General features: G+C 29.0%; 9 protein-coding genes across 16 annotated transcripts; 8 read left to right on the plus strand and 1 right to left on the minus strand.

Annotated features, from left to right (window-relative positions):
- The first annotated feature begins 6,916 nt into the window (after positions 1 to 6,916).
- Positions 6,917 to 42,251, plus strand: LOC107455874 (uncharacterized). 2 transcript variants are annotated; one of them, XM_016073596.4, is made up of 3 exons: positions 6,917 to 7,082; positions 8,663 to 8,848; positions 40,905 to 42,251. In XM_016073596.4, the coding sequence occupies exons 2-3, from the start codon at positions 8,692 to 8,694 to the stop codon at positions 41,666 to 41,668; spliced, it is 921 nt and encodes a 306-aa protein (XP_015929082.3). In that variant the 5' UTR covers positions 6,917 to 7,082; positions 8,663 to 8,691; the 3' UTR covers positions 41,669 to 42,251. The 2 variants fall into 2 exon arrangements, with proteins under 2 accessions (XP_015929082.3, XP_087022082.1); XM_087165956.1 differs by lacking the exon at positions 40,905 to 42,251 and adding an exon at positions 12,435 to 13,882 and having other exon boundaries at positions 6,931 to 7,082.
- Positions 20,972 to 33,323, plus strand: LOC107451364 (uncharacterized). Of its 4 annotated transcripts, none has more exons than XM_016067429.4 (5): positions 25,116 to 25,223; positions 26,447 to 26,545; positions 26,902 to 27,333; positions 29,529 to 29,621; positions 32,594 to 33,323. In XM_016067429.4, the coding sequence occupies exons 2-5, from the start codon at positions 26,449 to 26,451 to the stop codon at positions 32,998 to 33,000; spliced, it is 1,029 nt and encodes a 342-aa protein (XP_015922915.3). In that variant the 5' UTR covers positions 25,116 to 25,223; positions 26,447 to 26,448; the 3' UTR covers positions 33,001 to 33,323. The 4 variants fall into 4 exon arrangements, with proteins under 4 accessions (XP_087022080.1, XP_087022081.1, XP_015922915.3 ...); XM_087165953.1 differs by having other exon boundaries at positions 25,136 to 25,227; XM_087165954.1 differs by lacking the exons at positions 25,116 to 25,223; positions 26,447 to 26,545 and adding an exon at positions 20,972 to 21,072.
- Positions 42,252 to 52,557: 10,306 nt separating the features above from the next.
- Positions 52,558 to 71,220, plus strand: LOC107454005 (uncharacterized). 2 transcript variants are annotated; one of them, XM_087165957.1, is made up of 5 exons: positions 52,558 to 52,681; positions 56,952 to 57,050; positions 64,552 to 65,001; positions 69,245 to 69,316; positions 70,716 to 71,220. In XM_087165957.1, the coding sequence occupies exons 2-5, from the start codon at positions 56,954 to 56,956 to the stop codon at positions 71,120 to 71,122; spliced, it is 1,026 nt and encodes a 341-aa protein (XP_087022083.1). In that variant the 5' UTR covers positions 52,558 to 52,681; positions 56,952 to 56,953; the 3' UTR covers positions 71,123 to 71,220. The 2 variants fall into 2 exon arrangements, with proteins under 2 accessions (XP_087022083.1, XP_087022084.1); XM_087165958.1 differs by lacking the exon at positions 69,245 to 69,316.
- A 3,564-nt stretch (positions 71,221 to 74,784) lies between these two features.
- LOC107451363 (uncharacterized) lies at positions 74,785 to 80,295 on the plus strand. The gene is made up of 3 exons (XM_016067428.4): positions 74,785 to 74,901; positions 76,592 to 76,777; positions 78,932 to 80,295. The coding sequence occupies exons 2-3, from the start codon at positions 76,621 to 76,623 to the stop codon at positions 79,693 to 79,695; spliced, it is 921 nt and encodes a 306-aa protein (XP_015922914.2). The 5' UTR covers positions 74,785 to 74,901; positions 76,592 to 76,620; the 3' UTR covers positions 79,696 to 80,295.
- An 893-nt stretch (positions 80,296 to 81,188) lies between these two features.
- Positions 81,189 to 86,902, plus strand: LOC147808077 (uncharacterized). Its single transcript, XM_087166858.1, has 2 exons — positions 81,189 to 81,225; positions 86,580 to 86,902. Exons 1-2 carry the CDS (start codon positions 81,189 to 81,191, stop codon positions 86,885 to 86,887), a joined length of 345 nt encoding a protein of 114 aa, XP_087022984.1. The 3' UTR covers positions 86,888 to 86,902.
- Positions 86,903 to 95,665: 8,763 nt separating this feature from the next.
- On the plus strand, positions 95,666 to 104,728 carry LOC147808078 (uncharacterized). Its single transcript, XM_087165959.1, has 4 exons — positions 95,666 to 95,685; positions 96,829 to 97,260; positions 99,515 to 99,610; positions 104,017 to 104,728. Exons 2-4 carry the CDS (start codon positions 96,831 to 96,833, stop codon positions 104,421 to 104,423), a joined length of 933 nt encoding a protein of 310 aa, XP_087022085.1. The 5' UTR covers positions 95,666 to 95,685; positions 96,829 to 96,830; the 3' UTR covers positions 104,424 to 104,728.
- Positions 104,729 to 109,353: 4,625 nt separating this feature from the next.
- LOC147808079 (uncharacterized) lies at positions 109,354 to 124,565 on the plus strand. Of its 2 annotated transcripts, none has more exons than XM_087165951.1 (4): positions 109,354 to 109,464; positions 112,040 to 112,471; positions 115,044 to 115,103; positions 124,166 to 124,565. In XM_087165951.1, the coding sequence occupies exons 2-4, from the start codon at positions 112,042 to 112,044 to the stop codon at positions 124,429 to 124,431; spliced, it is 756 nt and encodes a 251-aa protein (XP_087022077.1). In that variant the 5' UTR covers positions 109,354 to 109,464; positions 112,040 to 112,041; the 3' UTR covers positions 124,432 to 124,565. The 2 variants fall into 2 exon arrangements, with proteins under 2 accessions (XP_087022077.1, XP_087022078.1); XM_087165952.1 differs by having other exon boundaries at positions 109,380 to 109,468.
- A 3,907-nt stretch (positions 124,566 to 128,472) lies between these two features.
- LOC107454006 (uncharacterized) lies at positions 128,473 to 148,593 on the plus strand. Its single transcript, XM_087166627.1, has 6 exons — positions 128,473 to 129,160; positions 129,706 to 129,916; positions 138,317 to 138,524; positions 142,258 to 143,919; positions 145,164 to 145,286; positions 148,445 to 148,593. The coding sequence occupies exons 1-5, from the start codon at positions 128,604 to 128,606 to the stop codon at positions 145,277 to 145,279; spliced, it is 2,754 nt and encodes a 917-aa protein (XP_087022753.1). The 5' UTR covers positions 128,473 to 128,603; the 3' UTR covers positions 145,280 to 145,286; positions 148,445 to 148,593.
- A 7,177-nt stretch (positions 148,594 to 155,770) lies between these two features.
- Positions 155,771 to 177,704, minus strand: LOC107453997 (uncharacterized). 2 transcript variants are annotated; one of them, XM_016071031.5, is made up of 3 exons: positions 177,561 to 177,704; positions 158,992 to 159,613; positions 155,771 to 157,469 (listed from the first exon to the last, which is right to left on the minus strand). In XM_016071031.5, the coding sequence occupies exons 1-3, from the start codon at positions 177,585 to 177,587 to the stop codon at positions 156,544 to 156,546; spliced, it is 1,575 nt and encodes a 524-aa protein (XP_015926517.3). In that variant the 5' UTR covers positions 177,588 to 177,704; the 3' UTR covers positions 155,771 to 156,543. The 2 variants fall into 2 exon arrangements, with proteins under 2 accessions (XP_015926517.3, XP_015926518.3); XM_016071032.5 differs by lacking the exon at positions 177,561 to 177,704 and adding an exon at positions 161,837 to 162,151.
- Positions 177,705 to 288,358: the final 110,654 nt, after the last annotated feature.

A 288,358-nucleotide genomic window follows, 5' to 3' on the forward strand; every position in this document is an offset into this window, starting at 1 on the left:
ACTCGTTATTGGGGATTGGCTGTCGAGTAAGTCTTTTCTCCTGAAATGCTGTGTGACAAATCCAATTATCATATTTTTCTTAGAGTAATGAGTTTTCTGTTAAAAAATTTTAAAAAATGTGGGGAAATAGTTCAAGACTTTAAGAGTTATATTAATTGAAATAAAATGTGCAAAAATGGGCATCGCAGAAGACAGTACCTTTGCGTGTTTCTTTTTAAATTTTTTTAAAAATATATATCTATATATATTTGGTTGACCTTCCAAAGAAAAAAATTCTTGAATTTGGAATAGAGGAGATAAGGAAACTCAATATGTATTTAAACTCAAATCTCTTAAATGAACATGTGGATGTTGTATTGGCAGAATGGGCAAAATTCAAGTTCATGTCATTAACATCGACTCAATACTGGGGATGTTTAACAGTGAAGAATGTTGGGCGAGATTCCCGAATATGTACTGTGGGGATTTAATGTTTGACTGTGTCAACCTTCATCTATCAAAAGGTATCCCAAGATAGAATCGAGTTAACATGTCATATATACTAGCGATTTGGTATTTAATATTTGTAGTGGTAGTTAGTTATGCCACAGTACCAAATTTCTGCTTCATCTTCCCGCTTGAGAGATTTCAGTTGTCACAATAGAATGAAAACAGGTTAAAGGAAGCTCTTTGAAAACGGAGATACTTGATGAATACTCAGAATATCCCTCCAACAGAGTTTCATGCTAAGCCAGAAATTCACAAATAGAATTTAGTTGTTATAGGCTGCGGTATAAAAATATGTATGAAGTATTAAAAGTATGAGAACATTTATGAAGTCTCAATTTTCTGATATTTTTTTGTAATTAAATAACTTTTAATCATATGGCGGATAACATTGAAACCATTTTATTTTATTTCATAACCGGCATTAAACAGCCTACTCATACTAAAGTGTATTTGTGTGACATGGTGATAAAAACAACGAAAACCTCCTACGGTTAGTTCTATGGCAAAGGGATTCTAACCCATGATTCGTCTACCATTCAAGATATTTTACATCACCATTGTGGTCGGTGAGAGCTGGGAGCAGACATCGTATTAACCAGGTACAGCTGGGATTCGAACTTGAATCCGTTCACTGGGAGGTGAATGCTTTATCTCTTGAGACACCGTTTTTTTAAACCAAATATTTGTGTTTCTTTCTTTTTTGAAATTTTTATTTACATTTTTAACAATAAACGTGTTTTAGTTTTTCATTTTCCACACTCTTTTATTGTTTTGGGCAGCAAAAAGTTTTTTAAACTATATCTATTAACATTTAAATTATAAATAAAATAATAATAGTTTATATTTATCCAGAAAAGTGGCAAGCGAAAAGTTCCGCCCGGCAAGTACTTTAGAACTGAAATTTTATACCCTGACGTAACTTATTTTACTTTAATTAACGCCTATTATCACAACAAAGCATCATTGGTGTCAATGATTGGCTGCTTTTTTTATGCATATAAACTTATTTATTTTAATTTCTGTAAGTGAGAACTTTATCGTTACGATTAATACTATTGGAAATTGAGTTACTTTAAATGTATTTAAATAATATTTTTTAAAACTTTCATTTAAAAGATTAAAGTCAGATCAAGAACTCATTTTTTCTCCTCAAGACTCAAGTATTATTTCGTATATCAAAAAAATTATAACAGTGAATATTCCTATCATCGTATATTGCACACGAGTAAAAATAAAACACAACAAACAAACAGAAATACAACAGATATTAGATAATTAAACAGGTTAAATACTAATGTCACTAAAACTAAGTACTATATACTAATATAATACTATATACTGACATAATTTAATATACAAAATATAATTTACTAATATAAATAGTATACGACTCATTCCGTGACAATCTAGTCACTAAAAATATTTTTAAACACTTTTTCTATTTTTGAACTAAACTAGTTCAAATAAAAAAGAGAGTATAGAGTATTCAAACTGAAGTTAAAAGCTATTTGGAACATTTACAGTTTACTTTCCACATTTTTTATGCATTCGATTTTATAACGAAACTTTAAAATTTTCTATAAGAATTTAATTTAATTGAATTTAAAAGAAATTATGCGATCACGCAAAAATCTAAAAGTCATATGTCAGAGCAATTAAAATTTTTAAAAGATTAATAAGAAAAAAGTAGAACTTACCACTAGTACTAGAAATCCTCTAGTAATTCCCATAAGGCTGTGATGGCATGAAAAGTAATTTAATTAGACTATAAATATACAATCAAACTCAATAAAATTTGAAAATATGATGGATTACGCTGTCACAATTCCTAAAAATGTCGTCATGGATTGCCTGAAGTAAACTATCTTTTTCAGAATTACCAAAAACAGAAAAAAGCCTGCAGGTCGATTCTCGATCAATTCACAGCTATAAACACTTATCGATAAAGTTACCTCCAACAATGATTTAAGAGCATGTTAAAAAGTTCTTTTGAAAATCGTTTTCAATCTTGTAGAGCTGTAAGTTATCAGACATTTATTTTGTCATTTAAATATTTGAAAAACAAAAAACAAAACAACAAACAAATGGAATCGTTTGCAGTTTCTTTATTACAATGGCTAGTTAACTAATGATAAATTTCCTCTTTTCAAACTTCTCTTTGTCTCCATATCCAAAATAAAATTTTTGTACGAGTTTTAGGAACGAGGGATGAAATTACCCCTTCTTGCTGCTGTTCAAATTTCAAGATGATAAAACAAAAGTTGTGGAGTAAAAAGAGGGATACACAGAAAAAACTCCTGATTTTATTAATATAGATAATATTCAAGAGATGGCAGCATCAGCAGTAAAAAAATATTTTGAAAGTCAAGGAAGATATTTGTTAAAAATATTTGTTCCAAAATTTTTATTTTTCAAGAAATTAAAAATACCTCATGGAGAATTTATTTTCTTACAATTCTTTCATAGTTCCTCAAGACAAAGACAATGGTTTCTATTTTCAAATTATAATTAGTATATAAAATAGAGTTTCTATTTATTTATCTATTTTTTATGCAATAAAATTATGTTTAATCATTCTTATTTAAAATTATTTTCTCTATTATTGAAACATTGTTTAAATTTTCTTAATAGCATTGTAAATATATTACCAAAAAAAACATTAAACCATTATTTTAAAAGCAAAGTTAATTAAAATATAAAACTATAAAAAAATCATAATAATAATATAAAAAGTTTTTCTACGTGTCCGTATCTGTCTCTTTTATAACTCCAAATTTTCAATTCTCCAAAATTTCTTTTAACTATGGAGAACTGTCACATACTTTCATTAGAAATTAAACTATTTGTAAACTTTAGAAATTAACTAACTCAGTTAAAATTTAGAAAAGTTAGTTCTAAAGTTTTTAAATGAACAACGTAAATGATCTACTGTTTATCAAGTCTATCAAGAAATTTGTAATTTAAATTCAGGTTAATAAAATATTATAAAAAAATATTTTAAAACAATTAAAATATTATAAAAAAATATTTTGAGAGTCAAGGAAGATATTTGTTAAAAATATTTGTTCCAAAATTTTTATTTTTCAAGAAATTAAAAATACCTCTTGGGTTTGGGGAATTTATTTTCTTACAATTCTTTCAAAGTTCCTCAAAACAAACACAATAGTTTCCATTTTTCAAATTATAATTAATATATTAAATAGAGTTTCTATTTATTTATCTATTTTTTACGCAATAAAATTATATTCTTATTTAAAATTATTTTCTCCATTATTTAAAGATTTTTGAAACTTTTTTTAATAGCATTGTAAAGATATAACCAAAAAAAAATATTAAACCATCATTTGAAAAACTGAGCAAAGTTAATTAAAATATAAAATTATAAAAAAATCACAATAATAATAAAAAAAGTTTTTCTACGTGTCCGTATCTGTCTCTTTTATAACTCCAAATTTTCAATTCTCCAAAATTTCTTTTAACTGTGGAGAACTGTCACATACTTTCATTAGAAACTAAGCTATCATATATAATATATTATATTTTCTCTACTATTGGAACATTTTTGAATTTTTTTTAATAGCATTGTAAAGATATAACCAAAAAAAATATTAAACCATCATTTGAAAACCTGAGCAAAGTTAATTAAAATATAAAAAAATCATAATAATAGTATAAAAAGTTTTTCTACGTGTCCGCATCTATCTCTTTTATAACTCCAAATTTTCAATTCTCCAAACTTTCTTTTAACTGCGGAGAGCTGTCACATACTTTTATTAGAAAACAAACTATTTGTAAACTTTAGAAATTAACTAAATCAGTTAAAATTTAGAAAAGTTAATTCTAAAGTCTTTAAATGATCTACAGTCTATCAAGAAATTCGTGATTTAAATTCAGGTTAAGTGATATTGTTTATACTATTTTAGGGCAAACTATTTTAGTGAACAAACAAAAGTTACCAGATTAGTTTCTGATCTCGAAGTTTATTGCCTGATATTTTCAACTAAATATTTTCAAATGCGTAAAAAAATATTATTTTCTCTCCTTTTTTTCTTTTCCTTTTTTTACTGAGAAAACAACGTTTACTTATCATGATGTAGACAGAAAATAATACAGTATCTGAAACACTGTCAGTCAAAGGTTTACTTGATAAGTAATTGTTTATACCATTGTTTTGATTAGACAGAAATAAAGGGTATTCCCCTTCTAGCCTCTACAAAAGTGCACATGATTTATATTTCAAAATAGGAAACCTAAACTTTCGTATGATTAAATCAGTGAATTTATGATTATTATTATTGGAAAAAAACCTAAAGAAATTCAGAATATTTTGGATTGCATCATCGACTTCAAATAGAAACATCATTATGAAATAATTAAAATTACTTAAAAAATGTCAGATTTTGCAGTGGTTTTATTAAATGTTTTTAGTTATACTGATGCGTATAAATACAAAGTAATTATGAAATCGATACGAGTGAAATAGTAAAATCGGTAAGAGGTTTATACTACATATGGGTAGATTCACAGACTTAATTGCTCAACAAAATTAAAAACGAAAATTCCAATCACTCATCGACATGGCAGTCGAAGTTTAAAGCTTCTTCCGTTGATGCTTTTGTTTAGTGTAATGACATTCAAAATAATATACGTAAAAAGTTTTGTGAAATGCTATCATATTGCTAACTTTAGAGGGTGTTTAATATTTTTATCGATATTATCTTGATATCGTGTCTTAATATCGATCTTAATATTGATATTATCTCAATATTTTCAATTTAATACATTGCGATTGTGATTATGCCATAGGGGATGTGTCATTCTTTTATGGCATTATCATAACTATACTTAGCGTGATTTACATTACATTTTGAACGAATTTCAATGAAACTACTAAAATATAAGAATTATTCAACTAGTCTATTTGCATTTTCATTCTAGTTTTTTGGCGTTTGTGTTTGTAGGGCTGATAAAATGAGGAAATGTTTCAAAAGAAAAATTTTTCATTTTTCATAATTTTTTATAATTGTTGGAGGATGAAATAATTCCAAATTTTTTTTTAGCTTTGATAAAATAAATGTTTCTATATATTTGACTAAAGACAATTGGTTTATTTCATATTGAAAAATTATGCTCGTCTATATCGACAAATAATTTTGTTGGGAGCTTAACAAATAATGCTTGCCGTTTTTATGTTTTTATTTAGTTAATTTTGCATATCTTTATAGTATGTTTTTGACTGAAAAGAGAGAGAGAGAGAGGGGGGGGGGAAATCAATATAACTAGTTCTTAAATTACTTATCTACTGTGTTAATCTTAATGAAAGATTTTGGTTAGAAACAAAGCTAAAAAAACACATTACCTGATAAATTACCTGATAATAGGTACAACCAGATAAAAACTTCCTCCGCTTCTAAAATACACACGCACAAAAAAATAAATAAATAAATAAATAAAACAGTCACCATGTTTCAAGCTCTTCAAATATAGGCACCCATTTTCAAGACTTGTCAGAAGAGAAAAGGACTTAAAACTTGACTTTTGTTTTTTCTCGTTTCCGTCCCGCTTGAAACATATCGACTGTTTTTTACGTATTTTTGAAGCGAATGAACTTTTTAATCAGCTAAGAGTTTTAGTAGTTTTAGGTCGTAAAAATCGTCAAAATAATACTAATGTGTGGAAGAATTAAAACTTTTAATTGTCTGATAGGTTCTAATAAATAGCGATTGTTTGAAAAAAAAAATAGACTATCAATCATGTCTGCCGTTCACTGTTTAAGTTAAAAAAAACAGTTAAGGTCGATTCTCATTTTTTACAGATATAATTTTATTTTGCGTTACTATGGAATCATTTAAAATAGCATTTACTGCTTAATTTTGATGCTTAAGTGTAAAATAAGGGATCAGTAATAAGAGATCAGCAAAAAATTAAAAAAATTAAAAAAAAAACACCTTTATAAAGATTCCCTTCATTATTGATTTTAAAAAAAAAATCAAATATTCTGTCATATTGCATTTTTAGTCTAAATCTGAAAAGCCTCATAACAAAGTTTCTGTGCTTCAATATTATTACTCTTTGTAATATAAAGGATGAGGGAAATATCTTAGAGCTTTGAGAATAAAAATTGTAACTATACTCGAACTTAGCCTCCATTTCTCATTGTCTCACTTCTTGCTCTATAAAATTTTACGGTAAAATTAGATTCTACCTTAAAAAGTACCGGCACCCTGATTTTTTTTGTTTTTTTATCGTAATTTGATCCGGGTTTTGTTACAGTGTGTCTTTTTGAGATATTTTAAAAACCAAGTTGATTGCGATCATTGCAATTATATATTAATTAAAAAAACATTTACTTACGATTAAAATTATTAAAAATTGAACTTAAAAAATTGTTTAATGTTTTATTATTTATAGGAGAAGTATGTAAAATTTTTGATCGAAAGGAATTAGAAATTTTAAAGATAAAGTATTGTGATAAGAACAGGAAAAGATAAAATCAACTTTTTAAAGAGACGCTGTTGCTTTTTCGAGTTTAGTTTTATTGCTGATCAGTTTGAATCCATTGTTGAGTTATCTTCAATACTTTGCATTTTCAGGTAATTATTCATGCTATTAAAAGTGGTTACTGATTTTATTTGAAATATTTTTCCTTATCACATTCATTTGTTCTCTAAAAGATACTCAGATATTTATGTTGTTTTAAATTTGTTTTTAAGTTAGTCATATGATTTAAATCTTATGTTTTAGAAATAGCTATTTTTCTTGATTTAATAGAGATGAGAATGTAATGCTTTAATTCATGATAAATCTTTTTAATTTATGACCAATTTTGGTGCGAAATTCAATAAAGTTAAAATAAATTCTTTAAATTTTTCATTGTACGTCGGCAAGTAATAAGCAGCTCGTTTGACGATTGACACTTGGTGTGCCTCCTTATTAGGATTTTAAATGTTAATGATTAATGTTAATGATTTTGAATGCGAATATTTAAGTTGAAAATATTTACAATGGACATTTTTAAAAGGTGCTTAACGATTTCTCAAAGATGTTTAATAGCTTTGGGAATTTTTTAAAGGTGGTCTATATTGCAAATGTTTGAATATAGAATATTAAAAAGAAAAACAAAATTAGTTTCCCTGGTTTAACTATTTAATGATTTCTGAAATTTCAGAGCAACTAAATTGAAAACAGTAGTTCAATTCATGACTTAAATATACAGTTTTTATTTTCATTTAATTTAATTCTATATGGGGAGTCTATGAAACTATGAATGTTCCTTATTGACATAACTATCATAATGATAAATATCCGGAACCACAGAAAACTTTTTCAGCTTATGAAATTTTGATTTATTTTACTTTAGATAATTTAAATTTTACTTTGGATAAAATAAAACGGTAGATATTGTTTTTATTTGCATTTATATATTTTATTTCTGCATGATTATTTTTTTAAATTTAGAAGTTTAAAAAAATTACTCGTTGAAAAATTTTGAAAAATAATACAAAAGTTAGTTTTAATAAAACCGTTTATAATTCCCTATGTAAATTAAAAAGAAAATTAAAGCAAAGCTAAAAGCAAAATTGATTTCATTGGCTTAACTATTTAATCATTTCTGCAATTTTAAAGCAACTAAATTAAAAACAGTAGTTCTATTTACGGCCTAATTATGTAATTTTTTTATTCATTCAATTTAATTCTATATGATGAATCTGTGAATTTACTTTAAATATTGACATAAATATCGTAATGATAACTATCGCAAATGAAATTTTTATCTATTTATTTAGTTTTTGAATTTTACTACTGATAGAATTGAGCGATAGGTATTGCTTTTGTTTGCATATGCTTGTATATACTTTATTGCTTGATCCTTATTTTTAAAATTTAGAGCTTTTATGATATTATTCACACAAAAACGTTTAAAAATAATAAAAAGTAGTTTTAAGAAATCGATTTAGAATTCTCTAAGTTAAAAGAATTAAAATGAAAACTTTGCGAACTCAATTTAATTAATGATCACAATATTTCATTCATATCATGGTTAGAACATTTTGGTGAGCAGTAAAACGTTACTTGTATTTTCAGAGTTTATCGTTGATTTTTAAAGATGGAGAAAAAAAATCCATCGTTGATTGTATGCTAAAATGTGTTACATTCTCAAAATATTTTGCAGAACGAAGAACGTTAATTTTTTGTGCCGTGATGTCATCTTTTGATAGTGATGAAGAAAATGCAATAGAAAAGACAAAGAAGGACTCCAAAGTAAACAAGGATCAGGAAGCAAAGCTAGAAGCTGATTTGAAATTACTTCAAGTGAAAGAAACGAATAGCAATTCTCAATCTTCCACAACTGAGGAAGGTAAATAAAAATTTCGTTGTTTCTGTTGCCTTGTTAAATACTTTTAGCAAACTCATTTACATGATTTATGAGGCGATTTTTTAAAATTGAAATTAAATTAAAAAATTTTATTTCAAATAAGTAATATTTATGAAATTTTAATACATAAATCGTCATTTTAAAATTAATTAATCAAAATTATTTTTAAAACTTAATAATTTTTTTTCTGAAACTAAAATGCTTTTTAAACTTAAAATGACTAAAAATTACTTCTAAATATATAATTAATTAAAATCCTTTTTAAATTTAAATTTAATTTGAATTATTTTTGAAGTTGAAATTAATTAAAATTATTTTGTAAACCTAAGTTGATTAAATTTATTTTTAAAACTAAAAATTAAATAATTTGATTTTTTAAAATTAAAATTACAAAAATTATCATTGAGACTTTTTGAATATGTTATAACTGAAACTGATACATTAAAATAATCGGGGGCTTTTCAATAAAAAAAAGATATTTGTTTAAACAGTCAAATAGATGTCAAATTTGTATTTAATTTGTAACAATGTATTTCAATATTTTTTATTTTACTTTGAAAAAGCTTCCTACACATAATAAGATAAGCACTATAATATTTCCTAGAAAAATATTGCATCTTTCTATTTAAAAAAGTGCTTGGTCTGATACGCAAATATTTCAGTAAATAAATTTTATTAAAAATCAATCTTTTTTCATCCTTTTTTTATTCTTTTGCATTAATGAAAGTCAAAATAAGTAAAAAATATTATATTTAGCTTTTTAAAATGTATGATTATGAAGTACAGCATATTGACAGCAACACTGGTCACATTTTTTGCGTTATAGGTAAATGCGGCTCACTTTCAATCAAAGATTTTTAAATCTGCACTTGTTTAGATCTTAGTTTAACAGTCATTCCTCTTTGAAAGTTCCTTAATTTACAAAATCATTTACTCATAAATTTTTGAATCTGAATGAAAAAAAAATTCAAGCTACTTTTTTTGGATTTCATATTTTAGTACGAATTTGCTTCTGATAATCTAACAGATTTTTTTTGTAACTATTCGACTATTTTTATAAAGTTAAAAAGTATCAAAATATGTATTTGCTTTTAATAAGAGCTCCAGAAAAAATATATAAAACAGACACCGAGGTCCCATCTGCGTCAAAGGGTTAATAGATAACTGGATTTGGTCTTTAACAGTTAAGATCTCTGATTAATTAACAGAAGAACAGATACTGCTGAATTTGTAAATGGATTCTGATCAATTTCAGTAGTAGCCGGATTCACGAGAAGAGAATTTGAGCAGCTTCAATTAACCAGAAGATCTAGGGCACCGGAGGGAGAGGACTGACTTAGCCCTGAGTGCCTGTAGACTTTACCTGAGTATAATGGAGTGACCTTCACGCCTAGGGTGACCCTACCAGGAGTATATACTCCCGACGCACTTCAGCCACTCCGCCCAGGTACACCCCCTCACCGGTTACTTGAGCACACTTTGAGGCAGCCTGCAATTCACTTTCACGAGGAACTCTTGACTAGTGTGACGAAAAATTCTGAGCTCCCAGACTCTGTCAGAGGTCAGACCATGGAGACTATCCAGAATATTATCCGTGCTTTCTTAAAAATATACACTGATGGCAGCAGAGGTAACGGAAGAATTTCCGGTAGTGAAGTGTATATTCCAACTTCCACGGGTGCTATTGAATACAGGATCAAAAATCCCAACAACAGCTCAGTTTTTAGGCCTGAGCTTATTGCTATCAGAAAGGGCTTGCAATTTGCTGCTCGGGAAGGATAATTTTCAAGATATTTGGATATTGACTGATAGTCGTGCCTCAATCCAGCATATCTCTAATTGGGATACTATCGGAGATCAGACCAGCCTTGATATTTTAGACTTAATTGACAGGCTTTCATCCAACCATTCTATACACTTTCAGTGGATTCCCTCACATGTTGGGGTTGATGGGAATGAGAGGGCCGACTTCCTGGCCAAAACCGCTGACGAAGAAGACACTGATCATTGTGGGAAGCTTACCTTTAGTGAATTTCTTCCCTGATAAAAATGAAATTAAACAAGACCATAAGAACTCCTCCCAACCACTCTTGGTATTTTGCAAAAAAACCGGGAGAATCTTTCAATCTTAGACCGAGAGCCCATCAAACTGCCTTTTCACGCTTCTTGAGTGGCCACACTAGATCCCTTACTTTCAACCAGGGCCAAAAAAAATTATCCAGAATGTCATTGGTGCTCGACAGACATGGCCTCCCCTACGCATATTCTGACTTGTTTGGGATTCGGTAAAGAAGAGGTCCTGCGAGACTCCAGTCTTTTTATAGATTTTTCGGGAGGTGTTCGGATTAATGAGAGTCGTCTAGCACTGCTAGTCGATTCCGATACTTGCAACAACAACATGGATTCTGATAAATAGATGGCGCTGCTGACTAAAAATATTAACTATCTGTAAAGCAATATATTTTTCATATGTATATGGGCATCTGTTCTTGCATATTTACATGGGGATCTGTTAATTGTGTCCCTAGACAGCACCAAGTTGTTTGTATGAGTTAACATTGACATATAAAATTATTCAACAGCGAATTTTGTGGGCTAATGTCTTATTAATTAATTAATTTGGATACTTAGTTTGAATAATATAGTTACCTAAAAAAGCAACAAACCAGAAATTTTAATTTTTTCCATTTTTTTAATGAATTTTTTCTATTATTGATAGCTTTAATGTATCATGAAAATAAGAAAAAGTTACAATTTTAAAATTAGAAACAACTTTAAATTTCTAAAATAAACTGAACAATCCTCCTTGTTTTTAAAAATAGGACAAAAATTCTTTTAAAATAATTTCTTGGAAAAGGCAGCTCATCTAGACATTTTTTAATAATTAAAAATTTTCTTGAATACGAAAACTTGGTAAAAAATTTAAAGAGACTCTGAATTCTCTATCAAAAATTGATCACATATCAGAAATCTTGATTAAAAACTAGGGAAGTAGCTACAAATTCTGGAAAATTTTGAAATAAAATTCGAATTTACAAAGGCTTATAGATTAATTTCTACTGGTTACTGAGGCAAATAACAGTTTCACCTGGAAGCTCACACCAATCTGACATGGCATTCTATTAATCTGTAAGAGAAAGATGACCAATCTCATCTCGCATCTCAATTATTAGTAGTAGTTCAGAAAAAGTATTTATTTTTATGTTGTTGCCTTTTAGTTATCGATCACTAAAACATTATAAATTTCATTAATTTATTACATAAAATGTTTTTGATCTCATCATGATTCGAATTTTTTTGGTTTCATAACACAATGTACAACACATTTTAGGGTTCCAGTAAGCAACCTTAATTTAATTTAGATATCCACAATTACCAAGAATAATACGAAATTACTACCAATTAATTTAATCATGAATTTTTTCTTCTAAAAACTGATGCATTCACATAAATTTATTCGTTCCAGTATTGATTTTAAATCTAAACCACAAAATGTTTAGGCACTCTGAAATAATACTTTAAGATGTTTGATTCAATTCTTACTGAAAATAATTTTTCATTTCCTCAGGAATTACTGTTAAAAAGAAATCTACGGCCGATAACCTCCGTCATGAAGAATCAATTAAAAACATAGAAAGACCTGAACCATCATTTAGAGACACATTTCTTGCAAATAAAATTTCTTCAAAGCAAAATACTCATAATATGAGATCAACTACTGAAGCGGTTAATTTAGGAGCTGAAGCAACAAATTGGAGGAGTTTACGAAACCCTAATCCAAAGGAAGAGAAAGAATCTATTTCCGTTTCAAGTTCTTTAAGTTGGAGAGACCCCCACTTTAAATATGAAAGATTGAAACAAAATGATAGTTCTGAGTCCAGAAAGCGGTGGAACGATGATATAAGAGAAAATCAATCTAGATCATTTGAAAACAGATCGACATATCTTACAAATAGAGATAAATCAAACAGAGGCAACTGGACTATTTCTTGTGCTCCTGATATTGTACTTGATAATGGATTAACGGAAATAGAACACGTTCAGATGTGTGTGAATGAACTTCATGAACAAAATGCGGAGTTGTTTGCTACTCGTCATCCTAAAGTGTTTCAGAAACCCAATGGAACTATTTGCATTAACTGTTACACTTCTAATTATGAAGATAAAGTACACGTTGCTAAAGTTGCAGATATATTGGTTGAAAAAATCGGGTATTATCCATATTGTTTTTTATATTTTCAAGAAAAAAAGCCTTTGTACATGAGGACGTGTGAAAAAGAGTTCTATGAATATATTGAAAATAATTGGAAATTAATTGATTTCAATGAGTGAGTTTTGCTGGTAGTGAACTTTAATTGCAACATAATAATTATTATTCTAAACATTTATAATTATATTTAGTTAACATTTATAATTATATTTAATTGACATTTATAATTATAACATAATAATAATTATAAACATTTGCTTAAATATGTTCAAAGATTATTGAATATAAGAATGCTTCGAATTTTGAATAATTTATTTTTTAAGGAGTTCCAATTTTGAAATACATTTGTTGAAATTGAATTCTTATTACTTCCAGCCAGAATACGGTTTTCAGTTAAAAATACCGAGTGATTTAGTAACTTAATCATAACATAAACTTTTTTTATTGCTTTTGTTGCTTTAATACCTGTTAAAAAGGAATATAAAACCATTTTAACAGATATTTAAAGTATTATTTAATCTCGAGTTTTCTAAGTATATTTTCATGCTTTATTTATAAAAAATAAAACTCGTTTTCCGCTGAAATTTCACATAATTTCAGGTGATCTTTCTAATAGTTTAAAAAAGTGCAATGCAAAATATTAAAAAAAAGTTATAACGAATATTTTTTATATAATTAATGAAATATATATGGGATATTATTATATGTAGGATGTTATTATATGTTATATAAATTATAGAAATATATGTAGATTCGGAAAAATACTTTGTAATAATTTTTTAAATAAAGATATTTTTATATCCAAATGAAATTCTGTTTATTTGACGTGCAATTTGCGCTAAACATTTATTGTGACATTTTCATTTTACATCTCAATTTTTACATTGTGCTTGTATATTTTTAGAGTTAAACTCATAAATTTCAACAATGAAAAAAGAACTTAACCTCGTGCAGCTAATGAGTGTATCATGATACTTTGATCAATAAATTATGCATATAAAATTTTTTTCAATTAAACTTTTTTTATTATTTCTTTCTAAGAATTTTTAAAAAAATTTTTTCTAAGATTTTTTTTATGAAACCGTAAATATGAAATAGTAATAAGTCTGAAACTGATTCCTTTCTTAGATTTCAGACATATTTTGCCCAAACTATGCGCATAATCTATTTTTTAAGCTGTGAATTACGAAACAACTTATATATTAGAAACAACTTATATTATGCAAAACTAATCAATAAATCAGTTTGAACAACACTGCGTAATCATGAATAAAACTGAAAAAATATATATTGACAAAATTAATAAAGCTGGAAAATAATTCAAAATCTTTTTCCGATTTTTAATAATTATTCGTTACCTTTTTTCGGTGGTTTCAGTTGTTGATTTTCAATTGTTCCACATTTTTAGATGCTTATTTCATCAAAATAAAGATTAACTGCATTCAGTATCATTTGGCTTGATTTCAGTATCATTTAGCTGCTTGAAACTAACTCACGATAGTCAAAATTTACTGCTATTAAGCAACTTTTTCCGGTACTTATTCTTTTAGAGGGACCTTAAAAACCTAATTCCCCAGTATCCATGTTGAAACAATAGAATATTATGCAGTTTTGAAGTTTAAATAGATACGGAACATAATAATATAATACTTTTTACTGTATTAATGTACTTGGTGCATATTAAAACTGCACCAATCACCATAATACCAGTAATGCCTATTATCAAAATAATTAAAGGGAGCCAGTGTGGTATATGCCTCTCATGCTAAAACTGACCTTTTCCAATGCACTTTTTCTTAGCATCTAAACAAGATATTGCTTCAATTTTTTTCATAGAATATTTACATATGTTTACAGTGATAACTGTTAATACATATCTTTGGCAATATTTTTTTTAAAGAAGTTATGAACGGAAACCTTTTAATTTTTTAAAAAAAAATTTATAATTTTTGAGCAAAAACGTTTCATAACTCAAAAAGTATTCCTGTTAACTCTAAAACATTATTCCAGCATGCAACTGATATAATTTCAAATATTACACACAATTATAAAATTTAAAATTAGTTTATCCAGAAATAATTCCAGGCAAAAAATTACTTTTAGTAAGTATTTATTATTTTTTATTATTTTATTTACTAATGGTCGAAAAAATTTTGAATTGCAAGGTATACAATAATTTTGACATCATTTTAAAAAATACAATTATACATGGCAAAATACAAAATTTGTGCAAAATGGGTCGGTTTGTTATATATATAATTTTAAGTATCTGGTATTTTTTTTAATATGTTCCATTTATTCCATAATAACATCTTGTACAAATATTAGTATATTTGGTTCCTATTAAAACTATACTAATTACCGTAATATCATTAGTAATTATTACCAAAATTAATAAAGTATAATTGACGTCTATAATACGTGTGGTGATTTTCTACGTTTACTCTAAACCAATAACTTCTATTTCTGCGTTTATTTATTTCTTTTTAATAATTTGCTATTTTTTTAAAATTTCAGTTAATGCCTATTTCGTTGTATAATGGTAATGCAAGGAATAAATTAGAATCTATGTTTTATTCTATGAAATACATATAATAGCTTACATATTCTATAATTTTGGGTTTTAATGTATTTGATTTTCTCATTAATTCAATTTTTGAACATTCGTAATTTTAATCAAGATCTATAAAAAAAGGAAGCAATTATGGCAACTTAATTCTCTCAGTTAGCTAAGTATTGGTAGCATAATATAAACCCAATATCTGTAATTAGGATTTATACTTTTATTGAAATATACCAAGATCTGTCAGTGTCCACATATTTTATTACTGGGATAGGGTTTAATATATTATGTGATGTTAGATTATAAATATCTGTTTTTATTTTAAACTAACTGTTTAATAGTTTCAGAAACAATAAAAAAATCCTTTTTTTTTTGTAGAATCCGATGATTTTCTTCTGCCTTCAGATATCGAACATATCGATTATATATACTATCCAGCTCAAGGTGTAAACGAAGAAGAGGAAGAGAAAAGAAAGGGTGGAAAATGGTTATTGTTTGCTGAAGGTGATTTAGAAAGAATAGACCACAGGTGGATTGTCCTGCGAAGCTTGATTGAGAATGACACGCTCGTTTGTATTAAGTCATCAACAGCTTTTGACAGAGAGAAAGGAGTGACTATGTGCTATACTTCCGCTTTCGATAAAGAAGAAGAAGTGAAAAGAGCAGCAGACGAAATCAGAAAGTTAGTCAACTACGAGTATGTGATGTTTTATAAAACAAATGCTGCCTCTGCTGAAGGACGGTATATAGATGCCGGGAAAAAAGAAATTTCTATATACATGCATACTTTTGAGGGTGGTTTTTATAAAAGAGATAAATATAATCGATGGAATAGCATTTAAAAGTAATTTTTCTTTAAACTGATCTTACAGGAAATCGTAATTAATGCTCCTGGCAAACATAAACTGTTTTTTTTTTTATTTTTTGCAAATCTTTCAATGAATTAAAAAAATTTTGAAGAAATAAAATAATTATTTTGCTAAAAATTTAAAAAAAAAATGATATTTTTCATTAAAAAATTTATTGAAAATTTTTAAAATGAGAAAAAAAAAATTATTAGTCTAAATGATGAATACTGCCTGTTGGCATTTATGTGTTGCAGTGTTGTCATTGATATTTTTGAATCAACATGAGAAAAACCTTACACTTTGCACTAAAAAGATAATGTTAAATGCATGGAAAATACAAATATTCGATATTTCATAAAACATTAAAAGCAGTATGAGACATAAAAATTTAATTTGAAAAGTAATGAATTCGAAAATTTAAATATTTTAATCCATAATATTAATATTAACTTTATTAATTAAAGCAATTGCTTTCAATATTTTTAAATTTTATGAGCTAAAATTCTTTTTAATCTTATTGATTGTATTTCTTTACTAATGATTATGTACATAAATGTTGATTTTGCTTATAAGATGTAATTGTGCTTAATAAAAGTTTTCTATTACATGATGAAATTTGCTTCTAATTTGAAAATAAATACTTATATCAATTATTACAACGAGTTTGATAGACAACGAGTTGACAGATAAAATATGAAGAGTGGACTGGTAAATTGAATCATCGTGTTTTTGATTCGTTATAATACTGTTTACTCTGTTAAGAAAAGGCAGTTAGCAAATAGGTTGACAAAATTTATTTGTGATTTTGAAGAGAGATACCATACATTTTAAAAAATGTTCTACATTGGCATAAATTCGATAGTGTTAGGAAAGTTAGGAACAAGTTAACGGATAAAATGAATGATGATTTAGAGAAAAGGAAGTCTATTATTAGTCCTCAAAGTAATCTCCATCGGCATTTTGCACCTTCTACCAACAAGCTTCCAGCTCTGCAATCTTTTTGTGGTAAAACCTAGGGGTTTTGAACGCCAAAAAAGTCCGCGAGTGCTTGAAGCAAGTCTGCTTCATTTGTGAAGGATCTTCAACGAAGATGATTATGTAAGGAACAGACTATGTGATAATCTTTTGGTACAACGTCAGGTGAGTAAGGAGGATAACGCAAAGTCTTCCAACCGAGTCGCTATATGGTATTCCAGAGCACCCATCCGACTTGCGGCCGGATATAGTCATGCAAGAACTTGGGGATTCACCAGTGTTGGCTCCTTCCGTTGCATACCTTCTAATTACTGCGAGTACAGATTCTGCTTATCTCATTGGAAGTAGCCAATAGTGAACAATTTGACGACTACTCCACCAGAGACAAAGCATAATCTTGCGTAGGTGAATAATTGGTCTAACTCTGCGAGGAGCAACCAATGTTCGAAACGCTTCGGAATGTCCTACAGGACGCAGTTTTTGAAATTAGTTCGGATTAGATTAAATATGGATGAAGAGAGGGGTGGTTCAGGGGATAGAGCACTCGCCTTCCAATGAGATGAACCGGATTCGAATCCCAGTGATGGCTAGTAGATTCAAATTCCGCAGCGACCGCAGTGGTTACGTAAAATGTCCTAAGTTGTAGACAGATCATGGTTTAGGATTACCTTCCCATCGAGCTAACAATGGAAGATTTTCATGTTTTGCCTCTCCTTGTAACGCAAATACTAATTAGCTCTATCACAAAGTACGAAGACAAATTTCTACCAATACTTGATTCAGGCTTTCCTTTGTCTTCTGTAATGGGTTCAAAATTACAAGGATACGGAGTTGAACACTGGTAGTTGTAAACCCGCAATGGATTTGGCTTCTCAACGACGGTTATAAAATAAAATAAAAATATGGATGTGTTACGGTAAGGAGAAATACAGTCTGCCACTCGTTGTTTCTTTTGAAATTCCAAAAGTATGTACTGAACCTTTTGCTCAGCCTGTAAGTTTTGTCAAGGTAGTGCATTTGAATTCCATTTTTTCATAAACATTAAACTGTCTTTCAATTTCACCGCACGTTAGAATAGTGTCCTCTTCAATTATTGCTTGCAGCGCTTTATTACTCAAGGTCTGTGGCCGATCACTACTAAATTCATCAATGAGGGACAAATTTCTCGACGAATTTTTGAAAGCAATACCTTGCAGTACGTTTATTCACAGTACTATTTTCAAATGCTGAACATAATCGGTGACTTAACAGAGTTTGTGATTAGCCCACGTTTGATGTCGTAAAGCAAACGACACCGATGAAACTGCTTGGACACTTCCATTTGTCTTCTTCGCTGCTTTACAAATTGCAATTGATGAAAGCGCGTGATGCACCTTCTTTTATAACGACTGTTTTTTTCTACTCTCTATCGACAGATTTTTAAACCACCGGATACAGTAATTTTATGTATTCCGATTGATTTGAGGTATTTCATTTAACATTATTGACATTTCTGGTAGAAATTCCTATAATTCTGGTGAAAAAAAAACTAAGATAAGATATTTAAACTATTCATTTGGTAATTTTTCCTTTCATATAGTAAGGGTTTATTGGAAATTTTGGTTTTCAGAATAATGGTTTTTCTTACTATATAATCAATAAAAAACTGAAAAGTTTCTAAAACTCACCACGTGTTATAAAACCAAAATCATTACCAAATTGCTTCGGTAAAAATCACAAAGCTTTTTGGTGTTCCCTTAGAAACACTGTAAATTTTAATTACATTCTGGCAGTTATAACCACGCTTTATTTTACTCAGTGTATTTTCAATTGATTCAATGACAGTGACAGAGCAAAAACGAAAAGAACTGTATTGGTTACCTTATATGATTCAGTTTATATTGTACCATGGTATCTTGTATAGATACCCCAAGATTTCTTGTTTGTTTTACACAAAATGTCTGTTTTGTAAGTACTCGAGCTGAAATTCTTAGTCATCTAAAATTTAATTTCTAAACTTTTCATTGTTTAAGTTGCTACATTTTTTAGTGCATTTGCTTCCCACTGTATGAAAGTGTAATACATTTTAAAGCGTTTCGTTTTTGAAAATATCAATAAAGAAGAATCACAACGAAAATTTTAACGTTTTTATTAAAAAGACGAAAATTGAGTGTTTGACAAAGAATGAAATGTGGAGGTGAAACACTTTTCTCTACCCCTCAATAAATTACTGAAAATGAGATGTAAAAAAATAATAATTGTGAAGACTTTTAAGTTAAAAAAATTATCAACATTAGAGCAATCATGAAAAAACAATTACGTACAATCAGAAACGTTTTTAAATTTAATCATCAGAATATTTATAAATATAGTTCACTTTCTTTTATAATTTTATAAGCTTAAATGCGTGTAAAAAATATTACACGCAGAAGATTTTAAGTGCTTTTATATTTTATTTAAAAAATTTGTTCTATTTCAGTCAAGTCAAAATGCAACATCAAAAACAATATTTCGGAATGCATTATTTGATAACAGTTGATAAAATTTATCGCTTTACGAAACAAAAGGAGAACCTAAAGTGAATTATCAACTACGTCTCATGATCTTTATCATGGCTTTAAGTATGGCCGAAACAAGAAAGGGGAATCCCTATATCAAAATTCGAAATTAAATTAAAATAAATTAGTTCCATACTTTTAATATTATCATTTTGTATTCCAAAACTAAAATGGGGAGTAAGTGGGAAAAAAATTAAATTTGAATGTATGTAAATTAGCTTTAATAATTATTCTGTTAATAAAAAGGATTTTCTGCCATAAAATATTAGACAATCGCCCTAGGAGGTTATTAATAAAAACCGAAAACAGGACATCAAAATGTATACAAACGGTAGTAAAATTGGTAATCAGGTAGGGAGTGGAATTTACATTTAAACTCCAGAAGATACAGATTCAACAGGTGGAACATATATATATATATATATATATATATATATATATATATATATATATATATATATATATATATATATATATATATATATATATATATATATATATATATATATATATATATATATATATATATATATATATATATATATATATCCGTAGTCTTTGGCGCATATTTATAACATTTCCTGTTTAGTTAACTTTTTTCTTTATTACGCTTAAGGAGAACATTCAAAGTGATCAACTCAAAATGGAAATAGATATTTATCAATTGATTACTTTTACTCATGTTATTTGATATTATTTTTTTATTGCTTTAAATATTCCATCTATTTTTTTTATCTATAAAATATTCTAATAGAAATTTTAACAGTAATGTAACTTTTCTTTTTTTTTGGAAAAAAAAAATTATTTTTATATAGTCAAATTAAATTTCAAGAAATACTCTTAAAATATATTTTTTATGTAAGAACTTATTATATTTTCTTTATTTTAAATGATAATATGTATACAAAGAGAGTATTCATATGCATTTGATTAATCAATACGGTCTTATAGTTTTACATTTCTTTTAGAAATAGGAATGTTTGAGGATGATCGGCCCTCGGAAACTGAAGACAAGAAATCTTTATTTTATTCTGAGATTTCTATAAGTGATGACGAATTAAAACAGAAAGGAGGTAAATGGTTTCTGTTTACTCATAAGTATCTAAGAGAATTAGAGATTGTAATAGAAATAGAAATGATATAGTAATAGAAAAAGAATATAATAGAATACAGTAATAGAAATTTTAACAGTAATGCAACTTTTCTTTAGTTTATTTGGAAACATTATTTTATACACCGTAAACCGGAGCGAGTCTACCCATTTTTTCAGTTTGTCAACTTTCAAGTGGTCAAACTTTTGTAAATATTAAAGAAAAAAGGCTTTTAATAGGTGTTTCGGAATCGCTATTTATCCCTCTTTAAAGCTGTGAAATCGATTTTAGAAAAAATTAACAGTTACGCTGTTACTGTATATTTTTATAGAACTGCTGACAAATCTCTCGTATGGGGTGAGTCTACCCATTCTACTAAAATGAATGTTAACATTGTAAATAATCAAGTTTTACTACTAAATAGTCATTTTAGTTACTATATACGATATTTATGAAGTAAAATTCATAACTTTATTATATATTCCATTTTTTTATTCATAAAGTAACACAAATTGAGTATTTGATCGATTATCACATTTTGATCACTTTGTTTTTAAAATCATTAACATTATAAAATAAAATTTCTTTCTGATTTTTGTTGATAAAAATAAATTAAAATTAATATAAATTTGCAATTAAATAATTAATAAATAATAATAATTAAATATTATTAACAAAATCATGGCATTTTTTTGTAACATTTAAATCCATTTGTTTTGCGAATATAATTTCGAACCATCTGTAATAATAAATAATAATTTATTTAACTTGCATTAAATAAAAAAAGATAATTTTGTAATATAAAAATTGAAAAAATAGGTAAAATAAACATATTTTGTATTTACATTTATATTTAACCTGTAAATTTTCTTATTCATGATAGATTTATCAATGCAGAATTAAAATAATATACTCACTACTAACTTGAAACTAAATACGAATGGGTAGACTCGCCCCGCGAATTCTGGCTTTTTGTTTACAGCAGCAAAATTTACATTCTTTTCGGTTTTTTTCATATAAAATTAATGTAATCTTAGTCTTAGATAAGTTTATCACTTAACCAAAGTGAAAATAGTAATAATAATAATATACTTACGGAGCACCAACTAAAAGTTTGCTGATTTTCAATACAAATCTCTCAAAAGACGTTTGAACAGGTCGGTTAAAAAGACACCAAATAAATAAAAGCGGATCAAACTACTATAGCGCCATTTTCCTTAGAGTCTGAACTAAGTCCTCCGTTGGTAAAATTTTTTTTATTTGCAATTTAAAATAGTGAAAATTAAATAAAGCTAAAATGGGTAGACTCGCCCCTGGATGGGTAGACTCGCCCCGGTTTACGGTAGTTAAATTAAACTGCAGGAAGTACACTCAAAATATATTTATTATTGTGATTTCTTAAAGATTGTAGATACTAAAAACTTATTATATACTCTTTATACACTGAAGAGCAAAAAAAACTGGTATACCTGCCTAATATCGTGAAGGCCCACGCGAGCACGCAGAAGTGCCGCAGCACCACGTGGCGTGGATTCGATCAATGTGTGAAGTAGTGCTGGAGATAATTCACACCATGACTTCTGCAGTGGGAGTAAGAGGGGGTGGGGATATCTTCTGAACATCACGTTGCAAGTCATCCCAAATATGTTCAATAATGTTCATGTCTGGGGATTTTGGTGGCCAGGGGCACTCTTCCGAATTTAGACACTTCCGCTGTCCACCAAAATCCCCAGACATGAACATTATTGAACATATTATGGATGCCTTGCAACGTGATGTTCAGAAGATATCCCCATCCCCTCTTACTCCCACTGCAGGAGTCATGGTGTGAATTATCTCCAGCACTACTTCACACATTGATCGAATCCATGCCACGTCACGTTGCGGCACTTCTGCGCTCTCGCGGGGGCCCTACACAATATTACCCAGGTATACCAGTTTTTTTGGCTCTTCAGTGTATATTTACTACATCAAGATTTTGTATGAAATGACAATTGCTTTTGTTTCTTAGTTAAGGTAGGAAATGGGAGAATGAATGTCAAAGAAACAGCGCAATTTCTTTTAATAATTTTTTGTGTTTAAAAAATATTATTGTGCCGATGACCTCCCAAAAAATGCCTTTGTTCAAATAATCAATTTTTAAATGATACACAAGAGTTAATTTAATTGCCCTATTTGGAAATTCTTAAGGTCCAATTAAAAAAAAATCAGTGTTGAGAAATCAAAAAATAGCCTTAAACTTTTTAAGAGGAAAACACAATGTGGTGAATGTCAGGAAACGGTTCTTTAAAAGCATCAGTGTATGTGATTTCAGACAAGTGCGTTATTGGAAATAACCCTTTATTTAAAAAAAATATTAGTACAAGGAATACCAACCATTTGTCTACACATATCCGCTGTAGTACTAATATATATATATTAATACTACTTGGTGATTGCCAAAAAAATTATACCTTTCTAAGTAAGAAAAAAAAACTACAATATGTACTTTCATGAATCATAGTCATACTCATTAAAAGTATAAAATATTTACGTAGTAAGCAATTTATACAATCCATTGGCATTGTATACAATAAAATAAATCCATTAAAAAAAAGTAAGGAAATAAAACTCCTTAAAACTAATTGCTTTCATAGAAAAATCTCAAATTCTTTTCAAAATGCCAACTGAGGGCTACCTTCTTTACCTAAACTCTTCACATGTCTATATTTATGGAGAGTTATTTCGATGCCTCGTTTTAACCACATTTGTATGTGTCTTAGACACTAGGTCAGGCAGATATCAATGTATATTCAATGAATAAGAATTTTTTTTTAAATAATTAATATTCTTAAAAGTTTTCGACTTTGACTATGGTTTGTGCGAAAATACAACTAGATATTACATACTTTGTGAAAGTATTTATATCTGCATTAATTTAATGTTGTCAAAAGTGCATAAGTATAACCTGAAATGAAGTGTATAAGTATAATGTGAAAACCTCGTTATAGTGTACATGGGGCAAAAAATATTTTAAACGGCAATTTCTGTTCGAAGCATTGTATTGGCCAGACAATTTCCATTTTTAGAGTTACGAAAACATAACTTGGTGTTACTCTTGTTGTGAAAGAATATATCAGCTTAAACAATGATGGCAAGTTAAGTTGTACAGTGGGCAAGTTAAAATTGACCACTTGAATAACTTTTGATCCAATGATCAGATTTTATCCCTTTAGGATACAATCTTAATGGTGTAAGGAACTTAACATACTAATTAATTAAAGCAGATGATATTTTAAGTTACGAAAAAGGACACAAATATGTACTTTCTCTAAATAAATATGAATTTTTTACTACGGATTCGCATATATGCTTTCCACAATATAGGGGGCAGCCTATGATAAAGTCCGAATCTATCGAAAAAAGGTTGAGGTAATCATTAGATCAAAAGATATTCAGGGTGATCCGTCATTTTGTTTTGAGCACTGTACAGAAGTATCATTTGTTGACTCTGATACTTCGCACACGGTGCAAAGTACCATGAATAACTTTCTCACATACTAATATAGAAAATTTAGGACATGGAATAAATTAGAGTTTTGCGTCAATTATAAAATCTACAGAGGTTTGATTAAATTGCGAAATCTACAGACATACAATTGCAACGACCATGTTTCTTCTTACGAACTTTTAATTCTTTCAAAAATTTAGGGGCATCAAATTAATAATTTCCCTCACATAAATTTACGATCGGTTAAAAATATGTAAGGTGTAATATTAATATTTTCTTAAAAAAATTTATTACTTTTCAGGGCAAAATGAAAAAACAAACATGAAATAAAATAACCGAAAAGGATTAGAAAATGGAAAATGAATATGGCGATTTGTCTACGAAGATTTTAATGCCAATAAATAAAAATTGATAATTTAGAATAAAGGATTGAACTGAAATTTTAACATGCAATACTTTCCTAGATAAAAATATTGTGATAAAAACAATTGTTGTTTGGTTGATTATTTTTTATAGATAATTCATTCTTTAAATGTAATTACCATCATGACTCCAAATTTCATTTTATTTTAAAAACTAAAACTTTATTCACACAGCTTTTATTCTGTGTGTGATTCGAAATATTTGTGTTCGACAAATTTGAGTAGGTAGTTGTTTCGCATTGATTTTGCTTAAAAATGACGTAATATTTAATGGCCATTTAATAATTATTTTCTGTTACTGTAGGTTAAAATTAAATGTAATTTAATTTTAAAATGATTGATTCTCAGTATGAAGCATTAAGTATTGTGCATAATTATGACCAAAGTTAAAAATGGTATTTATAAATATAGAATTTAGATCATATTCAGTTTTATTTGAAAAGCTTTGTTTAAAGCAGAATTGTTAGGCTTCGATTTTATTTTCTTATAGAAATTTAAAAAAATCAACTTATAATGTTTCTTAATTTTCTCTCTTTTCTTTTTAATCTTTTTGCCTTTATTATGATATATATATATATATATATATATATATATCTGTGTGTGTGTGTGGTAAAACGAATTGATCAATTATGAATGATAAAGCTATTTCAAATAAATGAAGAATTGTAATTTTTACTTAAGTTTACATTTAATTTTATATCATAAAAATTAGTTAGCTTTAAAAGATGGGATGAGGTTTGAATGAGACGTATGTTTTTTTTCCTAAGATAACTTTTTGTTTCTAACTTAACCTTCATCTTTAAAAGTAAATGATTGATAGCATCATCTTTAGTGCACTCTGCTTGCAGCATGAGGCTGTGTGGTCAAAAGAGCTCTCTAAATTAGAGTTTCACGCAAATATTTTGAATATTTTGAATATTTTAATCTATTAACTGTTTTCTTAAACTTTTAGTTTTGTTATTTTTTATATTATTTTAATTTAATCAATGTAAAAAAATATCCGTAGTCTTTAGCTCATATTTATAACATTTCCTGTTAATTTTTTTCTTTATTGCGCTTAAGGAGAACATTCAAAGTGATCAACTCAAAATGGAAATAGATGTTTATCAATTAATTATTTTTACTCATGTTATTTGATATTATTTTTTTATATTTTTAAATTTTCCATCTATTTTTTTATCTATAAAATATTCTAATAGAGATTTTAACAGCAATTTAACTTTTCTTTTGATGTTTTGGAAAAAATTATTTTTCTATAGTCAAATTAAATTTCAAGAAATACTCTTAAAATATATTTTTTATGCTTGTGATTTCTAAGAGATTGTGGATGTAAAAACTTATTATATATTCTTTATTTTAAATGATAATATGTATACAAAGAGAGTATTCATATGCATCTGATTAATCAATACGGCTGATACTTCTACATTTTTTTTATAAATAGGAATGTTTGAGGATAATCGGCCCTTGGAGACTGAGGACAAGAAATCTTTAATTTATTCTGAGAATTCTATAAGTGATGACGAATTAAAACGGAAAGAAGGTAAATGGTTTTTGTTCACTCATAAGTGCCTAAGAGAATTAGAGATTCTAATAGAAATAGAAATTAAATAGTAATAGAAAAGGAATATAATAGAATGCAGTAATAGAAAATGTAACAGTAATATAACTTTTCTTTAGTTTATTTGGAAACATTTTTTTATATAGTTAAATTAAACTGCAAGAAGTACACTCAAAATTTATTTATTATGCTTCTGATTTCTTAAAGATTGTAAATGCTGAAAACTTATTATTTATTCTTTATAGTATTTTTAATGACAATTTATGTAAAAAGAGAGTATTCATCTACATTTGATTAATTAGTACAGCTGATAATTTTTCATTTTTTTTTCTTAATAGGAATGTTCGATGATAATCTTCCCTCGAAAACTGAAGAAAGTAATTTTTTATTTTATTCTCCAACTTCTATAAGTGATGATGAATTAAAACAGAAAGGAGGTAAATGGTTATTGTTTGCTCATAATGATCTGAGAGAATTGGATCGGAGATGGGTTGTGTTGCAAAATTTATGCAATAATGGAACTCTAGCTGCAATTAAATCATCCACCATAGCCTGTTCTGATGTTCCGCAAGTAACTGTTTGCTATACCACTGATCCTAACAATCAAAAAGAGGTTAAATACGCAGCAGATGAAATCAGAACGTTAGTAGACTATAAATTTTCAATGTATTATAAGGCTTCTAAATTATCTACGGGACTAAATGGAGAATTGGAGAAAAATGGAATGTACTTGTATGAACACACAGTGAACGGAGAGTTCTACGGAAAAGGTGAATATAAGCAAACATAACTGCATAAGTTGATGTTGTATTTATTACTATTGTGTTTATTACTTAGGTAGGATGAAAGTACTCCCAATTGGATACAACATTTTATGTATTTTATGTACACTTTACAGAGTATTACATAGAAAAATTTGCTCCAAAAATTACTTTTTCCATTCGTCGTTACAATAATCTAACGTATTGGACCGTTTGATTTATGGGTGACTGAAAAATTTTTGTGTTTGTCCAATTTGTTGTAAAATATAATGTATATAGGAACAAATTTGAAAAAAAAAATTCTAAAAATATTATACTCGTAATAGTTGAGTTTTAAATCAGCCTTTTGGACAATATTAGGAAAAGGTCACATGGGGAAACTTTTTTAGTAAAATCCCCTTACTTTATGGTACAGACATACATGGTAAATAAAAGTATAATTTTGGCAATATAAACGTAAATATACGGTTTTTAAATAATCTGTTTGGTTAATTTTTCCGTTCATATGCTAAAGGGCTTACTAAAAATTCAGGAGTTTCAAAATTATAATTCTTATTACTCACTATTTAATAAACATTACAAATCTAGAAGGTAAATTAAACTCATAAATGGTTTTTATGCCAAGCTCTAAGGTAAAATGACAAAATAATCGAATTAAAATTATTACTTAAGTTCATAGGTAAAAGTTGCCGAGCCATTGATGCTCCATGTACTGTAAAAAAGTCCAGATCAAATTACAGTATTAAGATACAGTATTACAATTGGTAATAATACCAACACCTTGGGTTCAACATCCATAAAATCCATTTTTACCGTAAAATATTATACTGTAATATTGATTTATTTAGACTGATTCAGTGATTTTACAGTAACTATCACTGTAAAAATTACGGTATATCAACTTTTTGGTTCGTAGCACGTTCCGGGAAAAATGGTTTTCTCAAGCGGTACCCTGCGTGCTGGTACATTACACCATAATTTGATCTGGAATTTTTTATAGTTTGAAACTGGAAGTACGGTTAATTTTAAGATATTCTGGTAGTTTAGATAAAAAAAATTTCCCTGTGCAATATTACTTTCAGAAATAATAATTTTGCATAGGTTTATTTCGTTAATATGAATACATTTCTTATCTTTTGACATTTAAAAATAAGGTATTTCCGAAATAGATACATAGTTTCAAAATGTTGTTGTAAAACAATGGAATGGCCCAATGCTTTGGAATTCAGCATATTTATTATTGATGCTGTCAGTTTCTTTTTCTGTTTAAAATATTTCTTCCTAATATTGAAAGGGACACAAATATTTTAAATGCACGAATATGTGACACAATAAAGGGATATATATATATATATATATATATATATATATAGCACAATGAAAACAAAGAGAGAAAGATATTATAGATATTATCATCTACTGTTACCTTACTTCCGTTTTCTTTTTGTTTCCTTTTTTAGTTCGGTTTTGTTTTTATTGTGCTATATATATATATATATATATATATATATATATATATATATATATATATATATATATATATATATATATATATATATATATATATATATATATATATATATATATATATATATATATATATATATATATAAGTATTCGTTCACAGAGTAAAACTTCTTGAAATATCATTATCTCTTTTCTTCAAATTAAACACCGATTTATATTTAATTTAACACTAAAGATCCATTTAACTAGTCATGTATGTATATTGTCTTCTGAAGAAGAAAACGATTCAAATACGAAATAACTAAGAGAAGGGATAAGAAACAAAACAAAAAAGAAATATTTTAAAGCCTATTTTATACAATACAAAGTCTGCTAGTGATACAACACAAAAAAGTGCACGTGTGAGCTTTTTGACACAAATAGCGGTTAATATTACGTGACGGTTAAGTTGGCATTGTTGAATAACACCCTCTACTGTGGTTTCTGCTAATCATTTAACACACATCAACTACTTAGAATCTACTTGTGGTTTTTATAAAATATTAAATAATAAATATTGATATATTTCAGTTATATATTCACTATTTAAATACATTTCATATTCATGATATACCTGCATTATACAATCATTATTTATATTCATTAGTTAATATATTCATATTCTGACAAACGTTTTAGTGTTTTTTTTCCTGTCGCTAAAAAATTAGTTAAATTTGACATATGGATTTCTTTTTCAGACATGGATCATTTAAAGCCTTCAACCATATTTTGGAAACCTCACATTACCTTTAACGGTACTTATGGGAAAACCGAAGGAGGGCAAAAATGTGGTAAATATGTATTATTTGATGGTACAGTTAATCGTTATTATAGATTTCTGGCTTTAAAACACTTTAGTAGTATAAGATATGGAATAAACAAATAAATACAAACAAATCGAGGCATACAGGGTTACGGTGGGAATCAAGCCCGGTACTTGTATGCTTCGACTGCGGGATGAAGAGTCAACCTGATTGCGCAACAGCTAAGCTAATCATTTAGTTTAGCCTTTTCCAGTCATCTAAAAATGAAAAAAAAAAACATTAAACTGATAAGAAACTAAAGCTAACAAGTAATTTATATTTAATAAAACTGAGGTTATCAAATTGAATATTTGTGTGTTGTCTCAAATTGTAGGTATGGTAAGTATTTTATTTACGTTGCTCTAGAGCTGCACAATGGGTTATTGGTGATGGTCAGGGAAGCATACCTGAGGATAATCTTAAGACATATTATCACAATTTCAATCCTTTATTACTGTTAATCGAAACAATGTCACTGAATTAAGTTTAAAATAATATGAAATTACTAATCTGCAAAGCAAGTTAAACTTTTCTGAGATAATTTTATATGATGGGAAAAAATGATTGTTTTTTTAATACGATTTATTCATTTTTTATTGATAGTTTAAAAAATTATAGAAGCTATAAGAATTCAAAAAAGAAAATAGCGTACACATTTGCGACTGCTGAGCATAAGTGGTAGTTTATGGGAGAACTGATTTAACTATTTTCCCTTTTTGTAACAAATCCGGTGAGCTCAGGAAAGGGTATAAACAGCTGTTAAAACAGGAGTGGATTGAACTTTGAGTTTAATAAGCGCCAAACTAAATATCATGGCATTCTGTCTCAAACAAATGCAACGATAACATTTATAAAGTAATGAAAATAATTGGTGTAATAAACTATGTTTGACTTAAGGATCGAGGTTCACACGCAGGCTAGACTGACCCAATGCTTGATTCAGGAGTTTCCTTGTCTTCTGGGCTGGTAATAAAATTCAAGACTACGGAGTCAATATTGATAACGGTAAACTCAGGTAAACAATCAGGTAACCAACCAGGTAAATTCTTCCGTTCTTGTCAAAATCGTGTCAAAATTTATTTTACTGATTGTTAGGAAGTTTTCCACAAATGATATCACTGAATTGTTAATATTATTATGCTCTGGTCCTTTTAAAGTTGCTGCAGATGAGAAAAATTGAACTTTTCTCTTTTTTACAGTGAAGTGCTTTAAATATTGCTGATAGTGCTTTTTCGTAAAGATTTTAGTGAGTGAGAAATGTGTGTTGGGATCCTAAAGTCACAGCGCAAATATTGAAGCTGGCGAATAGAGAACGTCCATATGAATTTCCTCTAGAGATATAATAAACTCTGAAAATACTTTGTTGCATAAATTATTTACAAAAACTAAGCTGTCGAGAGTTTAAAGACATACAGTCGCATAACATATATATTAACGGCAATATGAAATGCTTGCAATGCATGGTGTTCTTATGTATAGGTATTGTATACAAGGATAAGAACTCCTTAGATAAAGTATGATCTCATGATTTTGTTTATGTATATCACGGAGAGAGAAACATTGCTCATTTTTTTGTTTTCTTTTTTTCTTTTTACGATATTTCTAAGAAAACGCAACTAAAGAAAAATAAAATTTTCTTAGTTCAATAAATAAATTTTTCGATGAAACAAAAGTTGTACTTTAGCTTAAAGATAGGCTTAATTGCTTATAATAAATTTTTTAAGACAGACCCACAGTAATTTGAAAATTAGCGTACGGCTTTTTGCCGAATAATTTAAAAAAATAAGCATTGCGTTATTTTTTAATGCTTTTTTTCTCTTCTTTTTAAATTACTAAATTTAAGGCAAAAAAAAAGATATTTTATAATCCAATAAATATATTTTTTCTACAACGCAAATTTTATTTCAGAGCAGTTAGTTCAGTTACTATTAATAATTTTTGATATTGAAATCTCCTGTATTCCAAAAATTAGCGATCAACTTATACTGAGTAATGTTTTTCACCATAAGAGAATATCAATGCAAGAAATACCCAACAAAAATTAATCTGAAAATAAACCATTCAACTGAATTAATAAATATTAGTATTGTAGGGAATATAGGGTAAGAATGAACTGCAAAATGATCTTTTTTTCCTTGGAAGTATAAGAGGGACTATCAGGAAAACAGTATACACATCCGGATACCACATAGCATTACAAAAAGTATTCTTTTATTAATACAAATATCGTATATAATTTTGTATTTTATACAATGACGTTTTCCAATTTCCTTGGTAGTTATATAGATTGATTCGTTTAATTCCGATAGCTCACTGGATTTTGTTTTGGTAATTTTTTATTTTTTAAATTAGTTTGAATCAGGGTTAATTGGTTTGAATCAGGGGTGATACTGTACTTAGTTGATTATGAATAAGAACCCAGTCCTAAATTTTCTTCTTTTATATTTTTGAAAGAACTATCAAAGGGAGAAAATTTGAATTTAAAAAATCAAGAGGGAAAATTTAATATATCAAAGAGGTAAGTTAATTTCATTTTATGGTAATTTTATTGACTGCAATATGTCATAAGAAATTTTACTTTAGACGTAATATGGAAAACTTTAAAGCTGAATTAAACTTAAAAATGATTAAACTTAGTTAAAACTTAATTAACAACTAAAGCTGAATTAAACTTTATCAAAACTGAATTGTGCTTAAGCACTTTGATATATTCCTTCTTAAGTTGACTATGAATAAAAATGATCTATTTTTGAGATGAATGAATTTGTGACTTCTCATTAGATATTTATTATTTGAAATCATATTTTCGCTTACATAATGGCAATATTAGTTAGTAGAATTGAATCCTAACAAGCTGTTTTATATTCTTGTCTAATATTATATATTGTCTAATAGTTTATTCATTCTTTAGACTCAAAGGTTCCGCTTAAATGGTTTACAAATCTGTATTTTTTTTACAGGAACACAGAAAATAACATTCACTGAAGAAACGATGAAAAAGAGAGGCAGATGGACATTGCATTCTTTCGGTAACTTGAATCAAATCGATCACAGATGGGAGGTGTTGCAAAGCTTGTGTGAAAGTGGCGTAGTTACGTCCATTGTATCGTCAACAGGTGCTGGCAATCCGAAAGAAGGTGTAACAAGATGCTTCACTTCTGACTTTGAAAATACAGAAGAAGTGAAAAAAGCAGCAAAAGAAATAAGGAATTTAATAGATTATGAGTATGTGATGTACTATGCAACGCCTGGAAAAACGACAAAATGTGGTATTGAAGTGATGTATAATACTAGATACATGTATACTGTGAAAGGAGGCTTTTATGGAAAAGATAAATACATGAGATGGGTTAGTCTGATGACGTAATATTGAAAATAGTGGGTATTTTTGATATAAATAAGCAAAAACAATTATTCTTATTCAGATATTAGATACAGTTTTAATCTGATTAAATACATCTGAAATGTTCAATGCTTTAATTACTTATTTGTACAGTTAGACAATTAGTGCATTATTTTCCCTGTATTAAACAAATGTCGAAGGCCTTTATGAATTCTGATATTATGAATTCTGACAGTTTAATTGATTTATAGAATTATTACGGTCTTTAAAATATGTATACTTCTTATATGAAAAAAAAAACATTGTCATTGATTTTTTAAATAAATATTTATAGCTGCGAAATTTTTCTTTCTAATTTTTCATTTTTCCTTTGGTATAAGATTAGATTCTGTTCAACAATGAATCTGAAATATCTATAATATTGGTTGGAAAAATATTTTTACATAAATTTATTCTCATATGATAAGTTAGTTAATACTCGATGAAAAGTTTTATCAAAAGAAAACTCTTTGTGTCGGATAATTTTCTTTTCTTTTATCATTGGTTGCATTGGTTGTTATGGGCAAAGAAAATATTGAGGAAAGAATCAATATCTACAACACATACATAATTGTTTAATCATATTTTTAAGCAAAATAAAGGTAAAAAAGGCTAATAATGAATAAAACAATAACATATTTTGTTGAGAATGGGAATGAAGTTTATGTTATGAGCTTATGAAGAAATAAAAATCGTTTTAAGACTTTAAGAAAAACTAAAAAACTGGGTGTAAAAGAGTATAATTTATTTGACCGAAATATATTATAGCTTCTTATAACTATATGATCCATATAGCTAATATCGGCAGAATTTCATTTTAAAAGAGAAATGAATCTTTTGAATTTTGACGCTTTAAATATACATAAGTTTTTATTTTTCGACGCAAGTCAATAAGTTCCTCGTTTTGCTCCAAAAATTAAATTTGAACTGTAGAGGGTCTTTAATATTTTGATCGATATTATCTTAGTATCGTGGTAGTCAAAATCTGTACAAATAAAATTAATTAAGTACAAAAAAATAATAAAACACAAATTTAGCATATGCAAAAGATTTTAAGATAACCGAACAGTGAAGGATAAAGATCTCAAGGAACAAAATTAAAGATCAAAGAGGAAAAATGGTTTATGTCTATAAAAGCTGATTCTGAGGAAAAACAGCGAAAGGTGCGAACATGAACTCTTTTTCTATAGCATCATTAATCTTTGCTGTGTAATAACTCTCGGAAGAACCGATTTTCCGCATTATTGATTCCTTGAAACTTGATTCAAACTATTTTTTTAAGTTTCATGATTTTGTTAATAAAAATATAAAACAAGAATTTTTTTTTCAATTTAATATTTAACGATTGCGATTATGCCATGGAGGATGTGTCGTTCTTCTATGGCATTATCATAACTATACTTTGCGTTATTTATGTTACATTTTGGACGAATTTCAATGAAACAACTAAAATATAAGAATTATTTAACTAGTCTATTTGCATTTTCATTCTTGTTTTTTGACGTTCGTGTTTTCTGGAGCAGAAGAAGTGAGGAATTGTTAGAAAAGAAAAAATGTTCATTTTTCATAATTTCTTATAATACCCGGAGGAGGAAATAATTCCAATATTTTTTAAAGCTTTGAGAAAAAATATTATGTATATTTGACTAAAGTTAATTGGTTTAGTTTATATTGAAAAATTATGCCTGCTCGTACTCGTTGAGAGCTTAAAAAATAATGCTTGCCGGTTTTACTTAGTTTATTTCGCATATCCTTATAGTATGTTTTTGACAGATTTAGAGATTGAGAGAAGGAGAGAGAGAAAATTAAAGAAAGAGAGGAAGAGAGAGAGAGAGAGAGAGAGAGAGAGAGAGAGAAAGAGGAAGAGAGAGAGAGAGAAAAAGAGGAAGAAAGAAATTCAATTTAAAAAATTAAATTACTTATCAATTGTCTTAATTTTAATGAAAGTCCTTGGTTAGAAACAAAGCTAAAAAAACACACTTTCAATATTAAATAAATAATCTCAAGAAAGTGAAGCGGTGAGAAATTACCTGATGATAAAAAACTTCCTCCGCTTCTAAAATAAGCAAAAAAAAAAAAAAAAACAGTCGACATGTCTTAAGCGTTTCAAATATAGCCATATAGCCGCCTATTTTCATGACTTTCCAGACGTGAATGAAAAGAGTGGGATTTAAAATTTGACTTTTGTTTTTTCTCATTCGCGTTTGGCAAGTCTTGAAAATAGGCACCTATTTTTGAAGTGCTTAAAACATATCGACTGCGTTTTATGTATTTTTGAAGTGAATGAAGTCTTTAATTAGCTAACAATTTCAGTAGTTTCAGTTTTTAATTTACAAAATTGAAAAAAATAATACTGTTGTTTATAATGACAAAAAAATTTTAAAAATGTTTTAATATCTAGTATAGACTGAAAATATTATTGCATGGAAGAATTAAAATTTTTAGTTGCCTGGTAGCTTCTAATAATAAGCGATTGCTTGAAAAAAATGGAATATAAATCATGTCTGCCATTCATGCTTTAAGGTAAAAAAAAACAGTTAAGATCAATTCTCATTCTTGACTGATGTATTTTTATTTTGAGTTACTATAGAAACATTAAAAAATAATATTGACTGCTTAAGTATTGATGCTTAAGTGTAAAATAAGGAATCAGTAATAAGAGATCAGCTAAAAATTATAAATATATATATTAAAAAATATACATATAAATAAATATTTCTTTTGTTATTTATTTAAAAAAAAAGGGAGAAAAATATTAACATATTTATGATTTAATAACAGAAATAGGAATAAAAGACATAAATGGAAAATAGGGTTGAATAAGTAAGATATGACACAAAAGGCAAAAAGATATTTAACTATTGGTGTCTTAACTTATCAGTAGTATCACACACACTTTTCGACTACTCCGTTGGAACAAATTCAGTGATTAATTTAAGTTTTTTTGTTGTTTTTTTGTCAAAATTTCTAATTTTAAAAATTAATATTTCCTTGATTTAATAAAATACACTGTAAAAATTTCCGGATCAATTTACGGTATTTAGTACCAACACTTAGGGGAAGCATCGTCCAAAAAATCTAGTTTTCCGTAGAATCTATTTTTACGGTAAAACCTTAGGTATTCCTCTTAGGTATTCCCTTAGGTATTCTTTGGCCAAGGGTAAAACATACAGTAATATTTAAGGAGAGTGATTCAGTGAATTGCGTCGATTATTACAGTAAAAGTTAGGGTTTATCAGATTTTTGCTCCGTTACATTTCAGTATAATTGGATTTTTTGGAAAATAGTACCGTCACCTTGAGTGTCGGAACTTTTTCCGTAATTTAAGCCGGAGATTTTTGCAGTGAAAACACAATTCAATTTACCTAGAAATATTTATAATTGTGATAATATAAACTAAAGATCAAGTTTCTCAAGTTCAAGTAAAAATCAAGTTTCAATAAAAAGTACTGGCACTCTAAGTGCAACATCCTTAAAATCCATTTTACTGAAAGTTTTATACAGTAATTTTTACAGTAATATTAAGTTAATTATAGTTTTTATACAATAAACATCACGGTAAATACCGCATTATATCAGATTTCTTTCGATATAAAATTTTACGGTAAAAATAGATTTTAGTTTAAATACCTGTTTATTTATCGTAATTTGATTCCGATTTTGTTACAGTGCATCGCTTCGAGATATTTCCAAGCTGATTGCGATCATTACAATTATATATTTACTTTTTTAAAATTTTTTTTTACTCACGATTAAAATTATTAAAAATTGAACTTAAAAAAATATTTAATGTTTTATTTTTTGTAGGGGAAGTATTTTGAATTTTTGATCTAAAGGAATTAGATATTTTAACGATAAAGTATTGTGATAAGAAAAGAGGAAAAGATAAAATCATCTTTTTAAAGAGACGCTGTTGCTTTCCCGAGTTTAGTTTTATTGCTGATCAGTTTGAATCCATTGTTGAGTTATCAATTTTATACTTTGCATTTCCTGGTAATTATTCATTTTATTAAAGTGGTTACTGATTCCAGTTGAAAATTTTCTCTTTATCACATTCATTTGTTCTCTAAAAGATACTCAGATATTTATGTTGTTTTAAATTTATTTTTAAATTAATCATATGATTTAAATCTTATGCTTCAGAAATAAAACATTTTCTTGATTGAATAGAGGGGAGAATGTAATGCTTTAATTTATGACCAGTTAGGGGGCAAAATTCAATAAAGTTCAAATTTTTTATTGTCCGTTGTGCGGCAAGTAATAAGCAACTAGCTCAGCGATTGACATTTGGTGTACCTCCATATTAAGATTTTAAAACTTAAGAATTTCTTCGCAATGAGATGATTTGAGTTTTTCTAGCAAGATTTGTATGATTCATCATTTGTATCAATAATTAGAATTATTTTTTGCATGGGGAATAGGGAATGTTAAGTTGAAAATACATTATTTAATGGTGCTTAACAATTTCTCAAAGGTGTTTAACAGTTTTGGGAATTTTTTAAAGGTGGTCTATATCGCAAATCTTTGAATATAGAATATCAAAAAGAAAAACAAAATTAATTTCGCTGGTTTAACTATTCAATGATTTCTGAAATTTTAAAACAACAAAATTGAAAACAGTAGTTCAATTCATGACCTAAATATACAGTTTTTCTTTTCATTTAATTTAATTCTATATGGTGAATCTATGAGGGTACTTTATTGACATAAATATCATAATGATAAATATCCTAAATTACAGAAAATTTTTTTAACTTATGTAATTTTTCTTTACTTAAGATACTTTAAATTTTACTTTAGATAGAATAAAACGGTACACATTGTTTTTATTTGCATTCATACATTTTATTCTTGCATGATTATTTTTTTAAATTTACAAGTTTTTTGATATTACTCGTTGAAAGAGTTTAAAAAATAATACACAAATTTGCTTTAATAAAACAGTTTATAATTTCCTAATCCAAATAAAATGAAAATTATATCAAAGCTAAAAGCAAAATTAGTTTCATTGGCTTAACTATTCAATCATTTCTACAATTTCAAAGCAACTAAATAGGAAACAGTAGTTCTATTTACGACCTAATTATGGAGTTTTTTTTATTCATTTAATTTACTTCTATAAGTTGAATCTGTGAATGTACTTTAAATATTGACATAAATATCGAAATGATAAATGTCGCAAATGTAATTTTTATTTATTTACTTAGTTTCTGAATTTTATTCCTGATAGAATTGAGCAATAGATATTGCTTTTGTTTGCATATGCTTGTATATACTTTATTGCTTGATCCTTATTTTTAAAATTTAGAACTTTTATGATGTTACTCATTTAAAAACGTTTAAAAGTAATATAAAACGTTGTTTCAAAAAATCAATATCACTAAGTTAAAGAAATTAAAATGATAACTTTGCAAACTCAATTTAATTAATGATCAAAATATTTCATTCATATCATGGTTAGAACATTTTGGTGTGCAGAAAAACTTTACTCGTATTTTCACAGTTTATCGTCGATTATTAAAGATGAAAAAAATATCGATTGTTGATTGTATGCTGAAATTATCAAAATATTTTCCTTCTAATTTGCAGAACAAAGAACGTTAATTTTTTGTGCCGTGATGTCATCTTCCGATTGTGATGATGAAAATTCAATAGAAAAGACAAAGAAGGATACAAAAGTAACCAAATATCAGGAAACAAAGCTAGAAACTGATCTGAAATCACTTTAAGTAAGAGAAACGAATAAAAATTCTCAATCTTCTACAACTGAGGAAGGTAAATAAAAATTTCATTGTTTTTGTTGCCTTGTTAAATACTTTTAGTATAAAAAAATCAAGTCAAACATTTACATGATTTAAGAGGCGACTTTTTAAAACTAAATTTAATTAATTTCAAAATGACGATTTATTTATTAAAATTTTAAAAATATTACACATTTGAAATTAAAATTTTAAATTCAATTAAAATTATTTTTAAAATTTAATCAAAATTTTTCTAAAATTTAAACAAAATATTTTCTAAAATTAAAATTAATTAAATTCATTTTCTAAACTTAAAATAACTAAAAATTACTCTTAAGTATAAAATTAATTCAAATTGTTTTAAATTTAAAATAATTTAAATTATTTTTAAAATTAAGATTAATAAAAATTATTTTTAAAATCTAAGTTGATTAAACTTATTTTTGAAACTAAAAATTAAGTAATTTGATTTCTTAAAATTAAAGTTATAAAAATTATCACTGGAATTTTTTGAATATGTTATAGCTAAAAATTAAGCATTAAAAAATAATTGATGGCTTTTAGATAAAAAAGAGATATTTGTTTAAAGAGTTTAATAGAAGTCAAATTAGGATTTATATTTGTAACAATTTATTTCAATATTTTTTATTTTACTTTGAAAAAGCTTCCTACTCATAATAAGATAAACAATATAATAGATAACAATATCCTAGAAAACTATTGTATCTTTCTATTCAAAAAAGTGTTTGGTCTTATACATAATTATTTCTGTAAATAAATTTAATTAAGCATCTTTTTTCATACTTTTTTTATTCTTTTGTATTAATGCAAGTCAAAATAAGAGAAAAATATTATATTTAGCATTTTAAAAATGTGTGGTTATGAAATACAGCATAAAACGCTGGTCATAATTTCTGCGTTAAAGATAAAACACGGCTCACATTCAGTCAAAGATTTTTTAAATCTGCACTTATTTAGATCGTAATTTAACAGTCATTCATCATTGAAAGTTCTTTAATTAACAAAATCATTTATTGATAAAATTTTGAATATGAATGAAAAAAATTCATATATATATATGGGCATCTGATCCTGCATATTTACATGGGGATCTGTTAATTGTGTTCTTAGACAGCACCAAGTTGTTTGTACGAGTTAACATTGTGGTATAAAATTATTCAACAGGGAATTTTATGGGCTAATGTTTTATTAATTAATTAATTTGGATACTTAGTTTGAATAAAATAGTTACCAAAAAAGGAGGCAAACATGAAGTTTTTATTTTTTCTGTTTTTTTTTAATGAATTTCTTCTATCATTGATAGCTTTAAGAAAAAGGTACAATTTTAAAATTCGAAAAAAGTTTAAATTTCTAAAATAAACTAAAAAGTCCTCTTTGTTGTTCAAAATAGGAAAAATATTCTTTTAAAATAATTTTTCCGGAAAAGGCAGCTCATCTAGACATTTTTTTAATAATTAAAAACGTTCTTAAATACGAAAACATGGGGAAAAATTTAAAGAAACTCTGAATTCTAGATCAAAAGTTAATCACATATCAGATATCTTGATTAAAAACTAGGGAAGTGGTTACAAATTTTTGAAAATATTAAAATAAAATTCTAATTTACAAAGGCTTATAGATTAATTTCTACTGGTTACTGAGGCAAATAACAGTCTCACATGAAAGCTCACACCAATCTGACATGGCATTCTATTAATCAGTTTGAGAAAGATGACCAATCTTATCTCGCATTTCAATTATTATTAGTAGTACAGAAAAGTTCTCATCTTATGTTGTTGCCTTTTAGTTATCGATCACTAAAAACAGTATAAATTTCATTAATTTATTACATAAAAAATTTTCATCGAATTTTTTTTTTGGTTTCACAATCGAATGTTCACCCTATTTATGGGTTCTAGTAAGCAGCCTCAATTTAATTTAGATATCCAAAATTATCAAGAATAAGACAAAATTACTACCAATCAATTTAGCCATGAATTTTTTCTTCTAAAAACTGATTCATTCATATAATTTTATTCGTACCAGTATTGATTTTAAATCTAAACCATAAAATTTTTTGACTTTCCAGAATAATACTTTAAGATGTATGATTCAATCCTTACTGAAAATAATTTTTCATTTCTTCAGGAAGTACTGTTGAAAAGAAATCTTCAGCCCATAACCACAGTCATGAAGAATCAACTAGAAACACAGAAAGACCAGAACCATCATTAAGAGACATATTTCCTTCAAATACAGTTCCTTCAACGCAAAATACTCATAGTATGAGATCAACTACTGAAGCGGGTAATTTTGAAGCTGATGCAGCAAATTGGAGGAGTTTACGAAGCCCTAATCCAAAGGAAAAGAAAGAATCTATTTCCGTTTCAAGTTCGTTAAGTTGGAGAGACCCCCACTTTAAATATGAAAGATTGAAACAAAATGATAATTCTTCGTCAAGAAAGTGGTGGAATGAAGATATGAGAGAAAATCGATCTAGATCATTTGAATACAAATCGACGTATATTGAAAATAGAGATAAATCAAAAAGCGGAAACTGGGCACTTTCCTGTGCACCTGATATTGTACTTGATAATGGATTAACGGAAGTAGAACACATTCAGAAGTGTGTGAATGAACTTCATGAACAGAATACGGAGTTGTTTGCTACTCGTCATCCTAAAGTGTTTCAGAAACCCAATGGAACTATTAGCATTAACTGTTACACTTCTAATTATGAAGATAAAGTACACGTTGCTAAAGTTGCAGATATATTGGTTGAAAAAATCGGATATTATCCGTATTGTTTTTTATATTTTTACGGAAATAAGCCTTTGTACATGAAGACATGTGAAAAAGAATTCTATGAATTTAATGAAAATAATTTTAAATTAATTGATTTCGATGAATGAGTTTTGCTGGTAGTGGAGTTTAATTGCAACATAATAACTATAATTCTAAGCATTTATAATTATATTTAATTAATATTTATAATATGCTTAAGTATGTTCAATACTAGTGAATATGAGAATGCATGAAGTTTTGAGTAATTTATTTTTTAAAAAGTTCTAATTTTAAATGTTAATTTTTTAAATACATTTGTTGAAAATGAATTTTTATTATTTCTAGCCAGTATACGGTTTTCAGTTAAAAATATTTAGTGATTTAGCAACTTAATCATAAAATTAATTTTTTATTGCTTTTGTTACTTTATACCTATTAAAAAGGAATAAAAAACCTTTTTAACAGGTATTTAAAGTATTATCTAATTTCGAGTTTTCTAAGTATATTTTCATGCTTTATTTATTGAAAAGAAAGCTTCATTTCCAATGAAATTTCACATAATTTCAGGTGATCTTCCTAATAGTTTAAAAAAGTGCGATGCACAATATTAAAAAAAGTTATAACAAATATCCTTCATATAATTAATGTCATATCATATATAGAAATTTCATATATAGAAATTTATGTAGATTAGGAAAGATACTTTGTAATAATTTTCAAAATAAAGAAACTTTCTCATCCAAATGAAATTCTGTTTATTTGACGTGCAATTTGCGTTAAATATTTATTGTGACTTTTTCATTTAACATCTAAATTTTTACATTGTGTTTGTATATTTCTGGAGTTAAACTCATAAATTTCAAGAACGAAGAAAAAACGTAACTTCGTGCTGGTAATGAGTGCATCATGATATACTTTGATTAATTAATTATGCATATCAAATTTTATTTAGTTGAGAATTTATTTTTCTGCAAATTTTTTTCATGAAACTGCAAAAATGAAGTGTTAAATTGATTCCTTTCTTAAGTTTTAGACATATTTTGCACAAACTGTGAACAGAATATATTTTTTAAGCTATGAATTACGATAAAAACAATCTATAATATGGACTGACTGAATATACCTACTCTCCGTGCAGGGGGGGAACAAACTAATCAATAAATCAGTTTTAACAACACTGCGTAATCAAGAATAAAACTGAAAATAATATTTATTGACGGAATTAATACAGCACGAAAATAACTCCAATTTTTTTTCCGATTTTTAAAAATTATTCATTGCTTTTTTCTGGTGGTTTTAGTTGCTCATTTTCGGTTGTTCCACATTTTTAGTTGCTTATTTTTTCAAAATAAAGATTAACTGCATTCAGTATCATTTGGCTTGATTTCAGTATCATTTAGCTGCTTGAAACCAACTCATGATAGTCAAAATTTACTGCTATTAAACAATTTTTTCCGGTACTTATTCCTTTAGAGGGGCCGCGGAAACCTAATTCCCCAGTATCCGTGTTAAAACAATAGAATATTATGCAGTTTTAAGGTTTGAATAGATACGAAATACAATAATATAATACTTTTTACCTGTATTAATGTATTTGGTACGTATTAAAACTGCACCAATCACCATAATACCAGTAATGTCTATTACCAAAATTATTAAAGGCAGTCAATGTGGTATAAGCCAATAATTCTAAAACTGACATTTTTCAGTACACCTTTTCTCCTTATCTAAACAAGATATTGCTTCAACTTTTTTTCACAGAATATTTACATATCTTTACAGTGATAACTGTTAATACATATCTTCGGCAGAATTTGTTAAAAAAAGTTATGAACTGAAATCTTTTAATTTTTTGAAATATTTCACAATTTTTGAGCAGAAATATTTCATTTCTCAAAAAGCGTTCCTGTGAACTCCAAAACATTATTCCAGCATACAACTGATATAATCGCAAATACCACCAAAAAGTTTTAAAGCGATACGTTTCGTAGTTTCTTAGAAAAGGTATATCGAAAAAGGTCAATTTTAGCATCTTTTTTATATGGCCTGTCGATTCTTCTTAAGAATCATTAGCAACAATAATTGTATGACAATTTTTTACGTTTCTCCTAAATTCTCATATCGCTTTATATCATATCCATTCAAATATCCTTTGAATGAGGCCATAAAAAGTGATTTTTCTCCATATTTATTTTCTAGAGGACAGTCGTCTAAATCATAAAATTTTTCACGTTTAAATTTTTATCACTCACAGAGATATGGACTATTACATTTGAACTATTTTAATAATAAAATACAGTAAATATAACCACAAAATATAGGGGTTATGATATCATAACAATTGAACCCCAAAATATAGGGGATAACCGGAAGTTAGAAAATATGATCCTAACAGTTTGGTCACGAGAGCGGTTTAAAATCGAGATCATTTATGTTAATTTCGTTATGCTGTGTCTCGAAAACGTTTTAAGCAAATTGAAAATTGTTTGCACACAATTATAAAATTAGTTTATCCAAAGATAACTCCAGGCAAAAATGTACTTTTACTAAGTATTTATTATTTTTATTATTTTATTTATCATTGGTCGAAAAAATTTTAAATTGTAAGGTATACAAAAATTTTGACATCATTTTGAAAAATATAATTATGCATGGCAAAATACAAAATTTGTGCAAAAAGGGTCGAGTTGTTCCTGAGGAATCGAATTTTAAGTATCTGGCATATTTTTTAATATGTTCCATTTATTCCTTAATAACACCTTGTACAAATATTAGTAAATTTGGTTTCTATTAAAACTATACCAATTACCATAATATCAGTAGTAATTATTACCAAAATTAATAAAGTATAATTGACGTCTATAAGTGTGGCGATTTTCCACGTTTCCTCTAAACCAATAGCTTCCATTTTTTTTCTTTTAATACTTTGCTATTTTTTTAAAATTTCAGTTAATGCCTATTTCGTTGTATCATGGTAATACAAGGAATAAATTAGAATCTATGTTTTATTCTATGAAATACATACAATAGTTTACATATTCTATAATTTTGGGTTTTAATGTATTTGATTTTCTCATAAGTTCAATTTTTGAACTTTCTTAATTTTAATCAAAATCGGGAAAAAAGGAAGCAATCATGGCAACTTAATTCTGTCAGTTGGCTAAGTATTGGTAGTATAATATAAATCCAACATCTGTAATTAGGAATTATACTTTTATTGAAATATCTATCATGTTCGCATATTTTATTATTGGGAAAGGATTTAATATTATGAATAATCCTAAATAGTCTTAAAGGGATTGTTAGTATTTCTGTAAAACGGAGTTAGATTATAAATATCTGTTTTTATTTTAAACTAGCTGTTTAATAGTTTCAGAAACAATAAAAAATATCCATTTTATTTTTTATAGAATCCGATAATTTTCTTCTGCCTTCAGATATCGAACATATCGATTATATATGTTATCCAGCTCAAGGTGTAAACGAAGAAGATGAAGAGAAAAGAAAGGGTGGAAAATGGTTATTGTTTGCTGAAGGTGATTTAGATAAAATAGACCACAGGTGGATTGTCCTGCGAAGCTTGATTGAGAATGGCACGCTCGTTTGTATTAAGTCATCGACAGCTTTTGACAGAGAGAAAGGAGTGACTATGTGCTATACTTCCGATTCCGATAATGAAGAAGAAGTGAAAAGAGCAGCAAACGAAATCAGAAAGTTAGTTAACTACGAATATGTGATGTTTTATAAAACAAATGAAGCCTCTGCAGAAGGACGGTATGTAGATGCCGGGAAAAAAGAAATTTCTATATACATGCATACTTTTAAGGGATGTTTTTATAAAGGAGATAAATATAATCGATGGAATAGCATTTAAAAGTAATTTTTCTTTAAACTGATCTTACGGGAATTCGTAATTCATCCTCCTGGCAAACATGAACTGTTTTTTTTAATTTTGTGCAAATCTGTCAATAAAATTAAAAATTTTTGAAGAAATAAAATAATTATTTTGCTAAGAATTAAAAAAAATTATATTTTTTATTAAAAAATTAATAGAAAATTTTTAAAATGAATAAAAAAAAATATTCACCTGAATAAAATTCACTGTTGACATTTATATGTTGCATTGTCGTCATTGAAATTTTAGAATTAACACAAGTAAAATCCTACACTTTATATGAAAAAAATAGTGTTAAATGCAAAGAAAAAATCATATATTCGATGTCAAAACATAAAAAACAATTATGACGCATAAAAATTTAATTTGATCATTCATGTGAGTTCAAAAATATAAATATTTCAATCTATAATATTAATATTTAAAGTATTAACTGATAAAATGTTTTCAATAATTTTTTTTTATCTTATTGATTTGATTTCTTTACTAATGATTATGTTCATAAATGTTGATTTAGCTTTATATGGTAAAATTATGCTTAATAAAGTTTTCTATTACATGATGATGTTTGTTTCTAATTTGAAAATAAATACTTATCTATATATTAATAGGCTAGCAATATTTTGTCTCGCTAAAAACTCCCAAACTACGCAACAGAATTAAACAAATAAGGTGTCGTTTTAAAGGTATTGTTATGTAGATGTGCAATAAGGTCTTAAATTATGAAAATTTCCTTTAATTAATTAATAAAGTTAATAATTTAGTTTCAACCAATGAGAATTCAGCAAATCATTTTTCGGGTGGTTCGCATAATCATTGTTTCCGTAAGCATCGTTTGATTTAAAGCATTTCTGAATTAATAGATTGATAAACAAAAATAAGAGTGGATAAAAAAAACGGAACTGAATTTCTTAAAAAAAGAATTCAATATCTTTAGTTCCTTTGATAAATTTTTAGTTTCATGATAAATTTTTTGTTTCGTTACAATAGAATGGCAATGGCATCGTGCGAATATTCAAACCAAAACAAACGTGCGAATATTCAAACCAAAACAAACTTTCTACAAACAATTATTTTGATTTGAGATTTAAAACGATATCTTAGTTATTTAGTTCTATTTTTATTTATTTAGTGCCTGCTGCCTAAATAAAATGCCAGCTATCAGGCGTCGAAATTTCTTTGGCAGACGTCAGAGAAATGAATGCCGGAATTCTAAACGGGAAAGCATTTCTTATTGATATATATTCTCTGCTACGGCTCCAAATTTCTCAGCTACATGAAGAAAAGATAATCAAATTGTGAAGGGGGCAGAGAAGTGTATATATTTCATTAAGTAATTGATTTCAATATCTGGCATTTTTATTTTAAAATTTAAATTTGTTAAAATGTTTTTATAAGATTGCGAAGCAATATGCAATGGAACTGCGAAGCAGTTCTGGGGGTTGGCGAGCGTAGCGAGCAGGGGGCGGAGCCCCCTAGTATGAATTATTATTACAACAAAATAGGAAAAAAATTCAAATAATGGACTGATTAACTGCATCTTCCGGTTTTTGATTCGTTATAATACTGATGCACTGTTAAGAAAAAACAGTTAGCTAATAGGCTGACAAAATTTATTTGTGATTTTGAGGAGAGATACCATAAATTTTCAAAGACGTTCTATATTGGCAAAAATTTGGTAGTGTTAAGAAAGTTAGGACCAAGTTATCGAATAAAATGAATGATGATTTATTGAAAATAAAGCCTATTCTTAGTCCACAAATTCACCAGTGTTAGCTGCTTTTGTCTCATACATGCTAGTTACGGCGAGTAAAGACCCGTAGTGACCGTTTGACTCATTGGAAGTAGCTAAAAGTGAATAATTTGATAACTATTCCACCAGACACAAAGCATAATCTTGCGTAGGGGAATAATTGGCTTAGCTCTGTGAGGGACAATAAACTGGTTGGTAGGGCACTGAGCCCATGTCCAAGAGGTCATGTGTTCGATACTCTCCGGCCGAAGATTTCCCATGTAGTAAATGGTGCACGTTAAATCTGTCGAGTTACAAAGTCCTTCTTGATCCCATAACAAATCATAGCTCTGGGAGTACTGTTCCAGGAGTTTCCTTGTCTTGCGGATCGGTTCAAAATTGAAAGGCTACGGAGTTGAATATTAGTAGTCGCAAACACAAAATTGGGTCGACTGTTCTACGACGGTAATAAAAAATATGGGTGTGGAGCAGGGTGGCTCAGGGGATGGAGCTCTCGCTTTCCAATGAGATGAACCTGGTTCAAATCCCAGTGATGGCTGGTCGCTTCAAATTCTTCTGCAGCGACCACAGTGCTAACGTAAAGTAACCTAAGTTGTATACAAATCATGGGTTAGGGTCACCTTGCCATCAGGCTAACCATGTGAGATTTTCATGGTTTGTTTCTCCCTTTAAAGCAAATACTAATTAACTCTATCACAAAGTACGAAGACAAATTTCTACCAATACTTGATTCAGGCTTTCATTTGTCTTTGGTATCGGGTTCAAAATTACAAGGATACGGAGTTGAACACTGGTAGTTGTATACTCATAATGGATTTGGCTTCTCAACGACGGTTATAAAATAAAATAAAAATATGGATGTGTCACGGTAAGGAGGCATACAGTCTACCACCCGTTGTTTCTCTTGAAATTCCAAAGGCGTGTACTGAACCTTTTTGCTCAGCCTGTAAGTTTTGTCAAGGTAGTGCATTCGAATCTTATTTTTTCATAAACAATAAACTTCCTTTCAATTTTACCACACGTAAGAACAGTGTACTCTTCAATTATTACTTGCAGCGCTTTGTTATCCAAGGACTGTGGTCATCCACTACTAAATTCATCATCGAAGGACAAATTTCTCGACTTGAATATTTGAAAGCAATGCCTTGCAGTACGTTTATTCACAGTACTATTCCCAAATGCTTAACATAATCGGTGACTTGATAGAATTTGTGATAAGGTCACATTTGATGTCGTAGAGCAAACGACACAGAGGGAACTGTCTGGACACTTCCATTCATCTTCTTCACTACTGTACAAGTTTCAATTGATGAAAGCGCATGATGGACCTTCTTTTACATCGACTGTTTTTTTTCCATCGTCAGATTTTTAAACCTCCGGATACACTAATTTGATGTATTCCGATTGATTTGATGCATTTCTTTTAACATTAATGACTTTTCTGGTAGAAAAAACCTATAATTCTGGTTAATAAAATACTTAGATAATGTATTTAAACTATTCATTTGGTAATTTTTCCTTTCGCAGAGTAAGGGTTTAATGGAAATTTTGGTTTTCAGAATAATTATTTTTCTTACTATATAATCAATAAAAAACTGAAAAGTTTCTAACATTTACCACGTGTTATAACATCAAAATCATTACCAAATTGCTTCGGTAAAAATTACAAAGCTTTTTGGTGTTCCCTTAGAAACACGGTAAATTCTAATTATAATCTAGCAGCTACAACCATACTTTATTTTTCTTAGTGTTTTTTCAATTGATTCTAAGACAGTGACGGAACAAAAACGAAAAGAACTTTATTGGTTACCTTATATGATTCAATTTATATTGTACCATGGTATCTTGTACAGATACCCCAAGATTTCATGTCTGTTTTACATAAAATTACTGTTTTGTAAGTACTCGAGCTGAAATTCTTAGACTTTTAAAATTTAATTTCTAAAATTTTTATTGTTCAAGTTGCTACATTTTTTAGTATATTTGCCTCCGACTTTATGAAGATGCAATGCATTTTAAAGCATTTCGTGTGTGAAAATATCAATAAAGAGGAATCGCTATGAAAATTTTAACGACTTTATTAAAAAGACGAAAATTGAATGTTTGGCGAAGTATGAAATATGGATGTGAAACACTTTTAACTCCTCAAAAAACTACTAAAAATGAGAGATGATGTGAAAAAAATAATAATTGTGAAGACTTTTAAGTTTAAAAAATTATTAGCATTAGAACAATCACGAAAAAAATTAGTGTACAATCCGAAACGTTTTTTAATTTAATCATCAGAATATTTATAAATATAATTCACTTCCTTTTATAATTTTATGAACTTTAAAATATTTCACGCAGAAGATTTTAGGTGTTCTTATATTTTATTTAACGAATTTGTTCTATCTCAGTAAAGTAAAAATCCAACTTCAGAAATAATATTTTGGAATGCATTATTTGATAACAGTTGATAAAATTTATCGCTTTACGAAACAAAAGGAGAACCTAAAGAGAATTATCAACTACGTCTCATGATCTTTATCATGACTTTAAGTATGGCGAAAACAAGAAAGGAGAATCCCTATATCAAAATTAAAAAATTATTTTAAAATAATTAATTCCATGCTTTTAATATTATCATTTTGTATTCCAAAACTAAAATGGGGAGTAAGTGGAAGAAAATTCGATTTGAATTTAAGTAAATTAGCTTTAAGAATTATTCTGTTAATAAGAAGGATTTTCTGCCGTAATATCTTACACAATTGTCTTTGGAGGTTATTAATAAAATCCGCAAACATGACATCAAAATGTATACAGATGGTAGTAAAATTGGTAATCAGGCAGGGAGGGGAATTAACCTTAAAATTTCCGAAGATACAGATTCTGTATGTCAACGTGACCCAGACTTCTGTTCTGTTTTCAGAAGCGAACCTCTTGCAATAGATAAGAGTCTTGAGACTATTCCAAAAAAAAGAAAGAAAGAAAAAAAACAATTACGATAACCTTTGGATACTGACTGATAGCTGCAGCTCAGTGCAAGATCTTAATAACTGGACTGACAAGGGGGACAAGACCAGAGTCTATATCATGCATAAATTAAAGCACATTTCCTCTCACCATAATACACATGTACAATGGATTCCTTCCCACGTGAATTTACTTCGATGTGACTTTGCAGATAGTCTTGCGAGACATACCGCTATCTCTCCCTTGCTTCATTTTCAGAGCTAACATATTTTGAACTTTTCTTAAAGAAACAATCTCAAATTAAGAAGAATTGATAAATTCCTCCTACCCACCATTGGTGTGAGAGTAGTAAGCCAGGCCTAGCTTTGACCCTTTATTATGATAGGAAAATCTGTGCCACTATCTCGTACCACCATCTGTACCATCAAATCTGTACCTCACCAGCAGTCACTTAAAGAGATTTTGCTTTTCTGAGGGTATAAAAACTAGCCTACTTTGCCTCAACCACCATCAACCCCCAGGCTTCACTTGAACACATATTGGACTGTTTGGGACTCATGTTAGGAAAGTCATTCATCGTCTATTCCTGCATATGATTTTCTGAATGTCAAGGGATTCTTAGATCTGGTCTGACTCCGTTAGATCAGATGGGAGTTAAGCAACAACAACGACAACAAGAATTATTCTTTGCCCCATTTTTTGCGAAAGTATTGTCTTAAAATTTTACCCTCAGCTTTGTTTTCAGACAACACTTTCACAAAATTTTACAGAAGGTATTGTTCACTCAGATTTTGGGGATATTCATTTAGTCTTAACCACATTTGAATGCGTCGTAGGCACTTGATCTGGCAGATATTAATGTGTATTCAATGAATAAAAAATATTTTTTAAGATAAATATTCTTAAAAGTATTTGATTTTAACTATGATTTATACGAAAATACAACTAAATATTATATACTTGAAGTATTTATGTCTGCATTTATTTAATGTTGTCAAGTTAAGGTGAAAAAGTGTATAAGTATCTGAAATAAAGTGCATAAGTATAATCTGAAAACCTCTTTATTGTGTATATGGTGCAAGAAATATTTTAAACGGAAATTTGAGTTCAAGGCATTGTATTAGCCCGACAATTATTAGCAATTCATAACTATGTCAAGAATAAGAATTATTTTTTCATATTTTTAAAATATTTAAATATTTTCCATTTCTAGAGTTAAGAAAACATACCTTGGTATAACACTTGTAGTGAAAGAATATATCAGCTTAAGCAATGATGTCAAGTTAAGTTGAAATGATGTACAGTGTTCAGGATAAAAATGGATCACTCTGAATAATATTTGATGTAATGATCGGATTTTAACGTTTTAGGACTCAATCTTAATGGTATAAGGGGTAAATTTACATACTAATCAATTATATCAGATGAAATTTTAGTTTATGAAAAAGACACAAAATCGTGCTTTTTCTAAATAAACATACATTTTTTTGTCGACGGATTCCAATTTATGCTTCCCAAAATACAGTGTGTAGACGATGATAATGTCCGAATCCATCGAAAAAAGGTAGAGGTAATCATTAGATAAAAGATATTCATGATGAGCCATTTTTTATTTTTTTACTTTGTGCACTGTACAGAAGTATTATCTGTAAACCCCTTTACAACGCATATAGCGCAAAAAATTATATCATGAATAATTTTCGCACATACTAATATAGAAAATTTAGGACATGGAATAAATTAGAGTTATGCTTCAATTATAAAATCTACAGAGTTTTTATTAAATTGCGAAATCTTAGACATAAAATTGTAGCAACCACGTTTTTTTTTAAATTTATTTTTTATAAATTTTTAAATCTTTCAAAAATAGAGGCGCATCTGGAATTTTTAAAATATCATTATTATTATTTTGTTCTTGAATTTAAAACAGTTAACTCAAGATTATACCTATCATTTATATACAATACCTCAAACTATAATCCTCAATATAATCCTATAATTTCTTCAAACTATAATCTTTTATAACGAATGAGTAATTTCCTTCAAATAAATTTACAATTGTTTAATAATATAAAAGGTATAAAAATTAATATTTTTTTAAAAATTGTATTTATTTTCCGGACAAAATGAAAAAAAAAATCATGGAATATAACCGAAAAAAATTTGAAAAAGGAAAACGAATATGACGATTTTCTAAGAGGATTTTAATGTCAATAAATAAAAATGGATAATTTAGAATAAAGGATTGAACTGAAATTTTAACATGGAATATTTTCCAAACCCTTCCAAACTTTGGAAGGATTCCAAAGATAGAAGGGACTTCCCATCTTCCTTCCGAAAATAGAAGGGACAGAGATAATAATATGGTGATGAAAACAATTGTTGGTTATATGATTATTTTTTTACAGATAATTCTTTCGTAATAAATAAAAGTAATTACCATCATTATCAAATTTCATTTGATTTTAAAAACCAAGACTTTAATCCCACAGCTTACTCTGCGTTTGGTTTCGAAATATTTGTGTTCGACAAATTCGAGTAAGTATTTGTTTCGCTCTGATTTTGTTTAAAAATGAAATAATTTTTAATGGTTATTTAAAAATTATAATCTGTTACTGCAAGTTTAAATTAAATGTATTTCAAATTTTATTGATTCTTGGTAAAAAGCATTGAGTATTGTGTATAATTATGACCAAAGAAAAAATGGTATTAATAAATATAGAATTTAGATCATATTGAGTTTTATTTGAAAATTCTTGTTTAAAACAGAATTGTTAGACTTCAATTTTAATTTTATTTACTTATAGAAAGTTAAAAAAACAACAACTTATTATTTTTCTTAATTATTTCTCTTTTCATCGTATTGTTTTTGTCTCTATTGTGATATATATATATATACACAGTAAAACCTCTCTGGAGCGACCACTTTCCGTTCCACTGTAAAATGTTCGTAGATAGAGGCTGGTCGTTCTTAGAGGTTACATCCATTAACTTCAAAATTGTTTTCAAAGGTACATAATTTTTCGCATGCAATTTTATTTTTAGTCATGTAACATTTTCTTGGCTCGAAAATGCCACTACTGCTGGCGTCATGAAAAGACGCATCCCTGAATAAAACTTTACGTCTATAAAAATGAATCTAACAGATATAATTATGTGGAAAAACAAATTTACCAATTATGAATGTTAAAGCTATTTTATATAAGCAAACAATTGCATTTTTTGTTTAAGTTTGCATTAGATTTCTTATAATAAAAATTAGATAGCTTTGAAAGATGAGAAGAGATATGTTTGAGATCCCAGTTTTTTTTTCTAAAATAACTTTTGTTTCTAATTTAACTTTCAACTGTAAAAGTAAATCATTAATAGCATCATCTTTGGTACACTCTGATTGCAATATGAGGTTGTGTGGTTAAAAACAGCTTTCTGAATTAGAATTCCACACAAATATTTTGAATAGATTTTAATCTATTTTCGTCTTCTTACATTTTTTTTTAAATATCTTTTTTATGTTTTCCTCTTCGACCTTTTTCGAATTTCGTTTAGATGTTTATAGATACAGTTTAAGGAATATTTTAGTTAAAGCAAATCTATCCAAATGTTTTAATACTTTGAACACAACATAGCATAAATGATAGCAAATAAACTTTTAGTTCTACTAGTTATTTAAGTTTCTTCAATTTTGTTCAAAATTATCAAAATATGGCATTGATATCTTTAATTTAATGAACCATTTGGCACAAAATGCTTCTTAATTATTTTAAGTTAACAAAATAAATTTTCAGCATTAAAATTTTTGTAAAATTTCGGTAATCTCCTTAAAACAAAAATGTAATAACTTTTGGGGTATTAATAATGGAAAGAAAATAGAAGAATTAACTTTATATATATTTCTGCATATATGTTTGCGTAGCATGCAGAGCAAGTCGTATGGAAATTTTCACAATAAACTTAATAGTTAATAATTATCGAACTAGTTAATAAATTATTAGTTTTTATTTTTTTTATCATCCAGCTTGAGGATTTCTCTACACGTTCACGTGATTTCAAGTTTTAATCTGTAAGTTGTTGAATAGCGAAACAGAATGTTATGGTAAATGTAACACCTAAAGCACCGGCTATGCTTATGATTTTTTAATACCGATACTCACCCCGTTATTGATATAGACAATAAATTGGGAAAGCCAGAAACAGTGGATGAAGGTTTGTCTTCTTTGTCCGCTATGTCAAAAGAAAAATAAGACAAAAAGTGAACAAAATAAGAAAATTTCTAAGGCGTTGTAATAATTTTTTCGGTTCAGTTTATAAAATCTTGTATCAAGACGGAGAAAAAAATCTGGTAAGTTTACCGTACTGCAATGTCATCCTTGGCAAGCAAAAGAAAACATAATTCTGGTAATGAAAAATAAAATATATGGTTTAAACTATTTATTTGGTAATTTTTCTGTTCACATAATAATGGTTTACTAGAATATCTGGTATTCAGAATTACAGGGTAACAAAAAAATATAGGGATCATTTTTGAATGTTTATATTTCCAAAATTTATTACATAAATTCAGCGATGCTTCTCAATATGTCGACCTACGGCATAATAGATTTGTCTACAACGCTTCGGCCAGGATTTTAAAACTCGCAAAATGATTTCCTGGGGGATTTTCTTCACCTCTTCTCTAATAGCTCTTTGAAGGCCTCTCATTGTAGAAATTCTTCGCTTATTCAGTTTGTTTTTCAGATGTCCCCATAGGAAATAGTCGCATGGTGCAGCATCAGGACTGTTTGGAATCCATTGTTCTGGTCTCAGGAATTGCACTTGCTGATCTGGTAGGAATTTGGTAGGAGTGACCTTAGATGCATGCGATGGGGCAGAGTCCTGATGGAACACAGCATCACCATTAGAGTACAATATGCAGTAATCATCCTTAAGAAAGGGCTTTAATATCTTCTGTATATAATACTCAGACTTTATTTTGGCCCCAGGTTTCACAGAACCGAGGTTTGGTCACACCATGGGCGTATATGCCCATCCAAACCATTACGCCTTTGGGATGAAGCACCGTGGTTGATGGTGTCAAGTCTCGCCTGTTCTGCCCGCGACTAAGATATTGAACTTTAGATTTAGAATTGGTATCAGATAGATAGATCCAAGCTTCATCAGTTGTAATGAACTTTCGCCATCTGTCCTTACGGAGAAGCTTGTAGAGGGGCTATGAACGTTGTCTCCTAATCTGCACCGATCTCTCACTTAAATGATGACATTTAGGTTTTTTATGGCATTTTTCTTCAACTTTTGTCTTAGTTGATGGCTTACAACTTGCTGACTCACGTTAAGAGCTTTAGCCATGCTTGCCAGTGTTGGTGGATCCGGTTTTGATATCATCTTATCTGATTTCTTGAAATCTGATTTCTTCAATTTGCTTGGCCGTCCACTTCTTTTTGGTTTTGCATTATTTTGAATCGATCCGAGTTTTGAATTCTTGATGCGACTGATATGGCTGAGTGAAATCGCAATACCTTTCTTTTTAAAATGGGTTTGTATAATCCTGTGGCTCCAGCAAAGTTCTAAAAATGCTTGTACTTGACCAATTAGCTTTTTGTCAAATTTCTTCAAAGGCATTTTTGTGATTTTATGAAATAGTATTGCAATTGAAAGTCTAATAGCAGAGCTTTAGATCAGTAAGCTATATATGTGAAAAGGTTTTAAAACTTTAGTGGTAGATAGCCATAAAAGTGATCCCTATACTTTTTTGTTACCCTGTATAGCTGTTATTGCCAGACATTTAGCAAAAAATACGAAATTGATAAGTAAATTTCACTTAATAATATTTTTATCTCCTGCTTTAAATTATCATAATAAAATAACCAAATTTTACCATATATACCAAATTTTATCCCATATTCGAACATCATATTTTATTATTTACTATACCAAAATCATTACCAAAGCGCACCTTTAAAAATTATCGAGCTTTTTGGTGCTTCCTTAGAGCTAAAAACATGATAAAATTTACCGCATTCTGTTAGTTTTCACCATACTTTTCTTCTCAGTGAATAAAGACATGAAACATTTAAACTATTTCCAATTTGAAAAACGCATTTAATCGAACAGTATTTATTGGGTGATAAAGATTAAAAATAAAAATCTCCATAAAATTGAAGGTTTAAAATGCAAGAACAATAATTTATTATTTTAAAAAAGAATTAAATCAATGTTATATTGTTACAAAATTGTCAACTAATTATTACGATTTTAAAGATAAAGAATTTTTGAACGCTACTAATCACTAAGTATTTATATTACTTAGTACTACTTTTACTAATTACTACTTACTAATTATTTCATTGTAATTTAATCAGCGTAAAAAATATCCGTAGTTTTAATCTCAGCTTTATAACAAATCCGGTTTAGTTAACTTTTTTTTATTACGCTTAAGGAGAACATTCAAGCCTCATCAATTTAAAATAGAAATAGATATTTATCAGTTAATTATTTTTACTCATGTTATTTGAAATTACTTTTTTCAAACTATCATCTAGTTATTTTATCTATTCAATACTGTAATAGAAATTTTAACAGAAATTTAACTTTTGTTTTGTTTTTTTGTAAAAAAATTATTTATATAGTGAAATTAAATTTTAAGAAATACACTATAAATATATATTTTTATGCTTGAGATTTCCAAACTATTGTGGATGTAAAAACTTATATACTCTTCATTTTTTAATGATTATATGTATGCAAAGAGAGTAATCATATACATTTGATTAATCAATACGGCTGATACTTTTACATTTTTTATTCTTAATAGGAATGTTTGAGGATAATCAGCTCTCGAAAACTGAAGACAAGAAATCTTTATTTTATTCTGAAAATTCTATAACGGAAGATGAATTAAAACAGAAAGGAAGTAAATGGTTTTTGTTTACTCATAAGTATCAAAGAGAATTGGAGATTGTAATAGAAATAGAAATTATATAGTAATAGAAAAGGAATGTAACAGAATACAATAATACACTCTATAACAAAAAAATCGACGCACTAAGAAGGAGTTGTCCGATTGAAACGAAAATTGGTGGATAGGAAGACAATGTACAGAAGTACAGAATAGTAAATAATTAAAATTTCAGAACAATTGAATAATTTATTGCAGAGTTACAGTACAAGTTCAATAAGGTGTTGACCTACCCCTAGCCTGGATACAAGCTGTCACACGGCGTGGCATAGACCGATAAAGCTCCCGGATGGTCTCTTGCGGCATTTCCGACCAAATTCGTTCCAATTGTCGAACGAGGTCATCAACATTTCGTGTCAGATGCAATCGCCTTCCCATCATATCTCAGACATGCTCGATGGGAGAGAGGTCTGGTCATCTGGCAGGCCAAGGAAGAGTTTGACAAGCTTGCAGAAGATTCATAGCAACACGTGCCGTATGTGGTCTGGCATTGTCCTGCTGTAAAATCAGCCCGTTGCAAAAGGAACGGTAGCAAAGCAGGTCTTAGGATGTCGTCGACATACCGCTGTGCAGTAAGTATACCTCTAATGACGACCAAAAGGGTCCGGCTGTCAAAGGAAATGGCACCCCAGACCATAATGCCTTGTTGAGGGCCGGTGTGGCTTGCAATAGTGAAGGCAAGATCCCCCTCTGCCCTGTGCGTATCCAAACACGTCTTCGATGATCGTCAGGACCATATATGGCAACGTTACTTTTAAAAAGTAACGAGTAAAAGTACAAGTATTTTACAAAAAAGTAACGAGCAAAAAGTAAAAAGTTCTTATTTTAAAAAGTAACGAGTAAAAAGTACAAGTAAAAATACAAGTACTAAACTAAAAGAGTAACGATTTAAAAGTACATTTCTAGGAAGTCGAACCCTTAGGAAAATTTGCCATAGGTTTGCCATAAAAAAATGCCATAGGATATTCCTATGGGGTTTTGCCTATGGCAAAAATTTTGCCATATACGTATGGCAGAATTTTGCCATACATGTATGGCAAATTTTTGCCATAGACAAAACCCCATAGGAATATTCTATGGCATTTTTTTGAATGGCAAAATTTTGCCATATGGCAAAACCCCATAGGAATGTCCTATGGCATTTTTTTGTATGGCAAAGTTTTGCCATAAGTGTATGGCAAAATTTTGCCATAGGCAAAACCCCATAGGAATATCCTATGGCATTTTTTTATATGGCAAATTTTTGCCATAAAACTAAGATGTGCTACAGTTTATGAGGAAATATTTTTCCATAGGTTATGGTATACCTTTGCCATACAGCTATGGCAACATTTCTCGTTGATATTTTACCATACGTCAAAAAATAATTACTTACAAGAATCTTTCGCAATGGATATTAAAAATGCAAAACTTAATAATTGTAGAATAAATATATATCCAGAAAGCTTTTTTTAAAATTTCTTTGATAAACTTCTCCTGTTTTACTTGCAGAATCCTTTTTGTATGCGGTTCTTATTCAAATAAATTTCAAACAGTTAGTACTAACCGCTAGAAAATGGGTCCTGTGGACGGAGCGAGTGGGGAAAATATTGGTTATGTCGATTAGGAACAAAATATATTGAGTACAGGTAACTAATATTTGTTAAAGCTGTAAAAACAAGAAAATAGAAAGTGGGTTCGGAGGTCGGAGCGAGTATAAAAAACGTTAATTTGATTGATTGGTATCATAATTAGTTAGATAAGCCTCAGATATTAGAGGAATCTAAAAGAACGCGAAGCAAAATAACGGTCCGATGGTCGGAGCGAGTATGAAAATTCTTTAAATTTTGATATGTGATACTAAACTAAAAATTAAACAGACTACTAAAACAATAAAATACTATTAAAACTCAAAAGATAAAGAGTGGGGCCGGTGGTCGAAGCGAAATTAGTTTAAAATAGATCAAACGGGACAAAAGCTGAATATGTAACGGTGCAACCAGTGGTGGCATGTGAACAAAATTTTATCTATAAAAAAGATGGTATTAGACTATGAAAAGCTAAGAATAGAAAACAGGCTAAATTAGTTGATCCCCTACTAGTGAGGGATAAAAAAACTCAGAAAATTTATGTTGATTTGTGTTAAGCACATTTAGAAAAGAGAACACAATATAGAAACATTGGTAAATACAAAACATGTTTGAGACATGATTAAAATTGGTGAAATTAATAATTGTTATTGACAAATTTACACTTGGTCAAGGATAGTAAATAAAAATTAATTAGGTATAGGGAATCACTATGACGAAAAAGTTGTAAACTTAAGGAAAGATTAAATTGTTAGAAGCATTTTTGGTTATAGCAGCAGATGATATGGCCAGGGACTGTTCAGTTGATGATATTGAAGCAAAACAATTGTCAACCAGTAATCCAGCAAATCTAGTTAAGTGATGACCCTAAGCTATGTATAAACATGAAGCAGAACATTGTACAAATATATGTGGATACTTAAGAAATATTAGTTGTAAAATAGTAAAACACAGAGACATGATAAAAAACAATTTAATGGCAAGCAAAAATTAAACACAAAAAATAAATATAAAGCCCTAACATATGTAAGATAATGTAAAAAAGCATTGCAAGAACCTAAGTGGAATTAAAATAAAAAACTAATGAGAATGTAAACGCTGATTAAAGTACCAGACAGCCGGAAATTAAAAAACTTAATAAATTCAGATAGATAATCGCATAGGCGTTTGCAATAAATTGTTTTTGACCAAGAATGAGATCGAAAAAATATTAAAATAAGTAGCCAAAGTTTGCGAAAGATTCCACTTGTAGTGGATGACACGTTAATATGGCGGTCTGATACTCTAAGCCTAAATCAATGGAAAATCTGATTTTAAACACTCAAAAATGGAAAAATTGGCCACCCGGAGGCCGGAAAAGACTCACCAGGAATGCCTTGTGGGTTTACATGTTGAATTTAATTAACTTCGGGGTGAAATAATGGATATTTATTTCTTTTAGAAGATGTTTTTGAGGACTCCATAGAAGTTGTTGTTTCGTTGGTAGAGATCTAGATCAACTTTTCTCTATGGTATACTGCCATACAAATCTTTAAGGTTACCATTGGCCTATGGTACACTGCCATACAAATTTCTGTGGTTGCCATAGGCCAATGGTGACGTACCATACAAATCCTTATGGTTACCATTAGTCTATGGTATACTGCCATACAAATCTCTATGGTAGCCATAGGCTTATGGTGTTGTGCCATACAAATCTCTATGGTAACCATAGGCGTATAGTATTTTGCCATACAAATTTCTATGGTAGCCATAGGTTGCCATAGATTACCATAGGCTTCTCTATGGCAAATTTTCCTAAGGGAAAATTCAAAGTAACCTAAAATTTTATTGAATAATATTCTTATGTTCTTTAATGTTTTTGCAAAATTGTTGTTATTTATTTAATTATTTTTAATTTTGAAAGTTATAGACATTAATTTATTTTTAAATTCGGAAGAATATTATAATATAATTTTATAATATAATCGTATAATATAATTTTAAAATCAAATATAATTTTATTATCAAACTTTTTATGAATTTGCACGAAAAAGAAATTTTATCTATTGATTTTAATTTTTAGTTTATTATTTTTATTTATTTAAATTACCATTGATTTAAAATTGTTTCACTCCATAGAAACGCGTTAAAAGCACAAACATAAACAAAGCAAACACGGGGTTTCAGATAACTTTGTGATCTTTGGACCAGTAAAAAATAATTGAATGTGCAATATAAGTTGAAACAGAACAGTCTACAGTTTTATTTGCAACAATGGCTAATGCTAAAGTCATGCGAGAAAATCATTTTCCGAACAATTCTGCCTAACGGAATAATTTAAATTTGTAAACGAATGTTTGTGAAAATTGCAACACCATGAAGGAATCGTCATAATTAAATGAAATTTAATACAAAGCTGACTAGTAGTAGTACAAATAAATGATTAAACTTTTAAAGCAAACAAACAATAACAATAGATCAAAATCAGTATTTTATGTAACCATCACGCCCCGCAATAAGTGCTGCTACACGACGCGGCATGGAGTCAAGCAAACTTTGAATGTCTGTCTGAGAAAGAGAATTCCATATTGTTTGTATGCGTACCCAAAGTTCGTCTGTAGAAGCAACAGGACGAGGATCACAAGTGAGACGCCGACTAACGAAATCCCACACATGTTCAATCGGCGACATATCTGGGGAATACGCAGGCCAAGGAAGAAGTTGTACCTGCCGCGATGCAAGGAAGGATTGAACAGTCCTAGCAATATGAGGGCGGGCATTGTCCTGTTGAAATACAGCGCCTAGCAAGGCTTGAAGGAAGGGAACAGCTTGGGGCTGAAGAACTTCACTGAAATACCGGTTGCTGTTCAGATTACCCACAATTCGTAGCAATTGAGATCGTCCATGATATAAAATGGTACCTCAGACCATAACTCCGGGTGTTCGTCCACTGTGGCGTTCGATAACGCACTCCGGAAGGTGGTGTTCGCCGGCATAGCATCTGACACGAATGCAGCCATCATGGTGCTACAAAATAAAGCGGGATTCGTCAGAAAACACGACACGCTGCCAATCAGCACGCCAGTCCCTATGCTGACTGGCCCATTGCAGCCGCAGGCGGAGATGGTTTAGCGTGAGGGGGATCCTGTATAAAGGAGTCAATTGCGCGCAGTCCACGCTGCAGCAGACGTTTATGAATTGATGAAGCACACAATGAAACTCCTGTAGCTATTGACCACTGTGAGTTGTCTAGTGGGGGCCGTACGGTCAGTCGGAGCCATGCGGACCAGGTGTCTATTGTCGTGAGCTGACGTGAACTTTCGGGGTCCACTCCCGGATTTCCGAGTTGTCTGACACTCGTTCGTCCACTGCTTCCAAACACGTATCACTGTGCTGCTGTTACGCTGCACACGAGCGGCATCTGCATGATAAGATAATCCAGCTTCCCGAAGGCCGATGGTTCTCCCTAGTTCAAACTCCGTAATTTGCTGAAAACTTGCTCTCTTTCGTCGAAGAGGCATAAGTAGCGACTAAGCTAACGTTTACCATAAGCAGATTACCATCGATAACCATGCACCCTATGAGCTATGAGCTATGAATGTGAAACATCTCGGCATTTTGGCGCGAAGCGCCACTAACCGATTCATCTAAAATGTAGTGACATAAGCTAGAAAGTCCTAAGTTAGTCCATAAGATAAACTAAAAAGTTCAGGTAACATCTTTGTTGGAGTAAAACTTGGGTTGAAAGGATGGAGCATCACTGGGAAGGGGAAGACCCCTTTAGTAGAGTTTGTAGTAGGTTTAGCACATCTTGATCTTTCATGAGCTCTTGCAGTTCTTTCATTAGTGACGCCTCGCACCCAGAGAAGTTCGATGTGTGATTCTTTCCGCAATTGCAGCAGGTAGCTGGTGTTTCTCTGCTCTTCGTACACTGAAAAGAAAAATGCCCTCCGGCACATTTCATACATCTTTGCTTCTCTGTGCACGTTCGCTGAGAATGTCCATATCCTTGGCACCGGAAACATTGTAGCGGCCTGCGGCCGCCATGGAATTTCTCGACGCTAACCGGGTGTTGCTTGATTTTGACCGTAAAGTAGACTTTGTCGTGGTTCGCTAGCTTCGGCAGGATAACTAGATAGAGGGGGAGGAGCCTATAGGCTCCGCCCACCCTCTTTTGGAACTGAACAACTTTGTAGATTTCTATGTTCAATTTCCCCAATTCAAGGGAAATTTCTGCTGGGTCAAAGTCCTTAGGAAGGCCACGTATGACAACTTTCAGGAACTTGGATTGCGCTTTCTCATCTGTAGTGGGAGTCTCTATCTGTTTGCTGGAGTTCTGTTCCGTTGTTTCCATGGGGGCTGAGATGGGAGTCTCCGGCTGTGGAAGGGTCTCAGAAGCAGGGGGGCAGGTTGGAGTCTTTGCAGCATTCTCATTATTGGCTTGCCTCTTCTTTTTCTTTTTCCTCTTCTTTGCCGGGGGTTCGCTGGTACTTTGAATCTGAGGTTCAGTGTCAGAGATCGGGGTCTCTTTACTAGGTTCAGGGATTGGAGTAGGCACTGTGACTTCATTTTCATTTAGCTCCTTCTCCAGTTGATTTCTACGAAATTAGGCAAATTTAGATATATGCACGAAGTGTGGATAGTAAGGTCCGTTGATATCAATTCTTCCGGTGAAATCTTGGAAATAAGCGTTGATTAGATACAGGTCCTCTAAGGAGAACTGTGTGTAGAATTTTTCGATCTCCTGATCGTCAGCTTCTCTAGGTGGCAAAAAATGCTGTGGAATTCTGAAGTTCTCATACAGAACATCTAAAGAAGTTTGATTGATGTTGGTCGAAACTAAAGCACGGCAGGGAAGATGAAACACCTTTCCGCCGCGAGTTGATCTACTGTACGCCATTAGTCGCTTAGAGAAAAAACACGTCTTCACTCGTCAAAGACTTGAGTCGCTCCCGAAAATCCGACCGGGCATCATTCCAGCCTGATCAAGCCATGCACCACTGTAATCTGGCTCGGCAGTGTCTAGGCGTGAGTGGCAGGTGGCGTAACGGTCGTTGCGAGCGTAGATTTCGCTCTCTCAACCGTCTGTGAATGGTCATGGTGGACACTGGTGTTTGGGTTGAACGTCTGATGGTTGATAAAGATGAAGAAGGATCTGTGACAGCTGCTCGAACAATCACTCTGCCCTCACGCTCTGTTGTAGCCCCTAAGTCGACCGCTACCATCCTGACGCTGAACTCTGCCATTTTCCACCCATCTTTGCCAGCATCTTCGAATCGCCGCATCGCTTCGACTCAAATGAAGAGCGATTTTTCGATTTGTCCAACCGGCCTCTTTCAATCCAAAGATACGGCCTTTGTCAAACTCTGAAAGTTGCTCGTAATAAGCGAGAATCCTGCAGCGAGGCATTTTTTAAGTTGTTGAAGGGTAATCTGAATCGCAATTAAACCGGAAGTTTTAACAACCGTTGAAGAACTGCTCCTTATTACGTCTCCTGGATGTGCAGTTCCGATGCGCCAGAGATCAAACTATTCGTTCATTGGACACCAAATCTTAATCATTTGCATATCTGTTCAAAACATTCATGCATACGAAATTTCAAAGCAATCGGATGATTGCTTCTTGGTGCGTCGATTTTTTTGTTATATAGTGCATAAACCTTAACAGTAACGCAACTTTTCTTCAGTTTATTTGAAAACATTATTTTCCTATAGTCAAATTAAATTATACAAAATACACTTAAAATACATTTATTATGCTTGTGATTTCATAAAGATTGTATATGCAAAAATTTATTACATATTTTGTAATGTATTTTTTAATAATAATTTATGTAAAAAAATAGTATTCATTTACATTTAATTAATGAATATGGCTGATACGTTTTAATTTTTTTTCCTTACTAGAAGTGTTTGATGATAATCTGCCCTCGAAAACTGAAAACAAGAAATCTTTATTTTACTCTGCGACTTCCATAAGTGATGATGAATTAAATCAGAAAGGAGGTAAATGGTTATTGTTTGTTAATAACGATCTGAGAGAATTGGATCGGAGATGGGTTGTGTTGCAAAATTTATGCAATAATGGAACTCTAGCTGCAATTAAATCGTCCACCATAGCCTGTTCTGACGTTCCTCCTCATTGTACAGCTTTCTACACTACTATTTGCTACACTACTGATTCTAACAATCAAAAAGAGGTTAAATACGCAGCAGATAAAATCAGAATATTAGTAGACTATAAATTTTCAATGTATTATAAGGCTTCTAAATTATCTACGGGTCTGAAGGGAGAATTAGAGGAAAAGGAAATGTACTTGTATGAGCACACAGTGAACGGAGAGTTCTGCAAAAAAGGTGAATATAAGCAAACATTATTGTTTATGTATAAGTGCTGTGTTTATTACTATTATGTTTATTACTCAAGTGGGATGAAAGAGTTTCCAATTGCATACAAAATTTCACGTATTTCATGCACACTTCATAGAGTATTGCATAGAAAAAGTTACTCCAAGAATTACTTTTTCCATTCGTCGTTACAATAATCTACCATATTGGACCGTTAGATTCCTGGGTGACAGAAACATTTTTGTTAATGTACGATTTCTTGTAAAATATAATGTATTTTAGAATAAATTTGAAAACAAAATCATAGTTTTTTTTATACTTGCAATCGTTGAGATTTAAATCTGCCCATTTCTTCTGTTCATAAGCTAACGGCTTACTGAAAATTCCGGTTTTCAAAATTTTAGTCCTTATTACTCCCTATTTAATAAACAGTTCAAAAGTAAATAAATAAATAAAGCTGAAGAAATGGTTTTTATGCCATGCTCTAAGGTATAATGAGAAAATAATCGAATTTTATCACTTAATTTAAAATCACATCTTACTGTTAATTTTACTAAAATTATTACTAAAGCGCATTGGTAAAAGTTAACGAGCTATTGATGTTCCATATACTGTAAAAAAGTCCAGATGAATTTACGTTATTAAGATTCGGTATTACAGTTGGTAATAATGCCGACACTTTGAGTGAATAATCCGTAAAATCTATTTTTACCGTAAAGTATTATACCGTAATATTTATTTATTTAGACTGATTCATTGATTCCACATTAACTATTACTGTAAAAATTACGGTATATTAGATACTTTTGTTCTGTACTTATACTTCTTGTTCCGTAGCACGTTCCAGTAAATATGGTTTTTAAGCTGCACCCTGTGTGCTGGTACATTTTACCATAATTTGATCTTGAATTTTTTACAGTGTGAAACCAGAAATACTATAAATTTTAACATATTCTGGTAGTTTAGACCGAATTTTCTTTTTGCACTGCAATATTACTTGCAGAAATTATAATTTTGCATCGGTTATTTCATTAGTATGAATACAATTCTTATCTTTCGACATTCAAAAATGAGATATTTCCGAAATAGAAACATATTTTCAAAATGTTTTTAATTTCATGCGTCATGTGCTTTATAAAACAGTGGAATTGCCCAATACTTTGGAATTCAGTATATTTATTACTAATGTTGTCTGTTTCTTTACCAGTTTAAGATATTTCTTACTTATATGGAAAGTGACATAAATATTTTAGCATTTAAAGGGATATAAATAAATGAATATAACTGTATTTGCCACAGAAAACCAGCTTTTATTTTTAATTTTATTTTTTTACTAACAAATAAATATTCATTCACAGAGTAAAACTTCTTGTAATATTATTATCTCCTTTCTCAAATTTAACCTCAAATTATATCTAATTTAACACTAAAGATCCATTTAACTAGTTGTGAATAGGACTGAGCGATGTAAGAAATTTTATATCGTGATGCATCGTCAGTTTTGCATCGCGATATAGTATTTTTGAATTTCATTTACTTGTAAGGCACAAAAAGTCGAATTTCTATCAAAACTTCATACTCAGATTGATTTAAATCAATTTATGAATTGAAGATATGTATGTTTTGCTTAAGAAAGATATTAATGTTATATTTTCTAAAAATGATCGCGCAAATAATGAAAGATTTCTTCGTTTAAAACTAAATAATAAAAAAATAGATAAAATTGAAATTTATCAATATATTTACCTAACAATATAGAAAGAAAATTTAAAAAATAATTTCGTTAAAAATTATCTGTATGCTTAAAACAAAGTGCTATATAAATTTAAAAAGAAAACGCTTTTAAAACAACACTATTTTTTATCATTATTATTTCACATAAATGATTAAGTTAAATTGAATAATTAAAGAATTCTGAAAGAAAAAACAAAGTAAGGTTTAATTTCTTAAAAATAAAAACAAAAGAATTATGATATTCGATAATATATTTAACTTTAATAAAACGAAATGCTAAATGATAATAAAAAAAAGAGAACAGAAGTCGCAAACCTTACTAATTTTCTTGAATAAACAACGTTGATTGACTTATGTCCAAATCCAAAAGAGGAAAAATAAGTTTTGTTGTAATTTTATTTATAAAAATAAAAACAGCTAAAGATCTATAAATTTAAAATCAGTAATAAAAACCCATAAAATTATTAGAAGTTTTATCCAAAAAGTTTTTAATAAATTAAAGTAAAGTAAAAAATAGCCTAACAAATTTAATTACTTTATAATTTAATTATTTATGGGCACCTTAAATTAGATTTCCGATTGTAATAAACTCGATAATGTAAAAAATTACTTAAACATATAATATCAAAATTAATTTTCACATTTAAAAATCAAAAAAAAGTTTTGTTTTAAAAAAATAGTTACCTAATTAATTAAGAAGCACTTCTTTATATATGGGCAATTCTACAAGGTAACACCAATTAGGTGGACAAAAAAGAATAAAAATTTTTTTTGGGGGGTGGGCACACTATTTCTACAAGAATTTTCCTCTTTTTCCCACCCTAAAAAGGCAAGAAAAAATCGTGAACATGAAGTGTTTCTTTGTGACATACTTTAAATGTGACATACTCTTTCTGACATACTCAGATAAATCTGAGTCATTTATTCAGATAAAACGATTTTTACATAAATATAATATTATTATACTCTCTAAAATGTATTTATAGAGATTTTATACTATAAGATTATATTTTAGTATAAAAATTGGCGTTTATTTGTAGAATTGCTCATATCGTCGCTTTGAAACTAAACCGTGGTAACTCAAAAAAGCAAGTTTTTCAGGAGAGCAATTTCTAACTTTCAACGCCAATGCTAATCGCGCCATTGCGATAACGATTTATCTGCTCTCTAAATTAATTTTATGGAATTATAAAGATAACACTTTGTTTCTCTAAAAGGGTGATTTTTTTTGTGCACAAAATGACCCAAATATCTCATTCTTCGATTTTCTTGAGTTACTACGGTTTAGTTTCAAAGCGACGATATGAGCAATTTTACAAATAAACGCAAATTAGGCTGCCAAACAAAAAAGAGTATGTCACATTTAAAGAATGTCACAAAGAAAAAATTCCATGTTCTCGATTTTTTCTTGCCTTTTCAGGGTGTAAAAAAGAAGAAAATTCGTGTAGAAATAGTGTGCCCCCCCAAAAAAAAAATTTTAATTTTTTTTGGCCGCCTAATTGGCGTTTATTTGTAGAATGGCTCATATTTTTTTCAATAATAGATTACGTTCAGAACAACGTAACGACGGCGATCACAAAGTCAATCCCACTGAAAATAATCTACAAGAAACGATATCAAGTCGCTACAAAGAAAAACTATGAGGCGTGAAAACGAACATGCGAGATCACGATATATATTCTCAAAACTATGGTTCTGATTCTACCACTCATCAATCAAGGCCATTTCAACATAACAAAACGAACATCGTCTTCCACAGTGCGAGTCGGTATCAGTTGCAAAAAGATCCTTGCGCTTCTTATATCGATACATCGTTTTGCGCTCGTCTTCTTTAGTCTTACTGATGTATCAGAAATCCGATGCATCAGATTTCTGATGCATCGCCTGAAACGAAAGTTGCTGTATCGGCTTGCTAATATATGCGTTAAATTGATATGTCGCGATACATCGATTTATAGCCCAGTCCTAGCTGTTAATGTATATTGTCTTCCAAAAAAGATAATACGAAATAACTAAGTATAGTAAAAGAATAAATACGAAATAACTAAAAGAAGGGGTAAGTAACAAAAAGAAAATATATTTTAAAACACATTGTATACAAGACAAAGGCAGTGGGTGATACTACACTAAAAAGTATAAGTGCTTGCTTTTTGCCGCAAGCATTTTCATTACGGTTAAGATTACAATTGAAAATTAATAAGTTTAAAATAGCGTTTCAGTTGGCATTGTTCAATGACACCCTCCAGTGTGGTTTCTGCTAATCTTTTAGCACATATTAATAAAAATTACATAGATCTATTTGTGGTTTTTATAAATTATTAAATAATAAGTGTTAATATAGTTCAGTAGAATGTATTCATTATCTGTTTACATTATATATTCATTTTATACCTGTATTATACAATAATTATTTGTATTCAATTGTTAATATATTTATATTCCATCAAACGTTTTAGTGATTTTTCCTGTTGCTTAAAATCTCGAGATAAATTCGATATACGAATTTTTTTCCTTTCAGAAATGGATCATTTAAAGCCTTCAGAGATATATTGGAAACGTGGCATTATATTACACGGAGATAATTTAAATGGTAATTTATTAGAGAAATAATTTCACTATTTTCCCTTTTTGTAAGAAATAAAACATATGGGTGAACTCAGGAAAAGGCATAAGAGGCTGTTAACGCAGGAGTAGATTGAATTCTGAGTTTAATAGCACCAATTTGAAAATCATGACATTCTGTCTCAAACAAAAGCAACCATAACATTTATAAAGTAATGAAAATAATTGGTGTAGTAAACAATATCTGACTTAAGCATCGAGTGAAAAGAAATCAGAGAAGAAAGAAGAGCACTAGAATGCCGCGTGGTTATGAAATTCATATTAATCTGTAAAAAACAAGCATTGCTTAATTAGCTAAGCACGAATTTTGTAATAATACTTAATATTGTAGAATATTATAATATGCATTCTGAGCCGTGGGGGCTCAGGTAATAGAGCGCTTGCGTCCTAATGAGGTAACCCAGGTTTGAATCCCAGCAGTGTTTGGTTGATATGCATTTTTCTCCCGGCTCTATAGTGCTGACTTTAAATATCCTCAGTGGTAGACGAATCATGGGTTAGAATTCTCTAGCCATCGGGCTAACTGTGCGATGTTTTCGAGATTTTCCTCTCCATGAACTCGAATGCGGATGAGGCTCTCCACAAAAAGGTCTTCAAGAAGGCTAGTTTGACAGAATATTTCATCTAGGTATTCCCTTGTTTTTTTGGTTGGTCTCAAAATTGCAAGGCTACAGAGGCAGTATTAATATCCGTAAAGTCAGGTAAATAAACAGGCAATCCACCAGGCAAATTCTTCCGTTCTTGTCAAAATCGTGGCATAATTTACTTTTCCGATTGTTAGGAAGTTTTTAACAAATGATATCACTGAATTGTTAATATTATCAATTTGTCCTGCTCCTTTTGAAATTTGGATTTAAAATATCAGGACGGAAAATTTTAAATTTAAAATATCAAAGGAGGTAAGTTAATTATATTTTTGCAGTAATTTTATTGACAATGTCAATATGTCATAAGAAATTTTACTTAAGACACAGTATAGAAAACTTTAAAACTGAATTAAACTTAAAAAATGATTAAACTTAGTTAAAAATTAATTAACAATTAAAAGTGGATTAAGCTTTATTAAAAATGAATTGTGCTTAAGCACTTTGATGTATTCCTCATTAAGTTGAATAAAAATGAATAAAATGATCTATTGAATAAAAATGATCTATTTTTGAGATGAATGCATTTGTGACTTCTCATTAGAAATTTATTATTTGAAATCTTATTTTCGCCAATATAACGGCAATATTAGTAAGTAGAATTGAATCCTAACAAATTGTCTTATATTTTTTGTCTAATATTATATATTGTCTAATAGTTAATTCATTTTTTAGACTCAAATGTTCTGCTTAAATGGTTTTCAAATATGTGCTTTTTTACAGGAACACAGAAAATAACATTCACTGAAGAAACGATGAGAAAGAGAGGCAGATGGACATTGCATTCTTTCGGTGACTTGAATCAAATCGATCACAGATGGGAGGTGTTGATAAGCTTGTGTGAGAGTGGCGTAGTTACGTCCATTGCATCTTCAACAGGTGCTGGCAATCCGAGAAAAGGTGTAACAAGATGCTTCACTTCTGACTTTGAAAATGTTGAAGAAGTGAAAAAAGCAGCAAAAGAAATAAGCAAATTAATAGATTATGAGTATGTGATGTACTATACAACGTCTGGAGAAACGAAAAAAGGTGATATTGAAGCGATGTATAATGCTAGATACATGTATACTGTGAAAGGAGGCTTTTATGGAAAAGATAAATACATGAGATGGATTAGTCTGATGACGTAATATTGAAAATAGTGGATAATTTTGATATAAATAAACAAAAACAATTATTCTTATTCAGATATAAGATACAGTTTTAATCTGAATAAATACATCTTAAATGTTCAATGTTTTAATTATTTATTTGCATAGTTAGACAATTAGTGTATTATTTTCCATGTATTAAACGAATGTCGAGGACCTTTATGAATTCTGATATTATGAATTCTGACAGTTTAATTGATTTATAGAATTAATACGGTCTTTAAAATATGGATACTTCTTATATGAAAAAAAAACATTAATAGTCATTGATTTTTTAAATAAATATTTATAGCTGCGAAATGTTTTTCTTCTGATTTTTCATTTTTCCTTTGGTATAAGATTAGGTTCTGTTCAACAATGAATCTGAAATATCTATGATATTGGTTGGAAAAATATTTTTACATAAATTTATTCTTATATGATAAATTAGTTAATACTCGACGAAAAGTTTTATCAAAAGAAAACTCCTTATGTTGGATAATTTTCTTTTCTTTTATCATTGGTTGCAATCTTTTCTTTTATCATTGGTTGCATTAGTTGTTGTGGGTGAAGAAAATATTGCGGAAAGAATCAATATCTACATCACATACATAATTGTTTAATCATATTTTTAAGCAAAATAAAGGTAAAAGAGGCTAATAATAAATAAAACAATAACATATTTTGCTGAGAATGTGAATGAAGTTTACATCATATTATGAGCCTATGAGGATATAAAAATCGCTTTAAAACATTAAGAAAAACTAGAAAACTAGATGTAAAAGAGTATAATTAATTTGACCAAAATATATTATACCTTCTTACAACTATAGAGCTAATATCGGCAAAATTTCATTTTAAAAGAGAAATGGATCTTTTGAATTTTGATACTTTAAATATACATAAGTTTTTATTTTTCGACACAAGTCAATAAGTTCCTCGTTTCGCTCCAAAAATTGAATTTGGATGGTCTTTAATATTTTTATCGATATTATTTTAGTATCATGGTAGTCAAAATCTGTACAAATGAAATTAATTAAGTAAAAAAAAACAAATAATAGAGCACAAATTTGGCATATGAAAAAGACGTTAAGGTAACCGAACCGTGAATGATCAAGATCTCAAAAAACAAAATTAAAGATCAAGGAGGAAAAAGGGTTTATGTCTATGAAAGCTGATTCTGAGAAAAAACAGCGAAAGGTGCGAACATGAACTCTTTTTCCATAGCATCATTAATCTTTGCTGTGTAATAACTCTCGGAAGAGCCGATTTTCCTTATTATTGATTTCTTAAAACTTGATTCAAACTATTTTCTTAAGCCTAGTTTCATGATTTTGTTAGTAAAAATATAAAACAATAAAAAATGTTCAATTTAATACATAACTATTGTGAAAAAAATAATGCCTTAGGGGAGGTGTCATTCTTCTATGGCATTATCATAACTATACTTAGCGTGATTTATATTACATTGTGAAAGGATTTCAATGAAGCAACTAAAATATAAGAATTATTTAACTAGTCTATTTGCATTTTCATTCTAGTTTTTTGACGTTCGTGTTTACTGGAGCAGAAGAAATGAGGAATTGTTACAAAAGAAAAATGTTCATTTTTCATAATTTCTTATAATACCCGGAGGAGGAAATAATTCCAATATTTCTTATAGCTTTGAAAAAATTTTTTATGTAAATTTGACTAAAGTTAATTGGTTTAGTTTATATTGAAAAATTATGCCTGCTCATACTTGTTGAGAGCTTAAAAAATAATGCTTGCCGGTTTTACTTGGTTTATTTCGCATATCCTTATGGTATGTTTTTGACGGAATGAAAGAGATAGAGAGTAGGAGAGAGAGAAAATTAAAGAAAGAGAGGAAGAGAGAGCTAGAGACAAAGAGGAAGAAAGAAAATCAATTTAAAAGATTAAATTATTTATCAATTGTCTTAATTTTAATGAAAGTCTTTGGTTAGAAACAAATCTAAAAAAAACAGACTTTCAGTATTATATAAATAATCTCAAGAAAGTGAAGTGGTGAGTTAATACCTGATAAAAAAACTTCGTCCAATTGTAAAATATGCAAAAAAAAAAAAAAAAAGAAAAAAAAAACAGTCGACATGTTTTAAGCGTTTCAAATATAGCCGCCTATTTTCAAGACTTGCCAGACGTGAATGAAAAGAGAGGGATTTTAAATTTGACTTTTGTTTCTTCTCGTTCGCGTTTGGCATGTCTTGAAAATAGGCACCTATTTTTGAAGTGCTTAAAACATATCGACTGTGTTTTATGCATTTTTGAAGTGAATGAAGTCTTTAATCAGCTAACAGTTTCAGTAGTTTTAGTTTTTAATTTATAAAATTGTAAAAATAATACTGTTGTTTTCAGTGACAAAAATATTTTAAAAATGTTTTAATATCTAGTATAGACTAAAAATACTTTTGCATGGAAGAATTAAAATTTTTAGTTGCCTGATATCTTCTGATAATAAGCGATTGCTTGAAAAAAATGGACTATAAATCATGTCTGCCGTTCATGCTTTAAGGTAAAAAAAACAGTTAAGGTCAATTCTCATTCTTGACTAATGCATTTTTATTTTGAGTTACTATAGAAACATTAAAAAATAATATTGACTGCTTAAGTATTGATGCTTAAGTGCAAAATAAGGGATCAGTAATAAGAGATCAGCTAAAAATTATAAATATATATATAAAAAAAGTACATCTTAATAAATATTTCTTTTATTATTTATTTAAAAAAAGGGTGAAAAATATTAACATATTTATGATTTAATAACAGAAATAAGAATAAAAGACGTAAATGGAATTGCTAACGTGGCAAAATAAGAAAGAAAACATGGAAAATATGGTTGAATAAGTAAATTATGACACAAAAAGCAAAAAGATATTTAATTATTGGTGTCTTAACTTATCAGTAGTATCACGCAAACTTTCCGACTACTCCGTTGGAGCAAATTCAGTGATTAATTTAAGTTTTTCTGTAGTTTTTTTTGTCAAAATTTTTATTTTAAAAAATTAATATTTCTATGATTTAATGAAATACACTGTAAAAACTTCCGGATTAATTTACAATATTAAGTACCAGCACTTAGGGGAAACATTGTCCAAAAAATCTATTTTGACGTAAAATCTATTTTTACGGTAAAGCATACAGTAATGTTTACAGTAATATTTAATGAGAGTGATTCAGGGAATTCAGTGAAAACTAAGAATCAAATTTCAATAAAAAGTACTAAGTGCAGCATCCTGAAAATTCATTTTATTGAAAGTTTTATACTGTAATTTTTATAGTAATATTTAGTTAATTATAGTCTTTTTACAATGAACATCACGGTTAATATTGCATTATATCAGATTTCTTTCTACATAACATTTTACGGTAAAAATAGATTTTAGTGTAAATACCTGTTTTTTTTTTTACCGTAATTTGATTCGGATTCTGTAACAGTGTATCGCGTCGAGATATTTCCAAGCTGATTGCGATCATTACAATTATATATTTACCTTTTTTTTAAATTTTTTCTTACTCACAATTAAAATTATTAAAAATTGAACTTAAAAAAATATTTAATGCTTTATTTTTTATAGGAGAAGTATTTTGAATTTTTGATCTAAATGAATTAAATATTTTAACGATAAAGTATTGTGATAAGAAAAGAGGAAAAGATAAAATCAACTTTTTAAAGAGACGCTGTTGCTTTCCCGAGTTTAGTTTTATTGCTGATCAGTTTGAATCCATTGTTGAGTTATCAATTTTGTACTTTGCATTTCCTGGTAATTATTCATTTCATTAAAAGTGGTTATTGATTTCATTTGAAATTTTTCTCTTTATCACATTCATTTGTTCTCTAAAAGATACTCTGATATTTATGTTGTTTTAAATTTGTTTTTAAATTTATCATATGATTTCAATCTTATGCTTCAGAAATAAAACATTTTCTTGATTGAATAGAGGAGAGAATGTAATGCTTTAATTTATGACCAGTTAGGGGGCAAAAATCAATAAAGCTCAAATTTTTTATTGTCCGTTGGGCGGCAAGTAATAAGTAACTAGCTCAGCGATTGACATTTGGTGTACCTCCATATTAAGATTTTAAAACCTCAGCATTTCTTCGCAATGAGATAATTTGAACTAGAGTTTTTCTAGCAAGATTTGTATGATTCATCATTTGTATCAGTAATTAGAATTATTTTTTGCATGGGAAATGGGGAATGTTAAGTTGAAAATAAATTTTTTAATGGTGCTCAACAATTTCTAAAAGGTGTTTAATAGTTTTGGGAATTTTTTAAAGGTGGTCTATATCGCAAATCCTTGAATATAGAATATCAAAAAGAAAAACAAAACTAATTTCACTGGTTTAACTATTGGATGATCAATTCATGACCCAAATATACAGTTTTTCTTTTCATTTAATTTTATTCTATATGGTGAATCTATGAGGGTACTTTATTGACATAAATATCATAATGATAAATATCCTAAATTACAGAAATTTTTTTTAACTTATGTAACTTTTTTTTTTACTTAAGATACTTTAAATTTTACTTTAGATAGAATTAAACGGTACATATTGTTTTTATTTGCATTTATATATTTTGTTCTTGCAGAATTATTTTTTTAAATTCAGAAATTTTATGATATTACTCGTTGAAAAAGTTTAAAAAATAATACACAAATTAGCTTTAATAAAACAGTTTATAATTTCCTAAGCCAAATAAAATGAAAATTATATCAAAGCTAAAAGTAAAATTAGTCTCATTGGCTTAACTATTTAATCATTTCTACAATTTCAAAGCAACTAAATTGTAAACAGTAGTTCTATTTACGACCTAAATATGGAGTTTTTTTATTCATTTAATTTACTTCTATAAGATGAATCCGTGAATGTACTTTAAATATTGACATAAATATCGTAATGATAACTATCGCAAATGTAATTTTTATTTATTTATTTAGTTTTTGAATTTTACTGCTGATAGAATTGAGCAATAAATATTGCTTTTGTTTACATATACTTGTATATACTTTATTGCTTGATCCTTATTTTTAAAATTTACAACTTTTATGATATTACTCATTCAAAAACGTTTAAAAATAATATAAAACGTTGTTTCAAAATCTATTTAGAATTCACTAAGTTAAAAAAATCAAAATGATAACTTTGCAAACTCAATTTAATAAATGATCAAAATCTTTCATAATATAAAAAAATAATATAAAACGTTGTTTCAAAATCTATTTAGAATTCACTTAGTTAAAAAAAATTAAAATGATAACTTTGCAAACTCAATTTAATAAATGATCAAAATCTTTCATTCATATATATCATGGTTAGAACATTTTGGTGAACAGAAAGACTTTACTCGTATTTTCACAGTTTATCGTCGATTATTAAAGATGAAAAAAATATCGATCGTTGATTGTATGCTGAAATTCTCAAAATATTTTGCTTCTAATTTGCAGAACAAAGAACGTTAATTTTTTGTGCCGTGATGTCATCTTCCGATTGTGATGATGAAAATTCAATAGAAAAGACAAAGAAAGATACAAAAGTAATCAAATGTCAGGAAACAAAGCTAGAAACTGATTTGAAATTACTTCAAGTAAGAGAAACGAATAAAAATTCTCAATCTTCTACAACTGCGGAAGGTAAATAAAAATTTCATTGTTTTTGTTAATAAAATTTCATTGTTTTTGATTTGCCCTGTTAAATACTTTTAGTATAAAAAAATCAAGTCAAACATTTACATAATTTAAGAGGCGATTTTTTAAAACTAAACTTAATTAATTTCAAAATAACGATTTACTTATTAAAATTTTAAAAATATTACACATTTGAATTAAATTCAATTAAAATTATTTTTAAAATTTGATCAAAGTTTAACAAAAAACAAAATATTTAAACAAAATATTTTCTAAAATTAAGGTAAATTAAATTTATTTTCTAAACTTAAAATAACTAAAAATTACTCTTAAGTATAAAATTAATTCAAATTGTTTTAAATTTAAAATAATTCAAATTATTTTTAAAATTAAAATTAATAAAAATTATTTCTAAAATCTAAGTTGATTAAACTTATTGTTGAAACTAAAGATTAAGTAATTTGATTTTTTAAAATTAAAATTATATAAATTATCACTGGGATTTTTTGAATATGTTATAGCTGAAAATTAAGCATTAAAAAATAATTGATGGCTTTTAGATAAAAAAAAAAGATATTTGTTTAAAGAGTTTAATAGAAGTCGAATTAGGATTTATATTTGCAACAATTTATTTAAATATTTTTTATTTTACTTTGAAAAGGCTTCCTACACATAATAAGATAAACAATATAATAGATACACAATATCCTTGAAAAATATTGCATCTTTCTATTTAAAAAAAGTGCTTGGTCTGATATGTAATTATTTCTGAAAATAAATTTAATTAAGCATCTTTTTTCATCATTTTTTTATTCTTTTGTATTAATGCAAGTCAAAATAAGAAAAAAATATTATATTTAGCATTTTAAAAATGTATAGTTATGAAATACAGCATAAAACGCTGGTCATATTTTCTGCGTTAAAAATAAAACACGGCTCACTTTCAGTCAAAGATTTTTTAAATCTGCACTTATTTAGATCGTAATTTAGCAGTCATTCATCATTGAAAGTTCTTTAATTTACAAAATCATTTATTGATAAAATTTTGAATATGAATGAAAAAAAATCATATATATATGGGCATCTGTTCTTGCATATTTACATGGGGATCTGTTAATTGTGTTCTTAGACAGCACCAAGTTGTTTGTACGAGTTAACATTGTCGTATAAAATTATTCAACAGCCAATTTTCTGGACTAATGTTTTATTAATTAATTAATTTGGATACTTAGTTTGAATAAAATAGTTACCTAAAAATGAGGCAAACATGACGTTTTTATTTTTTCTGTTCTTTTAATGAATTTTTTCTATCATTGGTAGCTTTCATGTATCATGAAAATAAGAAAAAGGCACAATTTTAAAATTCGAAAAAACTTTAAATTTCTAAAATAAACTAAAAAGTCTTCTTTGATTTTTAAAATAGGAAAAATATTCTTTTAAAATAATTTTCCAGAAATGGCAGCTCATCTAGACATTTTTATAATAATTAAAAATGTTCTTAAATACGAAAACTTGGTGAAAAATTTAAAGAAACTCTAAATTCTCGATCAAAATTTAATCACATATCAGAAATCTTGATTAAAAACTAGGGAAGTAGCTACAAAATTTTGAAAATATTAAAATAAAATTCTAATTTACAAAGGCTTATAGATTAATTTCTACTGGTTACTGAGGCAAATAACAGTCTCACATGGAAGCTCACACCAATCTGACATGGCATTCTATTAATCAGTTTGAGAAAGATGACCAATCTTATCTCGCATTTCAATTATTATTAGTAGTACAGAAAAGTTCTCATCTTATGTTGTTGCCTTTTAGTTATCGATCACTAAAAACAGTATAAATTTCATTAACTTATTACATAAAAAATTTTCATCGAATTTTTTTTTTTGGTTTCACAATCGAATGTTCACCCTATTTATGGGTTCTAGTAAGCAGCCTCAATTTAATTTAGATATCCAAAATTATCAAGAATAAGACAAAATTACTACCAATCAATTTAGCCATGAACTTTTTCTTCTAAAAACTGATTCATTCATATAATTTTATTCGTACCAGTATTGATTTTAAATCTAAACCATAAAATTTTTTGACTTTCCAGAATAATACGATAAGATGTATGATTCAATCCTTACTGAAAATAATTTTTCATTTCTTCAGGAAGTACTGTTAAACAGAAATCTTCAGTCCATAACCTCAGTCATGAAGAATCAACTAGAAACACAGAAAGACCAGAACCATCATTAAGAGACATATTTCCTTCAAATACAGTTCCTTCAGGGCAAAATACTCATAGTATGAGATCAACTACTGAAGCGGGTAATTTTGAAGCTGATGCAGCAAATTGGAGGAGTTTACGAAGCCCTAATCCAAAGGAAAAGAAAGAATCTATTTCCGTTTCAAGTTCGTTAAGTTGGAGAGACCCCCACTTTAAATATGAAAGATTGAAACAAAATGATAATTCTTCGTCAAGAAAGTGGTGGAATGAAGATATGAGAGAAAATCGATCTAGATCTTTTGAAAACAAATCGACGTATATTGAAAATAGAGATAAATCAAAAAGCGGAAACTGGGCACTTTCCTGTGCACCTGATATTGTACTTGATAATGGATTAACGGAAGTAGAACACATTCAGAAGTGTGTGAATGAACTTCATGAACAAAATGCGGAGTTGTTTGCTACTCGTCATCCTAAAGTGTTTCAGAAACCCAATGGAACTATTAGCATTAACTGTTACACTTCTAATTATGAAGATAAAGCACACGTTGCTAAAGTTGCAGATATATTGGTTGAAAAAATCGGATATTATCCGTATTGTTTTTTATATTTTTACGGAAATAAACCTTTGTACATGAAGACATGTGAAAAAGAATTCTATGAATTTAATGAAAATAATTTTAAATTAATTGATTTCGATGAATGAGTTTTGCTGGTAGTGGACTTTAATTGCAACATAATAACCATAATTCTAAACATTTATAATTATATTTAATTAACATTTATAATTATAACATAATAATAATTATAAATATTTGCTTAAGTATGTTCAATACTAGTGAATATGAGAATGCATGAAGTTTTGAATAGTTTATTTTTTAAAAAGTTCTAATTTCAAAAGTTAATTTTTGAAATACATTTGTTGAAAATGAATTTTTATTACTTCGCCAGAATACGGTTTTCAGTTAAAAATATTTAGTGATTTGGCAACTTAATCATAACATTAATTTTTTATTGTTTTTGTTACTTTATACCTATTAAAAATGAATAAAAAACCTTCTTAACAGGTATTTAAAGTATTATCTAATTTTGAGTTTTCTAAGTAAGTTTTCAGGCTTATGAAAAATAAAACTTCATTTGTAATGAAATTTTACATAATTTCAGGTGATCTTTCTAATAGTTTTAAAAAGTGCTATGCAAAATATTAAAAAAAAATTATAACAAATATTCCTTATATAATTAATGAAAATTATGGGAATGTTTGTAGATCAAGAAAGATACTCTGTAATAATTTTCCAAATAAAGAAACTTTCTTATCCAAATGAAATTCTGTTTATTTGACGTGCAATTTGCGGTAAACATTTATTGTGACTGTTTGATTTTACATCTAAATTTCTACATTGTGTTTGTATATTTCTTGAGTTAAACTCATAAACTTCAAGAACAAAAAAAAAAAAGTAACTTCGTGCTGGTAATGAGTGTATCATGATACTTTGATCAATAAATTATGCACATAAAATGTTTTTTAATAAATTTTTTTTTCTGCAAATTTTTTTCATGAAACTGTAAAAATGAAGTCTTAAATTGATTCCTTTCTTAAGTTTTAGACATCTTTTGCACAAACTATGAACAGAATCTATTTTTTAAGCTATGAATTACAATAAAAACAACCTATAATATGGACTGACTGAATATACCTACTCTCCGTGCAGGGGGGAACAAACTAATCAATAAATCAGTTTTAACAACACTGCGTAATCAAGAATAAAACTGAAAATAATATATATTGACGGAATTAATACAACACGAAAATAACTCCAAATTTTTTTCCGATTTTTAAAAATTATTCATTGGTGGTTTTAGTTGCTCATTTTCGGTTGTTCCACATTTTTAGTTGCTTATTTCTTCAAAATAAAGATTAACTGCATTCAGTATCATTTGGCTTGATGTCAGTATCATTTAGTTGCTTGAAACCAACTTATGATAGTCAAAATTTACTGCTATTAAACAATTTTTTCCGGTACTTATTCCTTTAGAGGGGCCGTAGAGACCTAATTCCCCAGTATCCGTGCTAAAACAATAGAATATTATGCAGTTTTAAGGTTTAAATAGATACGAAATACAGTAATATAATACTTTTTACCTCTATTAATGTATTTGGTACGTATTAAAACTGCACCAATCACCATAATACCAGTAATGTCTATTACCAAAATTTTTAAAGGGGGTCAATGTGGTATATACCAATAATTCTAAAACTGACATTTTTCAGTGCACCTTTTCTCCTTATCTAAACAAGATATTGCTTAAACTTTTTTTCACAGAATATTTACATATCTTTACAGTGATAACTGTTAATACATATCTTCGGCAGAATTTGTTAAAAAAAGTTATGAACTGAAATCTTCTAATTTTTTGAAAGATTTCGCAATTTTTGAGCAGAAATATTTCATTTCTCAAAAAGTGTTCCTGTGAACTCCAAAACATTATTCCAGCATACAACTGATATAATCTCAAATACCACTAAAAAGTTTTAGAGCGATCCGTTTCGTAGTATCTTAGAAAAGGTATATCGAAAAAGGTCAATTCTAGCATCTTTCTTATATGGCCTGTCGAATCTTCTTAAGAATCATTAGCAACAATAATTGTATGACAATTTTTTACGTTTCTCCTAAATTCCCATATCGCTCCATTTAAATATCCCTTGAATGAGGCCATAAAAAGTGATTTTTCTCCATATTTATTTTCTAGAGGATAGTCGTCTAAATCATAAAATTTTTCACGTTTAAATTTTTATCAATCACAGAGATATGGACTATTACCGTCATTCGGGGCTACTTTATGCAGGATTTCGCAGTTTTGGAACTTTGACATGTAAAAAAACTATGTTAATTCAAACTTTAGTAAAATTTATTGATATTATATTCATAACTGGACTCAGACGAGTGAATTTGATAAATATTGGCATTATTTGTATGTAATATTTACGAATAATAAGTCAAAACATACCATGCACAAAGTAGCCCCCAAATTGGGCTACTTTGTGCAGCGATAGGAATTCAGTTTAATAATCATGTTTAGAATAATCATGTTTTTTAAAGACAAAAGCATCAAGATATGTAAAGATATTAGTTTGAAAATAATTTTCAGCGTTAAGAAACCATTTTTTTGAAGAATTTTTTTCTTAAAAAGAATGTTTATTTCAAAACATTTGAGTTTAAACAAAAGAAAACCATATACATTTTAAACATTGAAATGGATGAAATTTCAAAAATAGTAATTATTACACATTCATTAACATTTATAATATTGTTAAATTTGAACATAACATCCTTGAATGAACATGACAGAACTTGCTCTTCAGTTTCTGTCAAAATTACCCGATGTCCTATAAAATATATTTTTATGTGTTAAATCGTTTGATTAAGTCATTGGAAAAATCTTTGTAGAAGAAAAATAATAGTTTACCAGGAAGTTTCACGTGTTTCTTGTGAATTTTATTAGAGACAGTATTTGTGTGGATTTTGTACTTCCTAGAACAGTGGTTCCCAACCTGGGGGCGATCGCCCCAAAGGGGGCGATAGAGCTTCTCAAGGGGGCGATAATCCTCAGGGGGGCGATCAGGGGGCGACGAGTACTCAAAAGATAAAAATTGTTAATAATATTAATAATAAAAGCTATTTGAGATTGAAATTGAAAATATATATGAAACCTATGGTTCTGGTGTAGACAAAGAATTATGATAGTTAAAAATTAAAAAACAATTCAAGTGCAGGATCGTTTTCGTCATAAGTTTTGGTATCGCAGGCGGAAATCTAATAAGTCACTCGGTTCCTCTGAGCAATAATATTGTTTCCAGGAGTATTGATGAGATGGCCGCCGACGTTGATTCAAAACTCATCAAATTTCTGACAGAAGGTAAGTTTGCGTTGCAGATTGATGAATCAACTGTGATAGATAACAAAGCTGTTTTAGCTTATGTGAGATTCATAAATGAGAGTAAGGAGATTAACGAGGAAATGTTGTTTACAAGAACCTTGAATACAGATATAAAAGGACCGTCGATTTTTAAATTGGTCAAAGATTATTTTGAGGTAAAAGAAATTCCCCTCACAAATGGAAGTGCTTGTGCAACAGATGGTGCTCCAACCATGTCTGGTTGTCCTTAACCCTTTTGAAGGCCGTGGTAAGTATACTTACCACCACGTTTTACCACTTTTAATTTAGGTTTCCATTTTTTAATAACTTCAGCTTTCTTGAAGTGAGTTTGAATAAAATTGGTAACCATTTGTCACTTTTAATAAACGTATAAAGGTTATAAAATACATAATTCCTTTTGAAGTTTGTAGCATTTAAGGAATTTATTTTATAAATAAAGAAAAATAAAAGTCAGTACGTTCCTAATAGGTCATGTTAAATATATTTACCGCCAAAAAAATGGCATTTATATAAACTAAATGAGTTTTTTTTTAATATCAATTACTGATCTTAAAACAATTTCAATTCCAAAAGTACTTTAATTTACCTTTACTAGAAATAAAGGGCCCGTTAAAGGGTTAAAAAAGAAGTACCGGAAGTTATCTTTCCATTCATTATGTCATTCATCGTCAACTTTTGGCTGCGAAAAATTGGTTATTTCTGGCATCAATAAAATAAAAGTTAATTCTCCTAATAACCGTTTGTTCCGAGTACTTTGCCATGAAAATGATGAAGATTTCGAATTCCTGCTCCTACATACAGCTGTGAGATGGCTTTCAAAAGGACACTGACTAGTTTCTTCGAATTGCTGGATTCGGTTACTGAGTTTCTCGACACCACTGATCCTGTTTTAAGTGAGAGTTTGCAACGCAAGTTGGAAACTGCGTACCTCACTCATAGTCTTGAAAAAATGAAGGAAATCAACGTAAAACTTCAAGGAAATAAAATGAACATTATCAAGGCTAAGGGAATCATATCTTCATTCATCGCCAAGTTTGATACCTACAAGTCAAACATTGGTCGCAAAGAGCTAATGCAACTTCCAACTCTTAAAAAGTGTTCAATGGCAGATATCGAGATTCTCGAAAATAAAATCTTAATTTTTACTCATCACCTTGATCAGTTTTAGAATCAAGATTTAAAGATTTGATGAAATTAAAAATTCCGGATTGGATTTTCGATCCTTTCTCATTTGAAGTTGTGGATAAGCTCACTTCCTCTTTGTAGACTGAGATTTTAGATTTGAAGTAATAAATACGGTTACGAGTTAGCTTGGGTAAAAAATACGGTTACGAGTTAGCTTGGGTAAAGCTTATGGACACTTATCCACAATTGTGGAAACAAACTGAGCTGCTTCTCATCTCGTTCCTGTCAACATATTTAGTAGAGACAGGATTTAGTTCTGTTTTCCAGCTGCTCACAATGCAAAGAGAAAGGTTGGGCATTTGCTTCAAAGGAGACCCGCGTTTAAATCTGAGGAGCATAAAACCTGACATTCAAACTTTAACTTGAAATACACCAAGCACAGGGCAGTCATTGAAGTGGTAAAAATGTACTTTCTCAATCTTCATTTTTTTCCCTCAAATTTTAGTTGTTAACGTTTTAACTTTTTCTTGATTACATTAAAATATGAATTAAAAAATATATACTTTTGTTTTGATTATTTCGTTTTAAATATCATTTCTTTTTGAAAAAAAAAGATGCAAATTTTTTTTTAATTAATAAAAATGACAGGATAAATGTGACTCCTTATTTGCATTACAATTTAAATTAAAATCAAATAATATTGCATATTTTCAGTGTTTGGTTGCTCACAAGCAACAATGAATGGTTTTTTGGGCAAAAAGAGAAAGGGGCGATATGTTTCAACCAACCTCAAGAGGGGGGCGATGGTCCACAAAAGGTTGGGAACCCACTGTCCTAGAAGCTTCTGCAATCGACATACCACCAACAACTGCTTGCAAACATTGTTGCAGCTTTTCTAAAGTGTAATTACGGTAGTTTCTCGTTCCAGGTATTTTTTTATAACGTCTGACCATTTTTCTGTCGAAAAAAAAAAAGCGAATGAAACTTTGCACAAAGTAGCCCCAAAATGCATTTTTTTTTCATTTTCCATTTATTTGTTATTAATTTTCAAATTTTTTTAACGCTAACATGATATAATTGTTTATTAATATATAAATAAAAAATTTTGCACTTACGACAATTTTTTTATCAACGTCTTTGCATTTCACAGCTAAAGTTTCCACGCACACTTTTCGACATCCGACGTCCTCGGAAAGTTGTTGGCACTGGATGAACGAAACACACTCTGAGATTGTTTTAAAATTAGAATAAATGTTTGTAGTAATAGAAGAGACTTCTATCTTCAAATTCCACACATTTTTAAAGTGAAATAAACATAATACTAAATAGCAGCACTTGAAAAATGCCAAATTCGAATTTGCACAAAGTAGCCCCGAATGAGGGTACGTTTGAACTATTTTAATAATAAAATACAGTAAATATAACCACAAAATATAGGGGTTATGATATCATAACAATTGAACCCCAAAATATAGGGGATAACCGGAAGTTAGAAAATATGATCCTAACAGTTTGGTCACGAGAGCGGTTTAAAATCGAGATCATTTATGTTAATTTCGTTATGCTGTGTCTCGAAAACGTTTTAAGCAAATTGAAAATTGTTTGCACACAATTATAAAATTAGTTTATCCAAAGATAACTCCAGGCAAAAATGTACTTTTACTAAGTATTTATTATTTTTATTATTTTATTTATCATTGGTCGAAAAAATTTTAAATTGTAAGGTATACAAAAATTTTGACATCATTTTGAAAAATATAATTATGCATGGCAAAATACAAAATTTGTGCAAAAAGGGTCGAGTTGTTCCTGAGGAATCGAATTTTAAGTATCTGGCATATTTTTTAATATGTTCCATTTATTCCTTAATAACACCTTGTACAAATATTAGTAAATTTGGTTTCTATTAAAACTATACCAATTACCATAATATCAGTAGTAATTATTACCAAAATTAATAAAGTATAATTGACGTCTATAAGTGTGGCGATTTTCCACGTTTCCTCTAAACCAATAGCTTCCATTTTTTTTCTTTTAATACTTTGCTATTTTTTTAAAATTTCAGTTAATGCCTATTTCGTTGTATAATGGTAATACAAGGAATAAATTAGAATCTATGTTTTATTCTATGAAATACATACAATAGTTTACATATTCTATAATTTTGGGTTTTAATGTATTTGATTTTCTCATAAGTTCAATTTTTGAACTTTCTTAATTTTAATCAAAATCGGGAAAAAAGGAAGCAATCATGGCAACTTAATTCTGTCAGTTGGCTAAGTATTGGTAGTATAATATAAATCCAACATCTGTAATTAGGAATTATACTTTTATTGAAATATCTATCATGTCCGCATATTTTATTATTGGGAAAGGATTTAATATTATGAATAATCCTAAATAGTCTTAAAGGGATTGTTAGTATTTCTGTAAAACGGAGTTAGATTACAAATATCTGTTTTTATTTTAAACTAGCTGTTTAATAGTTTCAGAAACAATAAAAAATATCCATTTTATTTTTTATAGAATCCGATAATTTTCTTCTGCCTTCAGATATCGAACATATCGATTATATATGTTATCCAGCTCAAGGTGTAAACGAAGAAGATGAAGAGAAAAGAAAGGGTGGAAAATGGTTATTGTTTGCTGAAGGTGATTTAGATAAAATAGACCACAGGTGGATTGTCCTGCGAAGCTTGATTGAGAATGGCACGCTCGTTTGTATTAAGTCATCGACAGCTTTTGACAGAGAGAAAGGAGTGACTATGTGCTATACTTCCGATTCCGATAATGAAGAAGAAGTGAAAAGAGCAGCAGGCGAAAGCGGAAGTTAGTTAACTACGAATATGTGATGTTTTATAAAACAAATGCTGCCTCTGCAGAAGGACGGTATATAGATGCCAGGAAAAAAGAAATTTCTATATACATGCATACTTTTAAGGGTGGTTTTTATAAAAGAGATAAATATAATCGATGGAATAGTATTTGAAAGTAATTTTTTCTTAAACTGCTCCAACAGAAAGTAATTCTAACAGGAATTTGCAATTCATACTCCTGGGAAACACAAACTTGTTTCTTTATTTCATGCAAATTTTTTAATAAATTCAAAAATTGTGAAGAAATTAAATAGTATTTTGCTAAGAATTTAAAAAAAAAAAGATATTTTTCTTTAAAAAATTAATAGAAAAATTTTGAAATGAATAAAAAAAAATATTCACCTAAATGAAATTCACTGTTGACATTTATATGTTGCATTGCCGTCATTGAAATTTTAGAATTAACACAAGTAAAATCCTACACTTTATATGAAAAAAAATAGTGTTAAATGCAAAGAAAAATTCAAATATTCGATGCCAAAACATAAAAAACAATTATGACGCATAAAAATTTAATTTGATCATTCATGTGAGTTCAGAAATGTAAATATTTCAATCTGTAATATTAATATTAAAAGTATTAAGTGATACAATTTTTTCAATAATTTTTTTATCTTTTTGATTCGATTTCTTTACTAATGATTATGTACATAAATGTTGATTTAGCTTTATATGGTGTAATTGTGCTTAATAAAGTTTTCTATTACATGATGATGTTTGTTTCTAATTTGAAAATAAATACTTATATGAATTATTATTACAACAAGTTAGGAAGAAAATTCAAAGAGTTGATTAATGAACTGCATCTTCGGGTTTTTGATTCGTTATAATACTGTTGCACTGTTAAGAGAAAGCATTTAGCAAAGAGGCTGACAAAACTTATTTCTGATTTTGAAGAGAGATACCATAATTTTTCAAAATTTGCATAAATTTGGTAGTGTTAAGAAAGTTAGGAACAAGTTATCGAATAAAATGAATGATGATTTATTGAAAATGAAGCCTATTTTTAGTTCATAAATTCACCAGTGTTGGCAGCTTTCGTTTCATACATTCTAGTAACGGCGAATACAGACACGTAGTGACTGTTTTCCTCATTGCAAGTAGCTAAAAGTGAATAATTTGATGACTATTCCACCAGACCCAAAGCATAATCTTGCGTAGGGGAATAATTGGCTTAGTTCTGTGAGGGACAATATACTGGTTGGTAGGGCACTGAGCCCATGTCCAATCGGTCATGTGTTCGATACTCTCCGGCCGAAGATTCCCCGTGTAGTAAATGGTGACAGATGCACGTTAAATCTGTCGAGTTTCAAAGTCCTCCATGATCCCATAACAAATCATACCTCTGGGAGTACTGATCCAGGAGTTTCCTTATCTTCTGGATTGGTTCAAAATTGAAAGGCTACGGAGTTAAATATTAGTAGTCGTAAACTCAAAATTGGGTCGATTGTTCAACGACGGTTATAAAAAATATGGACGTGGAGCAGGGTGGCTCAGGGGATAGAGCTCTCACTTTCCAATGAGATGAACCAGTTTCGAATCCCAGTGATGGCTGGTCATTTCGAATTCCGCAGCGACCACATTGCTAACGTAAAATATCTTAAGCTGCATATGGATCATGGGATAGGGTCACCTTGCCGTCAGACTAACCATGGGAGATTTTCATAGTTTGTCTCTCCATGTAACGCAAATACTAATTAGCTCCACCACAAAGTGCTGTACGAAGACAAATTTATACCAATGCTTTATTCAGGCTTTCCTTTATCTAATACAGAATTTACTTTATCCAATACAATTTCCAATACAGAAGATAGGCTTTCCAGGCTTTTATTCCGTTTTGGGTTCAAAATTACAAGGGTACGGAGTTGAACATTGGTAGAACATTTGTCGAAAACCCGAAACAGGTTGGCTTCTCCACAATGGTTGTGAAATAAAATAATATATGGAGGAGTTGCGGTAAGGAGGCATACAGTTTGATACTCGTTGTCTCTTTTGAAATTCCAAAAGCGTGTACTGAACCTTTTTTCTCAGCCAGTAAGTTTTGTCCAGGTAGTGCAGTCGCAGTTTATTAATTCATAAGCAATAAACTGCCTTTCACTTTCACCACACGTTAGAATAGTGTCCTCTTCAATTATTGATTGCAGCGCTTTGTTATCCAAGATCTGTGGTCATCCACTATTAAATTCATCATCGAGAGACAAATTTCCAGACTTGAATTTTCGAAAGCAATGCCTTGCAGTACGTCTATTCACAGTATTATTCCCAAATGCTGAACATAATCGGTGACTTTATAGAGTTTGTGATAAGCCCACTTTTGATGTCGTTAAGCAAACGACACCGATGGAACTACTTGGACACTTCCATTTGTCTTCCTCGCTACTGTACAAGTTGCAATTGATGAAAGCACGTGATGGACCTTCTTTGGTAACGACTGTTCTTTCTACTCTCGATCGACAGGTTTTTAAACCACCTGATACAACAATTTGATGCATTCTATTTGATTTGATGCATTCCATTTGACATTAATAACATTTTTAGTAGAAGAAACCTATAATTCTGGTTAATAAAATACTAAGATACGATATTTAAACTATTCATTTGTTAATTTTTCCTTTCATATAGTAACGGTTTAATGGACATTTTGATTTTCAGAATGATAGTTTTTCCTAAACCTGAAAAGTTTCAAAAACTTACACGTGTTATAAAACCAAAATCGTTACCAAATCACTTCGATAAAAATAACAAAGCTTTTTGGCGTTTCCTTAGAAACACGGTAAATTTTAATTATATTCTAGCAGTTATAACCAGGCATTATTTTTCACAGTGTATTTCCAATTGATTCAATGACAGTGACAAAACAAAAGCGAAAAGAACTGTATTGGTTATCTTATATGATTCAATTTATATTGTACCATGGTATCTTGTATAGATACCCCAAGATTTCTTGCTTGTTTTACATAAAATTTCTGTTATAATTTCTGTATAAATACTCGAGCTGAAATTCTTACACTTTTAAAATTTAATTTTTATTGTTCAAGTTGCTACATATTTTAGTGTATTTGCTGTCGACTTTATGAAGATGCAATGCATTTTAAAGCGTTTCGATTTTGAAAATATCAATAAAGAAGAATCACTATGAAAAATTTAACGACTTTGTTAAAAAGACGAAAATTGAGTGTTTGACGAAGAATGAAATGTGGAAGTGAAACATTTTTCATTACTCCTTAATAAATTACTAAAAATGAGAGCAGATGTTAAAAAAATAATAAGACTTTTAAGTTTAAAAAATTATTAGCATTAGAACAATTATGAAAAAAAAATTATGTACAATTCCGTATCAGTCAAGTCAACATCTAACATAAAAAAGTAATATCGTATTTTGGAATGCATTATTTGATAACAGTTGATAAAATTTATCGCTTTACGAAACAAAAGGAGAACCTGAAGTGAATTATCAACTACGTCTCATGATCTTTATCATGACTTTGAGTATGGCGAAAACAAGAAAGGGGAATCCCTATATCAAAATTCGAAATTAAATTAAAATAAATTAGTTCCATACTTTTAATATTATAATTTTGTATTCCAAAACTAAAATAGGGAGTAAGTAGAAAAAAAAATAGATTTGAATTTAAGTAAATTAGCTTTAAGAATTATTTTGTTAATAAAAAGGATTTTCTGACATAATACCTTAGACATTGCCTTTGGAGGTTAGTAATAAAATCTGCAAACAGGACATCAAATTGTATGCAGACCGTAGTAAAATTGGTAATCAGACAGGGAGGGGAATTTACATTGAAATTCTCGAAGACACATTCTCTAAGTCAACGTGACCCAGACTTCTGTTCTGTTTTCAGAAGTGAACTTCTTGCAATAGCTAAAAGTCTTGAGAGTATTCCAAAGAAAAAAAATTTAACCTTTGGATACTGACTAATAGCTGCAGTACAGTGGAACATCTTAATAATTGGACCCACGAGGGGGACAAGACCAGAATCTATACCATCTGTACCACCAAATCTGTAACTCACCAGCAGCCACTTAAAGAGTTTTCGTTTCTCTGAGGGTATATAACCTTTCCTCCTTTTGCCTCAACCGCTAGCAGCACCAAGCGTCACTTGAGCACATATTAGACTGTTTGGGACTCATATGTTAGGAAAGTCATTCATCTTCTATTTCTGCATATGATTTTTTTAATGTTAAGGGATTCTTAGGTCTGGTCTGACTCCGTTAGATCAGATGGGAGCTAAGCAACAACTACGTCAACACGAATTATCCCTTGCCCCATTTTTTGGTGAAGGTATTTCTTAAAATTTTACCCTTATCATTGTTTTCAGACAATACTTTCACAAAACTTTACAGAAGGTATTGTTCACTCAGATTTTGGGGATATTCATTTAGTCCTGGATTTCAGGAAGAAGGTTTTAAATTCACTTAAAATGAAATGTATTCACTTTTTAAATGGAAAGAAAATATTAAGTTTGAATATGATATCTTTAGAAGACAAAATGAAAATAATAATAATAATTTTCGATTTGTTGATCAAAGTTTTTCATATTGTGTTGCTCATTAAGTGGTATGAGGTAATTAATTATATCTCATTAAAGTAGTGCTAAGCTATTAATATGAAGTTTGACATAACATACTGCCTTTGTGAATAAGCAAGCATTTTCTTATGAATTTTATTTTTCTTCCGTGAGTAAAAGTATTAGTATTTTAAATGTACTTGTCCTACAGTTTGATTAACTCAATAGTTTGATATATTTTGATTATTTATAAACTCAAAAAGCAGTTACATAGTGCCTTCATTTTTGAAATTTTAAGGCTTGCCAAATGAAATTTATGTGATATCGATCTTACCGACAAAATGAAAATGTTCGACATTGCATACAATGCCAGAAGTGTTTATGATCGATAAGAAGTATTAGAAATTAATTATACTACATCAATATTTTGTATGTAATGACAATTGCTCTTGTTCTTCAGTTAAATTAGGAAATGGGAAAATGAAAGAAAAAGAAACAGTGCAGTTTTTAAATAATTCTTTGTGTTTAAAGAATGTCATTGTGTTGAAGACCAAATAAAAAACCTTTTTTGAAATAATCAATTCTTAAATGAAACACAAAATTTATTTTAATTGACTTATTTGCTTATTGTTAATGTTCAATTAGAAAAAAAATACCAGAGTTGAATAATCGAAAAATAGCTATAAACTTGAAGAAAAGAAAACGCAAACACACAGTGTTGTGAATGTTAGGAAACGGTTCTGAAAAAGCATCAGTGCATGTAATTTCAGATAAGTGTATACCGGGAAATAACCCTTTATTTTTTAAAGAAAAATACCAGTGCAAGGAATACTAACCCTTCGTCTATACACATCTGCTATGCCATTATCTCGGTTAATCGGATTAATATTAATACAACTTAGGATTAATAAAAAATGTTACCTTTTTAATTAAAACAAAATACAATATGTACTTTCATAAATCATAAGCATACTCATTAAAAGTATGAAATAAATTTGTAGCAAGTAATGTATACAATTCATTAGTATTGTATACAAAGCCTAAGAATTGTTCACATTGCCTCTAATATAAAGGATAAAAAACAAAATTAAAATAGGTCCATTAGAAATAAAACTCCTTTAAACTAAGATCGCTCCCAGAACCCAGTGCTACCTTCTTTTCCTAAGCTTTTCACATGTCTATAGTTATGGAAAGTAATTTCAATGCCTCTTCTTAACCACATTTGAATGTATCGTAGACACTAGATCAGGCAGATATCAATGTATATTCAATGAATAAATTTAAAAAAAAAATAGCAAATATTCTTAAAATTTTTCGATTCTAACTATGGTTTATGCAAAAATGCAACTAAATATTACATACTTGATTACATACTTGAAGTATTTATATCTGCATTTATTTAATGTTGTCAAATTAGGGCGAAGAAGTGCATAAGTATCTGAATTGAAGTGCATAAATATAATCTGAAAACCTCTTTATTGTGTATGTGGTGCAAGAAATATTTTAAATTTGAGTTCAAGGCTTTGTACAATGGACAAATCAATGCCCGACACTTATCAATATTTCACAACTTTGTCAAGAGTCAGAATTGTTTTTTCATATTATTAAAATATTTAAATTTTTCCATTCTTAGAGTTACGAAAACATAGCTTGGCATTACACCTGTATTGAAAGTATTTATCAGCTTAAACAATGATGTTAAGTTAAGTTGAAATGATGTACATACAGTGTTCAGGATAAAAATGGATCACTCTCAATAATATTTGATCTAATGATCTGATTTTCGAGTCTTAGGACTCACTCTTAATGGTATAAGGGGACAATTTACATACTAATCAATTAGATCAGATGAAATTTTAGTTTATGAAAAAGACACAAAATCGTGCTTTCTCTAAATAAACATACATTTTTTGTCGACGGATTCCAATTCATGCTTCCCAAAATACAGTGCGTAGACGGGGATAATATCCGAATCCATAGAAAAAAGGTAAATGTAATCATTAGATAAAAGATATCCATGGAGATACATTTTTTTATTTTTTTACTTTGTGCACTGTACGGAAGTATTATCTGTAAACATTGGAATAAATTAGAGTTATGCTTCAATTATAAAATCTACAGAGTTTTGATTAAATTGCGAAATCTACAGACATAAAATTGTAACAACCGTGTTTTATTTATTTTTTAATTATTTTTTATGAGCTTTTAAATCTTTCAAAAGTAGAAGGGCATCTTGAATTCTTAAAGACTCACGATTATTATTTGTACTTTAAAACAGTTAACACAGGATTATACCTATTATTTATATATACAATACCTCAAAAGACCAAATGATTTCCTCAAACTATAATCTTTTATAACAGATGAGTAATTTACTTCATATAAATGTACGATCGGTTAATAATATGTAAGGTATAAAAATTAATATTTTTTTAAAATTTTATTTCCTTCCTGGACAAAATGAAAAAAAAATCTTGAAATATAATCGAAAAAAATTTAAAATCTTCTTAGAAAATCGTCATATTCATTTTTCTTTTTCAATGTCAATAAACAAAAATGGAAAATTTAGAATATAGGATTGAACTGAAATTTTAACATGCAATAAATAAAAGAGACTTTCAAAGATAGAAAAGACAGAGATAACAATATGGTGATAAAAACAAGTGTTGTTTGGTTGATTATTTTTTTACAGATAATTCTTTCTTAATAAATAAAAGTAATTACCATCATCATCAAATTTCATTTTATTTTGACTTTAATCACACAGCTTTTACTCTGTGTTTGGTTTCGAAATATTTGTGTTCGACAAATTCGAGTAGGTATTTGTTTCGCTCTGATTTTGTTTAAAAGAGAAATAATTTTTAATGGTTATTTAATAATTATAATCTGTTACTGAAAATAAGAATTAAATGTAGTTTAATTTTAAAATGTCTGATTCTTAGTAAAAAGCATTGAGTATTGTGTATAATTATGACCAAAGAAAAAATGCTATTAATAAACATAGAATTTAGGTCGTCTTCAGTTTTATTTGAAAAGTTTTGCTTAAAACAGAATTGTTAGACTTCATTTTTAATTTTATATTCTTGGATTTATTTTTATATAATAAAAATTAGTTAGCTTTGAAATTTAGAAGAGATTTGTTTGAGATCCTACTTTTTTTTTCTTCTAAAATAACTGTTTGTTTCTAATTTAACTTTCAACTCTAAAAGTAAATCATTAATAGCGTAATCTTCAGTACACTCTGATTGCAACATGAGGTTGTGTGGTTAAAAACAGCTTTCTGAATTAGAATTCCACAAAAATATTTTGAATAGATTTTAATCTGTTTATTTTTTTTGAATTTGTTTTTGTAATACTTTTTCATGTCTCCCTATTTAACCTTTTCCGCATTTGGTTTAGATGTTTATATACACAGTTTAAGGAATATTTTAATTAAAGCAAATCTGCCCAAATGTTTCATTGTTTTGAACACCACATACCGTAAATGATAATTAGCAGTTAAATATTTAATTCTATTAGTTATTTAAGTTTCTACAAAATTATCAAAAGGTGGCATTGATATCTTAAATTTAAAGAACTATTTAACACAAAATGCTTCTTAATTATTTTAAGTAACAAAATAAATTTTCAGCATTAAAGTTTATGTAAAATTTTGGCAGTGTAGCCTAAAAACAAAAATGAATTAACTTCTGGGTTAGTAATAATGAAAAAAAAAATAGAAAGAAAATAGATAAATTAACTTCATATATTCCTGCATATATGTTTCTGCAGCAAGTAGAGCGAGCCGTATGGAATTTTTTACAATAAACTTAATAGTTAATAATGATCGAACTAATATTAAGTTATTTGTTTTTATTTTATTTTATTATCCAACTTATACATTTCTCTATACGTCCAGGTGATTTCAAGTTTTAATCTGAAGGTTTTTGAACAGCAAAACAGAATGTTACAGTAAGTTTAACACCCAATGCACCGGTGGTGCTTATGACTTCTTAATACCAATACTCACCTCGTAATTGCTGTAGAGAATAAATTGGGAAAACCGGAAACAGAGGATAAAGGTTAACCTTTTTAGGGCGCTTTGTCAAAAGAGAAAGATGACGAAAAAATGAACAAAATATAAACATTCCTAAGACGTTGTAATAATTTTTTTTGGTTTAATTTAGGGATAGAAGACGGAGAAAAAAAATCTGTACTGTAATGACGTTTCTGGCAGAAGAAAACATAATTCTGGTAATGAAAACCAAAATATACGGTTTAAACCATTTTTTTTGGTAATTTTTGTGTTCACATGCTCACCGGAAATTCCGATTTTCAGAATTACAGCTCTTATTGCCAGACATTAAGTAAAAATAACAAAATTGATAAGTAAATTTGACCTAATACTATTTTTATCTCCTGCTTTAAGTTATCATAATAAAATTACCAAATTTTACCACATTTACCAAACTTTATCTCATATTAGAACATATTATATTATTTAGTTTACCATAACCATTACCAAAACGCACCTTTTAAAATTATTGAACTTTTTGGTGCTTCCTTAGAGCTAAAAACATGATAAAATTTTCCGCATTCTGTTAGTTTTGAACACACTTTTCTTCTCAGGGAAAAAAGACAAGAAACATTTAAAACTATTTCTAATTTGAAAACGCATTCAATCGAACAGTATTTATTGGGTGACAAAGATTTAAAATAAAATTCAATATAAAATTGAAGATTTAAAATGCAAGTGCAATAATTTATTTTTATTTCTAAAATTAAATCAATGTTATATTGTTACTAAAATAGTCGCATATTTATTATGATTTTAAAGATAAGGAATTTTTGAACGCTACTAATTACTAAGTATTTATAATACTTAGTACAACTTTTACTAATTACTATTCACTAATTATTTTACTTTAATTTAATCATAGTAAAAAAATATCAGGAGTCTTAACCTCAGCTTTATAACACTTTCAGTTTAATTAACTTTTTTCTTTATTACGCTTAACGAGAACATTCAAGGCTCATCAATTCAAAATAGAAATAGATATTTATCTGTTAATTATTTTTACTCATGTTATTTGATATTACTTTTTTTAAACTTTTAAATTTTCCATCTATTTTTTTTTATCTGTAAAATATTTTAATGGAAATTTCAACAGTAATGTAACTTTTCTTTTTTGGAAAAAAATATTTTTATATGGTCAAATTAAATTTTAAGAAGTACACTAAAATTATTTTTTTATGCTTGTGATTTCTAAAAGATTGTGGATGTAAAAACTTATTATATATTTTTTGTTTTTCAATTGATAATATGTATATAAAGAGAGTATTTATATACATTCGATTAATCAATACGTCTGTCACTTATACATTTTTTCTTCATAGGAATGTTTGAGGATAATTTGCCCTCGAAAACTAAAGACAAGAAATCTTTATTTTATTCTCCGACTTCTATAAGTGATGATGAATTAAAACAGAAAGGAGGTAAATGGTCGTTGTTTGTTCATAACAATCTAAGAGAATTGGATCGGAGATGGGTTTTGTTGAAAAATTTATGCAAAACTGGAACTCTAGCTGCAATTAAATCCTCCACCTCAGCCTGTTCGGATCCTCCTCATTGCACTGTTTGCTACACTACTGATCCTGACAATCAAAAAGAGGTTAAATACGCAGCAGATGAAATTAGAAAATTAGTAGACTATAAATTGCCAATGTATTATATGACTACTAAATTATCTACGGGACTAAATAGAGACTTGGAAAAAAAGGAAATGTACTTCTATGAGCACACAGTGAATGGAGAGTTCTACAAAAAAGGTGAATACAAGCAAACATAATTGTATATGTATACGTGCTACTGTGTTTATTACTATAAGAAGAAGCTTCCAATTGCATAAAAAATTCCATACTTCTTAGAGTATTATGCAGAAAAATCTACTCCAAAAATTACTTATTTTAATTCTTATTGGATAGTTTGATTCCTGGGTGACTGAAACAGTTTCGTTATTCTCCAATTTCTTATAAAATATTATGTATATTAGAATAAATTTGAAAAAAAATGATAGAAAAAATTTGTGCTTGCAATAGTTGAACTTTAAATCTACCTATCTTACAATATTAGTAAAAGGTCGCAAGGAAAACAATTCTGGTAAAATTACCGTACTTTATGGTAATGACATACATGGTAAATAAAAGTATAATTCTGGCAATATAAACTAAATTATACGGTATTTAAATCATCTATTTGGTTATTTCTTCCGTTCATATGCTAACGGTTAACTGAAAATTCTGGTTTTCAAAATTTTAGTTCTTATTACTCCCTATTTAATAAACAGTACAAAAATAAAAAAAATAAATTAAATTGAATAGATGTTTTTTATACCGTGCTCTAAGATTTCAGGATTAAATAACGGAATTTTATTGCACAATTTAAAATCACATTTTATTGCTAATTTTACTAAACTTATCACTAAAAGTTGATCAGCTTTTTGGTGTTCCATTTCTGTAAAAAAGTCCAATTCAAATTACGGTATTAAGGTACGGTATTACGGTCGGTAATAATACCGACGCTAGGGGTGCATCATCAGTAAAAATATTTTTACCGTAAGATATTATACCATAATATTTATTTATTTAGAGTGATTCAGTGATTTTACAGAGTAATTATTACTGTAAAAATTACGGTATATTAGGTTTTTTGTTCTGTAGCATGTTTCGGTAAAAATAAGATTTAAACGGCATCCTGACTCTCATACTTTTAACAATAATTTGATCGGGAATTTGAGCTAGAAGTAATTTTTACCATATTCTGGTACTTTTCAGACCATACTTTTTTCGCAGGGTAGCATTTTCTTCTGAAATTATAATTTTATGTAGGTTATTTCAGTAATATGAATACAATAGTACTTATCTTTCGACATTTAAATATAAGATATTTCAGAAATGGATACATATTTTCAAAATGCTTTCAATTTCATGCGTCATATGTGGATTAAAACAGTGGAATGGCCCTATACATTGGAATTTATTATATTTATTGATGATGCCCGTTTATTTATCATTTTAAGATTTTTCTTTATTCCACGAAAGTAACACAAATATTTCAATAATTAAAAGGCTAAAATAAAGGAATGCACTTGATATAGAAAACCAGTTTTTATTCTTAATTTTTAAATTCTTTTTTACTAACTAAAAAGTGTTTATTCATATAGTAGAACTTCCTGAAATATCAATCTCTCTTTTCTCAAATTTATCCCTGCTTTATACTTAATTTAACACTAAATATTCATTTAACTAGACGTGAACGCATATCGTCTTCTAAAAAAGAAAACTATTCAAATACGAAATAATGATGAGACGGGGTAGGTAACAAAAAAACATATTTTTTTAAACATATTATTGAATACAAGGTAAGGAGGCGTGATACTACACAAAAAAAAGTGTAGGTGTTTGCCTTTTGGCACAAGAATTTTCATGATGGGTTAAAATTATAATTGAATATTAACAAGTTTAAAATTGCGGTTCAGTTGGCATCGTCCAATGACACCCTCCAGTGTGGTTTCTGCTAATCTCTTATCACAGAACAATTATTTCGATCTACTTTTGATTTTTATAAATTATTAAATAATAACTGTTACTATCGCTCAAGAGCTGCAATAACGGCAAAACTAAAAAAAACAAGCTTTGAGATAAGTGGGTTTAAAGTTTTCATTGCGAAGGGAAATGCATAAGAAATGCTTCAGTTTGCTTAAACGAAGATAACCTTCGAGTTGAATTATGAATTGTGCTAGTATTGCTGCTGAAAGAATGTGTATTTTCATATTTACACCTGTTCTTAGTTCAAAACGCTTGTTTTTTGAACTGTGCCACTATTGCAGCCCATGAGCAATATATTTCAGTATCATGTATTCATTATTTATATACCTTACATATTTATTATATACCTGTATTATACAATCATTATTTATATTCATTAGTTAATATATTCATATTCTACCAAATGTTTTAGTGTTTTTTTCTTGTTGTTAAAAATCATGAATTAAATTTGATATATGAATTTCTTTCTTTTCAGAAATGGGTGACTTAAAGCCTTCAACGATACTTTGGAAACCTACCATTACTTTTTACGGAGCTTGTGGAGAAACAGAAGAAGGAAGAAAAAAAGATGGTAAATGAATATTATTTGATGGTATAATTAATCGTTATTATAGATTTCTTGCTTTAAAAAGCTTTTGCAGTATAAGATGTCGTATAAATAAATACAAACAAATCAAGACATACAGGGTTACGATGGGATTGAAACCCGCTGCATATATGTTTCGATTCCAGGATGAAGAGTCAACCGAATAGTTTTTTTTCTATTTAGTTTAGCCCTTTCCAGTCATTTAGAAATGAAAAAAAAGCAATAAACCGACAAGAAACTAAAGTTAACAAGTGTCTATTTAATAAAACTAAGGTTATCAAACTAAATATTTTTTAGTAATCTCAAACTATAGGCTTGGTAAATATTTGGCTATTGGTGATGGTCGGGAAAACATACTTGCGGATAATCTGAAGACATGCCATCACAATTTTTATCCTCTATTACTGTTAATCTAAACAATTTTGTTTAAATAATTCTAAAATAATATTAAATTACAAATCAGCAAAGCAAGTTAAACTTTCCTGATATAGTTTTATATGGTGAGAAAAAATTATTTAATTTTTTACACAATTTATTACATTTTTATTGATAGCTAAAAAAAAATTAGTGTCATATCGGCTGCGTATCATCACAATTAGAGAAACAATAAATATTCAAAAAAAGCGTTTACATTTGTGACTGCTTAGTGAAATAATAATTTGTTAGAGAAATGATTCCACTACTCTTTGTAATAAGTCGGGTGAACTCAGGAAAGGGTATAAGCAGATGTTAAGGCAGGAGTGGATTGAATCTTGAGTTTAATGGTACCAAACTACCAATCGCGGCATTCTGTCCCAAACAAAAGCAACCATAGCATTTTTAAAGTAATGAAAATAATTGATGTAATAAACTATGTCTGACTCAAAAATCGAGTGAAACGAAATAAAAAAAAGCTAGGATGCCGCGGGTTTATGGAATTCATATCAATCGGAAGAAAACGATCATTGTTTAACCAGTAAACGGCAAATTTTGTCCTAGTACTTAATATATCCTAATATATCCTATAATTTTGTCCTAGTCCTATATATATATATATTCAGGTTATCGTTTGAGTCCCAATGATGTAACCCAGGTTTGAATCAAAGCAGTGAACGCATTTCGCTCCCGGCTCTCACCGATCACAGTGCTGACATCCTCAAACGGATCATGGCTTAGAGTCCTCTAGCCATTTTGCCAACGGTAGCGATGTTTTCGTGATTTTTCTCTCCATGTAATGCTAAAGGGTCTTCTGAATATTTGTCTTCTGGGTTGGTCTCAAAATTACAAGGCTACGGAGTCGACATTAATAGCCATAAATTCAGGTAAATAATCATGTAACCAAGCAGGTAAATTCTTCCTTTCTTGTCAAAATCGTGGCAGAATTTATTCTGATTGTTAGGAAGTTTTCCACAAATGATGTCACTGAATTTTTAATATTATAAATTTGCTCTGTTCCTTTTAAAGTTGCTACGGATGAAAAAAATCGAACTTTTCTGTTTTTGCCAGAGAAGTGTTTTTATCATTGCTGGCAGAGCTTTTTCGTAAAGATCTTAGAAATCGTGTAGAGCGTGTTGGGATCCTAAAGTCACAACACGAATTTTGAAGTTGGCGAGTAGAAAATGTCGTCCTCAATTATAGAATACATCTAATTAGATTTTTTTAAATAGTTGACATATTTTTGTTGGAATAAAAGTACATCGTATTTATTTAGTAGGATCCGAAATAACATACGTAGCATTCGTAATACACAAAAAAGGATAAATAATTTAATTTTATTCAATAAAATGAATGAAAAACTTGAATTCATAGTTCCATATAAAAGCTCAATTTATCAAAAAAAAAAGAAAAAAAAACACAAGTTCTTTTTTTAGAACCTAAATATAATAGCGCTGAAAATATTTTGTTGCACAAATTATTTACAAAAACTAATCTATCCAGAGTTGAGATTTTTAAGATATAGGGGAGACTCGGGTAGCCCCGCTCAGTGGGTACCCCCACCCACAGTCAATTTCATATGTATAGAATATTTTTTCAAGTCAATGGGCCATCGGACATTAATTTTTATATTAAAAAAAGATTATTTTCAAAGTTTCAAGTATTTATGCAGCTGTTAACATGGTAAACAATAGTTTTGAAAATATGTTGAATACAGTAGTCTTGAAATTAAGAAAAATTGGTTGAATGTTTCGATTAAACTTCATTTTAATACTAAAAAAATAATTTTTTCTGTACATACAGCATTAAAGTATGTAGTCTTAAGGTTAATTTGCACGAAGAAAGAAGTTTATATGTGAAAAATTGTTCGAGTAATTACAAATTTACAAAAAAATTGGATTTCGATTAGCCCCGCTCTCATGAACGTCGGGTATCACCGCCCAATTTTATTCCGTTGATAAATGTACGGTTGCAAAGATTATTATTTTATTGCTTCAAATTTGAATGTTATATGCATTTTTAATAACAAATATTGTTATTATTAACTGATTGTTATTAAATGATAGAATTCACTAAAAGTATATAAATATGTAATAAATAAAATAATTTTGTGATAAAAATGATAAATGAGGATTATCTATTGTCAATACATTGGTCACTTTCATTTACACCTGAAAAAACAGTCAAAACACATAATTTTTGTAATTGGGCGGGGCTACCCGACACATTTTGAAAAGAGCTGAAAAACATGTTTTTTTAAATTTCTATTTTTTTAAGTTAAACTATTCTTTTTTTGGTTTATTCTTTTTGCATTATTTAATTAGATGGTAAAATAATAGAAACATACAAAAATATTGATTATTACTTAATATTATACAGAAATATAAGCAATACTCCTTAAGTGGGCGGGGATACCCGACTCTCCCCTACAGTCGCAAAACATAGATGCTAACGGCAATATTAAATTTATACAATGTATTTCTTAGGCTTAAATGTACATTGTCTAAGTATTCTATACAATGACAAAAGTTCTTTAGGCAAAACATGATAGCATGATTTGGTGTACGCATATCAGGGAGAAAAAAGCATTGTTCATTTTTCGTTGCTTCCTTTTTTTTTCCTTTCTACAATATAACTAAGTTAACGCAGCTAAAAAGAAATAAAATTCTTTTAATTCAATAAATAAATTTTTTGATTAAACAAAAATTTTACATTAGATAGGCTTATATGTTTATAATTAACTTTTTAAATATGGAAAACAGACCTACAGTAATTTTAAAGTTAGGGTAAGGCGTTTGCCAAATAATTTAAAGAAGGAAGCCTTGCATTACTTTTTTAACACTTTTTTTGAAGGTATTACAAAGTTTACGAGGAAAAAAATTTTTTTTATTCAATAAATATATTTTTCATGAAACACAAATTTTACTTTAGACCAGCTAATTCAGTTACTATTAATAATTTTCGATATTGAAATCTACTGTATTCTAAAAAAATAGCGATCAACTTATAACAAATAACGTTTTTTTTTCCATAAAAGAATATCAGTGTAGGAAACACCTGTAAGAATTTACTTGAAAATGAACCATTTGACTGAGTAAAAAGTAGTAGTGTTGTAGGGAATATCGGGTAAGAAAGTATGTAAAATGACCTTTTTCCTTAGGAAGTAAAAGAGGGAATACAAAGAAACAGTATACACACCCGGATACACAACCACATAGCGTTACAAAAAGTATTCCTTTATTAATACAAATCTCGTTTCCAAATTGAATTTTATAGAATGACGTTTTCCAACTTCAGTGGTTGTCATATAGATTGATTCTTTTAATTCCACCAACTGACTGGATTTTTTTTATAATTTTTTACTTTTTTGAATTAGTTTGAATTTATAAGGGGTGATATTGTACATATTTCGTTATGAACATGAATCCAGTCCCAATTTTTCTTCTATGATATTTTTGAAAGAACTACCAAAGGGAGAAAATTTGAATTTAAAATATCAGGAGGGAAAATTTTATTTTAAAATATCAAAGAGGGTAAGTTAATTTTAATTTTATAGTAATTGTATTGACAGCAATATGCCATAAGAAATTTTATTTTAGACGTAATGTAGAAAGCTTTAAAACTGAATTGAACTTAAAAAATTATTAAACTTAGTTAAAACTTAATTAACAATTAAAACTGAATTAAACTTTATTAATTGTGCTTAAGCACTTTGATGTATTTATCATTAAGTTGACTATGAATAAAAATGAGATGAATATCTATTTTTGAGATGAATATATTTGTAACTTTTCATTAGAAATTTATTATTTGAAATCATAGTTTCGCCTATATATCGACAATATTAGTTAGTAGAATTGAATCTTAGCAAATTGTCTTACATTTTTGTCTAATATTATATATTGTCTAATAGTTTATTCATTTTTAGACACAAATGTTCTGCTTAAATTGCTTGCAAATCTGTGCTTATTTTATAGGAACAAAGAAAATAAGAATCTCTGAAGAAAAGAAGAAAAAGAGCGGCATTTGGACATTGCATTCTTTCGGTGACATGAATCAAATCGATCACAGATGGGAAGTGTTGAAAAGCTTGCGTGAGAGTGGCGTAGTTACGTCCATTGTATCTTCAACAGGTGCTTGCAATCCGAGAAAATGTGTGACTAGATGCTTCACTTCTGACTTTGAAAATGCTGAAGAAGTGCTAAAAGCAGCAAAAGAAATAAGGAAATTAATAGATTATGAGTATGTGATGTATTATACACCGCTTGAAAAAGCGAAAAAAGATGATATTGAAGTGATGTATAATGCTAGATACATGTATACTGTGAAAGGAGGCTTTTATGGAAAAGATAAATACATGAGATGGATTAGTATGATGACGTAATATTGAAAATAGTGGGTATTTTTGATATAAATAAACAAAAACAATTATTTAATTTCAGATATTAGATGCAGTTTTAATATGAATTAATACATCTGAAATGTTCAATGATTTAATTACTTAATTGTATGTTTAGACAATTAATGTATTATTTTCACTATATTAAACAATTGTTGAAGATCGTTATGAATACTTATATCATGACAGATTAATTGATAGAATTAAAATGGTCGTTAAGATGTGTATACTTCTTATAATAAAAAATATTACAGCCATCGATTTTTTAATAAATATTTATGTCTGCAAAATTTTCTTTTTTTTCTGATTTTTCTTCCTTTAGCTATTTGATAGATTGACTTGGTGCCATTTCAATCGATTCAACGTAAAAAAGTATATTGGAAACAATAGATTATTTGCATAGATAGCAAAGAAATAGCTACGAATAGACAACTCGTTTGTTATTTCTTCTCTGTTACATTCTAGATACAGGTTAAAGTTCAGCTCAGCCCTTATCTGAAATATACTAGATATCCATACTAGAAATCTAGTTCTAGAAATATACTAGAAATATACATACTAGAAATATACTAGACTTCAGATATTCATACTAGAAATTGAGTGTTTGACGAAGAATGAAATGTGTACGTGAAACACTTTTCACTACCCCTCAATAGATTACTAAAAATGAGAGATAATGTGAAAAAAATAATAATTGTGAAGACTTTTAAGTTTAAAAAATTATTAACAATAGAACAATCATGAAAAAAATGTATGTACAATACGAACGTTTTTTTAACTAAATCATCAGAATATTTATAAATATAGTTCACTTCTTTTTATAATTTTATAAACTTTAAAATACTACACGGAGAAAATTTTAGGTGTTTTTATATTTTATTTAACGAATTTACGGAGAAGATTTTAGGTGTTTTTATATTTTATTTAACGAATTTACGGAGAAGATTCTAGGTGTTTTTATATTTTATTTAACGAATTTTTTCAATTTCAAGCAAGTCAAAATCCAATTTCAAACAGTAACATTTTGGACTGCATTATCTGATAACAGTTGATAAAATTTATCGGGTACGAAACAAAAGGAGAAATTAAAGTAAATTATCAAGTACGTCTCATGATCTTTATCATGACTTTAAGTATGAAGAAAACAAGAAAGGGGAATCCCCATATCAAAATTAGAAATTATTTTAAAATAAATTAATTCCATACTTTTAATATTATCATTTTGCATTCCAAATCTAAAATGGGGACATAAGTGGAAAAAATTCGATTTGAATTTAAGTAAATTTACTTTAAGAATTATTCTGTTGATAAAAGGGATTTTCTGCCATAAAATCTTAAACCAGTGATTCTCAATTACTGTACCACAGCACTGTTATGTGCAGCCAAATTTTAGAAATGTGTATAGTAAAAATTATAATGCTTTTTTTATTGCAAGTAAAGTTTAAATTAAAGAAAAGTACTTATATATATATGAATATTGTAATGAAGGTTTTTCACTTTCACCGCTTCGTTACATATTTCTCTGTCCCATTATCACATGATAGCGATTATCCCATGATAGCCAAAAAAGCTTTAACAATAGTATTACAATTTTCTACATCTTATTTACGTGAATTCTGATTTTCAGTATTAACCAACATAAAAACGAAAAAAAGATCGGGACCGTTAAATGTAGAAGACGATATTAAAGTAGCATTGTCATTTTTAAGACCAAATATAAATGAAATTATCAAAAAAACATCAAGCTCAAATTTCTCATTAAAAATATTCTTATTACTCATTTGTAATTAATCCCTTAATAAACGTACTGTTGTTTTTGTAGTACATATTATATTATTTTATTTAGCATTCCAAATTATTATCATAAACTATTTTATACAGTGTATTATAGGTAAGTAATAAACTTTTAAACTTATCTTTTTCTTTGTGTGCCGCCAACTTTTGTAATCGTTAGAAGTGTGCCGCGACAAAAAAAAGTGTCAGTGTCTTAGACAATTTCCCTAGGAGGTTAATAATAAAATCCACAAACAGGACATCAAAATGTAATACAGGCGGTAGTAAAATTGGTAATCAGGCAGGGGGGGGGGAATTTACATTGAAACTCCTAAAGATACAGATTCTCTTAGTCAACATGACCCAGACTTCTGTTCTGTTTTCAGAAGCGAACTTCTTGCAATAGATAAGAGTCTTGAGATTATTCCAAAGCAATTACCATAACCTTTGGAAACTGACTGATAGCTGCAGCTCAGTGCAACATCTTAATAACTGGACTGACAAGGGGGATAAGACCAGAATCTACATTATGCATAAATTAAAGCTCATTCTTTCTCACCATATTATACATATACAATGGATTCCTTCCCACGTGAATTTACTTCGATATGACTTCGAAGATAGTCTTGCAAGACGTACTGCTATCTCTCCCTTGCTTCTTTTTCTGAGCTAACATATTTTGAGATGAGCAACAACAACGACAACTGGAATTATTCTGTGCCCCATTTTTGTTTGTGAAGGTATAGTTTAAAATTTTACCCTTAACCTTGTTTTCAGACAATACTTTCTCAAACTTTTACGGAGGGTATTGTTCACTCAGATTTTGGGGATATACATTTAGTCCTGGATTTAGGAAGATGGTTTTAAATTCACTTAAAATGAAATGTATTCACTTTTTAAATGTTAAGAAAATATTAAGTTTAAATATAATATCTTTAGATGGCAAAATGAAAATAATAATAATAATTTTCGATGCGTTGATCAACGTTTTTCATATTGTGAATGTAGAGAAACTGTTCTTAACGGATTGGTTATGCATCAGTGTATGTAATTTCAGGCAAATGTATACCCGAAAATAGCCCTTTATTTAAAAAAAATATATATCAGTGCAAGGAATACCAACCATTTGTCTATACACATCTGCTATGCTATTATCTAGGTTAATCGGGTTAATATCAATACAACTTGGTGATTACTAAAAAATTTTACCTTTTAAGTTAAAACAAAATACAATATGTACTTTCATAAATCATAATCATACTCATCAAAAGTATGAAATAGTTATGTAGCAAGCAATGTATACAATTCATTAGTATTGTACACAAGACCTAAGAATAGTACACATTGCCTCTGATATAGAGGATAAAAAACAAAACTAAAATAGGTCCATTAAAAATAAAAGAAAATAAGACTCCTTTAAGCTAACTTAGCTACCTTAAGCTCCTTTAAGATCTTTCTCAGAAAAATCTCATATTCTATCTCATATTCTAAAATGCCAACTTAGTGCTACCTTTCTGTTCCTAGTATCTTCAAATGTGTATAGTTATGGAAAGTAATTTCAATGCCTCTTCTTAACCACACTTGAATGCGTCATGGACACTAGATCAGGCAGATATTAATGCATATATAATGAATAAAAAATATTTCTTAAAATAACTAATATTCTTTAAAGTTTTCGATTTTAACTATGGTTTATAAGAAATTACTACTATATATTACATACATGATTACATACTTGAAGTATTTATATCTGCATTTATTTAATGTTGTCAAACTAGGATGAAAAAGTGCATAAGTATCTGAAATGAAGTGCATAAATATAATCTGAAAACCTCTTTATTGTGTATATAGCGCAAGAAATATTTTAAACGGAAATTTGAGTTCAAGGCATTCTATTAGCCTGACAATTATTAATAATTCATAACTTTGTCAAGAGTCAGAATTGTTTTTTCATATTCTTAAAATATTTAAATTTTTCCATTCTTAGAGTTACGAAAACATATAGCTTGGTATTACACTTGTAGTGAAAGTATTTATCAGCCTAATCAATGATGTCAAGTTAAGTTGAAATGATGTACAGTGTTCAGGATAGAAATGGATCACTCTGAATAATAATTGATCTAATGATCAGATTTTCGCACTTTGGGACTCACTCTTAATGGTATAAGGGTTAATTTACATTACTGATTAATTAGATCAGATGAAATTTTAGTTTATGAAAAAGACACAAAATCGTGCTTTCTCTAAATAAACATAAATTTTTTGTCGACGGACTCCAATTCAGGCTTCCCAAAATACAGTGTGTAGACGATGATAATATCCGAATCCATCGAAAAAAGGTAAATGTAATCATTAGATAGAAGATACTCATGGTGATCCACTTTTTTATTTTTTTACTTTCTGCACTGTACAGAAGTATTATCTGTAAACCCTTTTACAACGCATATGGTGCAAAAAATTATACCATGAATAACTTTCGCACATACTAATATAGAAAATTTAGGACATGGAATAAATTAGAGTTATGCTTCAATTATAAAATCTACAGAGTTTTGATTAAATTGCGAAATATACAGACATAAAATTGTAACAACCATGTTTTATTTATTTTTTACTTATTTTTTATAAGCTTTTAAATCTTCCAAAAATAGAAGGGCATCTGGAATTCTTAACGACTCATGATTATTATTTGTTCTTGAATTTAAAACAGTTAACACAGGATTATACCTATCATTTATATACAATACCTCAAAAGATCAAATGATTTCCTCAAACTATAATCTTTTATAACAGATGAGTAATTTACTTCATATAAATGTACGATCGGTTAATAATATGTAAGGTATAAAAATTAATATTTTTTTTAAAAATTTTATTTCCTTTCTGGACGAAATGAAGAAAAAATCATGAAATATAACCGGAAAAAATTTAAAATCTTCTTAGAAAATCGTCATATTCATTTTTCTTTTTCAATGTCAATAAACAAAAATGGATAATTTAGAATAAAGGATTGAACTGAAATTTCAACATACAATATTTTCAGAGACTTCCAAAGATAGAAGGGACAGAGATAAAAATATGGTGATAAAAACAATTGTTGTTTGGTTGATTATTTTTTTACAGATAATTCTTTCTTAATAAATAAAAGTAATTACCATCATTATCAAATTTCATTTTATTTTAAAAACCAAGACTTTAATCACACAGATTTTACTCTGTTTGGTTTCGAAAAATTTGTGTTGGACAAATTCGAGTAGGTAGTTGTTTCGCTCTATTTTTGTTTAAAAATGAAATAATTTTTAATGGTTATTTAATAATTATAATCTGTTACTGTAAATACCAATTAAATGTAATTTAATTTTCTTTCTGATTCTTAGTAAAAAGCATTGAGTATTGTGTATAATTATGACCAAAGAAAAATTGGTATTAATAAATATAGAATTTAGGTCGTATTCAGTTTTATTTGAAATATTTTGCTTAAAACAGAATTGTCAGACTTCAATTTTGATTTTATTTTCTTGGATTTAATTTTATATAACAAAAATTATTTAACTTTGAAAGTTAGAAGAGATTTGTTTGAGATCCAAGATTTTTTTTTCTAAAATAACTTTTTGTTTCTAATTTAACTTTCAATTCTAAAAGTAAATCATTAATAGCATAATGTTTAGCACACTCTGATTGCAACATGAGGTTGTGTGATGGTTAAAAGCAGCTTTCTGAATTAGAATTAAACACAAATATTTTGAATAGATTTTAATGTGTTTATTTGCTTTGAAATTTTTTTTTGTAATAATTTTCCATGTTTCCCTATTTAACCTTTTCCGCATTTGGTTTAGATGTTTATATATACAGTTTAAGGAATATTTTAGTTAAAGCAAATCTACCCAAATGTTTCAATGTTTTGAACACCACATACCGTGAATGATAATTAGCAATTAAACTTTTAATTCTATTAGTTATTTAAGTTTCTACATTTTTGTACAAAATTATCAAAAGATGGTATTGATATCTTTAATTTAATGAACTATTTGACACAAAATGCTTCTTAATTATTTTAAGTTAACAAAATAAATTTTCAGCATTAAAATTTATGTAAAATTTTGGTGGTGTAACCTAAAAACAAAAATGAAATTACTTCTGGTGTAGTAATAATGAAAAAAAAATCGAAAAAAAATACATAAATTAACTTTATATATTCATGCATATATGTTTCTGCAGCATGTAGAGCAAGCAGTATGGAATTTTTTACAATAAACTTAATAGTTAATAATGATAAAACTAATAATAAGTTATTAGTTTTTATTTTATTTTATCATCCAACTTATACCTTTCTCTATACGTCCATGTGATTTCAAGTTTTAATCTGAAAGTTTTTGAACAGCAAAACAGAATGTTACAGTGAGTTTCACACCTAAGGCACCAGTGGGGCTTATGACTTTTTAATACCGATACTCACCTCGAAATTGCTGTAGACAATAAATTGGGAAAACCAGAAACAGAGGATAAAGGTTAACCTTTTTAGGGCGCTATGTCGAAAGAGAAAGATGACGAAAAATGAACAAAATATAAGAATTCCTAAGGAGTTATAATAATTTTTTTGGGTTTAAGTTAGGAATAGAGGACAAAGATAAAAATCTGTACTGTAATGACGTTTCTGGCAGAAGAAAACATAATTCTGGTAATGAAAACCAAAATATACGGTTTAAACTTCCCTTTTGGTAATTTTTCTGTTCACATGCTCACCGGAAATTCCGATTTTCAGAATTACAGCTCTTATTGCCAGACAGTCAGTAAAAAATACGAAATTGATAAGTAAATTTAACCTAATAATATTTTTATCTCCTGCCTTAAGTTATCATAATAAAATTACCAAATTTTACCACATTTACCAAACTTTATCCCATATTAGAACACCATATTTTATTATTTATTTTACCAAAATCATTACCGAAGAGCACCTTTTGAAATTATGGAGCTTTTTGATGCTTTCTTAGAACTAAAAACATGATAAAATTTACCGCATTCTGATAGTTTTGACCACACTTCTCTTCTCAGGGAAAAAAAACAAGAAACATTTAAAACAACTTCTAATTTGAAAAACGCATTTAATCGAACAGTATTTATTGGGTGACAAAGATTTAAAATAAAATTCAATATAAAATTGAAGATTTAAAATGCGAGTGCAATAATTTATTGTTTTATTTTAAAAATTAAATCAATATTATATTGTTACTAAAATTGTCAAATATTTATAAAGATTTTAAAGATAAAGAATTTTTGAAAGCTATTAATTACTAAGTATTTATATTACTGAGTACTACTTTTACCAATTACTAATTATTTTATTTTAATTTAATCAACGTAAAAAAATAGTCGTAGTTTTAACCTCAGCTTCATAACACTTCCTGTTTAGTTAACTTTTTTCCTTATTACGTTTGAGGAGAACATTCAAGGCTCATCAATTCAAAAAAGAAAGAAATATTTATCGGTTAATTATTTTTACTCATGTTATTTGATATTACTTTTTTTAAACCTTTAAATTTTCCATCTATTTTTTTATCTATAAATTTTCTGATAGAAATTTTAACAGTAATGTAACTTTTCCTTTGTTTTTTTAGAAAAAAATATTTTTACATACTCAGATTAAATTTTAAGAAATACACTAAAACTATATTTTTATCCTCGTGTTTTCTAAAAGATTGTGGATGTAAAAACTTATAATATATTCCCTATTATATATTCAATTGATAATATGCATACAAAGAGAGTATTTATATACATTCGATAAATCAATACTGCTGACACTTTTAATTTTTTTTTCTTAATAGGAATGTTTGAGGATAATTTTCCCTCGAAAGCTGAAGACAAAAAATCTTTATTTTACTCTGCGACTTCCATAAGTGATGATGAATTAATACACAAAGGAGGTAAATGGTTATTGTTTGTTAATAACGATCTGAGAGAATTGGATCGGAGATGGGTTGCATTGCAAAATTTATGCAAAAATGGAATTCTAGCTGCAATTAAATCGTCCACCATAGCGTGTGAGGTTCTTCCTCATGTAACTATTTGCTACACTACTGATTCTAACAATCAAGAAGAGGTTAAATACGCGGCAGATGAAATCAGAATATTAGTAGACTATAAATTTTCAATGTTTTATAAGGCTTCTAAATTATCTACGGGTCTAAATGGAGAATTGGAGGAAAAGGAAATGTACTTGTATGAGCACACAGTGAATGGAGAGTTCTTCAAAATAGGTGAGTATAAGCAAACATAATTGTATATGTTGCGTGCTATGTTTATTACTATTATGTTTATTACTTAGGTAGGATGAAAGAGCTCGAAATTGCATTCATAATTTCACGTATTCCTTCATAGAGTATTACATCGAAAAATTTACTCTAAAAATTACTTTTTCTATTCGTCGTTACAATAATCTAACGTATTGGACCATTTGATTCCTGGGTGACTGAAAGATTTTTGTCAATTACCGATTTCTTGTAAAATATAATGTATATTAGAATAAATTTGAAAACAAAATCATAATTTTTTTTTACTCGCAATCGTTGAGATTTAAATCAGTCCATTTTTTGACTTCATAAGTTAACGGCTTACTCAAAATTCTGGTTTTCAAAATTATAGTTCTTATTACTCCATATTTAATAAACAGTACAAAACTAATAAAATAAATTAAACTGAATAAATGGTTCTTATGCCATGCTCTAAGGTAAAATATCCGAATTTCATCACATAATTTAAAATCACATTTTACTGCTAATTTTACTTAAATTATTACTAAAGTTCATAGGCAAAAGTTGCCGAGCCATTGATGCTCCATGCACTGTAAAAACGTCCAGATCAAATTACGGTATTAAGATACGGTATTACAATTGGTAATAATATCGACACTTTGGATGCATTATCCGTAAAAGCTATTTTCACAGTAAAATATTATACCGTAATATTGATTTATTTAGACTGATTCAGTGATTTTACAGTAACTATTATTGTGAAAATTACGGTATATTAGACTTTTTGTTCCGTTTCACTTTCTGGTAAAAATGGGTTTTTTAAGCGGCACCCTGCGTGCTGGTACATTACACCATAATTTGATCTGGAATTTTTTACAATGTAAAACATAAAGTACTATAAATTGTAGCATATTCTGGTAGTTTAGACAAAAGTTTAGACAGTAGTTTAGACATTTGCAGTGCAATATTATTTTCTGAAATTAAAATTTTGCATTGGTTATTTCATTAATATGAATACAATTCTTATCTTACGATATTTAAAAATGAGATATTTCCGAAATAGATACATATTTTCAAAATGTTTTTAATTTCATGAGTTATGTGTGTTATTAAGCAGTTGAATGGCCCAATACTTTGGAATTCTGTATATTTATTATTGATGCTGTCTGATTGTTTATCAGTTTAAGATATTTCTTCAATATATTGAAAGTAACACACATATTTTATCATTTAAATGGATATAAATGAATAAATATAACTGCATTTGCCATAGAAAACCAGCTTTTATTTTTAATTAAATTTATTTTCTGAATAAAAAGTGCTCATTCGCAGAGTAAAACTTCTTGTAATATCATTATCTCCTTTCTCAAATTTAACCTCGATTTATATTTAATTTGACACTAAAGATCCTACTTGTTGTGAATGCATATTGTCTTCTAAAAAAGATAATACGAAATAACTAAGTAAGTAACAAAAAATATATTTTTTTAAAACATATTGTATACAAGAGAAAGGCAGTGGATGATACTACACAAAAATGTGTAGGTGCTTGCTTTTTGCAGCTAGCTTTTTCATGACGGTTAAAATTGCAATTGAATATTTAAAATATTAAAATTATGTTTCAGAAGGCATTGTTCAATGCTTGGCCAAAGAATACGTGAAAAGGCCTTTCCATTTCCCTTATAACCTTCAGTAAGAGTTCGGTCCGAACATGGATGAAATATAGAGCACCTCCAAAACCAGTTTCACTGTCTCTCCTACATTTTTGGTGGGAGTGCGTGTACTTCTTGGGGGTGTTAAGTAACCCGAAACTAATCGACTAACCACTGTCACAGAGAAGGGGGTTTGCAACCTGAGGGGTTCAAAGATTTTCAAAAAGAGTTGAACAGAGTAAAAGTACTTGGGGGGGGGGGGAGCAAGAGCCCCTGCGGAGAAGATTAGTCCGCAATCGTCTCTTGTAGAATGAACTTGGGGGTGGAAGTTGCCTTCCTCCCTTACTCAAAGGTAGAAAGTGACTTGTGTTTCAAAGGCTATATTACAAAAAGTAATAAAGATAAAAAAAATTGACCTACATTTTCGTGGATAAGAAAGATTGAAAAAATTATTAGTATATTTTTTTAATGGATCACTCCGATTCTTAAATAAGAAAATCGGTTCAAAGTAGGACAAGCCCGCCATAGACTTTACATGTTAAAAGCAGAATTGAGGAGTCTGCTTGTTTCAACACTTTTCTCCCGGCAACCACGATTGGGGGAGAGACTTTCTGATCATTTGAGCTCGCCCCGTGCTCTTTGTTTGCCAAGGTTCAATGACTCCCTCTTGTGTGGTTTTTGCTAATCTTTTAACACAGATCAATTACAATTACTTAGATGTATTTATGGTTTTTATAAATTATTAAATAATATTGTGCTATATATTCATTATCTATTTACATTCAATATTCCTTTTATATCTGTATTATACAGTAATTATTTATATTCATTTGCTAATATATTCATATTCTATCAAACGTTTTAGTGTTTTTTCTTGTTGTTCAAAATTACGAGTTAAATTTGATATGTGAATCTTTTCTTTTCAGAAATGGATCATTTAAAGCCTTCAATTATATTTTGGAAACCTAACACTACATTTAACAAAGGTAATTTAAATGGTCATTTATTCGAAAAATCATTTCACTATCTTCCCTTTTTGTAATAAATCGGGTGAACTCAGTAAAGGGCATAAACAGCTGTTAACGAAGGAGTGGGTTGAATATTGAGTTTAATAGAACCAAACTGAAAATCATGGCATTCTGTCTCAAACAAAAGCAACCATAACAATTATAGAGTAATGAAAATAATTGGTGTAATAAACTATGCCTGACTTAAAGATCGAGTGAAAAGAAATCAAACGAAGAGCACTAAGATGCAGCGTGGTTATGAAATTCATATATATCTACAGAAAACAATCATTGTTTAACTAGGGAAGGAGAAATTTTGTCCTAATACTTAATGTATACACCGAAGAACCATTACATTATGACAACCCTGCTAATAATATGTAGGACCACCTATTGCCCTCGTAACTGCTAGCACCGCCGTGGCATTGATTCCACAAGGTGCTGATAGGTAGTCTGAGGTATCTGGTAACAAGCGCTCACCAACTGGTCCTGCAATTCCCTCACATTGCGAGGGGGTAGCGTGGCAGCACAAATTTGGTTTTCCAAGTAAGACCACAAATGCTCTATTGGATTAAGGTCAGGTGAATTTGGGGGCCAAGACATGACTTGAAAGTCACTGGAATGTTCCTCGAACCAATTCATGACGATTCGATTTTTATGACATAGTGCATTATCCTGTTGGTAAACACCATCCCCCGCAGGAAAAACTGTTGCCATGAATGGGTGAACCTGGTCTGCAACTATGTTCAAGTAGCTTACAGAAGTCAGGGATTAGTCTCTATGAGGATCATGGTTCCTAATGTGCCCCATGAAAACATTGTTCCTGGGCGAGAAACCATGAAAACCTGGGCGAACCCATTGTTATAGATGGAGGGTGGTCATAATGTAATGGCTCTTCCGTGTATATATATATATATATATATATATATATATATATATATATATATATATATATATATATTGTCAGGGTCACGTGATGTAATAACACGCATTTTCTGATGTTGCGAGCTAAAAGCTTGATATTATAGATATGATCATTTTTTTTTGTTTTGGTTTTTGGACGATGGATGAAAAAAAGAATAATAAAATGGTGAATTAGTTTTTTGTAGAATTTTGCGTTATTTCTTTTGTAAAGGGTTACGACTGACAAATGTGCGGGGAAACCCCAATGGATTTCGAAATAAAAGATTGGTAGTTGTTTGTTCTATGAATTTCAAGTTGTTTGATGGAAGATAGTGAGTTATTTAGATTGTCTTGAAATTGGTTTAGGAAGTGGCATTTTTTTTTGTAAGAAGGTGCAGTTTAGAAAGTAGTAGGTGAAAAATGGCATTTTTAGGAAGAGCTTTAAAAGTAGATTTGAAGTGTTTGGCGGAAGAGTTAGGAGAAACGGCAACGGAAGACATGAGAGTTACCGAATTAAAGAAGATTATATTGGCAAGTACGGAGTACGAAGAGGAGTTTGTGAAGGAATTATTAAAAAGAACAGTTAGTGGAAGAGAAGAAATAAAGCGCCAACAAAAAGAAGATGAAATTAGGCGACAAGAATATGAAATTAAGCAACAGGAAAGGGAAGACGAATTAAAGCGGCGAGAACAGGAAAGGGAAGATGAATTAAAGAGGCGAGAACAGGAAAGGGAAGGTGAATTAAAGCGGCGAGAACAGGAAAGGGAAGATGAATTAAAGCGGCAAGAAAAGGAATATGAATTGGAGAGGTTGAAGATAGAAGCTTCATTGGTACATACTGGTACTATAGGAGAGACGAGCAGCTCTCGAAATGAAGAAACAAGAGAACATGTACCTGGTGGATTGCAAAAATTAATGCGTACTTTTGATCCAAAAGAAGGTGATATAAGTTTTTATCTAATATTGTTTGAAAGACAAGCACGAAGAGTCCATATAAAAGAAGAAGATTGGGTAACGCATCTTGTTGGATTATTGCCTCTAGAAATGGCGAATTTAATTGCAAGGGAGCCTGAAGAAAAAGCAAATGATTATAAACATGTAAAATGTATGTTATTGAAAAGGTTTAAATTGAGCCCAGAAGCATTTAAAATAAAGTTTAAGAGACATTGTAAAGCGGCTGAGAGCACTTGGCGAGATTTTGGATTTGAATTGGCGAACTATTTTAACGAATGGGTTTCGGGACTAAAAATTAATGATTTCGACAGCCTGAAACAACTTGTCATTGTCGAACAGATAAAAGAACGAGTACCTGGAGACATACAAAATCATTTTATTGATGAGTGGAGTAGAATTTGCTCAGTTGACACACTTGCTGAGAAGCTAGATGAGTACGAGAATGCAAGGAAATATAACCAAACTACTAAATTCATTGCTTCTCAACCATATAGGAACTTATACCGGGAAAAACCAAACATGGTTAGTAGAAGATATCATACATTTGGTGAAGGATATAAACATGAGCATAACAACCATGGCAGAATTGATAAGCGGAGTTCTTCCCAAAATCCAGTCACATGTTTTAATTGTGGACGAGTAGGACACTTGGCACGATTTTGTCGAGATAATAAAGAGAGGAGAAGAAACATTGAAGGCAAAGTGGCCGAGGTTCAAGTATCGGAAGGGCAAGTATCCGAAGTTAAGGTACTCAGAAATGGAAATATCGAAAGCAAAGTAGTCACTGCAAGATTTAACGGTGAAGTCATGATAGGAAACAAAAAATGTAAAGGCGTTCAACCAAAAATAGCTGCCCTTAAGAAAGTTAGAATTTCATATAATGGAAATGAATACGAAGCTGTAGTAGATTCTGGGGCACAAATAAGTGTATTTAAAAACGATATAGTGGGTAAGGAAGTGGATTACAAAGGGCATATAATATTACAACCTGCGTTTGGCGAAAGTCTAAAAGCTGAATTAAAAGAAGTGGAAATCGCTTTGGTAACGGAAGGATATATTACGCCTATAATTAAAACGATGATAGCAGCCGTCAATGGGTTAAATGCTGACATTTTGTTGGATGCTGAAACTTATGAGGCATTATTAGAACAAAAAAGAGTATACAATCCCAGTTTTACTGCTGCTATGAAGCTAAGATCAGATTCCCGAAAGGAGCAGTTATATATGAGTGCAAGTGACGGAGAAGAGCAGCAGGAGCCAACAGTAGGTGAATGCGGTGATAAAAAGAATGGAAATGAAACCGAACGATTCAAGATACAACAACAAAGTTGCGATACTCTCCAAGAAGCATGGAAATTGGGGAAGCAAAATAAAGGAGGGTATGTGATACAAAATAATATACTATGCCATGAAGAGCTGTTGGACGGGAATAGAATACAACAATTAGTAATTCCCGAAATTAGAAAAGGTAAAATACTAGAAATTGCCCACGAGTCAGTATTCGGAGCACATCTAGGAGCTCGTAAAACAATTCAAAGAATTAAATTTTCCTTTTATTGGCCAGGGATGGTCAAGGAAATTAAAGCTTATTGTAGCTCATGTCATGGGTGCCAAGGTAGAAGAGTTGTTCGTTCAGTAGACAAAATTCCGATAACACCTGTGTCACGTCCTGAACTTCCATTCCAAGTGGTGAACGTAGATCTAATTGGTCCTCTAGATCCAGTATCAGCACAAGGACATAAATATATCCTTTGTTTGATGGACCAACATTCAAGATGGCCTGAAGCAGTCCCGCTCAAATCGTTAACGGCAAGGAATACATGTGAAGCACTGCTCGAAATATTCTGTAGGACAGGAATTCCAGAAGTAATCGTGGTGGATAATGCGACAAATTTTACGGCAAGTTTAACGCAAGAGTTTTTGAAGGTTTTAGGAGCTTGTCCGCGATTTTCAACGCCATACCATCCGGAAGGGAACGGATTGATTGAAAGATGGAACCAAACTTTCAAAAATATGCTACATCACATTATTAGAGAAGTAGGAAGAAATTGGCATCGACACATACCATTTGTACTATGGGCTTATCGAGAAGTTCCAAATGCAACTACAGGAGTACCACCTTTTCTGCTAATGTACGGGAGAGAACCGAAAGGCCCGTTATCTATATTGAAGTCAATTTGGGCCGGAGATATGTTTTTACCTTTGAATATGAAAGGATCAGCGGAGGAATATTTAAAAGAGTTAAAAGGAAAATTAGAAATAGCAACCGAAAAGGCAAGGTTAACAAGTGATGTGCAACAAAGTAATTATGCCAAATATTACAATAGAAGGAAAAAATACCGGGAATTTGCGCCAGGAGATCAAGTACTTGTGCTAATGCATGATTCATCCAATTCATTATATGCCAGATGGATAGGTCCAGTAAAGGTAATTAGAAGAGTGAAACCGAATTCGTATTATTTGCAAATGCCTGAAGGAAATTTAAGATTATTGCATGTTAACAAAATGAGAGAATACAAAGCGAGAATTCAAACAGTTGGAGTTGTCTATGATATTGATGATGAATTTGGTGAAATATACGAAACACCAACTCTTCCTACAGATGTGGAAAGCTATGAAGCATTGAAAGGATTAAATTTGGATTACTTACCCAAAATGCAACAAAATCAATTGAAAGATCTTTTACATAGACGCAAAACGTTGTTTTCGGGGAAGATAAGGATAGCTAAAGTTGGGAAACATGCGATAAAGCTGAAAGCTGAGGAGGATACGATGAAACCAAAAACGTATAAGATACCAGAAAACTTAAAGGGGAAAGTGGATGCACAGATCAATGAATTGCTAGCGTTAGGACTGATTGAACCGGTGGTAAGTGAGATAGCACACCCGGTAGTATGTGTTCATAAGAAAGACGGAACAATCAGGTTATGCATTGATTTCAGAAGTTTGAATGCTCTTACCGTTCCGGATGCATATCCAATGCAAAATATGATGGAGTTGAATTTCTTAGTAGGAAAGAAGAAATTCATTACTGTGCTAGATATGTTGAAGGGATATTGGGCTATACCGATGGAGAACGGCAGCAAACACCTCACAGCATTCCGAACTCACCGAGGCCAGTACCAATGGAATGTATTACCCTTTGGATTAAGAAATGCTGCTGCAACCTACCAAAGAGCTATGTCTAAAGTGGTTCAGTCCATGTCTGATTTCACTTGTGCTTATATCGATGATTTAGCAGTATTTTCTGATACGTGGGAGGAACATTTGATTCATCTTGAAGAAGTTTTTAAGAGATTGGAATATTTTAATTTCTCCGTGAACTTGAGAAAGTGCGAATTTGCTAGACAAAAGGTTAAATACTTAGGACATATTATTGGTTCAGGTAAACATGCTCCTGACAAAGAACGAATAAGAGTAATACAGAAATTAGAGGCACCCAAAACAAAAAAACAACTGAGAAGTGCTTTGGGATTATGCAACTTTTACAGGCAGTATATTCCAAATTTCGCAAAGATTGCTCTTCCACTAACAGAGCTTACTAAAAAGAAAGTTCCTAATGAGATTCCTTGGAGCGAAGAAGCTGAGAAGGCATTCAAGGAATTGAAGACGTCGCTATGTAAGATCGCAGAGTTACAAGTCCCAGACATAGAGAAACCATACTACTTGCATACGGATGCATCTCAAAATGCGGTCGGATGTTGTTTAGGTCAGTTAGATGAAGAAGGAAATATTCGTCCCATAGCTTTCGGTAGCCAGAAGCTGAATTCAACTCAACAGAAATGGTCTACAATTGAAAGGGAAGCTTATGCTATTATTTGGGCTTTGCAGAGATTTGAAACCTTACTCTGTGGTGCTAAGATTATTTTATTAACTGATCATAATCCCCTAGTATTTCTGACGAGTGCGACACCCCAAAGCCCGAGGTTGCAGAGATGGGCGTTAGCCATTCAACGCCATGATATTGAGGCAAGTCACATCAAAGGATCGAAACTTAGTAATGCAGATGCATTGTCCAGACTGTAAATATAAACTAAAATAAGACTCTGAACATTTTTTCCTATTATTATTATTAGGTGATTAAAGTAAATACCTAGTGTTAAGTTAAACCTAAGATTCAGTGAATATTTGGGGGAATATGAAACATAGTTTGTTTATGTGTAAAGTGTGACCCTTAAATTATTTGCCATATTCGATCTTTGGATCTAATATGACTCTGGGGGGAAGGTGTCAGGGTCACGTGATGTAATAACACGCATTTTCTGATGTTGCGAGCTAAAAGCTTGATATTATAGATATGATCATTTTTTTTTGTTTTGGTTTTTGGACGATGGATGAAAAAAAGAATAATAAAATGGTGAATTAGTTTTTTGTAGAATTTTGCGTTATTTCTTTTGTAAAGGGTTACGACTGACATATATATATACATACATACATATATATATATATATATATATATATGTATATATATATATATATGTATATATATATATATATATATATATATATGTATATATATATATATATATATATATATATATATATATATATATATATATATATATATATATATATATATATATATATATATATATATATATATATATATATATATATATATATATATATATATATATATATATATATATTGTTCTGAGCCCTGGTGGCTCAGTTAATAGAGCGTATGCGCCCCAATGCGGTAACCCAGGTTTGAATCCCAGCAGTGTTTGGTTGATATGCATTATACTCCCGGCTCTATAGTGCTGACTCCTCAGTGGTAGACGGATCATAGGTAAGAATCCTCTAGCCATCGGGTTAACTGAGCGATGTTTTCGAGATTTTCCTTTCCATGAACTCCAATGCGGATGAGGCTCTCCACAAAACGGTCTCCAAGAAGACTAGTTTGACAGAATGCTTCATCCAAGAGTTCCCTTGTGTTCTCGGTTGGTCTGAAAATTACAAGGCTCCGGAGTCAACATTAACGGTCGTAAACTCAGGTAAATAATCATGTAACCAACCAGGTAAATTCTTCCACTCTTGTCAAAATCGTGGCAGAATTTACTTTTCTGATTGTTAGGAAGTTATCCACAAATGATATCAATGAATTGTTAATATTAACAATTTGCTTTGTTCCTTTAAAAAAATTGCTACAAATGAAAAAAAAATTGAACATCTCTCTTTTTTCCAGTGAAGTTCATTTATCATTGCTGGCAGCGCTATTTCGTAAAGATCTTAGTAAACGAGAAAAGTGTGTTAGGATCCTAAAGTCACAACATAAAGTTGGCGAATAGAGAACGTCACCCTCTTCCCTCTAATAATTGTAGAATACATTTAATTTAAATTAATTTTATTTTCATAATACTTGACATATTTTTGTTGGAATAAAAGCATGCAGTATTTATTTAGTAAGATACGAAATAACATGCGTAGTATATACAATACATAGCAAAGGATAAATGATTTAATTATATTCATAAAAATAAATGAGAAACTTGAATTGATAGTTCTATAAAAAAGCTCAATGTTTCTTTAAAAAAAAGAATAAAACACAAATTCTTTTTTTTTTTGTAGAACCGCGATATATACCGCGAACAAAAAATAAGCTGTCCAAAGTTGAGAGTTTAAAGATATACAGTCGCATAACATATATGTTAACGGCAATATGAAATGCTTGTAATGTATGGTGTTCTTAGGCTTAAGTTTTCTATACAAAGACAAAAACCTGTTCAGATAAAGTATCATAGCATGATTTGGTTTATGTATATCATGGAGAATGAAACATTGCTCATTTTTTCTTCTCTTTCTTTTTTTCTTTCTACGATATTACTAAGTTAACTAAAGAAAAATAAAATTTTCTTAATTCAATAAATCAATTTTTCGATGAAACAGAAGTTTTACTTCAGGCAGGCTTATTTTCTTATAATTAATTTTTTAATATGGAAAACAGACCTAGAGTAGTTTGAAAATTAGGGTACAGTATTTGCCGAGTAATTTAAAGAAAGAAGCCTTGCATTATTTTTTAACGCTTTCTTTCCTTTCTTTTTAAAAAAGGTATTACTAAATTTACGACGAAATTTTTTCATTCAATATATGTATTTTTATAGAACACAAATTTTACTTCAGACCAGCTAATTCAGTTACTATTATTATTTTCGATGTTGAAATCAACTGTATTCTAAAAATTAACGACCAACTTATTTCAAGTAATGTTTTTTTTCCATAAAAGAATATCAATGTAGGAAACATTCGCAAGAATTTACTTAAAAATGAACCATTCAACTGAATAAAAAATATTAGTGTTGTAGAGAATATCGAGTAAAATGTACTATAAGATGGCCTTTTTCCTTTGTATAAAAAAGTATACACATCCGGATACACAATCACATAGCATTACAAAAAGTATTCTTTTATTAATACAAATATCGTATGCAGTTTGCATTTTATACAATGATGTTTTCCAACTTCATTGATTGTCATATAGATTGATTCTCCTTCTTCCGACAACTCGGTTGATTTCTTTTTGTAATTTTTTATTTTTTTAATCATTTTAAATTTATCTGGGGTGATGCTGTACATATTTGGTTATGTATAAGAACCCAGTCCCAAATTTTCTTCTATGATATTTTTGAAGGAACTATCAACAAGGAAGAAAATTTGAATTTAGAATATCACAGGGGAAAATTTAAATTTAAAATATCAAGAGGGAAATTTTAAATTTAAAATATCAAAAAGGTAAGTAAATTTTTATTTTTATAATAATTTTATTGACAATAATAAATCATTGGAAATTTTACTTTACAATTAATACAGAAAACTTTAAAACTGAATTAAACTTAAAAATTGATTAAACTTAGTTTTAACTTGAGTCAACAATTATAACTTAATTAAATTTTATTAGAACTGAATTCAACTTACTCAATTTTATGTATTCATTATTGAGTGAACTATGAATAAAAAGGATCTGTTTCTAACAACTGAAGAAGAATGCATTTGTAACTTCTCATTAGAAATTTATTATTAGAGTCATATTTTCGCCTATATAACGGCAATATTAGTTAGTATAATTGAATCCTAACAAATTGTCTTATATTTTCGTCCAATATTATTTATTGTCTAATAGTTTATTAATTTTTCGACACAAATGTTCTGCTTAAATTGCTTGCAAATCTGTGCTTATTTTATAGGAACAAAGAAAATAAGAATCTCTGAAGAAAAGAAGAAAAAGAGCGGCATTTGGACATTGCATTCTTTCGGTGACATGAATCAAATCGATCACAGATGGGAAGTGTTGAAAAGCTTGCGTGAGAGTGGCGTAGTTACGTCCATTGTATCTTCAACAGGTGCTTGCAATCCGAGAAAATGTGTGACTAGATGCTTCACTTCTGACTTTGAAAATGCTGAAGAAGTGCTAAAAGGCAGCAGAAGAAATAAGGAAATTATTAGATTATGAGTATGTTATGTATTATACAACCTTTGGAAAAACGAAAAAAGATGATATTGAAGAGATGTATAATGCTAGATACATGTATACTGTGAAAGGAGGCTTTTATGGAAAAGATAAATACATGAGATGGATTAGTCTGATGACGTAATATTGAAAATAGTGGGTATTTTTGATATAAATAAACAAAATTAATTATTCATATTCAGATACTAGATGCAGCTTTAATCTGAATAAATACATCTGAAATGTTCAATGATTTAATTACTTATTTGTATGTTTAGACAATTGGTATATTATTTCAACTGTATTAAAAAATGTCGAAAACCATTATGAATTCTGATATTAAGACAGTTTAATTGATTTATAGTAATAATACGGTCTCTAAAATATGTATACTTCTTATATTAAAAAAAACATTAATAGGCATTGATTTTGTTAATAAATATTTATAGCTGCAAAATGTTCTTTTTTTCTGATTTTTCATCTTTCTTTTTGTATCAGATTAGATTCTGTTCAAGAATGAATCTTAAATATCTATGATATTGGTTGGAAAAATATTTTTACATAAATTTATTCTTATATAATAAAGTTAGTTAATACTTGATAAAAATTTTTATCAAAAGAAAACTCTTTTTGTTTGATAGTTTTCTTTTTTATCATTGGTTGCAATCCTGAGAGTTACGAGGGAATAAAATATTACGGATAGAATTAATACCTGCAACACATATATAATTGTTTAATCACATTTTTCACACTAAATAAAGGCAAAATGGCTAATAATGAATAAAAAAACAATATATTTTGTTGAGAATGTGAATGAAGTTTATATTAATTTTTTATGAGCTTATGAAGATATAAAAATAATTTTAAGACATTAAAAAAATTGGAAAACTGGATGTAAAAGAGTATAATTATTGTGACCAATATAGATTATAGCTTTTTACAACTATGTAATCTATATAGCTATTATCGGCCAAATTTCATTTTAAAAGAGAAATGGATCTTTTGAATTTTGACACTTTAAATGTAACATAAGTTTTTATCTTTCGACCTAAGTCAATAAATGAATAATTATTCGATTGCTTTCAGCAAAATGCTCCAAAAATTGAATTTACTTCTCCTAGCATAGTGTGCCTTCTCCTAGCATAGTGATATTTCAAGCCTAGTATTATAACATAGAAGATATTTTTAAGTATGTTAATGTAAATAAATACATTATTAGATTCTTTATACACACATCTTTAATAAATTTAAATTTTTAATGAATTGACCCATTCCTCTCGATTACTTAAAAAATACATTGAAATCAATGCCTCACTTGATTGGATTGCATTGCCAGATTCATAAACATGTATGAATTAGAATTTGAATTGCTTCTATATAAAAACAACAACTTCTTAGCTCAATGCCAGATTCATAAACATGTATGAATTAGAATTTGAATTGCTTCTATATAAAAACAACAACCTCTTAGATGTTAGATAGATTAACATGGTGCCATTTTAATCGAATAAGTACATTGGAAACATTAGATTATTTGCATAGATAGCAACGAAATAGCTATGAATAGACAACCCGTTTGCTATTTCTTCTCAGTACATTCTAGATAGAGGCTAAAGTTCAGTGCAGTCTTTATTTAGAATATACTAAGAAGAAAGAGTGTTAACTTCAGATATTCATACTGGACTTAAATCATAATTTTTATAACAATTTTCAGTTTTTCCATTAATATTTCTGTATTCAATTACACAGGTACGGTCCCTAAAGCTTAGAGCTATATTATAAAAAAGTTGTGTCTGTAACCATAGGTCTGTGAATTGATTTAAATTTAGCTATACTTACAGCTTCTATTTTAGCGAATTTAGTGCTTATCTAATTTCGGCAAAAACAATTAATAAGCCTGAAAGTCGTTCAACAATTCAGTTCCTTGCTACTATTAGGTCAATATTAAGGTCACTCAAAATGTACATACATCACACTTAATGTTGATTTTTTTAGGTACAACTCATTAAGTATACATAGAAATATATATTATTCTGGATTATTGCTGGCACAAGTATATTTTCACCGTCAAAATCTATAGAAAATAGTCGTATTTTGAAGTTTTTTGAATAACTTTTGACATTCGATGTAAAGGTCCACTGGATTTATTTATGCCTTAGTAGTTATTGTAGAAGTATTCGGATGCAAAATAGTACAGAGTGCATTCATTTATTTCTTAAAAACAGATGCAAATATCTGTGTTTTTCTCAAAATTCCAGTTTTGATCTCTGAAAAATTTGTGAAAAATACATTTTCGAAAAAATAAAAGAACACTTGTCCACAAATTTACAGTGCAGCAATCATCATTTAATACACAGGTATTCTTCGAACGGTGAGATTTGAACTTCCGTTTTCACGAACACGAGCGCAACTTCCTATCAACCAAGTTTTCCAGGGGCGCTAGAAACTATTTAAATTCTCAATGAGTTAATAAAACAGGTTCTGCAGTTTTTGCAACCATCTTTTGCTGCAACTATATTGGAATTCGGTATTGTTGACATATATACTGCCTTACAATAATTGAAGATACACTTTACGTTTTTGACAATTTTAAAATTTTTCAAGAAATACTTAGAGGATTATTTTATAAGACTAGTTTAAATATTAATGGAGATTCGGGCATAATTATAAAAATCACATTTTTTTCCCTTAAGCCTTTTTTGCTAAGACTTTAAAAATATACGAGAAAATTAAACAGAATTTATGAAGATAATTTTGATTAGTATGAAATTATCATTTTAAAATTTGAAAAACTTTCGTTAAAAAGCGCTCATGATACGAGCATTTAAAGTAGTTCTTTCAGACGGCGCATGCGCGGAAAACGCTCAAAAATTTCGACATTTTTCATTACATTGTCGCAAATTGCAATTGGTAACTAAGGAAAATTTAATATATTGAAAAATTAAAAAAAGTTTCAGCAATATCCTAAGTAATTTTTGTAAATTTTGAAAGATTTATGCTGAGGAAGAAACATAAAAAATTTTACTTTTACTCTTATGGGGGATGAACCCCTACCCTATACTTATATCATTTTTAATAAATCATTCAGATCTTTTTTCTCTAAAAAAAAGTACAAACGACTGTTAGATAATTGCTAGAAAATTTTAAATTTTTAAGGTACTTAAATCGGATTTTTTTCATAAGTTTCTAAATGCTCACTTCTAAACTACGAACAAAATTTTTTAATAATTTCGATATTTTTCGAAAACATGAATGAATCTACACAATCTCAGTTTAACAGAACTATTTTAAATGCTCATATCTTCAGCAACTTTTCACGGATTTTTTACAAATTTCTAAATAATAATCTTGCTTTTAATTAAAATTTGCTCCAAAATTTGTTTTTGATTTTTTTGAATATTTTTATAGTTATAGCAAACAGATTCAGACAAAGAAATTATATTTTTGTAAAAAGGACCGTATCTTCATAAATTTTAAGAAGTTCAGGTTACAAGTTTATTGCTATATTTTCTGACATAGGTGTTCAAAAACACTCTTTTTTTCTAATTTATTGCTGGTTACTCGAGTTTCAGACAGCTTTAAATTTTATTCATAAGTTTGAGAAATTAACTAAAGTATACTATGTATCTATTTATCTCTCTCTCTCTCTCTCTCTCTCTCTATATATATATATATATATGTATATATATATATATATATATATATATATATATATATATATATATATATATATATATATATATATATATATATATATATATATATATATATATATATATATATATATATATATCTTAAAATAAAAAAAGTAAGGGCAATGATAATTTTTAATGTTATTGTTAATCATTATTTTCTTAATTCGAGCTGTTAATTGTTAAAAAGTAGGTAACCAATTTTTTAAATTTATCGAACTTTATAATACTGGCCAACAGAGACTATATAAATGAAAAAAAGCTTGAACAATAAAAAATGTATCGCAAAGCAGTTATTATGTATCGTTTTAATTGTTGAAAAAGATTAAACTCTTAGTAGTCAGGCGAAGTCATATATTACAAGCTGCAAAATATAAAAAAGTTAAATATTCAAATCGTTCAATATTGTTATTCTCTTTTTAAATTAAAATAAAGTTTTGAGTACAATAAGTACAACGCAATCCTATTTCCCAAACCGCTATTATGACAGATTCACTATCGAGTGAACTGGATTCAAGCAGCAAAAGAAAATGGCGAGCAGATGCTGTTCGACTTACAATCGGCATTCTTGAAAGTGAAAAGGATTACAGGAATTTGTGTGTTCTCGGACGTGGCACCTATGGAGATGTTTTCAGAATGTATGACCCTCACCGAGATTGTGACATTGCCGTGAAAGTTGTGACATCCGATAATCTTGCTGATATTGAAACAGCAGTGTGGCCTAAATTACGTCACCCGAATATTGTGCCTCTGTTAGAAGTCCATACTTTTTCCCCAGTGGACACTGTAATATTCGTTATGCCAGTCCAGTATAAAACTTTACACGATGTGCTTCAAGACAAGTACTTTCGAAAGAGAGAAGGATGTCTAATGTATATAAAAGCCTGGTTATATGAGGTACTTTGCGGATTAGAATATTTAAACTCCAGAAATCTGTGTCATTTGGATATAAAAGTCGATAATGTTCTCATTACGCACAAGTACACAGCTATGTTGTGTGATTTTTCATTTGTGAATTACACTTCTAGGCTTTTGGAAAAGTAAGGTTTCATTACATAATTTTAACTATTAATTTTATTTTTTGTCACACTTAAAGAGAAAACTCCATTAAAGTCTTTCACAAACTAAAAAATATTTCTATGTTACAGTTATAATTTGCAGAAAAACTAAATTTTTGTTACAGAAAACTTTTATTAGACTTATTTTAATAGATGACTCTGAGACATTGACTTTCAAAAGAGTTCTGTCTGGACATTTTTGAATGAATGATTTTAAGATGGTTGAAGTAAAATGTCTCTTAAAACGACGACAATGCAGACATTTATAAATGCTTTAAGAGCCTAAATATCTTAGAATTAATCAAGATTGATTAAATTGAACTGCGCATGTTTTCTGAGTGTATGACTTAAACCCTTTTTATTATTATTTCTCATAATTAGAAGCTTCTTGAAAAGACTCCTCTGAAAAATGCATTTATTTTTGGAAATTACTAGGCATTTAAACATGAAGCTGGTTTGTTAATTAACCAAAATATTTATTTAAGAGCAGTTTTTTTTCATGAACAAGATTTTCATTTGTTCTTTAGGTACGACCTGGGTCTTCCATACATCTACAGACCGCCGGAAGCGTGCCATTCTCTGGGAGAGACTATAAAGATCGATGGTATTTCTTATGACATGTGGGGCTATGGAGTCATGGTTGTCGAAATATTCACGCAATTTGTTCTTGCTAATACAGTGTCAAATGAGAAGTGTTGGTACAAAGAGGTTTATCCGACACTATTCCAAGCCTTACAAGTAAGATAAGCCTCTCATTGCTAATGAAAGTCTGAATACGCAAAATAGACAAGATAAATGATCTTTCGTACAATGGCCGAACTAGTTTATAAGGAAAACCTTAAGACAGAGAGGGTGAAACAAAATCCTATTGAAATACTAAGTTCAGTTTGAAAGTTTAAGAATTATAGTTATCGTCGATGTCAACTTTCATCTATCTAGAGGTACCTCAAGATGGATTCAAGTTAACATGTCTTATATACTAGTGAATTGGTATTTAATATTTATAGTGGTAGTTACATTACTCCCCTTCCAGAATTTTATCTGTGATAGAATTCGATGAATGAATTCCACTAGTTGATTCATTCTGTTTAATTATTTATTTTTTTCATATCATTTTTGCTCATTATATTTTTTTCTTCATAGCATTTCGCACATTTTTTTTATTTATAGCATTTCGCTCATTTTTTTTTTATTTTTATAGCAATTCGCTCATTATTTTTTTTCAATGTTGTTTATTGACTGGGAGACTTTATTTACTTCACCGGATTTCTTTTCTTTGAGCAGTACATTTTAAAGCAAATCAACTATTCAATGCGGACCATCCGTTAATGATGTCAAATTCATGTCACGTCCGCAGGTCACCAATGTGGGGATTATATATTATAGTCTATAATAAAATTTCCTACATTGGTGACCCGGACGTGATACTATCACGTCCGGGTCATCATTGAAGGGATAATATTTATCGTTTATGTCAACTTTCATCATCCAGAGGTACCTCAAGATAGATGAAAGTTGACATAGACGATAAATATAATTCCTTCAATTTTCATTTTTTTCAAATAACTTTATTTTTTACAGTTTCACTATTTAACTTTATTAGGACCAGCATCAAGGCTCTCTGCTGCTTCTTTAGCCTTCTTTTGACGGTTTCCAAACATCCTAGCATCAGCTCGGGCAGCACGCAATGTCACAAAGGCATTAAACTTTCTTCTTCAGTGGGGACACGTACCTTTTCTCTATGTTATCGTTTCCTGATTGACATGACAACGTGCTTCAATTGAGTGGCCATCTTAATCTCCTCAGCTGTTGCATCACCCTTCTTGGGTTTCGATGATTTTTTTCGGGAGCCAAATCACTAGTATATAAGACATGTTAACTTGATTCTATCATGAGGTACCTTTTGATAGATGAAGGTTGACATAGTCTATAATAAAAGTGGTAGTATACCACAATAATAATAGTGGTAGTTATACCACAGTACAAATAACTGTTTCTCGAAATTATAATATAATATTTCGAACTTTTTCCGCGGATCGATGGATACGATTGTGTCGTTCCGATGGCTAAATTTAAACGTAGTATTTCTGATAAATTAGGAAGAATACGTTATATTGCTGGAGAGCTTGTTGAGGTTTGAGTTCGAGATTAGTTAGATAGTTTGAGTTTCCTGTGCTGGCAACATCTTATTGTTTTTATATTCTTTTATGTAAATAAAGTTAAGTTTTCAATTTGTTCTACGTGACTTTCAGTCTGATTTGCTCTCAACAAAATCCAACATTTGGTGCCGAAATAACTCGGTAAGTCATACTGAACCTTGTTATAATTACTTTCGTCAAAAATCTGAATTGGAATGGCTACCGGTATTGAAAAACTTGTAATATTTAAACGCAAACGAACAACGCTACGTACCGCCATTACGAAACTAACGACGAAATTGAACGATGCTGCTAGTACACAAACTGAAAAAGAATACAACATTGAACGTTTACAAGATAAAATAAAAGAATTAACCTTGGCAGACGATGAAATACATAATTTTTTAAATGATGAAGAATATCAGGAAGACATAATAGAATGCGAAAGATACACAGAAAATGCTCATTTGGCGTTATTTAATTTCAAAAGAACAGCGAATCGGAACACGAATTCAATTTCTGAAACATCGCCAACAGCTGCCAATATAAACAATTTTTCAGCTTCGCCTTCAAATGTTACAGTAAAGTTGCCTACAATAAAAATAAATATGTTTTACGGCGAAATTGAAGAATTCCATAGTTTTTGGGAGCGTTTTGAAAACTGTATCGACAAAAACGAAAGTTTATCGCTGATTGACAAGCATGTTTTTTTGCGGGGATATTTAGATGGAGAAGCAAAACGAATAGTTGATGGAATTAATATAACTGCAGAAACATATGCAACAACAAAGAATATTTTGAAATCGAAATATGGCGATAAAGATAAAATAATACAGGCTCATCTCGATTATTTAGAAAACTTAAAACCTGTCAAAAATCACTCTCCAACAGCAATAAATGAGTTATATATTGATTGTAATCGAAGAATACAGGCTTTAGATGCTTTAGGAGAAAAAACTCAATCATACGGAAGAATTTTGGCTCCTAAAATACTTCGTGCTTTTCCTCATGAAATCTGTCGTAACTGGATTGTGCATGCCAAACGTGAAAATTTTGGTGAAAGCGATATTTCAAAATTAATGAAATTTTTATCAGAAGAGGTCGAGGGATCAATTACTGCAAGTAATATTAAAGGTTCACTAGCTCCAGACTATCCTATTAAATCTTCCTTAGAAAATTTTAACGTGAATTCTAAATCAGTTACCAAAAGTAAAATAATGTCACCCTTTTGTCCTTTCTGTGAAACTGTCGGACATTGGCCTCAACAGTGCAATGTTGTAACGGACATAGACGCGCGCATACAGAAATTGAAGACTAGTAATAGATGTTTTTTGTGCACTAACCGAGGACATACCAAAAAAAATTGCCCCCGAAGAGAAAAATTTCGCTGTGCCAAATGCAAGAGAAAACACCATACATCAATATGCAAACCTCTAACCAATGAACAGCCTGTGGCTACATCTACAAACAAAATTGATGTATCGTCTTCTAATTTCGTTCATTTGCAAACTGCACGAGTTTTCATAACTGGGCCCACTGGCATTACAAAATTGACACGTTGTCTTTTGGATGGGGGAAGTCAATCTAGTTTCGTTTCTTCTAATCTTGTGGATACTTTAAAACTTCCAGTAATTTCAACCAGACATTTGGACATTCAAGCCTTTGAATCCTCAGCTAATGTTGGCTACATGCGAAGACAAGTCAAATTTCAGTTATCAAGTATCTGGGACAAATCTAAAATTAATGTTACTGCATTTGAAAGCTCCAACAAATATGCATCACACCTACCTTCATCAACGGATGTTTCACTCTTTGCTAAAAACAAGCGAATTAAACTTGCTGATCCAGATGATTCATTGTCGAACTTACCAATTGAGATTTTAATCGGTGCAGATTTCTACTGGATTGTTATGAATTCTGAAGCTCCAGTCAGGTTGTCGGATTCTCTGGCCTTGGTCCCATCAAGTTTTGGTTGGGTACTTAGTGGAACTCGATCACACGCAACAGTTTCCTTCATTTCAACGGTTCATAATGTTGATGTGGATACTTCAACTCAGGAATTAGACAATGTGGTACGAAATTTCTGGAACTTAGAGAGCATTGGCATACAACCAACACAAGAAAAAATAAGTCCTCACAACTCTGAACTCTTAACGAACTTTCATCAATCTTTTGAAATCATCGATGGTAGAAGAGTTGTAAAATTGCCTTGGAAACCAGAAGTTCAACTTTCGTCGAACAATTATGAAGTCGCAATTCAACGATTTAAATCTTTAACAAGGAAAATGCATGCAAATTCAGAATTCAAAGAAAAATATATTGAGCACATGCAAGATTACATTCATAAAAGGCACGTTGAAGTTGTCTCAGAAACACATAATGAGGAACGTTTATATTATTTGCCCCATCACGCTGTAAAGAAAATCACAAATGGAGAAACTAAGTGGCGTATAGTTTTTGATGCATCTTCACATTCTCCAGGTCACCCATCTTTGAACGACGCTCTTGAAGTAGGACCAAATCTTCTTCCTGATATCTTAGCCACATTGTTGAGATTTCGACTTTCTAAAATAGCAATCACTAGTGATGGGCGACAAGCATTTCTGCAGCTGATTCTAGCAGAAGAAGACAGAGATGCAACACGATCTATTTGGTACAATACTACATATACTCCTGATGGGAAACTCTGCACTGAAGATAAAATTGTAACCTATCGATTCACACGTCTTCCATTTGGATTCGTCTCTAGTCCATTTTTATTAGCAGCTTCTCTTTGTGAATTGGCTACAAAACACAAACAAGCATATACTACAGCAACTAGACACATTGAGAATAGCACCTATATGGATGATTTTGTAACCGGAACGTCTACGGATACTGAAGCTCTGATTCTTTACCAAGAACTGCAACAACTTACATCACTTATTAGCCTACCATTAGACAAATGGACTACAAATTCTAAGATTTTGAAAGATATGTGGAAACAAGAAAACGTCTCGTTTAAGGATATCACGCAAGTCTTGGGTGTTAAATGGGATACTAACAGTGATGTTTTTCAAATTGATGTGCAGACAAAAATTGTTCAAGCATGTAAAGAACCAGTAACAAAACGCTTACTACTGAAGTTGATGTCAAAGTTTTACGATCCTCTAGGCGTGTTTGCTCCAGTTACAGTAGTTGTGAAGATATTATTTCAAGATACATGGCTTAGTGGTATTCAGTGGGATGAACTATTACCTCCATCTGTAGCACAGCAGTGGCACAAGTGGATAAATGAATTGCACTATCTGAATGAAACATGCATCCCAAGATGGATTGGCTTTTCCGAAAATTCCGACGTTACCATGCATGTGTTTTGCGACGCTTCGGAACGTGCATATGGTGCTTGCTTGTACGCGCGTCACGCAGATGATATTTCTACAGAGATCCATCTCATTTGCAGTCGAAATAAACTAGCCCCAATCAAAAGGGTCACCCTTCCGAGACTTGAATTGTTAGCTGCACTACTAGGAGCTCGCCTACTCCAGTATTTTTGCAAGGAAACGAACATGAATTCCCACACTGCCATACTATGGAGCGATTCTACTGTAGCTTTAAGTTGGATAAAGGGAAATCCTAACCTTTGGAAAACATTTGTCTGCAACAGAACAACAGAAATTCTTCAAAACACTACTTCAGCACAATGGCGCCACTGTCCCGGTACAGATAACCCAGCGGATCATCTTACTCGTGGTACCTTTCCATCACAGTTATCAATTTTAGAATCTTGGTGGCATGGTCCGAAATGGCTAAAACATGATCCAGAAACTTGGCCTATCAAAGTTTTATCTACACGTACACAACCTTTAGTTGAAGCTGAATCACGAAAAACCAAATTTCAATCCTCCTACGTTGCAACTACAGAACCCATCATAGATATATCTCGTTATAGTTCTTATACGAAACTTCTTCGTGTGACTGCCTGGATACTACGTTTTGTATACAACTGTAAGACTCAGCAACGCATAACTCATGAACTGAATTGTAATGAAATAGAGAAAGCTAAAAACTATTGGATACAAACTGTACAGAATCAATGTTTCTCAGCTGAAATAAATGCCTTAAAAGCGGAACGTCCCCTGCCGAAAAAATCCAAAATTTCCTGTTTCAATCCCTTTCTCGAAGATAATTATTTACGCCTTGGGGGAAGGCTGCAATTTTCAAACATTTCATCTGACACTCGACACCCTTTATTGCTCGATGGTAAACACTATTTTGTCCACCTTTTGATCCAGCATACACACATACGACTCCACCACTTAGGCGTGCGTATAATCCTGTCCGAGTTACGTTCAACCTTCTGGATTTTAAGAGGACGTCAAGCTATTAAGCAAGTTATTCACAAATGCCTACCTTGCAAGCTGTTCAAAGCGAAATGCGGAAAACAAATCGAAGCTCCTTTACCTCCTGAAAGAGTTGTACCTTCTGCTCCATTTACTACCACAGGAATTGATTTTGCTGGACCCGTGAACACTCGATGTTTGAAATCAAGAGACACAGCCTACATAACACTATTTACTTGCGCAACAGCACGTGCATTACACATCGAACTTGTGTCGGATCTTACCACAGACAAATTTCTTTTGGAACTACAACGTTTTGTTGGCCGCAGAGGACTCCCACACACAATCTATACCGACAATGCTACCACTTTTCATGCAGCAAATAAGGACTTGATTCTATTATGGCAAGTTCTGTCATCAGCTAAAACTCAGCAATACTATGCCCAAAATGGCATAACTTGGAAATTTATCGCCCCACGAGCGGCTTGGTGGGGAGGCTGGTGGGGAACGCCTAATAGGAGTTACATGTGGAAGAAAGCTAGAGTGGTGAACTTGCATGAAGGACGAGATGGAAAATTAAGATCCTGTGAGCTGAGAGTTAATGGTCACAATATAACCCGTCCGGTAGCTCTGGTCATCCCCCTCGAGGTTGACCAGGGTGGGGAGGATGTTGAGGTTTGAGTTCGAGATTAGTTAGATAGTTTGAGTTTCCTGTGCTGGCAACATCTTATTGTTTTTATATTCTTTTATGTAAATAAAGTTAAGTTTTCAATTTGTTCTACGTGACTTTCAGTCTGATTTGCTCTCAACAAAATCCAACAGAGCTCTTCATAGTAAATACTGTTTCACTACCTATGTATTTTAACATGTAAAGTTTAGGGAAATGTTAATTAAACCTGGAGTAAAAACACCCTGAAAAATGGTAATAAATTTTATTTTTCTGTATTACTTCAACACTGCTTAACCCTGAGTAATTCCGTTATAATTAGTTTGCGTTTTGATATTTTAGATTTTTTTTTCTCCAGCTTTTGAAAGTTCATTTTTTCCCCTGGGCTTTCCTCAATTCACTTTTTATATGCTTTAAATTTGAAGTTATTTTTAGGAGAAAAGGAGTTTGTCATGAAAGTTTTCCTCTTAAGTAGATACGCTAAATTTTATCGTGGTAAAGGTAATAATGTTGCTATATATTTGAGTCCAGGCACTCTGGGACAATTTTATATAAATAATACATAAATTGAACAGCTAGACTCTACTATTTAATTAAGAGATGAAAATATTTTAACTATGTAATTATTAAGTCTAAAAAATAACTTTAGAATGAAAGTCCAAAATTGGGACTCAATCTTCATCAGTATTCGAATATATTTCATGTTGGTTACTTATTGCTTCGAAAAATGGATTGACTTTAATTCAATAATTTTGTTTAGTAAATGGTGTTGTTTCTAATGACGTTTGAACAAGCAAAGCTGGCCTTTTGCGAATTAAGTTGGGAACATTTACTTTGATATGAAAGCACCACAAGGGTGAAAGTACGTCTTATCTCAGTACTCCACGGATAGGTGGCCTGCACCACTAATTCGTGAGACCACTTACTCAATCTAGACATAGATATGAAGGTGAATGCAGTTTTCTCCAGATCTTTGTTCCCGTGGTACTGCTCAGTGACCGATCACAGAACTTTCGATTCCACAGATTTTAGGAGCACGTATGTCACATGTTCTCCGTGGGTCTTAGCGGATTCGAGGATTAAATCTATTCTCTAACCACTGGACCACCCCAGTCCAGTGAATGGTTAATTGCAATTCCATCATTGAATTATATTTTTGAAACAAATGTTACTCTGAATTCAGACTTAAATTTACTGTTCAAATGGTAATTTGTTTTGTGTGTAAATAATATATTGAAGATGCCCAATGATTGGGAATTACAAATTAGTGTCTTATTAAGGGATACAAACTTTCGACCGCTCTCCTGATTAAACATTTGAGACCATATTTCGCAGATTGAGGGCATTTAAGATATTTTGAGGGCAGAATCCAAATATGTTAAAAAAAGTTATGTTTATTAAGAGAGTGTGTCTGATTTCGCAACGATCAAATTTTATTCAGAGTACTTATTTTTTTTTTTTTTTTTTTTTTTACTTGAGAACTAGTTGCTTAATTTTACGATGGATCATTTGTATACCAAATGGTTTCATGAGATATACAGCTGCTTAGTTCAATATGCAACTGTACTACAACTGAGTAATTACGTATCGACATGCCGTAAAATATAGATCAATATTTAACAGCAAGATTACGGTGTTTTAAAGATATTTTCTCAATATATCATGAATATTATCTTATCATAAATATGGAATATTTATCAAAAACCATAAATATCAAACATAATGAGCCGAAAGTTTAATTCGTTGGAGTGATAATTACGGGATGCGATAGAGTAGCGATTATTATCAACAACGACAAATATCGAATTCGAGCAAGCGAGTATCCCGATGCTGATAAATTTCATTCGCCTAATAAAAATATTTAACACTTTGAAAAAAACGAGAATGTTTTTACTTTAAAAATATCACAATATATTATGAAATAATGAAAACAACATTGAAATTCTGATATCGCCATGCACTTCAACTAGTGGAGATAAGTTTATCATGCCCTTTCTATTATTATTACTAGGAAAAGCAGTTTAAAAAAGAAATGGCTGAAACTTTTCCTGCTGATGTTATAAATACTGGTGAGATTAGACTTGCTCTGAACTTCATCCATCTTTTTCTCAAGCAAAACTATGAAAAAAGAGCGATTCCATCCAAAGCTAAAAAACACCAATTTTTGGGAGAAGGTACAGATTTGGGGCCAGTACCTGATCCTATGTGGATTTACAAAGGTAAAATTAATAAAATGTGAAATTGGGTACTTGCAAGCATCAGCACGCTTGGCTATAGAACCTGATTGACTGACGAATTGCGGCATTTGTTCATGATTCAGTAACTAATCATGTTAGACACCCTAGAATGACGACACTTGCAGGTACCCAATTAAATCTGATCTAATAATTGACTCAGCTTTATAATGAACCGAGCCTAATAGGATTAACGTTAGGAAACATTCTTGTTTATACATTAAGCGAGGTACAAGTACCCATTAATCAGATGATAAGGAACAACGAATTGGACACAATTGCGAATTTTAATACGAAATCGTAATGCTTTTAAAAATGCAGCAACCGAAATTAAAAATGAACAATGGCGATTAGTACATGTTTATAATTATTAAGTAACTTTCAAAGTTATAAATGTTTTAAAATTTCCTGCCTTTAGCCGTAACTCTCCTTTTGGTATTTTGTTTTCATTTTTCATATTTTTTTTTTTTGAATGACGTAAAGACTAATAAGGTTTATCAGTATTCCATGCAATTTTGCAAAATGAACCAATCAAAAAACTCCTTTCGGTTCATGTCTAATGAATGAGGTGGCCATTTTTGTGTCATAACAAGGTCAGGAAATTCGTCTTGCATCATTCTTGAAAGTTTTTAGCTTTTTGAGTAGGAGCAGAACTTCATTGGAAGGTTCAGCTTTGTTTTTAACGAGCTTTTGCAACCATAAAAACTACGCCTTCCAATTAGATTTAAATTTTACCTAAATCAATTCTTGCAAATCTATGTCAACACTGTTTTCATAATTTGCGTCTCATATCGAAATTTTAATCTTAACAAATCTATATATAAATTTCTCTTACACGGCGACAAAAAAAATCCTCATTACAACTCCCCGAATGGCAACGCTAGAAAATCGACCAATGATTGCCGCTAAAAATGTCACATGCCAAATCTAGCTGAGATGGCTCAACATATAGCGCTTTTAAAAACGGGAAACTGAAATAACCAGAGAGAGCATAAGCAAGGCAGAAGTGAATAGTCTTTGTCGATAGATGTCTATTTTAGCATTTTGTCAAAATCGCTTTTTTCACGAATTTATATATTACGAATTTATTTGACAATTTTTGATTTATAACACGAATTTTTTTTGCTTTACTAGAATTTATTTGTTTATGCAGGTTTTTCCATTCCAATTCACTTATTTCAATTTTTTATAGACTTAATTATAGCCAAAATTTTAACCTTTTTTCAAAGAGATATCAGTTTTAGAAATTTCATCTTAAGATTTTATACTATAGCATGTTTCTAAAAAGCTATACTATAGCATGTTTCTAAAAAGCTATTTCTACTATAGCTTGTTTATCGAATTACATGTCATTTATTTGAATTCAAATTTATTTTAATGACTTAGTATTTACTAAAAAGATGTAATTTTTTTTTTTAAAAAAAGTTGTTATATGGACTTGAATGATTGTTTTGAATTCTTAGAATTTTGTGCATTTGCAATGTACCCAAGTTAGTAGCGAGCGAAGCGAGCTTGGTTTGCGAAGCAAACCATATAAGATTGCGTAGCAATTTTCGGGGGTTGGCGAACGTTAGCGAGCGGGGGGCGCAGCCCACTAGTTTTTGATAATTCTAGTTGAACTCACATAAAAATTATAAAAATCGAAATTCTCAATAAGCAAAGAATAAATATATGGCTATTACTAGCATGAAATTCAAGAAAGTCATAATTTTCAATTTATCACTTGAGATATGCATTTATTGAGCTATAAGCTAATGCAAAGAATCTATCGCATTTAATGTGTATATTTAAAATTTTTATGATTTTTATTATTTTTTTATTTTTTTTCAAAGATTTCATTTTGTTTCGCTGTTTTTATTTGTAATCTTTCTATTACTCTTTCCGAAAAAAGAGTTATAATTCCTGTAAGTACGAGATTTTATGAAAAATCTTTTTAACTAATTGCTTTAAAAATATCTATTGCTAAATGGTTGTTTTATAAAAAAAAGCACATTTGTTGGAGTTGTTTTGTAATCACCATCATTAATATATATTTAATTGTCAAAACCGTTGTCAAAAATAATACAAAAATATACATATTAAGTGTCACATATTAGTGTGTCAGTCAAAAAAAATTTCTTTGAAATTAAATTGAATTGAAGAATTTGACGGTATTTAAAACTTCATTGATTGAACTGGTACTTTTATGTATGTATTTATATTAATCTCGTGTTAATTTTATGTGGCATCGTGAATATTGTTGATAATTACATTTTAGGCACAGAAATTGTTTTATCAGTATTTAGTGATTTGGCGACTGAATTACCTATTTTATCGAGTTAGTCGCCAAATCATTAAATTAAGATAAAACAGCTTTTTCTGGAAATACTTGAATGCACTTTTCGACATTAATCAAAACAGATATAAAACGTTCATGTTTTCCTATCTGTAAGTATTTCCATTGCCAAATGATACAAAGTATGGTTGGTCATTTTTTGATGAGTTAATCTTCGTTTCTTTATCTTATTATGTAAACCACAAGGAAAGGCAAAAAGTAATTAAAAAATTTTAAATTATTTTTTAACCTGTTTTAGCTTATGATCATGCTTTGTTATGCTTTTCAGTTTCGTACATGATTCCACAATGTTAATTTGTACAGATTTATAAATTATTAATGAATTTCTTCACTGGTACCAAGAACGCATATTTAGCTTGTAAAAATTAAATGAAAGCAAGGAAATCTGAAACCATGCGTTATTTGTTAGCATTTGTGTCAACTCTATGTAACAATCATCTTCATAATTTAGTGCCTTTCTTTCGTTAAAATTGTAACAGCATATATTTTTAAGAACTGACAAAACAAAATTGTAAAGTTTGCAAAGATTTACTGCAAGTAAAACTTACAATTGTTAATTTATCCTTATCATAAATGGTTTACCAACTGAAAATAACAGTTTACTATTAAGATTTAAAACAAAGATTACGAACAACAAAAAGTGATAAGTAATTCATCTTCAAGATTATTTGATTTCTATTTCCTGGAAAACTTCTAGCTGGCCACTATTTGAGCCTTTTATATTATACTTTGTGTCACAGGATTGTTGGGGCAAACTTTAAGGGGAGGTAGATATATTACAAGGATTCAGATTTGCATAGCCACCCATGATAGAAAACGACTTCTCCGCTAGGTGTTGTCGTTCACAAGATCATTATAGGAAAAAAGACCTGCATTGCCGCAGTTATTTGAGCTACCCTCGTCCACAGAAGAATATGCAACGTTTTACAAACACCGAACTCGCATATATGCACCTGATGTAGGAATTGGAATGGCAGAGAGAAATGCACGAGCAGCAGAAAGATTGTAACGCGATTGTTCCTGCAGAGGTATGCGCCAGACAGTCGGATGTACCTTTCATCATGTGCCTATCTGCTGCTCGCTGTTTGTAAAGCGTTGCATATTTCTCTGCGGGTGATGGCAGCTCAAATGACGGTTGTAATACAAGTCTGCTCCTTCCAATATTCTAGTGAACAACTCCACCTAATGGCGAGCGAAGACGCTTTCGAACATGGATTGCAGTGGAAATCTGAATAATTGCGATATCAATCATCTTCCCAAGTATATGTAATATGTCATACGTTACACACTAACTGTAAAAAATATTGCGAGTTATTTTACGCACTTACTTGCATTAAGTTTCTATGTTACTACCATCTTATTTATTTTTTAAACTTATTTTAGGTGCTGTGAAGCCAGTTTTAAAAACAATAGTGCTGCAAGAGTTTGAGAGTTCCAGTGAAGATGACTACACATCTGATTTAAGTAGTGCTGATGTATCGGAAGAAGATATGGTTAGGCTAAAAACAAGCGAGGAAGAAATCTTCGAGAACCTTATGGATAGAAGATGTGGTTTGAGATATCGTCGAACACCAGGAATTAAACACTCAAAACATGCTTGCAAGGACACGAAATCTCTCAAAGATCACAGTACTGATCCAAAGTTCAAAAGTGATGACTCTTCCGAGGAAAGCAAGAATGGAAATAAGCTTTTAAGAAAAGAAATGACTCATAAATCGAAATTCCCCAAAAGTAAATTTGCGAATCAATTTTTATCTTGTTGTTCAAGCGCGAATCCCGAGTTTGAAGACGGAAAATATGCTCTCTTGGAGGAAAATTTCGTACTCGATCTGCCCGGAACTATCAGAAAAATAAAAGATTTCAATTACACCCCAGAAGATAGTGAATTAAAATCTAAATTTGAAGAAATATCACCAGAAAGAAGCGAAATAAAAACTAAGAGGGAAAGAGAATTTTTTAAAGGAAGCAGAATAAATATCGAAAAGGGAGAGACGTCACCAGGTGGAAGTGAAGTAAAAACTAAAAGTGAAGGATCTTTATTAAAAAGAAGCAGTACAATAACTAAATTTGTTGACGAATCCCCGGAAGAAATAGCTGAAGAAGAAGACATATCACCAAAAGAAAGGAAAGTGAAATTTGAAAGTAAACAAACTTCATATTTTGGTTCCACGCTACTTGAAGAAATGGATGAGAGTAACATTGAGTCAAGTCCTGATCAAAGCAGTGCTGAAGAATCTGAGCTAAATGTCACATCAAGCACAAGCACCGTAAGTACTGATTCAGTGAGTGTTAAAAGTATTGTGGAAAATGAAGAATGGTACCAAAAGTGTGAGCGTGAGTCAAATATTGAAATTGCTGTATATGTTTCTGAGTCCGACATTCAAAAGATATATCACGGGGAAAAACGGGCTGAAAATGTTATTGAGGCTTGTGAATCAGATATTCGAAGCATTAATCATGACGGAAAACTGACTGAAAAAAATGCTGAAGCAGACAAAAACTGCACTTCTCTTGCAACTGGTGATAACATCATAAGTTGTTCTGCACAAATAAAAAATTCACCCTTGTCCTTATCACAAATTTTACCAGCTGGGGAACTGAGTGATGAAAGTACCCAAGGCTCATTTAAGAGTTACAGTGAAGTGTATGAGGAAGTGAAAAGGTTGCAATATCGCATGAATGAGCTGGATCAAAAAATAAATGAGCTCACAAGTACTCTCAGTTGTGAAAATCTCTCAGCGAATAAGAGGTTGGAAAATCTTACCGGTGCGCGACCAAAGGTGAAACTTCAAAATGAACACATTAACTACGAAATATCGGAACCTAATTTGGTAATTGAAAGTACTATGAGTGAAGCGCTGGCAAACATTGAAGAAGTCAAAAGGACCCTTGAGGTTGTAGAGTTGGACAACCAGGAACCTGAGCTGTACGAAGATCAGTTTGACAACTTGTGCCATAATTCTTCAACTGCTGGTTTGCTGCTGCTTGAAGATAGCAACAGAAATCAGGTGGAAAGTCTTGGATCCACTACACGAAATAATGAAAGTAAGATTCAGCTTACATTATCGAAAATAATAAAAAAAATCATACTACAATAAATTATTCTTTGTTTACATGCGTCATTTTACAAAACTGATAGTCAAATAGTTAAAATGAAAAAAAGATATTGCAACCGTTGGGGATTTACTTTACTTTTCACCCAGATACAACCCTGAACCATAGATCTTTTGCCCATTTTTCAGTAAAAGGTTTCCCAAGCGGGGAATTGATGGAGTTACGCATGGATTTGATGGAGTTACGCAGTACCAGTATAAAATTGAGTAGAAAGTGAATACTTTTGACTTTTTTTCTAGTTATAGCACTACTATACTGAAGAGTTTACACAGGGGAAGAAGTCTAGCTTCGATAAGCGTAATGTAAACCGATTCCCCAAAACTTAGACTGATCCCTGCATATAAGCGAAAAAGAAACATTTAGGAGTACAGCAGCAGAGGTTTTTGAAACGAGGTTTCACCCTACTTTCCTCCCAACTACTACTGGGGTTATTGAAGAGATGAAAAGTTTTCTCTTTTTATTTACTGTTGGTTTGTTCTACATTTTTGTTTTATTTACAAACAGTATCGTACTATTAATTAAGATATTTCTTTGAAAATACACTCATATCACCCATGCTGATTAAGTCTGCTAACATATTTTGAGATAGAAATAAAAAAGAATAAAATGGCGGATAACAGGACACGTAATCATGCATGTAGAATTGTCCAAAAACCGGTTCACAGGTGACGTGCATCCTGACTGTCATTTGGCTTCTTCTAAGCATGTGCTGGATCGTACTACATATGATGCCCTGTTATGTTGCTCACCCTTCTACTTATTACATATGTTACTCGCCCTGTTACTTATTTTTCAGGAAAAGCATACCGTACAGAACAGTTCCCCAAGTTAGTTACCTATTCAAAGAGCTGTACTTTCTGTAATAATTATGCCCCCAGTCAGATTACTTTTCAATAATATTATTAAATTTTTTGTTTTGGTTTAAAAAAAAGATAAGCTTGAAATTATTCAAAAGCACCATAAATGAATAGTTTTCTTTTACAAGTTAAATGCTTTTGAATTAGGTATTTTAACTTTTGAATCAAATGCTTCTTTTTCTATTAACCATTTATTTTTACTGAAAGGGGCAAATACGAGTTGACACTTTTGCAGTATTATATATAAAATTTCAGAGAACGAGTATATTATTAAAATTAAGAAGATTATTAAGATTAATATACTTATTATTTCAACAGGAAAATGTGGAGATGAAGAAATTCAAAGACATCGAAAGATTTTGCATTGGCTTCGAAAAAGATACTCCCGTTTTGAAAAAATGCTGAAGTCCATACCCTCAAAAGTTATGAAATAAAAACATGGTGAGTAACTACAAAAAATTTTATTAACAATTATTCTAAGACTTAACACTATGTCTCGAAGTTATGATCACCTTACACTTTATAAGGGTCATGGGAAGTATGCTTCCCACCAACTCCATTAAATTTTAAATGTCGGTAGGAAGCTATTTTCCTACCAGTGCTATACCTATGCTGCTAATCAATTTAGAAAATATGTATACAAAAAATAATAAGAATATTAATTTTTAATTTATTTTATAACCCTCGTTGAACAGCCGACCCAATTTTGAGTTTACGATCGCTAATGTTTAACTCCGTAGCCTTGTAATTTTGAACCCAATCCATAAGACAAAAGAACTCATGTTTTAAGTATTTTAATTTTATTTTATAACCATCGTTGAACAGCCGACGCAATTTTGGGTTTACGACTACTAATGTTCACCTCCGTAGCCTTGTAATTTTGAACCAATCCAGAAGACAAGGCAACTTCTAATACTAAACCCCTGGAGGCATTGATTTGTTATGGGAGCATGGAGGACTTTGCGAATCGACAGATTTAACGTGCATCAGTCACCATTTACTACACGGGGAATTTTCGGCCGGTGGGGATTGAACCCACGAACTCTTGGACATAGGCCCCGCGCCCTACCGACCAGGCTATCCTGGCATTATGTTTTAAGTATTGGGAGGAGTTTGCCTTCGTGGAGGACTTTTTGAGGGTACTAACACGTATTTTCGTTAGAAGGAGAGTAAAACTTCCCACGATTTGCCTGACGGCGAGGAGACTCTAACCCATGAAACGTCTACCACTGAGAATATTTAACGTCAGCACTCTGGTTGATTTCAACCGGGTGTGTAATTCATTTCTACCAGTCATCGCCAAGATTCGAACCCGAGTCACCATATTTGGAGGCGAGTTCTCTATCCCCTAAAAGTCACCAACGTTCTAAATATAAAACTTTCTTGGCCGAGAAAGAATATTAATTAAAAATATAAAGAATACCGATGGAGAGCTTTGCTTACATAACTGTGGGTAGCAGTAAAGGTTGGCATGGGGTCAAGAAGAGAGGCCAACATTACGGAGCGATTTTTTTCAAGTGTAAATGTTTCTATGATAATTTTACAACACCTTTATTCGTAACTATAAGTATGAAATTTATAAGTTTGGTTATTTATAATCACAGATGTTAAAGTTCATGGTCAATTCTTGGTACGGCAGTAGGTAACATTTTGAAAATCTCCCCCAGACCCCCTTAAAAAAATCAAATTAGTTTTAGGTAGTAAGATAAATTAATTTCTCCTTATAAATCAATTTTAATTCCCAAGATATGATTACTTGTATCAATATCTAAGTTATTTTAAGTGCTGCATGATGCTATTTAATTAATGCATGTGAATGTTTTAGGGAAAAAAATAACGAAATATGTGTATCGTGCAATTTGTCCTCACTCCAGATTGTGACATTCTTTTAAAATCTTTTTTATTGCTTTTCTGTATTAATATTGCAATGCGAAACTTTTTATATTATATTTTAACGAATGATTTACTCCAGGAATATAAGATATAGAGAAAAAATAATGATTGAGCTGTTTTTTAAAAGATATCTCCCCAGATGCCTCCAATTAGGGCGGGTAGGGTTAAATCCAATTAATAAAAAAATTTTAAACTATACAGTAATAAATATATGAAATCAAAATTGTAAAAATTGAAAGAGGAGACCCCAAAAAAATGAATAAAAATAAACAAAAGTGTCAATTATTCTGAATTAAGCTCTCCTTATTCTGTAGTCAAAAATAGCATCAAAGCTGTCCTTATTCCTATATGGACAAAAATAAATTTCAACACAGAAATATTTTGGAAAGAAAATATGAAAATTAAATTATCTTTATATAGATGAAAAACTTAAGTGTTGTTTTATCGTTTTGCGCATTCTCATTTGGCAGAACTATCACATAATAGGGTCAGAAATAAGGAAAAAAAATCAAAAAACAAAAAAGTACTTTGTTATGTTACATTTAATTACACAAATATTTTGCTACCGATTCACAATTATTAAAAAAATTCATAAGTTATGATTAATTTTAAATACACAATATTTAATTCTATAACAAATTTTGTCTAAAATTGCGTTTAGTCAACATAAGCATTTAAATAAATACACAATTACTATTTCCTAATTAAAGTAATATTCAAAATGAATTTTTTGAACTGTTACAAAAAAAATTTTTGGCAAAAAATATTTTATGTGATTTTACAGCAATCGAAAATTAAACAATAACTAGGAGGCTTCTCCCCCTGCTCGCTGGTGCTCACCAACCCCCGGGACTGCCTTCGCAGTTCATTTCGGATTGCTTCGCAATCCGATGCTCGCTTTGCTCGCTCATTGGATACGTTCTTAACGTCTTGCTTTTGTATACTTTTTTGAACACTGAAGTTCCGAAAACTTTTCACTGTAGAAAATTCCAAACCTGTGCATTTCAATATTAATTTGAAATTGCAAACAGTTCACATATTTTTCTTAATCACACTATTCTAAATTTCAGTTGTTGAGAAAAATAACTGTTGTAAGTTTTGTTTTAAAGTCTTTCCCACCAGAGGGCTAAAACCATGTGTTGTAAAACAATATGAAAGTACTGAAAGCCGGATGTAAAGCATCTGCTTCGATGAAGATAATTTTGTGAGAATTTTTTTAATAATTCGGTGAGAATTCACCCGATTAGACATATGATGCTCACTACGTGCTCTTGCGCGCCGAATCCAATCAATTAAAAATGAAAACTGTTGCCAGCGCGAGAAAAGAAATATCATCGGTTTTATTGATACATACGTACGTATTAGCGTTTTATATAATATAGATAGATATTAAAGCAAGTTTAAGGATGAAATTGCAATGGTATCCGAGCAAAATTATTGTGTTTAAATTTTACCTAACGGAAGTTTGGGTAACCGAATCTGGCAATATGTGTTCAATTAATTTTCTCACTGCATAAATTAACTCCTTTTTGAAAGATAAAAATGTTTAAAATTTGTTTTACTACATTAAAATTGCAAATTTATTAAAAATTATAAATTTACTAAAATAGAAAATTTATTATATTTGTGTAAATTTGTTAGTTTCAAAAATATATCTTACACATATTTTTCTTAATCTTTCTGATTATTATTTTACTTATTTTTAGGTTGAAAAGAAGACACAAGATTTGGAATAAAAATTAAAATTACGACATTTTCTGTGAAACATAAAAATTTCCCATTTTTGTTTGTTTTTTAAAAAAAAGTTGAATTTGTTAAATATTGTATGGTAAAATTCAGGCATTAAAAATCAGTTTTGTTAATTTATTTTCATTTTTTAATTAAAAGTATTTCAAATTTTTGCTTATCACTATATTACTTAAAATTTTATTATTACTCAATTTACTAAAATTGTTGTTAAACTAATGTTTGTGCTGCCATCTATCAGATTTTAAAGACAACATAAGGTATTGGAAAGAATAATCCGTAATTTCAATTATAAATTTAAATTTTTTTTAAAATTAAAATCGAATTGAATAAAAATTATTCGGAGAATTACTTTAAATTACCTTTAGCTGTTTAAAATGCTTTTAGATGGCTTTTTAAATTAAACTTATACAAAAAATAACGTTTTTAATTTATTTTTGCAGTGAACTATAATTTATGGAATTATAGTAAACTATGTTTAGTAAAAAAAACGTTATTTCAGAGTATGTATTTTCTTTAAGTTACTTTATAATTTGTTCCAATATTGCCTTGTTTCTTCATTTTATTAAAACTTTTTTTTAAACAGTCACTGACCTCAAATATTAATATAAAAATAATGAAAACAAAAATTTTAAACAATCATTTATATTTGACTATTTTATAAAAAGCAATATTCTTTAATGTTTTATAAATTACTTACTTTATATTTTGAATGACAAGCAGACTCTGCAATCAAATCACAAATATAAAAGCATAGATATATATCCTCTTTATCAGTCCCTGAATAAAACTGAAACGGATAAACTGATCCTTTAGTGTTGCCATCTATCAACAAAACTTGAAACTTTATTGTAAGCCTAAATTATATGCAAAACATTTTTAATACTTTTTATTTAATTTTAATGTTAAATGAACAATTGGGAAAAACACAATGTTAACTCGACAGGTTTGAAAATACTTGTAGCAAGTGGGCTATACTCAAAGTCCATAAATTTATTTACATTATTTTATAGAGAAAATGAATAAGAGCAGTAGATTGATTAATATTTAAGTAAGAATAGTAAATTTATTTACAGATGTAATTTTCATACATTGTTCACAATATAAAATTAAAAAAATTAAAAAAAATGTACAGGGTTTCGAATATTACTTGAAGATTACAACGCAGTGGGAAAAAACAACACATAATGGAGCAACTTTTACAAGCATTTCAAATCTTACAATGAATTGGGAACTGTTCTTTGTCCTATTTATGGATATAAAATGAAATTGTTATTCCACATTTCCCTTCCTGTTTTGCTCAATTTATTGATGGAGTTTGATCATTAAATCTATAGGTAGAAAATTCCAGATTTTCTAATACTTTGTTATGGAATTATTTTTAATTGATTTTCTATGAAAAGTTTAAGAGTCACATTTGAAAAACAATATATCAGTCTATGTTTAGAAATAATTTTATAAACATTTAAAAAAAAAAAAAGTCTAAACTCATAAACTGAGGTGGCGTTAGCATCGCCATGCATGAAATATGGTTCAAGATAGTTACTAAATTCGAACTACACGTGGGTTGAATTTGGTGGGAATTTTATGCAACTGCTGTTTTTGGAGCTTTGAAGACACGAAGTAACTTTTTACATTCCTACTCAATTTTAAATAATTTTGTTAAGACTTTTTCTTTTCTTCAGGTAATATGCTATTTTATAACTGTTGTGGAGTTGAAACAGTTAATCATGCATGACTGTTAGGTCAAGTTTATCCTATTTTTAGCAAGCGCCCTGTATGCAAATTCAGAAAATGTCGCAAAACATAGTCAATATGAAATAAGGCTTACGTGAAAAATAAATCAGTTTTCTGAAGCTTTAAAACTTCTATGTAAGTTATAGTTAAGGATTTTTTTGAATCTGATCAGCTCAAGTTTTTTCCAAACACATATAATTTTGCCGTGAATAAAAATATGAAACATGGCTATTTTTTCTTTCTTTCTGTATAGAATTCTACAAGCATACAGTTGAAATTTAAAAAAAATTGTTTGAAATTGAAAGTTGAAACAGTAATTGTGGTATTTTGCACAGCGTAAAAAAAATTCCCGTTCTTTTGACTAAATTTCTCTGTACTTTTAACGGTTTAAAGCTTTTTAGTTAACAAAACGGTTTTTCTCTGTTTTTGATCCTAATAAAAAAGCCGACATTCCAAATTCTAGTACATGCTATGCAGTTATGGTACGATATGGTGATTCAACTTTTTTATTTCATATTATTTTACCGTTACTTTCTATACTTGCTTTTATTTTTCAGCACCTATCGTATGGTTTTGAAAATCATCTAAATAAAATTTCGATTTAATTTCATTGTCAAGTTGATATTCTACCTGATTATTATCTGTCTTTAGATAAAATCTTTTGGTAAGTTAAATTGTCAGAAGTTTTAAAAGGGAGGGCAAATAAAGTTTCAAACATTTTTACATCTAAATATGATTTCAATAAGTAAGATTTTTAAGAAGGACAGTTTAACATTTTTCTTCCTAACCAAACGGTAGAGCTGACGTGGTTTAGTCTATCAATGTAGTGACACTGGTTCAAATCTGGCGTTGACAGGATACGCGACATCTGCTGTCAGCTCGCTTCGTTCAAAATACTAACCTTGTTATTCTAGAGTTTTGTATTTGTTAAAACAACAAAGTTCGTTTTTTAAAATAATAGTACTTATCTGCTTAAGAAGCAGGAACCTGTTTTTAACCCTTTTATACTCCGAGTACTTTAAAATGCTGATTGATCTAATATCAGCTGGATAGCATTTAAAATACACAATACAGTATTATTATACAATTTTAAAACTCTTAAAATAATGTGGTTACTTATTAATAAGATGTGAAATATCTTATTTTAAAGTGGTGACTGTTGATGGTGCGTGCCTCAGTGGAGACATCGGAATGCAAAGGGTTAAATAACAAATTTTTTCTTTGTAATAAGCCGTTTTATACTGGCACACCATCTGACAGAGTTTTTTCCGTAAAGTTTTTGTCGAATTTTTTTTTCACAGTGCACGTTTTTCCTTCATGTGTAACTCATTTTGGTTAATAATATGTTAATTTAACAATTGTTGCGAGCACTCAACAATTATTTATAACCAGCGTATAAGCATAAAATTGAAATAAAAAAAAAAATAGTTTTCTAGAAAATAAAAGTTATTTGCGAATTAATTTTTAAATGTCTTAAAAATCTTCCAACACTGTATTGTTTGGTTTTATAATAGTATGCAAAAATTAATAGCTATTCATAGATTTAAGTCAAATTTCGTAAAAACGAGAATTAACGAAAAATTCTCGCCAAATTGTCCTTTAAAAAACTTTCAGTCACGTTATAAACATTTTTCTGTTTTAAAACACTGTCACTTCTTTTCAGGAACATACGACGCTTAGTTTACAATAAAAACTTTTTGTCAAATTTATGGCACTCACATTGTAACTATTCTCTTTTCTTTGGCGAAGAAAAGATTTTATATATATATAATATCTTAAGGGATTAAATAAATGAAAAAAATAACTATCTACAGTGGGATTTTAATTTTATGGAATGAATTTTTGATATTTTTTCATGTATCTATAACACTTTTCTAATGAAGTACATAATATGCCTCCTCCTTCGCAAACCGAACTAAGTTGTATTGATAAAGAAAACATTTGTTAAAAATACTTTTTGTCATCTTTATTCCCCCGTAAATTTATGATTCACATTTACTCATCACGAGTGATGATTGATGTAACTGATATGTAAGTACAGTACAAGAACACAGTACACAGATTCTCAGCCCATGGCGCATAGTCCCAGCGTAGAATGTCAGAGTTTTAACAGTGGCATGCGGAAACTCATTGCATTTAAAAGAAATAAAAATATCGTTTTCAGGAACTTCATCAAAATCCAAAAAATACGAATTAAGTACTGACCATTAAATAATTAGCTAGGATTAATAATTTCGAATTAATTATTTCTAGTAATTTATTTTGATTTTATGCATTCTGTACTGAAATATTAATTAAAAATAATACCTAAATTCAATTTTGATTTAATTATTTTATTATTTTCACAATCTCTAGTATTCAGATTTAGACATAAAAATGCTATTTCAGAAAAAAAAGGCTTTTTAATAAGCTTTTATATTTTTTTAATATGTTTGACGTGACACGCATGTTTTTAAATTTTAAAATAGTGACACTTATGTTAGCTTGTTAAAATTGTAAGCCACTCTTGTAAGCATTGCAGAAAATTTCGTATCAAATTACGCATAAAGTACTAGCCCTTAGGGTGCTTTGTAAGTTAAATTCATTTTACTGTTAAAATCATTTTTACAGTAAAATACTGTACTGTAAATTTGACAGCAATATTTGTTTAGAGTAACTAATTTTGCTGTAATTATGACTGTAAGACTGACAGTATGTCAGATTTTTTTTCTTCCGTAACATGTGCCGATAAAAATGGATTTCATCGGATGATTCACCGGCATCCCGAGAGCCGATAATTTTTAATGTACTTTCATTCGAAATTTTTTCACACAGTGGCACGATCATAATAACAGAACATTCTCAGGTTTTTTTGGGGGGGGGGGGGCAAAATCTTTCTTAAACTCTTTTCCGGAAAATTTCAATAATAAAGTACGTAAATAATTGAATTCTGTTAATGGAAGAATAAACTAAACGATAATTCATTAATAGTTTTGTGTTAACAGAAATTTATTTAATTTTGATACATTAGTTAACTCTAAACTGGCATAAGACAAGTTCTATTAAAACTAATTAGATGAATAAAAATTATTATATGTAATTTTATAAAACACTAAATTAGAGGTAAATATCGAATAGTCTGATGTGCACCGATATAATTTTTAGTAATAATTCTTTTTCATACAAAAGAAACGTCGCATCGCATAGGTTTTTGTCCAAAATATTTATTTACAGTATTAACAACTATCAAAAATTTAATTATACAGCAGATTTAAACAAGAAGGCCAAATAGTTCTTTTTCACCTTTTTTTCTTACCGCAAATTAATTAAGTTATGTTTTTGTAATCCTCAAACAGACATAAAACAATTCAAAGAATAATATGTTTCAATTTTTTAACTTAGAAAGTTGTTTATTTTTTAGTTATAAAAAGCAAACTTTAATTTAATTTTTGCCTGCTGTATTGTTGCATTACAAAAATTTCTCTACTCTAATTCAATTAAGTAAACTCCATTGTTTTTTTTCTTTGTATTCAGAAATAAGCTTCATTTTTTAGTTCTAAAAAATAATTCTCAGAGTTTATTGACATTTAATAATTAGACACATGTTTTTTTTTGCAGATATAAATTGAAATGAAATCTTTTCTATTTTTGAAAGCTATTCATTAATTTCCTTTATTCTATTTCACCCAGGAAATTGAGGTATGCTGTTGATGAATCTCCGCTGTGACAATGTGAATATGCTTCAGTCAAGTATATATCCTGTGTATTTATTTTTAGCTAGAGCATGACGTTATTCAACTCTTACAAAATGGTTACTTAAATAAACGTCTAACTATAAAAACAAAATGTTGGTGAATTAAAATAATACAGAGCAGACGAAAAAACAAAGTGAAAAATAACAATTGCATTTACTCTAAAAAAGGTCAATAATCCCAATGTGTTCCTGCAGAGCTTTTGTTGATGAATTGTTATAATCCGAATCTGAATTTTATTTTTTATTGATTATCGAACAAAACTGTTGCGTGGGAAATGCGTTATTTCTACGCGACAGTTAAATTTCGTTCGAAAACATTTAAAGCCATCTTCTAAAAATCAATTTGTGTCCTATTTCGAACTCACAGACCACGTGGAGAGCAATTGAAGTGTTTGGGGAGACAGTTTCCCAATAATCAGGAAAGTGTTTTTTAAAGGTTGCTTCAACTACAAAACTTTGATTTTCATAGACAATAACAGTTTTAGTGTATGGTGTTGTTATATAAAGCGAAAATTTTGGAAACTTCCGTAGCAACTATCTAAATAAAATCCCTAAGGAATAGTCTACTGTAAACATTTAAACATGCACTAAGCTATTTATTTATTCCTGAAAAGATCGCGACAATGTCAACTTCTTTTGCAAGATAAAATCCTGGTAAAATTACCATACTGTATGGTAATTACATTTCTAGTAAAAAACAACAACATAGTTTTGGGAAATAAAACTAAATTATGAGGTATTTAAACCATTCATTTGGCAATTTTTACTTTCATATGATAATGGTTTACTGGAAAATCAGGTCTTTAAAATTACAGTTCTTGTTATAAAATATTCAGTAAAAAGTACAAAACTGAAAAATAAATTTAACCAAATAAATGGGTTTTATGCCATGGTTCTAGGGTATAGGGAAAAAATTATCAAAACTTACCACATTTACTAAGTTTTATCACATATTATAAAACTAAAAAATCATTACCCTCTACTCTCTAAACATTTACGTGCTTCGATAAAAATTACCAAGCTTTTTACAGTTCATATAGAGCCAGAAACATGGCAAATTTTACTACATTCTGGTAGTTTTTTCATGCTTTTTTTGTCAGTGTTGAATAATTTACCATTTGCACTTCATCCATTGCATTTGTTATATTCATTTTGCATTTGTAATTTGTACATTTGTTATATTAAATATATTTTTTTACATAAGTTACATCAGAATATTTGAATGGATTATGCGGGGAATGCCAAGAGAAACTTTGAACTAGCTTTTCTAAACAATATGATTGGGATAGATTTCTAAACATTTTAATGATTTTTTTCGGGCTATAAGTTTTTTAGTTTTTAAGTAAACATGCACTGTTTTATTTGGTTTACTACTTTTAAAGAATATTTTTATTCTATATTTTAAAAATGTTGTTGTTTAAGTTTATGATGTTTATTCACACCAACTATTTTTACTTGAAACTAAATGTAATGTAGTATTTCATTTTTGAAAAATGGAGGCTACTTATTTTTGAAATACTTATCACACCTTAGTGCATATACTTGTACTAATAATTATTATTTATATAAGTATTTCATTCTTGAAATACTTATACTGTAACACTTTTCATCTAAATATTCGGTTCTTGAAACCATAGAGCGCTATTTTCACACAAATCAAATTTTCAGTTATGTAAATTAATTTAAATTCTAACTCCTAATATTCTGAGAATTTTGAGGATAAGAGTTCGTTATATTTGATTTTTAGTAAGAAATTAATAATATTTTCTTTTTGCAGTAAGCTGTGTATAAAAAAATAAAATCCACTAAAACAGAATTTTGTGTTTACAAATATTTATTTTTATTTTTAAAAAACATGAGTTGCAGAAAATAAATAAAATGAAAGAGAATGAATAAAGATGAGTGAATAAAAAGAATGAAATAGAAAGAAAAGAATGACTAAGATACAGTTATATGAAAAATAAGTAATTGTTAGAATAAAAACTTCGCGAAATCATTGTTACTAACTTACAGATATCAGTCAGAACAGTACTCTCTGGATATATACTCTGGAACAGTACTCTCTGCTCTTAGGTATTCATAACTTATACATAATTTCCCATTAAGTAGTGAAAAAGTAATTAATGAATGTGATTGTTAACACTTTAAGTAGTTTGGAAAAGTTATGTGAATAATTTATTATCTAGCTGTTATTTATTTCCTACATGATTAAATAATGTTGTTGACAAGTAATATTAATAAAACATTCGTAATAAATATATATATCAAATAAACAAAGCATTATCTAATTCTTATTATAGCTTCCTTACAAATATGTATGATAATATTGTAAAATTGTGCGAAAGTTATATTTTTAATAATTTATAGTTTATAATAGATGACATTAAAAATCTAAATGAAATAAGGGATTTGTTTTTAAATTAATTTTATACTAGAAAATATGATAATGTGCCGTTTAAATCATTGCTCATGAATCTACATGAAGAATATTTTAACTTTGACTCTGGTCGCGCTAAAATCACCATGGTTTAGTTGATAAAATTCAAATTCTACATATAACTATTTATCACATGGTGCAATTTGGAGAAATTAATCCTTTTTAGCACCATCTCTATCGCTATCATAGTCAGATGAAAAACTTCTGTAGTTTCCATGAGAATATTCTTCAGCATATTGTTGATCATTAGGATCTTCCTTAGGATTATCCTTGCGGTAATATGCATAGCTCTTTTTCATCATCTTTGGTTCTTTCTTATCTGCATATTTATCTTCTGATGGAAAAGCTTTTTTGCTTTCATAGCCCCGAGACCTATCATCATTTACACTTTTTTCTGGATGGTTGTAATGGTGATGATGTTCATATGTTTTGGGTTGATCATCATAAGCAGATTCATGATTCGCAGGATTTTGCTGAGGATATTCATAACGATAGCTATGTCGATTCGCTCTTGGAGGATCATTGCTATACTGAGCAGGTTCGAACTTCGGTGCTGAATCCACGCTAAATCCAGATTCAGGATGGTTTCGATCGTAAGATTCCACTTGGATGGTAGGTTTGACATTCTTGATGGCATCTGGAGCTTGAAGTTTGAATCTGTCTTGATAACCTCTAAAGGATGATAAGGGGTTGTTAAATCTTCCAAAACTTTTAAAGTGGGAATCTAACATTTTATCAATATAGTCAGGAGCTAGGGGATCTCTTGCTTTTGCACTTGGGAGATCTAGTTCAACTGGTCGTGTATTCTCGTAGTTTGACTTTGCCGCCTCAAAGCTTGCAAATGGTCGCGAATCTAATCTGGCACCCAATTGCGCAATCGGTTGCATTTCTGGAATATTTGCATCTGGACCATGGATATTAGGAGATTCACATTCTTTCGTGATTATGACACTTTTAGCATTTGATCCGTGCTTTTTGGCATCTTCTGGGTCAATGATCTTCTTGACAACAGTTCTGCAACCTTTATCATCAAGTTTTTCTTCTCTGCGTTCTGGTTCGTCTCTCCAATATTTTTTTCCTGTCAGTGAAATTTGCTATCAGAATGTTTCACAAAAGTATTTTGATGCATATTTATTCTAGAAATAGTCAACATTAACAAAAATATAGGGTTTAGGAAGGTTCATTTTTTGTAAATTATTCTAACTATTTTAATCATGTTTTTTTTATCTAACAATGTAAATAAAGTTATAATACCATTTAAGTACTCATGATTTAATATCACTACACAGTATTATATGCCTGTTACCCTAATGTTATAGTTGAAAAACTTCATCTTAACGTTACAAATAACTCTGAAGTTAGAAAAAAATAGTTCTTTGAATGTATGTCCTCTTAATTTTGAAGTTAAGGCCTCAGAATATATATTTCGAATATATATAAAAAATTTAATTTAAAATGTTAATAAAAGAAGTTCAGTCGGTGATAGTGGAATATTATTTAGTATTTAATAACACATTTTTGACGTAAAACTTAATCCTGCTGAAATAAATACTTTTTTAATTGTATTCATTTTTGCGAAGTTGTTAATGTGAGATTAGAGTTAATGTGAAATTAGATTTTTATAATTTGGAAGAAAAATATTAGTTTTTAAAAATATTAGCTTCTTTAAAGGCTGTTATTATTATGTTGTGAAGATCAATTCATTTAATTAGGAGAATTTCGACGATTTTTCTTCATTGTAACAGCACTATATTCATACTGAGCTCTGCAATTCTACATACAACATCTAAATTCATTTAGCATCCTATTGTACGGGAATAGAGAGGTCTTTTTGAAGAAAGTTGCTTGCATGAAAAAAAATATTTTACTATATTTTAAGAATAACTATTGGAAATAGATCGCATTATTTTGTAGGTTATTTTCATGGAATTAATTCTATTTAAATATCATATTGCATTTAAATCAACAGGTATCAAACTTAGTTTATTGACCAACTGTATAGGATTAGTAAATTCATAGAGTTTGTTTAAGAGGAATTAAAATAGCAATATTATCATAAGGGGATAATTTACCAAGTATCGGAGAAGAAATTTTTAAACAATATGAAATTAAATATTGCAAAAATTATAATTTTAATAGAGTGTTGGAACTCATTTTGAACTAATTATTGAATTTAGTGCAGAACGCTAAAGCTATATTAAAAAGTTCAGAAATACAACAGTTGTTTTTGAATTAAACCTTCCAGCTCTCTATATAACCTGTTTCATCGATTCGTCATGACGAATAAAGGAAAGGTTTATAGTGCAAAGAATATTTTTTTTGTGCTCTATATGGGGAACCTGCTCTACTATATAATAATTTTGAAAGAAGGCGTAATTAGGCTTCTGGCAAAATTTACATTATTTGTCAAAGATATACGGGTTAAACTGACTGATAATGTACTCCAACTTGGTTAAGTAAGTAGGGCAGTATAGAATAGGGTAAGTAGCTAAGGTAGGTAAGATATGTGTGGTTATGTATAAGTATAAATATGTATAGGCTAGGCTAGGTATTGATATAGACTAAGGTGTGTGGTTAGAGATGTTCTAGAAGTATTTTACCTTTTAATTTAACTTCAGTAGGATCCTTAGAGTAACTATCATAATCAAATCTAGGTCTATAAGAAGGTGATTCAGCACTCGAAGCAACATCTAGTATTGAAAAACGTCTTTCAGGTGCTGGTCTTTGATCCATAATTTGTTCAACGAGAGATTCGTAAAGTTTCTTTGCTTGGTTTGAGCCTTGTGAATCTAAATCAGACACGCTGAACAAAGAAGGGAATTCCTCGTCGAATTTGAAAGCACTCTCGTATCGAAATTTGGGTAAATAGGATCTTTTGAACAATGAGGACTTGAATTCGTCCTCAAAAGAAGAGCGGAATCTGTCATCCTCGTTGTCCAGTTGATACTGCTCCCTTGCTTCAATTTCTTTTCTGGCAGAAAATTTGGGCTTTCGCTGTATGATATAAGCTTCTTCGTTTGGGTCATTTCTGTTCTTTGGTAGGAGGATGATCTTTGATCTAGGGGCAGTCAAAACTCGCTCATCGTTTTCCACCATAGCCTCGAGTTCTTTCAAGGACATAGATTGTATGACTTTGTCTTCCAAGCGAGCTTTGACATCGTCGTCGACTGGTACTTGACACTCATATTGTTGAACTAAAACAGTTAAAGCAAACGCCAACACCTGAAAAATGAAGAAAAAAATAAATATATTTTCTATTTAAAAGGTGTTAGTGCATTCGTCTAAAATAACAGGCGAGTGTCGTTATTCAAAATTTATCTTAAATTCTAATAATTTTATTAGCTATCGAAGTTTTTGGAAATGTTTACTTGAAAAAGTTGCTGTGAATATTATAATTTATTGCAAATTTTAAATTACATAAGAATGCTATTTTGTATTGTTTTCGTGATTTTTTTTATTTAAATACAGCATTTGTTTCATTGAGTATGTGGGTATTACAAAAATACAGACTGCATTTACTATTCATAATAGACGTAACAATTAAAATCAGAAATGAACTACTTGTTCAAATTTTTATTAAATTACATCATATAAAAATACAATTTAATGTTTACCTTTTTAATGTATGAGTATTTAATAATTGAATTTAAAAAAAAAGCATCAAACCATGAGACCCTTTTTTTATAATAATGAAAATTTATTTTGGATATGTTGTTACTAGAAACTATTAAATATCATCATAATTGAACTTTATGCATTTATTTCCTTATAAAATTCAAACATAAAGTTAAAAATAAGTTAATGATTAAAAAAAACTTACACGTGAGTGAATTAAATTTAAATCATTACACAAAATACTGTAAAATTTAAGCGATATTGTAACAAACGCAAAAGAAATACTCTATGCACAGGTAAGCCTAATGTAACCACAGAAAGAGCGCTGAATTTGTATCTTTCATTTGGAAACAAAATTGGATTAAATTTAAATTATTCATGAAATTAAAATATTATGCTACGCTGCAATGTTCAAACGAATGGAGTTCAAAAGTTATGTCACAAGGTGACGATAATACAATCCAGTTTTTGTCACTTTTTCATCACGTTGGCAATAAATAGTAGTGGAAAAATATTAGGAAATATTTTTGAACTTAAATGCGTGGAAGAAACAAAAATAAATCAAAATGGAAATGATTGGAATGTGAAGATTTTACTTGCAATATTAATTTTAAAACTTATATTTTACGTTTGGAGTTACATTCGTTTTTTTTCTTCATTCAAACAAATAATAAATACAACTGATTCCTTTAATTGTTTAACGTATGCCATATTAATGATTTAAGCATAGTAGCGTTTACGAAAATAAAATATGGGACCATACGTTGGTGAGTCTTATATTATTAATTTTGTGTCATGAGTGTCACACTCTTAATTTTTACTTATTTATTGACAAACACACATAAAGTCATATGCAACAAAATTGCCCTCAATTTTAAATTTTGGTGTCTACCATGCGTCAGTTGGAAGCAGTGATCATTTACATGAAATTACTCGAAAGTAAGAAAAGATTTTCGAATCTAAATTCAATTTATTTGGCAAAAAAATGAGAAAAAAAAAGAAAATTTAAATGCATTTTTATGATTGATTAATCCGGTATATTTTTACAGAAAAAAGAAATATGGGTGCATATTTTAACTCTATTGTGTGTATTCATTATTTTAATAACTTAGGACGTATAAGTTTGTAATCCGAATAATAACGAAGTGTCATGTAATTTCTGACTATGTAAGAACATGGGCGAACATGAATTATAGGCTAGTATCTAGTGGGCGAGAGAAGATGTCCGAAAGAAACTGCGAAATCTATTTCCGTAGTTCGGCGAGTAATCGAGAGCTGTTAAAGCTAAATTTTAAATTTTAGCTTTAATTTAGATAAATTTAAATTTCCCAATTATAGCTAAATTTTAAGTTTCATTTTGCTTTATAAAATATGTGAAAAATTTTAAATATATATTTAATACGAACATTAATTGCAAATAACTATTTAAAAATAGTTATGAGACTTACATTACGTAGTTCATATTACTCTATTTTTTCATTAAGAAATGTAAAATTTAATACATATTTATTTTTTGCTTAATCTGAAAAGAAGAACACGATATCTATCTTGATATTTAAATATCTTGAATGAAATTTTTTTCAATGTCGATATTACATATTAGATGCTGTTTCGTATTATTTATTGCAAGTTAAAAAAGCATTCTGATTTCTGCAGAAAAAAAAAATGATCCAATTTTTTATTTTAAAAATATATACATTTAACATGACCGATGACCATAAAAAACATAGATTATATAACATACGAAACAAGCAATTATTTCAAGATGCCACAAAATTTCAAATGAATAAATTTGAAAAAAAATGAAGAAATAATGGCTTGTTTTTTTACCGTAATAGCTTCCATCATTTTTACAAATAATATTGTCAATTCATTTCACGCTTGGAAACTCAGGAAACTAATGACCGCGAAATGACCGGATAGTATTTGTAATGTCCCGCCTAGCTTGTTGTTCACATTATGTCGAAGCACTTAGCGTGCCGAGGTAACAAAATAAAAACATACATAATACTTCAAAAAAGACGTGAATTGAAAATCTGGAAAATACGTTAGCGTGACCTCAATGAGTAATAAATATGTCTTTCACGCATAACCTAAACGGTAGTGTTCCAACGTTTGTAAGAATGAATCGGAAGTGTGATGGCCTGATTTAAATGTTCACCCACCACTCTGATGTGGATGTGGCGCAATTTAGGCGCTGTTTTGAGTGTCTCATGTATGTTTATTCTGTTGTTCTTGGATAAATTATGGACGCGATTGACACGAACAAGGACGCACTCTATTCAGTAATGATTGCCGATTAGTATTTTGAAATTCATTGAATGAAGTTTCGAAAATTTACACCAACAGTAATTTGTTAAAACGAAAAGAGAAGTTGTTATCGCGAGACTAATCTGATGAACTTATTTAATTATACATTTTTTTTCTAGCTGAGTGCATTATAATTGGAATTATTAGTGTTAGTATAAGTATACCACTAGATTAAAACCTTGTAATTCAAAACTTCCAAAGAAAATTCAACAATTTTCGTTGACACTTATTTATATAAAAATAAAAGGTTTATGCACAACATATAATTTACTTTAATAGCTAACCCTATTGCGAAAAATACTTTACTCTAGTTTGTTACTGGCTCATTTTGGTTATAACAACACTGAGATTGGGTATAGTGACTTTGAAACGCTGCGTTTAAAAATGGGTTTAAGACTGAAGGTTAGAGCGTGACACTATGCTTAATTTATTGAACAAATTTAACAGTTTTAAATCATTTTGACTTAGATAATAATATTTAAAATATTAGAGATTACTTACACAGAAATTAATTTTGGTGTATGGTTACAGTATTTTTTGTGTTGAGGTAGAGTAAATGCATTTTAAAATACAGAACTGTAGTTGTATGCAAAAGTCTTATGAAATTTTCAAAAAAAAAATTGTTTGAAATAACTAAAGTGAATATATTACTAAAAGTGTGCTTGTTTTTTAAATGAAATCTTTTTGCAATAAAGCCATTGTATTGATTTTAACTTGCATTAAATTTATGCAGTCAGTGAACAAAAAATACAAAAATGAAAGAATAAATAAATAAAACTACAACAATGAAAAAGTAAATAAAAAGTGTGACTATACATGCACTGCAAAAAATTTTAGTTTACCTCTGTACCCAAAAATGGTGGCAACTATGCATCAAAATTTTTTACAGTGTAGGTTTGAAATTTGCCTCTTAAGTTTGAAATAAGCTTGTTTTTCGAATAATACAAATTGATTTTAAAAATTCTGCTTTTAATGGGTTTTAGTATTTTCTTTTTATAATTTTTTATAATATTCATATAAGTATTTATAATTGATTATTTAATTGAAGATTAAAAAACATGTATGCGAAATTCCCACAAATCAACGTCAATGTCAAGTATTATAGCAATTGAAATAATTTGTAAATTTTGTTATTGCTTTATTTTTTAATTATTTTTTATAATTTATTTTGTAGCTCCTTTGTTGTCATACCAGAATATTTCTACGTAATTGGTAAATACTGTTTATTTTAACTCTACTAAAAATATTTCTTTTAATTTATAATTTTGTTTATAACCGAACGTTTATTTGAAGACTGTCTATTTTTAGAATTTGTCACAAATTTTCAGAAAAAAAGTTAACATAATGTTCCAGTTTGGGTGATGGATTCAAACTATAAGAAATCAGGAAAGTACTAGCATTAAAAAAATATAGTAATAGTTAGCACTTGTGCATACATTTATGAGATGCTCTTTATGCATGATTGAACTTGTAGACAAATGAATTTCCTTTGGTTCTTATCACATGTTTAGCATTTTCCTACTTAAAAGTTAAGTTATAAGTTATGGTTCAGATATTTTTCGTTTCCTTAAACATTTTAAACATTTAGTAGTTGTTGAAGCTCATTCAAGAGAAAAAATACGGAATACTTGTCAAGAATCGTGATTTGATAGTTAATTATAGAAACTTAAAAAAATACATACAGAAAAATCCGCTATAAGAATATAGAAATTAACGAATAGAATTTTTTAATTTGAATGAAGTATTTGCTCTTATTCTGACTTTGGCATAATATTTATAGGAACAATTGTTATTTAACATGATGCTTAAATAGAAATGCATGAATTTTACAGTAAAATTATAAATAAAAACAAAAAAAAAAATGCTTTAGTAAATGAAATATTTATTTCAAAACTAAACACCTTCATAGAGATTTTACAAAGCATTTATAGTTCTAAAGGAGACATTTAGCTATTTATAAAAAGTTAAATAGTAATTTGAAAGATAAAAAAATATCTTCAGGTTGAATTAATATTTTTAATATTTATGCACAAATATTTTATTTTATAACCATTGCTGTACAGTCGATCCAATATTGGGCTTACGACTACTAATGTTCAACTCTGTAGCCTTGTTATTTTGAACCCAATCCAGATGACAAAGGAAATATTGAATGAAGCATTGGAAGAAACTTGCCTAGGACTTTTTTATGATGGAACTAACCCGCATTTGCGTTAGATAGAGAGAAAAACCATTAAATCATCCCACGGTCAGCCTGATGGTAAGGGGACTCTAATCCATGATCCATCTACCACTGAGGATATTTTACATCAGCACTGTGGGTGATGAGGTCTGGGTGTGGAATTCGTATAGACCAGTCAAGTGAACACAAGGAAAGTGAACTCAAACAAAAATGTTTTGGTAATTGTATCAACTAAAATTTTAATTTAAGGGATTAGGGATTATTAATTTTAAGGGATTATTAATTTACTAGTCGGCTGCGCCCCCTGCTCGCTAACCCTCGCCAACCCCCGAAAATTGCTACGCAATCTTATATGGTTTGCTTCGCAAACCAAGCTCGTTTCGCTCGCTACTAATTTAGGTACATTGCAAATGCACAAAATTCTAAGACTTCAAAACAATCATTCAAATCCATATAATTTTTTTTTAAAAAAAACAAACTACATCTTTTTAGTAAATACTAAATCATTAAAATAAATTCAAATAAATGGCATGTAATTCGTTAAACCTATTAGAAATGTGCTGTAGTATAATTCGTGATATAAATCGAAAATCGTCAAATAAATTCGTAATATTTAAATTCGTGAAAAAAAGCGCTTTCGGCAAAATACTAAAATAGAGATCTATCCACAAAGACTACTCACTTCTGCCTAGCTTAATAGTATGAGATTGCCGAGGCTGATGCTCTCTGATTATTTCAGTTTCCGTTTTTAAAAGCGCTATATGTTGAGCCACCTCAGCTAGATTTGGCATGTGACATTTTTAGCGGCCATCATTGGTCGATTTTCTAGCGTTGCCATTCGGGGAGTTGTAATGAGGCTTTTTTTGTAGCCGTGTAAGAGAAATAGTAACGTAAGCAAAGCAAAGCAAACGTTGCCACCGGCGGAAAAGAAATACAGCCAAAATTTGGGAGCCACTTAAGAGAATTATATATATTAGATATTGATAAATCAAAACTTTACTGTAATAAATATAAAGATGAAGAGCTTTTGAATTATGACCCATTTTTTAGTTGACTGCATAACGAAATATTTCCAACTTTATGTGATGGCAGTCATTATAAGTATTGAGGTATGATGTGTTTTGAGAATCGCATGGGTGACCATGCTGATGACCGTGATCACATTAATCTTCTTCTCAAGTAACCAGAAGATTAGCAAAATGTCATTTTTATTTCTACAATTGATTTTCCACCAAGTAATTGCTTTTAAAGTAGGTAATTAAAGTATTTGTATGACATTATTTTGCTCGTTGAATCATGTCACGCTTGTATGGTTCGATAATGGATAGTTAAAATAGTTAGAAAACTAGAAATCATGTTATCTTGAGCATGTCTAATGATGTGTTAAACAAAGTTATTAAATTTTTTTTAAAATTTCAACAAATGATATAAAATTGACTAGATAACTCTTACTTTAACTGAAAAATTTTATGCCTGATTAAAAGAATCGGGCATTGACCGTTAAATTATTTATGATTTTGCATTTTTTTATGAAACATTTACATATACCAAAGAAATTCTTTGCATGATTTTTTAAGCGAGACCTAAATAATATCCCCAAAGACTTAACGTATTTTTAACGGATAATAAGCGGTTCATTGAAATATCATAAAAATAACGAAAACTAGAGTGACATTCTACAAAAAAGGAGAAAAAAAAGTATTTTTTTAATTGAGCGTTCAACAAAAGAACGTATTTGTTTAAACAATAGCATTACCTATAAATTACCTATATAATTAAAAAGAAAATAAGTGAAATGTAAAAATGGTCAGCCACATTTATCTATTATCAATACTAGAGATAATTTCATAGCCTACTTGGTGTACTGAAGAAAAAAGTATAGTCAAAACTACCAGAATATTCTTAAATTTGCCGTCTTGTTGGCTTTATGGTAATTCAAAAATCTGGGTAATTTTTCCGAAACTCTTTGGTAATGATATCGACTAAATTAACCATAAAATATAGTGCTAAAATATGATAAAGTGTAAAGTTAGTGATTTTATCATGATTACATAGGGCATGACATAAAAACTATTTATTAGGGCAAAATTTATTTTTTAGCTTTTAATAAATGTTTGGTAATAAGGATTACAATTTTGAGAACCACAATTTCAGGTAAACCGTAGCAATGTCTACGCAAAAATTACCAAATGAATGGCTTATAAATACTGTATTTTTTTGGTTTAATTACAAAAATTATGGTTTCTTCAACCAGAAATGCATACATTTCGATAATTTCAGCAGAACTCTTTTCTCTCTGTGTGATTGGATATTCAAGAAGTATTTTTAATTGTTCAACATAATTAGTTCCTCGTGAACGGAGAAAACAAAATCTGGTAAAATGACATTTCTGGTGAAAGAAACAACGATTCTGATAATAAAAACAAAATATATAGTATTTGGACAATTCCATGAAAGTGTCAACTTTCAAGCGAAATTTTTTTTATGAATTGCATATTTTGATTTTAAAAATATGTTCAGAAATAGCCAAAGTTCATGTTTCATTTTTGATAATTTTAAGTTTTTTGAATCTAGCAGTATTCTGAAGTAATCACATGGCGGACAAGTGAATTGTTCACATTTGTGCTGAAATTGTTTTCTTGAAAAACACTTATAAAGTAAAATAAATGCATCTTTCTTTTGCAATATTTTGATAAAATTATGCATATAGTACAAAATTTAAACATTTAAAACATAGTCTTTAAGTCATTTTAAGTTTAATATATAAAATAAAAGTAACTTTTTTTGTGTCATTCCATCACATGTTTTAGTATTTTTTTTAAACAACAATTAAATTTCAAAATGAAAATGTATATATTTTGGAATATAAAGTAGATATGGCATAAGAATCAATGAGAGATTATAAAATTTTATGCATTTGATTATTAACTTCCAATAATTAATGTGACGGAATGACACATCCTCGGCGATAGAATGACAAAACGAGTCCTTGAAAAGCCTATTCAAAAATTAGAGAATTACTTATTTTTCAATTAACCTAATGGCTAAAACAACTGTTGAAAGACAGATAGAATATTGAAAAGGAACAAGATCCCCATAATACGATGGAAAAAAAAAAGCCAGAGACAGAAAAGCAGATAAGAAGGCTTCCGCCACAAAAGCTGAACTTAAAAGCTTAGATGTTGTGCAGAGATTGTGTAAACAAAGAAAAAATCTAATTCTACCAACCTCTTCACATACAAATAATTTAAATTCCCCCAACAAATCTTGGTAAAGCCGTAAAAAAAGTTGTACACTCACTTCAAAATCAACAATAAAGTTAACAAAATTAATTCAGTCTTAATGAGAGAAGTATTTAACATTCAACTCAAAAGAAACTAAATTAAGTGAATGTCGATAAGCTGTTTATTTTGGTTAAACAATTTAACTGTCAAGATGATATTAGTTACAAGCCCCCAGGTGGTATGAAGGATTCAGTCATAATACAAACTCTGACAGAGTAACGAAGAGTGCACTAAAAGAGGCTTTTCATTTGTTTAAAGAAGCAGATAATGATGTTTTATTAATACCTCACAACACATGCACCCATAAATACCACGTAAATGTGAGGTTGTTTTAAAAGCCAAACAAGGAGTTGGATGCTTTAAAACGGCACCTAATATGCAAGAGAATTTTATGATTTCATAAAGTCGAAGCAACAAATTGTTGAAGTTTTGTTTTTGTCCAGCTATTCTATTTACCCCTTTCGCGCCGACTGTCACAAATACGTGCCAGTATAAAACCGTATCGATCAGGGCAAAAAGATAAAACTGGTAATCAAAGTAATTCTTCAGCAGTTTATTTGTGGGCGGAGTTATAATTGTTTGATTTATTTAGTTCATCATTACTTTGTTCAAAATAAAACTATTTAGTTATACCTTGAATTAACATTGATAATATATGTGATTAAACTAACAATAATTAAACTCAAGGCAAAGTGAGTCTGTGAACTTAGCAACGCCTGCATTTAAGCTATCGTTTTTTATTTATTTACATCTTGATTCTGATTTTGTACGAATGCTTTCGTGAATCACCCGTCCCCAAGGGGTTAAGAGAAGGCAAAAGAGAATGACTTCAGCTGGTCACTTGTTACAGCAGCATTGCCAGAGACAAGAGACGTGCACTAGGCGTTCATGTAGTTGAGAAGTGAATCATCAAACTTAGAATGTTTTCTAATTTTAACCATAACCAAGTATATGATTTGAAAGAAGGCCACTGTTTTGAAGAGGAAAACATGACTGAGGAGACTCTTTAATCACTGTCCCATATTTCAGAAAAGGAACATTTATATATGGCTCAAATTACTTTGATAGACCATTTAGATGTTAAAGTACTAAAAAGAAGACGGGACAAAAATTGATTTATGCATAAATTTTCTGAGAAAGTTAGATAAGAGTTAGATATAAAACCTCTTCAGAGACTAGCTAATTTTCAAATTGTTGAAATTTTTACTAATTCTGTTTATCGGTTACATACACATTAATCCTGTTTATCTGTTACATTCTTTTTATCATTTACATATTAATAAAACATTTTTTAAATGAAAAATTTCTTCCACTAAACTTTTTGTCATTCTGTCACGGTCATTCCGTCACAGCAAATAGATGCTAATAACTGCTAGCCAACCTGAGGTTAATTTTCCAAATTCAGATTTTACATTGCTTACACATTATACTAAAAGTAAAAAACAGTTCAGAAAAATAATAGCTGCAAAATTCACAGAAACTACCAGTTTTAAGCAGCATGCCAGAAGCTTGGTTGCCAAAATGTCATTCCGACACACAAATAAAAAGATCGTAAAATTAAAAATAAAAAAGATAGAAAATCCTTTTTTTTTAGTTTATGAATCGCATTATGCCAATAATAATGATATGCTTGAGAAAAAACAATGTTTACTTTAAATTAGAAAACTTAAATGAAATGTTATTTTTCAAGTCAAAATGTCATGGTAGTGGTTTACCGGAAATAATGGTTTTCAAAATTATAGTCTTTATTACTAAAAATTTAGGAAGAAATACATCACTGAAAAATAAATTAACCGAAAAAATGGTTTTTATGCAATGCTCTAAGTTATAATGATAAAATTGCCGAATTTTGCCACATGTATTATGAAACCATATTTCATTGTTATTTTTACCAAAATTATTACCAAAATGGTATGGTAAAAATCATCGGTGTTTCCATAAATTCAGAAAGAAGGTAATTTTTCCATATTCTGGTAATTCTGAACATACTTTTCTTCTTAGTGCATATCACAAATAAACTATACAGGTTCATGCGTGTCAAGTAGACTCTTACTCTAAAGAGAAAAAAAAAACTTAAGATGCTTTTAAAATTTCTGCAAAATTAAATAAACTATAAGTGAAATATAAAAATTTAAAATTTTTTTTATTGTTACAAAATGTAAAACATTGTTACAAATGTAAAGTACCAAAAAAAAACTGTTGTTTTCTCTCTTAAGTTCATCTTGTATGACGGATAAACATACGGATAAACGGATGACGGATAAGCATACAAGTTTGCAATACTTATTTGTGAATTTATTATAAAATTTCAACAATAGCAATTAGGCATTGATGTATTAGATTAAACAAAATAGCAAAATAGAAAATATGCACATAATATTAATGCATATAAATAATAAGAATTTATGAATAGAAGAAAAAATATTACAAAAATAAAGTGATATACCGTCCAAATACAATTTATCTGTATTTATTAGAAAATGACAAAGCCCACGTATGTATTAACACGGATTATATACTATTCTTAAAATTTCCCAATGTTCTTAGATTTTAAAAAGTAATAAATCCCATTTACGGCGAACTTCCAGAGGAGTCTGATTTTCCTTAATGGTTTCAAAATTTTCTATTAAGAAAAAAAAATAATTTGAATTTAATTATAAAACGTAAAGCATTATATAATCAAGCTAACATAGTGAGAGTTTTCATTCAGATCCAAAATAGAATCGAACATCAATTAAACAATATAATTTATTTTGAAATTTTACGATCGAGAACTAATTTGCACACCATAAGTGTAATTAAGTAATTTTTAAACTGGAACTCACACAGAAACATTTAATGCGCCTAATTTTTCAACCTCCTCTAAATGCTTTTTAGTCCAATTCATCAATCAAATAGGGCAATTACATTTGTTAACTCGCATGAGTGAATTTAGTGGAAGATTCATTCCAACAAGGAGTGTTTTTTGATAAGAAAATTCCATTTCCTTAAGAGCATTTTTAAAGTTTTGTGGTAGATATACATTTATAATTCCTTTTTAAAAAATGGAGTATGAATGCGTTTTTGAAAAAGTAATTTTCGAAGCAATGAAGGATTATTTTATTAAATTGTTCAATTATTTTTCAATTACAGTAAATGATTTTGAAATGATTACATCAGTACTTTAATTTTAATTATCAGCAGAGAATATATGTTCAACTTTTGGCACATGAAAAAAATTTCGTATTTCCTTATAAAATTTTTCAGAATTCTATTATTTACTTTAAATTTAATATCTTTAGAACTTCAGGTCAAAAGTTTTTTCTTCCTTCATACAAGCACGTGATTGCAAAAAATTATAATTTTACTGCAATTAGATTTTCCTTCACATTGAAAAATCCGCAACGTAATAAAAAAACTAATTCGAATTTAAACGCATTACTGTGCATGTTTGTTTACACTGGGAAAAAAAGTAATGACAGACACACCAGAATATGGAAAAATTTATAACGTTTCTGGCTCTATGGACAAACCAAAAAGCCCGGTACTTTTAACCGGAACGCGCTTGATAATTCATTTTAGTGAAATTAACAATAAAATATTGAATGATAATATGCTGTATTAGAGCATGACATAAAAAATATTTACTCAGTAAAATTTACTTTTCAGTTTTGTATTTTGTTCTAAATGTGTGGTAATAAATACTACTGTTTCGAAAACCAGAAATTACGGTAAACCGTCACCATCCGAACGGAAAAAAATACCGAAAAAATGGTTTAAATACCACATATTTAGGTTTTATTTATCAGTGTTTTTTTTTTTACCAGAAATGTTACAAATATACATTACGGTAATTTTACGGCCATATAATGCTCTAAATTTATTCTAAATATAATTCTTTATAAAGTAAAGCCGGGAAGAATTGTGTACAGAGAAGTTAGATAGGAAAGAGTGTACTACATTCTCTATATTTTCAAGTGAAACAGCTGTACTCAAGTTGGTGTACTTGACCGAGCAAGTTAATTGTTACGAACGTCAAGGATAAACAATAAAAATGGTTTATTTTTGCAAGGTAAGTATTACATAGACCTCCAATTTTCTATAGAATGTCTGCAAAATTATATTGCTTAAAATTAAATGATTTCTTATAAGCAATAAACCTTGGATACCGGTGGTTACATCAAGGATTCCTTAAGGAATATGCCAATTTCAAATGGAAGATCTTGCAATTACTCCGACAAAAATCAAATAGTTTGCACATTTTACCTCTTAGAAGAGATGGGACATTCTTTCCTTACTACACTAAGTAAAAGGTATGACCGAACTTACTTGAATATGCAAAAGTTTACCTTGTTTCTGGATCTATAGGCCATCAAAAAGTACAATAGTTTCAACTGTAGTGATTTGATAAGCATTTGAAGAAAATCTTTTCGGTTAAATTTAATTTTTTCAAAACCAGAAATGTTTTCAGAGGTTCGGAGGGGAGAATCGTAATAGAACAAAGAATTGAAGAGCACAGAGAACAGAGAAGATCGTAAGAGAGTAGACCCATAGAGCTGAGTTAAAAACAATAAAAAGTTTTCTTTAAAAGTCAATAAAACCATTTAAATTCTTACTTTAACTAATCCATATTACATTTTAACTCCACCTACTTTGGATCAAGCAATGTTTTATAAGCAATAAATTGTTCAAGAAATTAGTTTAGGGAATTTAAAATAAAAATATTTTACTAAATAATAACAAAATAAATAAAAACGATAATTTTCAGTAACGATTAGCGGTAAAGTTTAATAAATAAAGACGGTAATTAAACGGTAACAAAATGTTCTAAACAAATTTCAGGTTGACAGTTACCATATGAACATTAAAATTACCAAATGAATGGCTTAAATATAATTAATTTTTATTAACTGGAATTACGTTTTTTTTCCTACTACAATACATTTCCATGCATTATGGTAAGACCAATAGTAACCGACCTACCCCCGAAGGAGTTTGCGGATAAAGGTTTCACCCGTTTGCACGTGACTAAACACTACCAAACTGCAGAAAAGTAAAAGTACTAAATTAAAAAGATTAAAACACATAGGAAAAATCCCAAAATCGAAAAAATAAAATAAAAATAAAACAGAATAAAAATTAAAAGTGCTTAAAACATCAGAGTGGATAAAATCAACCGACAATAAAAGTGTCAAAAATACAGGTAAAAACATATAAAAGTAAGGTCAGGTAAAACATCAAATGGTAAAATATGAAAAATCACATTAAAAATAAAAAAGACTAAAATAAGCCTAGTAGAATAAATAAAATAGTCGACTAAAAGTTCAAGTGTCTCCCTTTCAAGGCTAAGTGCCTCTAAGATTAAAAATGTTCTAAGGTAAACCAAAGTTTCACTGAGAGGATAACACTCAAAGATGACACCAGGTAAGACAGAGGGTGCTGAATTTGACCAAGAGCAAGAATTCATTTCGACTGTCCCATGTATAATGAAGATGCCAGTTCAAGGGGAGAATAAAGTCATGGAAACGGCAAGTGCCGAAGTAAAATACTAAAAGCAGAAATTTAAAACCAGAAAACCTAAAAGCCGAAAGTTTAAAAATAAAACCAGATGCATTATGGTAATTCTAACAGAATTTTTTCCTCTGGTAGCTTGAATTTTCAAGGTGTATTTCAGTCAATTTTTTTTCTCAGTTATTCACTTCTAGCTGGCAATATTTTTAATTGGCCATTACTAAGCATATTATTACTAAACAGTGATCGCATTCCAGCTAAAAGAGCAATTATTAAGCATTCATACAAAGGCCAACGGCTGACAAAATTTGCACTTTCATTCCAGCTACTTCCTATATCCTGCATCTTGTTCTAGCAATGACAATAATGAGCGGTAATTCCTACTGCTTCATAGGCAAACTTAAACAGTTAGGAGAAATTACTGAAACACACGAGATAGAAATAACTTGTGCCTTCAATTAGCCAATATTTATTGATTGATTTCCATTTTTTTCTTTCTTTAACCCTTTACCTTCAAGAGGTAACTCTCACTCATCACCGCCACTTATATAATATGCCCCGCACTCTAAATGTTAAAATGCAACTCAATATTCTTGTAAATATTAAGTGGTTACTAATATTTTTTTAACCGTCGAAAAACCCTGGAGCGCAAATATTTATATTCTAGACCAGCGGTTCTCAAATATTGCTTCGTGGAACCTTAGCGTTCCGTGGAAGAGTTAAAGGGATTCTGCGAATAAGCATAACCGGTGATGTATGAGTAAAACCAGCAATGAGTTTTGAAACCTCTGATTTTATTTAAATCAAACCTATAATTCATAATTTATTTAATCTTACGGTTGCTTTGGTGAAATTATTTCAAGTAAAATGTCAATGAAATAAAAATGGCATTATTTAAAGGATAAAAGATAAAATTTTTAAATGCAATATATCGAACAAATTATGAAAAAAAAAACTAAAATTTATAATAAATTCCATTAGTAATTCCTATCGTGGGTTCAAATCAAAATATCTAAATTCTTTAATAAAGAAATATGTTCCCTAATTACAAATTTTCAACGTTTATAGCAATTTTTTTGTGTTTTCTTCATCAAGTAAACCATAATTCAGCTTATTTAATCTAGTCTATGCATGTACACCAGAAACAAATTCATTACTAGACTGGATATAGCACAAGGATTGCAAATTTTGCAGTCAGAAATAAAACCAAATTTAAGATTATTAATGATAAAACGATGAAAAATGTTCATTCCTTAAATTAAATATTTTAAATATAGTCTTTTACAGGTTATATCGTTCACAATTACCTTAAACTTTATTTATAACGATGAGGTTGCTCCGGAAGAAGTGGGATTATTTAGGGTTCGGTAGCTGATAAAAATTGGGAACCGCTGTTCTGGCCCCTGGTAGTGATGACCAAGGGAGAATATTAGCAAATGAATAATCGAAATATAAGTGACTATCACAAGCAAAACTCTGTCATATTTAAGTATGAAACCCACGTTATTCAGGACAGTGAAAAAGAAATAAGCCCACGGAAGTTAGTTCTGTAAAAAAGATTTCATTGAATTATTGCTTTAAAAATTGCATTAAGACAGATTTTTTTCGTTCTACAACATGATTCGGGAAAAATAGAAAAAGCATCGCATTTTTTACAGTAATTTGATACGGAATTTTATACAATGCTCATGACTCTGTAAAAATGTAATTAATGCTATTAAAAACAAAAAGTGATCATTATTGGATCAATATTTTAGTGGAAAAATCTACTGTATGTGTTATATTTTGGATCATTATTTTAGTGAATAAAATCTATTTATTTATCTTTTGAATAATCTATTCGTTCATATCTCTATATAATCGGTCACATAGCCACAGTCCCACAATGAACCGCTGTTCGGAAGTTTTACCACATATAAACAACTTTCAATAACCTTCTTGAATGTACTGTTCTTGTATAGTTTTGTAGGTCGAAGCAATAAGAATGTAAATTATCGAAGCAATGAGGTAAGTTCGTGGAAAGAAATTATGTTTAAGAGTTAGATTTTGCTTCGTAACTAACACTGATTAAAGTTTTCTCGTTGCATTAAAAATTTAAATTTCGAATAAATTTTTGAAAAGGAGATTTTTATTTATAGATATATTTAAAAGCGTAATTTTTAGTATTGGGACATTTTGCTGCTGTGTTAATTAGAATGATTATATTTTATTTTGTAAAAGTATTATGGAACAACTAACCCAATCTTGAGTTTACGGCTACCTATGTTTAACTCCGCGGGATTGTAATTTTAAACCCAATCCAGAAGACAAGAATCCAGAACCCAAACCAGGGAATTTCTGGATTAAGCATTGGAAGAAATTTGCCTTCATGGGTACTATTTGATGGAAGTAACCTGCATTTACACAGAGAGGAAAACGATGAAAACCTCCGATGGTTAGCCTGTTGGCCAGGGGATTCTAACCTATGATCCGTCCACCTCTGAGTAAATATTACGTCAGCACGGTGTGAGCCGAGTGTGGAATTCGTACCGACAAGTCATAACTGGGATTCGAACCCAGTTCACCTCATTGAGAATCGAACGCTCCCACCCCAGAAACACCAAGCCTTAAATGATTATATTATTCATTATATGATTGATTATTTGATTATTTATTATTGAATAATTATATCCCGAGTATTAGAATTAAGGAACAATACTTAAGCAAGCCACATAAGAGCTTTCAGTTTAAATGAGTTTTCTGGCGATTATTTCGTATGTTTTGGGTTGCAATTTACATAATAGCTAAAAAAGTTTTTGGCGCAGAATCTTAAATTTCGTCTCCAGCTTTCTTTTGATATCCCATTAAATAATGATTAACTATTTTTTAATATGTATGTAATTTTTTTTTATTTGGACAGCTTTTGTTCAGTATGATTTTCATGTTTTTCGAAATATTGATATACTGTCAGTAAAAACTCCATAATATTCCTTATTTTGATTTATAGCTTAATTAGCAAAACTTAAACACGTCATCCAAGGATTGAAAATTCTTCATTATTTATGTAATTTCGACGTGTTTTCATCGAAATTATTAAGTGCACCATCTTGAGAGTTGACAATTTATTGAATCCTGTTTACCTCTTTAGTGATTAATGATACTCAGTCTCTTAATCATATTCCCCTTTTAGGTCCCAAATTATATTTTGAACTCTCAACTTTTACCTGGAGCCTAGATTTATATTTTAAATATCTTTGTAAATTAAGATTTTGTTATTTAAGATTTTGTTATTTTAGCTTTTCATTCTAACTTTTTGGATCCAACCTTTATTTGACTTAGTGATAGTTCATCTGATTCAACTTCAATTAATTTTATTGCCACTGTGGGATTTTTAAATTTCAAATCGCAGTACTATCTTTACATTCGTATTTATTTGCTATTGTTGTCATCCTGATGTTTTGTATTCTGTATCTTTTTCCGAATTAGCATCTTTCTTTGTGTTTATTTAAATATCCGATTTTTAGAATAAAAATTGTCCAAGCTGCTTTTAATCGAGAAATTTTTCATTTCAAGAAAAGTCTCAGCACTGTTAGGGGAAAAATAATGAATAAAAAATTTTGAAAACACCGATTTTTATTTATAAATAAAAAAATTATACGAAAATATTTGAACAAGAGAGAATTGTATTTGAAAAAGGAAAAATTTTCATTGAAAGTCAATAAAAGTAATTAAAAATATTTAATAAAAATAATAATGTATTAGATATTTCAACTAATCCATATCATATATTAAATTTAACTACTTTGATCAAGCAATATTTTATAAGGAAATTATTGTTGATAACATTTTACTGTTTATTGAAAAACTCATTTAGGAATTTAAAACTGAAATTAGAATTCTCTGAAACTGCGTAAGCAATAGAAAAGATTCGTAAAATAAATACAAATTTGTAATATGAAGTTCGCATCGATTTAAGTAGATGTAAAGCTACCACTTGAAAGCTTAATAGCATCAGTGAATCCCATTGTAGCATTTTTAAGCATCCAGAATACATGATTTTTTTTAAAATTTTGAATAGTTAAAAATAAAAATAAAATAAACGATTGCAATTTTGAAAAATTTCCAAAAAAATAGAGAAAATAGTTTATTATTTTTAGAAATGAACATCATTTAAAAATCCGTTGGATATTTAATTCTGAAATTTTTAAAGCTTAGAACATTTGGAATAGTTATAGATCATTTTAGAATAGTATATCAAAAAAGTTTTCATTTTTCTACAAAACGATATAAAATAATCAAAAAAAGTTACCAGCAATATCGGGCCTCTATCAAACATATTTCCGCGGTGTCGATGCTTCGGAAAATCCGATTATCTAAAATAAACTGATAAAAGAGAACGTAGAGCGGCTTAACAATTCGTTCCAACCTTTCCAAATGAAATGAATAAACTCATAGTTTGAAACGCCGACATAGTTAAAATTGTCCGTGCGCTCAACCTAGCGTGACGCAAGAAACGTCGAAAAAAAGAAAAAGAAAAAAAAAAACACCATGCAAAACATACAAAATTGAGTTCCAGTTCATGTCACTACAAGGATGTTTAAGAATCTTGAGCGTGGTATTACAGTTCGCTAATTTTTAATTTTGTAACAAATTGGTCGCTGGGAGCTTTTATTTACAGCAATTAGGCAGTTTTGAAAAGATGAACTTAATTGATGCTTTTAACTTCAAAAAAATCGTGTCTGGTCGTCGCTTTGGTGAAATGTCTGAAATTTAAATTTCGTGGGATTGACAAATTTTGAACACGAGTGTTGTAATAATTAGTAATTTTCAATTTTGTTACAAATTAGGCTCTGTAAACTTTTAATTAGAACCATTAAGCATTTTTGAAAATGCAAAATTAATTGATATTTAAACGGTTTATAAGAAATTGCCTGAATTTTAAAATCCGTGATGTTCACAAATTTTGAAAATAAATATTGCAATAATTAACAATTTTTAATTTTGTATTAAATTAGTCGCTGGGATATTTTATTCATATCAATTAGGCATTTTTGAAAATATGACCTTAATTGATGCGTTTAGTTTGAATGCTTTATAACGTATTATCTGAATTTTAAAATCCTAGATGTTCACAAATTTTGAAAATATTGCAATAATTACCAATTTTTAATTTTGTAGTAAATTAGTCGCTGGGATATTTTATTCATATCAATTAGACATTTTTGAAAATATGACCTTAATTGATGCTTTTAGTTTGAATGCTTTATAACGTATTATCTGAATTTTAAAATCCGTGATGTTCACAAATTTTGAAAATAAATATTGCAATAATTAATAATTTTTAATTTTGTAGTAAATCAGTCGCTGGGATATTTTATTCATATCAATTAGACATTTTTGAAAATATGACCTTAATTGATGCTTTTAGTTTGAATTCTTTGTAACGTATTATCTGAATTTTAAAATCCGTGATAATAAGAAATTTTGAACTTAAGTGCCATAATAACTAATAAATTTTAATTTTCTGCAAATTAGTGACTGGGAACTTTTATTTAAAGCAATTAGTAATTTTTGAAAATATGTACTTAATTTATACCTTAACTTTGTAGGGTATTTAATGCAGTGGTTGAATTTTAAAATTCGTGATTTTAACAAAATTTAAACATGAATGCTGTAAAAAACCTTTTTATTTTAATTTTCCAATTATGTAGTTTTAGAAATGTTTACTCATAGATGCATTCAAATAATTTATATTTATTTTTCCTTATTTGTTATTTACAAATGACTATTGGTCTATTAGTTTAATTTTGCTTTCATTTAAAAATTCTATAAGAAAAACCTAACTTAACAAAAAAAGGGTCATATTTTCAATGCATTTTTGGTGAAAAATTCTAAGAGCAAAGAATACTAAATGTAGCATAAAATGGAAAACAATCATTTTGAATAACAAAAAGTAAAGATAATTTATAGGGTATTGTAATAAAAAAATTAACTAACTTAAAACAAGATTGTTTTGTAAATTCATCAAAACCCAAATCGATTTTGCTAATGCTCAATTCAACTTAAAAGAACTTACGTAAATTGCTATGATTTCAATTAGTCATTTCCAACGAACTAAAAATATCAGTAATCATAGCTATATTAATATTGAAAAATATTACAGATCATAATCAACTTAACAGATCAATTTACGCACAAAAACTAACGTAAATTGTTATGATTTCAAGAAGTCATTTGCAATGAATTAAAAATATTATAATTCATATCCATATTAATATAGAAAAATATCACAGGTCATGAAACAAAGATTTTGAAATAAAAATATTTTTTTTAAAAAATAAATACATTGTAAGAAAATTTAGAACTAATTTCAAACGAAATATTTTTAACCCTATTTCCATCTCCCATAAACATAAGACTTTTTTTTTATAAATACGAACTGTTTTTTTTTAAAAAATTTGAGCAAACTGGTATGGATATAATAAAATATTTGAAATAATCTAAAGATATCTCAATTCATAAATTAATAACTAAAACCGTTACAGATCATGGAACCTTTAGAATTTGAAATTATTTTAATATAAAAATATTTTTGACAAAAAATAAATGCTCTTTATTAAATATTGCGAATTTTTTTGACACATTTCAAGAGAAAATAAATGTAATGTCATTTTCAAATTCTTTTAATTAAAAAGTGTTTATTTAGTAACTGTTAAGCTATTTTTTTATGAGACGTAAATTCTGACGTTTACAATCGAAATTCCTAAATAATCTTAAATGCTTCTGGCAAGATTTACATAAATTATTATTCATAATTAAATTACAGTTTAAAAACGAAACTTGAAAGCTTCTTTTACCCAAAATGACTTTAAATTGAACTTTGAAGAATTTCAAGAAGCATTATAAAATTATTAAATCAGAAAAAACTAACTGATAATTTAAGATAAATTTATAAATTCTTTTGCAATTATAATTTTATTACTCTAAGAGGATTAGAATTCAGAAAAACTACCATCTAAAGGAATTTTAATTAAACTCATTAGAAATATGACTTCTTCAAAGAAAATTAATCAGAAAGTTTTATCAAAGTTATGAATAAAATAAAGAACTTAACTAAACGTAATAAATGATTTGACTAAAGTGATAAGGTGGAATAATTTTCTTTGAAATACCCCTTACAGCCGTGTTTAAAGTTAAAAGTAATTATTTCTTTCACAGAATTCACTAACTTTTTTTCTTAAAAGAAAGTAAATTATTTATGAAATACAAATAATCCGATTCAGCATTTTGCTTGACCTTCTAAAAATTAATTAAATATTTTCCGAATATCTTTTTACCTAAAAATTTCAAAATAATATTGTTTCTATTGTTATTAGTAGAGCCCGGATTTTGATGACCTAAAAAATCTCAACTAATGCTCTTAAAAAGTGCAAAAAATGCCCTTAAAAAGGGCCAAAAATGCCCTTAAAAATGCAAAATTTGCGCAGAAAATGCCTTTAATAAGGCAAAAATATTGAATTAAAAAATACTTTGGTCTTTAAAATTATTATGAGTCATTTAAAAAACATAAAGCAATGCAATACTTGTTCTACGTTCATTAAAGTTTGAAAAATATGTTTTATATCCTAAAATAACAAAAAAAGGAAAATATATTGACACCAAAATATTTTTATTTTGTATAGAAACTTTAATGGATATAACAACCTCCATCTCATAATATTACTAAATATCAGAATTACATTGGACTATTAAATGTTTTTTGATAATTTGAAATGTAAACGAGCGTCTCTTGTCTGAAAGTAAATTTTCATTCCTGCAGAAGCTTCTTTCAACGTCTACTGATGTTATAGGTGCGTACTTGAAAAAGACGGTCTCACTTACTTACAATTCTTCTTCAATTTGAAAAGATTTTGCTTCACCTGTTAATATTCCATAGATTTTCTTCATTGTTTGGAAGCCAGTGTAATAATGAAAATTTATAAAAAAAAAACAGTAAAAATTGGAAAAAATTAACAAAAAACTTTAAAAAATGCATTAAAATGCAAAATACGCCCCAAAATTTAAAGAAAAATGTCCTATAAATCTAAAAAAAATGCTCTAAAAGACAAAAAATGCAAAAAAATGCAAATGTCATCAAAATCCGGGCCTTAGTTATTAGTATGAAATAATTATGTGTGCATAATTAAATCAATTATTCAAAGACCTTAGTAATAATAATTTTATTATTTTAACCGTTAAATGAACCACAATAAGAGAGAGTTTTTGCAATGCATTAAGGGTTTTCTCTAACCCTAACGTTATCGCTATTTAAGCTTCACAGCGTATCAGCAAGAATTACACCGAAGAGCCATTACATTATGACCACCCTCCATCTATAACAATGGGTACGCCCAGGTTTTCAAGGTTTCTCGCCTAGGAACATTGTTTTCATCGGGCACATTAGGACCCATAATCCTCATAGAACAATCCCTGACGTCTGTAAGCTACTTGAACATGGTTGCAGACCAGGTTCACCCATTCATGGCAACAGTTTTTCCTGTGGCGGATGGCGTTCACCAACAGGATAATGCACCATGTCATAAGAGTCGAATCGTCATGGATTGGTTCAAGGAACATTCTAGTGACTTTCAAGTCATGTCTTGCCCCCTAAATTCTCCTGACCATAATCCAATAGAGCATTTGTGGTCCTACTTGGAAAACCAAATTCGCGCTGCCACGCTACCCCCTCGCAATGTGAGGGAATTGCAGGACCAGTTGGTGAGCGCTTGGTACCAGATACATCAGACTACCTATCAGCACCTTGTGGAATTAATGCCACGGCGGGTGCTAGCAGTTTTGAGGACTAAAGGTGGAGATTTGAGCCTGAATCAACTCATTAAGAGGTGATGCTCTGTTCTCTGAACCATCGCGGTTCAATATTGATAATGCACGAAAATGACATTTGAATCTTTTTTCATATTGGCAAAGTTAATTTTGAATTGGATTTTCTCTGTTGTCCTTCATAATTTAGCTTTGAAAACTGTTTCGCACATCTGCAAAGGTGTTTGTCTTATATAGTATGGAGAAAGAATTAACCACCAGTCTGTGCTAGTTTCAACTTTGAAGGACATATGCTGTTTTCTTGCTTGTTACTTTGTTAGTTTGGCACCTAGTACTATTTTGGCATATTTTTTGTAATATTGCAATTCGGGGCTTCAGTCATTTCATTTCTTATATTTCAGTTTTTATCGGATTTTTGATAATTTTATGTTTAATGCTGAAGAGATAGTACTGTTTACATTTACGTTGTGCTAGTATCAACGTTGTAGGACATGCTGTTTTCCTACGTGTTGCTTCCTTAGTTTGGAATTGAGTTTGGAATTCAAAATAGCAAACATAAAAAGTTGTAAATGCGAAAAATAAAAAAAAATGAACATCTGAGTAACTTCTGATTTAATAAACGTGGTTTAACTGTTACCAGGATTAAATCTTGATTTCCTTACCTATAAGCTAATTATTTAGTGCAGATGGTATTTTAAGTAACGAAATCAGACACGCACACGTATTTTGAATAAACCTATTTTTTTACGATTTGTCGTCTCGACTCTCAAAATATGCTTTCAAAACTTTGGATCTCATAATCTAACTTCATTTTTTGCCTAAAGCATTCTCTCAAAAAAGACTTATTTATAAATTTTTGTATTTCAAGAACTATTTGATATATTCACTTTAAATTTTGGATTTTATTATATGTTTTACATAAATACATAACTTTTGCGTGCTCCACTATTTAAAATTGTTTGATTATTAGTAAATTATCTTCAAAATAATTCTTACATAGAATTTAGTTAGGACAGGCAAGTTCAATAATTGAGTGTAAAATTTTTTTAAATTTTGATTCTCCTTATAAATTTTGAAGTTATGGAAAAATATACAAAAAGCAACAATGGCATCAAGTGGTCAAACTAAACTAACTGATCAAACTAAAATATTTGGAACATGCTTTTTTTTAAAATTGAGGATACCCCTCAATATTAAGGCCAAGAAGAAGGTATATTTGTGAAAAGAAAGTACGATTTTTGCCTTTTTTAATATTTTTTTTAAAAACTCAGAGAGAAAAAATCGGGTTAAATTAGCACTTTGTATGATAATGGAATTTTTGTAAGGAAACTTTGGGTTATAAAACTAAAATATATGGTGTATAAAATCATAAATTTAGTAAGTTTTCTGCTCGTATGGTAAAAATGGTAAAAATTGTAGTTTCCAAAAATTCTAGTTTTCAGAATTATAGTTCTTATTACTCCACATTTAGTAATAAATACAAATGTGTAAAGTAAATTTAATTGAATAGATTGTTTTTGAACCATGCTTTAAAGTATCGTGATAAAATTACCTAATATTACTTCACTTATCAAATTTTGTTACATATGATGAAACCATATTTTACTGTTAATTTTCCCCTATAACTCTATACCAAAGCTCGTTGAAAAAAATTACCGACATGTTGGTGTTCCCATAGAACGAGAAACATGCTTAATTTAACCATATTCAGTAGGTTTTGCCGATACTTTTTTTCTCAGAGTATAGTAATATTTTTTATAATATCATCCGGGCTAGTTTATTAGCATATTTAGGGTTAAGCTTCTGAACATTTCAAATCATTTCTTAATACAATAAAATTATCAAATAATATTACATTAAAATATTATATACATACTTATTTATTTTTATCACTGTACATTAAAATGCTTGCATTCCCCATCGTTGGTGCAATAACAGAGATAAAACATAAAGCAATTATTTTTTTTAATTCTTCAGGATTCTCAAATCAAACTTGTTTTTTTCCCATGACAATCTGAATATGCCTGTTACTAAATAATCGATCGTAAAAATTATGATGATTACCTTGCGTTATATTCTTCCAAACTAATAAAATGAATCTTTTAAGCAAATTTTTTTCTTTCAAAAAGCTCTGCATTTTTTCTAACTAAGTATTTAAAAAAAATTAGATTTTGCTAATCTAATAGGAAATAACTTATGAGATTTATGAGTATAGGAAGACAAATATTTGAATGAATTGCAGAAGTTTCCGTAACATCTCAAATGAAATTAAATGCTTAAATCTTCTTTTGAAAAAGAATTGCTCTGTAAGGAAATGAGAATCCCTTTGCGTTGTCGCAAATTTAGTTATTCAACCGCAAAATCCTTAGACGGAAAGAATTTATTATTTTTATTTTTTCGGTTTCTGATACTGTTTGCAAGGGTATTAAAGAATTTTGTCGTTCCTTGAACTTCTTAAGAAAAATGTGATTTTACTATTTTTGATATCTATTGATGTCAGGTTGTTTCTTAGAAAAATATTTAGAAATATTTCTAACTATTTAGAAATTTAGAATTAAAATTTAGAGTGTTTAGAAATATTTAGAAAATATTTACTAAAATAGTGTAGGTTATTTTATAGGTCGAGAGTTATTATTATTAATATTATTATGATTTTCTTTGAGTGAGAGTTTGAGTATTGAAGAGATAATTTCCTCATGCTAATTATTAAAATTTTTACTTTAATTTACTTTCAAAACAGTTTTGCTCTCTGTAAAAAGTACTGGTACAATGAGTGTAGGTACATTTTATCGCAAAATTTTGCGGAACAAATACGTCTGATATATTTTAATTTTTGCAGTAAATTTTCTAAATCATTGTAATAAAATAATTTTTTGTAAAAAGTACGGTATAAAATTTTCAGAAAAAAGTTTTTTTTACGGAAAAAAATGGATTTTAAGGTGAAATAGTTTTTACGGTAAAATGTATTTTACAGATGCTACATTTAGGGTGCCAAAACTTTTTACTGTAGTTTTATCCAGATTTTTTTACATTGCATTGATTTTGTGATTACGATAATTATTACTTTATTTTCAATGTAGATATTTGGTTCGGTCTTACTGTTACTGATTTATATGCCCAAAATTAACATATTCAATTTTATAATTACTTTGAATTCATGCCTTAGGTGAGTAAGGACTTAAAACCATTATTCTTTTTTTAGATTTATGGTGTTATTGAATCGAAGAATTTTAAAACTGCAACTGTTTCCGGACTCATTAATTCAATTATAAAAATGAAATATACGTTTCACACATACGCGTAAAGATTAGTTAAATTTAAGTTTATTTTTGTCAACAAAACAAGATTTTTCAAATATTTTTTTTTACTCTAATGGTTCGTTTAAAACATTTAAGAGAAAGGATTTGAATTAACCAGAAAATGACATGCGCTTTTATATTGGAATTGCATTTTTACTATACAAACTTATTTTTATTTTTAATGCATTTGAATTCATGATCCTTAAATTATGTGAGTCTTGGACTAGAAAACCTTTAACTTGAAAATATGAGCTTAACCGTTAATTTAGAATGACCAAAATGTTAACATTTTCTCTGTCACCCATTCCAATTTTCAAATTTAATTTTTCTCAAGATCAAAAATTGTGAATTTTGGTTTGAAATTTTCGAGCGGTAAGTAAATATTTCTGAAATTCGTGTTCATTCATTTATTTTTCTACGATTTCATTTTTTCAAATATTGAAACTCTTTCTCTGAATCAAATTTTATGAACTTGTGCCATTCTTCCACCTTGATCTTAATTTATTTTTTTAAAAATTAACAAGTAGACAAAAAGGAAAAAGTCTAGATTTTTTAATGGTATATTCACATTCCAATTTTAAAACGAAGAAGGCGATGGCTCGGCTATATACTGAGAACAGATAGAAACAATCCTGCAAATGTTGCAAGCGCATGGGAGTCTGACGGAAAGAGAAAAAGTGGGGACCGAGACTAACATGGAAAAGACGCATTAAGGAAGATCTTAGTGCAGCAGGATTAACTGAATTTTAAGAAGTACGTTGCCTGGCTATAGACAGGGGTGTGTGGGGAAAAAGACTCGAGGCCTTATGTGACAGTTCGGCGCAAAAAGGATAAGTAGTAAGTAGTATATTCTCATTCTGCATTTTTTTTTAAACTGGAAGTACACTCCCGAAAATGGAGCTATAATGTTTTCCATTAAGCTTTAAGTATTTAAATTTCCTTTATTTGAATAAATTATACAGTTCAAAACAAATGTAATTCATTTTCATAATTTAATTCTTGAATAATTAATTTTGTTGTTGTTTGAAATTTTCTATATTTCAGATTTTTCTTGTTTTTTTAATGCATTTTCTGAAAAGCGTTAATTTTGTAAAAATTTCCCTTCACTAACAGACATAAAAAAATTAATTATAGAGACCTTTGAAATTTTCTACGTTGATTGTACAATACTAACTATGTTTTGAACAAAAACCTACTGTCTAAGGGTGTAAAGTCTTTTGTTTTTATCAAGCTTTCTTACAAGCTTACCAATTTTTTACAGGCTCATTTTTATCAATGTTTGCTTAGAAATATTTTCTTAAAAAAATCATTATTCAGCAATATATTAAGTTCTATATCATTACATGTTTGAACATTTTTAAAGATTTTTGTTCAAAGCACAAGTAACTACATTATAGATCTAGAAAAAAAATATTTAGATAATTAAACATCAAAACTTGTTATAGAGATGTTAGCTTGACATGAAAAACTTATAGTTTCTAAGTTCAAATTTGCCCTTATTTTGAAGAAATATTTTATAAAGTTTGCCTTATAATTTTAGGATCCATGCTTACCAAAAATGAAATTTAAAATTTAAATAAATACCGTTTCAAAAAAAATATTTTTTGTCGCACATTAATATTAACAATTTCAAATGTTAATATGTTTCAAAAATATCTTACTTTTCGAATACATTTTTATAAATAAGCACCGTCCACTTCGGAAGAAAGAAGAAAATAAAGTTTTATGATTTTACTAAACAATCATTTCTAATTTATTTATTATTTTCATTCAATTTTATAGTTTTAATGTATCGCAAATTCGCTTAGTTTTTTCGAGTTTAGTTTTTTTTAATAAAGCGTAATTTAAACGTTTTTTATTTCTCAGTTACTTAATATTCTGTTTGAAATTCCTCTGAAATAATATTAATATGAAAACACAATTAATAATACAATGTAATTATTGATCTTCAAGTTAATTTGCTGTTCCGATTTTCAAGGAACTATATCTTCACAGTACTTGTGAAATTAAAGAAAAGTGTATTGAAACTGTATTTATTGATTAAAATATAATTATCAAGTTCAATTCGAAAATCACAATAATTTTATTCAAGTTTGTTTATTCTTTTAGAAAATGTCTAGCTTTAAAATTAACAAAAAGTTCATTGAACTTTCAATGTTTAAACCATTTTTTCACACAGTTCAAACAGTTAAACCAGTTTTTTGTTTGGATTTAACCGCGAATAAATAAACATTTAACTTTAAAAAAATAAATTTAGTCAGTCAACCAAATTATTTACTTCATCAAATGAAAAAGCTTTGTTTTTATTTCGCAAGGAAATCTGCTAACAAATAGTATTTACGCAAAGAAATCAATCTCTTTAACTAGTAAAGAGATGGTTAATTGATTGACTCAGTTATACGTTAAATCACTACTTCCGCATGTACGACTTTTATTATTTTTAAAACCATTAAGATGACGTAAAAAACCAATTAACCTCTGTATGACTGGAGTAACCTTTGGTTATACGATAAGTTGAAGAGAAAAAAAAACTTACATCTACAAAATAATAATAATTTTTAAATCTGTTTTAATTCATATCAATGAGTTTTGAATAATTGCTGCCATAATTAGTATATTGATGTTGCGATGTTGTACTACTATTCACAAGTTGAACAGTCATGCTAATAATAATAGTACTAGTAATAAAAATAGATGCTATTTATTTTTGTTAGATAAATCAGGAACAATTACACTTTTTGTACACCAATAACTTTTTCCACTTTTCTAGTTGTTTTCGTTGGAAGAGATGCGACGCGAATAACAGTAATAGTCTTATGGTAACATAAGACTATACACCGGAAAGCCATTACATTATGACTACCCAGCTAATAACATGTAGGACCATCTTTAGCCCTCTAAACTGCTATCACCCGCCGTGGCATTGATTCCACAAGGTGCTGATAGGTAGTCTGAGGTATCTGGTCAACTGGTCCTGCAATTCCGTCACATTGCGAGGGGGTTGCGTGGCAGCACGAATTTGGTTTTCCAAGTAGGACCACAAATGCTCTATTGGATTAAGGTCAGGTGAATTAGGGGGCCAAGACATGACTTGAAAGTCACTGGAATGTTCCTCGAACCAATGCATGATGATTCGACCGTTATGACATGGTGCATTATCCTGTTGGTAAACACCATCCCCCGCAGGAAAAACTGTTGCCATGAATGAGTGAACTATACTCAAGTAGCTTACAGACGTCAGGGATTGTTCTATGAGGATTATGGGTCCTAGTGTGTCCCATGAAAACATTGTTCCTGGGCGAGAAACCATGAAAACCTGGGAGAGCCCATTGTTATAGAAGGAGGGTGTTCATAATGTAATGGCTCTTCGGTGTATGTTGAACGGAGATGAGAGTGATGAGGACGTTTATCGTTGAATGCTATTTATGGCGAACATCGTCTAGGGCAAACGGCTAGTGTAAAATTTCTCATAAAAGGCTTTATTCAACGTTGGATCTCTCAGAACCCAGTACATGCTAATATCTCCTGATAATCAATTCATACTATGCTGTTAATAAAAGTATTAAAGTCTGCTTTGTGTTGCTTTTTGTCTGGCACGAGTAAGAAATGGTGCAATAACCTTCCGCCATTAAAAATTCTACTACTTCACATTGTGTTCTGAGTGCAATCCTTATAGATTGAGTTTGCCTTCACTTTAAATGCCATCTCGTCAAATGGTTTATCAAACCACTAGAACATTTCTATACGCAGTGCGGTGTAATGTAATTACTCAATAAAATATCATAAAAAAATTAATAAGTAAGACTTTCTAAATTCTAAATGGGTATAAATTTGTCAACCCGTATCGCTTTGGAGTCTACCCGAGTCACGCGGCATTTGTGAGCTTTTGAGCGTAGAAATGCGGAAACTGCAGTGAGTTTTTAGTCAGGAATGTTTGCCACATTATCGTGTGTGGTCGGTTAGAGTGGTTCTTTGAATCCATTTGGTGAATTTACAAATTTAATATTAATATTTAAATTCAGTAGTTTTTTAAAAAACTTTTTTTGGAATCATTTTTCCTCACTTTTTCTCAATGATAAAATTAAAATAATTGGTGCCGTTTAGTTTGCAAGTACAAAATGCATATTACGTTATGCATATATGTATATATATATTATGCATATATATATATATATATATATATATATATATATATATATATATATATATTGACTGAGAATTGTACGATGATAAATGTTGATATGACGTTTATATTATAATAAGATTTAAAGGAAGTGAAAACAACTATTTTAAAATATTTCCATGAACAAATGAATTAGTTATAAATCAAATAATTATAAATTGCAAATTCATTTGAAAAAATTTACATTAAAACTATTTTTCAAAACAGGAGATAATTGTCAGTCTAAAGTAATACCCTTATTTTAAAACATACGTTTTATTTTTAAATTTTAAATATAACATAGAGAAAGAAATTTGAATCTAAAATATATCTTTTGAGATTCAAGATCAATGCCTATCTGGAAATGATTTTTTGCCCTTTAAAAAGGCTCTATTATTTAAATAATAATTCAAAAATACTCTGTTTTCAATGTGACTTTTAATAATTTCGGATGACATTCATCGACGGAATTTTAGAAATAAGATATAGATGGCAGCACCATATATCACAAAACTATTATGATTTAGGTGAAGACATTTTATTCGGAGATAAATAAGTAAATAATGTGGAACACGGAAAATATTAGTGTAGTGTTCTCTAAATATGTATAAGCAAATAATTACATAACAGAGGTGTTTTAAAGCCTTTTAGATAATGATTTCCGTGAATATATGTGAACAAAAAATCGACAATCAGTTACATCATTATCAGAGAGCTAAAAAAAAAATTACGGAATCATAAAATGATCCTCAAAAAAATAGTTTTAAATATTTTGTGTGTTAAACATAAACATTTTCTTCATACAAAGATAATAAAAACAAAATTTTTGACCAGGAATTTTTTTCTGCCAGATTATTTTCTTATACTGGATTTGACCGTTAGTTTACTATCATTATCTAGAAAATTCATTTACGTACTAAACGCATTTTAAAATATTACCATAGTATTTTCTAACAAAGAGTAGACATAAGATGAATATGCCTGATGAATATACATTTTTTTTCTCAAATATGTAGATTTTAAGAATATTTAAGTAACTACTTGAGCTACTTATGGTTACATAAGAAGTTGTAATAAATGATGCAGTTTTTAAAAAAAATTCACTCCTGATTCTTTGATAAGTACAGAAAGAAAAAAAACACGAAGAAAATTAAGAAAAACAATAAGTCTTATCGCGCGTTAGCTGGAAGTAAATAGAACTTATAAAATAAGTTCAAAATGTAGAGAAAACATGGAAAAAATTACAAAACAATGAAATAAGGGGGGAGGGGAATAAAAGTAATAATAAAAATAAAAATAACAAGAAACCGGAAAAAAAATCCGAAAAAAAGGAAAAAAAAATTATAAATATTCGGAAAATAAAAGATATAACCTTTTACCAGCAAAAAGGAGTTTTTTCTAATATTGTATCAATATAGCCAAAGATAAATATATCACTATATTAGTGTGAGGAGCACTCAAAAAACATTCTTACAAAAAAATTACAACAAATAAAATCGAACACAATAAGTAAAAATATCACGTAAAAACAGAAAATAAAATATAAAGAAAAAACAGAATAAAACGCGAAATGAAATCTATATAGCGAGTAGCGAAACAAATGAAGTTTTTCAAGAATGATTTAAAATATTTTCGTAACATGATTGCCAGATAGCAAAATATGATACCAAAAGCGCAAATTAAGGCAAAAGCGTAAATAGAGGGATTTTGTATTAAAGTGCGTTCTTACTGCAGTACTGACGTGCGTTTGATTTGTTAGTTACCAAGGATGGACCCGAAAATGAATGAGCGCAAGGTAATATTATGCTGGATAATTTAAAGAAGTTATCAAATAATAATTTTGGAAAATTAACATTTATTTGTGAAAAATATTAAATAGAAAGGAAAATGGACAAATAAACATGAATTGCCTGTTTTGCACATAATTGTAGCCACGGATTTGCCCGAAATGGATTTGCACATGGTAAAAATTACTTAAATTAAGAAAGAATTTTTTTTACCACTTTTCACCATATTTAAATACCACTTTTAATGAAATGAATAGAATTAAAAGAATATGTAGTTACATTTTATTATGTAAAAAACAAATAGATAAACTTTTTAAAAAACTTGATAAAAAACAATGGATGCCCAACTAAAGTAAATCATTGAGTTAATAGTCTACATAAAATCATTGAGTTAAATCTACACTGTTAGAAATTTCTCGGATGAAATGGTTAAATAACAATTGATTGCATGGCTATTTTACCATATTTAATCAACACAGTCAAATAACCATAAATGAAATGGTAATCAAACTGTTAAGTTTAAGAAAAACTGTTTATTAACTGCTTTCACCTAATACGGTTAAACAAACAGAATTTTATCGCACCCACTAGAACCACTTAATGAAGCTACTTAGTTCTTCGCTACTACGTACAAGTCATAGCCGAGCGGGCGTATCTGTCAATCTCATGACCATCAGAACTGGAGGTCGAGTCCTAGTGTTGACACTACAATATTTTCTCCATTCCGTTCAACACGTGAAGAATTCCCAGTTTCCGGCACTCTCCAATGACCATTGACTTACGAAAAGCCGAGCGTCTATGTCTAGTTAAAAAATTATTACGTTTTTAAAAAATGCTAGTTGTAAATGGTTAAAAAACCGTATAGTTTCGTATTCATAGTTTTATAACGATATTTTTGTAAATGGTTTTAATACCAGAAGGAAAAAAATTTTCTTTTCCGTAAACTTTATGGTTAATCGGATGGACAGACAGCTGCCAGTTATATTACCGTAATTTTGGAAGCAAAATTTTAACAGTGTATATTATTGTAAATAAATTTACTAAAAAAGAAAGTCTTTGTTAATTTATACAATTTTTACCATGTGTAAATTCGGGCAAATCCATGGCTAAAATTATGTGCAAAAGAGGCAATTCATGTTTCTTTCTCTTTTCTCTTTTATTTTTTTCGTAAATAAATGCTAATTTTCTAGAATTATTAATTGTCAACTTCTTCAAATTATCCCGTATAATATTACCTTGCGCACATCCATTTTCGGGCCCATTCTTGTTAACTAACAAATCAAACGCACTTTAATACTAAACCCCTCTATTTACGCTTGCGCTTTTGGTTTCATATTTTGCAATCTGGCAACCTTGCTACGAAAATATTTTAAATCATTCTTGAAAAATTTCTCGTTCATGTAAGTTTATTTGAATTCGCTACTCGCTTTATAGATTTCATTTCATGTTTTATTCTGTTTTTTCTATATATTTTATTTTCTGTTTTTACGTGATATTTTTTACTTATTGTGCTCTATTTTATTTGTTGTAATTTTCTTGCAAAAATTCTTTTTGAGTGCTCCTTACACTATTGCAGTGATATATTTTGCTTTGGCTATATTGATACATTATTAGAAAGCACTCCTTTTTGCGAATATAATCGTGTGAGCTGATAAAAAGATTCTTTTATTTTTCTGGATTTTTTTTATTTTTTTCTTCCTTTTTTCGGATTTTTTTTCGGTTTCCTGTTATTTTAGTTTTTATTATTATTTTTCTCCCCCCCCCCTTTTTTTTTCATTGTTCTGTAATTTTTTCCATGTTTTCTCTACATTTTGAATTTTATGTATCTATCTATCTATCTATCTATCTATCTATCTATCTATCTATCTATCTATCTATCTATCTATCTATCTATATATATATATATATATATATATATATATAAGTTCAAAATGAAGAATAAAACAAAGAAAAATTATCGACATATGAACTTACTTAATGAGTGCTGTTTACTTGCAGCTTAAGCGCAATAAATGAAACTTATTGTTTTTCTTAACTTTCTTAGTGTTTTCTTGTATTTATTTATCAAGTTCAAAATGTAGAGAAAACATGGAAAAAATTACAGAACAATAAAAAATTATTTTCATTGCCCCTCACACTATTGTAGTGGCATATTTTGCTTTGGCTATATTGATACAATATTAGAAATCACTCCTTTTTGCGAATATAATCGTGGGAGCTGATGAAAAGATTATATCTTTTATTTCTCCGGATTTTTATTAATTTGCTTTTCCGTTTTTCGGATTTTTTTTCCGGTTTCTTGTTATTTTAATTTTTATCATTATTTTTCTCCCGCCACCCTTTATTTTTCATTGCTCAGTAATTTTTTCCATGTTTTCTCTACATATTGAATTTTATATCTATATCTATCTATCTATCTATCTATCTATATATATATATATATATATATATATATATATATATATATATATATATATATATATATATATATATATATATATATATATATATATAATAAATAAATAAATACAAGAAAACACGATGCGAATCCATTTCGAACACCGTGGCTGAAATTATCTACTAAAAATTTTTCTTTGTTAATTTTTCCATGTGCAAATCCATTTCGGGCAAATCCGTGTTAAAATTATCTATTAAATTCTTTTCCTTGATGATTTATATAATTTTTCCTTGCGCTAATCCATTTCGTGCAAATCCGTGGCTAAAATTATTTGCGAAACGGGCAATTTATGTTTCTCTTTTATATTTTATATTTTTTCTTAAATAAACATCTATTTTCTAAAACTATTTATGGTCAATTTTTAAAATTATCCAGTATAATATTACCTTGCGCATATCCATTTCGCACCCAACCTTGGTCACTAACAAATCAATGCACAGAATAACAAATCACTTCAGCAGTGCAGTAAGAACGACACTTTAAAACGCTCTTGTTACACTCAATTTACGCTTTTGTTTTCATATTTTGTAATCTGGCAATCTTTCTGCGAAAACATTGTTAAATCATTTTTGAAAAATTTTCGTCCATGTAAGTTTATCTGATTTCGCTACTCACTTTATAGTCCAATTTTACTGCTTTTTCCTTTTATTTTATTTTATTTAATTTTGTGTTTTTACATGTTATTTTTACTTATTTTTACTTTTTCTGTTCTATTTTACTTGTTGTAATTTTCATAAACAATTTTTTTGAGTGCTCCTCACACTATTGTATTAATATATTTTGCTTTGGCTTTATTTGATACAATATCAGAAAGCACTTTGTTTTACGGATATAATCGTGTGGGTCGATGAAAAGATTATATCTTTTTTTCCCGGTTTTTTAAATAAAATTTCATCCTTTTTTATTTTTATTTTTAAACTGTTGTATGTTATTTTTTTACTTATTATTTCCCCCTTTTTCATAGGTCTTTAATTTTTCTTTGTTTTATTCTTCATTTTGAACTTATATATATATATATATATATATATATATATATATATATATATATATATATATATATATATATATATATATATATATATATATATATTTAAGTTCAAAATGTAGAGAAAACATGGACAAAATTGCAGAGCAATGAAAAAAGGGGGAAAAAGAAAAATGATAATAAAAATAACAAGAAAGTAGGAAAAAAATCCGAATAAAAGGAAAAAAATTTATAAGTTCTATGTATAAGAACTATGCATAAGTTCAAAAACTACATATTTTCAGAAGGAGATCAACACCCTCCAAACATACATCAAAACTACGCCGCTGGTTGTAATGAATAACTACGCATCTAGCGAGATATTCGATGCATGTTAAATTATCCGACTGGGTGTGAATAGGCAATTTCGACGAAAATTTAGATTTTCTTTTACTATTTATATTTGAACCTTAGTTCATTAGCTTCCCAAAACGCTTTAAATTTTTGATCCCCAATTTTTACAAAGAAGTCATAGTAGTTTTTTTTTCGCATGCTGACAGACGAATTCGAAACTGGAAGTAAGCTTCCGAAAACGAAGCTAAAATGTTTCTGATATCCTTCGGCTATTCTAACTTTTTTTTTATTTGAATAAATAAATTTTTTAAGACGAATAAAATTTATTTGCAGAAATTAATTTTTGAATTATTGATTTTTTTGTTTTCAGAATTTTCTTACATTTTAGAATTTTTTTGCATTTTGAAAATGTTTTCTGAAGAATGTTAATTTCGAGAAAAATTCTTTATGCTAACACACATTCCAAAAGAAGCCTGCTATAGAAGTTTCTGAAAATATGTAAGTTGATTTTGTAAAAAGATATTAATGCTTTGAACTAAAAGCTAAGGTCTAAGGGTGAATTTGTTACTTTTATTCAGCTTTATTACGAATTTTAGAATTTAAAAAAAAAATCGGTATTAAACAATATATTTACATCTATTTCATTGTCGTTTTTTAATATTTTAGTTCAAAACAGCAATAATCACATGATTGATCTAGAAAAAATAGTTTGAAATTTAAGCATTACAATTTGTTGTACTGCTGTTAGTATGTAGGTATTTCTAGTTTTTGAGCTTAAATTTGCCCTTATTTTAAGAAATATTTCATAAAATTTTAAACTTTATTTTAAATTTATAATTTTAGAGCTCCTGCTTACAAATATTAAAATTAAAGTTTCAATTTAGCTTATTTTCAAATCGCAATTCCAGTTGAATGCAGTAATTAAGCATTTTGATTGTATAAAAAATTGTAGTAATAGACTAATAATTAACGACTAAATTTAGAAACACTCATTAATTCTAGTCTAAAATGAATTAGGAATGTTCAGAGTATGCTATGCGGAGAACTATAAAATACTTCTTGTTGTTGTATTGTTAACGAAATTTGCTTCATTATGCATTCAATTAAATTGGTACTGTTAGCATATGAACGGTAAATTACACTGATGCAATTAGAACTGTAAAACTTGCTAGTGCTTAATTCCACCATTATATTAACTTGTTGTATGTTGCTTGGCTTGTTTTGCACGTCTTTGAAATAATAGTACTCCTTAAAATCTTTCTCCCAGTTGCAGAGTAACATACAGAACAAAGAGACAAGTGTTTTAAATCAACAGGAAGAGTTGATTACAGAAATTGTTTTTAAGGAGTTACAAAGTTTGATTTACATATTTCTGAAAAAAAAATCACTCGCTTAATGAGAGTCTTAATGAGTCAATGAGTCTTTTAAGTCTTCTCAACTCTAATTGTGATTTTTTTAGAAAAAGCTTGTTTAAGTAATTATTTATTAACATAATTAATTGTTGCGTTTTAGAATTATAACAATTATTTTGTTGATATGCATGATCAAATAATTATAATTTTCTGATGCTTTAAAAATCGCATGCCTCACTTGAAACTCACTGTTTTAGAGAACAATAAAAAAACGTCTTGTATTCATTTTATAATCATATATTTTCTAGTATAAATAATCAAATCTCCAAAATTATATAAGTAGTATAAATAATTAAATATCCAAAATTATTAAGCATTAATACTGAAATTTATCGTTTCTGTATTTTGTAAATGTTTTTTTTCTCTTTAGGTTTATTCACTGTCCTACCATTCTCGTTTTGATTTGATCAGTATTAACATTCGTCTTAGAAATCTTTTTGACTATGAATTCGGAAAAAGAAGTATAATTTTTTTTATAAAGTTTAGTTATTTAAAAATGATAGCAGCATTCGTGTACTAATCTGAGAAATTAATTGGTTTTATGTTGGGTTCATAAAACCTTGTTGTATAATTTTCTAATATACGAGAATCATCCAGAAAATTAGTTTTCCATAGAAAGACACAAGAACAGTTATCTGAAAAGGTCTATTTAAAAGATGCATAATTTTTTCTCATTTAAGTTATTTCTCAAAAAAAAAACCGATGGAATTGCTGCAGTTTTCAAACCATAACATAAATTCTTGTTGACCAGTAACAAAGAATTTTGATTCTTGGGGATGTATTCAGCGTGCCGAAGGTATCTGCCCGTCAGTGCATTAATAAAAAATACTGTATCTCAACACCAAAAATAATGGCAACTACTTCACTTTGAAGTGGTGTAGTACTGACGTAAAATATCTTCAGGGTTAGACGGATCGTGGTTTAGAATCCCCTTGCCGTCAAGCTAACCATGGGAGGTTTTCATTGTTTTCTTCTCCATGTAACGCAAATGCAGGTTAGTTTCATGAAAAAGTCTTCCATGAAGGCTAATATCACCCAATACTTGATCCAGGAGTTCCCTTGCCTACTGGATAGGGTTCAAAATTTACAAGGCTACGGAGTTGAACATTTGTAGTCGCAAATTGGGTCGACTGTTCAGCAATGTTTACATAAAAAGTGATGTAGTAAGACACCATTCATACTCTCGGAACTAGGCTTTATGACACCAATGTACTTTTACACTACTTGGTGCAAAGTAGTCGTCACAATTTCTGATAGATAAGATAAGATACTTATACGAATAGCATAAGAAGGATAAGATACTCATACGAATCAGTAGAGTTATTTTTACAACATTTGTGACACACTCAATTTTACAATAAATTGTTCTTAATTTTGGGACACAATCTTGAGATAATTTTTTTAAAAAGGAAAATAGGAAAAGCTTTCAGAAAGCGATATGTCCTACAATGTAAATATTTCAAAAATATAACGGTGCAGTTTATACTTTTATATATATACTTCTGAATATATACTTTTTGTGTTGTTGCTTAGAGTTGTTTCATTATGTTTTGTCTTGGAACCCGATATTGCAAATAATTGTAAATATTGCGAAATTGGCTCTACTGAATTCATTAAAGTGGTAACTGAGTGTATTTTAAAAAATAAAGAGCATATGATTGTCCTGCTTAACTTTAAATCTCTAGTCTGCATTGTAATAAATTCTGGATTAAATTCTATTAAAAAGTACGAGCACTTTAGGGCCCCACTTATGAATAGATACTTTTTGTGTTGTTGTTTAGAGCTGTTTCATCTTGTTTTGTTTTGGATCCAGATATTGCAAATAATTGTAAATATTGCGAAATTGGCTCTACTGAATTCATTAAATTGGTAACTGAGGGTATTTTAAAAAATAAAGAGCATATGATTGTCCTGCTTAAATTTAAATGTCTAGTGTGCATTGTAATAAATTCTGGATTAAATTCTATTAAAAAGCACGAGCACTTTAGGGCTCCACTTTTGAATGTACACTTTTTGTGTTGTTGTTTAGAGCTGTTTCGTCATGTCTTATTTTGGAACCCGATATTGCAAATAATTGTAAATATTGCGAAATTGGCTCTACTGAATTCATTAAATTGGTAACTGAGTGTATTTTAAAAAATAAAGAGCATATGATTGTCCTGCTTAAATTTAAATGTCTAGTCTGCATTGTAATAAATTTTGGATTAAATTCTATTAAAAAGTTCGAGCACTTTAGGGCCCCACTTTTGAATATATACTTTTTGTGTTGTTGTTTAGAGCTGTTTCATCATGTTTTGTTTTGGAACCAGATATTGCAAATAATTGTAAATATTGCGAAATTGGCTCTACTGAATTCATTAAATTGGTAACTGAGTGTATTTTAAAAAATAAAGAGCATATGATTGTCCTACTTAACTTTAAGTGTCTAGTCTGCATTGTAATAAATTGTGGATTAAATTCTGGTAAAAAGTACGAGCACTTTAGGGCCCCATCCGTAAAATCCATTTTTACCATTCAAACATATGCCGTAATTTTTACAGTAATATTAATAAAATCAGAGTGATTCATCGATTTTACGGCAATTATTACAATAAGAATTACGGTATTTTTAATTTTCTGTGCTGGTAATTCAATGGTAAAATTACCAGCATCCTGAATACCAGTACCTTTTTCCATAATGTGATGCGGAATTTTTCACAACGAGTGTCCCATCCGTGAAATCTGTTTCATCCTTAAAATACATTTTTACTGTAAAATTTCATACCGTTATGTTTACAGTAATATTAATTTAATTACAGTGATTCAGTGATTTTACACTTAATGTTACTTTAGATAAAAAATACAGTATATCAGATTTTTTGTTCCGTACATTAAAAATGGCTTTACGGTAAAAATGGCTTTTTCGATTAAAAAAAAAGGACTGATACCCTGAATGCCTGTTCATTTTACCATAATTTTCATTTAGAATATTCTTTCAGTTTGCATACATTAAACATTTGCTGGTAATGTGTCTAAATGACGTTGGTAGCTGCAAGATATAGTTAATTTTTGATGGTAATAGTGAAGCTTTAGTAGTAGCTTTGAGCTTTAGTAGTAGCTAGTTTAGAAGCTTTGAAGCTTTAGACTTACGTATAACCTAATATTATTTATTAATATTTTTTAAAAAAATGCATAGAGCGCATGATTGTTATTTTTAAAATAAAATATAAAAATACAAAACTTACGATAATTTGTGAGTTTTATGTTTTTTTAAACACCATACACTAATAAATGCTTAAAATTATTATCTAAACAAAAAAGTATTGTATTAAAAATTCAATGTGAAGTAATTATCGTTCAACTCCTTTTTATGAACCATTCCCACTTAATTAATAGTTCCTTTATTTTTTGTGAAACTATAAAAACTAGCAAAAAGCCTATCATATTTTATTAAGTGAACTGTATAAACAGAGCTATCTTATCTTCCACTTATATTTTTTAGACGATCCTTAAGGCTTAGAACGAGACATAATTAAATCATCAGCCTTTGGTGATGAATTTTCAGACTTTTCTTTAGGTACGCCTTGTAAGCCCTTTTAAGCATCCCATTAATTTGTTTTGGCTTTATATGGAATAAGAAAGCGTTTAAGGTCTACTTAATTTGACCACCTTAATTAAAACTGAAACTAGTTTTGTGCATAGAGTTCAGTCAATTATGAATCTTATTTTATTAAAAAAATGCATTGAAATAAGGAGTTTTGTTAAAAAACGACTCTTAAACGGCCGGCATTTTTTACCGTAAAATCCATTTTTAACGAAACAGGACAAAAGGACTGATATATACCGTAATTTTTGCAATAAGAATTACCGCAAAATCCCTCAATCACTCAAATTAAATATATATTACTGTAAAAAATACGGTATAATATTTTACGATAGGAACAGAGTTTATGGTAAAATTTTGGTTTGAATTTTTTTGATGGATGATGCACTCAAAGTGCCGGCACTTTATACCACAATTTGATTCGGAAATTTTTCACAGTGCACCCTTAATATTTATAGAATCTTTATCAAAAAAAAAAAACGAAAAGGCATAAGCATTGGGGTCTCAAAATAGTATTTAAGCCAGGAAAAAACGATGACGCAATCAAAATCCGTTAAATTACAGTACAAGAGGCGTATGTAATAAACAATAAGATTTTAACTGTGGGAATTATCAGAGTCAATTGGTAGAATTACCTTCAAGCCTTCATCCATGTCAGTGATGGGCATCATTCACGAAAATTTTATTCATGACTAAATTTATTCAGAATAAATTTATTCTGAATGATTATTCATATGAAAATTTAGTCATTATTCATCATTCATTATGCAAATGTATAAAAATTTTTGAATAATGATTGATGAATAAACTCATTAGTCATGACTAATTTTTTTGAATAAAATTTGAATAACCAGCAAAAAATGCAATCGATGTGTCTTTGTCTATAACGAGATGCAAAACATCGTTTGCTCTTAAACGTTAGGAATTAAACTATAAAACTAAGACAAGTATGACTACTTATTTTTATGTTATTTTAACTTACTCCAGCGTAACATACTTAGTTGTGCTAAAAAGTAGGTTTATAACAGTTTAGTTACTTAAGTTCATTTTGAAATTTTGTTCTAAAATCTATAAAGCGAAATTTTTTATAGTTTTTGAAAGCAAACGATAATATTATTTTAAATTTTTAAATCAAATTTTAATTTAAAAAATTAAACCCTTTTTTGCCATGTAACCATTTCTCAAAAGTATGCATTATGTTAGACAAAAGTAAATTTTCTCAAACATTATATAAATATACTTGAAAAGGATTAAGGTTTTATTTGTAGTTGTCATAATCGTAGTCAATTAGAGTATTACGTGCCCATTTTTGTTGACCAGTGAAATTATTCATTTATTCTTGACTAATGAATAAAGGATACTGAATAACGAATAATGAATGATTTATTCTTTATTCAAAATATTTCTGACTAATGAATAAATTTTTATTCATCATTCATTATTCAGATTTTGAATAATTATTCATCATTCTTTATTCATTATTCTGAATGACAAATGCCCATCTCTGATCCATGTTACCTTCCAATTAAATCAGTTTTGTTGTTTATTGCATGCATCTTCTTGTACTGTGGTTTATTAGTTTCAGAATATATGTATTCGCAACCCCCTTTTTGTTTTCATTTTTGATAAGGATTAAAAAAATACCCCCTGTATATTTATTAGGAACAATAATACAGTACTTTGCGTTTGAAGTTTTATGCTTGTGTTTGAAGTTTTATTAACTTAAATTGTTTTGATTTTTGTGTCAATTTTTAGTATAATATCGTTCTTAAAATAAAAGATATTTAAGAAAACTATTTTGATTCTTATGGTTCAAGTGACCATGAGAATTGAAAACTATTTCGAATCTCATGGTTGATTCTCTTAAGGAAGTTAAATGTATCTTACTTAGAAATCACCGTTTTTGTGTTAATATTTTTTTTCCATAACCGCCGTTGAACAGCCGACCCAATTTTATGGATTCACGACTACGAATGTTCAACTCCGTGGCCTTGTAATTTTGAACCGATGAAGAAAACAGTGAAAAGCTCCCATGGTTAGACTGACGGCATGGGGATTCTAACCCATGATCCGTCAACCACTGAGGATATATCATATCAGCACTGTGGTCGATGCAAGCCGGATGCAGAATTCGTATCGAATGGGATTCGAACCCGGTTCGCGCATTGGAAGGCGATCGCTCTATCCCGTGAACCATCGCGGCTCTGTATTAAGATTTTATTTTATTTTTATTTTATAACCGTCGTTGAACAGCAGACCCAATTTCATGGGTTTACGACTACTTACGTTCAACTCCGTAGCCTTGTAATTTTTGAACCAATTCAGAAGACAAGGAAACTCCTGGATCAGTACCCCCAGAGGTATTGATTTGTTGTGGGAACATGGAGGACATTGAGACTCGACAGATTTAACGTGCATCAGTCACCATTTACTACACGGGGAGTCTTCGGCCGGCGAGGATCGAACCCACGACCTCTTGGATATGGGCCCAGCACCCTACCGACCAGGCTATCCATATTTTTACACAACTTTGAGGTTTCTGGGGAAAATTAATTTGATTTTCATGGCCTTATTAAATCAAGAAGTTAAACTTATCTTAAACTTAGAAGTTTAGATTGCAATGGTAAAGCGTGATGTTTTATTCAGATTGGAAACAATAATGATAACTATTTGTCCTTTTTACTCCACATTAGGGATTTGCGTTGTTTAGGCTTATAAAGTTTTTCTCTTAATTCAAAACAGAAAAAGAAAAGAAAAACACTAAATTCTTTTTACCATATATTTATAGATAAATATGTTTATTTTTTCCCAGATTTTCATTCTGTCTGGAATCCTCTTATCATAAAGAATAAAATTGTAAGAAAAGATTAAATAGTTTATTTTTCGAAAGTAATGCTTTAAGAATAAAATTTATCAATTATTTTTATTTTTGGATAAAGTGAGCTAACAGTATGGGTTAGCCTGCTAACCTATACGCATTTTAGGGATTCTTTTTTAAAACCAGCTAAGTGCAAAATGAGTTGAAAGTTGTAACTATTTTTTGCCTTTTTTTGCTCCATAATTGAACTTATAAAAAAATTAGAATCAATTATATATATATGCATAATTGATAGTAATTTTTTTGTTGGGGAGGGGGCTTAATTTATAGAAATTCTGAGCTAATCATCAAGGGTCTCAGTCTATAAAGAATTTTCTGCAAGCTGTTTTCAGTCTATTTCGATATCTGAAGCCTGTCTCACAGGAAGGTGTCATCACTGGTAGATCAGCACAGAAATGTATAATCACTTTTTTGATAATCGATTCGATTAAATATTTCAAAATTTTCTTATCAACCATATCAATAAAAAATCAATAATATTTTTAATGATAATCAATAAATTAGTAGTAAATATGATAAAAATAAAGTGAAAAAAAAAACTTACACATTTCATAAATGTTACATTTATTCTGACAGAATCAAGTTTTTATAAAAATCAAAGCTAATGATGTGCTGGATTAAGCTAGTCTGCATGAGCAATGAGTGGTTCGAAATTCAATAGTTTCAGTTTTAAATCGCCTCTGGGCCTTTCATTGAAATTATTTCGCCGCTTTGTTAAAATAGAATTAATCCGACTGAAGACAGATTCAACCATATTATGAACTAGGGAATGAGATTAAAAGAGGAAAGACTGCATTACAAAGCTCTGGGCATTTTTACCTAACATTTATATTTGTCCAAAATTTACTCACCATTCAATTATTCGAAAGCATCTTCTATTATTCGTGGCCTCTCTTGATCGAATCGACCAATAATTACACTATATTGAACCATTTTCCTGTTCTCTGATTGACAGCACATTCCAGAATCTCGCTGCACATTCTTTACAGTTAAAATTCTTCAGCATCTGAGTATATGTTAATGAAACAAACATAAATTTGAATTTCGCCCTCTATTCCAACGCAACAATTACTTGTTCATCAAAGAAATTTTGGCATTATATACATGGGGAGTGGTTTTTTATTTCCTCTATTCCAAATTTAAAGATATGTTTTGGAAGGACTACTCAATGCGCTAAAAACACTCATTTATTGACATGGATTGTGGTCTTTCTTCGATTCTACACTCATTTGCATAGTTAATTTATTTCCCTCTTAAAATGTGAAACTATTGTTTCCCATTTTTAATAATTGCTTACTGAAAGTTCACAGCTCTCGGGAAAGTTTGGTAGTTAGATTTAAAGCATAACGTTTTATAAGACAATTGCAACGTAAACAAATTTAATTTTTTTTCTGTTTATTAGATGGAACTATATGAGTTTACATAAACAAAAGGCTTTTAATTTATATCATAATTTCAAAATTAAAATGGTACAAGATGTACTGTTTTCAGTGGAAGAAAATGGAAGAAGAAAGTTCTGGTGAAATCTCATACCTCTTGCTAATGCATCTTTTTACATTTTGTGATATCAAATGAAGTTGTTATTTTATAAGTTGGTTCTTGCAGAAGTTAACTTCGAGTTAACCTCAAAACGAGAAGTTAACTTCAATATTTTTATGGCAGGCTGATGTGATCTGTGTTTGGTTTTTTTTCTGTGAACGTAGAAGGGTCTGCTTTATTTAGAATGTCTCTACGAAAATAATATTTTGTATAAACTTGGTTATTAAATGTAAATAACTAACTAATAATACAATTTTAAAACATTTGTTTCGGATATAAATTTTAAACATTCAGTATAAAAAGCAGCCAAGATAAAAATAAAAATTAAAAACAATAATTAAAAATAATAAATAAAAATAATGATTAAAAATAACAATCAAAGAATTCAAAGATCTGGACACAGTAATTTAAGTTCTATAAAAATTAAATAATGATTATTTTTCTCATACTTTATTTTTAATAAAAATGTAATATTAATCATGTGCCATTTTCAAAATGTTTTTATGCAATAAATAAATAAATAAGTTATAAAAACACTTGATTTTGAAATAATTACTCTGAAAATTTACCAGCAAAGTTTAAAGTTCGAGTCACTTAATTTCAGAGCAAGGAAAAGAAAATCTATTGGGAAATTCCAAAGTAATGTTAATAGCATTCTTATACTTTACTGCCTCAGGCAAATTAATTCTACGAGGGATTCCCTATCTGTTTAAAGAAGGGTTCTTCAAAATTAGAAATCTTACAAGATTTAAAATTTAAAACACGTCGTTATTTTTTTTAAACTGTCAGTGATTTTCTCTTTTTTTACCCATAAGACACTTTAATCCATTTTCCTTTATATATTTCCAACTTAAGTTAATTTTATAATGAATACATCACAGACTAAATTCTCTAAAGATGCAGATTTCAGTTAATAAATTAAAGAAATATTTTTTCAAGAAATAATTTTTATTCATTTCAATTTTTGAAGCTAATTAAAAGGACATGTATTTATGTTAGGATTAGCTATATTTTTGGAATAAGAGTAATGAGAAAAAAAAAGTCTTCCCTTATTTTATTTAAAATATTTGTGTGAAGAAAATAAGAAATCACTCGTCATTTATTAATAAATTTTAAAAATTTCTCTTTCGTTTTAAAATTTTTGTTTCTGTAACTCCTCTTTGCTTTATTTAGTTATTTAGACATGTCATATTTTAAATATAGCTTGCAATTTATTCACACTCATATGCGGACATATATAAATTCGACAGGGTATCGGTAAGTTTAGAGCAGAACTATTAGGGGGATTGGAAAGTGATATTGTTTCGGTGTTTTTGATATTTGCTATCAAGATTTTATTTTTAATCAATAATATATTCACCCTCTCGTCAGAAGATATCTTTCGATGCCAGATCGAAAAGAATAGAAAAGGATCGAAAAAAAAAATGAAATGGTTTTTAAGACAGACTATTATTTAATGCGCCAAAGCGAAATTACTTTCCGGTCCCCCTAATATTTACGAACTAATTTATTGTTGCAAAAAAGCACAGTGAGGGATGCTGTATACATATTATTTTTTTAAATAAAGAAAAAAAGGATATTGAATTCCAAGAGAAATATAAAAAAATAAAGAAAATCTTTTTTTTTTTAAATAACACTTAGTTGCGACGTGTCATAAAAAAATCATGCGTCATAAATACTGTAAAGTCAAAGTTTTAATATTTTTTTATTTAAATATTTACAAAGAATATAAACGTTTTGAAAATCCTTTTTGACATAACAGACAAGCTCTAAGATGCGCCCGATCCACCAAGCCTGGTATAGTATTCCAGTCCTTCATTTGTGGTCTTTTCGATGTGTAGTAATAGTAACTGTTGGCAGAGTGCGCTCTGTAAATGTGGATAGTTAATTAATGAAATGTAAAGAATTAAACATTTTTATTAAATATAGTTCTATATCGAAACAGCAAATGACAGAAAAAATAAGTAATTTTAAGGCAGCTTAAACATGGAAAAGAGATATTTGTTCATCATTCGGACATAGTTCTTCTTTCAAATCCCCATTTCTAGCCTAGCTCGACAAGGTCCATGAGTTTGTTCACCTTCAAAAAGTCTAAAACAGGTAAGGGTCTTTCTATAAAGTCTTGTTTTAAAACACCGAGGCAGTTCAGTAGATGTTCAGGGGATGCCTGGGCCGAAGAGTACTTGGTACAGAGGGCAAGACACTTTTCTCCTCCAGAGTACCTCAGTGATTTCACAGCGGTGTCCGCAACGGAGACGTATGTGATGGCGGTTTGAGACTGACGGTCTTTGTCAGCTGTCAAACAGCTACCGGGTCTGGTACCCTGGTACCAATTGTGACTGGGTGGAGTAAGTCATGCTGATTTATTTTTGGCTTTAGACTATCTGCCATTTCATTGCCTGATATATCTACGTGTGAGGGTATCCATTGTACGTGAATTCGACAATATTTGGATCGGATATAGTGATGGGATTTAGTAAAGTGACAACTAAATTCAACAATATATGTCTTTTATGCAAGTTTAGTAATTACATGCACACAGAATGTCGTGCACACGTTATCTATAAGAGAAAATATATCTGTTGCCAACAAACGACAGAGAAATTTAATACTGTTAATTCAATGCGCTCAGAGGGGCAACATGTCACTCCAACTGTAACTCTGTAAAATTCTCTCCCGACCATACCCTGAACTGTGAGATGACATAATTTTAGACCTCTTCTCTTTTATGACTTTTTGAAGATTCTTGCTCTCGTGGACTTGATCTATCCCGCATGTAGGTCATGAAAAATAAGTCAACATCCTCATCCTTAAAAATTTTGCTAGAAATAACAAATAAAATCATTAGTAACTTATGAAAAATATTTTGATTGTACTATGTGTTCTTTGCAATTTTAAGTAAATACTATACTACAGATATTTCAATTAAAATGAATGGTTTAGTTCTTTTGTGTGATATAAACTTTCAAACTTATCGCAATAGTATTTCTGTCTTTTATGTAGAAAATCCGGTTATTTTTAACATTGTTCTAAAACTTTAGTTTCGTTTTAATTGACTTCCGCAAAAGGCATTAATTCGAAGATTTTCTTTTTTATTTTCATTTACGAACCAGTTTGGATTATTGATGTATAAAGAGAACATTCAGTCGAGCCGTAAAGAAATGATTGTTGCAATGGGAAAAAAGCATTTCAAATCGATAGATAATAAAAGAAAATTTATAGAATAGCTTTTATCTTTTTTCAGCTGTTGCTTACTGCTTTTCTTCTTTGCCAACAAATCCAAGAAATTTCAGAATCATTAGGGCGTGTTTTTTTCTTGTATTCTTAATGGCCGCTTATCTCCAGAAACATTTTTCCATTTCTTAAACAAAGAAAAATATCTTAGTTTTTCTTGGTATTGCTTTGATGCTATCTTTTTTTAGTGGTTATTGCAGACATAATTTTTATTTATAAACATTTGCTTCAAAACACGCAGGAAAAGTATTTAAGAGCTTTATCTCGGAAGAAATTTTGGTAAAAAAAAAGTACCAAAAAAGTTTGAAATCCTCTGATGTCTAAAAAAGTACACTTTGATGTATGTTCTTTTTCTATACTATTTTCATAAAAAATCAATAATTTAAAAAAAATATTTTATTTAATAAAGTTATTCAATTTGAAATATTTATTTAACTATTTGGGTAAAAATTACAGAAAACTGCCAGGAAGTAAAAAACATTTTAGAATTTCATTAATATTTTATTTAAAATTTTCATAAATTTAATTCCATTTGTTTACCTCACAATAAAATAGAATTTGATGTGCATATTCTTTTAATGCTCTAAAAAAAAGACTAGAGCGAATCAAAGCCTGATCGCATTGTTCCCCAGCGTTTATGACAACAGTTTTTCTAGGTATTGCTTTGATGCTTTCTTTTTTCTTATTGGTTATTGCAGACATAATTTTTATTTATATACATTTTGTTCAAAACAAAACAAGAAAACAAAACAGAAAAGTATATTTTTATTTATATACATTTTGTTCAAAAACAAACAAACAAAAAAAAATATTTAAGAGCTTTATTTCGGAAGAAATTTTATTTAATACAAAATAAAAAAAAAGTCGGAAATCCTCTGATGTTTAAAAAATACACTTTTATGCATGTTTTTTTGTGTACTATTTTCATTAAAAATCTATATATATATATTTTAATATTTTATTTAATAAAATAATGCAATTTGAAATATTTATTTAATTATTTAGGTAAAAATTACAGAAAACTGCCAGGAAGTAAAAAGTATTTTAGAATTTATAAATATTTTACTTAAAATTTTCATAAATTTAATTCTATTAATTTACTTCACAATAAAATAGAATATAATGTGTATGTTCTTTTAATACTTAAAAAAAAAGACGTGGTCGAATCAAAGCCTGATCACATTGTTCCCCAACGTTTATGATTGATTCGCATTCAACTTTGTGAAGTAGACGTTTTTTTGAAAAACTAAATTTATTTCTGCTTTCTGTGGCGTAGGGACATAAATCTCTTTATTTTTATAATTCTTAAATTTATATTAGAATATAATTATTTGCTGAGAAGTAAACTCGTTTTTGAGAACTAAATTTCGAGCGACATCAACAAGTAGTGAAGAAAAATAAAACTTGTTTTAGGTAGTTATCTTAAAATATTTTTCAAGTTTTAAATTTTTGTTCCATGCTTGTGTGTAATTTAATTTATTCAAGACGTTACTATTTATTTTATATTATTTAAGTTATTCGTAGAATACCTCTACATTACGAAACTTATTAACATTGCATTAACGCATTTTGAAAATACTACTGTGCAATACTGCCTTCTGATTAGGGGATCTTCTAGTAATATGTTAAATATACACTGCTGGACAATTGCTAAGGACGGATCACAAATTGTAATGTAGCATAACATTAAGCGAGACTTGAGGCCTAGTAGGATAAAATATAGTTGCCACACTGTTCAGACATTAGAATAAAGAATATTCATTGTTCTGGAAAGTACAAAAGGTATAAAACATTTAAAAGAAAAAAAATGTTCATTTGATGCTGCGTACGGAAAAATGGAACAATGCATCTAAATGTCAGCAGGCAACTTGAAGAAAGGTGCCAGTACGGTATATGTCCACCGTGGAGTGTGATGCAACATTCTACACGTCGTATCATACTTTGCACATCATTATCCAGCAGCTGTTGAAGCAATTTATCCCATTCCACTGTCAGTGCACGGATGAGTGTGTTCTTGTTTGTCGGAGGATAGTTTCGACCAGCAAGTTGCCTCCCCAAAGCATCCCAAACATTTTTAATGGGGTTTAGATCTGGAGAACGTGATGGCCATACGAGGCATTGAATACCCTCGCTGTCTAGACAATCCTGAACAGCGAGTGTTCAATGACATGTTGCGCTGTCATCCATAAAAACAAATTTATCACCGACAGCACCACGGAAAAGACGAGCATGAGGAAGTAGAACTTCATCAATGTGTCGTTGGCCCGTCATAGTCCCATTCGCAACTACATGTAGGAGCGTGCGGCCATTGATTATGATGCCGACCCACACCATGACATTGCATGTCGGATATCGGTCCTTTTCCAGGATATTTTCCGGACGATAACAAGTACCATTCTCGCGCCAGATCAGTTGGCGTCTACAATCCGATGACAGACTGAACCTACTCTCATCTGAGAATAGTACGCCTGCCCAGTCCTGCTCAGTCCAATTGTGATGCTCACGACACCATTGCAAACTGGCAGTACGGTGCTGTCTGGTCAATGGGACACACACAACAGGTCCGCGGGCGTATAGTCCTCCTCACCTCAAACGTCTAGCAACAGTTTTTCGGGAGATCTACTTTCCGGTGGCAGCAAGAAACTGATTTGCCACCTGCTGAGCTGTGGTGCGCCTGTTCCTTTTTGCTGATAGGACGATGTATCTGTCTTCTGCAGGCGTCGTACTTCTACCACGACCTCCCCCGTGCCACCTACTACACATTCCAGTAGTTTTAAATGATTTCCACAGCCGTGAAACAAAAATGTGAGCGATGTCGAACTTCCTGGCAACATCTGTTATTTTTCGCCCTTCTTCGATCTTTCCAATAATTCGGCCAAGCTTAAAATCATCTAAATGATATCGGGAAGACATGCCAAAAATTTCAAGTTCGTCAACTAAATCTTTCCTGTAAAACTTTGACTTGAAACAACAACTCTCCACACGCGTCAAAACCTTTCAAGATCTTATCAGCGCTGTCACGTGATGAACAGACGTGGAAAAAAAATTTGCATACGCATAACTCTTCTTACTATATCCCGCACTTATTCTAATTTTCCACATTTTGCTTCCTTGCATTTTGTGGTTGCTATGGATGATAGTGTTATCCGTCCTTAGCAATTGTCCAGCAGTGTATTATAAAAATATATTAAAAAAAAGATAACACCATCTATAATTATAATATATTAATATCTGTAATATTTAAAAGTCTCCATTGACATTCTGTGAGGCACGAAACTACACAATACTGATAAAGTACTGACACAGTTTTCTTTTAACACAACAATCTTTTTTAATTTTTTAATACACAAATAAGATTCTTGTAAATTTTTCGAATCGGACAACATGCAAAGAAATTGAAAGTAAGGAATTTAATGATGAGTTATAAAAACGTGCACTGTTAGAAATACCTTTTGAAAATGGTTAAATAAAAAAATAGTGCGTGGAGTCCCTCCGCGCGGAAGAAGTTAAACTTCGTAACCTGCGACGTCAATTGTAGAAGAATCAGCAGTCGTAGAAGGATCTATTCAACGACTTTTTTTTCTGCTCCGCTCGCTTCCGTGCTCTGTAATAACGGTAATATTGTGCATTTTTCCCTCGCGGACCTCTTGAACCAGTAAAAGTGCTTGTGGTTGCCTCATCGTCTAGCCATGGAAAATGTATTTGTATTAATAATGTATGTGATTGCGTCATAATGTGATTTCAAAAGAGAAAGCCTGACAATCAATTGATATTCACAAGAGACATACTTCGACCTAACCTTAAATCCGTCGCATTGTCCGTGGGATTGTTTTCACTCATTTTTTACAATTGTTATCCACTAAATTTGAAAATAAAAAATGCTATCCTATTAAATTGTATTTGTATCAAATCAAACTAAAAAAATATTTATAGAAAAACAATACTTTTATGACTTTTATTACTTTCATGCTAGTGAGAACCAAAACAATATGGAAATGAATGAGGGAAAACTGGATCCTACCACGTGATTTCCCGGCCAATAAAAACGTATCGTTAAACGTTTAACGCAACCTTGTTGGAAGTCGCATAAGAAGTATAACTTCAACAATTTATTTAATCGTTATTTTAGTATATTCAAACAAAACAGTCAAATAGCTATAATTAAGATGGTTTTCAAACTGTGAGAAAAACTGTTAAATAACTGCTTTTACCTGATGTGTTAAGCAGCAATACCATCTTGGACCACCTAAAGAAATTCTTTGCACTTGGGTATATATATTACAGCTTAGAGGGCTTATCTGTTAATCTTATGACCGACTGAACGAGGGTTCGAGTCCCAACGTTGACACCGCAATATTTGATCCATTTCCTTAAACACATGAAGAGTTATCAATGTCCTGCACTTCCCAATTTGTGACCCTGGACTGTTAAAATACGATGCTGCAATTCACACATAGATAGTAGCATAATACAGTTGCTTAACACAAAAAAATTCTAGTATTTCCCATCTCCTACGATATGTGAAACAACCAGATAAACTAATTAAACCACATTCCACGGCTTTTTTGATAGAACACAATTCAATCACAACTTAACTCCAAAGCCAATTACCTAACAAAAAGCGTAGCTCTAATGTCCAATTAAATTTCTTTTTTATGGTTTTGAAACCATGATAGTTGTAAATGGTTAAAAACGTATAGTTTTGCATTCATGTTATTTGTTACCATACGAGTTGGAAGCGGCTCGACAGGCTGCTGTCTTTTATTTTTTATATTATTTTAGCATAAAAATTCTAACAGTTCAAGATTAAAATCAAATTTCTTCTAAAGTGCTTCTTAAAAGCTGCTTTCTATTTTTTTATTATATTGTAAGTAACGTAAATAAGAAAATAATTCAAAACTCATCAATCTATCAACAAATTCATATTTTAATTAATCGTTTATTTACGTCGTTTTCAGCGTTTGCAGTCATATATTTTATGCACGAAAGTAGCAAAAAAATATTGCTCATGTTCAGCTTAATTTTACAAGTTTTTTTGACGATTGAAAATGAAAAAAAAAAGACCAAAATAATAAGCATTTTTTTAATGGTTTATTTTTTTATCACTTTTTCAGCAATGAAAAGTTAACATTTTAAATTTTTTTTCTCCTGATATTGTCTTTTTTTTTTCTTCAATGATATGCATTTTTTTCAAGAATGTCTAATTGTTCTAACTTTTCATACAAAAAAGTTCATTTCTCTGTTTTGTCGGATATCTTACTTTCTTTGAAGTTTTTCTTTTTTTTTTTAATTCAACCAAAGATAAAATTCTAGTTCAATGATTTAGATTATTTTTATTCTCTTGGGCGAGTTTTTCTCAATTAATATGAATATTCAACGATTTTTTGCTTAGCACATTCCTTGGGTTTTTTTTTGTACGTCAATTTTATTTCATGATGATTTCTGGAAAAAAAGGTAAATATTGTCATTAGGATATTTTTTCACGAGTAAATAGTTAAAATTAAGTGATACGGTATCAAGGGATTTCTTTTGCCAGTTTAGCAAAGATAACTTACTATGTATAAAGTAGAAAAAGGCATAGAAAATTGAAATTGAAAAAGTATAACTTTTAAATTAGGTTCTAAAAATAATAATGCTAATTTATATTTTTTGACTATTCAATTAAATGATTGTTTAAGTCTGTATTTATCAAATATTTAAGGAACATAACTTTTCAGCTTTCTAGCTTTTTCATAATTTTTTTTTCTCTAAAGAATTAATTGAATATACTCGTATATCCCAGCTCTTATCTTTTATTAAAATCTGTAAAATATATTGTAATTTTTCTTGCTAGTTGCATCTTTTCTAAAAAAAATATACGATAACTAAGGATAATATATGATAACTAACTCTATAATATATTATAACTAGTGATATAAATATATGATAAATAATGATGTAAATATATGATAAATAATGATATAAATACATGATAAATAATGATAATATAATATTTAAAGCATAAAAACAATGTTCGATTCTTGTCACTCTTATTAGAAAATCAAACATTATTTTATAAAGTTTTGAATGAAATAAAATTAAAACAACTCTTGTGTAAAAAAAAATGCCAAAGAAATAATTTTTTTTCCTTTAAATATAGACATAAAAATATTCACAATTTCAATTTAAAATAGTGTACGTGAAAACTTAATTTCTTGTAAATTTAACATATGGAGGTTACTTAAAATAAAAACACAGAAAAGAACAATTGTATAATTTCAATCATTTAATTCAATTGAGACCCTCTTTCCTTTGAAAATCTAATTTTAGTGATTTTTCGCACTCAATTCTTGTTATTCTCTCTATTTACAATTCTGAAGTCTTATAAAAGTTTGGTTGATATTTCGGCTACAATCGAAAGTGACCTTATTTCGGCTGCATACTTCTTCCTATCTTTTTTCTACTTATTTGATGTATTTCCCTTTGTAGGTGGAGGTGCCAATGAGTTATTCATTATAAATGTGAGTTTAAATATAAAGTTTCTTGATATGCATGTTTGTTTCTCATTGATTTTCAATGCTTACAGTTATGACACAAAATCAAAGCAACCCTATTTAAGTGGCACATGCTGTTTTAAAGTGTTCGTAGGAATATGTTATTTTTGGAAAGCATCATTTTCATACAAATTAAACTTCTGCATTAGATTTTGCTTATATCGGATACGTTATTGAGGAATTGGCAAATGCTATTTATCTCTATGGCAACTTTGCAACTATGGCAACGATTTCCTTTCTCAAAAGTACAATAAAAACGCACTTCAAACTCAAAGAAGTTGAGGTTAGCAATTTTACCTCCTCCAGCATATTTCTCAAACTCTTTTCTAAAGATGCACAGATTAAAATAGCTTGTTCTTAAATTTGTTCATTACTAATTCAAGTTTGCTGTCCATATGACTGGGGGAATCACTAAATTCATTGAGTGTATTTTCATGAAATTGCATTGAAACTGTCAATCTTTCTCATCACAAATCTCATAAAAAATTTTAAATGGAAGAACCTAAATATAAAATAAATGCGTTTCACATTATATTATAGTGCCTCATAGTATTTGTAGAACCTAATATATTAAAAAAAATTTTTATATTAAATTTCAGAACCTCATATCAATTTTAGAACCTAATATAGTATGAATAGTAGCCCCGCCCACTGTCAATTTCATATGTATAGAATATTCTTTCAAGTCAATGGGCCATCGGACATTAATTGTTATATTAAAAAAAGATTATTTTCAAAGTTTCAAGTATTTATGCAGCTGCTAACATGGTAAACAATAGTTATGAAAATATGTTGATTACAGTAGTCATGAAACTAAGAAAAATTGATTGAATGTTTCGATTAAACTTCATTTTAATACTAAAAAAATTATTGTTTCTATACAAACAGCATTAAAGTATGTAGTCTTAAGTTTAATTTGCACGAAGAAAGAAGTTTATATGGGAAAAATTGTTCGAGTAATTACAAATTTACAAAAAAATTGGATTTCGGGTTGCCCCGCTCACATGAATGTCGGGTTTTACCGCCCAATTTTATTTCGTTGACAAATGTACGGTTGCAAAGATTATTATTTTGTTGCTTCAAATTTGAATGTTACATGCCTTTTGAACAACAAATATTGTTGTTATTAAATGGTTGTTATTAAATGATAGAATTCACTAAAAGTATATAAATATGTAATAAATAAAATAATTTAGAGATAAAAATGATAAATGAGGTTTATCTATTGTCAATACATTAGTCATTGTCATTTACACCTGAAAAAACAGTCAAAAAACATAATTTTTGTAACTGGGTGGGGCTACCCGACACATTTTAAAAAGAGCTGAAAAACATGTTTTTTTAAATTTCTATTTTTTTAAGTTAAACTATTCTTTTTTTGGTTTATTCTTTTTGTATTATTTAATTAGATGATAAAACAATAGAAACATACAAAATATTGATTATTACTCAATATTATACAGAAATATTAGCAATACTCCTTAAGTGGGCGGGGCTACCCGACTCTCCCCTACGTGTCATATTAAGTTATTATAATTTTTAGAACCTATTATAATATAAATGCATTTCATATTAAGTTATAGAATTTCATATTATTTTTAAAACATAATATTATATGCTCTTTCAGCTTTAATAAACTTCTAAATTTATTTTAAAATCATTAATACTCATTTCTACTTAAGTCAAATAAGAATTGATTTTCTTTGCAAATCATTTCAGTTCATCTTTTAAGTCAATAATTGTCGATCTCGTTACTTTCCACGAGTTTCTCATTGGTGGGAATTGGTACAAAAGAACAGACCATTTCATTTCTCGACATCTTAAAACTTTCTGAAAGTGTTTCGCTTCAACAATTTTCAGACTTTAATGGATTTGATGAGCATAACTGAACACTATCCATACTTTTAGTTGACACTTTTCTGTTGATTGGAAATAAAATAAAAGAATCGTAATTATAAATAAGACAAGCAGAATGTAGCAGTGCATATTTAAGCTCATTAAATCCTTCAATTCATGGTTTTATCTATTCTTTGAAGTCTTTAATGGATTTGATAAAAATAACGGAATAGAGTGTTAGTTAGGGTCTTTCGATTACTTTAAAAAATTAAATGAAAGAAAATAAATTTATTTTAAAATAATGTATATTTTTTTCATTTTTAAATAAAAACTTTTTACAATCGATATTTCAACACCATTTTCAAATGCAGTAGCTTTCGGTAATAATTTTTCGATATTAACTTTATGTAATTACAATTTAGTAACTTTTCAATCGATATATATAGATATGAAAAGTCAGGATTTTCCTGTTAAAGTTATTTAATTGTAATATTTAATCTCAAACTTAAAACCATTTTTTTACAAAATTTTAGTTGGCAAGTATTTAATTGAGATTGATTGATATGATAGATTGATTTAAAAGGTTTTTTTGCCATTCTCTAACGATAAGGATAAAAAGTTTTTTAATAAAATTTTATTTTAGGCCGAGAGTGTTTTTAAATTTAAAGAAAGATTCGGATTTTTTTATTATTTATGAATTGTTTTTTTATTGTTTATAAACTCATTTTATAATACTTTAGGGTAATTAAGATATTAACGACCATAATTCACAGAGGTAATAAATAACCACTGCCAAAAGTTTGATTTTAAAAAAACTATATTGGAACACTAAAAATTTCAGGAAAATTAAGAAATTATCAACAAAAAAAAATTGTCAAAAGTTTCAGAGTGTTTGCCTGCCTTAACACACTCTCGGAAGTAAAACTCTCACTTTTGAATATTAAAAATCCTTGAGTTGTATTTCGTTATTTTTGAGAATCATTTCGTCACGAAAGGCGTGACGAAACGCGAACTCTAAAGTGTATGACGAATAAGGTTCCTCAACTCAAATCCTCATCACAGTGCATTGTAGAAGTTAGTTAACTAAAATGATGAAGCTGGAATGAAAACTAGAGCATCGAAAATAAAGTGACGAAACAAACTGACCAAAATGTTTGGTGGTCAAGGAGTGGGCTTCGTACCAGAAAGATCTCGTGTTCGAATCCCGGTTCGGGGGTTTGTGGTCTATTTCTCTTCTAGGTTTGATTTTGTTCTGGTGACATTTATTCAATTATATAGTGCTTACGTTAAAGATTAAAAAAGTTGGATACATTAAGCGCTATGAGTTTTTATTTATTTTTACGGAAGAAATTGAAGACCGAAATATTTTTTTCTTCTTCTTTTTGATGAAATTTGTTTCCTTGACGAAGATTTTGCCTCTTTTTTGTTTGAAGCATATACCAGGAAATGGTCCAAAGGATGAAAGTTTCGTGAAATTTGAGCGTCTATTTTTTACAGGGCATAAGTTGAACGTTTTTATACCTTACATTCAAAAAGTTTTCCGATCATTATTCGCATCACTTATTAAAACCTTTCTAAGGGTAAACAAAACAGAGCATGAAATGTTCTAGATATTTTCTATCTAGAATTCTTTAAATTGCATCAACAAATTAGAGCTAGTTTTGAGTTAATAAAGAGGAGAGAGAAATTAGATAGCACCATTTTTTGAGAAGAAAGCAAATCACATAATGGTAAAAATTTCATTTTGTGATTCGTAACATTCATTATTTAGATTCGATTTGATATTAAAATTTTTTGTGAAGGGAAGATTTAATTTTTATTTTCAATTTATGAAATTGACCTCTGGAGCTGAAAAAAAGGTGTAGGAAAATAGGAATTGATATGAAAATCACGATTAGTTTTTCAAGAAATTTTTGATGGACATTCTTATAGTGACTTGACTTATGAATTGCAGCAGATTTGTTTATGGGAAAATAAAAAGACAAGTATTTGAGTATTTGTCATTGCGAATTTCCACGAGATTTCTTCTCTCTCTTCTTCGTTGGATGTGATACAAGATACAATTTGCATATAGTTTTTTCCAACTTTAGAGTAAAATTGAGTATGCAAAAAAGCGGCTTTGGCAGCTTTGCTTGCAATTACACTTACAGAGACATTTTTTTGCTTCTTTTTGCTGCCTACGTCTGCCGTGCATATATTTATTCTACGAATGAAATATTTCAATTGTTTTAAACAAATAATTTAAATTTAAAAGCAAAAAGGAATTTCTACTACTCTTTCAAGTGAAACTACTCAAGTGATTACTAAAGGGGACACTGTTAAAAACATTACTAAACATTACTTTGGATAATAGTCAAATCTTTTTGAAATTAAAAATAATACTCGGTTACAATAATACTCGGTACTCGAAAGGCAATAAGCTATTTGGGGGAGTATCACAATGTAAAAATTGTATGGAATTTACATGTTGTATCCTGTTAAATTTATACATTAATCACAATGCACATGCACTTAATTAAATATATATTTCAACCACGTAAAATCCTTTTTTATTTGATTTTTTCTGAAATACCATTGTGGACGTTTCTTTAAGAGTTTTAAGTGGCATTAACGTTTAATAGAATTTCAGAACATTGTTCACTTTGTTGAAGGATCTCTGTAACTATTATTAAGTTAACAAAAGTAAACGATAGTTTTATTCAGTATTCCATATTGAAATTATAAAAGTATTTATCACAGTGTATATCAACTGCGTATAATATATCACTGTATATAGTACGCTAGGGGGCCACTAAATGAAACTAATCCAAATTATTAGCCATAATATAATTATTAAATTAAACTATAATAATGATATAAAACCATAATATGAATATTTTAATCATTTCTGTATATCTCATATATGTATTCTCTTTTCTATATTCTGTTCTCTGATTTTATACGGGAAAAAAATCTGGTAAACATAACATTTTATATGGCAATGACATTTCTGATAAAAAGTGCCATAATTCTGGTATTGCAACCAAAATATATAGTATTTATGAATCATTCATACAGTAAATTTTCCCGAATGGTTTACCGGAATTCTTATTATGAAACATTTAGTAAAAAATACAAAACTGTAAGGAAAATTTAACCGAATGAATGGTTATTTATGACAGGCTTTAAGAAATCCTAATAAAAGTACCAAATTTCGTCACGTTTATTAAATTTATCACTTATTGCAACACAATATCTTACGGCTATTTTAACCAAAATCATCAACAAAACGCTTCGGTTAAAATCGCCAAGTTTTTTGATGTTCCCATAGACCCAGAATCATGGTAAATTTAACCTTATTCTGGTAGTTTTGACCATATTTTTTTCTCAGATTATAGTGGTGGTAACTGTCTACAGAAATGGGTGTATTTATGACCAGTTTATCTTCTGATTCTGTAAGGCATTTATTTGTTTTAGCAGGCATATCTGATATTTTTCTGCTTCCACTTTTTCGTCAAGGTTCATTGTTGTTGTTGTTGTTGTTAATTTACGTCGCACTAGAGCTGCACAATGGGCTATTGGCGACGGTCTGGGAAACATCCCGGAGGATGATCCGAAGACTTGCCATCACAATTTTGATCCTCTGCGGAGGGGATGGCACCCCCGCTTCGGTAGCTCGACGACCTGCGCGCGAAGTCGAGCACTTTATGGTAGCACAGTTTAACGAGGACCAATACCGCACACCCTCGGTCCCTACGCAGACTGATCCAAGTGGTCACACACCCGCACACTGACCGTAGCCAGTGATGCTTGACTTCGGTGATCTGCTGGGAACCGTGTCTTAACGATCAGTCCACTGCGGGACTCGTCAAGGTTTAAAAACATTTGATTACATAAATTTCTTATATTAAAATTTTTTTTCTTACTTTCAGTTTTTATCTGTGGATGGAATTTTTTGTACATTAATGAATATAATAACAGTTTTAATTATAATTTAGTTTTCCAATATTTTTCTATCCTCCTGATTTAATATGCACAATATATTTGAGCCAGTTGAGTATAAACTTATGAAGAAATCATAAGCGTGTCTAATCTGTTTCTGAAGCTATTTTATTTTCCAATATTTTTTATTATAGTATCCCCAAGATATGCGCATTTAAAGTTTTGATTTCAACCGAATTTTTGAATAACAAAACATTGTCGCACTAATATAACGTTAACTCTTCATATCCGATCTTAGTAATTTGTTTATAGAACACGATTTTTTCTGGTTGCTAAATTCTAATTGTTATGATCTGCGAAAGTATACACTGTAAGTATTTTCAATCTAAAGTTACGGTGAAATATTTGGCAGCACTCTTCCCATCCAATTAGTTCTAAAATTTACGGTTGATAAAATTGTTTACCTTTACTGTTTTGAAACCATTTACAGCCAGTACGATTAACAAGCAATGGATACAAACTATAAGTTTTTTTATCCATTTACAACTAGCATGGTTTCGAAACTATAAAAAGGAAATTAGCTGGATTTTTAGTTAGGGAATTGGCATTGTAGTTAAATTGTGCTTGACTTGTGTTTTATCAAGTGACAGTGGAATGGGGTTTAATTAATTTATCTGGTTGTTTCACCTATCGTAGGGGATGGGAAATATAAGACTTTTCTGAGTTAAGTAGTTTTATGGCACTGCATCTATGCATGGATAAGATTATCGTATTCTAATAGTCCAGGGTCACAAAGTCTGGAGTGCAAGGCACTGGAAATTCACTCTTCATGCGTAGAGAAGGAGATATTTTGATGCCAACTCCGGGATTCAAACCCCCGTTCTATCGGTCATGACGGATTATCTCTCTCGGCTATAATATATCCCCAGCTGTAAGAATTTAAGTGGCTTCTTTAGGTGTGCGATAAAATTCGGCTTGTTAAATCGTATAAGGTGAAAGTAGTCATAAAACGTTTTTCTCACTGTTAACAATTTGAATTCCATGTTATTTATAGTTATTTGACTGTTTTGTTTGATTATGGTAGTAAAATAAATATTAAATAAATTATTATTGAGCCACTTTTGCCATCTAACAGTGCAAAATTGATACATAGACACACTCTATTAAACTTCATATTTTTGAAATAAATAAAATATTTCTTTTAAACTCAAATTTATGTCATTCTGTAGAATGATCCGTAAATAAATTATAATTATTAATATCTTTACATTTAAGTTATCTATAGTTAATGGATTTCACCCAAAGTGTGTTGCACAATCTTACAATGGAATTAATACCTTATAGATGAAACTTTTTTATGAGGCTTTTGAGTACATAAGATACTAACTTAAATAAGTAAAAACTAATTTATTTATAAAAAGAAAGTTGTAATCCCTAATATGTAGATCAATTAGCAGTTAACAAATTGTGATTCATTTATTTTTCAAACTATTATATTACAATTATTATTAGCTGACATTATTTAATTATTTTCACTTATATTTACATTTAGTTCTACTCTATGGTTTGTCTCTATATGCACATAAAAATTATTCCACTTAAATGTAAATGTCTTTTTTTAAAACCACAATCATTTGGAATTTAAAACTCAATAATACTATTTTATTGAAAGAGGTTTTTAAAAAATCGTAAAGTGTACAATTTTTGAGCTATAATTCCCTAAATATTAAGCTTATAAACGAAATCTGTTTACAAATTTATTTTTCAAATAAAGCTTTTCACAAAACCGAAAGAAAGAATGGTGCAGATATATTTTACGATTTTAATGGAAATGTTTATCAGAAAACTGGTGGGTATGCAGAAATAATGAGCATATTTCAAGATAGTACTTTCATATATTTTACTCTGAATAATCGGATTCAACAACCAATAAAATTTTATGTTTTATTTAGCTGTAATTTTATTATCAACCAATGTACTTAAGAAATATTGTTTTCTATTTGAGTGTATCTTGCTGTTTTTGGATAATAGAATGTGTTATTTCACTGTAACGGAAATGTGATTTCTAAACGGCACAAAAAGGATTATCGATAATAAAATAACTATGTAAACACACAATTTAGTTTATTCTTTTTATCATTGCTCACTCTCGTCTTTTGCTAAATGCTTATCGTTTGAGTTTTATTATTTTATTTGTTTTTTCTTCGACAAATCATATATTTTGCGCATTAAACTGTTCGAGAAAAGAGAATTATTTATGTGTTATAAAATATTTAGTAAAAATATATTCACGAATCAATATATTTATCTAAACATTTTACAATGCAACAATCTCTGTTAAATACATACGGTCCAAGTCAATTTTTATTCCAACTTTAACTGTTTTTATTCAGGCAAACATTGTATGGTAGTTATATAATACAATGTATCATCTAATATAAAATAATAAGTTTCACAAAAAAGAGATTTTAAATCAAAATGTATATTGAATATCAATAAAAATAATTATTTTAAGTCAAGCGTAGAGTGTAAGTAATAAGTTTAAAGCAGTTAAAGAACTATTGTTTAAAACATTTTTTCAATTGTTGGAATAATGATGACTTAGGAACTTAATTTTAAGTAAGTTTAGTTACCCAAAGAGTCCCAAAAATTGTTTGACAAAGTTTTAAAGAATATAAGTTTCAAAAGCGAGTAGCAACCAATGACAAGGAATACAAATCGAATATCAATCCAGAACTGGGAATATCAAGAGAAGCACGTAGGGGAGGCAGAAGATCTGAAAAGACTTAAGAGAGAGACTACTTATAAATATTAGAGGAGCAGCATGCGTACAACCGTCATATTAGACAGATACGCATTATTTTATTGTCTTCTAATTGAAGAATTCTCCTTGCCTGTTGCCAAGATTATAGACATGATCTACTAATGTTCAACTCCGTAGCCTTGTAATTTTGAATCCAATCCAGAAGATACCTGGATTAAGTATTGGGAGAAATTTGACTTCATGGAGAACTTTATGGTGGAACTAACCCACATTTGCGCTACATGGAGAGGAAGACCACGAGAATCTCCCGCAGTTAGCCTGACACCAACGGGACTCTAACCCATGATCCGTCTACCACTGAGGATATTTCACGACCAAAACTATGGTTTAGAGGCCATTTTGAAGCTCGTCTAAAATTTTGCAAATGCTGTAACTACAGATGGTGGCTCGTTTGTTAATGTAAACATCTTTTTTTGAGTCATTTTTCTTTAAAAATTTGATGTCTTTAGAAAGAAAATAGTCAAAATTATTGAGCCTAATTAGGCTTGATTAATTGAGCACTATTAATTAAGTTTTTAAAATTATAAATATTTATGTAGTTTTTTTAAAAGAGTTTTAATAAAATAACTTTTAGGGGACTTGCTTGACAGGTTTCAAACATTTTCTACTCCGAACAGTACAACATTAAAGTTCGATATTACACTTTTCAACAAATCAAGAGGGTGTTTGTTTTTTGCTTTTAAAAAAATAATAATGTTTTTTTTGTGTCCTAAAAAAATCTCGAAGTATTGTGGCAAGAAATCATTTCTTTTTTCAAATTTTAGATAATTTTAGACAATATTTCAATTTAATCAAAGATAAGAAAGAAATATTATTGTTATTATTTATATTAAAAAATATGAAATTTAACATTATGAGAAAAAAATGAGTTTCAAGCACTTTTGGACTGAAGGAAAAACTTAAATTATTTTGGCTAAAAACAATATTTTCTGATTAAATAAAAACAAAAAAAACATAATCTTGGTTACTTTTATGTTGAAAAAAACCACTTTTAGCATCACGATAAAGAAGTCCAGAAAATTTGTTTTTGTGCTATAAAAATTCCTGAATTATTTTGACTAAAAACCAAAAGAAAATTTTAAATGGCAAAAAACAAAAGAAAATCCTCTTGATACTTTCTTGAAGTTAAAATTGTGATATCAAGGTGTTGAAAGCTGTTACTTTCCAGTAAAAATTTGCTAAAGAAGTCCTCCAAAAATCATTTTAATACAATTTTTTCAAAGCGTTTATAAATAATCTTTAGTACTTCAATAGTTTAATTGACAATTTTCCTTCTAATAACACTAAAATTAAGAAAATAGACTCATAAACAAAAAATATGGACACATTTTTAACATACAAGCCCCATCTGTAGTTACAGCATTTTCTTAAATTGTTCAACTTTAAAATTGGTCCTCTAATTGCAGTTTTGATCAACAAATTCCGAGAAAAATATTTTAGGCGTTTTTATTTAGAACTTTTCCTTAAAAATGTCATAAAAATCAGTGACATGACGATTATTTTGTGTGATTTCACTTGGAATGAGCCTTATATAATTTTGATTTCAGTCACACTAACAAAAGCTTTCTCTATTATCTTTAAAACCGAAATAATATCTTATAGAATATTGTAGTTTAGATGTTCTTAGATTTGTTAGTGATATTTCAAATTTTAGTTCTTGTATTTTGCTTTATTTTATTTCGAATTTTTTTTTTGTGTATCATGAATTGTAACTTACATTTTGGAAACCATCTTATTCCGATCCAATTCTTATCGAAGCTATCTATTTCGATAAAGGTCTTATTATACCAAAACTGACAGTCTCTTTTCTGTTTGAAGAATACAATTTTATTTCTATTCATAGTTTGACAAACCCCAAGTTCCACATGTCAAAGATCAATTCTTTTGCGGATGGGGAGTTCACAAATAGTTAGCTCATGCCATTCAGTAACAAAATCTTAAAAATGTTTTTTTTTTTTTATTAAAAATACTTTTTTTTCTATCTAGTGTGTTTACTCTTGAGCTATATAAATCTTACCATAAATCAGTTTCCAATTTTAAAGAAGTAAGTTTTAATATTTTAACTAAGATGCCTTTTATTGAAATTTTTTTTTGTATAAATGTTGCTGCTTTATGATACTTGTATTGACTTCAAAATGGTAGGAGAAGTTAAAAGCAGAATTTGTTTGTTGTAAGAAAATATAAAAATTGAATTTTTATTGTTATATTTAAAGCTATTCACCAGTGAAAACATTTCTTTTAGATCATAATATATCTGATATTACAATATAATTGACGCTTAGCGGTATAGCGTGGACAACTTTCTTTTGAAAAAAGTTATTCATTCTATATTAAACTCTTCCTTTTAGCCTGAAAGTGTGTATGATGTTTTAATGTAATTTCTTTGATGTTTATAATGCAGGTTTTCATAAAATATGTAATTTTATTCATGACAGTTAAAACTTCAAACCAGTTTATTACAGTGCCAGTTCAAATTTCCTAGTAGGATTGCGTGAATGTTTAAGAAAAATCAAAGAATATTTTTTCCATAACTTTTTTACAGTAGAAAAAGTTTGAAATACCTTTAGAATGGGTTTTTGATATTCGTAGTCATTGAAAGGATATCAGATAAAACATACAGCAGTCAAAAACGTAGCCACATATTAGTCTCAAAAAAAATTTTATGAATAAATTCCGTTTATCGCAAAATAAAATTTAAAAAGTAAAATTACGTATAATTTTTTTATTCATAGTTTTATTTATAGTTTATCTCATGAAGAACTGGATTTATGTAAAATACAAAAATGACAAATCACGGAGGGATTTCTTTTTCTTTAAAGAAATCACTCAGAAATTATTATGTCTATATTAAAATACATAGTTTATAATATTCATAAATGATTAAGAATATTATACTAATATTTTATTGAAATAGCCATAAAACCTTAAGTATGTACTTTTAAAATAAGCATTTGATGTAGAAAAAGCCATTTTAAATGTAAGGAAAAATAATTAATGATAATAATTGAGGTTTAGAAAATGAAACAAAAGTAATTGGTTTGACTTATACACCTCATATTCAACTTTTTATCTTTGAAAATGCTTCAAGAACTGAAACCATATTTGAGAACACATTTATATTATTACAGATATTATAAATATTTAATTTTTAACGACCTCTGGAGATGTTTCCAGGATCAATTAAGCAGAGCGGGAAGAAAGGACCTATGATTTTTCCAGACTAAAAAATATGTATACCTTCTATTTCAAAAAAGTTCCTACCCAAATGTGAACAAAATGATGCACCACTGGGCAACTGGATTCTACATGTGCCTGGGAATTCCTTAAAGATCAAGAAGAAAAATTTTGAGAAAAAAAATGTTTCGCAATGTTTTGCCTCCAAAGTAGAGATTTTCAAATAATTAGAAAATTGAAATTGTTTAAAATATTGTTATAAATACTACTTTTCATTACCGTAAAATATTTGCAGATAATGTAGGATGATATTAAATTTTTTTTATTAGAAAGTGTAATAATAATAACAGCTATCGTTGTACTTAATTATACAAATTTTCTTTCATAATTTGTTAAATCTTCTGGGATTAAAAAGCATGTACTTTTTTTAAGAAGAACATTTTGATGATGTTTTTTTTGTTGAAAAAAAAGGCAACTGGCAGTTTTTTAAGTTTGGAGGAAAAACAATTTAAAAATTTTGAAATTATACACTTTTAAGTGCATTAAGTTTATTTAGTAGCTCGTACGCGTACGAGTACATACTTATGAAACGTTATTAGTGACGCGCATGAAATACCTTCTAATACATAGTAGCTTGAATAAAAATAAATATTTTTGATGACTTGTTAAAGGAATATTCTTTGTGGTTTGTACAAAGAACAATTTTAAGTGTCTTGTACGAACAACATTTCTGAGTAGTTCGAAAGAAACTTTTTTTGTCGCTCGTGAAAAATGATTTCTTTTGCGACTTGTAACACTTAGAGAAATTGAAGCACGAGAAAAAACACTTATATACGCTCTACCAGAGTGCTGATATTGATAATACAATAATTTAGAAAACATCCAGATTTTTCCTAAAATCTAAATCCTATTTATATTATTTTCTGGAGATAGGATTGTTAGTTTGAAGGAAGAATGAGAATCTATAGCGGTGATTTTGTATTTAAAAGTAGAGACGTCAAAATAATTAGATACATAGATTTGTTTCAAAGTATTTTTACAAATGTTGCTTTTCATTAACGTGGAATATCCTGCATGGTAATATCAGATGATACTAAATAAAAATCTTATCAGAAAGATGGGTCATTAGCTTAATGATATTAACAGTTATCAGTAAACTTAATTACACAAATTTTAGTTGATATTTGGTTTCAAAGTGTTTTATATTTATCTTGGTTTTGATCGAAGAAAGGGAAGCTTGCACTCAAATTGCATACTTGGAATGTCGTAATTATTTATCTTTCAAACATCTGAGGCACTTTGGCAAATTAAAATTGGCACATATTCATGCACACTTAAGGTCTCATTAAAGTATAATTAACAATTAAGTCATCATTTTTTTGAGTCACAGTTAATTGGAAGTAAGTCTCCAAACACTAGGAAATAACTTTATTCTGATGATTGTCATGATTAGGAATATCCGTTAACAAAAATCTTTTTCCTAGTAAACCGGATTCAATTACTTCTTGTTTATTGGAATTGTTAAAAATTTTATTTCTCTTTGCAAAAAATATAATATATATATATATATATATATATATATATATATATATATATATATATATATATATATATATATATATATATATATATATATATATATATATATATATATATAGATTAAATATGAAGTTGTTATATGCTCGGATAAGTTTTAATCATTAGCTTGAAATTGATATTGTTTGCGATTTAATTTCAAAAATAAATAGTATCAATATTAATGTGAATAATAGTTGTAGTAAAGTTAAAAAAGCTGCTAATTAAACTTGATAATTTAATAATTGTCTTATTCACTGTTTTAACGTAAAAAAGGGAATAAATGTCTGTGTTTTCTGTAATTAACAATGTAGCAGCCGTGGCGGATAAAATGCTCAGGGGATAAAGCGCGCGCCTCCCGAAGAGGTGAACCAGGTTCGAATCTCAGTGATGGCTGGTTGTTACGAATTCCGTACCAGGTTCGGACTGACAACAGTGCTGATAAAAATATCCTCAGTGGTAGACGGATCATGGGTTAGAGTCCCCTCGCCATCGGGATAACCGTGGGAGGTTTTCATTGTTCTCCTCTCCATGTAACGCAAATGATGGTTATTTTCATCGGAGCGTTTTCCATGAATGCAAATTTCTCCCAATACTTTATCTAGAAGTTCCCTCATCTTTTGGATTGGAAAGAGGAAAGGAACGCTCAACTTTCTAAAGTTTCCGCTTCGCAAGGATGCGGAATGGTAGGCATGAATTCAGAATTGAGTCGGCTGTTCAACCCCGGTTATAAAATAAAATGAAATTAACAGTGAGGGATACATGGTGGCTAAAGAGATACAGAGTTCGTCTCCCAATGTTGTACCTGAGCTTGAATCTCAGCGGTGGCTAGTTAATACGACTTCTGCACTCGGCTCTCGCTAATCACATTGCTGACGTTAAGTATCCTGAGTGATAGGCTGATCATAGTTTAGAATCCACTTGCTGTCTGGCTAACTGTGGGAGATTTTAGGGTTTTCCTTTCCATGAAACGCAAATGCAGGTTAGTTCCGCCAAAGAATTCTCCACGAGCAAAGGTTAGTATGTCCTAAACGCTTAATCTAGGAGTTTGCTTGTCTTCAAAAGTTCAAAATTACAAGACAACGGCGTTGAATATTGATAGTCGTAAACTCAGAATTTAGGTTGGTTGTTCATTGAAGGTAATAAAATAAAACAAAATAAAATAAAATTAATGGCAGTGTGGTTTTAATTGTAAAAAAAAAAAATTCTTCACGAATCATTAAAATCAGTATCATGCCTTAAACAGATTTTAGCACTCTAGATTCTAGCATTCTGTTATTAATTTTAAATCTACTTAATTGACTTAAAAAGTTCTTTTTAGAAGCTGTTGAATATGTGAAGAAGAAATGAAATATGTTAATTAAACTAAACGCTCATAAAAAAATTTCTGAGATAGCAACTTTGATCACATTATTTGTTCAACCTTTTTGAAACGTAATCAAACTTTATGAAAAACAACAGAAAGCAATTAAAATAGAAAAAAAAACCATAAACTGTAATCTAAATTTATTTAGCGTTTCTAATAAGGGATGATATTTATATAAGTGTAGGAATCATTTTCCTTTATCGATAAAAAGCTTTAATACTGAAAAAAAAACAAGCAAACAACTACCATCATTAATGTTTTTATTAAAGTTAATGCATTCATCTTAATAAAGATGAAAAGATAGTATAAATTAGTGATTTTAACAAGAAAAGTCGTTAGATAAAAACATCTTTTAGAAATACCATATTCTTATCAGATCATTTTCAAACAATAAATTACTTTTTATAATGAGACTAGTTAAAAAATGAGAGTTTTTATTGCAATACGCATGCTGCAGAATTTTATTCAAACTAAACAAAAATTAATTTGTATTATTCCCGATTCATTTTACTTGTAATGAAATAGACTTTTTCAATATCCTATATCAAGATTGCTTTAATAAAAAATTTCTTTCAGAAATTTAGCATTGTAAAAAGGAATTAAAATTCCTTATTAACCTTCTTTGAAAAGAAAAAAATGCATCACTCCTATTATCCACAACGTATCTGCCCGATTCATGCAGTTTCAGCAATATTTCTGAAATTCTAAGTGCCTTTTGAAACTTTTAATTATATTTAGGTAATGTGCGAAATGTTAAAAAATTTAGAGTACTGCTTTTTTCATTATCATTAAAATGTAAAAACATACTTAAATAACTTGTTTTTAAAAATAAATAAAACACAACTTTTCTTAAAAATGCGGTAAAAGTAGCGTCTTTTATTTGCAGTCACCGACTCATGACAGCCAAAATTTACCCCAATCAGGACAATCTGCACCAAATACTAAATTAACAGAACTACTAATTACCAAAATTAAGTAAGCACTTTTGACGTCAATAATATAGGTTGAATTTTTTAAGGTTCCACTAAATGAGTTGGTACCTTTTGGTACACCTTTGCCATACAGCTATGGCAACATTTCTCGTTGATATTTTACCATACGTCAAAAAATAATTACTTACAAGAATCTTTCGCAATGGATATTAAAAATGCAAAACTTAATAATTGTAGAATAAATATATATCCAGAAAGCTTTTTTTTAAAATTCTTTGATAAACTTCTCCTGTTTTACTTGCAGAATCCTTTTTGCATGCGGTTCTTATTCAAATAAATTTCAAACAGTTAGCACTAACCGCTAGAAAATGGGTCCGGTGGTCGGAGCGAGTGGGGAAAATATTGGTTATGTTGATTAGAAACAAAATATATTGAGTACAGGCAACTAATATTTGTTAAAGCTGTAAAAACAAGAAAATAGAAAGTGGGTCCGGAGGTCGGAGCGTGTATAAAAAACGTTAATTTGATTGATTGGTATCATAATTAGTTAGATAAGCGTCAGATATTAGAGGAACCTAAAAGAACGCGAAGCAAAATAACGGTCCGATGGTCTGAGCGAGTATGAAAATTCTTTAAATTTTGATATGTGATACTAAACTAAAAATTAAACAGACTACTAAAACAATAAAATACTATTAAAACTCAAAAGATAAAGAGTGGGGCCGGTGGTCGAAGCGAAATTAGTTTAAAATAGATCAAACGGGACAAAAGCTGAATATGTAACGGTGCAACCAGTGGTGGCATGTGAACAAAATTTTATCTATAAAAAAGATGGTATTAGACTATGAAAAGCTAAGAATAGAAAACAGGCTAAATTAGTTGATCCCCTACTAGTGAGGGATAAAAAAACTCAGAAAATTTATGTTGAGTTGTGTTAAGCACATTTAGAAAAGAGAACACAATATAGAAACATTGGTAAATACAAAACATGTTTAAGACATGATTAAAATTGGTGAAATTAATAATTGTTATTGACAAATTTACGCTTGGTCAGTGATAGTAAATAAAAATTAATTGGGTATAGGGAATCACTATGACGAAAAAAATGTAAACTTAAGGAAAGATTAAATTGTTAAAAACATTTTTGGTTACAGCAGCAGATGATATGGCCAGGGACTGTCCAGTTGATGATATTGAAGCAAAACAATTGTCAACCAGTAATCCAGCAAATCTAGTTAAGTGATGACCCTAAGCTATGTATAAACATGTAACAGAACATTGTACAAATATATGTGGATACTTAAGAAATATTAGTTGTAAAATAGTAAAACACAGAAACATGATAAAAAACAATTTAATGGCAAGCAAAAATTAAACACAAAATATAAATAAAAAGCCCTAACATATGTAAGATAATGTAAAAAAGCATTGCAAGAACCTAAGTGGAATTAAAATGAAAAACTAATGAGAATGTAAACACTGATAAAAATACCAGACAGCCGGAAATTAAAAAAAACTTAATAAATTCAGATAGATAATTGCATAGGCGTTTGCAATAAAATGTTTTTGACCAAGAATGAGATCAAAAAAATATTAAAATAAGTAGCCAAAGTTAGCGAAAGATTCCACTTGTAGTGGATGACACGTTAATATGGCGGTCTGATACTCTAAGCCTAAATCAGTGGAACATCGGATTTTAAACGCTCAAAAATGGAAAAATTGGCCCCCCGGAGGCCGGAAAAGACTCACCAGGAATGCCTTGTGGGTTTACATGTTGAATTTAATTAACTTCGGGGTGAAATAATGGATATTTATTTCTTTTAGAAGATGTTTTTGAGGACTCCATAGAAGTTGTTGTTTCGTTGGTGGAGATCTAGATCAGCTTTTCTCTATGGTATACTGCCATGTAAATCTTTAAGGTTATCATTGGCCTATGGTATACTGTCATACGAATTTCTGTGGTTGCCATAGGCCAATGGTGACGTGCCATACAAATCCTTATGGTTACCATTAGTCTATGGTATACTGCCATACAAATCTTTATGGTAGCCATAGGCTTTTGGGGTTTTGCCATACAAATCTCTATGGTAACCATAGGCGTATGGTATCTTGCCATATAAATTTCTATGGTAGCCATAGGCTTATGGGGTTGTGCCATACAAATCTCTATGGTAGCCATAGGCTTATGGTGTTGTACCATACAAATCTCTATGGTAACCATAGGCGTATGGTATCTTGCCCTACAAATTTCTATGGTAGCCATAGGTTGCCATAGATTACCATAGGCTTCTCTATGGCAAATTTTCCTAAGGGTTATTATGGAATCGTCTACTATTATATTTATAAATGCTAAACTAATGTGCAAAAAATAGTTTCTTTATTGAAATTTTTTAGCAAGTGTTATGTAGAATCGGAGGCGAAAACTGTTATAAGTAGTCTAAATGCAAATTTAAAGACATTGGAACAAATATTTAAGTTATAAAAGACTCTGTAGCATTCCGCGATAAGTGCAAACGACAAAATACTGAGTAAATACAAAAATAAAAATGAAATTTCTCAGAGAATTTGAATTCATATTTTTGTTAGGAATTTAAAGCATAAAAATTTATTAAAAAATTAAAATAAAGCATTTTGATCTTTAAACCAATTTAAATAAGGATAACATACTCTTTACATAGAAAATAAATAAATAAAAATTCAAGTTTCTTTAGTTGTGCAGAAATGTTTTAGCTTATTATACATTTATTTTTAAACTAAATCTACTGTAAGCTTAGATTAATAGATTAATCATAGTTTTTTGAAAAGCCATCATTTGCAAATTGGAAAATTTATGGATCTATCGAAATATTTGGTCATATGGAATATTTTTTAAAGAAAATAATGCCTAAAGGCTTGAATAAATAAAATAAAGTAATAGGGCACTAAAAATAAATTTATTATTTAAAAAGAGGAAATTTTAATCATGTTTAAACATATTAAACTTTTTTGCACTCTTATACTTATCTTCAAAATTTTCATCTCTCAGAAAATTTATGTTTACTCACTCGCAGTATATGTTTAAATTTCAAATCCGTTTCTTGGAAAGTTTCAAATAACAAAACTACGTACCAAAATTTAAATCTTCTTTGTGTAACATCCATATTGAAAATTCTTAATCTCATAAGAAAATGTGAAGCTAAGATGAAGTAAATCAATTCCTACTTTGTTTTCCGCCATCGCGAAGAAACGTTATTCTTTCAAAATTATACTCAGTAAGAATATGCTATCGTCTAAAATAGCTAACAATTTTAAAACTTGGAGAACTGCCTTGAGTCAGGCACTTCACACTTGCTTTGTTTAATTTCTAGTTTTGAGTTACACTAATTTTCCACTATATTTCAATCTTATTTATGCATATGCATTGCTTTAATTTACATTTTAGTTTAATTTCATTTTAACTGTTTTACACTGTTGTTAACATATTAACTATTAGAACTTTTTATAGGGGAATCGGATTTTTTTGTTGCTATTTTTGGAGCAAGTTGCTTGAAATATCCTTTTTCATAAAAAAAATAATAATAATTGAAGAAAATCAAATATCCTACATGAAAAGTAGATTTTTGCTTTTTTATTTACATAATTAATTTTTTAAAATGATTTCATTTCTTAAGATTTTTCAGGATAAACAAGAATAACGTTTTTCTCCCTAAAAACGAAAATAAAAAAAATCATATATGGATCAAAGGAAAAAAAAATATTTTTGCTGATTATTCATTTGCGAGCTAATTGAAAATCTGGATAAGGTTTATTGAAAAAGTATTTTAAAACCGATAGCAACCATTGATTTTTTAATGGAATTCTTCCGATGAAGATAAAAGTTAATCCTTTATATGAATTCAAGAATAAAGAGCTATTCATTTTTAATACAAGCAACACCAAAACTATTGTTGTGATGGATTTATGTTCATACATAAATTAATCTCTTCTACATTGAATTACAGTATAATCTTTCTAAACATACATTTTTTGTATTAAAGAAGAACAATTTATTTTGATGGCCTTATGCATTAAAGAAGTAGGAGTTTTTATATCTAATGAAATAATTGGATAAATTTATTTTAGATAAAACAACCATTTATATTTTTAGGGCATTACAATTAAAAAAGACATGAAAATTTTTCTTATTTTTTGAAACTTTGGTGTTTTATAGCAAAATTAACAGACGCAAAATTAATTAGTGTAGATTATAAAATGTTTACGTTTCGTCACTATTGTATAAAAGAAATGCATTTTAACTTATTTTTTTAAAACAGTTTTGCTTCAGTATCTTTAACGAAATGAAGCCAGTTTAAAATATTAATTTTGAATAAATTTGTTGTGTTCTAACATTAATTGCTTTCAAATTAGCAATTCTTAAAATTTTCAAGAAAAATATTTTAAGCAATATAACACGGTGAAAGAAATTTTCAAAAACCGTTCAGTTGAAATTAATATTTTATTTTTATTTCATAAATATTGTTGAACAGCCGACCTGAATTTGGATATTCGACTACTAATGTTCAACCACGCAGCCTTGTAATTTTGATCCCAATCCAGAAGACAATAGAACTCCTGGATCAAGTATAGGGAGAAATTTGCCTTCGTCGAGGACTTTTTTGGAGGGAACTAACCTTTATTTGCGTTACATGGAGAGAATGACCATGGAATTAATTTTAAGCGTTCTCTAAAACTTGCTTAATAAAATAGCACAAAGCAACTCATATTAAATGTTGTGCCCATCACCTATCGTGTACATTGGAGCATCTGCTCCTGCAAGATGTTCCATCTTGCAGGAGCAGATGTTCCGGGTGGGTGGTCAGCCGAACACTAACCCCCAGTGTTTAGTCCCCAAGTATGCTTGATTGTCATTTTATTCACTCACTGAAGTAATGAAAAGCAATAAGCAATACTTATTCAAAAAGCCGCGGTGGCTCAGGGGATAGAGAGTTCGCCTTCCAATCAGGTGAACCGGGTTCGATCCCAACGATGGCTGGTCGATACGAATTTCGCATCCGGCTTGCACCGACAACAGTGCTGAAGTGAAATATCCTCAGTGGTAGACGGATCATGGGTTAGAGTCCCATTGGCGTCATGGTATAAGTGGAAGGTTCTCGTGGTCTTGCTCTCCATGTACCACGGGTTAGTTCCATCAAAGGCAAATTTCTCCCAATACTTGATCCTGGATTCTGGATTGGGTTCAAAATTACAAGGCTACGGAGTTGAACATTAGTAATAAGGCTACGGAGTTGAACATCAGTAATCGTAAACCCAAAAAATGAGTCGGTGGTTATAAAATAAAATAAAATAAAAATTACTCATTCAAAAGGTGCTTGCAACAAACTGTTTCTTAGCATTCTATCCATATAGGTAGTACATGAACAGAAAAATCTTAATACCTGCTTGGAAATTGTTGTGTTTCTTAGAAAAAACATCTTCGTTGAATAAAATTAAAAATATGGTTCATAATTATGTAGGCTTAAACTTACATGATGAAAAACAATTAAGTTCAACCATCCTATATATACTGCAAGTAGAAAACATCATTTAAAAATCATTTATATTAATAAAACATTTAACACGTATATTAAATTAGACTTAATGTGATAACTTAAGCTTTAAAAATAAAATAAAACAAGAAAGTAATAAATATAATCAGAATTCTTGTAATCAGAATTCATACAATTCGAATGATAATGTGAAATCTATAAATCTGTTAATTCTTTATATTTAAGAGTTGCGATAAGTCACTTCAAAATCGTCTAATTTGGTTTATCTAAAAGAGAAATAGCGAAGTATGTCATCACATTATAAATATTGCCATACCATCTAACTTCGTGACAAATATAATGAGTGAATTTTCCATTTCCCCATTGAGTTCTTTTTCTTTTTGCATTCTAACTCTGATTTTCGCTCTAAGGATATACTAATAACTAATTAAATTACCCTAGCATTTCCACTTAATTAGGTAAAGTGTATTTTAAGAAGTGACTGTTGCGCTGAAATACTTAAGTAAAGGATTTACAAAGAAATAACTTAATCCAACAAACTTATGTAATTCAGACTATCATCATTATCTTTATTGGTAAGAGTAATGCATTGAAAATTTACGCAATTAAAATTAGGATATCAAACGAAAATTTTAAACCTTTATTAAGCATTAATTTCTTGCTGTTGGTATTCGACGTCTTCATTGAAATAAATAAACTCATCTTAAACATTTATATTGACAATTATTCTGACATAAAGGTGTAAAATCAAGAAAAAAAAATACTTACTTTTTTTCCATCCGAAGCAAGTTTCAAAGGAATTCTTGATTGAAAAAAAAAAACATGAAAAGTTACAAAATATCCATCCTCAAATTAACGATATATGCTGTGCACTCTGCATGTTTTGAACTGAAAAAATTTTTCTAAACTTGTTCAATAAATATTTCTTGGCACATACAGGCAATTTCAGACGAATTAGCACCTACATTTTAATATAAAATGTAGGTGCTCCTTCTGTAACTGATATGTATGCTCTGATCTTTTAATATTTCGAACAAAATGATTTCATCTTAAATTAAACACCTGTTGTTGTAGCTGTAGTTCATTTACGCCACACTAGACCTGCACAATAAGTTATTGGTGATGGTCTGGGAAACATCCCTGAATTTTATCCGAAGACATGCCATTACAATTTTGATCCTCCGCAGAGGGGATGGCACCCCCGCTTCGGACGCCCGACGACCAGCACGCGAAGTCGAGCACTTTACGGTAAAACAGTTCAACGAGAACCAATACCGCACACCCGCGGTCCCTCTTCAGGCTGATCTAAGTGGTCATCCACCCGCACACTGACAGCAGCCAGTGAGGCTTGACTTCGGTGATCTGCTGGGAACCGTGTTTTAACAATCAGTCCACTGCGGGACTAAATTGAACAGCATGTCTTTGATTAAACAAGCTTCTCTGAAATCTGTTCAGGAAATATTTCATGACAAATTCAGGTATTTTCAAATACATGGAAACCCTATTTTAGTACAAAACGAATTCAAAATAAATTTCTCATTGGAGTATAATATAGATCGTTCGCAAATTTCCAATCTTTATGTTAGAGAAATGTATGCACTGAACATAACTAGTTTTTCCTAAATCTGTTCAATAAATTTTTTCGTGACATATATGACCTATATTTATGAACATATAGAGGTGATATATATGAGATATATTTTCTAACAAATTGATGTTCTTTCTTAATGTGAAGCAAGTTTTAAATAAATTCCACATAGTAAAAATACGCTAAGTGATCTCCTTTATGTTCTGCTCTGAATTGATATTTTTAGGGCGAAACCATTATTTTCAAAAAGTTTTCATAATAATTTTATGATACAGATGATCATTTTCTAACAAATTGGCGTTTCATTTCCTAAAAAGAAACAAGTGCCAAATAAATTCCATATTACAAATAATAATTAAAAATACGCAAATTGACTACCCTTATGCAATTGATATATGGGTGATTCTCATGAAACATGACAATTCGGACCTAAAAATTTCTTCAAATTTGAAGTCTTCAAAATAATCTAAAATTTTTTTTGTATACTTCCTTAGCTACACTTATTAATATCATGCAGACAGCAGTGTAGTTTATCGAAATTTGAATTCGAGAAAAAAAATGAAATAGAAATTCACCAAATCTTGAATGCCAGGAAAATGACATATTACCTTAGAAGTTTCAAAAACAGTCATTTTAAGTTAATAGTAAGTAACTCAACTTACGCCTTTATGTTAGATGGACCATAAATTGCTTAAATTAATTCTTTTTATCCACTGTAAAAAGAAACAAAAAAATTTTTGTTGCTGATATGTACGGAATAAAATTGTGTATTATATTCAATCATTAAATAAATAAATAACTTTGATTACATCCAAGCATATTACAATCATTCATAAACTTGGTATTAGGTTTTTATTTGCTTCCCCTCTTTACAGTATTAGAAGTTAAAAAGAATTTCTGGTAACACTTCAATGTCCTGGCATTCATAAGCCAGGAAAATGACAGCCATGATAATGACAAATTTGCTATTTTATAGCATATAACTTTACTTTAATTTGATATTTTGGCCGAAGACGTTTATATTCTGCAGAAAACAACAGTATTTCTTAAAATAACTCAGATAAATCTATGTAGTTTTTGTTATTAAGGATTTCAAGAAGCCAGAAAAATGACAGCATAAAAACCTACTCTCCTTGAAAAAAATTTTGAAATAGACTTTGAGCCAGAAAATTGGTTCTTTATTCATGCAACAAGACATGTTCAGATAGGAGAGTATCTAATCAATCTATTAACATAAGATATTGATTCCTGGTGCTATCTAATTTAGTTATAAATCACTAAATAAAAGTAGTCAGGAAAATGACAGATTTTCATAGGACAAACAAATTATTGACAGAAAAAAGTATTTTAAACGAAGTTTTAGTAAACAATACCCTCTGTATATATTCCTGAAATGCTTACATAGGATAAGATAAAAAAAAATTAGATTTTGAAAAGCGAATGGGATGTGAAAGATGAATGGGAAGCAAGTTATTATTGGAAATATTGTTTGGGACATGCCAGGAAAATGACATTTTGAAGTTCAATTAAATTTTTTAAGTATACAAAACAATCAATGCTAGTGCAAAGTCATTTTAAAATGCTAACAGCAATGCTATTTATTATTTATTTTTTTAAAAAAAAAATTTTTAGTATTATAGTATTAGATTTTGGAGGAAGGAATAGTGACTTTCATGTTTCGTGAGAATCACCCATATATGCTCTGACATCAGCATGTCTTAGCTGAAGAAGTTCATCGTCATTTATTTCTAAAACTATTTCTTAAAATAAATGGTAATTTGATCAACAAATTGGCCACCACTGCTTAATACGTAAGTTTTAATTATTTACCTTGTCTCAAATTATTGCGATATACTATGTGCTAAGCATGCTTTGGAAATTTTACATAGCAAAAAATATTTTTAAAAAAATCCATTTTTTTCCTCCTGTAAGCTTGTAATACTTACGCTTATAATAGCGTGTTTTTGATTGAAAATGTGATTTTAGGAACTTTTTATAAATATTTCTTGACATATGTATAAGTAGATTCAAATAAATTAATGCTCACTTTTCAAACTAAAAAGATTTTTGTATTAATCTCGCCTTACAAAAATTTAGAAAAGCAGAACATACTCCTTTGTAAGCGATATGTAAAAAAGGTGGACACTATAATGAAAACACTTCTAAGTTAAAGCATTTTTTTTCTTCATATTTCTCTAGAAACAGTTTAGGAATAATTTTATATCTTTAGAAGTGGATCATACGAGGTTTCATACATAGCAATGAAGTTTAAAGCTTTTAGATGTTTGAGGGACCAACAATAAATTGCAAACCAAAAATTTTGTTTTGAATACCCTCCAAAAATGTATCAATAAATTCGTAACTTGTAACAATTAATTTGGTTATTATCTACACTAATTGCACAAACTTTCGTGTTATTTTGAATCATAAGACGCAACTAAATAACAAATGATAATACTCAATAATAAACATTCATACACCGAAATATGATTATATGATGATATAACGAATGCGGAAAAAAAACTGTTATAAGGGATGATTACCGAAAATGCCGGCGTCATTTTCAATAAATCTTGCTTAATAATACAAAATGAAATTGTGGAAAACCCCTTATCTTTTGAGATTTCTGTTAAAAAGTATGAAAACTACTTAGAAAATTACTTGAAACTTTTTAAATTTTTAATATATTCAAATCGAACGTTTTATTCCAAATACGATTCACTACGAAGTAAAGAAGAAAAAAAAATCCTGCTCCTGCAAGTACAAAAGAACTATTTTAATTAGTTATATTTTGCGTAGTTTTAAATCAACTTTTCTCAAATCTCAACGGGAAAATATACTAGTTTTCTTTTTATTAAAAAATGTCCATATTTCCATAAATATTTAAACTAGTTACATGAATTTTTCTGCAAGTATTGCATATAATAACCAAATTAATTATTACAAGTTTATCGTTGTATTTTTTTTGGCAAAGGGTATTCAAAGACACTATTTTTCGTTTGTAATTTATTATCGGTCTATCATAGCTCTAAAATGCTTAAATTTAATTGATAAATATAAAAAACATCACGTAACTTAAATACTTCTAAATTTATAAAATGATTCTCCAATGTTTGTATTTTTTTGAGAAAGAATGTGTTAATATAAAAGTGTTTCCATTATTTTGTTCAGCCCCCGGCGTAAAGATATTGGCATGTTTTCAACTAAACAATTCTTCTTAATAAACTTGTAATAAACATTTCTTGCCAAAACTGAGTATTTTCAAAAAATGGATGCTAACGTTTTAATATAAATTTCATTGAATTCCCCATTGCAAAGAATTATGTAATATTCACAAATACTTACTCGTTTAAGCTTATGATATACTTATTTTTGTTTGAACTCAGTATGTTTTGCAATAAACAAGTTTTTCCTGAAGTTTTATTCATTATCATTCCTTGATATATCTGGTTGTTTTCCCTCGAATTGATACTCCTATTTTAATATTAAATACGTTACAGATGAATTTCTCATTACAAAATATTTTAAAAATTACCAAACTTACTGTTCTTACGTTGGCGATATTTTTGGTAATATGACGGCGTGTTTTGTGTTGAAAACTATCTTCCTAATTTTTTTTTAAATGTATTTCTTTGCTGATATAAATATTTTAACTCAATGTGACGCTCTTTTTTTAATATTAATTAGCACATAATACCCATAATTCCTCATAACAAAAAAAAAAAGAAATTATGAAATATCATTTTGTATGTTAGATCATATTAGTTCTGAACTAAACAAATAAGAGTGAACTAAAAAAAGGAAAAATAATTTCCAAATAAATTGATCCTTAAAGTTTTAAAAAATGCTTCTAATAAATATTTCGTTACATATGGACATTGTATTTTGATTTTATAATCAATATCACAAAAAAACTAAAAAAATCATGAGATTTTTAGTTTCTCTTATAAATTATTGTATTTTTTTATTAGAAAATATCTTGCCTTATCAGGAGTATTTATTGACAAGTTTTTCAAAATGTCTATTACAACACATAAGTTGAGAAAACCACTATTCTTTATCATGACTGACTAGCACAATTGGGCTTAAATGAAAATTTGACTTTTAAGCTAAATTTATTAGACAATTTATATTTGTTAAAGTTTATTTATTAATTAATAAATAATGTTCACAAATCATGCAACACAATTTTTATAGCACATATTCATTATTATTCCAAAAAATAATTTCGACTTTAATAGTTTCTAAAACTATTTTTTAAGGCCAACAAAGAAAATACTAAAATTATACTTATTCATTAAAAAAATGAAACTAATGTTCAAAATAGCTATTTTTAAAACACAATATTTAATTAGCTTTTTAGGAACATTGAGTAGAGGAATGTTTTAGATGTATACTTTGGTTTTAATACTCTTAATATCAAAAATACATTTGCAAATTATTTTTGGAACATTCAAATGATATAAAAACAATTGTGTTTTTTAATTGTGTTTTTGTGTTTTTTAATTATGAGTCCATTAATATAAACAAAAAAAATTGCGGAAACTGATTTTTGAGAAAAATTAGAAAAGATCAAATAATTTTTCTTTTCTTTAATACAAAGTTTTGTAAAATTGTTTTGTATTCTCACCTAAGCATTTGCCTTGCGAGGGATATTTCGTTTTAACAACAAAAAGATATAAAAACGTGTTTCTCTTAAACTTTTTTTAGAGAAAAAGTTGTTTTGACGTAAAACGTGCCTTTTACCAAAAAAAAAAAAAGGAAAAAAAAGAGAAAGTCACATTTTAAACTAGCAAACCCATACTCAAGTATTTTCAAATATTCTTTTAATAATATAAATTTCATCAATATTTTTATGCAGTTTCATATTTTTAAAACGTATTTCGTTTCTGAGAAACAAATCGTTAATCCTTTTTTTAACAGCGATAATCTGTTATAATTTAAGTATTAAAATTATTATATTTATTATATTTTAAATAGTATATTTTAAATATTATATATTAAAATCATTATATTTATTATATTTTAAATATTATAGATTAAAATTATTATATTTATCATATTTTAAATATTATAGATTAAAATTATTATATTTATTATATTTTAAATACTATAGATTAAAATTATTATATTTATTATATTTTAAAAGTTACTTGTGTAATGAGAAAAAAACCCAGATAAATTATGGTAAAAAGTATCGAGATTCAACTGCCTCTACTTCTTACCACAAAATCCATTTTTTATGGAACAAGTAGAGGAACGAAAAAATCTGATACGGCGTAATTTTTACAGCAATAATTACAGTAAAATTATTAAATGACTCTTTCGTATTAATGACGTCATGACACCATTTTAACATTTAACATTACTTAACATTAGTTTTTCTACATCTATTGTTTCAGACTAAAATTTATCTGATATGAATAAAATTATTATAGATATGGGTTCTAAGTCTTCGGATTTAAAAGTTAAGCGACCGTATAAGTTCAATTATATTGAATTGTTAAGTTATTCCACCATATATGTACTTTAGCTTATTGGATAGAAAGGATAGGTCACTATATTTGAGTCTTAAGTCGTTGGATTAAAGAATGTATCTGAGTTTCAAGTCATTGAATTCAGAAGGGTCAATTCATTAAATTGAGAAGTTAGGATACCTTATCTAAGTTCTGGAATGCAATAAACTGGAATCACTTTGGCCAGTTTGGAACTTCAAGAATAAAATATCCCTCTATTAAACAGAAAGAGTGAAATCATTTTTCGACTTCAAGCACGAATTATAAAGGTGATTGACGATGTTTTAATATATTTTGATTTCTTTTTCTTTTGGTGAGAATTCAACCCCTAGAAACGGGTAAGAATTCAAACTTCTGCTACTCTACAACCAGCTACCTCAACAACAAGTTTAAAAAATGAATGTTTTCTACATTGTTTGAATTTTTATTCTAAAAATTTGGTAAAATAGCCAACAGCTGCCTATCCACTAAATTAACAGTAAAGTTAACGATAAGGAACATTTTTAGCTTTACGGTTTTGAAACTTTTTACACAAGCATGGCCAAAAACTATGAATACCAAACTATACTGTGTTTTAGTCCTTTACTACTAGCATGGTTTCAAAACCGTAAAAAAGAAAAAAACTGGACATTTGAGATAGTTTAGCAGCTTTAAGGTGCTACAATGGACGCTTTAATTAATGTATGGTATTATATAAATCCACAAATTCGGAAGTTCCGTGCTCTGGAAACTCTTCATGTGATGAAGGAAAGAGAGGAAATATTGTGGTGTCAACGCTGGGATTGGAACCCCCATTTTGTCTTCCATGGGATTGACAGATTAGCCCTCTCGGCTATGATATGTGATTAGCTACGAAGAACTAAGTGGCTGCGTTAGGTGGGCTTTGTTGGTGTGATCAAAATTCTAAGTTGTTCAACCATATTAGGAGAAAGTAAATGGTTTTTCTCATAGTTTCAATTCCATCTTATTTATGGTTATTTTACTGCTTTGTTTGAATATGGTAAAATAGCAGTTACATAATTTGTTCTTTAACCATTTTTACGAGAAAGTTCTAACAGTGTATTCATAAAACAAATAACAGTGTATTCATAAAAATGTAGTTTATGATTATAAAATGGGTATAAGTTCACAATATTGCTCTCACAAGGAGTAAAATAAACAAAACAAAAAAAACGATTTAAAACATTTGAAAAAAATAATTCGATAGTATTTATTATTTTTATAAATTATATTTATCTTCGGTACTCTCTAATTTATTAGATTTTCGTCATGGACTTTTAGGTATCAATTACAAGCACATGTAAAAGAGACTATATATATCTATCTATCTATATATATATATATATATATATATATATATATATATATATATATATATATATATATATATATATATATATATATATATATATATATATATATATATATATATATATATATATATATATATATATATATATATATATATATATATATATATATATATATATATATATATATATATATATACTATATATCACTACTATCTACTACTACTACTTCTACTACTTAATTCTATATATCACGACGAATCTCCTACAACACCAATAGCACCCAAATCCCCCCTACAAATCCCAGCCCACCCCACCCCCCAGCGTAACGTATTCTAATTTCTCTTCTTTCAAGAAAAAGACCAGCCAAAAAAAATATCTGTTGTTTTAGTTTTCAGATAGAAAAACCGCAAGACATTATCGTCAAAAATATTTAAAAGTTTTGCTGAAAATGCTTCAAAAGTTTTTTCTTGTGAAATATTAGTTTCTTGCTTGAAAGGCTAGAAATCTTTAATCGAATTTAATGCTTTATTAAATTTTTACTTTTCATCGGAACTGATTAGGTCACAAGTCGAAATGTCATCATATTTCTGTTTGTTCGAGTCTGTATCGCATTATAGTCATACTGTGAGAATTTTAATTCTGAAATTATGATAAAATAAACATCAGCTGTCTGTCTATCCAATTAATCGAAAAGTTTTCGCTAAAGAACATGTTTTAGCTTTACGGTTTGAAAATAATTAACAAATTGTATGGTTATGAAACCAAGAATAAAAAACTACATGGTTTTTAAACCATTTACAACTATCATGGTTACATAGCTGAGACTCGATCCCCAGATCTGTCGGTCATGAGACTGACAGATTAGCTCTCACTGATATAAAATGCACTAACTACAGGGAACTAAGTGGCTTCGTTAGGTGGGCCCAGTTAGAGTGGTAAAATTTTGATAGTTAAACCGTATTAGGTTAATGCAGTTAATAAACGGTTTTTCTCACAGTTAACAGTTTGAATACCATCTTATTTATGGTTATTTGACTGTTTAGTTTGAATATGGTAAAATAACAATTAAATATATATTGCTTTTTAATCATTTTAACAGAGATATTTTTAACTGTGCACTTTGTCACTCGGTGACAGTAAGTGGTCACTTTTTTATTTCCCAATGGATCGTGGGGTAACACTGCTTCCTCAATTAATATAAGAATTTAAGTTTTAAAATTCCACTATTTTGCAATGTTGTATGTAACGCAAATTGAAGTGACGTGAATAACCAACTATTACTATGCTGCTTTCGGATCAAAGTTGTTAAGGTTTTTAATTTGGGTGCTAAATAATCCATTTGTAGACTATTAGTTCTCATACTGTGAACTATTATTAAATGGAAACACTGGTGCCAATACTACTCTTAGAAAACAAGTATAGTTAACACTACCAGAATTCGATAAATTTTACCGTATTTTTGGCCCTAAGAAACACCTAAAAGTTCAGTATTTTATACCAAACTGCTTCCGTAAAATTAACAATAAAATAAGTTTTTATAATGTTTGATGAAATTTGTTAAAGATGGAAAATTTGGTTAATTTTTATGATACCTTAGTGAATGGTATAAATATCATCTATTCGGTTAATAATTTTCAGTTTTATAATTTCTTTCTAAATGTTTTGAACTAAAAACTATAATTTTGAAGACCAGAATTTCTGGTAAACCGTTACAGTATGAAAGGAAAAATTTCCAAATTAATGATTTAAATACTGTATATTCTGGTTTTATTAATCAGAATTATTAAAATTTTTTTTTACTTGAAATGTCCATTACCATAAAGTGCGGTACCAGCATTTACCAGCATTTCTTTCACCGTGTACAATAGAATCACTCATTATTTGCAATTTCTACCATATTACTAATAAACAATTGCTTTTTAACGATTACCTAGATAAAGGGGAAAAAAATTCCACTAGCCAGGAATAGAGTAAAAAATATCACCCCTATTATTAAAAGTTTTTAACTTAACAATTGTTGATTTTCTAAAAAAAAGAATAATTATAATACTAACATGATGATAATAGGTAATTGATATAAATTTTTTTTAAGTACTCATAGTTTGTTAATGTTTTAGATATCAAGAAATTTTTTTCTGCTGTTTTATTTAATTTATTTCTGAAAGTATCGATAATTTGTAATTTTAATTTTGTAACTTTTAATGGAGATAACAATTATGGAGAGAGATCAAATCAAAGCAACCGAGAAATACTATAGTGACGAAAATTCGTAAGTAAAAAAGCAATTAAATTTAAAATACATTTATCGGGAAATATCTAGTATTTCTGATGGTACTTATGGCTCTTTTTTAAAAAATTTATCTCTTTAAAATCGTTTTCTTTGAGCAAAAATATAAAAAAAGAAAAAAAAAACTTTTTATTACTTCTCAATTGCTTCAGTATTTTTATATTTTTATTTTTTTTATAAATATATAAAAAAAATAAAGTGTATAAGACAAAAGGAAGAATCATTTCAAAAGAAATAAAGTTCACAATAGTTATTTGTAGAATTTGGATTCCTTTAAGATTTTATTTTACTGTTCACTGATAGAAAACTATTGAATTTCTAAAAACTAATAATGCTTAGTCTTGTTTTTACAGAAATTCAATAAACTGCAAAGCAGTAATGTATATCTTTTGTCGAAATTAATACAATTCCTTGGGAATTTTAAAAAATAAACATCCTAATTTATATTAGAAAATATTTTATTAAAGGATACTTGATAACTATCGATAAGATGTGAGCTACTGATCTAATTACTTTTAGCACAGAGGAAGTAAATAAAACAATGTCTAGAAAATGTGCTAGATAAAATAAAAAAGAAGTGTCAGCTTTTATATACACTCTTGATTTAAAATATATATATATAAGTATGAAAAAAAATTTTTTTTGTACTTCAGAAATAATAATTGAGCATACATATATGAAGAAAAATCATTTTATTTCAAATATTGTGGAAATCAAGGAGGATATTCTATTTTATTTTTGAAATAATGTCCATCTTCAAGAAGTTTCTAAACTGGAAAATCAACAACGTTTCATCTGGTATTTGAGGTAAAAAATATACTTTAAATTTCAAATATATTCCGTGACACACTAAAAGAGACCAACAAAAAAAACTTTGCTTGAAATTTGATGTATATTTTCAGTAGACTTTGCTTTTGGCTTAAAGGTTTAAAAAAAGGAAATAAGCTTTTATGTTGGATGTGCTAAAAAGTATGAAAAATTTTCGAAGCCTACAACACGGAGAAACTCTAAAAAATTATAGTACTATATGTTAATGATATTTCGAATTAAAAAGAGCATAATTTTGGTAATAAGAACTGAAATATATAAAATTAAAAAAATTCATTTGGTAATTTTTCCGTTCATGTGGTAACGATTTATAATAAATTTTGGTTTTCGAAATTATATTTCGTATTGTTGAAAAATACAAAAATGAAAACTAAATGCAACCGAATAAATGGGTTTTATCCAAAGAAGGTAATCATCGTAAGACTACCATGATAATTTTATTATAGTGAAAAAAAATATTTTATTCAGGATAAAGATGTTTTGTTATGATAAAACAATTATGGAAAAAATTGCTAATAAACACATTTACCAAATTTCATCACTTATTATAAAACCATATTTTATAGTTTATTTTACCAAAATCATTACCAAAGTGCTTCAGTAAAAGTTACCGATCTTTTCAGTGTTCTCATAGAGTCAGAAACATGGTACATTTTACCATATTCTGGTAGTTTTGATCGTTTTTTTTCTCAGTGTAGGAATTAAGTATGAAGGTATTCACGCAATAAGCACTTGTATGCTTTCTTGACTGATGGAAATATTTACTATGAATCATTCTGCTTCCAATATTTAACCATGCATGTTTAATCAATATTAATATTTTAAATTTTTAACTAACTTTCAATTTAAAATTCTTATAGTTTAAATTTTAAATTCTTATTTTACATTTCCATGTGGGGTATTCGGTTTTAATATTAAAAAGACGATGAGACGGTTTTAATATTAAAAGACGATTTTCTGAGATTAACATAAATAGTTTTTTTAGTTCAGTTTTTAGTTTTTTTTTAATTTTCAATTTAACGTATTTTGAAATTTTATTCCTGGTTTTTTGATTATTTAACTAAGTACCTTTTTATATTATTTTAACTTATTTTAAAAATATAGATAAAAAATTTTTTTTGTTTCTAACTTTATTAAAAATTTTTGATTGATATACTTTTTAACTCATTAAATTTGCTCAAATTACTGACCTTCTTTGATTTGAACCAAGCTGTTAATTTTGGTGGCTGCTTGACACTTGACCACTTGACTACTGTTGACTTGACCGCTTGAAAACTAAAGGTTGCCGGTGCTTGATATTAACTATATATAACGTTCGGCAAAATTTTTTCAATTAATCTTTTTATATTCAATTGTCAATTGAAGCTTTAGATTCCATCTGGCTAACAACTGTTTGTTGCAGCAGTTATTTATTTCAGTAATGGAATATTTTTATTGCTCATACTTTCTTTTCCTCCATTTTATTTTTACTTTTCCAATATTTTGTTTTCCTTCTTGTTTTGATTAGTTTAATTTATCAAAATTTATTTTTTATTCTAATATTTGTTTATTACATTAAACTTTTTCAGCATTCCTAATATAAAAATTCTCTTGATTTTTCTTATTATTTTTACCTTTTTTTAAAAAATCTTTTTATCTTAAATTATACTATCCACTTTTTTAAATGTTGAAAATAAAATTAATGAAATCAATGCAAGTATATATCAAACGAAATTAATGAAAATAATTAGTTTTGAAATTGTTTCTTGTATTTAATATACTTTTAAGGAATTGCACGATAAATCAAATATGTGCAATTGAAAAAAGGGAGGCATTGTTCTCATAAGATTTCACTGTAGGAAAAAACTTATTTTTGACTGAACATATACAGAAATTAGTTGGAAATTTTTTTATCCGCTAAAATTATTTCGTATTCATCGTATTTCTTAAGTTTTTGATAAATATTAATCAGAAGTTACGAAATCTCAATTATTAATTCGGAATGGCAAAACTGATAGATATTCTTTTATTCAGAATACATTTTTATGAGACGAAAGACTAAGTTTCTGAGCTGTTAAAAAATAAATAAAAGATGTACAGATAAGTATTGCTCTTTTAAATTTAATTTCGCTGATTTGAGAGGAAATGAGCTTATTTTAAATGCCTGAAAGCAATTTTATTCTTAGTCTGAAACAAGCGAAACGGACAACTTCATACAAATAAATTTAATATCTATATCCATTAAAGTTTTAATTTCCTATTTGAAAGAGGTTTGATTTTTTAAAGTACGTTAAAGCTCTTTTTCAGATCTTATAACTCATTACACAAGACAAATCATGGCTAGTGAAAGAGTTTAATTCATTCAAACAGTTGATTCATTCACTTTTATTGATTAAGTTAACGCACAAAGGCAAAAATTATGATAAAATTTCAGTACTGTACATTTTTACTTCTGTCAAAAAATTATAGATATTGTTGATAAAAACTGAAATATATGGTATTTAAACCATTTAATTGAAAATCTTTCCCTTTATATAGTAACGATTTGTCTGGATTTTTGGTTCTCAAAATTGCAGTTCTTTTTAACACACATTTAGTAAAAAATACAAATCTGGCAAATAAATTTAAACGAATGAATAGGTTTTAATTTTATGTTCTAAGAAAGGTATCATTAAAATCGCTGAATTTTACCATACTTACTTAATGTTTTATCACATATTACAAAAAACATATTTTGTTGTTAATTTTACTACCGAAATTGTTAATTTTACTTTGTTGCGACTACCGAATAGCTCCTGAAAAATCAAATTTAAAAAATATGACTTTTTCAAAATTTGATTTCTCAGGAACTATTTAACCGATTTATAAGTAGCAATAACAATTTTTAAATTAATATATATATATTGAATTATTTTATTTATATTTAATTAAAAGGAATGTCCCATAGAATGTGCGTTTTTAATCCAAAAAGGTTTTAATTACCAATGAAATATAGTAAAAATTGAATAATATTAAACATAGCTACTTTTTTATTGAAATTGACTTATGCATCTAAATTATCTGAATTTTAATTGTACAGTTCATTAGAAATTATACGGCATATTTGTTTAAAAAATTTGTACTAATATTTGTACTTCCATTCATCGGCATTCAAATAACTCCCTACTCATTTTTTTATCCAGTAATAAAGAAAATTGAGTTCAACTGTTACAATTTTCGTTCAATACATATGAGACATAATAATTAAACATTGTATTATGAGAACAATAATAAAAATATCTAATTTTTTTGTATTAAAATAATTACTATTGAATAATTCTTTCAATTTAGGGAGATTATATTTAAAAGGAGATTTATTTAAACCTGAAAATTGATCTTCATTTATGATATAAATCTGGAAATAATCTATTAAAATTAGCAATCGCACTGCAAAAAAAGTAAATGGATACATAATCGGATTAAGAAGAATACACTTAAAGAAAAAAACTTTTGTATAATTAGCATAGGATTAAACTTGGATGAAGCTCTCAATTATAAATCCATGGCTTTTTTAATTGAAATTTTCGTACTTCTAGTTGCACGCTGTGCGACTAATTGACAATACACATTATTTTTAAATTATTTTTTAAAAATATTTTTAACTTAGCGATAAAATTTTATTCAGAACCGGGTTAGTTTTTAATCATAAAGGAATTCAGCCTCTTTTAAAGGTATATACATAAAACTAAATTAATTCACAGTTTATTATATTATTTAAATTTTTACTGAAAAACCAAAGGTATTTTTAGTTATGGAAAAAAACAAAAACAATTTCACCTTAATCCTTCTAATAATTAAGCTTCTCCATCAATGCGCATGCGAGTGACTAATAACTTTTAAAGGAATATGATTTTGCTTATCACTTTTATTATTGAGAAGAATTTTTTCTACAAAATCAGCACAGAAAACTTTGAATATTAATTATCTTTGAACAAGATCCAGTGCGTAGCCTGTACATTTTTACAATTCTTTATCGAAAAATTCATTATATGTACGCACAGCGTGTATTGTTATAGAAGAAAACATGTATGCATACTACTAGAACTGTTTACAATTTATTCATTATTTTGATTTAAATAGAGAGAGTAATTATTTTAAAATGAACTCCCTGTTTATATTATAGGAAAATTAAAAAAGAATCTTTTTAGTAGGAAAGAAAAGATTAAGAATATTAATTATCGAATGAATAAGATTATGAATCACATTAATTTTATATGTGTTGTTTATTTTCTGAAAGAAGAACCAAAATATTTTTCTAAACATTTTGTCACTAGGTAATTTATTAATTAGTATTAGATAGTGCAATGCATTAGCATTTTATAAAATATACAAACATTTAATTAATTAAGTATTCTTTAAAACGTTGAAAGTTTCCACATTATTGACACTTCAAAATATAATTTTTCACAAATCAATAAAATTATTCAAAATTAATTTTTAAGAGTTATTTTTTTTATTAAGTTATTCTTTGCAATTATTATTTTTTGTTAACGCAATTGAAAAATTATAACTTATATAAACAAAAAAACACTGATGTATTTAGCAATTCAAAAGTAAAATTTACTTCACAATAATTTCTAATAAATCTCGATAGATTACTTTAAGTTCCAAATAATTTACTAGAAAGTATCCTAGCTTAGAGTTTATGTTGTTTACTATTTTATAACTATTAGCACTTAAATTAAAGAAAAAAAACTACAAAACACTTTGGAAACTTAAATGATTTTAAAACCTGATGATCCCAAGCATGATGGTATTAATATTGGTTGGTTTGCATTCAAATAATCATCACCCAATTCCTTGTACCTTAAATAATTAATTTCTCAACTGCATATTTTCCACCTGGTTACCAGTCACTAAACTTGCATTTAATACTAGATTTCCTTCTAGAACGATATAGAGAATGTTAAGGAAATATTTTGTTTTCCTCTCTATTTTTAAATATAATTTAAATTTTCTTTTTTATTAAAATTTTTTCAAATGTTAATTAATGAAACCTAATATATCGTTAAGAACCATTTTGTGCAACTAACTATTTGTATAGTAATTGTTCATAGATATTCTGTTCACTGTTTTTTAATATCCACATTCTTCATTATTCTTCATATTAATAAATTTAAAAATTTTAATAATACATTATGTTTTACATTCTCTTATTTTATGATATTTTCCACCAAACAAGAGAAATACAGAATTTTATAAATTTACAATTTTAAAATCATTATTAAATGTTTTAATTTAGTAACAAGATTAGTCTTTTCGAAGCTTGCATATGCATGAAAAAAGAAAATTCAAATCAGAAAATTTTGTGATTTATCTTTCTCATGGAGTCAGAAAATGTGACAAATTTAATCATTTTCTAATAGGTTTAACCATAGCTTGTTTCAGTAAGGAAATCTATATCGGCAGATCTCTAAAACCTTTAACTTTTGATATTAAAAAAAAAACAATAAAAAAATAGGCACACTATTTTTACACCTCCAAAATTGTTTGAAAATGAATAAAATATCAGAAAGTAATCGTGAACATCGAAAATTTTGATGCCCTTATAAGTATAAACAAAAAATTTACATGTTTGAACTAATTTTTCTAGGTTTATATACATTTCAGTAAAAATCATAAAAACGATTGAAATTTTCGTACTTCTAATTGCATGCTGTGCGACTAATTGACAATACACACTATTTTAAAATTATTTTTTAAAAATATTTTTAACTTAGTTATAAAATTTTATTCAGAACAGGATTAGTTTTTAATCATAAAGGAATTCAGCCTTTTTTAAAGGTATATACATAAAACTAAATTAATTCACTGTTTATTATGATATTATTTAAATTTTTACTGAAAAACCAAAGGTATTTTTAGTTATGGAAAAAAATAAAAACAATTTCACCTTAATCCATCTAATAAAATCCAGAATTTATTAAATAAATTCTGATTGAATTTATTTAATAAACATATAAACTTATTGCACCTATATTTCTTTTACTGAGCAATTTTTTCCTTTTAATAATTTCATCCATATTTACCCTTTATTTTTCATCAAAAATTATTAGTATCATAAATGAATTGAAAAATTTTAATGTTAAGTTAAATTGTTATAAAATGAATAAAAAGGCTTACTTTAATTATTTTCAGTCAAAAAATATCTTCAATTAGTAAAACATAGGGAAAAAAACTAAGTTCTGATATGTTAAATTCAATTAATTAATCTTGAGGTAACGGTTTGACAGGGTTACGGTCTGGACAACCTAGAGATTGGATCGAAAACTTCACTCAGATGCAACGCAATGCGATGCACACAACACAGAAAATAAATTAGGCAATGACAAACGTCTGATCAAAAGTTTGATTGATTTTAACATTTACTTTTTAAATCTGCGTCTGATTGCGATCTTGACATCGTAACTGTAACCTCACTGAATGACAGTTTGTGATTAGAAAAATTAATTCAAAAATTTTAATTTTTTGTTTATACTTATAAGGGCATCAAAATTTTCGAAGTTCACGATTATTTTCTAATATTTTATTCATTTTCAAACAATTCTGGAGGTGTAAAAATAGTGTGCCTATTATTTTTTTATTATTTTTTTTATTATTAAAAGTTAAAGGTTTTAGAGGTCTGTCCATATGCTAATTTTTAATTTTTTATATAAAAACAAATAGCCATATAAATCTAATGATTACTTAATAGAAACTCACAAATTCAAAATTTTATGTATTATGCATATGAACGTTTAAATCAAATTACTAAAATAAATTCTTACATTACATGCTAATTGCTAATGCATTTGAATGCAAGCTATTGACTCGTATTTTTTTATAACTACTTAAAAAAGCAAGATATAAAGTTTAGTCAGAAAAATCACGATTCGTTAAAAGTTATATTTCTTTCATATGTTTGCATTTAAATCACTTTCTTTTCAGCATAAATCCTTTCTTGTGCATTGAATTCCTTAACAGCTATTTCCGTTGATGCGTTGATCAAAGGAATTGATTTATAAGATTTTTCTTCTTTGACAGTATGAAAGGCCAAAACATTTAACTGTCATTGTTAAGCTCTTTGAAAATGAAAACGGGAAAGTTTTTTTTTAGTGTTTAAAATAAATCGTGATGTATTTTAATATTTCAGCGTAAATTTTTATTTTTGAAAAATATAACTCTAAATGTTTTAAACTACAATATTTTTTACAATAGTTACTAAATTCAAACCAAATATTGAAGTGGCAAGTCTTACGAATTGTGAAAAAGATAAATGTTTTTGTTTTTCTAACGTGTTCGTATTATTATTCTTAGAAACGCAAACCAATTATTATTATACTTTAAAAACATACGCAATCATGAATTACAAACTTCCATATGTGTTAGAACTACTTATCGTAAATTTCATAAGACAATAGGTATTTTTTTTAAATATATTACAATTTATAATTGTTTTTTTTTTCATGATATCATTCGCGGGAGATCCCAAATTGATCTGGTTTGAAAAATCAATTAGGAAAAACACATATTACCTGTAAAAAAGGAGATTACTTGTGTTGAGGAAGCGAAAGAAAAAATTACGTATTTCACTAGGAAATTGTTTAGAAATCATAGCTGGACTTTTCGGGGTCGCTACACGGGTAAAATCACTTCGGTTAAATTACCATAATGTATGGTAAAAACCTTTCTGGTTAATACAAATCAGAATTTTGTGGTGAAACTTAAATATACGGAACTCATACAATTCATATGGTAACGGTATCCATTCATATAGTAGCGGTTTGTCAGATATTTTGGTTTTAAAAATTATAATTATTTTTTACTATACATTTGGTAAAAATGCAAAGCTGAAAAGTTAGTTTAAGTGAATAAATGATTTTCATGCAATGCTCTAAGGTATAATGATAAAATTTCCAAATTTACCAACTTTTGTCACACATTTCAAAGCCATATTTTATTGCTAATTTGATCTAAATAATAATCAAAGCACTGTGGCAAAATTTACCGAGCTTTTAGGATTCATATATCCTGAAACATTGTACATTTTATCATTTTCTAGTAGCTTTGATCCTACTTTTTTTTCTCAGTGTAGACTATAAAAAGACTATCTTAACACAAAGACGTTGACAGCTACATTATAACGAAAGTAGTTTAGTGAATTACGAAACGAGATAATTCGTCGGTTCGTGAAAGACTAAGAATGTTCTTACGCACAACTCAGTTGCCACAATTAATTAGTATTAATAGTAATACCACAATTAATAATTATGTTGTAGTACCAAAATTAATTGTAATGTTGTAGTACCAAAATTAATCATTATGTTGTAGTACCACAATTAATATGTTAAGAAGCTGCCACAATTTTCTGTGTTCAATATTACTAAAATTTATATTGACAATGATATATATTATACATAAGGGTCAGTAAAGTTATTTTTATGATAAAATTTAAAGTGAGAAAAGTTAGTTTAGGGTGCACGCACTCTCACAATTTAAGTAAAATTAGTTTACAAGGAAAACATATGCATAACAAAGATGATATTAAGGCTTACAGAATCTGTCTTAACAAAACATTATCGGATGAAAAATTAAATAATCTAAAACTGTTTAATGCAATTGACGGATATTTAAAAAGTAAAATAGAATTTTCTTTATAATGCACTAAAAACACACATGTATTTTGAAACGGCGAGCATTTGTGTCTGGCTGTACAGAGCAGTGTTTTTCGGTTGAAAGATATGACCACCTAATTCTAAAGTATCGAAAGATATGACCACTAATCCTAAGTATGCTCCAAAAAATTATCTTCAGTTTGGGCCTTGACGTTGTTTTAAGATTCAGGTAATTTGTCAAATCAAGGTAAGCCCCGGAGAACGAAGTGAAATAGTGCAGTGCTGTTATCGATTGAGAAGTTAGAGAGTTACGTGCGCGAAGTCTATGGACAGAAATATATAGAGAGAGATATTCGCTGGCACCAACAGGGTTCACATGGGCAGTCTTTATATACGAAACCTGGTACTGTAACCATCATAGACAAAGGTCTACATCCTGGATTGAGATCGAGAGCTTTGAGGAAATTAACGGTCTACTCCACTGTCCTTGCTGAAAATCTTCATAATTACCGGTTTTGGTTTTATTTCATTAAAATATACTTGGCCATGTAAATTAAAAGGCAATATTGAGAATTTTACGGAAATATTTTGGAATGAAGGATTGAACTAAAAATAATTTGGCCATGATCTAAAAATAATGCAATGCAAAACTAAAAATAATTTATTGCCAAAATTCAAAAATAAGTAAATAAATAATTAAAAAAATAATTAAAATGAATAGATAAAATAAATAAATAAGCAAATAAATAAATAAATGAATAAATAAATAAATGACTAAATAAATAAATGAATAAATAAACCTGAGATAAAAACAGTTTGACTTATAGAGGCAAGTATTTTAGTTCTAAAATATACGTCAAGAAATTTTAAACTTGTACATAATTTAATATGATCAAAACTTACATAAAATTTGAACTAAAAGTAGTGCAGTTTCAATCAAAAAAATAAACTGATTTGAAATTTAAAACTATTTATATTGAAACTAAAATAATTGTCTATAATATCGTCTACAACAGTATAAAACAATTTAATCTAAAATAATTGTAAAAGAGCTGATTCAAAAATATGACGGAAAATCCTCTTTGTTTAAAGCATTCTTATATATATTGTTTCGTGTCTTCAATTTTGCTTAGGATTTAAACCTGAAAAAATTGATCAAAACTCGTTGAAAATAAATTCTACATTTCAAAACAACGCAATTTATTGTTGGCATATAATTTAAAACAACATCTGGGATTGTGAATCCTTTCAAAAAATAAATCTTCATCCTTGAAATTGCGTGCAAAAGAAGCGCATAAATAAGATGGAAAATTTTGTTTCATAAGAAATGTTTGCTATGCGTTTTGGATGTAGATGATAATATAATAAAACCAGTCACAATTTCAAAAAAAATATATGATTCAAACACCCAAGACCACTAATTTGTTTGTTGGTAATCTTGAAAATGAAATGAGAAAAAAATTCTAATCCGAAATTTTAATCATGTGTTTCCAGGAATCCAATTTTTCTGGAAGAGAAAATTTTTTTTTAATAAAAAAGCACATTCGACATTACAATATGTCTATGTTTTATGAAAGGATGTGAGTAGAACACTCACATACTATTGGTTTCATCGAACATTTTCGCTGAAATTAAATTTTAACAAAAGAGAATGAATTTATTTTATTCTTTATTGTGAAACTCTCATCAGAATATGAAAAGAAAGAATTTTCAAAAATATATTCTATTCATCGAAATGCGAAAATACAGAATACTTAATGACATTGTTAGTTTTAATAAAAAATAATTTAATCAGATAAACAACTGAACAAAAAGATACAGTAATCCTGAAAATTTTCAGAAAACTCTTAATCAGTGTGTTCTTAAGTAAATTAAAGAATAAAGAATGAAAAATAGTATACAAATTTGAATTTTTTATCAGAATCAGATTATAAAAGCACTTATCTATTTATAAGAGAAAGTTTTTGGTATAAGATTTATTTTTAATTATGGATTAAAGAAAGAATTTTTTTTTAACTTTTCAGACTATTTGCATTATACATTACATTATAATACATTAGAAAAAATGTGCTATAAAAACTCAAGTTTTTTACAGTAAGGTGATTAATTCTGAGAAAGAAAAAAATGAATAATTTAATAATTTATGTTTAGTGATAATTAGCTATACTAAATTATTTATTAAGTTTTAGATTTAATTAATTAATTTTCTTGAAAAAACTGTTTTGTGTATTAGTATATTCAGGCAATACTATATGCAGGTGCACAAAATTAGATGCTCTATTGTGAACGCCTCTATGACATAAATTGTCTTTTGAACTCATGGAAGTTTTAGGTGCAATAGTCACGAAAATATATTTTTTAATATTAAAGGGGAAACAAATTTGGCATTGTAGACTTAGAAAACAAAATATTTATTTGTGCATTGTTGAACTTTTTTCATGCGAATTTACTGGGAATCATTTATCAGGATTCTATACGAGCAAAAATTCTGGTAAAAGTACATTATCGTACGGTAATAACATTTCCGGTAAAAAGAATAACATGATTCTGGCAAATATAATCGAAATATTCGATATGTAAATCATTAATTTGCCATTTTTTCCTCTCATATGGTAACGGTCTATAGGAAATTTTGGTTTTCAAATTCGTGGTTCTTATTACCACACATTTTGTAAAAAATATACAATACTAAAATGGAATTTCAACCAAATCAATAGTTTTCATGACCAGCTCTAAAGCACCGTGATAAAATTACCAAATTTACCCTATTCACAGAATTTTGCCATATATTATAAAACCATATCTTATTGCTAGTTTTGACAAGATCATTACCAAATGCTTCTATAAAAATTATCTCGCTTTTTGGTTGTTCCCATAGAGCCCAAAATTCGGTAAATTTTCGCATATTCTGGTAATTTTGAGCTAGTTTTTCTTCTTGGTGTAGTATTCTCATGTCCAGCGAATTAAAAACGAAAAACTTTAGAGGAGATCCAGTAATTTTATAATAATAAGTAATTGGAAATATGTGAAGTACTTTGGGACTTTAAGAATATTTTTTTTGAAACTTCAGAGGATATAACATTAAAGTGTAATATATGCTGACTAGACATTCAGTTTTTAGCTTATATGATGGGGTTTCAGCCACAGCAATATTAGACAATGCTTTATACCCTGCAAAAGGCTACCTCTTACGTATGAAATAACTGATTATGCATTGAAAATCACTGAATAAATTTCTTTACAGTAATCTATAAGGGAAAACTGGTATCTTCCATTATTTTGTCAACGGTGAGTTCGTTATATGTTTTGAACAAGGTATTGCGTACTTTAACAAATATTTTAATTTTTATCTCTGTATTTTAGCAGAAATTTCTTACAGAGTGAATTTCCTTTAACTGAGACAATGATAATTAAATTAATTTAATGAGCGATAATATTCAGATGATAGTAGTTTACACATTACATTTAGATTAATATTGCAAAAAGTAACGCAAGGCTATCGTAGCATACTTTTGGTTCTGTGCTCTTTTTTGAAAAGTTTTCTACTTTATGCATTTCCGCATTTCTCCATTAATAACAATGAAAAGCATTTCTTTCTTTTAACCGAGAGATAATTGTATTTCAATCAGACTTTGAATTAATGGATAATATGCCGGATATTTAGTCGTTAAGACAGAATTCACTATTAACGAATTGAGTGTGACTTTTGTACCGATTGTCTTACTGCAACATGCATGATCAACACGAGGAAACCATTTTTTGTTGTAAAATAATGAAAAAAAATATTATATGTATATATTATATGTATTAATTTTTATCCACCTATTATTGAATATTTATTACATTTAAGATGGCAAAACAACTATAATTAATATACAAGTTTCGAATTCACAAATTAAAATTGATAAGTCATGCAAAATTAAGTGTTTTATTCAATCGCCTCTTTCTTTTTTTCTTTAAGAATTTTTGAATTGTTAATGATAGTTGCTTATAAAATCCATATTGTGAGTTTTAAAATAAATTTTATTTTAATTTTGGAATAATTGAATGTTTGTTTTTGTTTTTGATATATTGTTGCTATACAGTTACACCTTTCTTAATTCTGTTACTCACACAGGCCATTCAGGATATTCTACCTTGTGTTACTAGATTATCTGCGAGGTTTCATTTTCCTTGCATTTATCGTTGAATTTAACACACTTTTAAAATTTTGAAGGAAATCAACACAAAGAATTAAATCAGCATCACTACAAAGCATTTACAAAACTATGATAAAAATATCCTCCCAACATCTCTTTGATTGAAGATTTCATTTAACTCTTCAATACACACTCTTTGTTTCATTTCTTTTAATTGTTTCAAATTCTTAACATCTTTCAATTAGTCAATACGTGATTTTTCTGTTAGTTTCAAATTCCTAAGTAACGAAATTCTTCTTTTCAAATGACTTCGATATTATATGTTATCTGAAATACTGCTTAAATTCTTCTATTTTTAAGCGTTTAATCATTTAAATGCATCTTGCAATTAAAGAAAACAATATACTGAAAAGTTGTTCTTCATTAACGAAGAAGAGTTCTTTAATATTTGGTATACAAATCCTTTTTAATCGTATGTAACGGAGTTATATAACAGTCTCCTATGCACTAGAAAAATTCTTAACAACAGTTATGAATTCACTTGCTAAATAAATGTAAACGTAATGCAACCTATAATGTATCAATTCACCTTAGTTATGCATTTACTTAATTTTGCATGAATTTGCGCCATGACTATTTTATTTATGCTTCTTAGTGTTTTTTCGCATACAAACTCATAATCCTACACCCAAAGATTTTACATCTCGACTGTACTATGTACTATGCAACTGTACTGATGTCCGTACCTTAGTACAAGCTTCCAAAATTCGTATTGAGAATTTAATTTAATGAAAAACTTGCAAGCATTTTTTTCCAAAATGTAAGTTTTCATTTCAACATTTTTACCGTTCAGTTTATTTATGCAGAACAAGGCAAAGAAGTATATAATTGTGTTCATTTTAGAGACATATTTTAAAGAAAATAAATAACTGTAAGGTAGGCGTCGATGCTTTCAAAAATCCATTCTTAGCTGCAAAAATTAAATCATCTCTGTACCGATAATGGTAGACCAGGAGTAATTTTAAAATTCAGAAACTGTAGCGAGGTTTTTGTGGTATATTACTTAAAAATATTTCAGGATTAATACAGATTTTTTTTGGTTCTAATAATAGCTTAAAAAAAAGAAAAACAATGATTAACTCGTTACCTGTTTTTGACGTAACATTACTGGGCATAGTATTTTGGGCATGTTTGGTACTTAAGATTATGTTCCGATATATTCCTTCCATTTTCTCTTGTTTTTGAAGCATCATTTTATTTTTTACGCCTTGCTTGCAGGATAGAAACTATCAAGATTGACTGCAATAAGAGATATAAAGCCTCATTAAAAAATAAGATTACGTTCCGATATATTCCTTCCATTTTCTCTTGTTTTTGAAGCATCATTTTATTTTATACGCCTTGCTTGCAGGATAGAAACTATCAAGATTGACTGCAATAAGAGATATAAAGCCTCATTAAAAAATAAGATTACGTTCCGATATATTCCTTCCATTTTCTCTTGTTTTTGAAGCATCATTTTATTTTTTACGCCTTGCTTGCAGGATACAAACTATCAAGATTGACTGCAATAAGAGATATAAAGCCTCATTAAAAAATAAGATTACGTTCCGATATATTCCTTCCATTTTCTCTTGTTTTTGAAGCATCATTTTATTTTTTACGCCTTGCTTGCAGGATAGAAACTATCAAGATTGACTGCAATAAGAGATATAAAACCTCATTAAAAAATAAGATTACGTTCCGATATATTCCTTCCATTTTCTCTTGTTTTTGAAGCATCATTTTATTTTTTACGCCTTGCTTGCAGGATAGAAACTATCAAGATTGACTGCAATAAGAGATATAAAGCCTCATTAAAAAATAAGATTACGTTCCGATATATTCCTTCTATTTTCTCTTGTTTTTGAAGCATCATTTTATTTTTTACGCCTTGCTTGCAGGATAGAAACTATCAAGATTGACTGCAATAAGAGATATAAAGCCAAATTAAAAAATAAGATTACGTTCCGATATATTCCTTCCATTTTCTCTTGTTTTTGAAGCATCATTTTATTTTTTACGCCTTGCTTGCAGGATAGAAACTATCAAGATTGACTGCAATAAGAGATATAAAGCCTCATTAAAAAATAAGATTACGTTCCGATATATTCCTTCCATTTTCTCTTGTTTTTGAAGCATCATTTTATTTTTTACGCCTTGCTTGCAGGATAGAAACTATCAAGATTGACTGCAATAAGAGATATAAAGCCTCATTAAAAAATAAGATTACGTTCCGATATATTCCTTCCATTTTCTCTTGTTTTTGAAGCATCATTTTATTTTTTACGCCTTGCTTGCAGGATAGAAACTATCAAGATTGACTGCAATAAGAGATATAAAGCCTCATTAAAAAATAAGATTACGTTCCGATATATTCCTTCCATTTTCTCTTGTTTTTGAAGCATCATTTTATTTTTTACGCCTTGCTTGCAGGATAGAAACTATCAAGATTGACTGCAATAAGAGATATAAAGCCTCATTAAAAAATAAGATTACGTTCCGATATATTCCTTCCATTTTCTCTTGTTTTTGAAGCATCATTTTATTTTTTACGCCTTGCTTGCAGGATAGAAACTATCAAGATTGACTGCAATAAGAGATATAAAGCCTCATTAAAAAATAAGATTACGTTCCGATATATTCCTTCCATTTTCTCTTGTTTTTGAAGCATCATTTTATTTTTTACGCCTTGCTTGCAGGATAGAAACTATCAAGATTGACTGCAATAAGAGATATAAAGCCTCATTAAAAAATAAGATTACGTTCCGATATATTCCTTCCATTTTCTCTTGTTTTTGAAGCATCATTTTATTTTTTACGCCTTGCTTGCAGGATAGAAACTATCAAGATTGACTGCAATAAGAGATATAAAGCCTCATTAAAAAATAAGATTACGTTCCGATATATTCCTTCCATTTTCTCTTGTTTTTGAAGCATCATTTTATTTTATACGCCTTGCTTGCAGGATAGAAACTATCAAGATTGACTGCAATAAGAGATATAAAGCCTCATTAAAAAATAAGATTACGTTCCGATATATTCCTTCCATTTTCTCTTGTTTTTGAAGCATCATTTTATTTTTTACGCCTTGCTTGCAGGATACAAACTATCAAGATTGACTGCAATAAGAGATATAAAGCCTCATTAAAAAATAAGATTACGTTCCGATATATTCCTTCCATTTTCTCTTGTTTTTGAAGCATCATTTTATTTTTTACGCCTTGCTTGCAGGATAGAAACTATCAAGATTGACTGCAATAAGAGATATAAAACCTCATTAAAAAATAAGATTACGTTCCGATATATTCCTTCCATTTTCTCTTGTTTTTGAAGCATCATTTTATTTTTTACGCCTTGCTTGCAGGATAGAAACTATCAAGATTGACTGCAATAAGAGATATAAAGCCTCATTAAAAAATAAGATTACGTTCCGATATATTCCTTCTATTTTCTCTTGTTTTTGAAGCATCATTTTATTTTTTACGCCTTGCTTGCAGGATAGAAACTATCAAGATTGACTGCAATAAGAGATATAAAGCCAAATTAAAAAATAAGATTACGTTCCGATATATTCCTTCCATTTTCTCTTGTTTTTGAAGCATCATTTTATTTTTTACGCCTTGCTTGCAGGATAGAAACTATCAAGATTGACTGCAATAAGAGATATAAAGCCTCATTAAAAAATAAGATTACGTTCCGATATATTCCTTCCATTTTCTCTTGTTTTTGAAGCATCATTTTATTTTTTACGCCTTGCTTGCAGGATAGAAACTATCAAGATTGACTGCAATAAGAGATATAAAGCCTCATTAAAAAATAAGATTACGTTCCGATATATTCCTTCCATTTTCTCTTGTTTTTGAAGCATCATTTTATTTTTTACGCCTTGCTTGCAGGATAGAAACTATCAAGATTGACTGCAATAAGAGATATAAAGCCTCATTAAAAAATAAGATTACGTTCCGATATATTCCTTCCATTTTCTCTTGTTTTTGAAGCATCATTTTATTTTTTACGCCTTGCTTGCAGGATAGAAACTATCAAGATTGACTGCAATAAGAGATATAAAGCCTCATTAAAAAATAAGATTACGTTCCGATATATTCCTTCCATTTTCTCTTGTTTTTGAAGCATCATTTTATTTTTTACGCCTTGCTTGCAGGATAGAAACTATCAAGATTGACTGCAATAAGAGATATAAAGCCTCATTAAAAAATAAGATTACGTTCCGATATATTCCTTCCATTTTCTCTTGTTTTTGAAGCATCATTTTATTTTTTACGCCTTGCTTGCAGGATAGAAACTATCAAGATTGACTGCAATAAGAGATATAAAGCCTCATTAAAAAATAAGATTACGTTCCGATATATTCCTTCCATTTTCTCTTGTTTTTGAAGCATCATTTTATTTTTTACGCCTTGCTTGCAGGATAGAAACTATCAAGATTGACTGCAATAAGAGATATAAAGCCTCATTAAAAAATAAGATTACGTTCCGATATATTCCTTCCATTTTCTCTTGTTTTTGAAGCATCATTTTATTTTTTACGCCTTGCTTACAGGATAGAAACTATCAAGATTGACTGCAATAAGAGATATAAAGCCTCATTAAAAAATAAGATTACGTTCCGATATATTCCTTCCATTTTCTCTTGTTTTTGAAGCATCATTTTATTTTTTACGCCTTGCTTGCAGGATAGAAACTATCAAGATTGACTGCAATAAGAGATATAAAGCCTCATTAAAAAATAAGATTACGTTCCGATATATTCCTTCCATTTTCTCTTGTTTTTGAAGCATCATTTTATTTTTTACGTCTTGCTTGCAGGATAGAAACTATCAAGATTGACTGCAATAAGAGATATAAAGCCTCATTAAAAAATAAGATTACGTTCCGATATATTCCTTCCATTTTCTCTTGTTTTTGAAGCATCATTTTATTTTTTACGCCTTGCTTGCAGGATAGAAACTATCAAGATTGACTGCAATAAGAGATATAAAGCCTCATTAAAAAATAAGATTACGTTCCGATATATTCCTTCCATTTTCTCTTGTTTTTGAAGCATCATTTTATTTTTTACGCCTTGCTTGCAGGATAGAAACTATCAAGATTGACTGCAATAAGAGATATAAAGCCTCATTAAAAAATAAGATTACGTTCCGATATATTCCTTCCATTTTCTCTTGTTTTTGAAGCATCATTTTATTTTTTACGCCTTGCTTGCAGGATAGAAACTATCAAGATTGACTGCAATAAGAGATATAAAGCCTCATTAAAAAATAAGATTACGTTCCGATATATTCCTTCCATTTTCTCTTGTTTTTGAAGCATCATTTTATTTTTTACGTCTTGCTTGCAGGACAGAAACTATCAAGATTGACTGCAATAAGAGATATAAAACCTCATTAAAAAATAATTATTGATCACGTAATACAATCACGACCTTAAGTTAAGTTTCTACAAAAGAGCTTTGCAGGGATAGACTGTTTAAGTTGATCATAAACTTACGTATTGTCTTGACTGTTTTTAAAAATATACTAATGTATGTACGGCTAATAATTTGAAATCTTTGATGCATTTGATATAAGTTATTAAACACCAGTCACAACCAGTCAAATTCATTTTTGCTTGTTGTTTTCTTTATTGCTACGTTATTTAAATGAATAAATCGACAGATAAATGGATTAACTACCGAGCGATTGAATGAATGAAAGAATGAATTATTTAATTAATGAACAAAGAAGCAAATAGTTTAGTGCTAAATTATGATGTAAGTACCATAAACAACAATATGAATCAAATTTGCTGAAACAATATTAAATTCTTAAATTTATCATCTTGTTTCAGTTGCAGGATAAACCATATTATCATACAATTAAATCAAATTGCAAAAAAATTGACCGATATAATAGTTCAACACACCCTAAATTTGCATACAGTGTATTTAAGATCTAAAATTTTGATCTATAAAAATGATCATGGAACAAAAATAAATTTTCTATCGAGTTACCTTAAGTGCTCATTTTAATCAAGCCAAATAAATTTTTCTCCGAATATGAAAATTATTCTTTTGAAAGGATTTCTTACAAAATAATATTGATTTAAAGTTTAGCTAATTTTCTGCGGTAAGCATAGTTATTGAATTTTTTCTCATCACAAGGCTTTTGTTTCACTTTGCATATCTTAACGACAAATTTAAATTATATCTAGCTTTTACAAGAAAAAATAAAAATTTTAATCTGACAAAAAAAATTTCGACTGTAAAATTTTATAATAATTTGAGCACCGTATTATGATGCATGAATTTTGTAAATTATTATGCTCGGCAGGAATTTCCGTTCTTAAATTTGAGGTAAAATAATTGGCATCAGTCTGTCCATACCATTAACGGTAAAAAGCATTTTTACCTTTACGGTTTTGAAACCGTTTTCAACTAGTATAGTTATAAAATAATTGAAGCAAAATTATACGGCTTTTTTACCATTTACAGCTAGCATGGCTTTAAAAATAAATTTAACTGGACATCGGAGCTCGTCTTTGAAAGGAATGTGTCGAAGGAAATGGGGGAAATATTGTGATGTCAACGCTAGAACACGCTAGAACAACGCTAGAACTTCTCTCAATAATGAGATAAAACACAGTTAATAAGCGGTTTTTCTTAAAGTTAACACTTTGAATACCATAATATTTATGGTTATTTTACAGTTTTGTTTGAATATGGTAATCTAACAATTAAATTGTTATTTAACCATTTTTGCCGAGAAATTTCTAACAGCGTGTTATGAGAATATTCGAAACTATTATGACAATTTTAACTTGTAAATTATTATATGCTTGTTCATATGTTCACAGAGTCTCAGAACAACATACTATCAATATAATTAAACAATATTGTTACATAATTTCAATATTACTATTTCATAAGCCAATTTATTTAATACACTTGATTCTTTTTGTCCATTAAGAGTGAAAAAAAATTCTATTATTGAACTTGGAAGAGCTTTGTTTCCTTTGTTTAATATTTTGTTCGATAAAGAAAGGGGGTAAATGTATATTTCAGCAATAAAAAAAAACAGAAAATATTTCCCCCTTTTTTTAATTCATTTTCATGTTTGTTTTACGCAACAGAAGCATTTAATTAAAATAGGGTCTTAAACTGAATCTTATCTTGTTTCTCAACATCAATAATTAAATTGTATGCCTGGCCTGCAAAGCTTATTACATTTCGCAATATTGTCAGCCTTAACTCCTTTTTCAATATCGTTACATAATAAAAATCTGATTTTTAAGAATTTTAATTAACTTTTAAGTCAAAAAAAGCATAATTACTAGAATATCATTTTTTTTAATTATTGTTTTAATTAAAATATGACAACTCTGATCCTTACATCAAAAGCATACTTTGAATATGAAGTCTGAATTTATAAAGTTCATTTAACATTGTTGATCAAGGGATACTAAACTAAGAAGGGATCATTTCAGCTAGTCGATAAATGTAAAAGTCTGTCAAAATTAAAATCTCTTAACCCTTTAACTGTACCTTAATTGTATGATATGTGCACTCTTTTTTATTCCCCATATTTAAATTTTGCAAATTTTAATTTATGCATTGTTTTATTTCTTAGCATGAGATTCAATGTTTCTGATAAAATAGAAAATACTGCATCGCTAATATTCAAAACTATAATATATCTTTTTTCTCCATAGTTTGAATGCGAAATCAAAATTATTTTTTTTAATGCTGAGTTTAAGATTGTTAAAGCAATATTAAAATGGCTGTTGGCGGGTTACCAAACTTTTTCCGAGAATTTCTACACGCGTTTGATATGATTTTGATCCAGAACCCTTGCTATACAATAGATGCCATGAATATCTTAACTTTTTAAAAGTTAAGATATTCATGGCATCTATTGTATAGCAAGGGTCTTAACTTTTTAAAAGGCCAATATTAAACCAGTAAAAACACTTAAATATCTTGGCGTGAATTTTGACCCTCGGTTGAGCTGGATGCCACATATCGAGCAGTTAAAGTTCGATGTCGACATCTTTTACAACAAAATGAAACAGTTCAGTAGAGCCACCTGGGGCTTGTCCCCAAACATTCTTAAACAAATTTATCTCCGAGCTATTGAGAAAAAAAATCACTTACGGAGCCTCTGTATGGTATAAAAATAACGTGAAAATTAATAAGAAGTTGAATTCCATACAGCGCATCCCCCTTCTAAATATCACCAAATGCTACTCCACCACCAGCACAGAGGCTCTCCAAATTCTTGCTGGTATTCCCCCCATCGACCTAAAAATTAGACAGACTTGTACTATAAAGAAACATCGGTGGACGATGTCACAATCACATGGGATCTTGCAATCACATGGGCAAACGCTGAAAATATTAATGCATTTAATTTATTCTCTGATTCTAAATCCTCGCTGCAGTCGCTAGAAAACCCAAATCCGAATGACACACTTGTGGAAGAAATTAAGAACATGGTCAAATATAAAACATGCTGTCTCAACTGGGTAAAGGCACATTCTGGGGACATTGGCAACGAGGAAGCTGATGCACTTGCCAAACAAGGCACTCTTCTTGGCAGGGTTGATCACTATTATCCTCTTTCAAAACCACAAATCAATTACAGACTGAGGCAGGTAAGCAACGCAATTTGGCAGGACAGGTGGTCAACCACAACAAATGGGAGACATACCTATATCTTCTACCCAATGGTCAAGGAGAATAGACTCTCCAGCGATTTTTTTCTTAATCAATTTCTCACGGGTCACGGAGTTTTCGGCGAGCATCAAGCTAGGCTATTCCAAGCTACAGCCAGCTGTAAATACTGTGGAAAATATCAATCTCTTAAGCACCTAATCGCCGAATGTGACAAATTCCGGACACTCCGAGGAAATCTCTTTCGTAATATGAACGACTTGACTCTTTGGTTCCGATCTAAAGCACAAAATATGCTATCACTGAGATTATTAAACGTACCCTGGTAGATATAATGACACCAGACGATCTCATGGACCCTCTTCATATGAATCAAATTTAGATCTTTGCACCTAATTAACATCTCTCGGGGTTGCATAGCGACCACCTGCCCTGCCACAAACAGCTAATTGCTCTTAATGCTTTCTTTTAATTCTACTCATTTCACTTCATTGCTATTTATTTGTTTTTAACTTTGGAACCCTTTTGGTTCAATGATATTTTATATTCTGGAGGCCTGTTGGTTCAATTTCTAAGTTTTCAATGTTTTATTACGTTTAAATTGCTTTTGCTTGTCTAATTTACCTTTTGATCCAATGTTTTTAATGTTTACAATCTTTCACTTACCTGTTTACCCTCTTGGGTCCAATGTTATATACTGTATTCTTTTTCAGATTGTTGTTGTTAGTAATATTCAAAGATTCTTAAGAAATCATGTAATGCTATATCAAATTCGTCTCTATTCAAATCTAAGGCATACAAGTCAACTAAAAGTCAACTAAAATTATAGGATGTCAACTAAAATTTAGGATAAGCATTAAATATTATTATATTTATTTATTATTCATTTATTTTGTTTTATTATTCATGTTTATCATTGTAAATTCTCATCTTCTTTTGTTTTCAAACTGGAAATTGTATTGTATCCTTTTGTTGATCAATAAATTTTCACCCCGGATGCCCCCGCCAGGGGGCGGGATGGGGCTGAGCTTTGAATTTAACTTTTTAAAAGGCATATATTGAAATGAATGCAATGACGCAATGAAAATCAGTGTAAATCACATAAGTCTAACAAGACCCGCAATAAATTAGAGTGCACCAATGGCCGTACAACTTTGGAAGATGTAAAGGTGAGTAGGGTTACCAAGTACGAAACCACCCCGAACGTGTGCAATACCACCATACCACACACTTTATCCTATGGTGCTTGAGAAGTTTTTGCGTGTTCCTCGCTTCCTACAGATAAGTATGAGTTCAAAAGTAGTTGTCAGACTAAATCTACTTCCATTCCAGACTAAATCTACTTCCATTACTGTCTTGTTTAAATCTCCAGTTATTTCCAATTATTTGCTGCCTTTAGCAGAACTCACTAGATTCAGTCCAACTGATGAAAGGATACCAGATCTATAAATGTTATAGAAAATTTTGTTTATTTTTAAAATTGATGTACTGTTTATGTAAGTTATTATGAAATTTTTGTGAATAAAATTATGAAATTTATTGCAAAATAAGTTGCAAAGTATGTGAAAAATAACAAATATCAATAGTGTCTGAATGTCAACGTAGTAGCTTTAATGCACTGTTTGAAAAATTGCTAAGGAACAGTTGCATTTTTAGGAATAATTATGAACAGACAATAATAGAAGGAATGAAACTAAGAATATTTTTAGTGGAGACAATGTGCATTTATTATAATGCAATATGGTTCAAACATTGTAGCATCAAAAATTGTGGATATTAAATATAAAAATTATGCTCCTTGGATGATTTCCAAACAGCCGCAAAAAATTTGTCTTCTAGCCAAAATAAAACTGTTATGAGTATCTATGTATGATAACATCAGACGCTAATGCATATTTTTTTTCTGTTACTTATGCTGTCCACTGAACTATCGGTTTGTGCTTGGGAGATATCATCCAACACCTCCGCCAAAGTGGTTATCCGCTCTTGTGCAGTTCGAGGAGGGCATGTTCTTCGTAAAACATACCTTCCAAGGGCATTCCTGGTGGGCTGTGTAACATTCAGGTTCGAGGAGTACGCAGGTCATTACATAAGGACAATATCTTCCCTTTCTAATGTGTCCGATATCTCAGTGCCCTTGTGTGACCTTGCATTGTCATTAATAAACAGGAAATCTAGATCTATACGACCCCTAAAACGATGAACATGATCCAGAATAATCTCTCTGCAAAATGGCTAGTATGTCGCGTGACCTCACTCAAAGATGTAAAGCGATTGTGCAATATGCCCGTCCACACCAGCACACCTGGGCCACTTAGATCACGTTCATGAACATACTGCTGCTTATAACATGTCCCCCTCTCTTTCTACGCAAACTTGTGGCCAGAATAACTAATCACAGTGAAGCGGAATACGCCGTCGAGCATCATACTGGACTGCTGTTGATGACCACAACCGCGACGTTTCTTAAACCAGCATAATATTTCTCAACGATGACATGCTTGAATCGAGAACCATTGAACAGGCTTCTGTGCATACAAACCAACTTGATTTAATCGCAGAGAGCTTGTTCAGTCAGAAACCTGTGTACCAGTACTGGATGCAAACTCTGCAGGTATCTTACTAGGAATGACATTTCTTTTCCTCTTTGCCACTAGGAATACAAATCTACCCTCTTGAGATGTGGTGCTCCCACCACGACCACTGACATGCTTACACATGGCATTTCCAGCTTCAGTGGCTTCTCTTAATCAGGAGAGGACATTTTTTGACACTCCTATTAGTGTGGTGACATATTAATCTGCTTTCAGTCGTTCAACTACTCGTCTATCGACCGTAAGCACATAAATTATAACCTGCTAAAATTTTGCTCTTAATTATTGCAACATCATCTTGAATTTCACAGAAATAAGCTCAACAACGAACATCCCTATATTAGTTAAACACTTAATAGTAACCCCTATATTAGTTAAACACTTTTCAAATGAATGAAGAGCTTGCATACCCTGTTCTTTATACAGACAACGTGTCCTGCCCTACGCCGCCTTCTAAGCCTGATTTTACCGGCTATTGACAGGCTGTCGGACACGCTACTTTGCATAAATTAGTTGTTCCTTAAAAATTGTCAAGCTGTGTATAGATTATCAGACGTAGGTTGATAATTTAATTTGGAGTAAACTTCAGTTATTATTTAGCTTCATTTGTGTTTTATAAAATAAACTTTTCACTTTCGACAGTGTTTTATGCATAAAAAAATAATGCATACTGATGCACATAAAGCCCAGGAAAATATTTCGTGATGATAACATTGGGGAACAACTTCTTTTTTGTTACCTGTCACATGAAATTTTTGTAATAGCTCTTAGATACTTTCGTATCGCTAATTTCAAATCCTTAATCCTTTTCTATCTCCAAACTCCAGATTTTTTGGATTTTCTTAAATGATATTCTCAGTCTATTGTTTGTCTATATGAACAAATGGTAAACATTGTAAACAACACGAAGTCGGATAAATGTTTCATTAAACATCTAGGGGAGTCAGGGACTTATCATCAGAATTGAAATTGCACTATATATATATATATACATTCAATATATATATAGTTCAATATATATATATAGTTCAAAATGTAGAATAAAACAAAGAAAAATTATAGACATATAAAAAAAGGGGGGGGGGAATAATAAGTAAAAAAATAACAAACAACAGTTTAAAAAAAAAAAAAGGATGAAATTTTATTTAAAAAACCGGAAAAAAAAGATATAATCTTTTCATCAGCCCACACGATTATATCCGCAAAACAGAGTGCTTTCTGATATTGTATCAATAAAGCCAAAGTATATTAATACAATAGTGTGAAGAGCACTCAAAAAATTTTTTTATAAAAATTACAACAAATAAAATAGAACACAGAAAGTAAAAGTAAGTAAAAATAACATGTAAAAACAGAAAATAAAATAAAAGAAAAAGAAAAAACAGTACAAAAATGGACTATAAAGCGAGTAGCGAAATCAGATCAACTTACATGGACGGGAATTTTTCAAGAATGATTTAAAAATGTTTTAGCAGAAAGATTGCCAGATTACAAAATATGAAAACAAAAGCGCAAATTGAGTGTAACAAGAGGGTTTTAAAGTGTCGTTCTTACTGCACTGCTGAAGTGATTTGTTATTCTGTGCATTGATTTGTTAGTTACCAAGGATGGGCCCGAAATGGATGTGCGCAAGGTAATATTATACTGGATAATTTTAAAAATTGACCATGAAAAGCTTTAGAAAATAAATGTTTATTTAAGAAAAAATAGAAAATAGAAAAGAGAAACATAAATTGCCTGTTTTGCAAGTAGAAAAATTATATAAATTATCAAAGAAAAAAATTTTAATAGATAATTTCAACACGGATTTGTCCGAAATGGATTTGCACATGGAAAAATTATACAAATTAACAAAGAAATTATTTAGTAAAAAATTTTGGCAATGGATTTACCCGAAATGGATTTGCACATGGGAAAATTGTAAAATTAACAAAAAAAAATGTTTAGTAAGGACAATTAAGTCATCAATATATCTAAAAACAAATTTAATACTAAGGGTGTAAATTTTTCACAATAATGCAAAATTAAGTTAGCTAAGAGAGATGAATAATTAGATCCATGTGGTATTCCATTAATTTGAAGAAAATTATCCTTTCCATTGTAAGGATAATTAATAAAAAGACAAAAATTAATCAGAATTTCCCAATAATCAAAATCGCAACAAAGGATATTTTTAAAATCATAGTAATAATTCAAAAGGACAACTTTTAGTTTAGAAAGGGGTATGCTATTGAAAAGATCCTGGAAATCAAAAGTCGCAATAGAATTAATTTTATTATGTTTAATGAAATCTAAAATCAGTTGATTATTAGTGATAATCCAAGAAAAACATTCTTTAGTAATATTGTTAATAATCTTATTTGAGTAGTTAGAGAAAATGGTGCCAGTTTTAGTTAAATAAGTATTAGATCCACACGTGATAGTTCTAAATTTTACTGGAATTTTATGAAATTTAGGACTGATAATTAATTATGGAAATTGTATATTGCTAATTTTAATTTTTAATCTCTTGTAAAAAGCTAAAATTTTTTTAATGACAATATTATTATTGAAATTACTAAGTTCAAAATTTTTACTATTTTTTAATTCCGTATTTAAAAGTTCAGCATAAAATTTTTTACAGAATATAGCATAATTATTGTTAGCTTTGTCTATGGGAGTAATTACAAAACTTTTTTGAAGTTGCTTAACTGATTGAACAATGTTAGAAAAATTTGTTGAATTGTTATTCTTATTTAAATTATCCTTATTATTGAAAATAAAGATTTTAAAGTAATAATAAACTCCCCATTTCCATTCTGTTAGCATACCTAAAGGTAAAGAGAATCTATTTGATATCTTTAAACAAAAACTATTGAGATCATTAAGAAAGTATTTCAGAATTTTATTGATTGATATATGGTAAATGGGTCTAAATTTTGTGCCGTTTATCATTAAATTCCTAAGTTCTAAGTTTTCTATAGTATTTAAATTACCAGTAATAATATGTTTATGATGTTTATAAACAAAATCGAAATATTTATCCTCCTCACAGTGACATTTATAATCGGATATATTAATACTCCCTAAATTTTTGCTTATATCATTACAGTTAAATATGGTTCTACCAAGAGATTTGTTATATTTAAAACTTTTAATTCTGTTAAAATCTTTTAATGCATATAAAGCTTTAAAATTTTCAAAAATGTTGCGAAATTTGATCTTATCGAAAATAGGATTTTGAAAGTTAATAACGAAATATCAATTATCTAAACTTTTCGTTTTATTCGGCGAAATTTTCCTCATTTTGGATTTTATAAGATCGAAACGAAGAATTTTGAAGTGTAAATTAATGAAAGAAAAGTTAATAATAAGATCGTAGAACTTATATACTTCAAAATTCTTAAGGGAGAAGACAAAATTTTTAATTGGTTTAATGCTATATTGTTTATTAAAGTCTTTTTCCATATTAGAAAGAAAATTTATATTTAATTTGTCACTATTAAGAGAGTTTTTATTACTTCTTGAACCCCGTTTACCTCGATTTGTACGCTTATCATTAATATGAAAAAGTGAATAAGTTGATGAGTTATTGTCGTTAATTTGTGTATGTTGGAAGGTATCGTTTAGCCCATACGGCGAAATTGTTTTGTATAAAAGCATGTAATAATTTTCCTTCTGTAGTCTTAAATCTAAATCCTCTATAATATCCAAAATATTAATTTTGACACTGCTAAATTTATGTACTCTAAAATGATTTAATTCCAGGTTATTGATAGTCTTATTACTGTTAATATCAGAACTGTGTTGGTTAATTCGATTGTTAAGTGAGTTACTAGTTTCTCCAACATATTTCATATTACAGAAACCACAGGTTAACATATAAATAACATTTTTAATTTTACAAAAAGATTTGGAGCTATCGTTATAAAGAACAGTATGTTTTTTGTCAATATTAGGGCAAGTTTTGCATCTTTTATCATCACACGCTTTATACGAAGGTAAAGTTATTGTTTTTCTTAACTTTCTTCGTGTTTTCTTGTATTTATTTATTCATTATACATATATATATATATATATATATATATATATATATATATATATATATATATATATATATATATATATATATATATATATATATATATATATATATATATATATGTAATACAAAAATTAAATACTTTTGTATTAATAAAAGAATTAAAACTCTTTCGTTTTCATAAAATGTGTTTGTTAAAGAATAAGCGTAGAGAGATTCTATTTTGGGAATTCAAGGCTGAAAACATACCATTGAAATATAAATAGATTTATATTTCAAAGGAAGAGTTATTTTTAGAATCGTTCCCTTTTTCACTTCCATATAAGGAAGCAGAAATGATTTTCCTTAATGCGTAAGGAATTACAAGGAATGTACGACAGTGTGCCTTTTTACCTCAAATCTGTGTTGGTATAAAACGTAAGAACGCATAGTTTTTCGTGTCCTTTTCATCATGATTTGATCCTGATAAGCTGTTCAGGAATTGTCAGAAGTCTTATCCATTCCCCTCCCATAGGGAGTGTGGACGTGAACTGTTAACAATACCAACCAACATTTAAATAAACCTGTTTAGAACGTATGATGGCTTAAGACTGCAATTATTTCAAGCTAAATACAACACTGATAACAGGGTTGGAGCCCTGTTATTACACACACACACACACACACACATATATATATATATATATACATATATATATATATATATATATATATATATATATATATATATATATATATATATATATAACGTCGTTGACAGGTGGAAGGATTAAAACAGGTTTTAGGCAGGGAAGGAGGGTACAAAATTTATTTATTAATTATTAATTATTAGACTGAGCAGTCATGAAAGTGTACACGAAATGTTGTGTTTCTCGATCATATGTTGGGGAAAATATTGCAAAGTAAATCCGTAAAATGTTTCAATTTAGGGAAAGAGGGAAATTTTAGTAATTGTAATTGGTTTATCAAATAGGTCGCGAGACTCCCACAAAAAGCGAAGGAAATTTTTTTTTCCTTTTAATTAAATGCATGCTTGAGCCAAAAATAGATTTAAGGACAGGATGTGAATTTAAAAGTGTGAGAAAGCATTTCGATTAGATTAATAAAATAAAAGAAAAGGATATTCAGAAAAGAACTAACATAAAAAGATTAATTGAAGCTTTTAGTGTTACATATATATGTATATACACATATATATATATATATATATACACATATATATATATATATATATATATATATATATATATATATATATATATATATATATATATATATATATATATATATATATATATATATATATATATATATATATATATATATATATATATATATATATATATATATATATATAAATGAATGATTTAAATACCGCATATTTTGGTTTTCACTACCAGAATTATTTTTATTATTTTTTAATTTTTTTATATGTTAATCAAAAATGACATTGCAATACAGTGCTGCATTTTACCAGACTTATTTTTTACAAGGTCAATTCAAATATAATTGCTGATAAGCAATTTATTAACACAACTCAAAGAAAATAATATTATTATTGAAATTATCGAATTGCTTGTTTGCTTTAAAGTTTAATTTAGTTAAACTTAGAAATAGAGAATTTATTTTCTGGGAAATAAAGAAATCATAAAGAAATAATATTTCTAAATAATTATGTCTGGCTGTTTTCAATTGTATTAAATGCCAATATATTAAAAATAAATCATAAAACTTGAACAACTATCCGAAATAAATGTCCTAGAAATTTTCATTTATATTTCAACGCTCCTTTATTTATTGAAATCCGATACGAAAAATTTCTCTCATTCAAGAAAATTAACGACTGTTATTTGTATCTCGAAACAATGCCATCGTTAGGTTTTCACTGAAAAATGATAGCTAATGAAATCTCATTTTATAATGAAGTAAGAGTCAACGCTTGCTTCCAACTATATACATGTAAAGAGTATAAATTTCTAAAAATAGAATTTTCCTTAACTGTTCGTTATTTAATATTCGTTATTTTCCCCATTTCATCAAAAATTAGGCAATTATTTTTTAAAAAAGCAACATGTATTTTAGAAGTCTCAGTGATTTTCTAAACATTTTTCAAGGTTAAAATTTTAGAAACCTATTCACTGCAGGGTTAAACAGTATTTTTATATCACTTTAGAATAAAGAAATTATTTAATATGCTGAAAGTTTTTTTTTTCGTTTTTTGTCCGATGTTAATAAGTGCAAAAATAAAAAAAATAACAGCGTTGGTTTCTATTGAAATTAAAAACTATTTTTAGTTTTATGCTTGGCTGCTTTTTGCTATTCTATACTAATTTAGATATGAATTTTAAAAAAAAAGCCCAGAGTTTTCTGTTGAAATAAAAAGTTATTTTTGGTTGTATGCGTGGCTCCTTTACAATTTTATACTAATTTAGATTAGAGTTAAGAAGAAAAAAAACATAGATTTCTGTTGAAACGTTATTTTTAGTTCTATGAATGGCTGTTTTGCTTTCTAAACTAATATAGATTCGAATTAAAAAAAAACAAAGGTTTCTGTTGAAGTAAAAGGTTCTTTTTAATTTCATGCGTGACTGTCTTGTTAATCTATGCTGATTCAGATTAGAATTAAGGAAACAAAAACATAGATTTTTGTTAAAATAAAAAGTTATTTTTAGTTTTGAGCATGGTTGTCTTGTTATTCTATACTAATTTAATTTCAGTGATTTGATAATTGGGGTACTTTTAGTGAAACTATGTTGCAAACAGCAAGTTGTAAATGTAGAAAAACATTATAATTATTGCAAAAAACATCATTTGATTTTTTATGTATAAATGACCAAAAAATATATAGTAATCTTGGTTTAAAAATTTTATTAGTGGAAAAGAAAACACCATTTTCTTACGTGATCTTTATGTTTATTGCGAAAAGTTATACAAATTGAGCAACGTCCATAAAATCCATTTTACTGTAAAACGTTATACCGTAATTTTGTACAGTGATATTTATTTAATTAAAGTGATTTATTGATTTTATAGTAATTATTACTGTAAGAATTACAGTATGTCATATTTTTTTGTTCCGACAAAAATGGATTTAATTATAAAGGTGCCGGTACTTTTTGCCGCAATTTGATCCGAAACTTTTTATTATGAATAAAAAAAGGAAATTTCAACATTTCCTCACGATTTAAGCATGAACTATTATTTATCACCTTGGAAGGAAATGGGTCAATTTTTTATAATCTAAAATAAAACACTTAAGGCAATCTAAATATCTAATTATAATATCTAATAATTATCCTATCTAAATTATAAGATAAGGATTTCTTAGAAATTTATAAGATATAATTTAAAATAACTCAAAAATCTTTTATTAGAAGCGAAATGAAACTTTTTTATTTTGACTTAATTACGCTTTTCCGGAATTTACTTTGTAGAGCCATGTATTTTAGCAAACTTTCAACCTAAAACTAATTTTACTACAATTTTTTCACTGCAAGACATATGCGTGAAGCATTATCCATTAAATAGAAAATAAAAACACTCTTGATGGAAATGAAATGAAATTTTTAAACAACGCATTTAAAATTATTTTTTTTGTAATACGAAAAGTTCTTAAGCGGTGCGTTCTATAGTGATTAACGGAAATTAATTAAATAATTTAAAATGAGTACAATTTGGGACGATATTTTCCGAATGCAGAAAAATAATTTCACGTTAAGATGGTAATGCAAAATTAAATATCCGTGTTTCATTAAGATTCGGTTTTTAATTTAAAATATCAACTAATTAAATTAAAATGCATAATTAAATATATTACGGTTTTATCTCGATTCAGTTTTTAATTTGATACATCTACTAATTATATTTTTAATGGAAAACATTATGAAATTATAATTATTAGCTTCGATAGCTAAAAGAATGTAGGCAACTTGCAGATATAAGTAACAGCTTTCTGATTTTATTTTAAGAAAAGTACTATTAATGATTTAGTGCTTTAATTGCTTGGAATAAAACATTTTTCACTGCTTGGTAAATTTAACAGCAAAATAACGCTTCCTAATAAGTATTGAAATTTGTTAAATGTGAAAAAATTCGGTAATTTTATCGTGATAGTTTAGAGCATATCATAGAAAAACGATTTATTCAGTTAAATTTACTTTACAGTTTTGTATTTTTACTAATTGTCGGGTTATAAGAACTATAATTTTGAGAACCGGAATTTCCGATAAACCGTTACCACATTTGAATGGAAAAATTACCAAATAAATGGTTTATATACCGTATATCTAGGTTTTATTGCTAATATTACGTTTTTTTCTTTCTTTTTTAACAAGAAATGTAATTACCATTTAGCAAAATTGTTTTAAATGTATATATTAAAATACAGAAAATGATTTAATATCCAAATGTTTGTATCCAAATAATGTATGTTTTTATTTTAAAACAAGTTCTAAAGGGTATTCCTTTTGCTTTCTTTTATTTATTTGAAAGAAAATACTTTTATTCTGGATGTCAGTTATTTATCTATAATCCATTTTTGTTCTGGTATTTCAGGTCACGTATACTTTCCCTTCTTCTGTACTTTTGATTTCTGTCTTTGTAAATTGTATTTGCAGAACTGTTTGAAATAACCTAATATCTTGCTAAACAATATTTGTTTGCAGTTTTTCGTGCGTGAAATATATTTAATATTAGGATTACTAAGAATTCCTTAATCTTTATAATGCCATTGTGAGACATATCTCGTCTAATAGAACTTTAGAAGTTTGAATTAAACAAGATGGAATAGTGCATAATGTGAAATAGAAATAATATTGTTAATATTTATGTATGATCTTAAAAGTTGAAGCCCGTTCTTGAGTAGTTAAACACAAAAATAATTTGAGGAAAAGTGCAAATTGTTTTGAATCTTGGTTTAAGCCTAACTTCTTTTATAAAAATATAATAATTTTATTTATTTTACTTCGTAAAATTAACATTACAAATCTTTAAAACTCTACACTTGACAGTTTATACTAATAACTTTCCTAAATATTGAAAATAACTTAATTAAACATTTGAATTGATTGATTGCAAAAAATAATATTTGATTTAAACAAAAATTTGCATTTTTTGTAATTTATAAATAGTTTACTTAGGGAAAATAATATCATACTCATGATTTATAGGCAATTTGTCGGTGTTTTCATATAAGTTTTATCAAGTATAGATAACCAAAAATATTAGTTGATATTAGACGGTTATTAGCAACCACTTTAGTTTTACTTAAGCCAATAAGAAGCCTGAATTGCTAAATTTTTGCATAAAATCACCAAAACAGTTATTATCTGTAATTAAACTGAATAGTTATAATTTATCAAATAATAATGATCTTAAAGTATAATTAGAAGCATGTTTGCTGAAAAAACAATTAATATGTTCAATAATTTTGGTTATAATTTTTATGCATGATACATAATATTTACCGTTATTAGAGTGTAGGAATGATAACGCTCGTATTTTGCATGATTTAAACAGTTTCCTAATAAAATATCCCTAACCATAGGATAAAAAAAACTCTACCATTTATTTGACGGTTATTAATAGACTTTGGACAGTTTATGGCAGCTTTTGACATTTTTCGACATGTGTTTGTGATGCCATGTCGAAAATCCAAGCATAGCATAAAGCAGGGGTGGCGAACCTTTATACACCAACATGCCATTTTTTCTAAAAAAAACTGTTTAATGATGTCATAGACGTGCCCTCAAGTAATTTGGACTTCGTGATTATTGCGAAAACAATAATACTAAATACTATCAACTCAAAACTATTTACATTGAAAAAAAAAACATTTTGCAATGTCTCAGTTATAAGCGTAATTCAACTTAAAGTAACATCAGTGTGACTTCTGTTGCTGCAGATTAGATGACAAATAACTTATATTAGGTTGTAAGATGTTAGTTTAAGCAAGACTGTTAATTTTTTTTGCTAGTTACTTATTGTTAACTTGTTTTTTATGGTTATTAATTGTTTTTTTTAGCATTAATTGTTAATTTTTTCATTAATAGTTGTTTATTACTTTGTTTGTTTTTGTGATTTTTAATTTAATTGTTACATATGCTTCATAATGTAATAACATTTGTGTAATAACAATTCATAGTGCAATAACAATTGCGATCGGTGGGGTACCCAAAATATTGTGTCACGTGCCATAAATGGCACGCGTGCCATTGGTTCGCCATCCCTGGCATAAAGTATACCTTATGTTCATTTTAATATCAACTGAAAAAATATTAGGAGTTAAGGAGAAGGATTTAGGAGTTAATATAAGAGGAGGAGTTAGGAGTTAATATTAGGAGTAAATATTAATATTATTACTTGATTCAAATTAATGTAAAATAATCTTACGCAAAGAAAAATAGCAAGAACGCAAGGAGACATTTTTGAAATAGTGAAAGAGATAAAACTTCTTGAGAATAATAAACTCACAGAGAAAGCCGCTTATACCGATAATATTTTGAATATCCCATTATCATAACAGAATACAGAACAGCCGATTTCAAAAAAAGATATGTATTGAAAATCCCCCTATCGTTAGGAATACATTATTTTCTCTGATAACCATGCTTCTGTATATTTTTGAGCTTAATCAGAACTATTTACCAGAAACGCCAAAAATTTGGAAGTGCGGAAAAGCAATTATAATTCTGAATGTGCAGTAGAATTTATGCATGATTTTAGAAATTCATGATATCTTATCATGAATATCTTGTCTTTTATTAGACTTTCAGTAGAAGTGACAAGTATTTTGCCCGGCATTACTATTATTACTCTTGCTCCCCGCTTACATTCTCACGATGCTAAGATTCATATAAAGAGTATTATGAAAGGAAACTTAACTACTAATTTCCAAAATACTTTAATTATTTCTAACATAACCATATTATTGTAAATAAATTTAAATATCCTTCTTCAAGCTTTTAAATTTTACTCTACTTAAAAACCAGTTCTTCACGTGTGGCGTATTTTGCTCTATTTTACTAAAAAAATAACGGTATAATAGTTTAAAAAAATATAGGTATAATAGTTTGAACTTTTCTCTACATTTGCCGACCGCAATTACGAAAACATTTTTTTTAAATTTTATTTGTTGAAAGTAGAGCTCTTATCAGTCTACAAATTAATTTAAAACTATAGAATTTTTAATACACTCCGCAATAAATTACCAATGTGGTGCAAAAAAGGCACTGAATTGTTATTGTAAGAACTGGGGTCAGATTCCCAAATGTGTTTTGAAACCAACTTCGCTTCAGACATGTCAGTTGGTACCAGCTTAAAGATCAATTGGTATTAAATTACATTAATCCCATGTCCACAATAAGTTGTTTGCAACTACTTTACAGTACAGTGGTGGCCAAGCTCCTTAACAGTCAAGCCATTTTTCAAAATTTTAAGTTTTTCGCTAGCCACAATTAAATAAGTATTTAAAAGATATGCAAAATAGGTATTAAAATTTTTTTTTGCAGAAATTACATTTATTGAAAACATATAAATAAAAGTACAAAATATGTGTATTGAATTTAAATATTAAAAATTAAACACAGTTATTTAACTTCCCTTGATAATTCTTTAAAATTTGGTAAATAATTGGTGACAGCCCTGCTCAGTAATTTTTTGAGATGCTGGTTAGTTAATACTGATCGGTGTTTGGAATTCACGAATTTTAAAGTGAAGTAAAATGATTCACACATGTACGTTGTTCCGAATATTGAAATATTTCTACAAGCAGCCCTTTTTTAATTCAGAATAATAATTTTTTTAAATATAATAGCACAAAAATGAAAAGGGAACTCTGGTATATTTATCGAGAGCCACAAATAATCCTTCAAAGAGGCGCATGTGACTCGCTAGCCACAGTTCCCCCCCCCCGTTATAGTGTTTAGTACATAAAATGACGCAGTTTTTAAAATTAGAAGAATATGAGTCATTGTGACTCAATACCAATTTTTAATGATATGTGAACATATATATATATATATATATATATATATATATATATATATATATATATATATATATATATATATATATATATATATATATATACCATCCTGATCAAAAAGTTCCCGGAATAATCCCCGGGTGGCGTTACCATCGTTCCGACATTAGTTCTGTTTTTTTTTTTTGTTAAGTTGGTACATCTTTTGTTGATATTTCCTCTAAATCTTAGAGTAATCTTGACATTTGCAAAAGCTACGTAGTCAAGAGTACATCTACCTCTGTGCGTACATCTACATCTACCTCTGTGTGGCAATTTTTTACAATTTTAGAAATGGATTTAAATTCGCAACAACAAACTTAATATTAAATTTTGCGTAAAAAACGGATTTAATGGAGCGCGAACGTTGGAAAAGTGTTTCGGCAACGATTCTCTAAAGAAAACGGTCGTTTACCAGTGGCACGAGCTGTTCAATCAGGTGGTCAGCCGATGGTCGTCAAAGTGGTCGTCAGTCAATCGAAGATGATGAACGCAGTGGCAGATCATTGACATCGAAACACGACGAAAACATTGATAAAGTAAAAGAAATGTTGGTTAATAACCGCAAATTAACCATCAGAGAGATAGCGGAGGGCTTGAACATTGCCTATGAATCAGTCCAAGACATTTTGATTAATGATTTGGGGTTTCCGCTGTGTAGCAGCAAAAATGGTGCCAAAAGACCTCAATTTCATGCAAAAAAGAGACCGCGACGTCGCAAAAGACATGATTTGCGAGGCTGAATCCGATTCCGCATTCATCAAAAGGATAATTACTGGAGACGAGACGTGGGTTTATGAGTACGGCACGCAGTTCAGACATCAGGAAAGTGAATGGCGTTCATCAAAGTAAAAATCGCAGGAAGCACTGATGGACATATCGGAAACCGAATATAAAAAACGTTTCGAGGATTGGATCAAGTACTGGCATAAGTGTGTTGCAGTCGATGGGGATTACTTTGAAGGGGACAATATAGATTTAGATGAATAAACTATTATTTTTAATTTTCTGAATAAATTCAGGGAACTTTTTGATCAAGGTGGTGCATATATATATATATGCACCACCATATTGCAACTATGCAAAAAATATATATATATATATATTTATTTTATATATATATAATTTTTTTTGCATAGTTAAAACTTACTTTTGCTTAAATATATCTCAGTTTACACTGATATAGGTGCATTAATAATGATTGTTTCATATTATTCATTTTTAAATGGCGGGAAATGATACTCGAAAAAATTTAACTTTACATAAGAGGAAATCTTTTGAACAAAAAAAAGTGTTCAATAATGATGGAAGTATAGTTTTTTTTACCGGAAACTTAACGGAAAGCTGTTTAAATGTAACATAAGCAAATTTTTTTTAAATAAATAACAAACGAATGCTTTCTTTTATATTTCTAAATGATGCATGAAAAATTAAACGCATGTTTTGTTACTAATTTTATTATAAACAGCATAAGGGACGTTAATTTTTAACTAATAAGAACTGAATTAGACAAATATGCTCAGGGAAAAGAAATGTTTTTCTGAAATTAATATTTCAAAAGAAATATTGCATGTTGAGATTTAATAATTTTTTTACATTTTTATTCTCATTTTCTTTAATTTTAAAAAATATTTAAAAAAGATTAAAATACGAACTATATGCAAATAAAAAAACAGCTTTAAAACTTATCTATAATAATCTTAATTTTGTTGGAAGATATTTTTGTTCGTTACATTTAAATTATCATGAAGCATTGTTAGAAAATCTCTTTCTCAATAATAATTTATTCAACGAGAAAAGTTATTGCTCAATTGATTCTAAACAAAGATATCGTTATTAGAAACTTAGTAGTTAGAAAAATCAGCATGTTACTGTATAGTATGAATAAGTTACAGCAGGGCATGTCATATGAAACAAATTTCTAAGAAACCATCTCCAATATGTTTGCAAGTGTTTTCGTGCAATTTTCAATCAAAATTTTCTATTTCCTATTAACAAGAATAAGAATTATTGTTTCCCCTGTTTACTGGTTCAAGACTGTAAGTTTTCTTTATTCTAATTTTTCGATGTTGAGAGGTTCCTGTTTTCAATTTAATAAGTTTATTTCTAGTGGAAACGGTTAGTAAATATAAAATATAGTTTGCATTACACTGTTGGAATATCACATTAATTAAATTTGGAGCGTTGTGGTTTTAGTTCTGGTTGTTTTGTTAACATCTTGTGTGGCATCAGACTGTTTGTATGTACATGTCATGATTAAGGTAAATTTAAGTTTGCTGTATTAAAGATTTATTAATTTGATAAAGCTTTAAGCTTAATTAGAAAGTACTGTACGTATTTACATATCAAAAATAAAAGTTGTCGCATTCCACAGACATTTTTGATAAGTAAATAATAATAAATAAATTTTCCTATGCTATTTCAGAAAATGGAACATATTTTCCTTCCTTTCCGATGCGTAGTTTAAAATCATTGTTGATTTAACAACATTTTATAAATTAAGATAGATATACAAATGGTAAACAGTGCCTTTAAAATAGTTTTACTATATAGATATGTATATTTTAGCTTACGCGCAATAAATGAAACTTATTGTTTTTCTTAATTTTCTTCGTGTTTTTTTTTGTATTTATTTATTTTGTTGTATATATAGTTATTTATATATATATCATTAGGCAATTTTTCCGTCATATGGTACGGTTTACGGTAAAGTAAATCTCATATTATATACAATCATATCACAAATTATGAAACAGTATTTTATTTTTTTTTCACCAAAATAATATGAGCTTTGGTGAAAATTATTGTGATTTTTGGTGTTTACGTCAAGTCAGAAAAGCCCTAAATTTTATCATATTCTTGTAGTTTTCATCAAACCTATTTTTCGATGCTTAAAACAAAATAATCAACTGAGAACTATGGTGAACACCTAAAAACTTAAAGTTTACAAGATTTTTTTTAAATAAAATGATATCACAGAATATTTTTGTTTATATTTCATAAAAATGAAAGCAAAAATTTTATTAACAGAGTTACAAATTTTAGTATTCTTACAAATATTATTGACAAATGAAAAAAATAGAGTTGGCTAAATAATTTCTCAAGTTCAGTTAACTCGTTTTTTAAATAATTAAGGAAAATATAAATCAGTCTGCAGAAAAATATTTACTCTATGAAATATAAATTCGGAAATTCTATGTCAGCAACTAAAATACTTTTTTGGGAACTATTCTTGTACACTATAGCAAATATGTGTTTAATAAATTTCTAAAGAATACTAGTTTGAAAATCAATACCCTAATATGTTATATGATTGGCTTGCTAAACATTGCGTAATTTTAATTTTTAATGTGATATAATTTTAATGTTTATCTAGTTTTAGTGCGACACATATTTTAGCATAGGAATGGTTCATTCTAATTTAAGTCTAACAAAATGGTATATTTTTAGTGCATACTTTGGATAAACTACCCAATCAATTAAAATTAATGCGACCATCTGTCGAAAGCCAGAATTACCTCTTTTCGCAGAGCGGACAGCAGCGAAATGTGTATAAAGAGAATCAACTAATGTCCTTGAAGATGTGTACTGTTATGTTTAGTCCTGCTGACTCCAGAACCGTGGCCAGTTTGGTTGCGCAGTCGAGGATCCATGACGCGAACAATTTGATCTAGATGGGATCACAAATTGTCGGCAAAGTTTAAGTCTGGGAAGTTTGGTGGCCAGACGAGTACGATAAACTATTTCTGGTTCTTCGAATCATACTGCATACACTGCGTACACTGCGAGGTGTATGATACGTCACATTGTCCAGCTGGTAGATGTCATCATCTTGAGAAAAAATAAATTCGTTAGTATGGCATCACATGGTCCGGAAGGACAAGGGTGTACTTGCGTATATCCATCGACAGCATCACCCAAATGAAATGAAGACATATCCCATGCCATATTGCTCCTCCTCCTGCTTGGATGCTTCCAGTACTTTTGCAGGGTGTTTGCGTTCATGTGTTTCACACCGTAAAAATCATTCATCAGTTCTATGGACCATAAAACGTGATTCATAACAAGAAGTCACCAGTGTCCACTCATTGGATGTTCAGAGCACCTACGTTGAACTGTCGTTGTCCTTTCTGATTTTGGATCGTGACATTTTGCCATGTATGGTATACTTTTACCACGGCAGCTCGCTTACAGTTCACAAAATTAGTTGCCTCAGAAATGCTTCTACCTTTGGTCCGATAAGCAATGATCATGCTCTTTTAGATCTCAGATGAATCACTTTGTTTCTACATTTTCTAATGATTGCAATTTTCTTATTCCACTGGACACTTTTTATATACGCTCCTCTACGATTCGAGCCCGCATGGCTCCTGTAATTGACAATTTCACATTGGCGTCCAAAGAAGGTAGTGGTAGTCACATTAATGTGTCCAGATTTCGAATATACTTTTCCTCATGATAAAACTAATAATGTCACATCAATGTGTTGCTAAGTATTTTGAAAAATAAGTCCTTAATAAACATAAAAACAAACATTTTAAATTCTACCGAATATAATTATCAGCGTATCATTTAAATACATATTTTATATACGAAAGCTTACGCAAAATATGATCGATTTAAGCTCTAAGCCCAGCACTAAAGCTGTTAATACTATTCTTGTTTAAATTATCGCGATACATAAAAATGGTAAACAATATCAAACTAGAAAATTTGACTCCTTTTATAGAAATGCAATAGAGTGATTAAATTCATTGAAACAAAATAATAGATTGAATTCATTGCCTTCGTGAATAAGTTTTGCAACATATATTACTTTTATACATCAAAATAAATTTCTTGATATGATTTTAAAATGGATTTATTCAAGTATAACGCGGATAAAACTAATAATGACAATTGAAATTATTCATTCCGTTAGGATTTTATTCAAATTAGTTAAAAGCAGACAATTCGAACTTTAACTATGCGTTCATTCTTCAAATGTATTTTTTCATTATTTTTAGTAATACACTGCAATTAGATAAAAGAGGATAGCTATTTTCAAAATAAAATGGTAATATAAGTCATAAATAAAAAAAATATAGTTCAAACAACTTTTACGCTTGATCAACACATTTTGAAGTTAATAGTAAAATATTTACAAACTAATTCAAACAGAAGATAAATATGCGAAATTTTTTAAATTTAAAACAATCCAAACTCAATTGGATCATAATTTTCTTCTTACTTGTAATTTTTATATAAATTTTCATGAAAGTTTGCTTTCTAATAAATCGGATCAAGTTACGAAAATTCAATTA

Source organism: Parasteatoda tepidariorum, chromosome 6, assembly GCF_982258835.1.
Source record: "Parasteatoda tepidariorum strain Cologne lab strain chromosome 6, Ptep-v5.0, whole genome shotgun sequence".
In the NCBI taxonomy this organism is placed as follows: Eukaryota; Metazoa; Arthropoda; class Arachnida; order Araneae; family Theridiidae; genus Parasteatoda; species Parasteatoda tepidariorum.

Bases quoted from the DNA above. Each gene is read 5' to 3' on its own strand.
- LOC107455874 (XM_016073596.4), top strand. From the start codon at position 8,692: ATGTCATCTTTTGATAGTGATGAAGAAAATGCAATAGAAAAGACAAAG. The intron at 8,849-40,904 runs GTAAATAAAAAT...TCATTTCTTCAG, and splicing joins ATCTTCCACAACTGAGGAAG to GAAGTACTGTTGAAAAGAAA.
- LOC107451364 (XM_087165954.1), top strand. From the start codon at position 20,976: ATGTTTGAGGATGATCGGCCCTCGGAAACTGAAGACAAGAAATCTTTA. The intron at 21,073-26,901 runs GTAAATGGTTTC...TTTTCTTAATAG, and splicing joins CGAATTAAAACAGAAAGGAG to GAATGTTCGATGATAATCTT. The intron at 29,622-32,593 runs GTAAATATGTAT...TTTTTTTTACAG, and splicing joins CGAAGGAGGGCAAAAATGTG to GAACACAGAAAATAACATTC.
- LOC107454005 (XM_087165957.1), top strand. From the start codon at position 56,954: ATGTTTGAGGATAATCAGCTCTCGAAAACTGAAGACAAGAAATCTTTA. The intron at 57,051-64,551 runs GTAAATGGTTTT...TTTCCTTACTAG, and splicing joins TGAATTAAAACAGAAAGGAA to AAGTGTTTGATGATAATCTG. The intron at 65,002-69,244 runs GTGAATATAAGC...TTTTCCTTTCAG, and splicing joins CGGAGAGTTCTGCAAAAAAG to AAATGGATCATTTAAAGCCT.
- LOC107451363 (XM_016067428.4), top strand. From the start codon at position 76,621: ATGTCATCTTCCGATTGTGATGATGAAAATTCAATAGAAAAGACAAAG. The intron at 76,778-78,931 runs GTAAATAAAAAT...TCATTTCTTCAG, and splicing joins ATCTTCTACAACTGCGGAAG to GAAGTACTGTTAAACAGAAA.
- LOC147808077 (XM_087166858.1), top strand. From the start codon at position 81,189: ATGTCTATTACCAAAATTTTTAAAGGGGGTCAATGTG. The intron at 81,226-86,579 runs GTATATACCAAT...TATTTTTTATAG, and splicing joins TTTTAAAGGGGGTCAATGTG to AATCCGATAATTTTCTTCTG.
- LOC147808078 (XM_087165959.1), top strand. From the start codon at position 96,831: ATGTTTGAGGATAATTTGCCCTCGAAAACTAAAGACAAGAAATCTTTA. The intron at 97,261-99,514 runs GTGAATACAAGC...CTTTCTTTTCAG, and splicing joins TGGAGAGTTCTACAAAAAAG to AAATGGGTGACTTAAAGCCT. The intron at 99,611-104,016 runs GTAAATGAATAT...CTTATTTTATAG, and splicing joins AGAAGGAAGAAAAAAAGATG to GAACAAAGAAAATAAGAATC.
- LOC147808079 (XM_087165951.1), top strand. From the start codon at position 112,042: ATGTTTGAGGATAATTTTCCCTCGAAAGCTGAAGACAAAAAATCTTTA. The intron at 112,472-115,043 runs GTGAGTATAAGC...TTTTCTTTTCAG, and splicing joins TGGAGAGTTCTTCAAAATAG to AAATGGATCATTTAAAGCCT. The intron at 115,104-124,165 runs GTAATTTAAATG...CTTATTTTATAG, and splicing joins TAACACTACATTTAACAAAG to GAACAAAGAAAATAAGAATC.
- LOC107454006 (XM_087166627.1), top strand. From the start codon at position 128,604: ATGACAGATTCACTATCGAGTGAACTGGATTCAAGCAGCAAAAGAAAA. The intron at 138,525-142,257 runs GTAAAATTAATA...AACTTATTTTAG, and splicing joins TCCTATGTGGATTTACAAAG to GTGCTGTGAAGCCAGTTTTA. The intron at 143,920-145,163 runs GTAAGATTCAGC...TTATTTCAACAG, and splicing joins CACTACACGAAATAATGAAA to GAAAATGTGGAGATGAAGAA.
- LOC107453997 (XM_016071031.5), bottom strand. From the start codon at position 177,587: ATGTTTGATAGAGGCCCGATATTGCTG. The intron at 159,614-177,560 runs GTAACTTTTTTT...TTCATTTTTCAG, and splicing joins ATAGAGGCCCGATATTGCTG to GTGTTGGCGTTTGCTTTAAC. The intron at 157,470-158,991 runs GTAAAATACTTC...TTTCACTGACAG, and splicing joins TACTGAAGTTAAATTAAAAG to GAAAAAAATATTGGAGAGAC.